Source organism: Callithrix jacchus, chromosome 10 (genome assembly GCF_049354715.1).
Source record: "Callithrix jacchus isolate 240 chromosome 10, calJac240_pri, whole genome shotgun sequence".
Taxonomy (NCBI): Eukaryota; Metazoa; Chordata; class Mammalia; order Primates; family Cebidae; genus Callithrix; species Callithrix jacchus.
In genome coordinates, this window is record NC_133511.1 from 92,364,612 (window position 1) to 92,612,247 (window position 247,636).

Below are 247,636 nucleotides of genomic sequence, written 5' to 3' on the forward strand. Positions count from 1 at the left end.
AGAGAAAATAAGAATATTAATTTTCAGTATTTATTGAACCATTAACTATATTAAATACTGGGTAGCCTTGCAAATTCCAGTTTTTAGGCCTACAAGACTGAAGGCTAGGCCCCAAGTGATCTCAGTATGGAAAACCTTAGGTGACAGCCCACACTTCTTTCTATAACCCAGACTCTAATTGTATGATTTCGTGTCCCTAACTGCCAGGTCAGGAGCTTAGCAGAGCTGGTAGATTGGACTGATCCAAGGTCTGATGCACATGAGCTTCACTGAGAGTACCTGGGTACATTTGCATGTAACTTTGATGACTTCCTGAAGTGAGAATGCAGTTAGGTAATTCTCCAGCTTGCCTGCTTCTCCCCATGCAAACCTCTACCTGAGCTGCAAGGGAAGAGGCCTTGGCTCAGTTGAACAAGGACTCAAGATAGGATATGGTGGCCCCTCTCACACATGCCTAGAAGAAGTTCGAATTTGCACCCTTTTCAATACAACAGGAGATAATTTAGCCCAGTTCACATAACACATACATATATTTAGATATAAATATAAAGAATAAATACGCATATTTCTTTTCTAAATTAAAGGCATTTGGGTCACTTGAAAAAAAAAAAACAAAAAAAGAACAATCTTGAACTGCTTGGCTCAAACAAAACTCATTCAGGCTTAGAAATTGCAAAAGGCAATAATAATGATAAATACTCATCTCATAATTATATTTTTATAGGCCATCTTATTTCCAAGAGTTTCACTGTAAAAAGAATCACAGTGAAATATCTGAACTGACAGTTCACAATAATGGTATGATATCAATAGGATGTCAGGTTTTACAGGGCTCTCTCATTTCCTCTGTAAAAATCTTACCATTACCAAGACACGCAACTATGACTTTTGCTTTTAAATCATTATTTTTTAAAAAGACTACTTTCTAAAGGTGCTATTTGTCCATTCCTCTGTTCATTCACCACCTATTTACTGAGCACATACTGAGTGTGGTTGTTGCACATAGAGGATAAAAATAGTCATAACAAAAAACAGTATTATTTACTATATCTATTATTACAATACACCATTCTGAGCATGTAATATATAACACAGGTAATCCTTGCAACAACCCTTTATGAGGGTTGCTTATAAACTGTTCTACTATCTGCAGAATGTCACCTGATGCCTGTACCAACCATCCTCTGTCACTCTACTTGATCTACAGCCCTGCCACAAGTCTTTTCTCTGGCTCCCAGTTACTCTTGATCTAGCTCACCCTTCTCTATAGTTGAACCATAATTCTAGAAGGACCAGGACATCTTCAGAGTGGAAGTCTGGGAATGTATAAGAAGGTTTTTTCCTCAGTAATCCCAGATGCTAAATAAAACAAACTTTGAATCAAACTGAGAAAGAAATGAGAGTAAATTAGTAAAAGAAGACTTTGACCTCAGGCTCAAGTTTGCCAAGATTGAGCCAGCAAACCATAGAATAAACTCAAGATTTCAACATTATGCTAACCTCTGTCAGACTAAAATAGTAAAAAAGCCACACTTGTAATTATACCCATAGATACAGTTTTAACCTTGAGAATTACAGTCTAAGAACATTACAGCAAGAAATAACCTTAACAAATGGAGAAGCTTAAACAGGTGAAGAAACTGATTCCAGGTCCCACAGACTCCTGGAATTAAGGCCAGGAAGTTACAGTCACAAAGCCAGCTCATCTTATTCACCTGCTCACCAGCTGCCTGAATCCTCCCCATAATAGAATGGTCCTGACAGTGATTATACAGGCTGTGCTTTAATTCTTCAAATCATGGGTACTCCTTTCTCTCTGGCCAGGACCAGGTTGAGGGTAGGGAAGTAGGTACATTCATTTGCTGCAGAGTTCTAACTGATAAAAAACCCTTTGACATTTTGAACTAAAATATTTCTCCATGTATCTTCTACCATTCAAAAAGCTACAGCCCCTAATTATCTATTCCTTTTCCACATCAAACTAATCAGATATCTTGTGGCACCTTTTGCCAGGCTCAGTATCCCCAATTCCTCCTATCTTTCCTTATGTAACATAAACAACAACCCAGATCTCCCAGCTCTGGTTTGTTGCTAGGAAGAAATGATTTCTAATAGTTAAAAGCATGGGCTTTGCAAAAAGACAAACCCTTAGGTTGAATTTCAGTTCTACATTCACATTAATATCCAACGGTAATTTACTTAACCACATACCTTGGTGTAAGGAACATGGTTGTGCTTTGGTCAAGGATAGGCTGAGGTAGGATGTTTCTATCCTGCGTGACCTGACGAGATCAGAGCGCAGGTGTTTAACTCCACTTGTTATCACAGCCATGTAGCCATAACACAGGAAGGCCGTCCCTTGGCCCTAAGCCACTGTTGTCTGTAAAATGTATAATTTCCCTGTTGACACTATGCAGGCTCACTGGCACCCAGAGAAAGAGAGTTACAGCTGTCCATCTTTGCACAGCTGTATGGACAGGAGGGAGCCAGGGCACTGCTCGGCTTGCTCATGCCCAAAGACAGAAAGAGGTCTGCTGCTGACCCTGAAGCCAAGGGAGAGCCAACGAGGCAGCTGCAGGCGTCGGGGCTGCAGGAGCTACAGAGCTGGAACAGACAGCTGAGATAAAAAGAGAGCTAGTGTAAGAAAGCTGTTGATGAGAGCTGTTGCTGTATTAAGTTCTTTCACCTGCCCACAGCTGCCTCGGTGTTCTTTCTGCTCATCTACCCACTCCCTTTGGACCTCAGCATGACATTTGCTGTAGTCGTGAACCTGACACTTGGGTTTCTTTAAATTTAAATCAGTAATGATGATATCGACTTTGAAGAGTTCTTGGGGTGAGTAAATGAAATAACATGTAAAATGCCTAGCACCTTACCTAGCATTTTGTAGAAATTCAACCCATATATTTGAATGAATAAATAAATGGACTCCTAGTTGGACGCTTTGTCTAAACTTGACACTCGTAGGTCAGTTTTGTAGAATGAAAAGCAAACCTGGAGAAGATGTTGTGTAAGGGAAAGGAGCAGAGGGAGAGTGAAGGGGGAATGGCCTTAATGAAAACCCAAAGTTCCCACAGGTGATGAACTTTGTATATAAGGAAACCTCAGCCCTTTCTGTAACAAGTACGCCAGCCATCTGATAGCAATGTGCATCACATTCACCTGTGCTCAGGAAGGGGAAAGGAGGGAAGACTCTTAAATTCACATCCTTTTCAACTAACTCTGAGTTTTCTCATAAAGGTCTGACCATTTGTGAATTTGAGAGCCCAAACACTAAGTTATTTTGGGAATGGGATAAATGGTACTTTATATCTTTTTTTTTCCTTCTTAAAAAAAATAGCTGAACAGACTTTCCTAACTCTTTCCCAAAAGCTTCATGTTCAAGCTGAGCTCAGCCCTGGAAGGTCTCACTCTCAAGAGGAAGGCCTGAGAAAGTCATTAAAAACAAGTGAAAGCCCTGGAATGGAAATACACAGGGAAGATGGAAATTCAATTGGCTTTTCCTCTCAGGTGATCCATCTTTCAATAACAGGAAGATGAAACCAAAGCAAAGAGTCTCAAGGATAACATCTCCTAAATCATTATAAACTTAAAACATAGCTTAAAGCAGGGGCTTTGGGGCACAGCTTGTCATACCTTGAATCATGGCTCCCTTCATTATATGAGCTGTTTGTGGCAAATAAATGAAACTCTGTGTGCCTCAGTTTCCTCCTCTGTAAAATGGAGAAAATGTTCCTTATTTCATAGGACTTTAAGGAGGAACAAATGAGATAGTCCAACTTGTATGTGGTCTGGCATATATGTTAAACTATTTCACTATATATATATAGCAAGCAATCTTTGTCCTATTAACATGAAGGGGTCCAATAATTAAAATAAGTCCACACTTGTTCCTCTCCTCTTGCCTGGTTGGCCTCTCCTTCTCTATTTCCCTCCTGGCTCTTGGTAGAAAGGAAAGAAACTAGACAAACACATTATCCACGTCTTTTCCCGACAAAAAGTTTATCCAAGAAGAACCACATGCACTAGGAAAAGAGAATGGCATGGAAGGAAAAGGGGAGAGGGCTGGCATGCTGCTAAGCATTCTGCAGTGCATAGAACAATCCTCCCTGACAAAGAGTTATCCAATCCAAAATGTCAACAATGTCCAGATGGGAAAACACTGGGCTATAATATATAAAACATAAGGGAGTCATGGGACAAACAGAGGTGGCAGTTAGCTTGAGGATCTTGGATATCAGGCTAAGACTTCTTTTCCAAAGTAATGGGTATATTATAGGATTCAAGGCATGAAGAAAATAGATTTTAGAATAATTCACTTTTCAAAGTTATGTCTGATATATAGGAACTTAGAGATACCAGCGAGTTTGAGTTAGCCTGATGCAAATTCACGTTGTATATTGAATTGTGGTTATGCTGCCCCAACATCTAGTTGAAAAGTGAAAGCATCAATCAACAGGTTAATTTTATCTCCTGGAATTCAACAAACCACAAGTCTGGATTTCTGGTTTTTCCATTGATTGTGACTTCTTCTGCACTTTGGCAAGACAATTAAAGGGGATGAGTGGAGTTGCTTTAGTCTAACTAATAGTTTGGCATGATGTAGACAAAACATCTGGTTGGCTGGTGCTTTCATTTTTTACTTGGTGGTTTTGACATGGAGGAGACATAATCATTGTTGGATGCTTACTAGTTATCATTGTAAACCCAGCTGTTCATAGGGTAGAATCAACCAGTCCTAAAATAAAGTATTGTAGGTACATACCTTTGACCTGAAAGATCACTACTTATAAGAAAAACGAATTCTAGAGGTAAAAATGAAGAACTAGAGGCTAACCTTCATTTACGCCTCCTTGCCATTGTTCATGTTCAAATACCCTCTCGAATGTGTCTTATATGCCTGGAACTTTGTGTGATTCATCAAAGCATTAAGTCAAGCCCCATTCCCTAGACCAGGGCTGTACCTTCCTGGAGAGAGGACCTCCTTCTTCACACACAAGTAGTTATATACTCACAGAATCATGTACCTCAAGAGGATTTATGCACCCAGAAAGGGAGTGATAGATTTTGTTATTTTTTAAAAATGGAGACTCCTTGTATAAATTCATCCAAAGGAAAAATAAAAGCAGTAAAAGCCTGGATTCATACTTTCTGCACTTCCAAAGCCTACATATCTTTTTTTTTTTTTTTTAATGCAGAGTCTTACTCTGTCGCCCAGGCTGGAGTGTAGTGGTGCAACAATCTTGACTCACTGCAACCTCTGACTCCCAGGTTCAAGCAATTCTCCTGCCTCAGCCTCTTGAGTAGCTGGGACTACAGGTGCACACCCCCACACCCAGCTAATTTTTGTATTATTAGTAGAGAAGGGGTTTCACCATATTGGCCAGGCTGGTCTTGAAATCCTAACCTCGTAATCTGCCCACCTCAGCCTCCCAAAGTGCTAGGATTACAGGCATGAGCCACCATACCTGGCCCATCCTACACATCTTTTTAAGCCTAGTTTTTTCCACCTTCCTAAAGGCTTCCCTGGGGCTAATTCCCATGGTGATTAATATACATGACAAGTTTCATTGGCAAAGGACTACTTGGATCACTGCATCAAGCAAGTTTTTTAGGTCATATTAGGATCCCACAAGAAAGAGTTCTATGATCCATTAGCAATGCCTTTCAAGATCATAAGAAGAGAAGGAGGTAATATGAGAACAAAGTATTTGCTTTCCTCATCCTTTCCTAGCATTTGTTGACACTATCATTCATTTGGTACCAATGCAAGGCACTGGTGTAACAATAGTGAGCAATACTAAACATTATTCCTGCTTTCTCAGAGCTTAAAGTCTAGTGGAAAGTGTCATTAAGCAAATACTCATATATCCTCTGATGAATTAGATAGTCACAAATTGTGCTTCATCCAACAGAGGGTAGCATTTTCTTCCCTCTCCTTGAATCTGGATGGCCTAGTTATTTGCTTTGACCAATAGAATATGGTAAAAATGACACTGTGCCAGTTTGGGGCCCAAATTTTTAAAGGCCCAGCAGCTTCCACTTTTTCTTCTTAGATAGTCGCCACTAAGGTGTAAAGAACACTGGACTAGACATCTAGTCCACAACAGTGCCCGTCACAAAACGGAAGCTCAGAAAATATTTGCAGATTAATTGACCAAATGGATAGTTGTAACTATGATATACGGTAACAGAGAAGTTAATGTTGCTACAACTATAAGAGGATTAGTCCTGGTGAGGCAGGTCAGGAGAAGTAAGGCTGGCTTTGACAAAATCTTCACCTGTTATGTCCAGGATGAGAATGAGAAAACATTTCTCTCTAATTTCTTATTAATTTACTATTCTCTTATAAGTGACATTATCACTTTAAACTTTCTGTGATGGCAGGGTAAAACTTTTTTTTCCAAATATTTTTCGAGCAACTTGTTGACAATTCAGTTGCTAACAACCTACTTACTAACTTAGTAGGTAAGGAGTCTCCCGAACTATAAGAACATTAATTTTAGAAAAAAAATTAATGAAGAAAAGAAGATGTGAAGTCTACTCTATTCCTCTGCTAGAAATCTAAATTAGAGAAAAAATATCTTCTTTCCTATACACCTATATATTTGCAGCTTAAGTTTCTATCTGTTTTTAAATTTGGTATTTGATTAAATCTTAGTTCTGGCTCTCTTAATAGAAAGACAGATAAATTGTTGGCATGAAAGAAATGGAAATTCATGGTTATAAAACTCTGAGATGAGTTTTAACACAAAAATACTACCAGTCAGTATACAAAGAGATAACAAAATTCAGGTCAACAAGGAAACACAGACTCTGGATTAATTCAGACCTTTGTGTGAATCTTTGATTCAACATGCCAAATATTGAAAACCTTATTTAATAATTTATCTTTAAAGGTAGGTTCTTTCTACCTAATTTAAGAAATATTTATGGAACATTCCTTGCTAGGTTCTGAAACTGTAGCAGAGGGCAAGACAGAGCACTTGTTTTCATGGAGTTTATTAGGGAAAAGATACATAGAAAGTAAATTAGAAGTCAGCTGAGTGTCCCCTCAAAAGATTTTGATTTGGCAAAGTTCCCTTATAAAGTGGTTGAGATGATTTTGTGACATAAGGCATATAAAGTCCCTGGAATTATGCTTGGCACATTATATATTCAACAATGTGGAATTCCCCAGCCTCTGGGCATTGAAGCAAACCAGAAAGCGGACATCCCAGATGTTCCAAATCTGAAAGATTGAAGAGGGAAAAACACATATCTGCCTATTCCCCATTATAATTCTAATGCTTAGATCGAGTTAGTGAATGACTGAATTGATCCCTCTTAAAGCTTAAAAACAACAAGATAAACAATCTAAGTGTGCAGCTTTGTAGTACTACCTTTTCTTTAAGGCCCAGAAGAGTGCTTCACTAACCTTTCACAGTCCCATGGTGATCAGCACAATGCCTAAGAAACTCTAGAAAGTACAGACCAATGCGAAAACCCCGGACGTATGGGAGAAAGAGTTCTCTCTCGGGCCAGGCCCGGTGGCTCAAGCCTTTAATCCCAGCACTTTGGGAGGCCGAGGCGGGTGGATCACGAGGTCAAGAGATCAAGACCATCCTGGTCAACATGGTGAAACCCCGTCTCTACTAAAAATACAAAAAATTAGCTAGGCATGGTGGCACGTGCCTGTAATCCCAGCTGCTCAGGAGGCTGAGGCGGGAGAATTGCCTGAACCCAGGAGGCGGAGATTGCAGTGAGCCGAGATCGCGCCATTGCACTCCAGCCTGGGTAACAAGAGCGAAACTCCATCTCAAAAAAAAAAAAAAAAAAAAGAAAGAAAGATTTCTCTCTATCTACCACTTCTCACTTGTGAATCACAAAATCTCTAAATGTCAGCATTTCCACTTGTCAAGTGGGTTCTGAAATCCTTGCTTCCCTCACAAAATAGTCACATGAGATCATTTAAGTGGAAGTGTTCTGAAAATTGTAAGACACGTAAATATAAAGGAGTAGTAGTATTGAGACACTTTCATGTTTTAACCCTCTGTAGTGTGCTTTCATCCGACCATCTTTTCACTCGGACCCTTTTCTCAAAAGTTACTTACTGAAGTCATTTGACACAAAGCAAGCAACACAGTAGTTTTGTTGGCAGGGAAGGTCAGCTAGCTGGCTGCCAAGAGGCCATTTACTTCTGTGAACTCAATAAATGCAGGCAGTGACCCTCAGCCTGGCAGCTGCAGAGAAACAGCCTTAGCAGTTTTGCAGAGTTGATTATGTTCGGGATGATGACTTGTACTGATTTGGATTTATAAACCAGGGTATGTGTTAGAAAAAGGAAATAGAACTGTTAAACCATCTTTTTCTGTTACACATTTCCTACAGAACAGCTACATGAAAGTCAGTTTATCAGAAGGTAGCTTGGTAGATAAAGGATTGGCTCTCTTGTAGTTAGCATGGGTGACTGGAATGTTTAACGACATCAGAGAGTCTGCTTCCATGATAAGGATGCGTCTCCCTGAGAAAAATGACTGTTTACATCATCTTATCAGGGCACTCTCTTCTCTGGCTTGTGTCTTTCTCCTTCTCCTTTGCTGGCCAGCATCTCTCATGAAGGATACATTCTTTCTTTAGATAAGGTAATGCCTTCAATCAGGTTCCAGTTGAGTCTTACTGGCCTGAAGGACGTTCAGTCTCTTTTATGTAAATTTGCTTATTTCTGGCTTATTAAATCCAAAGTGTTTAGTTTACAGTTTAACTCTCATGTGGTCATCTTCATCTTACTTCTATCACCAACAACAGTGACCTTCTAATTCACCTCCAAATGCTATAGCCCCTTCTTGGTCTTCATTCTCTTGCATGTCTGTTCAGCATGACAACATTTATCTTGCCTAAAGTAGGCAATGCCAAGAATCCTTTCTGTCTTCAAAAGTACCCTTATTTCCTTTTGGAGAATTACCTTCTCCCATTGTGTTTGACCTTGGTGGAAGGGTAGTTCCTGGCTTGTGAATGCCCATCTCTAACTTCAGAAAGCTAGGAGATCAGATTCTGGCTCTGCCAGGACAGGGGTGTGACTAGACATTAGATTCTTCTGGGATTTGAGTGGCAGTCATTCTTATAATAGAAGAAGATTAAGTAGCAATAGCTGCAATATTACCAGCATACAGAATGTGGACTCCTGCTGGAAATATTTAAATACAGATACACGGATGGTAAAAGAGAAGAAAGAAGGAGAGAAAGAGAGAAAGAAAAGAAAAGAAAAAAAGAAAGAGAGACCGATAGATAGATACATAAATCAACAGATAGACAGATTCGTTTTTCATTCCTCTCATTCCTAAACCTGGTTTCTGTACTGCCTTTTGATTCTGTGAGCCCCTGAAATCCTGCCATTAAATCCGTTTGCTTAAAGTAGTGAGAGATGTTTTTATTGCTTGCTCAAGAAGTTTTCTTGTCTCCTCAAATAGATTGAAAGCAGCAAAAATGGCTTTTCATCATTTCCCCTGCCACAGTAGCCTCATACATAACGGGTGCTCAATAAAGTATGCATAATTGAACAATTCTGTGTTGGATATTCAGTAACTATAGCAAAGTTGAGTTTGCATTAATTTAAATGAATTGAACAGAACTTACTCTAGCCCATAGCAATTATATTACTAGAATATTTCACCACCATTCAGAAAATTGGGCTCGCAAGATTAGATTTTGGAAACTTGACAGATAAGATTTCAGCAACTCCTTATTTAAACACTTCTTAGGCAAATTATGTGTCACACTCTGCTACTAGGAGTTCTGGCAAGTGAAATATTCAAAAGCAACTGCCTATGCTTGTAGGTGGTATGTCATCAAGAAGTGGCTATAACATGCTGCAGTGTTAGCTCAGGCCTCTGCTTTAACCACAGACTCTGAATCAACAGCAACACTGGTTTGCAAATTCGGATGGATGAACGCATGCAGAATAAAAACTGCAGACAATAATATGAATTAAGTTTTTTCCTTCTGAAGCTCAGAAAAAAAATCTATTTTCTCATTATGTTACTTGGTTTCTATAATACCTCCTCTCTCTAGCATTAGATCAATTCTGTTTTGCAATTGTGCAGAAGTTTTTGAATGAAAAAATGCTGTGGCCTTTTTGGGAAACTCTTCCTCTGTTCAATAAGATGCACTTTCAAAAAGATAAGAATAAACTTTGATTTTTAAAAATTGGTCAGTATTTATGACTTAAAAGGGTACCAAAACAAGACTGCATGCTAACTTTGTCAAGGAGTATTTATACTTGCTCTTGAGAATGAACCTATCCCTGGGAAGAAACGTCTCTGAAAACCACTAGTTACTGCTAGCCACAGCAAATCTGGGTTTCATCAATCAGGCCACAGAACTCACTGAACACCAAACCATGCTTCTATTTGGTACACATCTGCCACCCAGATCATACCATCTCAGCAGCCTTCTTACTCTTGACCTGTTATGTTTTTCCCCAACCTTGCAGAAAACTCAAACCTATCAATTTCTTCACAGTGATCCTTGCCTGTCTGTGATAAAATGTCTACTGAAGGAGATGAGACACTCAAGAAACACAAGTTTCACCTTCAGTCACTGATTATGATTATGAAGGGAGGCTTTAAGGGCAATGGTATATGACCCAGTCCAAGAAAATCATCCTAAGAGAATTTTGTGTGTGTGTGTGCACGTGTCTTTTTAATATATTGACTTCTTTTTCTTATGGTAGATGCCCAGTAGGAGAATTGCTGGACTGAATGATGCGTCCATCTACTTTGCAAAATCTACATACTGTTTCCCACAGAGGTTATAGTAATTTACATTTCATATCCACGCCAATGTCTATGTTTTTGTTTTTGACTATTTTCTTCTTTTTTTTTAAGAGAGTCAAAGCAAAACAAAACAAAGAGTTTTGACACTAACAAGAATATAAGAAACAAAGTACAGATACAATCCATCCTGTTCAGAGGCACAGAGGGATAAATAATTAAATATATAAAATAGCATTAGTAAGGAGATAACCTTTCTCACCTCAGAGCAATTGTCTTAGTTTGTTTTGGCTGCTCTAACAGAATACAATAGAGCAGGTCTCTCATGAGCGAAAGAAATTTATTTCTCACAATTCTAGAGTCCAGGATTTCCAAAATCAAGGCACCAGCAGATGTCTTAATGAGGCATCTGGTGAGGGCCCACTCCCTGGTTCATAGATGCTATCTTCTTGCTGTGTCCTCATATGGCAGAAGGGCCAAGGAAGCCTTTTTTATTGGGATACTAATCTCATTCATGAGGGGTCCAACCTCATGACCTAATAACCACTCAAAGACTCTACCTCCTAAAACCATCACACTGGTGATTAGATTTAAACATTAATTTTGGGGGACACACAAATATTCAGACTAAAGCAGTAATGATATGAGGAATCTGTCTAAGGAAAAAAGTGATGTGGCTCATGCTATACCATGCATGATTTTAGTCTTAGTAAAATACTAAATTCAAATCTCAGAAACCATGAATGATGAAATAAAAAGGCCATCACAAGTTAGTTATCTATATTTTTAAAAAATTGGACTTCTTCCTGCCCCACAAAAATAAATTATAGATGAATTAAAGACCTAAGTGTCAACAGAAAAAATTTTAGTGGAAAATATAGGTGAACTTTTTTCTGATCCTAAGGTAAAAAAGGATTTCTTAAGGTGCAAAATGTACCAATGAAAAGAAAAATTTGGTGACACTATACTCCACTTGCTAATCAGAAGGCATATTAAAGAAGGTGAAAATACATGTTATAAACTAGAAGAAGATATTTCAACATGCAATACTAATAAAAGATTAACAACAAGAATATGTAAAAAATATATATCTTGGAAATCATAAGGACAAAAACACAACAAAAATGGTTAAAAAACATGAACAAGCACCGAAGGTAAAGGACATACATATGGTCAATACACAAACAAGGAAATATTCAATTTCAACAGATATCTAGAAAATACTAATTATAACATGATACTCTTTTAGACTTATTTAATTGGCCACAATGATATAACAATGTTTAACAATATCAAGTGTTGGAGAGAAGGTGGATGAACAGGATTGAGAGGTAAAGACAAACTTTCCAAGACCAAGCACTGCTCACTGATCTCTGAGAAAAGGAGCTGGCCTCCTACAAAACTCCATGGAAACCAGCTTTGTTTAAAAGACTTAAGACAGTCTGATATCTGTCTATGCAAAATAACTGTGACCTACCCTGTAATAGGGTGAGTAGAGGGGACTTTCAAGCAATATTCTACTTCTTTCATTGGGTGGTGGGTCTTCAAATGTTTCTGTATTGTTGAAAATAAGTAACTGTAAACATATAGACAACAAAGCAAGACTATTTATGGGCCAGTGATGAGAGTATATAATGACTAGAGCCAATGATTAATCCAATCCTCTACTCCTGAGTCAGAAACAAAAACAAAAATGTCAAAATATTGGGATTTAAGGTAAGTTATAGGAAGCACCTGAGTTAACGTAAATCCCAATAGTAATCTGTGATGTGGTGTATTGTTTATACACATTTTTTAATTTTCTGTATATTATAATGTTTCTACATCTTTAAAAAAAATTTTTATTAGGGAGAGTTTGCCTCTCCTGAGCTAGTGAATTCTTAGAGAGCAAGGGGCTCAGCCAGGAGCATGCCTTTTATGTGCAAACTAATCAATACCTTGCCCATCCTCTATCTGGCCCATACACCCCAGGAGGCAATATTCCCCTGCCTTCATCATCCTAGAGCCGGGGACCAGGCAACTAGGGACCACCTCTATAGTTTAAAGCCTGCTGAATGTATGTAAATTGGCCCATCCTAAGCTATATACCCTCCCCTGCCTAGCCTTTCCCATAGAAACCCCAGTAAAGGTCATTGCCTTGGCTCCACCCTGCCTCTGCCCTTCCCACCTTCTGACCCAGGTGGCCTCTGTGGCATTCCATACTTCCTGTTTCAAGGACCTGTGAGTACTGTAAATTTTGTTTTCCGGAGGCTTCCCTTCGGACACACCTGACTGACCATGATATAAAAGAACACAGAACATGTAGCTATTATCATATCTATATTTCATGTAAAACAGCAGGCTCAGAGAAGCTAAGAGAATCACTCAGCACTAAGTATCTAAGAAGAATTAAACATCCTATTTGGACCTAAATCTGTCTGATTATGTACTACCATTAAGCCGAGTTACAGTAACAAATAAGCCCTAAGTATTCTGTAGCTTAACACAGTGGATATTTATTTCTTATTCATCTGAAGGTCCAAAGAGCATTATTTGAGTCAGCAGAGTGCTTCTCCTCTATGTAGTCATATAAAGACTGAAACTCTCATTTTATGGCTCTACAGCTGTCCAGATTCTCATCATTTGTAGGAAAGAGTATGAAAGAGTACACTGTGATGACTTCTACAGGCCAGGTTTGGAATGATATTCATTATTCCTACCCTCATTTTTTTTTTTGAGAGAGGTTCTCACTCTGTCACCCAGACTAGAGTGCAGCAGCATAATCATGGCTCACTGAAGCCTTGACCTCCAGGGTCCTCCTACCTCAGCCCCCAAGTTAGCTGGGACCACAGGCATGTGCCACTATGCTTAGCTAAATTTTTTATCTTTTTTTTTGTAGCAACTGGGGGTCTCACTATATTGTCCAGGCTGTTCCCAAACTCCTGGGCTCAAGCAATCTTCCCGCCTCAGCCTCCTCAAGTGCTGGAATTGCAGGCATGAGCCACGACACCTGGCTGCTCTCATGTTATTAGAATGAACTTAGTTGTGTACATGTGTGCACTTACCTGGGAGAGTGGCTCACAGAAATGCGGAAAGAGTGAATTTAAGTGGATAGCTGGTACTTCTGCCACAGGCTCCAAATATCAAGCTCTTTCCAATGTAACAGTATCCTTCTTATGAAGATAAATGGCAAAGGTCAAAAAATGACATTGAAATATCACATGATATTGCCAGGCCATGGGCAACAAGTTCTGTGATGCTGGGGTACATGTGCTCTGTGGACTAATGTACTGCTAGCATATAAAAAAACACATCTCAGGCCAGGCGTGGTGGCTCAAGCCTGTAATCCCAGCACTTTGGGAGGCCAAAGCGGGTGGATCATGAGGTCAAGAGATTGAGACAATGCTGGTCAACATGGTGAAACCCCGTCTCTACTAAAAATACAAAAAATTAGCTGGGCATGGTGGCCTGTAATCCCAGCTACTCAGGAGACTGAGGCAGGAGAATTGCCTGAACCCAGGAGGTGGAGGTTGCAGTGAGCCAAGATTGTGCCATTGCACTCCAGCCTGGGTAACAAGAGCAAAACTCCGTCTCAAAAAAAAAAAAAAAAAAAAAAAAAAACACATCTCAAGCAAAGTTGCATGAGGAAGTAAATATGCTGAAATCCATAGATGCCCACTAAACAACTGCATTATAAAAAGAACTGGCCATCCTGCAATTAGTACCTATGAAGGAGAAAAGGGGATGTATTGATGTAGTGAGTATGTGTGTGCTTTGGAATGAATACAGGGAAATAATGAAACATAAAAACAATCATATCATTGAAAATTAGTGTATTTTGAGGCCGGCGTGGTGGCTCATGCCTGTAATCCCAGCACTTTGGGAGGCCGAGGCAGGTGGATCACGAGGTCAAGAGATCGAGACCATCCTGATTAACATGGTGAAACCCCGTCTCTACTAAAATACAAAAAATTAGCTGGGCATGGTGGCCCGTGCCTGTAATCCCAGCTACTCAGGAGGCTGAGGCGGGAGAATTGCCTGAACCCAGGAGGCTGAGGTTGTGGTGAGCCGAGATCACACCATTGCACTCCACAGCCTGGGTAACAAGAGCAAAACTCCATCTCAAAAAAAAAAAAAAAAGAAAAAAAGAAAATTAGTGTATTTTGGTTGCTGTCCAATATCACCTTTCCTGGATCACATTTGATTTTGGCCAGATAGTCACTGTAGTTCAAAACAGTCAGGAATAATCAATATGATGACCACATTCTTCAAAACTAGGATTTGTGAAAACACAGGATTATTCAAAAAAAATCAAAAGCTTCTGCATACAATATGATTAGTTTTTAGGGGACTATGGCAAATATTCCTTACCCAAGCATACATCATGCTGACCTAATCAGTTATCTCTTTCAATTTTTAAAAATAGTAATAGTAACCCTTTATTAGCACTTACTGTGTGCTAAGACCTTTATATACATTATATCATTTAACACAATGATGTTTTGAGGAAGTTATGATTCTCAGTTTTAGAAAAAAGATGTTGAACTTAGAGAGCTTAAACTGCCTCAGCTAGAAATTGGTAGATTCAGGATTACAGTCCAGATCTCTCCAATTCCAGCATTCTTTCTCATCATGATTCACAGCCAGAACTCTAGCTCAGTCAACAATGTTATTTACAATATTGTATCAAAAAAGAATGATGTTTCCTTTTTTTGGTTAGAGCATTTCCACTAGAGAGGTCACAGCTGGTACTATAAATGGTGAGATTAAGTGACATTCTGGCATCTCAGAATGGTTCCAATTTCCCACTCATTTCTGACCCACCAGGGCACACAGTGCCAGACAGCTACAAGAGATTCAGATGTTTTCTTAATTTAGTCTTTTAGAAACATTGCTTATCCCTACACTCCTATCTGTTTTGAAATTTTAAGAGTGTGCATTTTTAAACCAGAATAGGACCTTTCCAGAGTACTCAAATTACGTCATGCAGAGATAAGAATTTCTCTTGTGGCATGGCTTCTCTTGACCGGAAACCCCAGACTTCTATACACTAAGTAATATGAAACTGAGCTAAGACTTTTCCCATCTCCTTAGAATTCACTACTGCAACCCAATGCTGAAGACAAAGAGGTGTTAAATACCCCCACGTTTTGAAAACAGCAGAAAGTAAAGACGGGCCAGAGTCTCCCCAAACCTTATGTAGGAGTGGAACTGGCTCTTCCAACTCTGATCATGTCTCAGCCACTTGAATCATCTTCCTCTCTCTCCCTCTACAACCTCCAGTCTAAATAAAGAGAAAGTTAGAGAGACAAAGGTGTGTGGGAGGAAGGAGTCATTGTCCTAGAGTTCAGTGTTATACCTCCTCCTCAACCCTTGCTTCCTGTGGAAGAGAGAAAGATGTCACCTGACTTCATCTCAAACCAAGTGAGAAGAGCACTCAGAGAACCACTTGAAGAGCCTGAGGTGCCTGCACCCATGTGGAATTGTTATCTTATTCACTGGTTAGACCTGTGTTTGGGTAGCCTGCATACAAATCCTTTTATGCCTAATTAAGAAGCGGGGAAAGGATTTGGAAAGAGATGGCAATGTGAAAGTGGGAGCAGTAGCAGTGAAGCTTAGCAAAGGTGTGCAAAATGTTCAAAGTTAAGGGAACATTGCAATAGATATTTAACCAGGAAACATATTGCCAATAACAGATCCAAAAGGGCTGGGCCCCCAGTGTGATATCAAGAGCATAACGAGTCCATGGGGAGACTTCCAGGAGCACAAGATGAAGGAGTTCAAGAAAGTTGAGCCAAGAAGAATCTCATAGTAGAAAACTAGGCAGTAAGAAAATTTGAAGGACCTCTTTCCTCTCACAATAGAGCCAGTATGTACATGTTTGCAATACAAAGGCATCAGCAGTCCGTCTTAGGTGCAGACTCAGAGATTCCAAAAGACATGTACATTTGCCATGACCCACTGAAGTAGAGGTTCTTGTCCTGGCCTATCTTCTTCAATTCTAGAAAGATCAAGTAAATGAAAAGAAAGAATAGATCTTTGCATGGGCCCCAGCTCTGGGCCACCTAAAGTTAGACACAGAAGGATGAGACATGAGCAGTAAGTTGAATATGACATAAAAGCTTTCAATTCAACTATACTGGATTGGACTTTGTACCTGAAATGTACTGGAAACCTGTGAGATCGAAGATGTTTTAGATGACTAGATGTTGGTATTTAGATGTCATTAAATTATTTAAAATAGTCATTCCTTTCCCCTTGACCTCCTCCAAAGAGAGGAATTGGCATCCCTGCCCATTTATGTTGGACTTAGTCATGTGTCTTGTTTGACCTATAGGATATTGGCAGGTCCCATGTAAGCAAGGACTTAAAAAGCACTGTGTGGACTGACTGACCCTGTGGTACTCCTGTCTTTCGCCATGAGAAGAACATGCTTCAGGTCATCACTGATTCAAGGAGAATGGGAGGCTTGTGGAGCAGACATAAATCCAACTCACACACTGCAGCAAGTCCATTTAAGAAATGCTGGAGCCCAGCCAACTCATGTCCTTGTGAGAAATATATAGATAGATATGTTAGTTTAGCCATTTTCCCATACTGATAAGCATTAGGTTGTTTGACTTTTCAAGTTTTTTAATTCATAAGGTGCTGCAATAAACATCATTTTGCATATATGATTATGCATATGAAAAATTATTTCTATAACCAGAAAACTAGAAGAGCAACTTCTGAGCCAAAGTCCTCACAGATGGTTAATTTTATGTGTCAACTTACCTGGGCTAAGGATGTTTAGATGGCTGGTGAAACATTATTTCTAGGTGTGTTTCTAAGGGTGTTTCTAGGAGAAATTAACATTTTTGAACCAGTAGACTGAATAAAGAAGATCCACCTTCAGCAATGAGGGTGGAAATCATCTAGTCCATTGTGGGCTCAAATAGAACAAAAAGGCAAAGGAAAGGCAGATTCTCTCTTTTTCTCCCCCCCGTCTCTCCTTACTTGAGTTGAGACATTCATCTTCTGCTGTTCTTAGACATCAGATTTCCTGGTTCTTGGGCCTTCACACTCAGACTTATTCCAACACCCACCCCTCACTCCCTGCCACTCCAGTCCTCAGCTGTTCAGCCTGAGACTGGGAGGATGTCATTGACTCCCGTGGTTCTTAGGGTTTCAAAGTTGGACTGAATTATACCACTAGCTTTCCTGATTCTCCAGTTGCATATTGCATATTACAGATGCCTCAACCTCCATGATTGTGTGAGGCAATTTCCATAATAAATCTCCATATGCATATCTGTATATTTTATTTGCTCTACTTCTCTGAAGAACCATGACTAATAAATTATCTAAATTCCTTGGAAAAAATATTATAACATTTTATGTCAGCACTATTTACATCCCCACCTACTGGATACAAGAGCACCTGTTTTGCCATGCCCTTCTGAGTCCAGCCTTAACAATGTTTTAAAATTTTACCAAACTGACAAGTAAAAAATAGAATCTAATTGTTTTAATATTAGCAGTTTAAAATGGTGAGGTATTACTATGTGCACACATGAAAAGGTTTCCACCATGTAAGCAAAATAAGCATAAAACTGTATGTAGCATGATCTCATTTTTTATTACACACACAAATGTATACATGCATCTTGCACCAATGTATATATGTGTTTGTATGTAGAAATACTTTTATGTAAGTCTATGTACACAATAAAAATCTGAAAAGATAGTTCCCCACATTGTTATCAGAATTATCCCTGATAAATTAGTTTGGGGACAGAGGATTAAGGAGAAAACTTTGTGTACTTTATATACTTCCGTATTGTTTAAAATTTTATAATTATGTAATACTTTGTAACAAAAGAAAGTGATAGAAATAGAAATATTTCTTTAAATACAAAACAAAGATCTTCATTATCTGAAATTATGTAGCCATAATCTCCATTTAATAATTTCTCTTATTTCCAACCTCACTAAGATAAATAAATTGCTATCCCTATGAGGTGTCACAATTCATGTGTACCTGGCATTTACCAGTACTGTTATTTAACTTAGCAATATCAAATATGGTAAGTTATAAATTTTAAAAAGTTGTCAACATCATTTATTGATAAGGCAGCTAATAATAATCATCTTACAATTTAAAGAGAGATGAAATAAAAAGAAAACCTCATGCTGCATGTATTTGTGATGGAGCTCAGGGATGTAACCAAGCAGCGTTAATGTACTATAAAACAAATGAGTTCCAGATTTCCATTTGTATTTCAGAAGGCGTTAAGTCTCAGAGATCTGTGTTTATTTACCATTTTTTAAAGCCATTAATGGGCCAGCCTTTTAAGTAATTTATTAGGAGAGCAAAACAACTTTTCCACTGAGATGTTTTCATATCTTCAGCTTATCTACCCAGCAGCTCAAAATTTAAAAATCACTTCCACATTTGCAAATCAAGTACACATGTCTGATGAAACATTTTTTAGTGGCTTTTGATATTCAATGAGACATAGTTTCAAGTAGGAAAAAATAAATAGTATTTTAAGGAATTGAGATTTGGCTAGCCAAATGATGAACCCACAAATTATTGTTTTTAAAATGCTTTATATAGAGTGTTCTAACTCTCTTCTCCCACTGTTCAAATCACACGGTGAAGAGAGTCAGGAGTTGCCATCTCTGTGCCAACAGTGCAATCAGAGCCTGGGCAGCTGATTGACAAATGATCATTGAAAAAAAAAAGGAATGTTATAGAAGGCTTTACAACTAAGAACAAATAAAAAGTATTGTAAATACATCTGGATATGGAAGAAATGTGAGATTTAGAATACGGTTTCAAGTAACGAAAAGACATTAATATACTCTCCCAAATATATACAAGTTTGCCCACAGAATTGCATGCATTGGACCATGTTGTTAAAGAGATTTCAGTGTAGCATATATTTTCTTCCAGTCACATTCTAAATTCATCTTCTACAGCATATTGTCAAATCTTAAATCTATTTGCCCAGTCATACGTTGAACTCTTTGATTGAGGTATTCAGCAAATACCTCATAAGTAGAAGAAAGCCTGAAGAGCACTTCATTTTCTAAACAACAAATCAGCCAACAGAATTATCTGTTACTTTATAAATGAAACTTGATTGTTTACATACAGAAAAGATTCATTCAGGAGATAGAAGAAGATAGCAAGGAAAGTTCCCTTGAGTCTCACTAGGTTTTCTAGAAATTCCTCAAAGAATGAGAGACATGTTTCACCTTCTGGATCACTTGAACCTTTGCTTTGAGACTCAGAAGACATCAATTAATTTCAAGGTGAATCTGTAAGATTCAGACCAATGTTACAGTGTTGATTTGGGCACCATTTGATAATCATAAGAAAGCATCAGTTTATGCCATGAAATTCATAGGTAACATTTATTCTGTACCATTTCCAGAATGTTGAGTTAACCTCACCATCAATTTGCTACACATCTTTTTCTTTTTTTTTCGAGAGTCTCGCTCTGTCACCCAGGCTAGAGTGGTGCAGTGGTGCAATCTCAGCTAACTGCACTGCAACCTCTGCCTCCCAGGTTCAAGCAATTCTCCTGCCTCAGCCTCCCTAATAACTGGGATTACAGGCATGCACTACTATGCCTGGCTAAATTTTTTTTTTTTTTTTTGTATTTTTAGTAGAGACGGGGTTTCACCATGTTGTCTAGGCTGGTCTCGAATTCTTGATCCACCCATTTCAGTCTCCCAAAGTGCTGGGATTACAGGCGTGAGCCACCATGCCCAGCCTATTACACATCTTTCTGAATGTAGAAATTCTAAACACTAACTTTTGAAGGTGCTGGAAATGGCTGAACTCTACATCATTATCCATTAATAAATCTATTTGTTACAATACATGCTTGACATAACTTTGTTCAACGCTATGGAAAATCTCCTGCTTTGTATTCAACAGGTGTGTGAAGGCATGCAAGGGTTTGCATATCTAAAACCAAATCTGTATTATACATCACTGGGTATTCTGGAGAGTAAAAGTTAAGAATAACTAAGGGCAGGAATAACCCTTGGAAAGAAGTATAAAGAAAAAGAGTTTCTGTCTTCTTGTTTGTTTTTGTTTTGTTTTTTTAATAGAGAGAGGGTCTCACTCTGTTGCCCAGGCTGGTCTTGAACTGCTGGCCTCCAGCTATCTTCCTGCCTCAACTTCCCAAAGTGCTGGTATTACAGGCATGTGCCACTGCAAGTTGCTGTCTTTTGAGACTCCTTAACTTTCCCTCTTACACATTTTACTTGAATCCAAGAGTGGATATTGCTCCCCTCTTATCATGTGCTACTATCCCCTGCATGATCTGATACCTCCCTGTCTCTCCAACTTCATCTCCTCCCATTCACCTCTTTATCACATGTGCATTCACGGTGGCCTGCCTGTTCCTCAGATGTACCAAGCTGAACCTCGACCCAAACATTTTTCCATTGCCCTTTCCCTGAATGGAATGTTTTTATTCTCTCTCAAACCCTGCTGTTCTCCCTACCTGGAATGTTTTTCACCTCTTCCAAAGGCTGACTTCCACATCATTCAAGTCTCAGCTTGAGCATTTTCCTCATTAAAAAAAAAAAAAAAAGCTTTCTCCGATCCACATGACTAATATCTTTTTATCAAATTTCTCTCCATCCTATTATACCACTAAAATTATCTTATCAATTAATTTACTCATTGTCTGTGTTCCTAAATAGAATAAAAGCTCCTTAAGAAACATCTTGAGAAACTTATAGTGGACTAAACATGCTCATTGAATAAGTGAGTAAATGAATATTGTAGTTAATTTAGTCTCTTCATTTTTACCTAATGATGAAGAGCTCAGGTTTTAAAGTCAAACTTCTTTGAATCACAGCCTCTTAAATTATTAGCTTAGTAAACTTAGGCAAGTTACCTAACTTCTCTAAGCTTTACTTTCATCATCTCTAAAGTAGAAATAATAGTATCCTTGGGTTTATGAATATTAAAGAAAGTACAGCATAATACATTGACTGATATGTCTGCCTGCAATAAATGTTCAATAAACATCAGTTACAAAAGAATCCTTCACCCAAAGGATATTTGCATCTGAAAAGAACTCAGGAAAAGGCTAAATTTTAACCAGATGATTCTATGCCTGGCTACCACAGGTGTACTTTGTTTAGGCAGAGAAGAAATCTCTTTAAGAATAAAGACACATGCACACGTATGTTTACTGGAGCACTGTTCACAATAGCAAAAACTTGGAACCAACACAAATGCCCATCAATCATACACTGGATAAAGAAAATGTGGTACAAATATACCATGGAATACTATGAAGCCATAAAAAGGATGAGTTCATGTCATTTGCAGGGATATGGATGCAGCTGGAAAACACTATTCTAAGAAAAATAACACAGGAACAGAGAACCAAACATTGCATGTTCTCACTCATAAGTGGAAGTTGAACAATGAGAATACATGGACACAGGGAGGGGAACATCATACACTGGGGCCTCTTCGAGGTGGGGGGTTAGGAGAAGGATAGCATTAGGAAAAATACCTAATGTAGATGATGGGTTGATGGATGCAGCAAACCACCATGGCACATGTATATCTATGTAACAAACCTGCATGTTCTGCATATGTATCCCACAACTTAAAGTATAATAATTTTTTTGAAAAGAAGAAGACAAGAACTAGCACTCCTCACATTACACTTTGTGTTTGATGAATTTACTACAATCAAATATTGGCCATGCAGCTGAAAAAATGTCAGTCTCTCAGGCCTAATAACACTTACTGAGACTGCCTAGAGGCCATTTGTTGAGTAATAGTAAAAACCCAAACTTTCCAATGTCAAATATTCATATTAGCCTGAGCAGTCCATTATTTTCTTCTAAGAAAGAAAAAAAACATGAAAATTAGATTTTGTTGCAAAAATGGTTTTTGCAAGGGAAATGATTTGTAGGTCTCAAATGTAGGATATGTACTGTAGAGACTAATACTCCCATCTGTACTGCCAAATCCTTGAGCTGGCATGGGAGGAATGCTATCAGCTTTCTTCCTCTAACTCTTGTTTGTAAATATGTCTTACATTTCAACTAATCCATCCCCTAGATATCTTAATATAATTTATCCTGCAGTGTGGCTTGAGTCTTACTAACTCAGCCAGGTGATAGCATGTTCTATACGATGGAAGAAACTTTTCAGGCACATAGTTACATGATAATTTTCTACATTTTCCACAATTGCATTTTCAAAACATCCTATTTTTAAGATCTTATTACGCCTTAGTGCATTCCATGTTTACTATCTAAGCCTATGTGTTAACACATCTGAAAATTGTCAATGACTATAAGAGTAATCAGGATTTGCAAATACTGTGACTGGGATATTTTTTATATTCTATTTTTATTGAGTTAGAATTTGCAAACACTGAAGTGCACAGATCTTAAGTGTATGACAATTTAATAAGTTTTGATAAATATATATTTCTATGTAAGTATCATTACAGTCAAGATAAAGAACATTTTCATTACCCCAAAAAATTCCCTCATTCCTACTTCTATCCTCCCCATCCCCTACCGGAAAACATTCTTTTGCTTTTTCTCACCATAAATTAGTGTTGTCTGTTTTAGGGCTTCCTATACATACAAACTTTTTTTAAAAAAATTATTTATTATGCCTTAAGTTCTGGCATACATGTGCAGATCATGCAGGTTTGTTACATAGGTATACATGTGTTATGGTAGTGGTTTGCTGCATCCATCACCCGTGATCTACATTAGGTATTTCTCCTAATGCTATCCCTCCCCAATCCCCTTACCCCTTGCTATTCCTCTCCTAGCCCCTCCTCCTCTCCCACCATGTGATAAGCCCAGTCTCCCTTCACCTTCTGCCATGAGTAAAAGCTTCCTGAGGCCTTCACCAAAAGCAGGTGCTGGTACTGTGCTTCTTATACAGTCTGCAGAACCATAAGCCAAAATAGACCTCTTTTCCTTATTAATTACCCAGCCTCAGGTATTCCACTATAGCAACACAAAATGAACTAATTCAAGAGGCTTCATCAATTTTAATCCTTAAGCTCATGGAGCAGAGCCCCCTGATGACTCATGATAAGCATGTCACATATGTGAGAAATACCTCTCTTTTGTCTTAAGCCACTACGCCTTTGTAGTTGTTTATTTACATACCATGACCTAACTTACTACAGCTAATATAAAGATGAAAACTTCTAGAGTGTCCTCTGGTGACATCTGGTTTTATTTTAGCTTAGAATTATCTCATGTTCATCAACTATAAAATAAGATTAGTGTTTAAGAAAGTGTCTAGGGTGCTTCCAAGTTGCAAATTACTGTATACTTGTAAATTTACTGATTATTTCTCTAAGCTCTGACTTTATGTTGATGTTCATATTGACAAATCTATGTTTTCACTCAGCAGCCTGTTCCGATGCATTTTTAACACATTTGGGATCAGATCATAGGACTTTCCTTTTGGGAGATCTTTTGGAGAAAGGACTCCTTTTCGATGGTATAAAGGAAAACTCTAAGACAAGAACTTGGCTAACTTTTTTAGGGATTTGAGCATAGAGAAACAGGAGTCAGCAAAAGTGGCTTTTTCTTAGGAAATGGTAGGTTAAAAAAAAGCCACTTGTAGCACTGTGAAATAAAAAAGTTTTAAAAAAGTAATTAAAAAAAGAAGAAACAAAGTCTAGTTGCTGAGAAAACATTGAGGAGGGAGAAAACTGCTCATTTAGGGCATGTAACAACACTGAAATATTTTAGGAGAAAGAAAAAGTCCTCACCAGAGTTAAAACATCTGCTATTAGAAATTACTGAGAAAAGAGCAATGCTTATACTGTGTATAAGTTACCAAGCAATGAAATATGTTCACGGATGACAACTGTTTCAAATATAAATTATCACTCGTCATTAAGCTTTATTCAACTCGCCAAGCAAATGAGAGAATGCCACTGCTGAATCTCGTACATATCTTTATTTCTCATGTGTTCATCTTGAAAACTCAAGACATTCTTCACTGAGGGCAACATATGGATTGACTAAATCTCAAGTATTAATTCAAAGCCATTTTTCTTTCCACTATCCCAGGATACAAAATGCAGCTGAGAACAAAGTCAGTGTATAAAACACAGACTTTCTTCCCCTAGGCTCAGATAACAGACATGCAGCCAAATGGAATCTTACCAAACTTTCTAAAATGAGTAACACTGTGTGAGCACTGTTCCCTTGGGAACTTTATGAAAATGAGATACTTATCACAAAGGGTTCTCCAAGAAAAAAAAAAATCCCTTTAAAAATGGGCATTTGACATGACCTAGAAAGAACTGCAGAAAATTGCAAATGCCTCGGAACGGTTTAAACTAGAAAACTTGAATTTTCCCTAAATATGATAATTTTAAAAATTAAAATTTATTGAATGTCTAGTACTTATTCTTTCAACAACATTTATTTCTTGTATGTAAGATGCCAAGAACTATGCCAGATGCTTTCATAAAAACTGTCTCATTTAGTGAAGAACTCTGTAAAGTACATATTAATTTATAGATGAATGGCTTGCCTACATTCACACAACTAACAGAGTCTTTTATGTGAGAAGTATTTAAGAGATTCTACTCCATGCTGGTGCTTTTCTGTGCACTAGAGCCCATCACTAACATTTGGGAGACCCAGGATGAGCATAAAAATTGAAGTCCCATACCAGATTTCTAAATATTTAAAATTATAAACACTGGTGTGCTGGAGCCAGCTCTTTCTTACAGGCCATAAGCCCCTCTTCCCAAATTCAAATTTATTAATGTTGTACTGGTAGCCTGAAATCAGCCATCGTGGGAACATTAGACCATGGTAAACGGTGAACACTACAAATTGTCTTTTGGTTTGTTGGTTTGTCTTCAGAGAGCCTTTTGTTAAGGATTTACAAACATAGCACTGCTTATAACAACCTAACCTTTGAATAAAATATGTTCCACTCCTTAACTTTTAAAAATATACCTTCACAGTTACATGGAAGGCCGAGTTTGAATTTAGTCCCAGATCCTTGTTGTTCCACACCAGACTTTGGCAGGGAAGAGAGAGCCATTCCCTAGAACTCTGGCCCCTCACCTGTAGACTGAGGCCCTAGCTCTCTCTACTTCTCATCACATCCCAAGTTTCATCATACACTGGAAAGAAGTCCATGTGAACCCCTGTGGACACTCCAGCACACATGTTGAAGCTTTGTCTATTTGTATGCCACACATACATAGAAAGAGCTGCCCTAGATCTCTGCCTCGGGCCTAGGGGCAAACATACCAGTGGTACTGAGCAACCTCAGCTGACTGGCTGAAGGGAGAGAATACTTACAGATGCTAGAAGCAGACACAAGTCTTTAAGGGTCTAAAGTTTCAGGGTCCAGGATCTTAGAGCATTATCTAAAGAAGAAGAATGGTATAGGCTCTGGGTGAGTCCCTTCTTACAGACAAATCACCCCTTGGAGAGTGGTGCAGATGGAGGAGGACTCAGACAGAGCCCTCTAAAACACAGGGCTCAGGATAAAGGTCTTTATTGCCTGATCTAAGAATTGTACTAAATTCAGAAGTTTCAAAGCCTTCATGGAACTTCTGTTCCATGAGGAGGGGAAAAATCTACCAAGCAAATGAAAAACAGTAAAAAGAAGGCATTGTAATCCTAATTTCAGACAAAACAGACTTTAAACCAACAAAGATCAAAAAAAGACAAAGAAGATAATTACAAAATGGTAAAAGGTTCAATTCAACAAGAATACCCATCTCAAATATATATGAACCCAACACAGGAGAACCCAGAATCATAAAGCAGGTTCTTAGAGGCCTTCAAAGAGACTTAGACTCACACAATAATAATGTGAGACTTCAGCACCCCACTGACAGTATTAGATTATCAAGGCAGAAAATTAACAAAGATATTTAGGACATGTACACAGCACTGGACCAAATGAAGCTGATAGATATCTAAAGAACTCTCCACCCAAAAACAATAAAATATACATTCTTCTAAATATATATGTAATCTAAAATATATGTAATCTAAAATTTGACCACATAATCAAACAAAAAACACTCCTCAGCAAATGCAAAAGAACTGAAATCATAACAACCGCTCTTTCAAACCACAACACAATCAATTAGAAATCACAAATAAGAGATTTGTTCAAAACCCTACAATTCCATGGAAATTGAGTAACCTGCTCCTGAATGATTTTTGGATAAATAATGAAAGTAAGGCAGAAATCAAAAAGTTCTGTGAAACGAATGAGAATAAAGATAAAACACACCAGAATCTCTGGGATACAGCTAAGGTAGTGTTAAGAGGGAAATTTGTAGCACTAAACACATCAAAAAGTTAGAAAGATCTCAAGTTAACAATCTCACATCATAACTAAAGAACTAGAGAACCAAGAGCAAACTGAACCCAAAGCTAGCAGAAGACAGGAAATAACCAATATCAGAGCTAAACTAAAGGAGACTCAGATGCAAAAAATCATTCAAAAATTCAGTGAATCCAGGAATTGATTTCTTGAAAAAAATTAATAAAATAGACCACTAACTAAATAAACAATAAAAGAGAAAAGATCCAAATAAACACAAACAGAAACAACAAAGGAGCTATTATCACTGTGGGACCCCACAGCAATACAAATAACTATCAGAGAACATTATGAATACCTCTATGCACACAAACTAGAAAAGCTAGAAAAATGGATATATTATTGGACACATACACTGTCCCAAGAAATTAGAAGGAAGGAAGAAATTGAATCCCTGAACAGACCAATAACAAGCTCTGAAATTGAATCCTTAAATAAATAGCCTACTAACCAAAAATAAAAAGCCAGATGGATCCACAGCCAAATTCCACCAAATGTACAAAGAAAGCTGGCACCATTTCTACTGAAGCTATTCAAAAAAAAAATGAGAAGAAAGGACTCTTCCCTTACTCAGTCTATGAGGCCAGCAAAAAAGCTGACAAAAATAAGCAATACTAAAAGGGCTCCCTATTCAATATACAGTCCTGAGATAACTAGCTAGCCATAAGCAGAAACATAAGAACAACAACAAAAAAACACTTCAGGCCAATATCCTTGATGAACATCTATGTAAAAATCCTCACAAAATACTGGCAAACCAAATACAGCAACACATCAAACAATTTATTCACCACAGTCAAGTAGGCTTTATCCCTGGGGTTCAAGGTTGGTTCAACTTACACAAAACAATAAGTGTGATAAACTGAACAAAAGACAAAAACATGATTATCTCAATAGATGCAGAAAAGACTTCTTTTAAAATTCAACACACCATCATGATTAAAACCTCTCAATAATCTAAGTATCAAAGGAACATATTGCAAAATAATAAGAGCCATCTGTGACAACCACAGCCAACATTATATTGAATAGGCAAAAAGCTGGAAACATTCCCCTTGAAACCTGGCATAAGACAAAGATGCCCTCTCTCACCACTCCTATTTATAGTACTGGAAGTCCTGGCCAGGGCAATCAGGCAAGAGAAAGAAATAAAGGGCATCTATATGAGAAGAGAAGTCAAACTATCCTTTTTGCAGACAAAATAATCCTATATCTAGAAAACTTCATAGTCTCAGCCCAAAAGCTCCTTAAGCTGATAAACAACTTCAGCAAAATTTCAGGATAAAAATAATCAATGTACAAAAATCACTAGCACTCCTATACACCAACAACAGTCAAGCTGGGAGCTGAATTAGAAACTCTATTCTATTCACAAAAAGAACAAAACGCCTACGAATACAGCTAAAAAATATCTGCAAGGAGAACTACAAAAACACTGCTCAAAGAAATCAGAGATTAAACAAATGAAAAAATATTCCATGCTCATGAATAAGAACAATAAATGTCACTAAGATGGTCATACTGTCCAAAGCAATTTACAGATTCAATGCTGTGCCTATCAAACTACTAATGACATTCTTCAGAAAACTATAAAAAATAATTTTTAAAATTCATATGAACCAAAAGAGAGCCCTAATAGCCAAAAATATCAAGAAGAATTAAGGAGAAGGAACTCCTTCTTCATAGCTGGAGGCATCATGCTACCCAACTTTAAACTATACTAAAGGGCTACAGTAACTAAAATAGTGTGATACTGGTACAAAAACAGAAAAATAGACCAATGGAACAGAACAGAGAGCCCAAAAATAAAATGGCACACCTACAACTAACTGATCTTTAACAAAGCTGACAAAAATAAGCAAGGAGAAAAGGAGTCTCTATTCAATAAATGGTGCTGGGATAACTAGCTAGCCATAAGCAGAAGATTGAAAATAGACACCTTCTGTACACCATACACAAAAATTGACTCAAGATGGATTAAAGACAAAAATGTAAAACTCAAGAATATAAAAACCCTGGAAGACAGTCTAGGCATAACATTATGACCACAGGAATGAGCAAACATTTCATGATGAAGATGCCAAAAGCAATTACAACAAAAGCAAAAATTACAAATGGGATCTAGTTAAACTAAAAAGCTCCTGGACAGCAATAGAAACTATTAACAGAGCAAACAGACAACCTATAGAAATGAGAGAAAGTATTTGCAAACTATGCATCTGACAAAGTCCTAATATCTAGCTACCATATACAAACTTAAGCAAATGTATAAGAAAAAAATCTACATTAAAAAGTAGGCAAAGAACATGAATATTTTTCATAAGAAGACATACATGCAGCCACCAAGCATATGAAGAAAAGCTCAACATCACTGATCATTAGAGAAATGCAAATCAAAACTGCAATGAGATAACATTTCATACCAGTCAGAATGGCTATTGTTAAAAAGCCAAAAAAAATAACAAATGCTGGTGAGGTTATGGAGAAAAAGAAATGCTTATACACTGCTGATGAGAGTGTAAATTAGTTCAATATTAGTGCAAAACAGTTTGGTGATTCCTTAAAGACCTAAAAACAGAACTGCTATTCAACCCAGCAATCTCATTACTGAGTATATACCCAAAGGAATAATTCTGTCATAAAGACACATGCAAGCATATGTTCATTGCAACACTATTTACAATAGGAAAGACATGGAATCAACTAAAATGCCCATCAATGGCAGACTGGATAAAGAAAATGTGATACATATACACTGTGGGATACTATGCAGCCATAAAAAATAATGAGATCATATTCTTTGCATGGACATAGATAGAACTGGAGGCCATTATCATTAGCAAACTAAAACAGGAACAGAAAACCAAATACTGCATGTTCTCACTTACAAGTGAGGGATTTAAAGGTGAAAACAGATGGAGGCATAGAGAACAATAGGCACTGCATCCTACTGCAAGGTAGAGAATGCGAGGAGAGAGAGGATAAGGAAAAATAACTAATGAGTACTAGGTCTATTATCCTGGTGACGAAATAACCGGGGTGACAGAATAATCTGTACAACAAGCCCCCATGACATGCGTTTACCTATATAACAAACCTGCACATATACCCCTGAACTTAAAGTTTAAAAAATTTTTTAATTAAGATATAGTTGGCAAATAAAACTCATTTACATTTATGGTGTATAATGTAATGCTTAAATGTATGCATATACTGTGAAATCATGAAGTCAAGCTAACATATTCATTACTTCATATACTTATCATTCTGTGTTGTGAGACCATTTACTATCTAGCCTCTTAGCCATTTTCAAGTATATAAAGTATTATTAACTGTAGTACAGTAGGTCTCCTGAATTTATTAATCCTGTCTAAATTTTTGTACCCTTTGGCCATTACCTCCCCACTCTCCTGCCCCAACTCTCACCTGCTAACAGCCACCATGCTACTCCATGCTTCTTGGAGTTTGACATTTTTAGATGTCACATATAAGTGAAATCATGCAGTGCTTATTTTTTGGTGCCTGGTTTATTTCACTTAGTATATGTCCTGCAAGCTCATGCATGTTGTCACAAATTATAAAATTTTCTTCTTTTTCAGGGCTGAATAGAATTCCATTACACACACACACACACACACACACACACACACACACACAAATATACACATCATATTTTCTTTTTTTTTTTTTTGGTCTGGAATTTTATTTTATTATTATTATCATTCTTTTTTTTTAATTTTTTATTGCATTTTAGGTTTTGGGGTACATGTGAAGAACATGCAAGACAGTTGCATAGGTACACACATGGCAGTGTGTTTTGCTTCCTTTCTCCCCTTCACTCACATTTGGCATTTCTCCCCAGGCAATCCCTCCCCAGCTCCCCCCTCCGCTGGCCCTCCCCTTTTCCCCCCAATAGACCCCAGGGTTTAGTACTCCACTCCCTGTGTCCATGTGTTCTCATTTTTCATCACCCACCTAGGAGTGAAAATATGCGGTATTTCATTTTCTGTTCTTGTGTCAGTTTGCTGAGAATGATGTTCTCCAGATTCATCCATGTCCCTACAAACGACACAAACTCATCATTTCTGATTGCTGCATAATATTCCATGGTGTATATGTGCCATATTTTCCCAATCCAGTCTATCATCAATGGGCATTTGGGTTGGTTCCAGGTCTTTGCTATTGTAAACAGTGCTGCAATGAACATTCGTGTGCATGTGTCCTTATAGTAGAACGATTTATAGTCCTGTGGATATATACCCAGTAATGGGATTGCTGGGTCAAATGGAATTTCTATTTCTAAGGCCTTGATGAATCGCCACACTGTCTTCCACAATGGTTGAACTAATTTACACTCCCACCAACAGTGTAAAAGTGTTCCTTTTTCTCCACATCCTCTCCAGCATCTGTTGTCTCCAGATTTTTTAATGATCGCCATTCTAACTGGCATGAGATGGTATCTCAATGTGGTTTTGATTTGCATCTCTCTAATGACCAGTGATGATGAGCATTTTTTCATATGATTGTTGACCTCATATATGTCTTCTTTCGTAAAGTGTCTGTTCATATCCTTTGCCCATTTTTAAATGGGCTTGTTTGTTTTTTCCTGTAAATCTGTTTGAGTTCTTTGTAAATTCTGGATATCAGCCCTTTGTCAGATGGGTAAACTGCAAAAATTTTTTCCCATTCTGTTGGTTGCCAATTCACTCTAGTGACTGTTTCTTTCACCGTGCAGAAGCTGTGGAGTTTCATTAGGTCCATTTGTCTATTTTGGCTTTTGTTGCCAATGCTTTTGGTGTTTTGGTCATGAAGTACTTGCCTACTCCTATGTCCTGGATAGTTTTGCCTAGATTTTCTTCTAGGGTTTTTATGGTGCCAGGTCTTATGTTTAAGTCTTAAATCCATCTGGAGTTAATTTTAGTGTAAGGTGTCAGGAAGGGGTCCAGTTTCTGCTTTCTGCACATGGCTAGCCAGTTTTCCCAACACCATTTATTAAACAGGAGATCCTTTCCCCATTGCTTGTTTTTGTCAGGTTTATCAAAGATTGTATGGTTGTAGATATGCTGTGTTGCCTCCGATGCCTCTGTTCTGTTCCATTGGTCTATATCTCTATTTTGGTACCAGTACCATGCTGTTTTGATTACTGTAGCCTTATAGTTTAGTTTGAAGTCTGGTAGTGTGATGCCATTCACTTTGTTCTTTTTGCTTAGAATCGACTTGGCTATGTGGGCTCTCTTTTGGTTCCATATGAAGTTCATGGTGGTTTTTTCCAATTCTGTGAAGAAAGTCAATGGTAGCTTGATGGGGATAGCGTTGATTCTGTAAATTACTTTGGGCAATATAACCATTTTCACGATATTAATTCTTCCTAACCATGAACATGGAATGTTTCTCCATCTGTTTGTGTCCTCTCTGATTTCGTTGAGCAGTGGTTTGTAGTTTTCCTTGAAGAGGTCCCTTATGTTCCTTGTGAGTTGTATTCCTAGGTATTTTATTCTTTTTGTAGCAACTGTGAATGGCAGTTTGTTCTTGATTTGGATTTCTTTAAGTCTGTTATTGGTGTAGAGGAATGCTTGTGATTTTTGCACATTGATTTTATATCCTGAGACTTTGCTGAAGTTGCTTATCAGTTTCAGGAGTTTTTGGGCTGAGGTGATGGGGTCTTCTAGGTATACTATCATGTCGTCTGCAAATAGAGACAATTTGCCTTCCACCTTTCCTATTTGAAGGCCCTATATTTCTTTTTCTTGCCTGATTGCTCTGGCTAGAACTTCCAGAACTATATTGAATAGGAGTGGTGAAAGAGGGCATCCTCGTCTAGTGCCGGATTTCAAAGGGAATGCTTCCAGTTTTTGCCCATTCAGTATGAAATTGGCTGTTGGTTTGTCATAAATAGCTTTTATTACTTTGAGATACGTTCCATCGATACCGAGTTTATTGAGGGTTTTTAGCATAAAGGGCTGTTGAATTTTGTCGAATGCCTTCTCTGCCTCAATTGGGATAATCATGTGGTTTTTGGTTTTGGTTCTGTTTATGTGGTGAATTATGTTTATAGACTTGCATATGTTGAACCAGCCTTGCATCCCCGGGATGAATCCTACTTGATCATGATGGATAAGTTTTTTGATTTGCTGTTGCAATCGGCTTGCCAATATTTTATTGAAGATTTTTGCATCTATGTTCATCATGGATATTGACCTGAAGTTTCTTTTCTTGTTGGGTCTCTGTCAGGTTTTGGTATCAGGATGATGTTGGTCTCATAAAATGATATGGGAAGGATTCCCTTTTTTTGGATTATTTGGAATAGTTTCAGAAGGAATGGCACCAGCTCCTCTTTGTGTGTCTGGTAGAATGCGGCTGTGAACCCATCTGGACCTGCGCTTTTTTTGTGTGGTAGGCTCTTAATTGCTGCCTCGACTTCTGATCTTTTTATTGGTCTATTCATAGTTTCAGCTTCCTCCTGGTTTAGGCTTGGGAGGACACAGGAGTCCAGGAATTTATCCATTTCTTCCAGGTTTACTAGTTTATGTGCATAGAGTTCTTTGTAATATTCTCTGATGATGGTTCGAATTTCTGTGGAATCTGTGGTGATTTCCCCTTTATCATTTTTTATTGCATCTATTTGGTTGTTCTCTCTTTTCTTTTTTATCAATCTGGCTAGTGGTTTGTCTATTTTGTTGATCTTTCAAAAAACCAGCTCTTGGATTTATTGATTTCTTGAAGGATTTTTCGTGTCTCTATCTCCTTCAGTTCAGCTCTGATCTTAGTTATTTCTTGCCTTCTGCTAGGTTTTGAGTTTTTTTGATCTTGCTCCTCTAGCTCTTTCAATTTTGACGATAGGGTGTCAATTTTTGATCTCTCCATTCTCCTCAGATGGGGACTTATTGCTATATATTTTCCTCTAGAGACTGCTTTAAATGTGTCCCAGAGATTCTGGCATGTTGTGTCTTCGTTCTCATTGGTTTTGAAGAACTTCTTTATTTCTGCATTCATTTCATTGTTTATCCAGTCAACATTCAAGAGCCAGTTGTTCAGTTTCCATGAAGTTGTGCGGTTCTGGGTTGGTTTCTGTATTCTGAGGTCTAACTTGATTGCACTATGATCTGAGAGTATGTTTGTTATGATTTCAGTTGTTTTGCATTTGCTGAGGAGTGCTTTACTTCCAATTATGTGGTCAATTTTAGAGTAGGTGTGATGTGGTGCTGAGAAGAATGTATATTCTGTGGATTTGGGGTGGAGAGTTCTGTAAATGTCTATCAGGTTTGCTTGTGCCAGGTCTGAGTTCAAGCCCTGGATATCCTTGTTGATTTTCTGTCTGGTTGTTCTGTCTATTATTGACAGTGGAGTGTTAAAGTCTCCCATTATTATTGTGTGGGAGTCTAAGTCTCTTTGTAAGTCATTAAGAACTTGCCTTATGTATCTGGGTGCTCCTGTATTGGGTCCATATATGTTTATTATTGTTAGCTCTTCTTGTTGTATCGATCCTTTTACCATTATGTAATGGCCTTCTTTGTCTCTTTTGATCTTTGTTGCTTTAAAGTCTATTTTATCAGAGATGAGAATTGCAACTCCAGCTTATTTTTTGCTCTCCATTTGCTTGGTAAATCTTCCTCCATCCCTTTATTTTGAGCCTTTGTGTATCCTTGCATGTGAGATGGGTTTCCTGGATACAGCACACTGATGGGTTTTGGATTTTTATCCAATTTGCCAGTCTGTGTCTTTTGATTGGTGCATTTAGTCCATTTACATTTAGGGTTAATATTGTTATGTGTGAATTTGATACTGCCATTTTGATGCTAGCTGGCTGTTTTGCCCGTTAGTTGATGTAGATTCTTCATTATGTTGATGCTCTTTAGCATTTAGTGTGATTTTGGAATGGCTGGTACTGGTAGTTCCCTTCTATGTGTAGTGCTTCTTTCAGGAGCTCTTGTAAAGCAGGCCTGGTGGTGACAAAATCTCTGAGTACTTGCTTCTTCCCAAAGGATTTTATTTTTCCTTCACTTCTGAAGCTCTGTTTGGCTGGATATGAAATTCTGGGTTGAAAGTTCTTTTCTTTAAGGATGTTGAATATTGGCCCCCACTCTCTTCTGGCTTGTAGAGTTTCTGCCGAGAGATCTGCTGTGAATCTGATGGGCTTCCCTTTGTGGGTGACCCGACCTTTATCTCTGGCTGCCCTTAGTATTTTCTCCTTTATTTCAACCCTGGTGAATCTGACGATTATGTACCTTGGGGTTGCTCTTCTTGCGGAATATCTTTGTGGTGTTCTCTGTATTTCCTGCATTTGAGTGTTGGCCTGCCTTGCTAGGTGGGGGAAATTTTCCTGGATAATATCCTCAAGAGTATTTTCCAGCTTGGATTCATTCTCTTTATCACATTCTGGTACACCTATCAAACGCAGGTTATGTCTCTTCACATAGTCCCACATTTCTTGGAGACTTTGTTCATTCCTTTTTGCACTTTTTCTCTAATCTTGGTTTCTCATTTTATTTCATTGAGTTGATCTTCGACTTCTGATATTCTTTCTTCTGCTTGGTCCATTCGGCTGTTGAAACTTGTGCATGCTTTGCGAAGTTCTCGTATTGTGTTTTTCAGCTCCTTCAATTCATTCATATTCCTCTCTAAGTTATCCATTCTCGTTATCATTTCCTTGAATCTTTTTTCAAGGTTCTTAGTTTCTTTGCATTGATTTAAAACATGTTCTTTTAGCTCAAAAAGTTTCTCATTATCCACCTTCTGAAGTCTATTTCCGTCATTTCATCACAGTCATTCTCCGTCCAGCTTTGTTCCCTGGCTGGTGAGGAGTTTTGGTCCTTTGTAGGAGTCGCAGTGTTCTGGTTTCGGGTGTTTTCCTCCTTTTTGAACTGGTTTCTTCCCATCTTTGTGGATTTATCCACCTGTCGTCTGAGTAGTTGCTGACTTTTCAATTGGGTCTCTGAGTGGATGCCCAGATTATTGATGATGAAGTCTTTCTGTTACTTGGTTTTCCTTCTACCAGTCTAGCCCCTCCACTGTACGACTGCTGAGGTCCACTCCAGGCTCTGCTTGTCTGGGGTGCACCTATTGCGGCTGCGGAACAGTTAGAGATGCTACCAGTTTCTTTTTCTGCTATCTTTGTCCCAGATTGATGCCTGCCAAAGGTCAGTCTTCTGGATATAGAGGGGTCAGAGAGCTGCTTGAGGAGACAGTCTGTACTTTATAGGAGCTCAAGTGCTGATCTGTGAGCTCTGTTGTTCATTCAGGGCTGTTAGGCTGCTACGTTTAATTCTGCTGCAGCAGAACTCATTTAAAAAAATTCCTTTTTTTCTCAGATGCTCTGTCTCGGGGGGTTGGGGTTTTCTTTATGTGTCCGTTGCACTGTCCTGCCCAGCTAGGAGGCAGTCTAGTCACTATTTGCCTGCCAAGGCTCAGCCCTGCTAGTGTGAGGTTGGCCCTGTTGCTGCAGGCTCTGCCCTGCTGCTGCGGTCTCTGCCCTGCTGCCACGGGCTATGCCCTGCAGCGGAGTCTCTCTGTTGTGGCGGGTTGCCTCGGCAATGGCAGGCTGCATCAGCAATGGGAGTGTACCTCAGTAGAAGTGGGTTGCCTCGGTAATGGCAAACGCCCCTCCCCCACTGAGCTGCACCATCCTGGGTTCAGCCGTGCCCGCAGTGAAACTCTCCACCCAGAGCATTTGGAATCGCCATTTTGTTTGTCCCACTGCCCTGGCCCAAACGCCGTTTCCCTGGAATCTCCTGGCCTGGCTCACTGTCCAAGTCCCGTTCAATCAGATGGATATGCCAATCTGCCCTCTCAAGTCTCAGATTGCTGGTTCAACAGGGCACCTGGACCAGTGCGCTTTTTGCGGATCGCTGTGGAATGCCGCGGCGCTGCAGCGCCGGCCGCCGGCTGCACCAGCCAAAACCACTTTGCTGGCGTCCCACGTCTCTTTTATACCTGGGAATTTCCCCGTTTTGTGGGCAATAAAGATCCATCTGGAAATGCTGCCCTGACTCACCCTCCGCGTGTTCACCGAGAGCTTCAACCCTGGGTTGTTCTCACCGCACCATCTTGAGTCGGTCACACATCATATTTTCTTTATCCATTCATGTATTGATGAGCCCAGGTTGATTTCCTTTATTGGTTACTGTGAACAATGCTGTGATGACATTGGTCTAGGCAGTGACTTTTTGTGTATGACACCAAACAGAGGCAACAAAAGCAAAAATAAATGAGGTGGCATCAAACAGAAAAGCTTTTGCACAACCAACAGTCAACAGGGTGAAAAGATAATCTATGGAATGGGAATAAAAAATTTGTAAACTATCCATATGACAAGAAGTATCCAAAATATATAAGAAACACTCAACAGCAAACAACCCAATGTAAAAAAGAAATCTGATTTAAAAAAAGACAAAGAATCTGAATAGACATTTCTCAAAATAAGACATACAAATGTCCAACAGAGCTATGAAAAAAATGCTCAAATCACTAATCATCATGGAAATGTAAATTAAAACTCAAACTTGAATGAGATGCCACCCTACACTGTGGAACGATTTTCATCAGAAAGACAACAGATGAATATTAAAGAGAATGTAGGGAAAAGGGAACCCTCATACACTGATATGGTTTGGCTCTGTGTCCCCACTCAAATCTCATCTCAAATTGTAATCCTCCCCATAATCCCCATGGCTTAAGGGCAGTATCTGGTGGGAGGTGATTGGATCGTGGGAATGGGGGTGGTTTCCCCCATAGTGTTCTCATGATAGTGAGATCTCATGAGATGTGATAGTTTTATAAGGGGCTTTTCTCCCTTCACTCATTTGCTCTTTCTTGCCTGCCACCATGTAAGATATGCCTTTGCTTCTCTCTTGCCTTCTGCCATGAGTGTAAGTTTCCTGAGGGCCCCCAGGCATGCAGAATTATGAGTCAGCAAATATCTTTCCTTGATAAATTACCCAGTCTCTGGTATGTCTTTATAGCAGTGTGAGAATGGACTAACACATACACTGTTGCTGGAAATGTAAATTGATTCAACCATTATGGAAAACAGTATGGTTGTTCCTCAGAAAATTAAAAATAGAACTACCATATGATCCTGAAATCCCACCTCTTGATATATATATCCAGAGGATATAAAACAAGCCTGTCCAAGAGATATTTGCACTCCCATGTTCATTTAAGAAGCTTCTTATATTGGACAGCAGAATTTTGTTTGTCTATTTGTGAGAATTGATTCTTTATGTGCAAGTCTTGAAACTTCACTAACAGATTTAATTTTTGGTTTGTTTGTTATCATTCCATTAGAAACTATGTTTATGTGGCACATTCTTGTCAGCAACTTTTTTTTTTTTTTTTGAGATGGAGTTTCACTGTTGTTACCCAGACTGGAGTGCAGTGGCACAATTTCGGCTCACTGCAACCTCTGCCTCCTGGGTTCAAGCAATTCTCCTGCCTCAGCCTCCTGAGTAGCTGGTACTACAGGCTCGCACCACCGTGCCCAGCTAATTTTTGTATTTTTAGTAGAGACGGGGTTTCACCTTGTTGACCAGGATGGTCTCGATCTCTTGACCTTGTGATCCACCTGCCTCGGCCTCCCAAAGTGCTGGGATTATAGGCGTGAGCCACCATGCCCGGCCAACTTTCTTAAAGCTAATACAGAATTTACCTAATTTATTCCAGTAATTGTCACCAAAGTACAAAGTGTAAAGGAACTATTAATTGTGTATATTTCTGTGATGTCATGAATTATTAAAATATAATTATATAATTTCTTCTGGCATACGTATAACTTCATTTACTGTAAGTTTAAGATGCTGGTCACATATATGACGGCACCCCACATATATACACCCTCCTCTCATACATGGAAAAAAAAACCTGCTATTGTTTTCACTGGACAGTGGGTGTCAGTAATTTGACCTGGAGACTTGGGGGAAGAAAGGAGGAAAGTGGAAAAGAGGCTCCTCTTTTCAGATGCAGGGACACAGTTTAAATTTTATTGTTAAAGGACCTGACAGAGCATCATTTAGGGAGGAGATGCTGCCATTCTGGAAGGGGAGATTTCCCATAAAGGAGTCCACCAGACAGTTGGGCTGCATTTTCTCTCTCTGTGGTTAGCTCTTGTTCTTTTTGGACTGAGTCTCATTTACAGCCCTGTAAGCCCTTTGGGCAAGAAGCAACAAGTTGCAGGCTGCTTTTACATCTTCCTAGGAAAGGGGTGTTAGGTGGAAGGAGGGCAGAGGACTCATTCATCTCTCTCCTGGACCTTAGTTTCCACCTGCAGACTTTCTTTTAATGTAATCTAGACTGTTAAGACCTAGGACCTGAGACCAGTCCAACAAGCCCTCCCTCTGAACTGGGCTCTCTCCAAGCGTATATGTGGCAGTCAGGCTCTGAATCCTGGTATGCTGCCTACTCTGGCCTTTCCCTTTTGTTGCCCTAAGGGCTGTGTGCTGTGAGTCAAATCACTGGGCAACCAGGTACCTTCAAAAAAGCCCCAAGCTCTCTGGAAACTACTGTGTATTCTAGCTGAAACTGCAGGGAAAGGAGGGCATCAGGCTTAGGGAACCAATCCCAGTCCTTCTACCAGTTCCTTATAACTATTCAAACTCCCTTTAAAGAGGCTCATATTGTAATACCCTGTTGACAAGTAGCTACCACTTCACTTCCGCTGGGGTGAGAGCTGGTAGCTCCTCCCTGTTAAATGCACATCTCAATGCCTCTGCCCTAAGTGAGTTGTGCAATAAACAAGTTGTCATACTGAACAGGTGGGAAAGAAGTGAACTGCTTGTTCACTTGCTAATATTGCCACTGCTGGTCCAGAAATAGAAGATAAGACAGGTGAGAACTGCTTTTCCTTCTAACAAGAAAGATTCTAAACTGAAGCAATGCTTTGCATTGAGTCCTGGGGTTTTGTGGTTTTGGGAACCAGCAGTAGTCTTAATATTTTTTCTCAGTAACTCCTTTCCCTCCAGGCCATAAAGGCTCTTTTCTTTAAAACAGCAGCAGCAACAACAACAACAAACAGCACAAAAAACAATGACAAAAAAACCTCCAAGCTCCCTTCAGTAGTTGCTACACCTTCAGATTGAGACATCCGTCCTTATTTGCAAACCTCAGCTGTGTCTGGGGGCAGGGCCACAGTGAAACTGCCAGGAGCAAAAAGGCTTCCAAGAAAAAGTACCACATCAGACTGGAAACTGGGGGCAGATCAATCCTGGGATGTGACAGGCTCTCTCTCCAAAGGACCCACGGACCAAAGCTGACAGTTTCTTTACTTGGTGAGTTTTGTGTGGTTTGATGTGTGAAGCATATCTGAGAACAGGTATGATTGAGCTCAACTTCCTTTTCTCCTATTGGAAGGGTTTGTGAATTGAAGTCTGTGTACTGAGGTGGTAGGGAGCATCCAATTAGAACTCCAGTCACATGTAGTTAACAGCCATGTGGACTGTGCTGGGGATGGTCCATCAGGCATTTGGAATAGGCTTGCTTTTGGAATGCAGTGAATCTGATTGCTTCTTGGCAGCTTCTCTCTCCCAATTATGTTTGGTTTAGTCTGATAGTCAAATTACTTTACAATCCCTAAACTAATCCAGAAAGTATACAGAGGAGACAGAGAGAATGTTATCTAGAAAGAGACTGGGGATGGGCGAAGGAGGGTTCTGGATGAATTTTCAAAATGTCCCCTGAATAATCCACAACTCATCCCAAGAATGGTAACTGCCTATGATACCCTGGCCCTTTGTTAAGCTCAAAAAGCTGACTATAACATGCCTCTTTAAAATACAGACCAATTAAAATCACTGGGCACATTTTCAATTGTTTTGTTCCCTTCGTGAAGCTCAAGAAGGTATATTACAGGTATGGATTTGATTAAAAACGTAAGGTTTCACATAATGAACATATGTTCTAGTTCAAATAATTTAGAAATTTTCCTGAAGTCTAAACCCAGTACTTTGTATGACATCAGAAAACAAAGCCATGATAATTTGAGCTCCAGTCAGAACATGGTGATTCCACTGAAGTGAATCTAAAGTTTCCCTTAGTATAATTTACAAATGAAGTGTTTGCATGAAATTTAATGCTTTAAGCAAGATAGCCAAACTTGTAAACCTACTTTAGAGAATGGACTGGTTTTTCTAATGGCATTGTTTTTGTCGTTATTGCTGTTGTTTTGTTGTTATTTTGTTGTTATTGTTGCTCTGTCATCTAGGCTGGAATGCAGTGTAGCTCACTGTAACCTCGAACCCCTGGGTTCAAATGATCCTCCTGTCTTAACCTCCCAAGTAACTCAGAGTACAGGTATGCACCACCATGCCTGCCTAATTTTTTTTGGTAGATAGGGGGTCTCACTATGTTTCCCAACCAGTCTCAAACTCCTGGCCTCAAACATTCCTTCTGCTCTGGCCTCCCAAAGTTCTGGGATTACAGGCCACTGTACCTGGCCTCTAATTGCTTTATAGAATTCATTATTCACATGAGAATATATTCACAAATTGTTAAGTATCTCAGTCACTTATTAAACCAAGTTTAAAAGTAATAATAATAACCATTTTACAATTTTAAAAAGACTTCAAGTTGAAGGGCTTTGGATAGCAGGTATCTTGAGTAGAATATGTATGTATTCAAGTGATGTTAAAGTGCAGGCAGTACAAATATTGTCTAGTCAACCTCCACCTTACCACGTAAAAATTAATTGATTTTATTCTTTAAAGGTTGAAATATAAAATAACAACAATATAGTTAAGCCTCCATGGTGTAATGTCTACAAAACTTCTTGTCCTCTCTCTAAAGCCGAAATGTCAGATGGTGAGGTTAGCTAACACCCAACAATCTTGAGATTTAGCTACCAATTTTAATAGTACATTTTTTTGTAAATTGAACACATTGCTTAGAAAATTATTCATCCATAAATTTTCCATGATGGGGTGGTATGTCAAAATTCCTATTTCCTTTGCATTCACATCTGTTACTTCCCCTATCCAGGCTCAAGGTCATCTGTATAATGGAAGTGATAGCACTGGTCTTAGAGGGTTTTCTAGAGGATTAAGATAATGTATAGAAAGTATCAGCTGAGTAACTAGAACTTAATTGCCATATAAATGGTTTGACATACACCTTGCACTTAGACATCCATACAATTTGCAAGTTTCTTTTATTTTGATCTTTTTTTAAATCCTACTACATAGAGGCAGGAAGTCAAACATATTAGTGCATACTGCTATATACTAGCAGGTTTGATGGCTTACCCTGAGGAAGAGAAGATAAAAATTAACAGATACAGACATTTACTAACATAGGTCTATGCTGGTCTAGTTTTCCATTTACTAAAAACACTCAAGAAATAACAGGCTTTTATTCTAAGGGATAAGTAATTTAGTAGATGAATCAGCCTTCTCAGTTACACATTAATCTACTACAATTTTAGTTTTATGTATAGTAACTATAAAGTTTCTGCATTCACTTTCTGTGAATTCCCTCTAAAACCTATGATTGAAATTAGTAGTAATTAATGTTTGAAGAATTTTTGCATTCTTTTTTATGAAAACTTGACAAGTGTCACCTCATACATATACACTTGGCTGGCAAATGCAGCTTTCGGGCAATATCTCTCACTAAACAGCAGTGTGAGCTCAGAAAAATCACACCCAGCATCTCTGAGCTTCCATTTTCCCTGCATGTCTCCTGAGGGCCCTGTGACCCAATAAGAGCACAGGCTGTTTCATTCTGTTTCTAAAAGCCCTAGTTCTAAGTTACCTTAATTTCTAAGATCAATGAATAAAATAAATTCCAGAGCTACTTCCTTGATTTTCCAAACAGTGCTGAAGAATCAGGAGACAAATGTGAATTTGTAATATTAAGAAAAAGAAAACAAAGGAGAAAACCCACACCCATCACTAAAGAAGAATAATTTCAAAACAAGCAATCTAGTTGTACCCAACAAAAGCCCCAGACAAACTTCTTTTACTCTGAAGAGAAAAAATATGGTAGGTGAATGAATTAGAAAGGAAAGACACTATACACACACACACACACACACACACACACACACTACACACATGTATTGATATGAAATAAAAGAAACCTATCCCATCAGATAAGAATATGCCAAAAATCCAAGGGCTGTTTTTCAGAACAGGCAAAACTACTCCTTCCCAGCAAAATCAATCTGATATTTCATAAACTAAATTATAAGAATAAAAATCATAATTAAGTGTAAGATAAAAAAAATTATCTTATAGGTGTTCTTTAATTTGTCAAAGAAATCCCACTGACAAAAATTTATCTTATACAGCTGGAATATCTACATTTTTCTTTTCTTCAGAGGAAACAGTAGCTTATCATCTAAGTAAATTGTCATGGTACTTCAGCTGAGCTCAATTCTAACAAGCCAAATTTATTAAATTAAAAAAACAGATTTCAACAAATCATATTATCATACAAACTATAATTTTCAGAAAGCATTTGCTTTTAAATACTGATGATCTGCAATGTTTTATATATTTTTTAAAATTTTCATCACATTTGCCCCAGTAGAGCTTGAAATAATCCAGAAAAAGTTAAAATGGGAATTTATTTTCCCATTTTGCCCTACTTTTGTTTGGATTACCTTTCACATTTATCATAAATCTAAGAAAGGAATTGTGAAGAGAAGGAATGACCCACCAAGTTTGTGAAGACAAGGAATGACCCACCGAGTTTCTACAGAGATACCTAAATAACTTAACATCGGCAACACCCAAGTCTTTCCAGTTCTTCCGCACTCTCCCATGTGCCTTGGGCAGCCTCCAGACACAGACTATCCTGACATTACCTCTCTTGGAACACCTTCCTCAGGATATCCATTTGGCAAAATGGGTTGGAGAGAATGACCTCAGGTTCCCCCAATGACTGGAAATGTGCTTCTTCCTCTCTCGTTCAAACCTAGGTAAATGAAGAAAAAGAAAAAAAAGATGGAAAGCTCAAAACAGCAGTCTGAAATATACTTAATGTTTGTTGGTACAGATGTCTGTAGGAATGATCACTTCAATAGTTGGTGTGACATGGGTACAACACTATCTTTAAGCAGAAAAGCCATGTTCCTCATAATAGAAAATGCACCCTTAGGACTGAGTATTCATTGAGTAGTAGTATTTCATATTTCAAGTTGTATAAAACTTTTTTAGCCAAAAAATGTTCAAACACATTAATTAATATATTTTTAAATGCATTGAGTTTAATATATATATATAATCAGCACACAAAGAGCTTCATAAAAATAAACAGGAATAATTTTTAAATGGTCTTATTCCTACAATAACTTAAGATAAATCATCTGTGTGCTGGTATTTCCAACCTCTTTCTACTTCTGTTTATTTGGGTAATTTTTTCTTTGGCTTGAAATGAGGATTCAATGAGTGATTACATATAAAGAACTTAGTGAATGGCATAAAGAAAGAATTCGATAAATGTAAACTATTACTACTTTTACTACTACTGCTACTTCTACTACTATTACTACTATTGTAATCTTATTGTACATACAATTAAAACTATTAATCTTTATTATTATTCCTGTTTTATTCAGGTAAATTGGCAAATAAACATTGTAAGCATAATTATCAATGCTTATGTATACATTGTGCAATAATTACCACAAACTAATTAATATATTCATAACTTTACATAGTTATCATTGTGTGTTGGAAGGGTGAGAACATCTACTCTGAGCAAATTTTGAGCAAAGAAGACAGTATTACTAACTACAGTCAGTATGTTGTACATTGGATCTCCAGGACTTATTTATCCTGAAGAAGTTCTATCCTTTGACCAACATATCCCCATTTCTCCCACCTCACAGGCCCTGGCACCCCCTGTTCTACTCATCAGTTCAGGATTTTTAGACTCCACATATAAGTGAGATCATATTGCACTTGCCTCTCTGTGCCTTACTTATTTCACTTAGCATAATGCCTTTCAGGTTCATCTCTGCTATCACAAATGACAGAATGTTCCTTCTGTTTTTGAGGCTGAATAATATTCTGGTGCATGTGTGAGTGTGTGAGTGTGTGTGTGTGTGTGTGTGTGTGTGTAGATGGACAGATGATAGATATTGGTTTAGATATGTATAACATTTTTTAATCACTCATCTATCAAGGGACACAAGTTAATTCCATGTTCTGGCTATTCTTAATAATGCTGTAATGAACATGGGAATACAAATACCTCATTGACATACCTCATTTCACTTTCTTTGCCCATATGGCCAGTAATGATACTGCTGGAATGGTAGTTCCATGTATTATTTCGGGGAGAATCTCTATAAAGTTTTCTATAATGGCTGAAATAATTAACATTCCCACTAACAGTGTACAAGGGTTTTCTTTTCTCCATATCCTCACCAATACTTTTGTCTTTTTGATAACAGTCATTCTTACAGGTGTGAGATGATATCTCATGGGGTGGTTTTGGTTTTCATTTACCTGATGATGATTGATAGCATTTTTATATACCTACTGGCCATGTATATGTCTTCTTTAGAGAAATGTCTATTCTATTTCTTTGCTCATTTTTAAAATTTCTTAATTTTTTATTGTTTTAGGGGTAAAACCTATGTTGCCCAGCTTGGCCTCAAACTCCTGAGTTCAAGCAATCCTCCTACTTCAGCCTCTCGAATAGTTGGGATTACAGGCATGCACCATTACACCCAGCTGTACATTTTAAATTGGGTAGTTTGTTTTCTTGCTATTGAGTTGTTCGAATTCCTTATATATTTTGGAGATTAATCCCTTATCAGATGTATTGGCCCTGCTGTGGCTTACAGAAGAGTCAACATGGCTCCATTTGAAAGTGACTTTGGCATATAGAATGATATAGGATGATTGCTTCACTTACTTGATTAAAATAAGTAAAAACATAGATGGCTCTCAGAGGTACAGTTTACAAATATTTTCTCTCATTTTTTAGGATGTTTCCTCACTCTCTTTATTATTTCCTTTGCTGTGCAGGGATTTAATTTGATGCCATCTCATTTGTTTATTTTTGCTTTTGTTGCCTGTTCTTTTGGGTTCACATCCAAAAAAAATCTGTGCCTAATCAAATGTTGGAGTGTTCCCATATGTTTTCTTCTAGTCATTTTAAAGTTTCAGATTTCATATTTAAGTCTGTAATCCATTTTGAGTTGATTTTTATGTACAATGTGAGATGAGGGTCCAATTTTATACTTCTTCTGGATATTTAATAACACACTGCCATTTGTTGAAGAGACCGCTTTTTCCCCATAGAGTGTTCTTGGGATCTTTGTTAAAGATTAATTGACCTTAAATCCATGAATTTATTTCTAGGCTGACTATTCTTTTCCATTAATTTATAGGTATAATTTTATTCCAACACCATGCTGTTTTGATTACTATAGTCTTGTAGGATATTTTGGGATCAGATAATGTGATCCCTCCAACTTTGTTTTTCCTTCTCAAAACTGCTTTGGTCACTCAGAGTTTTTGTGGTTCTATACATATTTTAGAGTGTGTTTTTTTATTTATTTGATAAGTGTCATTGGAGTTTTGATAGCAATTGTACCAAATCTGTAGATGACTTTGGTAGCATGGATATTTTACCAATAATAATTATTCAAATCCAAGAACACAGAGTACTGTTCCATTTATTTGTTTCTCATTGAATTTTTTTTTTTGCCATCATCTTATAGTTTTCAGTGTATAGATATTTTGCTTCCTTGGTTAAATATAATCCTACGTGTTTTTAATCAGCCTTGAAACGGAATTGTTTTATTGATACCTTTTTCAGAATGTTAGTTGTTATTACATAGAAATGCTATGGATATTTATATGTTGGTTTTGTATTCTGTAACTTTACTATATTTATTAGTTCTAAAAGTTTTTTCTGCAGTCTTTAGGATTTTCTGTGTATGAGATCACGTCTTCAGAAAACTAGGACAATTTTACTTCTTCCTTTAAGATTTGGAAGCTTTTTATTTCTTCTTGACTAATTGCTCTGGCTAGGATTCCCAGTACTATGTTATTAGAAGTGGTGAGACTGAATATCTTTGTCTTGTTCCCAATCTTAGAGGAAAAGCTTTCAACTTTTCATTATTGAATATGATATTAGCTGTGGGCTTGACATATGTAGCATTTATTATGTTGAGGTACATTCTTTCTATCCATCTTTGTTGATAATTATTACCATAAAAGGATATTGAATTTTATCAAATGCTGCTTCTGCATCTGTTGAAATGATCACCTAATTTTTATCCTGCATCCTGCTAATGTGTTGTCTTATTTACCAATTTGTGTGTGTACAATCTTTGCATCCCAGAGATAAATCCCACTTGATCATGCTGTATGATCCTTTTAATGTACTGTTGAATTCATTTTGCTAGATTTTATATAAGATTTTGCATCTGTTCACCAGGAATATTGGTCTATAATATCCTATTCTTTCAGTGTTCCAGTCTGGCTTTGGTTTGAGGGCAGTGCTGGCCTCATAAAATGAGTTTGGAAGTATTACCCCTCTCCTTCAATTTTTGGGGAAAGTTTGAGAAGAACTTGTGTTAATTCTTCTTTAATGTTTGGTAGAATTCTCCAGTGAAGCCATCAGGTCCTGGTGTTTCCATGGATGGAAGGATTTTGATTAATGACTTAATCTTCATACTTAATTGTTCTGTTCAGATTTTCTATTCATGATTCAGTCCTGGTAGGTTGTACATTTCTAGTAATGAATTCATTTCTTCTAGATTATTCAATTATTGACATATAACTGTTCATAGTAGTCTCTTATAAGCTTTTAGATTTCTGTGGTATCAGCTGTCATGTTTTCTTTTTCATTTCTGATTTTGAAATGAAAATCAAAACTTTTCTCTCTTTTTTTCTGCAGTTAGCTAATGGTTTGTCAATTCTACCTTTCAAAACAGTTTTAGTTTCATTTTTTCTTGTCTCAATTTCATTTACTTCTGCTCTGATCTTTATTATTTCCTTCCTTCTGCTAACTTAGGGCTTAGTGTATTCCTTTTTTCTAGTTCCTTGAGGTATAAAGTTAGGTTGTTTATTTAAGATTTTTTTTTTATTTCTTATATAGGCATTTATCATAATAAACTTCCCTCTTTGAACTACTTTTACTGCATCTCATACATTTATTATATGCTATTTTTGTCTCAAGATATTTTTAATTTCTCTCTTTTTTTTTCGTGTTCAGGAGTGTGTTACTTAAGTTTCACATATTTGTGAAAACTGAAAATTCACAGGAGTTTTTCAGGTTTTCCCCTGGTATCAGTTTGATGACAAAGTCATTGTCTCTCATAAAATGATATTTCATACAATAGCAAAGAAAATGATAAAACATTTTATGAGGACATAAAGTACAGACAATTTAAAATACGTCCTTGGAACATTGCTTACATGTATCCTCCCATATATGCTTTTACTCCCACAGTTCTCATTTCTTCTAGACTAAATTATTACAAAAGCTCAAAACAATTGTCTGATTCTAGCCCTTTTACCTGTTTTCAGTATACCATACACACACTGCCATCACCTTCATTTTCAAATCTGCTACCTGAAGAAAAAAAAATCCCATTCATAACAGAATGAAGCGCAAACTCCTTAATTTGCTATGCATGGTGCTTCACAATCTGGTATCAACATGCCTTTTAATGTCTCTCAAACACCATTTCCCCTTATAGCCTTTTGTTCCAGCCGAACAACATGTTTTCTACTGCTCAAACACCATACTTTCAGATCCTTGTTTTTTGCTCAGCCTGCACCCTAGATGTGGAGGGACCTTTCACAAATCTTTTTTTGGTTTGGTTTGGTTTGGTTTGAAATGAAGTCTCACTCTGTCGCCATGCTGGAGTGCAGTGCCGCAACCTAGACTCACTACCACCTCTGCCTCCCAGGTTCAAGTGATTCTCCTGCCTCAGCCTCCCGAGTAGCTGGGACTACAAGCGCACACCACCACGCTCGGCTAATTTTTGTATTTTTACAAAATTAAAATGAGACGTGGTTTCACCATGTTGGCCAGGATGGTCTCAATCTCATGATCCACCCGCCTCGGCCTCCCAAAATGCTGGGATTACATGCTTGAACCACCACGCCCAGCCCTCAAATCTTCCTTAAATCCAACCTATCTGTATCCAGATGAGCTGGCAAATAAAGGTTTAAATAAGTAAGAAATTTATTTTTATCATATAAAAAAGAAGTCCAGACATGACCATCTCTTGCTGGTAAAATGTTTCACAGAGTCATGGGGAACCCTGACTTTTTCAGATTTTATACTTCCGCTTCTTGCCTCATGGTTGCAAATTACTGCTTCACCCCCAATACTACATTCACATTACAGAGAGGAAGTGGGGAAAAAAATAGCAAAAACAGCATGTGGCAGCCAAGTCTTATCACCTTTTAAAAATTTTTCCTATGGTGGCACATGCCTGTAGTCCCAGCTACTCGGGAGGCTGAGGCAGGAGAATTGCTTGAACCTGTGAAGTGGAAGTTGCAGTGAGCCAAGATTGTACCACTGCACTCCAGCCTAGTGTCTGGTGACAGAGTGAAACTCTGTAAAAAAAAAAAAAAAAAATTCCTACACAGCAACTTCCAAATATATTTCATTGGTCATAATTATATCATACACGCATCTTAGCCATAAAGAAAGCTGACAAAATATCTGTTTACTAGTCACAATATGTTGTACTAGTGAGGAAGGAAAAGAAGGTGAAACCAATATGCATTCAGCAATGTTGGCCTTATTATTTGTTGATTTTCATAATCATCTTTTCCTTACTGTCTGGAACTTCAAAGTCATCTTCATACCTTCTAGTGCAGCATGCACAGAGAAGATACTTATTATATATTTGAATAAGTTTAACTTTACAAATGACAAGTGGAGAGAGAACCATTTTCTGCACTTCACATAATTGTATTCCATCATAATGAGCATAAACTTAGATAACTTGATCAAGAATAAGCAAACTACTGCCTGGGGGAATATGTGGCCGACATTGTTTTTGTGCACACCATGAACTAAGGATAGTTGATACATATTTATTGGGTTTAAAAAAAATAAAAACAGAAATATGCAGCAGGGACTGTACATAAACTGCAAAGCCTAAAAGATGTGTGATCTGGCATTTTACAGAACATATTTGCCATCCCCTGACATAGATTAAAATGTACTACGTTTCTTTTTTTAGTGTTATTTAAGGATCTAGTTATATTATTCCAGAGTCACTGGAAACATCTTTGTCTTTTGAAACAAGGTATGTGAGAAAACTTGCCAGCTAACACTTTCTCTTGTCAGGGAATTCAAATGCCCTACCTATTCCACAGAGAATCTGATGTTAGGACTTAAATAAAGCTCCTCACTCAGACATATGAGCTAAACTTCCAGGTTTGAAAGTACATTATAATTTTTTATGATTTTTAAGTAATAATGTTCTCCTATAACTATACAAATTTTTAAGAAAGAAAAGATGATAGTGCTGAAGCAGAAATAAGCATGAGAGCCAATTAATTGTATTTCTTCCATGCAATCAATGGATTACTCTATATTTGAAGCTAAAGGGAGAAAGCAATCCTTTTTGTCTTGACTCTGGCTCCATAACTTGATTAAATTATCCAAGCCAATGATTTGAGGAAGCATATGTGAAACCACCTAGAAGTATTTTACTTTAATATTGTGTAAAGTATCTTTTAAGTTATCTTAATGTTGCATAAACTCTTCCTGTAAGCTCAAGAAAGACAGGGAGCAATTTTATCTTACTTGTCACTAAATCCCCCAGTGCCTATTGCAGTGCCTGGAAAGAATTTTATAAGGAGCGTGTGTGTGTGTGTGTGTGTGTGTGTGTGTGTGTGTGCGCGCGCGCGCGCGTGTGCGCATGCATGCATTCCTACCTTCCCTTCATCTCAAGGCAATGAAGTGTTGTTTCCATTGCCGCCTGTCATCTTCTGTTAATGATGAGCAGATCATTATATGGAAGATGTTAAGAAGTTCTACTTCTTGCATATAAATTCTACTTTTACTATGTAAGTTCTACTTCATCCATGTAAGTTTAGAGTACTGGAAAACAATATATGAAGAAAGTAAAGTGTAGAACATTGGCATAGTTTCTGAAGGTCAAATACGCAGTCACTAATGGAATCAGGATTAATACAGGTGCTCAATCATAATACCATCATGTCTCTGTTTCACTAAATTTCCTCTCCTGTAAATAGTCCATGTCCTTAAATTTGCTGGATTTTTTAAAAATAAAAAGTAAGTCATATATTCCCAAGTAATATGAAGGTGTACACAAGTACTCCATAAAGGTTCAGAATAAAATAAAGTAACAAGGCACACTCTATTGATATGGATTAAAATAAAAAATCTCAAAGAACAAACCAAACGAATTTCTTGCAGAACCTAAGGACTTCTATATTTCATTAAGAAAATGTATTGTAAAATTAAAAAAGTAAATGACAGAATAGAAACAGCACAATATTCTGAATTATAGTGTCTTTAAGTAAATAAGTTACATTAATATTCTCTTCATAAAAACAAGTTTATTAATTTAGGATCATAAAAACATTTTATCGAAAGCCATGTGCAGGTGGGCACCAGTTAAAATAGAACAGAGATGATTGTTACACTTCCAATTTGTTTAACATTTTTCTCTCTTAAACATTCCAGAGCCTTGGCTGGGCGCAGTGGCTCATGCCTATAATCCCAACACTTTGGAAGGTCGAGGCAGGTGGATCATGAGGTCAAGAGATCGAGACCATCCTGGTCAACATGGTGAAACCCCATCTCTACTAAAAATACAAAAATTAGCCGGGCATGGTGGTGCATGCCTGTAGTCCCAGCTACTCAGGTGGCCGAGGCAGGAGAATTGCTTGAATCCAGGAGGCGAAGGTTGTGGTTAGCCAAGATCATGCCATTGCACTCCAGCCTGGTTAACAAAAGGGAAAACTCAAAAAAAAAAATTCCAGAGCCGTTACGTAAACATAATTATTAAAATGCATATGTCATTGGTTCTGAACTTATTATCTAAATTTTCTGTGAGAAAAATAAGAAATTCTTTTCATTTGGATCCTGACTCAGCACTTATATCTCATTTTGTTTTTAGTCACTGCATTTCTGTTTACAGTACGTGAAATACTCTCACTAGAACAAAGGTCCCAGCGTTAGAAAGTCAAACCGTAGACTCTGACAGCTGAGTGAATAGCAGAGGCCAGAGTCCACTTGAAGTGTTCATACTCTTAGAGGTCCAGTGTAGATCCTATCTGCTGAGATTCCTGTTAACACTGATTTGTCATAGCAGGGAGCTGACAGAATTTACTCCTAAAGACCAGAAACATGGCTTGTACCATCCAAAAGGCAGAAGTGCTCGACGGGGCTCGTTTGATGCAGATCCTCTGGAATGATGAGGCAGAGTCTCTCTACCCAGCTGTATGGCTGCGAGACAACTGCCCATGCTCTGATTGCTACCTGGATTCTGCAAAAGCACGGAAACTTCTCGTCGAAGCTCTTGATGTGAACATTGGAATTAAAGGCTTGACATTTGACAGAGAAAAGGTAATTATCTCTAAATGATGTCTCCCTGCTTTCTCAAGTTATATAATGGGGTAGTCTACAATCATTTAGATAACTCTTTTTTATTTGATCACACATATATAACCATTTATGGACCCATGTTTATATAGTACTTAGTGCAAATTAAGTATACTCAATAAATGGAAGCTTCAGTAAATGGAAGCTTCAGATATTATTATTACTACTACTATTTTTAATAAAATTCACAGTGTTAGTTGTCACTCTTTCAATGAGTGGCAGCCTTAAAAACACAAACTATGTCTACAATAAAAGCAATGCTTCTGAGTGGCAGTTTATTCATCTGTAAAATAGAAATACAAAAAGAACTTGCTCATAGAAATGTGAAGATTTACTGGGATAATATGGGTTAAAATGTTTAACAGTGCCTGGCATACAGTGAGCACTAAAAAAAAATGTCATTGGCTAATGTCTTTTAGTCAGATTAGTATATAGAGATATTAGGCTTGTTCTGGTATTCCCAAAAGCACAGCTCTCAAAACTACAAACCAGAAGCAGCCACCATTCCATGTTTCTCTCTTCCAGACTTAACTAGGATTCTTATTACTCTCTTGTCCACATCCCAACTTGAGGACTTTACTCTCAGATTTCACTGTTTGCTAGCTAGATAACCTTAGAAATGTTTACTCTTACATTTCTCACCTAAAAAAAAATGAAGTAATAGTAGTACCTTCCTCTTAGAGTTATAAAGATTACATGTGTTATGTCTATAGTATTGGTTATAAACACTCAAAATAGTATTATTTTTCTTATTGTTGTCCTCCTTATCATCATTACTCCTTCCTCCCTCCCTCCATCCCCCCCCCCATTCTTTTTTTCTTTCTGAGATGGAATCTTGCTCTGTCACCCAGGATGGAATGCAGTGGTATGGTGCCTCTGCCTCCCAGGTTCAACTATTCTCCTGCCTCAGCCTCCTGAGTAGCTGGGACTACAGGTGCCCACCACCACATACAGCTAATTTTTGTATTTTTAGTAAAGAGGGGGGTTTTGTCATGTTGGCCAGGATGCTCTCGGTCTCTTGACCTCATGATTTGCTCACCTCAGCCTCCCAAAGTGCTGGGATTACAGGCGTGTTTAGCAGGAATCTTAATTGATAACTAGCTTCAGTTGTCACAGAGAGTTTGGGGATCCCAGGTTTAGAGGATGTAGGTCAAGAACTGTAGATCTATTCATATTCTATTTTTTGAGTGCTATTTAAGGGCCTCGGTCCTCAGATGTATTACTTTGGCTTCCTTGTTTTCCAAAAGCTTAAGCTTAAGCTCTGTCTTAAAAATAAAGGGAAGAATAATTGGATTCTCTGATTATCTTAAAGAGCATTCAGAAACAGAACAATAGTAGAGAACTGAAATAAAATTAATATCGGTGAAATTTGCTTTCTGTGTTATAAGGTGTACATCACATGGCCCGATGAGCATTACAGTGAATTCCAGGCTGATTGGCTGAAGAAAAGATGCTTTTCCAAGCAGGCCAGAGCACAGCTCCAAAGAGAATTGTTTTTGCCAGGTAACTTTGCCAAGGTCTTCAATGTCTTTTTAAACTCTTACAGTAAAGGATTTTATATTAAGAAATTTGCTCACAGAAAATTCAAACCTTTGTGCTTTGATTAAAATAGTATTGTAAATTATGTGACGTGTTTAAAGTTTTACCAACAAAGATCATTTGGGTAGAGATGAAAAAGAGTATAGAGTAATTCTAGACATTCTATAGAGAAGTTAAGGAAATATACCCAGCACACTTGTATATTTGTCATCTAAAGCAAAACCTGGCACAGCACACCACAGACACTCCTCCGTAAGTGCTCACTACAAAGAAGCAGGATGAACTAAAGGCGGACTGGCCATTTATAACAATTTTGTCTAAGGCCAGAACAACACAAATCAACAAAGCAAGAATTCCTAGCCTGGTATTCACAGATGGAATGATGGGCTCAATGTACATGAATGGTATGCACAGCACTGAGTATGCATGTGAGTGTGGGAGAATTTCTCTCTGTGTGTGTATGTACATACACGTGCACACAAAACTACATTTGTCTATGAAGAATTTATGTAGGTTTCAAGGGGATCCATGAACAGAAGAATGTTCAGAAAAACTGCAAAGGATGAATTCAGTGGATAAAGAGGACTTTACTGCTGAGCAAAGAGATAAAATAAATACTTAAAACAGGTGGAAATGTTTTTAAATATAAATTTTAGGAGATACACAGTAATAGAATTCAAGCAGAGGTACTGGTAAGGGGTGAGAGGTGTTTGTAATTCATTCTCTGACTATTTTGAAGATTTATTACATGAAACTATGTGAATCCAAGGTAAACTGAAAAACAGATCTTGCGAGATCTGGTCATTTGAAAGTGCAGAGCACTCTCCCCTCTCTCTCTTGCTCCTGCTTTCCTCATGTGACCTGCTTGCTCCCCCGTCTCCTTCCATCACTATTGTAAGTTCCTGAAGCCTCTCCAGAAATTGAGCAGATGTCAGTACCATGCTTCCTGTACAGCATGCAGAACCATGAGCCAATTTAACTTTTTTTTTTTTTGAGACACAGTCTCACTGTGTCGCCAGGTGCCAGGCTGGAGTGCAGTAGCGCGATCTCTGCTCACTGAAACCTCCGCCTCCCAGGTTCAAGCAATTCTCCTGCCTCAGCCTCCTGAGTAGCTGGGACTACAGGCACACGCCACCACACCCAGCTAATTTTTGTACTTTTTAGTAGAGATGGGGTTTCACCATGGTCTCGATCTCTTGACCTCGTTATCCGCCCGCCTCGGCCTCCCAAAGTGCTGTGAGCCACCACGCCTGGCCAACTTCTTTTCTTTATAAATGACCCAGTCTCAGGTATTTCTTTATAGTGATGCAAAAACAAACTAATACAGAAAATTTGTCCTGAGTAGTGGGGCATTGCTATAAAGATACCTAAAATGTAGAAGTAGCTTTAGAACTGGGTAACGGGCAGATGTTGGAAGAGTTTGGAGAGCTCAGAAGACAGGGTAAGTTTGATGATTAGGGTAAGTTTGGAACTTTGTAGAGACTGGTTAGATTGTTGTGAACAAAATGCTATGGTGATATGGAGAGTGAATGCCAGGGTGATGAGGTATTAGATGGAAATCAGGATCTTCTTGGGAACTGAAGCATAGGTCACGTATGTTACACCTTAGCAAAAGAGCTTGGTTGGATTATGTCCATGCCCTAGGGATATGTGGGAGTCTGAACTTGAGAGTGATGACCTAAAGAAATTTCTAAGCAAAAAAGGAAGTGTTTAAGAAGTAACATGACTACTTTTAACAGCCTATGATCAGATATGGGAGCAAAGAAATAAATTGGAACTTTTATGTTTAAAAGGGAAGCAGAGTATAAAAGTTTGAAAATTTTGTAGCCTAGTCATGTCTAGGCAGAGACAGAAAAACCTTTTATGGGAGAGGAAGTCAAGCAGGCTGTGGAGCAACCACTTATTAGAGATCTTTGTATATCTCTAAGAAGAAGTCAAGTGCCAGTGGCCACAAGAATAAGAAAAAGGCTTCAAAAGCATTTCCAAGACCTACACTGCAGCCTCTCCCATCACAGACCTATAGGCCTAGGAAGGCAGAATGGTTTCCTGGGGCAAAGGCTCCCCTACTCTGTGTGTAGCCTCAGGATGCAGCTCCCACATCCCAGCTGCTTGGGCTCCCGCCTCAGCTCCAAGGGGCCCAGATACAGCTTGGGCCATAGTTCCAGTGGACATAAGCTACTGTAAGCCTTGGTGGCTGCCAAGTGGCTTTAAGTCTGTGGCTGCACAGAATGCAAGAATAAATGAGGCTTGGCCTTCTTGGCCCAGATTTCAGAGGCTGTATTATGTTGGTGCAAAAGTGATTGCAGTTTTTGCCATTAAAAGTAATGACAAATATAAGAAAGCCTGGGTGCCCAAGCAGAAGCCTCCTGCAGGCACAGAGCCCTCACAGAGAACCTCTACTAGGGCAGTGCAGAGGGAAAATGGGCTGGAGGCCCCACTTAGAGTCCCCACTGGGGTACTGCCTAATGGAGGGGTGGGAAGAGGGCCACTGTCCTGCAGACCCCATAATGGTAGATCTGCCGGCAACATGCATACTCAGCATGGAGAAGCCACAGGCACTCAGCAACCTGTGACAGCAGGCTCTGGGGCTGAACTTTGCAAAATCTTAGGGGCAGAAGTGCCCAAGGCATTGGGAACCCACCCCTTGTACCATTGTGTCCTGGATGTAAGACATGAAGTTGAAAGAGATTATTTTTGAGCCTCAAGAGTTAATGACTGCCCTGCTGGGTTTTGGACTTGCATGGGGCCTGTACTCCCCTTTCTTTTGGCTGGTATCTCCCTTTTGTAATGAGAACGATTATTCAATGTCTATGACCCCATTATATCTTGGAAGTACATAACTTGCCTTTAATTGTACAGGCTTATAGGTGGCAGAGACTTACATTTTCTCAGATGAAACTTTGGACTTTGAACTTTTGAGTTAATGCTATAATAGTTAAAACTTTGAGGGACTATTGGGAAGACACAATTATATTTTGCAATGTGAGAGGTACATGAGATTTGGAGGTCCAGGGACAAAATAATATGGTTTGCATGTTACACCCTAATCTCATGTTGAACTGTAACCTCCAGCATTGGAGGTGGGGCCTGGTGGGGGATGACTGGATCACAAGGGTTGACTTCTGATGAAGGGTCTAGAACCATCCTCTTGTTACTTGGCTCACAATAGCAAGTGAATTCTTTGAAGATCTGGTTGTTTTAAGGTTGTTTTATAGAACTACCTCCCTCTATCTGTTTCCCCTGCTTTTTCCATGTGACCTGCCTGCTCCCCCTTTCAGCTTTCATCATGATTTTAAGTCTCTTGAAGCCTCCCCAAAAGCCAAGCAGATATCAGCACCATGCTTCCTATTAAGCCTGTAGAACAGTGAACCAATTAAATCTCTTTTCTTTATGAATTATTCAGTCTCAGGTATTTCTTTATAGTAATGCAAAAACAGACTAATATACCAGCCTTGCTGAGTTTTGTAATACCCCCCCTTGGAAATCCTTGGCCACATGCCAAGACAGAGATTTTACCTTAACTCTTTTCAAACCTGAAACTCTTAAACATGTGTGGTAACTCTCCATGGCTTTAAATGAGACTTACGACACTTTTAGGTATGAAGATGTTACTAATCAACTTGAACCAAATAGCTTCAACATTTCCTCTGGTTATCAATAGTAAGGTATGATATTGTCCCCTACCTTTTTTTTTTTTTTTTTTTGAGATGGAGTTTCGCTAGTTACCCAGGCTGGAGTGCAATGGCGCGATCTCGGCTCACCGCAGCCTCCGCCCCCGGGCTCAGGCAATTCTCCTGCCTCAGCCTTCTGAGTAGCTGAGATTACAGGCACGCGCCACCGTGCCCAGCTAATTTTTTGTAATTTTTAGTAGAGACGGGGTTTTACCATGTTGACCAGGATGGTCTCGATCTATTGACCTCGTGATCCACCCGCCTCGGCCTCCCAAAGTGCTGGGATTACAGGCTTGAGCCACCGCGCCCGGCCTGTCCCCTACCTTTTTAAGCATAGACCACCATGTCAAGAATTTAGTTCCTCCATTTCCTTAGTCTCACCATTCTGACAGCCGACAAGGTTTTGTCCTAGTGCTTTCTCTCTAAACCACCAGTTCATTTTTCCCTTTATCTAGCTGGTTAAATCCAGATAGGTATTCAGGGAAAGACGTTTTTCTTACCTTCCTCCAATGAGTGCATTGCTAGATTCTTTCAGAAGTCTCTAATTACATAACTTAGTACCAATTGTCTGGGTCACATAGCAGTATCACAAATGTATTATTATTTTTTATTTATTTAAGATTTCTTCTGGTACTCAAAATATTTTTCCTTAACTCTGTCCTAATTTTGTAATCCTATTGGATTTTCTTTTCATTTCCTTCAAGTTCTTCTTCTGATTTTTTCAGGAAATAAATGCCAACTTTTTATTATTACAGCTTAAGTTTTTATGCATTGTAAAAGGATATGGACATCCCCCTCCATTAATATTTCTTGATAGTGCAGTTTTATAGCTTACATTTTTCAGTACTATCAGGCAGTAGCAAAATGGAAATGATACTACACTCAATTAAGTAGTGGAAAAAACTGGTCACAATGACAGACTGCAATCATGAATAATACAACTGGCTGCTATTTAGACACTGGAAAATATTTTAATAGTTTAAAACAAGATCAAATTTTTAAAATACATTCTCAAGCTGTGCAGTTGGTGGGTAAAAAAAGAAATTAACGAGCCATTTTTGGAATATTGGTTCTATGGCTTTTTGCCTGTAGAATTAGATACCTTATTTCATTGCCATTGCAAAATTTCAAACATTTATATTCCAGAGCATACAAACAAGCTCAGTTAAATTTGTGAAAGGTTTTTTTTTTAGTCCCAGTGGTAATGTTTTCTCGTCTGCAAGCACAACCCTTGGAGTGAGAGTCACAGGGCTTTTAAAATCTGGAGTCAAGATGCAGATCATTTTTCCTTGATCTTCCCCTGGCACTCACTGTTGAACTCAAAAATGACAAGACAAATGATCATCATCCAGAAAAACTTTCGTCATGGGACGCTCATAGATGAAAGGAAGACATGGATAATAATCATTCCCTCATAAATTTCTATTCAGTTGTGCATACCTTGGGTATCAATTTTGTGCCAGGAACTCTGTAAAGAAATATCAAGATTTTCTTAAAAAGGCATAGATTCTCTCCTTGAGAACTTATCAAGTCTAGAAGGGAACAATAGCTATGAGAAAATAAGGATAAGACATTAATTGAAGTACATTAAAACCACTCATAGAAAGTTAATAATGACACAGAGGGAGAAACTTGAAGGGATGAAGGAATGATCCTCAGAAATGAGGTAATACTTGAGCTGCATTTTGGAGAATCAATCAGTTTGTCAGGCAAAGATAGAAAGTAAGGAAATTCTCAACAAAGAAAAAGGCTGGTCGAAAATCATCAATGGGTAAAATGTTAGGACAGGTTTGGAAAACTGCTATTTAGGCTGCCACAGTGGGTTGCTCGGATCCCAACACTGGGAATCAATAAGTCGGACGTCGACTCAGAAAACTAATTAGAAAGGCGGTTCATCTACAATGAAGGGAAAAAAACAGCTTAAGAAGGCCGAGTATACTCAAAATCAGAACCCATCAGCAACAGAACAAGCCCTGATGGAAAAGGACTCATCAGCAGCAGAACAAGCCCTGATGGAAAAGGACTCATCAGTAACGGAACAAGCCCTGATGGAAAAGGACTGTGTTCCATTATCTGAAGTAGGCTTTAAAAGGTGGATGATAAGAAACTTCTGGGAGTTAAAGGAACTTGTTCTAACCCAATGTAAAGAAACTAAGAACTTGGAAAAAAGGTTAGATGAAATGTTGAAAAGAATAGACAATATAGAGAGGAATACAAATGAACTTATGGAGTTGAAAAATACAACACGAGAACTTAGTGAAACATGTACAAGCTTAAACAGCCGAATGGATCAAGCAGAAGAAAGGGTATCAGAGGTCGAAGATCAACTTAATGAAACAACACAACAAGACAAGAATAGAGAAAAAAGGATAAAAAGGAATGAGCAAAGTCTCCAAGCAATATGGGACTATGTGAAAAGACCTAATACACGCTTGATTGGTGTACCTGAATGTGACGGAGAGAATGAATTCAAGCTGGAAAATACTCTCCAGGACATTATCCAGGAAAATTTTCCTAATTTAGCAAAGCAGGACACTATTCAACCCCAGGCAATACAGAGAACACCACAAAGATATTCCTCAAGAAGACCAACCCCAAGGCACATAATCGTTAGATTCACCAAGATCGAAACGAAGGAGAAAATATTAAGGGCAGCCAGAGAGAAAGATCAAGTTACCCATAAAGGTAAGCCTCTTAGGCTTACAGCAGATCTCTCAACGGAAACCCTACAAGCTAGAAGAGAGTGGGGGCCAATATTCAATATACTTAATCAACAGAACTTTCAGCCCAGAATTTCATATCCTGCCAATTTAAGCTTTACATTTGAAGGAAAAATAAAATTTTTTAGGAACAAGCAAGTACTCAGAGATTTTATTACCACCAGGCCTGCTTTACAAGAACTTCTAAAAGAAGCATTATACACAGAAAGGAACAACCAGTATGACCCTTTCTAAAAACACACCAAAAAGTAAAGAGCATTAACATAAAGAAGAATTTTTATCAACAAAAGGACAAAATAGCCAGTTAATATCAAACGGCAGCAACCCTAAATTTAAATCGACCAAATCTCCCAATCAAAAGATACAGACAAAATCTAACGGTATATCCAAAGATATACATAGACTCAAAATAAAGGGTTGGAAAAAAAAAACGTACCAACCAAATGGAGAGCAAAAATAAATAAATAAGCAGGAGTTGCAATTTTCACATTTGAAAAAATAGATTTCAAAGCTACAAGGATACAAGGATAAAAGGATTAATGTAATAATAAGAGATCTTAACACCCAGATACATAAGACCCATAATGAGATTTAGATTCAACGAGACAGAAAATTGATAACGATATCCGGGACTGGAACTAAGATCCAGAACAAATAAACTCAATAGGGCTCTCCATTTTAAACACACAAAATATACATTATCCACAAAATCTAACGATATATCTAAAGATATACAAAGACTCAAAACAAGGGGATGGAAAAAAGCTCACCAACCAAATGGAGAGCAAAAATAAATAAATAAAAAGCAGGAGTTGCAATTCTCACACTTAATAAAATAGATTTCAAAGCTACAAGGATGCAAGGGTAAAAGGATTAATACAACAATAAGAGATCTTAACACCCAGATACATAAGACACATAATGAGATTTAGATTCAACGAGACAACAAATTGATAATATATCCAGGACTTGAACTCAGAACCAGAACAAATAAACACAACAGAGGTCTCCATTTTAAACACATAAAATATGCATTAACCACTTTAAACACTCAAAATATTGATCGGCCATTATTGAAACCCATTTTAGGAATGAAGTAATATTCCTTTTTCCCTCTTTTTCTTTTTTTCCCCTTCTTTTTCTCTTTTTCCCTCAAAAAAAAAAAAAATGGGACCAAGGTCAGGTAGTTCAGGCAGTGTACAAATACACACACAAAAAAAAAAAAAAAAGAAAGAAAAAAAATAGACAGGTTTGGAAAACTGCAATTAGTTTAATATTGGTGAAGTTAAAATTGTTAGGCAACAGAGAAGAGAACAGGGTCAAACCATGAAGTGACTTATATGCCCTACTTGGCCCTAAACATGCAGGCAATTAAGAGTTTTCTCAACAAGAACTCAGATATGCCATTCCATTAGTTTCTTCAGATGGATGCTCTTCTTTGAAATAAGTTTAAGATCTGTGTAAGCTTAAGAAGATGGTTGCTTTCATTTTTTCATCAGTATTTTATATTTTCTGAGTTGTGTCTATCTGATTTTAATCAAATGAATATAATTTCTCAAATGCCTACCAGTTTGTACACGTCTCCTAGGCTTTCTCTTTTCTTCTTGCATTCTCCCCTCCTCCACAGTACACCTGCTTGGCTCTTGGCTTATATTTACCCCACAAAAGAGAGTGAAGTAACCAGATCTGTGTTGTAGAAGGGCCTTGATCATGGCTCTGTATTTGGATGGACGAGCATAGGGAGTGACTGGAATCAGGGTGACCATAGCATGACCTAGAAGTGGTCCCGTAAGAGACAATGAAAGTTTTAAGAGGCAGAGAGGAAGGAGGAGGGTGTAGAATCCGTATTCAAAAGAAATATACCTGACCTGTAGGACAGAAAGTTGCTACTTTCAGTTTCACATATTCTCTAGTGTCTACCAACTGAAATCCTAATACTTGAAGTCTAGCAGGTACCTGTTTCCAAACATATGGGTAAACATGAAAGACTTTAAATCATATTAGAGATAAGATTTTTTATGTACTAATTATAATTTAACTTTTGAGTGAAATTTTGACATAATTGTACACTCATTTTTATTACTAACTTTGTGATGCAACATTCCCAAAATATAACTGGCAGGACCAAAATGGAAAAAAAAATACTATATAGTATGAGATACATATGAACCTAAATATTTGTTCTTTTTATTAATCCTCAATATCAGTATGATAAATGCTTGCATTATCTCTTTTAATTGGTACTGAAGTATATTTGTATTAATCTCTGACTTTAATAATATTTCTTATAGAAAATTGAGATTTAAAAGGTTATAACTGGAAGAAAAGCTTTTATTTCCGTGGAGACAGGCTGCTTAGTTTTCTCCATAATCCAGGGATGGAGTATATTGCACAATTTAAAAAAAAGAATATTTCCCCACAATTCTTTATGCTTCTCTCATGGCAGTCTTTACTATCTATTTAATCAGATTACAACCCTTCAATCTATAGCTATAACCCACTTCTTTGTTTCAAAAGGAACATTCCACAAGAGGAAGTGAAAACTCACAAGTAACTGTTAGGACCCTCTAAAATCTATTTGTCTGGTACATGGCCAGAAAAAGTAGAGAGCTCTTCCTTTCTTGCAAAGAACTATATATTTACTTGAAGATGGAGACTTTATGATAGTGCAAAAAAACACAATTGGTTTGGTGCAGAGGTCATTTTTACAAAGCCTTGTCATAAAGCAAAAATCTTGTGTGTTTTTCTTAATTTAAGTAATATAAAAAATAAATATGCCTTACACATGTGATATTTTGCCCCAGTCTCTAAGCCTTGCTGCATCCATTCTTGAATCCTCGGAAGTGGGAGCCTGCAATGAAAATCAGGGATGGCATGAGTGTAGTTGTTTCCCTATTGCTTGGTAATTACAAAAGAAACTAGCAAAATTTGGTGTGTTGAAGCTGCATTAGGATGTCCCAACAGTATCAGGGCTGCCAGGTCAGAATGGCTTCCAAACAGCCCTTAGGTCAAAACAGCTGCCTTAGAGCAATTAAGCCACCACATTATCTTCTGAAATGTATTCCATTCCCAATAGAGACTAATAAAGGCTCCTTCTCTAAGGTCACACAGACTGATAACTCAGATACACAGGTGGGAGAGTAGCTCACAGGATTTATATCTTTCAGAAACATGGATTTGTTCTGTTTTGCCTGTCATATGTGAAATGTACCTACTGACTTGCAGAGAAATATCTCTGGGCTTTTCATGAAATGAATATAGCTATCTCAAATGCATGTAACTTTATTGTAACTGCCTGAGGGGTTCTTGCCTGCTGCTCAAAGAAAGACCATGGTATTGCAGTAAAGAAGGCGTTTAATAGACAAAAGACCAGCCACACCATGAGGGAGATGGAGTTAGTAATCAAATCAATCTATCCAACGCTTATAGGTTAGGAGTTCTTCAAAGGCATTTTGAGGGAAGAAGTGGCAGTGTCTAGGCTTGCTGCTGATTGGTTGGGGCAGCAATGAAATTATAGGGAGTCAAAGTCATCCTCCTGTGAACTAAATCATTTCTGGATGAGGCCATAGGGGCAGGATTGGCAGGTCCAAGTAGAGCCATGGGGTACAGTGGAGCCACAGGTGTCGGACATGCCAAAAACAAAAACAAAACAAAACAAAAAACCTGGAAAAGACAACTCAAAGGCCAATAATATACAATAGTGGTGTTATCTGCAGGAATGGCTGGCAATCTATGTCTGTGCCTTAGCAGAATCAGGCTCCTCTCCTCCCCCTAACCTGATGGTCCTTCATCAGTTTTGCAAAGGCTATTGAGTTCTTGGGGAAGGCCTATTCCCATTTACAACTATAAATTAAATATCTCTCAAAAACAGCTTAGCCTAAGCCCAGGAATGATTAAGGGAAAGGCAAGATGAAGGAGGTGGGTTAACATCAGATCTCTTTCAATGCCATAATTTTCTCACTGGTATGATTTTTGCAAAGGGACCTACTTACTTTCAGAGACATATCTTTGGGATTTTAATTAAATGAATACAGCTATCTCAAATGCATGTCAGTTTATGAATGTGTGCCTTGCTTCATTTTTCCTTTGTGCCATATTGATGTCTTTCAATGTGTCCTATTATTTTCTGAATTATATGTAATCTATTATTCTCAATTTCTGCACTGTACTTGGTAAAATCAGGCATAATATCTAAAGAGTCTAATGTACCTACACAAGATGGGACTGCCCTTGTTCTGACTGTAAACTCGCCAGAGGAGACTCAGAACCTGGGAAGCACACTGCAGTGTCCTGTGCTTTCAACAGATGCCACTAATCTGCCCACGAAATCCCACAAAATAATCCCACAAAATCTGCTTAGTTTTTGGTTTCATTTGTAAACTCCAGATAAGCCTATCTTCCACTTTCCTTTTCTAAACTCTACCCATATTTACAGCTAGAAAACATATACCACATATTCAGATATTAATATTAAAAAATAGTCTATTTTACAACTAGAAGTATTAAATAAAAATTTTTAAAAGCCTGTATACTACTACATGTATTACTTTTTTAAATGCTTGAGTACAAAATATATTAATTATATTCTTCAAAAATTATTTTCTCATTATTTAACAACTTCATAAGACAATGTTGGTGCTAGAGAGGACCTTGAAAAGCTGGTATCTTAAAATATTTAAAAGCCTTGGCAAAGTTTGAGGATATTTTTGAGAACCCAAAGCAAATATATTTCCAGAAATAATTATTACAGTTCATTCCCATTTTATACCTTTTTAGTGTAGTTGCCACATTGAGAATTAAGGAAAACATTCTTTTCTACTCTTGAAAAAATAATTTTTTGTAGTTATACTAAAGTAAATTTATTGTTTTTTAAACATGGTAAAAAAATAGAATGGGCTTTCCTTAGTGAATGATGAGCTTCTGTTTCTTAAAAGCTAGGCTTTTTTGTATTTGTGTGTGTGTGGTTTTGGGGGTTTTGTTTTGTTTTTCGAAGCCAAGGAATCAGTTTTATAACATGGGCAGTTGGGCTACAAGTTTCAAATTTATACATTTAGAAAATTCCAAAGCGTTGCAATTTCAAAACGTACAATTGGAATACTTTCTACACTGGCTTCACATTTACCAAATGTACACATAAGCCTGCCAATTTTGCTAGTGCCTATATATCAGCAGATTTGCCAGACAACAAAAAAGAGGACAGTTGATTCAAAAACTATTACCTCTCACGTCTGGTTCCAATTTGCTTCTTTGAGATGGCAGAACATAGAGCTACACAACGTTAGGTTTGGAGTTGCAGTTATCTTCAGCACACTTAAATTTCTTCTTTTAGATTTTAGAACCAGACTTCCAAATGTGCCCATCCATGGGATAGCTGTGTGCTATCCATGTAGGTAAAAAAAAAAAAAAAAAGATTTAAAAAATTTGTTAATGTTTACACTCATATATACTTTTGATTTGCCTAATTTCTAGCTGAGCAAATTAAATTAAAATGTTTAAGTTCTACTCTATGCAATAAATCCTTTTTTTTCTTCCTTTTTTTCCTTTAAAATTCTATATTTTCCTCAATCAGTAATTTTGTTATTAATCAATAAGAAAGTAGAGCACTGAAATTAAGAGTGTTTTTGGTCCTAGTCCTTGCTGAGTCTGTGATTTTGAGAAACTTACTTAACCTTTCTATGCTTCAATATCTTTATCTGCACAACAGACATAATCGTAGCATATACTTATCTTCTTAAGCAGTGCAATGTTGGGCGAAGCGTAGTGCTGCACTACACATATCAACTCATCTTTTTTCAAAAGATTTTCTTGAAACTGGTTGTAAAAACCTATAGAAAGCAGATCTGAGAGTGTTCTTTTTTTGTTTGTTTTAAAATAGGTTTATTTCCTTATTAATTTTATTTCCACAGCTTTTGGAGTATAAGTGGTTTTTGATTAAGCAAATGAATTTTATAGTTGTGAAGTCTGAGGTTTTAGTGCACCCATCACCCAAGTAGTGTACATTGTAACAAATAGGCCCCTTTTCTTTCTTACCTCTTCTCACTCTCCCCCTTCTGAGTCTCCAAAGTCCATTATACCACTCTGTTTGCCTTTGCCACCCATAGCTGAGCTCCCAGCCAGGTGCAGTGGCTCATGCCTGCAATCCCAGCTTTTTCGGAAACTGAGCCAGGTGGATCACCTGAGTCAGAAGTTTGAGACCAGCCTGACCAACATGGTGAAACCCCATCTCTGCTAAAAATACAAAAATTATCCAGGCCTGGTGGCATGTGACTGTAGTCCCAGCTACTTGGGAGGCTGAGACCAGAGAATTGCTTGAACCTGGGAAGCAGAGGCTGCACTGAGCCAAGATCATGCCACTGCACTCCAGCCTGGGTGACAGAGCAAGACTCCACCTCGAAAATAAAATATTTTTTTAATTAAATAAAAACATAGCTCCCACCAGTAAGTAAGAACATAGAGTATTTGATTTTCCATTCCTGAGTTACTTCATTTAGAATAATGGCCTCTAGCTTCATTCAAGTTGCTGCAAAAGGCATTATTTTATTCTTCTTTATGAGTGAACAGTATTCCATGGTGTGGACATACCACACTTTCTTCATCCATTTATTAGTCAACAGGCACTTAAATTGGTCCTATAACTTTGCAACTGTGAATTGTGCTGTAATAAACATACGTGTTCAGGTATCTTTTTTACATGATGATTTCTTTTCTTTGGTTAGATACCCAGTAGTGGGATTCCTGGATGGAATGGTAGTTCTACTTTTAGTTCTTTAAGAAATCTCCATGCTGTTTTCCATAAAGGTTGTCCTAATTTACATTTCTACCCACAGTGAATGCTTCTCTTTCAACGACACTCATGTCAACACCTGTTGTTTTTTATTTTTTAATCATAGCCATTCTGATGAGGGTAAATGGTATCTCATTGTGGTCTTAATTTGCATTTCCCTGATGACTACTGATGCTAAGCATTTTTTCATCTTTGTTGGCCATCTGTACATCTTCTTTTGAGAAATGTTAATTCATGTAATTTGCCCACTTTTTGATGGGATTGTTTTTTTCTTGCTCATTTGTTTGAGTTCCTTGTAGATTCTGGATATTAGTCCTGTGTTGGATGAATAGCTTGCAAATATTTTCTCCCATTCTTTGGGTTGTCTACTCTGGTGATTATTTCTTTTGCTGTACAGAGCCTTTTAGCTTAATCAGGGCCCATTTATTTATGTATTTTTGTTTGTTACATTTGCTTTTGGGGTCTTAATCATAAATTCTTTAGGTCAACATACATAAGACTTTTTCCTAGGTTATCCTCTAAAATTTTTGTGATTTCATATCTTCAATTTAAGTCTTTGATCCATCTGTAGTTGATTTTTTCATAAGTTAAGAGATAGGGATCCAGTTTCATTCTTCTATATGTTGCTATCCAGTTTTCCCAGCACCATTTATTAAATAAGGTGTCTTTTCCCCAACTTACAGTTTTGTATGTTTTGTCAAAGATCCATTGGTTGCAGGTATTTAGCTTTATTTCTGGGTTCTCTATTCTGTTCCATTGACCTATGTATTTGTCTGCTTTTACAGAGTACCATGCTATTTTGGTAACTACAGCCTTGTAGTATAATTTGAAATCAGATAATGTGATGGATTCAGAGTTGTTCTTTCTGTTTAGGATTGCTTTGGCTTTTTGGGCTTTTTTTTTTTTTGGTTCCATATGAATTTTGAGATTGTATTTCTAATTCTGTGAAGAATAATGCTGGTATTTTTATAGTAATTGCCTTGAATCTGTAGATTGCTTTGGGCAATATGGTCATTCTTAAAATATTGAGTCTTCTATTTCATGAGCATGGATGTGTTTTCATTTGTTTGTGTCATCTATGATTTCTTTCAGCAGTGTTTTGTAGTTCTACTTATACACAGCTTTCACCTCCTTGATTAAAAATATTCCTAGATTTTGCTTTGCAGCTATTATAAAAAAGATTGAGTTCATGATTTTATTCTCAGTTTGGTTATTGTTGGTATATAGCAGTGCTACCAGTTTTTGTAGATTAATTTTGTAACCTGAGACTTTACTGAATTTGCTTATAAAATCTAGAAGTCTTTTGGAGGAGTCTTTAGGGTTTTCTAGGGATACAATTATATAATCAGTGAACAATAATAATTTGACTTCCTCTTTTCCAATTTGGTTGTTACAGAACCCGGTTTTTTCTTACTGCCAGAATTATTTTTCTGATTCCTTCTCATTTGGATAGACTATTTATTTTACTTATCCTTGACTTCTTTTCTATTTGACTGTTTATTTTTTCCCCTGAAGAATGTGACTTTAATGTTTACAGTTTATTGCAGCCTAATTCAGCTCTTGGTGCTTTCAGGGGTGAAGACTGTAAGAATTTCTTGTTGTAGTCTTTGTATAATGGTTTTCTCAGGTGCTGACTATAGTAACAATGTCCTTGACGTGTGACCAAGTTCACTGTCTCTTATGAGGTTAAAATAGCAGAGGTCTCTTGAAGCTTATCTCATTCCCCCATGGTGTTCACATTTTTATTTATTTATCTTTCCTCAGTAGGAGAGGTGTCTCTAAGTAAAACCCAGATGTGGCTGAGGCAGGTGGGTAAATGCAACATCCAATAGTGGGCAGAGGTCCCAGTCTGGACAGAGGTGGCTGGGGGAGCTCTTAGTGAAATGCACTGAGACCTTATCAGGGGAAGGATGGCCTCTCCCTTGCAAGGCCAATAGGAAAGCAAGCCACCTCCTAGTCACATTCCTGACCCAGTGCTGCAGCTATTCAAATCAGACTGGCATCTCTTTTCATCTGCAGGAATGTTGATATTCCAAGTACAGATGAACTGTGACTCTACCCCTCATGCAAACCTGAACCTGAGGTGGGGATCCAGTTACCCTGAAGCATTCCAGAAAGGCTGTCTATAGGTGCGCTCATACTGACCTCCTATGGGAGAAGCCCTAGCTGTGTCTGCAGTGATTGACCAGAGGGAATATCATTCCTCTTTTCCAAGATTCTTCGTGAGCACTAGGGCTGCCTGGCAGTTGGGACAGACCTGCAGACTTTCTCCACTGAGCCCAGCACTGTATCTGTGCCTCTGCTGAAAGAAACTTTGCACCAGCAGAAAGTTCTGGGACTCAAGTCCTGCCATCCACATTTGTTTATCTCCCAAGGTGTTCTCTTTATATGGTATATTTGCTCTCTGCCTAGGAGTAGGAGTCACTGAGAACCAGAAAATTGTGAATGCTGCTGCTCCCCTGGGTCTAGCCACCTCCTGGGGCTGCCACACTCCAGGCTGGTGCTGGGAAATGTCTGCAAGGGGTCCAGTGATGTGATCTGTCCTCAAGTCTCTCAGCAGCAGATACCAGCACCGACTCTGATGGAAATGGTAGGGTAGTGACATAGACCCTGTAAGGTTCCTTGGTTATCAATAACCTTAGTGTGTTAGGTTTCTCAGATGCTGGCTGAAGAAGTAATGAACTGGTCACATGGACAGACTCAGGACCTCCTGTTAGCGATGGTGCTGTAGGCAATGGTGATAGCTGAGGTAACATACAAATTTTCTCCTTCCTGAGCACTATGTTATTCTACCTGCAGATGCTGTAATGGACTGTGTCAGTTGACCTCCAGTCAGGAGGTGGCACTTGCAAAATAGCACCAGCTGTGTCAGTGGCAGTGGGATTTGTGATTGCTTTGTTACCCAGGGGAGGTATCCTGTATTCTTAGACAATAAGTAGGGCCATAGAACTCTCAAAAGTTTCTGTCCATTATGTTAAGTTACCAGGGTGGGTGGAGGGGCAAAGCCAGGCAGGGGCTGGGTCAGATAGGACCATATTCTGGCTCTCCACATGCAGGGCAAGCAGCAGTTCTTGTGAAATTGAAGGGCAGTTTTCTTGCCACTAGGGTAATGTTCCAGAGAGAAGAACAGCTATCTCTGCTGCACAGAAGAATTTGTGCAGGAAGTGGGGAGTAGCAGGTGTTAATAAGTGCCACCCAGCTCCCATTCTCTTGGCAAGGCAGGTCTCACACTTGCAATGCTCTCTACTAGCAGCAGCTACCTAATTCCTAAGCAGTCTATGCTCAGAACTCCCCAGAAGACAGCTACTATGGCTTTCAGACCTCATCCCTTCCTGTCCACCCACAAAGCCAGAACACCCAGCTCCTGTACCTGTGGAAGCAGCACATTTCCCACCCACTCTTAAGTTCTACAAAACAAATACCAAGGGTATTTGTCTGCACTTGAGATTATATCCTGAATTTTAGTTGGGAGACTCTCTCAACCTGTGACTGCCACCTGTGTTAGCTGACAGACTGTGAGATCTCCTGTGAAGCAGGACCAAAAATGGCTTCCCTCCATCCATGCTGGAGACTGGGAATGCACAGAAGTCTTCCTGCTGCTGCTCCTATTTTTATATGTCCTACCACTCCCTAAATCAGCTCCAGTGCTGGGTTTAGGATTAAGGCCTTCCCCCATGGGCTGCATCGCTAGGTTCCCCAGTGGGAGGGTATATCCTGGAGGCAGTTTAGTCACCCTCACACTCTGGGGACTTACAGTTTTCCACCTGGCTTATAGTGTAGACTACAGTCTGCCACTTATTTTAAAGGGCCTGTGGTTTCTTTACATTCTCCTGTTAAGTTCTTGTATTGCTTCTTGGAAAAAAGTTCACAGTGTGAATCTCTGCATACTATTTTGTCTTCCCAAGAGAAAGAGGCATACTAACAATGTCTCCAATCCACCATCTAAAAAAAAAGGAAAGAAAAACAACTGAGCTTTTTTGACCCTCTTGAACAGAACATTTGTTTTTGAAAAATATAGAATATTATTATTAAAATTTCTTTCTCATTGTCTCCCATTGGCTTTTGATTATAGTACATATTTCCTGTTTGCATAGAGATGATTGATATTTAAGTTAACCTTACGGAGGAAAAGATTATATATATTGTCTCTTTTGCCAACAGCTTAGCTAGAGCCTTTTAGCATCCTATGTCTGTATTACTGACATAACATGGCCTCCCTGTTCATACCAAGCTAGCAGAATCCTAAGAGCAATCCCCCTGAGGCTCACAATCGTCTCTCCTCCCCCTTGCTCATGTGTCTTATTGCCTATGGAATAAAAGTGTTTATTGGGGCTTTCCAATCATCCCACAATCTGGGACCCCATCCATGAGCATGTGGACTCCTTTTCTTGCCCAAGTTCTGCTTGCCTCTTGCATGACTTATTCCTCTCTTCCTGACTGGTCAAACTTTACCTACCCATTCTACAGGGTTTATTCACATCCTAATGAAGCCTTTTACCATTTATTCCACCCTACATTTATATTTATCCCTAAACCAAGCCACAAATATCAGTAGAAAAGAAAGTAAGCCCAGGAAATAGACATCATTTCATTGGTAACATTCAAACAGCAAGGCTTTCATATGGAAATGGAAACATACGCATTTTTCAAAATGAATTTTGTTAGAATCTGTTAGGAGAGAAGGTGAAAGAGCGCACTATATCTGGAAAGCTCTCCACTCACAAAATAACAGGTGTTAACAGAAGGAGCACACACATTGGAATCAGCAGAGCTGGTTTTGACCTTTGTATGTGAACTTGACTTAGTTTAACAAATGATCTGAGTCTCACTTTTTCCATATTTAAAAGAGGCAACGCCTATTAGCCTTGGGAAATAAAGAATAAGTAATAAACCGTAAGTACTTAGCACAGTGCCTGGCACACTGTGGATGCTCAAAACCTGTTAGATCCTTTCTGTTTTCCCTTTTCCTTCTGGTTAAAGCACCATAAACATAATAGCAGAGGCACATTAAAGAACATTTGGGTAAAGACAGGAGAGAGGAATAGTGCTTATAATATCCTATGTTTGAGCTCCCTTTACATGAAGAATAATCATATTCTATTCCTGATTAAATACATGAGAGTATCTCAAATGTGGACAATTGCCATGAAAAATCTTTAGTCACACATTGGTTTGATTCCTAGCAAAAATTTACCTACCTGGTAGATCATTTCATTTAAATAGAACTAAAGAAGGCAGTGAAAAGACTGGTCAATTATGAACCTAATTCCATCCAAAAATATAGAAATGTTTGGTGAAGCTGGAATGGCCAGCAAACTTGGAAGAAAGTTATCCTGTGTTATTTATTAGTAAAGGATAGCTACAGATTAAAATCCCAGCAATCATCAGCTACAGTATGTGTCACATATGTGCTATATACTTGAAAAAGAAAAATTCTGAACCTCGAATCGGTACAATCTCATCGTCATAGAAAAGCAGATATTCTTAACAGAGAAGATAAAGAACAAATATCTAAAGACAACAATGTGCCCATATAATGAGGAACCACAGTGAATAAGCTCAAATTTCAGTAAGGTGTAATAGGAATTTCTAGCCCAGCCAGAATAAATTGACCTATCAAGATATATGATGGGTAACAACAGAGGGGACTGATGAAGTTATTTACTTGGAAAAATTTTTTTTTTAAATGAGGAAAACCAAAGGAAAGATGAACCTGCTGCTGAAAGCAGATGGTCTAAGATAATTCTGCTCCAGACACAGTATTTTACATCTCAGCTGATGATGGCAACTCCATCTCTCCAGTAGTAGCTTACCCTTGACTACTGTTTATCTCTCATGATACCCATCCAACTTATTAAAAAGTTCTATTAGCTCTATCATCAAAATAATTCAGAATCCAACTATATCTTGCTGCTTCTGCTGTTAAACCTCTGTCCACACTACCAACATCATATGCCCTTCTTCTTTCTCTTTTATCTTACTTCCTATTCCCATCCTACTCTTTCTTTTTTTAAATGCCTTAAAAGTATTTTCCATTTGCCAGTCATTGAGCTCAGCACCTAATATTTACTGCCCTGTTTAATCCTAGCAATAACTCCCAGGCAACATTATCATTGTAACCATTTTATACACAAAACAATGAGGCTAATAGAAATTAATAACTAGTTTATAATCAAAGAGACATGAAGTAACAGAGCCAAGGTTTGATTCAAGAGCATCTGCACTATTTAATATCTTCTATTTTTCACTACAGTTGGTATACCAAATAGTCATTGTCTATAGTATTTGACTCTCCCTCACACTAGACAGTTGAAATCTAGAGAAATAACTAATATTAGTAATATATATCATTATGGAGCACTTTCCATGCACCATGCATTTATTCATTTATCATACTTAATCAGTATCTGCTATGTACCAGGCACTGTTCTAGGTACTGTGAAATCATTGGTGAACAAAATGAGAAAAAAATTCTTCCTCCTAACAATTTACATTTTGGTAGATAAAGAGGCAAATAAATGTACAAATATATCTACAATACATCAAGTAAAGATAAGGACACACTCAGGCACGTTGGTGGATGTGGTGGTAGCAGTGTATGGAAATTCTCTTCTGAGTTCTTCTATATTTTCACTGAAATAAGAATCAAAGTAACCAGATGAGCATAAATATGAGGAGAAAGTGTGGAAGGTTTGAGGATAGAGAACATAAGAAACGGTCAGATAGGGAAGTGTAAGATATAGTTAACTAGAGATTACAATAAAATCAGTCATCTTCATGTGTTTTCCTCCAGCCACATTCCACTGCTTTGGTTCGAGTGAAGATTTAACCAGACAGCAGGCACACGATGTTAAATTCTTTATAGATATTATCTCATTCAAATTTTACAACTCCGTAGGTTGTTTTCATCCTTTATTTTCCAGATAACAAAACTGAACTTAGAGAAGTTCTCACTTTCCAAAGTTCATACAGATGGGAAGTGTTGGAATTATGATTTGAATCCAGATGTTTCACCGTCAAACCTTGAGTTATTAAATTTGACAAATGACCATATCAGATGTGGCCTTTATTCTCTTCTCTATATGTGCTTAGTAAGTTCTCTTTCTCAATGATCTAGCTTCAGATATAAAGTACATAAGTCCAGGAGACAAATACTTGGCTAACAGGCAATTCTTACATGTTCTGGTAGGCTGAAAAGTTAATATGAGTCATCAGAGTTGAGACTGGCAAAAAAGACTAATTAGATATAGGCTGCATTAGTAAAAATGTAGGCGTGAGCCCACCCTGCAGGAATAGACCAGACCATACCTGTAGTTCTATGTCCATTTCAAGATGCTAGTGCTGTCATGGGGCATCAGCAAACTTAAATATGTCATCCAAAGAAGAGCAGAGAGGGTAGTAGAGTGCATGGTACCCAGAAATCATGAAGAAATACTGGGAATATAAGAGGTCACTTAGTGTTACAAAGAAATACTTAATGCAGTGGTGTCTTTGTGCACATCTCCAAGACTGCCTGTGTTAGGCTGTTTTTGCATTGTTCTAAAGAAATACCTGGGACTGGGTTAATTGTTTTACAAAGAAGCTTAACTGGCTCGAGATTCTGTAGGCTTTACAGGAACCATGATGCTGGCATCTGCTCAGCTTCAAGGGAGGCCTCAGGAAGCTTACAATCATGGCTTGTAAGCTTGAAGGTTAAGAGGGAACAGATATATCACATGGTACAAGCAGGAACAGGAGAAAGAGAGAGGTGCCACACACTTTTAAATGGCTAGATTTCTAGAGAACTCACTATTTGTGAGGACAGCACCAAAAGGTTGGTGCTAAACCATTCATGAGAAATTCTCCCCCATGATATCAATCACCTCCCAGCAGGCCCATGATATCAATCACCTCCAACACTAAGGATTACAATTCAACATGAGATTTTGGCAGGGGCATATATCCAAGCTATATCAGTATTCTGAAATTCTGGACCACAGAATTAGGCTTTAAAAGAAAGGCCTGTAATCCCAGCACTTTGGGAGGCCGAGGTGGGTGGATCACAAGGTCAAGAGATGGAGACCATCCTGGTCAACATGGTGAAACCCCATCTCTACTAAAAATACAAAAAATTAGCTGGGCACGGTGGTGCATGCCTGTAATCCCAGCTACTCAGGAGGCTGAGGCAGGAGAATTGCCTGAACCCAGGAGGCGAAGGTTGCAGTGAGCCAAGATTGCGCCATTGCACTCCAGCCTGGGTAACAAGAGCAAAACTCCATCTCAAAAAAAAAAAAGAAAGGCCATGAGCCAGGATCCAAGATGGCCGAATAGGAACAGCTCTGGAGTGCAGTCCCCAGCGAGAACAATGCAGAGGGTGAGTGATCACTGCATATCCAAACAAGTTATTACTGCCCACAGACCAGGAGATTCCTGGGCCGAAAAGCACCATGAGTTTCCAACCTGGCTGGTTTCCACACAAAAACTCACACAGATCAGGGTAGCCATTTCAACTGGTGCCTGGAATGTCTGGGAGACAGAGTCGCCCATTCAACTGAAAAAAAAGGGGCTGAAACAGGGAGCCAGATAATCTGGCTGGGCAGGTCCCACCCTCACAATGAACAGCAATCTGAAATGCTCTGGAATGAGAGTTTCACAGCAAGTGCCGCTGGACCCGGGACGGTCCAGCTCTGTGAGGGGAAGGGTGTCCACTATTACCAAGGCAGTCCACAACTACTGAGGCAGTCTTCCATTACCAAGGCAGTCCACCATTTACCAAGACAGTCTGCCATTACCAAGGCAGCCCACCATTATGGAGGCAGACTGCCATAAAGAGGAAATTCAACTATACCTCTATAAGCAAAACCACAAGGAAGTTCACAAACCAGCTGGGCAGAGCCCATGGCAGATCAGCAATGCCTCTGCTGTCAGACTGTGACTAGACTACCTCCTTACTGGGCAGGGCATCTCTGAAAAAAGGCAGCAGCACATCAGGAACTATTAAATAAAATCTCACCTTCCCAGGACAGAGCACCTGGGGAAAAAAAGGCAGTTGTGAGTTCTGCTGCAGCAGACTTCAATGTACCTGCCCAGCAGCTCAAAACAAAACAACAGAGCTCACAATTCAGCACTTGAGCTCCTATAAGGGTAAGACAGCTCCCTTATAAGACAGCTCCTCTCCTCAGGCAGCTCCCTGACCCCTGTATATCCAAAAAGATACCTCATAAAGGATAGCTCAGGCTGACATCTGGCGGGTATCCATATGGGACGAAGATAACAGAAGAAGAAACTGGCAGAAACCTTTACCATTCTCCAGCTGATGCAGGTGATCCCCAGGCAAGCAGGGTCTGGAATGGACCTCCAGCAATTCTATAGCAAAGGAACCTGACTGTTAGAAGGAAAACTAAAAACAGAAAGAAATAACTTCATCATCAACAAAAAGGACATCTACTCAGAGACCCCATCCAAAAGTCACCAACTACAAAGACCACAGGTAGATAAATCCACAAAGATGGGAAGAAACCAGTGCAAAAAAGATGATAACACCAAAATCCAGAATGCCTCTTTACCTCTGAGGGATCACAACTACTCACCAGCAAGGGAACAAAGCTGGATCAAGAATGAGTTTGATGAATTGACAGAAACAGGCTTCAGAAGGTAGGTAATAACAAACGTCTCTGAGCTAAAAGAACTTGTTCTAACCCAATACAAAGAAACTAAGAACCTTGAAGAAAGGTTTGATGAAATGCTAACAAGAATAAACAACTTAGAGAAGAATATAAATGACCTAATGGAGCTGAAAAACACAACACGAGAACTTCACAAAGCATACACAAGTTTCAATAGCCGAGTCAACCAAGCAGAAGAAAGGATATCAGAGATTGACAATCAACTCAATGAAATAAAATGAGAAGACAAAGAGACCTAATCTACATTTGATAGGTGTACCTGAATGTGACAGAGAGAATAAATCCAAGCTGGAAAACACTCTCAGGGTATTATCCAGGAGAACTTCCCCAACCTAGCAAGGCAGGCCAATATTCAAGTCCAGGAAATACGAAGACACCACAAAAATATTCCTCAAGAAGAGCAACCCCACGACACATAACCGTCAGATTCACCAGGGTTGAATTAAAGGAAAAAAATGCTAAGGGCAGCCAGAGGGAAAGGTCGGATTACCCACAAAGGGAAGCCCATCAGACTCACAGCAGATTTCTCAGCAGAAACCCTACAAGCCAGGAGAGAGTGGGGGCCAATATTTGACATCCTTAAAGAAAGTAACTTTCAACCTAGAATTTCATATCCAGCCAAACTAAGCTTAATAAGTGAAGGAGAAATAAAATCTTTTATGAACAAGCAATTGCTGAGAGATTTTGTCAACACCAGGCCTGCCTTACAAGAGCTCCTGAAAGAAGCACTACACAAACAAAGGATCAACCAGTACCAGCCACTCCAAAAAGGTACCAAATGGTAAAGAGCATCAACACACTGAAAAAACTGTATCAACTAATGGGCAAAACAACAAGCTAGCATCAAAATGGCAGAATCAAATTCACACATAACAATATTAACCTTAAATGTAAATGGGCTAAATGGCCCAATCAAAAGACACAGACTGGCAAACTGAATAAAAAGTCAAAACCAATCAGTGTGCTGTATCCAGGAAACCCATCTCATGTGCAAGGATACACATAGGCTCAAAATAAAGGGATGGAGGTAGATTTACCAAGCAAATGGAGAGAGGGAAAAAAAGCAGGAGTTGCAAATGCTAGTCTCTAATAAAATAGACTTTAAACCAACAAAGATCAAAAGAGACAAGGAAGGGCATTACATAATGGTGAAATGATCAATGCAACAAGAAGAGCTAACTATCCTAAATATATACGTACCTAATACAGGAGCATCCAGATACATAAAGTAAGTTCTCAATGACCTAAAAGAGACTTAGGCTCCCATACAAAATAGTGGGAGACTTTAACACTCCCCTGTCAATAGTAGACAGATCAACAAAACAGAAAATTAACAAGAATATCCAGGACTTAAACTCAGATCTCTACCAAGCAAACCTAATACACATCTACAGGACTTTCCACGCCAAATCCACAGAATATACATTATTCTCAGCACACATCACACCTACTATAAAACTGACCGCATAATTGGAAGTAAATCACTCCTCAGGAAATGCAAAAGAATGGAAATCATAACAGTCTCTCAGACCACAGTGCAATCAAATTAGAACTCAAGATTAAGAAATTCATTCAGAACCTCACAACTTCATGGAAACTGGAAAACTGGCTCTTGAATGTTGACTGGATAAACAATGAAATGAAAGCAGATGTAAAGATGCTCTTCAAAACCAATGAGACCAAAACACAACATACCAGAATCTCTGGGACACATTTAAAGCAGTGTCTAGAGGAAAATTTATAGCAATAAATGTCCACATGAGAAGCAAGGAAAGACATAATCAACACCCTATTGTCAAAATTGAAAGAGCTAGAGAAGTAAGATCAAAAACCCTTAAAAGCTAGCAGAAGACAAGAAATAACTAAGATCAGAGCAGAACTGAAGGAAATAGAGACACAAAAACCCTTTAAAAATTCAAGAAATCTAGAAGCTGGTTTTTTGAAAAGATCAACAAAATAGACCACTAGCCAGATTAATAAAAAAGAAAAGTGAGAGAATCAAGTAGATGCAGTAAAAAACGAAAAAGGGGATATTGCCACCGATTCCACAGAAATACAAACTACCATCAGATATTACTACAAACAACTCTATGTACATAAACCAGTAAACCTGGAAGAAATGGATAAATTCCTGGACACTTGGAACCTCCCAAGCCTAAACCAGGAAGAAGTCGAAACCCTGAATACACCAATAATAAGGGCTTAAGTTGAGGGAGCAATTAATAGCCTACCAACTAAAGAAAGGCTGGGTCCAGATGGGTCACAGCCAAATTCTACCAGACATACAAAGAGGAGCTGGTACCACTCCTTCTGAAACTATTCCAAATAATCCAAAAAGAGGGAGTCCTTCCCAAATCATTTTTTTTTGAAACCAACATCATCCTGATACCAAAACCTGGCAGAGACTCAATAAAAAAAATAAAACTTCAGGCCAATATCCATGATGAACATAAATGCAAAAATCTTCAATAAACTACTGGCAAATCCTTTGCAACAAAACATCAAAAAGCTGATCCATCATGATCAAGTAGGCTTCATCCCACGGATGCAAGGCTGGTTCAGCATACACAAGTCTATAAATGTAATCCACCACATAAACAGAACCAAAGACAAAAACCACATGATTATCTCAGTAGATGCAGATAAGGCCATCAACAAAATACAATGGCCCTTTATGCTAAAAACTCTCAATTAACTAGTGATCAGTGGAACGTATCTCAAAATAATAAAAGCTATTTATGACAAACCCATAGCCAATATCATAATGAATGGGCAAAAACAGGAAGCATTCGCTTTGAAATCTGACACTAGACAAGGATGACCTCTCTCACCACTCCTATTCAATATAGTATTGGAAATTCTAGCCAGAGCAATCAGGCAAGAAAAACAAATAAAGAGTATTCAATTAGGAAAGGAGGAAGTCAAATTGTCTCTATTTGCAGACGACATGATTGTATATTTAGAAGACCCCATCGTCTCAGCCCAAAATCTCCTAAAACTGATAAGCAACTTCAGCAAAGTCTCATGATACAAAACCAATGTGCAGATGTCACAAGCATTCCTATACACCAATAACAGACTAACAGAGAGCCAAATCAAGAACGAACTGCCATTCACAATTGCTACAAAGAAAATAAAACACCTAGGAATGCAAGTAACAAAGGATGTAAAGGACCTCTTCAAGGAGAACTACAAATCACTGCTTAAGGAAATAAGAGAGGACACAAACAGATAGAAAAACATTCCATGCTCATGGTTAGGAAGAATCAATATCGTGAAAATGGCCATACTGCCCAAAGTAATTGATAGATTCGCTAACCCCATCAAGCTACCTATGACCCTCTTCACAGACTGGAAAAAAAAACACTTTAAACTTCATATGGAACCAAAAGAAAGCCCACATAGCCAAGACAAGTCTCAGCAAAAAGAACAAAACTGGAGGCATCATGCTACTTGACTTCAAACTATACTACAAGGCTACAGTAATCAAAACAGCATAGTACTGGTACTAAAACAGAGATATAGACCAATGGAACAGAACAGAGGCTTCGGAGGCAATGCCACATATCTGCAACTATCTGATCTTTGACAAATCTGACAAAAGCAAGCAATGGGGAAAGGATTCCCTGTTTAGTAAATGGTGTTGGGAAAACTGGCTAGCCATGTGCAGAAAGCAGAAACTGGACCCCTTCCTGACACCTTACACTAAAATTAACTCCAGTTGGATTAAAGACTTAAACATAAGACCTAACACCATAAATACCCTAGAAGAAAACCTAGGCAAACCATTCAGGACATAGGCATAGGCAAGGACTTCATGACTAAAACACAAAAAGCATTAGCAACAAAAGCAAATAAAGACAAATGGGATCTAATTCAACTCCAGAGCTTCTGTACAGCAAAAGAAACAACCATTACCAGAGCTTCTGTACAGCAAAAGAAACAATCATTAGAGTGAACTGGCAACCAACAGAATGGGGAAAATTTTTTGCAATCTATCCATCTGACAAAGGGCTAATATCCAGAATCTACAAAGAACTAAAACAGATTAACAAGAAAAAAAAACAAACAAACCCATTCAAAAGTGGGTGAAGGATATGAACAGACACTTTCAAAAGAAGACATTTATGAGGCCAACAAACATATGAAAAATGCTCATCACCACTGATCATTAGAGAAGTGCAAATCAAAACCACATTGAGATACCATCTCACACCAGTTAGAATGGTGATCATTAAAAAATCTGGAGACAACAGATGCTGGAGAGGATGTGGAGAAAAAGGAACACTTTTACACTGTTGGTGGGAGTGTAAATAAGTTCAACCATTGTGGAAGACAGTGTGGCGATTCCTCAAGGACCTTAGAAACTCCATTTGACCCAGCAATCCTATTACTGGGTATATATCCTAAGGATTATAAATTGTTCTATTATAAAGATACATGCACACGTGTCATTGTGGCACTGTTTACAACAGCAAAGACCTGGAACCAACCCAAATGCCCATCAATGATAGACCGGACAAGGAAAATGTGGCACATATACACCATGGAATACTATGCAGCCATAGAAAACGATGAGTTTGTGTCCTTTGTTGGGACATGGATGAATCTGGAAACCATCATTCTCAGCAAACTGACACAAGAACAGAAAATCAATGTGCAGAAATCACAATGTGAGAAAACCCTGCATGTTCTCACTCATAGGTGGGTGTCGAACAATAAGAACACATGGGCAAAGGGAGAGGACCGTCACACACTGAGGTCTGTTGGGGGGGAATAGAGGAGGGACAGCAGGGGGTAGGGAGGTTGGGGAGGGATAACATGGGGATTAATGACAGATATAGAGGCAGCAAACCACATTATCATGTAGGTACCTATGCAACAATCCTGCATGTTCTGCATGTGTACCCCAGAACCTAAAGTGCAATAATATATATATATAGAAAAGAAAAGAAAGAAAGACCTTGAAGATCTATTGTGCCTCAGCAGAAGAAAGAAGCTGTGACACCTGGAGCTGTTTGAAACTCACTGTCCCACAGGGAGGTGTGTGCCATGTCATTAAAAGAGATGAAAGGCTCATTCTGTGACTTTTTTACAGATGTCATAGAAGAGAGTCACAAGGACAGAGAGTAAAACTGAGTTATCTATCTTCCCTGCCAACTCTAAGGAAGTCTGGGATAATAATCTTGCTTTCTGACATCTCATGGTGTGTGTTTTCCTTCACTGTACAACTCTTTTCCCAGTGTCTTCAGTCAAATTGTATGAGAATCCCATATCTGACACATATTGTCTGATGCTGGACAAATTATCTAAGTTCCTTGTGTCTGTCTCCTCATGAAGAAAATGAGAACAATAATAGAGGATCTCTTATGGGATTATTATGAGATTTATATAAATTAATCCATATAAAGTCCTTAGAAGGGTACTTGAAATTAAAAGTGCTTAATAAATGTTAGGGTTCATTGTTTTTAAACATTTACAACACACTGCCATTTATGGTTTCTTCATTATTTTATGTGTAATTCTTGTTTTCTTCAGCTAGCAGGTCACTCTGGTCATAGCCTGAGCATATAGAATATGTCTGTAGTAGTGTTTCTTCATTATTTTATGTGTTACTCTTACTTTCTCCAGGTAGACGGTCATTCTCGTCATAGATGACCATATAGGATATGTCAGGGACCTGATAGTCCAATATGAAAATGTGTGTCTGTCCTTTCAAGCAGGCTATACTTGTTTAGAAGCCCCATTTGTACATTCTCAGCAATACTTTTAGAGTTTTGTGAGGTTACCGCCTAAAGATTTTATGGATTTCTTCATCTTTTAAAATATCAAAGTACAATCAGACACAATCTCATATTTTGGGGGTCGCTTCTAGCCTCTAGTCATCATTAGGAAATAAGCAAAGATTTGTTTTGGATATAGACCATAATAGTTTTATGAAAATCTTCAGTATTGGACTATGCAGATTGGGGAAGAAGGAAAGAAGCAATATTGAAAAAAAATAAAGATAAGTGGCATGATCCCCATAGGTCACAAGGAACTTAGAATCTAGTAGAAGAGACTGAGTCTTGCCTGACCCAACCCTTGCCTACTTTTCCACCTCATCTGGTACACGCCCTCTTGCCCCAGTTCTAGCCTTGGTGACTGAGTTTTTCAAGCAAGACAATTCCCATCTTCCCACTGTCCCTCCTACCTGACACTCTTCCTCCTGCCCTTTGCATGACTGACTTCTTTCATCCTTCAGGATTTGGCATAAATAGCTTCTCTTTAGCTTGGTGTTTCTTAATCAGCATGTCTAAATAAATTCCCTATCCCACTCCCAACATTCAGTTATTATTGTTATATACCTCATTTGTTACTCTCATAGCGCTTACCAAAATTTTTATTTTAATGCATTAATATTCATCTGTTTTTGTTTTGCACCCTTTTTCCCCAGCAAGGGAAGTGATCATATCTATCTTTATTCACAAATGTGATCTCTTTTCCATAGCAAGGTTTTCAACAAATGTGTTGAATGAGTGAAAGATTTCAACATAACATGATGAGCACTGGGACTGAGGGCCTGAGGGGCCAGAGAAGTCAGGCATCCAGCGCACCCTTAGCAGTTGCAGGAGATTTCCAGAAGGGCATTACAGGGGCTGCTAATACCCTACCATAGCCCTTCAGCACTTGTCAAATACATGTCAGCAGATTCTTGTTGCAAGACTGCCAGTCTCCCCTCTCTGCCTGAGAGAGCACATTAGGTCAGCACAAAGCCCCGGGAGTGGATGCCCAGAGGAGCAGCTCTCAACCAAAGAGGGGTAGGCATGGGTAGCCTGAGCACCTCAGTGTCCTTTCCCCAAGTGAGAAACCTCTAAGCTATACCCTACGGGGTCCCTGTAAAGTCTAGTGGTGCTGAGCCCGTTGCTAAAAACAGTAACCTGTTCATTACAGCACTTTCTAGAGGTTCTTTCCTGTCTTAATTCCCCATCTTCTATGAGTGTTTCCAGATATACTTCCTCAATAAATGTCTTACATTTAAATCTTCATCTTGGGGTCAGCTTCAGGAAAATCTCAACATAAGAGAAGTGATCTGAATCTTGAAATACATGTATAGTTCACTGGACAAGAAGTTAAAAAAAATCTGAAGAGGGCAGGCTCCCTATAGTGCAGGAGAAGAAAATCAAAGCTCTGTTTTCCACTCAGCTGCCTTTCCTTTAGGAGGGGTCAGACTGTTTTTGTCAGGGCCCCTAGAAGGTATTTACAGGAAAAGACAGTGAGAGATTGGCTGATCCCTAGCATATTCAATAAGCTATTTCAGAGCCAACAACTCAGTTCAGTGCAGGTGGACAGAAGGTCTTAAACTCCTGAAATAACACATTGCAACCCAGCATGCTGTGCTCATGAATCTTTAAGTAAAGAGCTTCTTTGTGTCTTTTCCTTTTTTGAAACACAGCTCAGGATCCTGGAATGTGATGCTTAACCCTGAAAAGGAAACCTTGTACAAATGGTTCCTTGAAAACCAGCATGTAGCCTGTTCATAAATTTTATGATGTGCGAAGCACATGTTCAAGGAAGCATTTATTAGTAAGGCCATAAGTTAAATTAGGAAGGGTGGTTCATACCTTAAATATTTCATCATTTTCCATACTGTTTATGTACCCAGACCCAAGTGTGAAACTTAAATTTTTTTTTAATGTATTCTCCTGACAAATGATTTACTCTAGTCAAATGTATTTCTTTTGGTTCTCCAGATAGTTACGTTTTGCAGTTGGGGAAAAATAAGAAAGTGTTTTTCAATTACTCTTTCAACACACACAAAGTTAAAATTTCTGTGCAGACATCATAGAATGGTTTTCCTGCTGGATTTAATAAAATGTAGTATGATTTCAGGCATATGAGTACAGGCATACCTTGTTTTATTGGACTTCACTTTACTGAGCTTCACAGATGCTATGTTTTGGTTTTTTTTTTTTGCTTGTTTGTTTTTGTTTTGAGACAGTGTTTCACTCATGTTGCCCAGGCTGCAGTGGTGAGATCTTGGTTTATTCCAACCTCTCCTTTCCCAGGTTCAAGCAATTCTCCTGCCTCAGCCTCCTGAGTAGCTGTGATTACAGGCACCCGCCACGACACGCAGCTAATTTGTGTGTGTGTGCATTTTTAGTAGAGATGGGGTTTCATCATATTGGCCAGGCTCATCTCGATTCCTGACCTCAGGTGATCCACCCACCTCGGCCTCCCAAGCATTTTTTACAAATTGAAGGTTTGTAACAATACTCAAGTAACTCTATTAGCACCATTTTTCCAACAGCATGTTCTCACTTTTTCCCTCCATGTCACATTTTGGTAATTCTCTGAGCATCTCAACCTGTTTAATTATTATCATATCTGTTATAGCGATCTGTGATCAGTGATCTTTGAGCTTACTACTGTAATTTTTTTAGAGTACCATAACCAGCACTCACATATGACAGATAATTTAATAAATGTATGTGTTCTGACCACTTTACTGTCCAGCCATTCCCCATCTCTCCCTCTTTCTCTCTTTGGGCCTCCCTGTTCCCTGAGAAACAATATTTAAATTAGGCAAATTAATAACCCCACAATGACCTCTAAGTGTTTTAGTGAAAGGAAGAGTTACATGCCTCTCACTTTAAATCAAAAGCTAGAAATTATTACATTTAATGAGAAAGGAATGTCAAAAGCTGAGAGAGGCAAAATGCTAGGCCTCTTGTGCCAGACTATCAGCCAAGTTGTGAGGAATGCAAAGGAAAGGTTATAGAAGGAAATTGAAAGTGCTATTCCAGTAAACACACAAATAATAAGAAAGCAAAACAGTCTTAGTGCTGATGTGGAGAAAGTTTGAGGGGTCTGAATAGAAGATCAGACCAGCCACAACATTTCCTTAAGCCAAAGCCTAATTCAGAGCAAGACCCTAACTCTATTTGTGAAAGCTGAGAGATGTGAAGACGCTATAGAAGAAAAGTCTGGTGCTAGCAGAGGTTGGTTTGTGAGGTTTAAGGAAAGAAACTTTCTCTATAACATAAAATACAAGGTGAAGTAGCAAACACTGATGGAGAAACTGCAGCAAGTGATCTGGAAGATCTCGCTTAGATCATTGATGAAGGTAACTACTACACTAAGTAGAAGATTTTACATGTAGACAAAATGCCTAATATTGGAAAAGATGCCATCTAGGATTTTCATAGCTAAACAAGGGAGGTCAATGCCTAGCTTCAACACTTGAAAAAACAGACTGACTCTTGTTAGGGACCAATACTGCTACTGACTTTAAGTTGAAACCAATGGTCATTTACCATTCTGAAAATTCTAGGGCCATTAATAGTTATGCTAAATCTGTTCTGTCTGTGCTCTATCAATGGAAAAACAGAACAAGTTCACTGTTGAGACATATGCTCAGAAAGAAAAGATGCTCTTCAAAATACTACCAGCCATTGACAATGTAACTAGCCATTCAAGAGCTCTTATGAAGATGTCCAAGGGGATTAATGCTGTTTTTATGCATGTTAACACAGTATTCATTCTGTAGCCCAGGGAACAAGGAGTCATTTTGATTTTCAAGTCTTATCACTTAAGAAACACACATTTTATAAGGCTATGGCTGACACAGATGGTGATTCCTCTGATGGCTGTGGGAAAAATAAATTGGAAACCTTTTGGAAAGGATTCACCATTCTAGAGCTATTAAAAACATTTTATATTCATGGGAGGGTGTCAAAATATCAACATTAATGGGAACTGGAAGAAGTTTATTTCAGCCCTTATGGATGACTTTGAGGGGTTCAAGACTTCAGCAGAGGAAGTTAACTGCAGATGTGGTGGAAATAGCAAGACAACTAGAATTAGAAGTAGAGCCTGAACATGTGACTAAATTGCCACAATTTCATGATAAAACTTGAACTAATGAGGAGTTGTTTCTTATGAATGGGCAAAGAAAGTTCTTTCTTGAGATGGAATCTACTACTGGTGAAGATGAAGTCAACATTGTTGAAATGAAAACAAAAGACTTAGAATATTACATAAACTGTTGATAAAACAGTGGCAGAGTTTAAGAAGATTTTCCCGAATTTTGAAAGAAGGTCTACTGTGGGAAAATGCTATCAAACAGTATCATGTACTACAAAGAAATCTTTTATGAAAGAATTAATCAATGCAGCAGACTTTACTGTTGTCCTATTTTAAGAAACTGCCACAGCCACCCCAACCTTCATCAAAAACCAACATTCAGTCAGCAACCATCAACACTGAGGCAAGACCCTCTACCAGCAAAAATATTATGACTCATGGAAGACTAAGATGATCATTAGCAATTTTTAGCAATAAAATATTTTTTAATTAAGGTATACATATTTTTTCAGACATAATGCTATTTCATACTCACAGACTAAAATATAATGTAAACATAACTTTTGTATGCATTGGGAAACCGAAAAGTCTGTATGACTCATTTTATTTAGCTCTTCATTTGGTTGTGGCAGTCTGGAGCCAAACCCGCAGTAACTCCAAGGGTACATCTGTATCCCTGGAAATTAGAGTATTTTGCATGCAGGTCACTATGATGAATTTGAAAACTGGCTAGTCACAGCTGTGTCTGTGAAAAGCACATTTAGCATAACAAAATTTAGGAGAGGCTCATATTGGGACACAGGTTCTAAAGGACTATGGCCCTTAGTCTCTGATTTCAGCAAAACTTCTAACTAGAGCACTCCAAAATGAGAGCTGTGGTTGAAAAATTATAAACTTTGAAGAACTGAAAAACCATTGTAAACATACTGTGATGGTAAAATCCTGTAAAACTGGAATTATTTACACTACGGACTATGCCACCTATTGTGTTGACAGTTGTGCATTCTCCTGGAGTCTCTTTGTGTGAATATAGTTAACTTTACATATATAATGGAAAACATTTTTTTAAAAGAATATAAATCTTTCTGTATCTTTAAAACAAAGACTATTATGTGTGAGTGTGTGTATGCTGTTTTATAATGGAAAAAAAAACTTGTATAGAAACAAAAATTTATTGCAACATGCTATGGAAGTGTGTGCCCTAAACAGATGCTTCTTGAATTGACAAAGTAGAAAAATATAAACTCAACATTTAAAGAAAATTCATCTTGTGAAAATGATTTTTTCGGTCTCTATGTATTATATTTCCCTGCCACGCAGTCACTGAAACCTCTGGAAAGTCATAATGACCTTAAGTAAAACCAAAAAGGCGTGGAGCACTGAAATAGAGTGGCATAAATTAACGAAGAGAAGCTAAGCTGATTTTTCAGTCTGCAAAGCCTTGGTTCATTTCACCAAAGGTGAATAGCAATGTTGTTTCAGTGTTGTGCAATGAAACCTGCTCATGGTGTTTTTCTGCATTTAAAATTCTGACTAGGAGCCAAGGTTTATCTTTAAACACCCATGCTTGAACAAGTTCAGACAAAATGTTCCTAATTGTAACTTGCTCTGCTTTCATTTTTATCTAGTAGATTTCCTTTATGAGGGACAGACTAAGCTATGGACATTCAGGCATAGGACATAAAAATACGTGTGATGACAGTATTTCAAAGCATCAAGTGTTTATTTTATATGCAGTTGTTAAAATTACAGATTTTGGAATCAGTCACCTGGATTTGACCAAGTAGTTCTGCGAATCATTAGCTGCATGACTTGGAACTCTGTTCCCTTCTCTACAACATAGCAATACTGAAAGCATCTATTGCATATATTTGTTGCAGAGAGTAAAAGAAATAAGGCATGGAAGCATCTAACACTGTGTCTGACTTGTAGAAATGTGACCTCGATCACATCGGGGTCACCACCTGAGATGCTGATTACCACCTGCAGAGGTCTGTCCTGCAGACCCTGACTCAAGGACAGATGAATAAATGCACTCTCACACTTATTTCAAGTGAGCTAGGGATGGTTGTCGGCTGCTTTCAGAGGCTGAATGCAGCTAACTGACCAAGATCCTCTGTCTATCCTCACATTTATTCAGTATGGATTTAATAACAGAAGTTACAAGCCCACAGGCTTGTGGATAATTAACATGGTTAAAAGTGTTTTTACGAATAATAAAAGCATTAGGTTCTGGGGCCCAGAGTAAACACCCTTAAGTGTAATTCCTTAAGTGGTAATTCCCCTTTAACCTCTACCTCAGAGGGCCATCCAGCACAAAGTTTACATAAATAACAGAGTAAAGACAAAGGGATGTGGGCTAAACAGACTTAACTGGGAAAGCCTTTTATCATCTTTACATTTTTCCTACACTAATGTAATGAACCGGCTGCCTTCAGCCTGTCCCAGTAAAATCTTTCGCCCTTCCAAAAGGTTTGAGACTATAATCTATAACTTTCCCTAATATTTCCCTAATATTTTGCCAGCCACCCCAAGTGAACCCCAACATAGAAAGTATTCAGCAAATATTAACTATTATTATTGATACTATGGGTCTTCCATGTAGCAAACTTCCATGCTGTAGCAAACTCCATGATATTTCATGGTCACAAAAGATCTGCAGAGTAAGTATAATTGTCTCTATTTTATAAAAGACTGAGACACAGAGAAGCAGTCAAGAAATGATAGCATCTGGTACAAGGCTGGACAAAGATTCAAACCCAAGCTTCTTGCCTCCTTGATGCATGACCTACCTAATATAGTAGCAGGCTATTTATTTTAATTAATTAAAATTAGATAAAGCAAAAACTTCAGTGCCTCTGTTTCACCAGCCGGATGTCAAATCTCCATAGCCATGTGTTGCTAGTAGCTATGATATTGGACAGCACAGATATGAAACATTTCCATCATTGCAGAAAGCTCTATTGGACAGTACTGTAGTCTGTACCTCTACTATCTCTCTAGGCTGGTTCACTCTCAATTTAATACATTTTTCTAAAAATCCTAATAAATGCTCATCAATAAATTACTTACACAGCTGTAGTAAAGGCAACACATTTACTATAGGTAATCATGTAGACAATACCTAATTCTATCTAATAGTCTACATTGAAATGGATAACATATTTTTGGACCAATTACCACATTGTCAGAAATCTAGAATTTCCAGCTGCAATTTAGGCAAATGTTTTGTTCAGTGATAAGAACAAATGGTGATGGGAAATCCTAAAACCAATATGAAAATGCCAAGTGAGTCTTTAACATCCCATTTACCTCTAATACTCCATGAGCCCCTGATTTCTAAAAAGCTTAAAACTGTTTTCAATAAGTCTTTTAATTTTCTGGATATGGTCCATTTAGGTGTGAGCTTTGGTAAGAGGAAATGGTGATTTGTTATTTATGCCTTTTTTGTGCCTTTAATGCTGATGTTTTGATAAGTAAATTTTTCTTCTCACTAAAACCCAAATGACCTTTCTAGTGAGGCAGTCAACATGTAATATGTATACCATTTATCATCCTCTTCCTGCAAACTTTTTAAATTGGTATCAAATATTACAATCTGGGGATTGTAAACACAATGAGAAAATGGGAGTGGCAAAGCAAACAATCACATAATCCAATATTCAAAACAAAGCCTCATCTATTGCCTCTCTGAGAATAGGCTCTTACCATATGAAATTAATCCCATTTGCTTTTGGAAATAATTGAGGTATGAGGAACAGCCCTGGGGAACTTCATGAATGTGAAGAGTAGCTGGGCGTCAAGAAAGAACATTAGACAAGGGATCAAAAGACTTGATACCATCTTGATATCCTGAACATATCTCAACTATAGCCATGATTGTATTTTAATTGTCACCATCCATGTCCAATTCTTCTATAAACTTTGAGCTCTTCAAAACCTATTGCTTATTACCATGCCTTGTGACATGATAAAACATTAGCCTTATTGAAAAGATAAACCAACAAATGGCATTGATTGGGTAGCTCATATAATCAAGGAATACCAACACACTGTATCAAACCATCCTTCCTTCCTCCCCCAAAATGTATAATCATCCTGAAACCATCATGCCTCATTGTCTGTTATTACTTTAACCAACTTGCTCTGGTCTAATAAAACACAGCCCATGTGCTGACCTGTTTCTCTTTGCCAAGGTGACTTGGTTAATATTAAATTCTAAGGTTATCTTAAATATCAGAAGTACTTGAAAAGCAATGCTTAAGGAGCTGGAAAGACTGTAGTTTTTTTAGTTCTGGTTATGCCTCACAGAGAGGAAAAGAGTTAAAATTGGGAATTCAGAACCAGTGGCTGGGTATCAGTTCAACTTTCAGAGATGATATAGTAAGTCACTGGGGTCTGTGGAATGTGTTCAGTACTAATGAATATTAGCATAGTCAAAAATAATTAATGCAGCACTAGGGAGGCCTGATTTACAGTTTGCAATTTTGGTCCCAGAATTTCTGGTTCATTTTGCAAGGTGCTATGTTTACTAACTCAGAAACTTTGGCAATATATACATTTATAGCCTAATCAGGCCTTCATACATACACACACCTACTCACCTCTGCCAATGTCCTTATGCAGCTAGCTGGTGGAAGAGCAAGAAATGGGTCCCTGCACCTACATGTATCTTTTTACTACTAAAACCACTATCTGACTTCTCCAAAAATTCCCATTTCTGCAGAAACAGCTATCCTGACACCAAAGAAGCAATGACTTCCAGTCCACAACTACTACAAGAGGCACTGACCCATTCTTCATTGTTAAACAGGGGGCTTTATTTTGTTTCTATAAAATGACACATCCCCCAGCTAGAAAGTAAAGCATTGCTCACAATGAGTTGAGATCATAAGTTCTCATTCTGTCACTTTTTAGGAAGGCTTACCTTCCTAAGGCAATTTTCTAACCAAGAAAGGAAGAAATCAAATAGATTAGCTAGAGTTAGACTTTTTCTGAATGCAGTTGGTAATATCTGTGTTATTTTCCTTGGCAAATTTGCATTTCCTCTGTGTTCCACTTCCTTTGTGAGAGCCTGGTTTGCAAGCCAATTATATTTTACATTTTTCTTTCTGTTTTCTCAATTAAGCATTTTTATGAGCATTTAATCATGAGGAATGAGAGAGCTAAGGGAAGGCATTTGGCCTTGTCTGTGTGGCACTCCCACAAAGGGTCTACACATTCCAGGAACATACCTTCATCTTTTCTTGCTGACCCCAAAGGATGACTTGATCCCAGAGGTTGCTTCTTATCAGGTAAAATAAGAAGAAAGAAGAGCTGTACATGTCAAAGCTCTCCTCAACCCCCAGATCCCAAGAATAGGTATAGGCTGTTCTAACCTACCATTTTGATTTTATCATCTGTTTGGAGTTGAGCAATATAATTTGGCTGTTAATACCTACAGTATCTCAGAGTTATTTCTAAGCAGTGTCCATGCAGAGAAGCCCTAGGAACATACAGATCAAGAGCCATTCATCAGCTAGACAATATTCCCTTAACAAGTGGGGCATATTGAATACCTGCTATGGGCCAGACAGAGTTGTAAGCAGGAGGCATGCAACAGAACGGTGTGGCTCCAAGAAAGAAAGGCCTAGTAACTTGGACATTTCTAAACTAAACAACATTTAATAAACTCCATTTTAAATCAGTGATCAACTTTAATGAACTAGTCCCTTCTCTGAGGTTATCATCCTATGTAAAAAGAATGTAATCCCATCTGTTTTCTTCATCTTCTCAATTCACAGAATGTCAGTACTGGGGCTCAGAGCTCCAGCTACCTACTCTGGATTTTGAAGATGTTTTACGATATGACAAACATGCATACAAGTGGCTCTCCACCCTCAAGAAAGTAGGCATAGTACGACTCACCGGAGCATCTGACAAACAAGGAGAAGTTTTAAAACTTGGGAAAAGGATTGGTTTCCTCTATCTCACATTTTATGGGTGAGTCACCAAATGGTTTGTATTCTGCCATCACAGATAAAGTTTGATATATTTCCCACTGAGGAAGACCTCCTTGTTGAAGATACAGAAATTTTCATAATGTCTTGAGTAGAAGTCAGATGGAAAGAAGAGTCTAAAAGTAGTATTTTGCTGAGAATGATAATTTTTAAGAGCCTAAAAGCCCAAAGACACCAGGCACCATAGACATAGGCTAGTTATAGGTGGTGTGTACAGTCTGCTTGGGTTGCCATAACAAAATATCACAGATCAGAAAACTTAAACAGCAGATTTTTTTTATAGTTCTGGAAGCTAGAAGTCTAAGATCAAGGTACGAGCAGGGCTGGTTTCTGGGGAGGCCTTTTTCTGGCTTGCAGATGACTGCCTTCTCACTGTGTCCTCCCACGGCCTTTCTTCTGTGCATAGCACACCCCTTCTGTCTCTTCTTCTCGTCGGGACACCAGTCCTATTAGCTTAGGGCCCCACTCTTATAACTTCATTTAATCTTAGTTACATCCTTAAAGGCTCTATCTCCAAACATTGGGGGTTAGGGCTTCAACCTATGAATTTGGGGGAACATCACTTATTCCATAACAAGTGTGATGAAAGACCATGTTTCTCTAAGACTTTACAACATATTAAACTTTATGTTAAAGTTCATTAAACTTTTACCTTCCAAGAGTTGGCTGAAATAAAGTTGGGCCCTGAGAAATTAAAATCAGCCACAGATGTGCTAAAAAGATAAAACTAATATTTGTAAAATTAAGCCTATGTGCTTCAGTCAGTAACAGGGAGATATAATTAATTTTAACTCTTGAACAAGAGGCTGTTTGGATAAGAATTTCCTGGGAGGTAACATTAATTATAAATAGTGAAGCATTAACAACAGGAAACACTTACGTAGACGTGGGAGTATAACCGTATTTCTTTAGAGTGAGCCCCTCAAGTGAAATTAATACAATTATTCTTGGGCTCATAGACTAGAGAGCATTGAAAGTGAAAGGAACTTTCCAACTCCAAAGGTTGCAACTGGAAGCACACAAGCTGTATTCGGATGTTTGGTTTGGCCCACATGATGTTGAAAGAAAATGGAATTAGTTGTCAACACTTAAAAACTGGGAAATTTTACATTCCATGTGGACCTGACTTTTCTTGAAAAATCAGATCTAGCAACAACAGAGCCTAAATCCTTGCATGCCAACAATCTGCCAGATACAAGTAGAGGCCGCCCCTGAGGAGGGCATAGACTCACTCTCCATTTTGCCAAAATCCTCCACCCTCTCCAGACCTGTAAGGGCCCTGCTACCCTTTAGGTTTGCCACCCCTAAACTAGAGTAAGACTTGGTCTATAGGTAACAGCGGACCAAAATTACTCAATCACTTAAAGACTCTGCCATCTCTGCCATGTTTAGATTTCGACAACCCAGTACCTACTCTGACTTCAAAACTTACATTTACCATTAGTAGATTTCTGTTGTATAAAATTTGTATCTCCATTATACCTGCAAGAACGTTAACTGCCGCAGAGATTACAGCAACAACAAAGGGAAGAGGGAGAAAAGTCTTAAAATTATAAAGAGCCTCAACCATATTAGGTATTCTTCATTTAATTCTCATAACAACTTTCTGAAATAGATATTATCCTTCAGTTCACTGATTAGGAATCCGAAGCTCACAGTATTAATTATAACCAAGTGTCCACAGATAGAAATAAAGGAACCAGAGTTGGAATCTGGGTCTGTCCTATCTAGGGGCTTTCTATTCTACCTTACTGTCAATAATATGAAGAAAGAACATGGAAAAGAAGAGCTTTTGGCCCCTGGTGTTAAACCGGACACTTCAAATCTAAGTCGTTTTACTTAGCTTTTTATTTACTGACAACAAACTTTTTGTATCTATTCCAAGGCATTACATAATTTCTTAACATTGGACAAGTTTTGGGCTCTTTGTTGGAGTTCCCTAAATTACCCCACAAACCCATCACACTAGGGGTCAGAATCTTAGTTTGATTTATGATGTTTGTTTTGAAGATGTTTTGTTTTTGGAGGACCTATAAAAGGGTTTAATAATTTGGCCACTGATCTAATATTGTGAAATGATTGGAATAAATACTAAATGTCTGTTGTCAAAACAAATCAGAGCTCCTACTACTATTCCATATCCTTTATGGAACTTCTCATCTAACCAGATAAGTTGAACCTACCCCATCGCACCTTCCTTAGATGATTCTTACCTGAATCTCTCAAATTATACGCAGGTCAGAAAATGCCTCTCTTACCACCTTACCCCTTACTTCCACAACAGATGATCAAGATCTCGCCACATATCTTTTGACAATTTTTAATTCTCTACTTCAAGAACTGACAGAACAGTTTTGTTGTTTTTATTATTATTGTTTTATTTGCTTTTTTTATTTTTGTTGACATTGTCCAGAGAATAAGAAAAATAAATATTTTCTCTAACACTGTCCCCTTTTTCCGTTTCTCTGCATAGTAATGTGCAAAAGTGATATGAAGTCTGAGCAACACGATATTTAAAAGAAGAAGGGAATCTTACAACAGTGGTTCTCATCCTAAGCTGTATATTGGAATAGCCAATTTAAAAATACTGACATCTGAATCCCATCTCCAGAGTTTGCTTTCTTTTTTAATTTTTTTAACAGTACTGGTATTTGGCCTGAGTATCAGGACTTTTCAAAACTGTGCAGGTGATTCTCATGTGCAGCCAAGGTTGAGAACCTCTGGCTGAAAGGAAGGGGGACTTCAAGACAAGGCAGATCTCCCAAGGGATAGAATTTGGGTGCTTTACATCATATGAACTCTCACAATAATGTGCACTAAATGGCATTTACCACATTATGTTTTCTACTTTGGTTGTGCCTAACATGACATCTTCAGAACAGACTTAGTAGCTGCTGTAAACAATGTCCCTCTCTTTCATATGTTTGCTTTTCCACTGGAAAAGTATCTTACTCTTGGTTGAAAACTAATTCGTTGATAAGTGAGTGAATGGAATGAATAAGTGCACACAATAAATAATGGAGGAGGGCTACTGAAACAATAGGAGAAGGACAGAGAAAGGAAAGTAGGAACAGATTAAAAGTAAACTTTGCTCTCCACGCAGATATTTCAAGGAACCTTGTGACTGCTCTTGTTCAGATGCCTAAAACAATAATAGCTTGCTGCTGGTGCCATATTAGACATGCCTTCCTTGGGAAACTAAAACCCACCTCGCACTTTTCCATTCAAGTAGGGTTACTAGTTTGAAAAATGTTAAATGCAAGAATCCAAAATGAGAACAAGAGAGCTATTTTTGTTTCTTGGCAGTCATCTCAATTGTTAAGTGGTTGGTTGGATGAACAAAAAACAGTAGATTCCAGCATTTCATGTAGTCTTCACATACAGTAGGCAAGGAATAAATGTTTAATGAATAAGTCATGCCTAAATATTTAAAATGGACTATAAACCAGCAGATGAATGCAATAATTATTAGAACCTTTCACCATTATAAACTTATGTTCAACTAAATCAAAATGGCAATAACTTTCAGGACAAAAGTGGATGTCATTTTCCACACCTGTATTTTCTCAGATGCTTGTCATTATTTTGTCAGCACATCATCTAGACAATATTTTTTATGCAACCATGTGAAATGCTCGGTAACTTTACTGACTTGAAAATGATGAATATTTTCCTGGGACAAAAGAATATGAGTGAGTAAAGAAACTCTCACTGTCAATTTTGTCAAATACATGTAAACGTGGAGCAGTATGTAAAAAGACAACCTTTTTGAATTTAAACCTTTGATTTAGGACAGGTTTAACAGACCAGTGCTAAAATGCCTCATCTTATGTCCTTTCTCTTCCACCAAAAAAAAAGAAAATCAATGAAAATAATTTTCTTGAGCCCTTTTGGAAAAGGTGATATTATTACAGAAATAAATTTTATGACATGACTTAATCCATTGGGAAATAGTTACTGTAAACTATACCATACATGGTCATCTTCAATTATCATACCAAGTTAGAATGTTTTTTGACAATGTTATCTTACAATGTAAATTCCAAAGAAACTATAATTTCTGTCAATCAAACAGAGTATCTTTCTTGAATCCTAATATGTGCATGGCACTGTACTAGACATTTTGTTCTGAATTAATGGGTTTAGATTTGGGTTGCTACTTTATGAAAAATTATCTTTTGTAATTGCTGTGTGTGGATGAATGTAAATACTTGAATTGGCTTCCTTTAAATAATCCAGGCCAATAAAAATTCCATAAAACCAACAAACAGACTGAAAAGTAACCCTGGACTTTTGGCATTTCAAATGACGGAACTTCACAGTCAGTGTATACCAACAGTTCAAAGAGGGTGGATGACAGGAAGGTGATCCTCTCCCAGCATGCTGCAAAGCATGTAAAGATGGGACAATATTCAGCTACCAATATGATCTTTAAACAAAATGAATCCACTCCTCACAATTTACACAGGCTACCATTGCGTAAATAGGTGTGGCTTAATAATAAAAACTTAATTAAGATTATGCAATGCCATGTAGCCCTTCCTCCCATTCTCAAGCTAATCTAATTCAGACACATGCCAATTCTATGACATGCCATTCTTTCCCATTCCTGGCCATCCCCTGAATGAGTCCCTTTCTCATCTGTTTGTTCAGGACTGTTTCCTTCTCTTCCTGCTTAACCTTTTGTTTGCTGCATGTATCTCTCTTGCTTTTATAGCTCCTGTACTTTTATTCTGCCTACAGACAACTGGTGCCAAGTCCGCTTCTCTTTTTGGTTGCTTTTTGGCCTTTCTTGCCATTTTCACTTGACATACCAACATTTTTCCTCTTCCCTTTCAACTACCACACCTGCTACATCCTCGCTTGACCTGGCATCCTCTGCAGCACTTCAATAGAAATTCTCTCCCAGCCTCTGTTCTGTGAAGCCACTTACAGTTCCTCATCCCCAAGCCCTGGCATTAAAATAAAACAAAATAATTATATACTCCTTATGCATATGAACTAGTTTTACACTCTTGATGGCCCATCAGGAAAGGGAAGTGGAAATTCTCTCCCACAAATTCACACAAAGGCAGGCAATTTCTACTTTTTGTTGCTGATTCTATTTTTAGTAGTCATACATGCACTATATTAATAAAAAAATGAACAACACTGGTGTAAGATGTCACTACTTTTTTGCTGGACTGTAGCAACAAATGGTCTTTTGATACTATCATTCTGGTTAAGATAATATTGAGATGTTCAGACGATCTTCGCTAAAATTCCAACCCTGAAAATTCCTTTTCTAATGAGTTGGACAACTAAATAAACTGGAGAGTCCAGGGTATTATTATTTACATAAGCTCATCTGTGAGTATGTATGTGTGCATGACATTGAGAAAGAGAGAGAAAGACTTGGTGGGAAGGGGCACAGTGTCATTTTTAAAAATATTTGTTACCTATATTTTGTATTATTAATTAATTATCATGCTTGTAACTCTACCAGTCAGAATAACCTTTGAAAACAAAGAAGGCATACCATTATCATTGCCACTGTCATGCTGAGCTTCTTATAGGCATAAATGATAGCGTAATCGGGATTGTATCTTTACTATTAACTCAGCACCTGACACACAATTATCTCTCAGGAAATTTTAATGAAAGGGAATGTGTGCTAAGTCAGATATTGTAGACTCATCTGATCAAGACATCAAAAACTCTTTGAAAACATTGTCAACATTTATCAGTCCATAATTTAAAAATTAACCTCATGGGCAACTGAAAGTGACTCTTCCTCCTCAAAAAGTCAAGCAGAAGAGAATAAAACTTCTAACCTTAGCTAGCAAGACTTCCTTCTTTTCAGAACTGAGCCCAGAAGTTCAGATTTGGTTTTTTTCTAAGAATGTTTTATTTGCTGGCACCAGCAAATTGCATTAATACATATAGTAAGGGTTACACTGGTAAGAATAATGGGGTAAAGTTGGAAAAAAATCTGAAATATAAACTTTAAGGAATGAAATAAAGAAGGCAAGAGGCAATGGGAAAAGGAGGTAAAATAAATGTGGATCTTGGTGGTAGTCAAATTTTATCTTATATAGCATTGCATGGAAACTATATAACCGCTGAATAAAACTTATAAGTATACAAGTTTACAGCAGAAAATATAAACAAATGCTTTGGAACATTTACACAAAAAAGGTTTAGTAAGAATTGAGGACCCAGTGCCCCAGAACATCTGTATTGCATTACTTCCTAGAGAGCTTCTCATAGGATCAACAGGGAACCAGTCTAATCATGGCTTCACCGTGGGCTATCTGTAAGTGAGAAATTGATCTGAGTTTTTCATGTAATTTCCCAGATCTTTTTAATTCTCCTCTACTGAGGATTTGCCTCACTCTTTCTGCAGGCGTATTTTAATACCTGCCATGTCCTTTGAGGTTCTGAGATGAAAGTTTGCTGGAAAAATGTAGAATGCTACTACTACTACTCAGTGTTATATTTTCATGAGTTTCTTGCATTCAGCCTTCATTGGATTAATAAAATAAAGTAAAATAGAAAATGTGTCTAGTGAGCTGTTTATCAAATCCACCAGCCAGACCAGTTAAGGATTAACAATATTGAAATGGCTTCTGGGAAGTACAACTATAACACATAGCTTTCCAGCAACCACTAGACTTCTGCTCACATTTCTGAAAGATGTCTTGTAAGCCAGCCCAGCAGCATTTCACACATTAGATTGTATTCGAGGATGTACAAGTGAAAAATATTACTATTTCTTGGCATCTAGCCCCTAAGAAATTGCTCCTATCATAAGTACTGTCTCCAAATCTGACTTTGAAACAGCTACGTGTTTGAAATACATGTTACCAGAAAACATTTGTGAAGTGTGGGGATTAGAGAAAAAAAAAACTAAGTTTACCCATTTGTTGCTGTTTCTAATTAGAAAATTGCTTGAGAAAACCACACAGCCCTTCTTGAATAAAAAATGGCTTTTAGGTTATGAAAAACCAACCTAGAAATAATTCAAACTTGAGAAAAAAAGGAAGAAAAATTCTCTGAGTTCTAAATTTAATTGTAATCCTATTCTACTTTTTAAAATTTTACAATGGGACTCCTTAATAATTTAATGTACTAATTATAATGCTTGGGTAGAGGGACCAAAAAAAACATTTAAAATGTGTATTCTAATAAGTATTTGGGTTTCTTAAGCAGAGTAACAAGCTATGTTCTTTGAGCCATTGTGAACCTCAGCTTGTGTTATCAGCCAAGAGCCAGTCTCCAGGGTTTCCTTTGTAATACTAAGTTTCATAGTAATTAACACTGCTGCCAACAAAATCACTTGTGTATGAAGTCATCTCATGAATGAAAGGAAAAATAATTTCTTTGTCTCATGCTCCTGTAGAAATCACTTGAAGAAATGTTTGAGATAACCAATTAAGGCAGTTGCTTCTCAACAGGTACTCTGACACCGCCCCCTCAACCCCCAACATACACACATACAACCTTTCTTCCTTGCTTATACTCTGTGCAAAGACTGGTTGCTGTTATTGGGATGGTAGAAGTAATTTTTATTATTAAGCACCTTTTATGTACTAAGAATTGAGCTCAGTGCTTTACACTCATTATTTTGAATCTTCACAATCTGAGAAGAATCATTAACCCAAATCCCCAAAAAACTGAGGCAGAAGAATCAGGCTACAAACCCAGGTTTACTTGACTCAACAGCCTGCAGTCTTTGCTTTATACCATGCCACTGTGGTGGTCCATTGTTATCTACTATTTGCCTTCTAGTTTCTAATACCATAATAATTGTTGATTACTCAGTTGCAAGGGGATAATCAGACAGGATTATTTAGAAATTTCAAAAAATAAGTCATAATGACAGCAACAGAATATTCATTGCCTTCTCCTCTTTTAAGTTAAAATTATCACCTATCATTTACATAAAGGGAAAATGAGAATTGATACAGAATCAGAAAACATTTTATTCAATCTTTAATATTAAAAAATCAAAACTAATAATCCAATTCTTGTTCCAATTAAATGTATTCATCAAAATTTGACTGCCTCTGACTCAAAAAGAATGCTGCTAAATATGTTTGATGTGAAATTCCCATTAACTATTTCGCTTTTTTGCAATGCACTACATTATTCGTTTTTCATAATGAAGTCTTTGGGGCTTTCTTTGGAGCAAATTGCTATAAATTTTTCTTTATGTTTTTACAGGTGGTTGTCATCCTTCTATCACTATCTGACTTCATTTTTATCAATGGCAGTATTATTAACCATTAAAAATGAATGTACAAAAAAATTTTTTCAATTTGATTTATTTTTTAATTACATTTTGCAGTTTTATTGAGGTATGACAGAAAAATTGCATATATTTACAGTGCATAGCATGACATTTTGATGGCCACAATCAAGCTGATTAGCATATCCATTCTTTCACATCGTTACCTTTATATTTTGTGGCAAAAAGACTTGACATCTACTTTGTTAGGAAATTGCAAGTATATGATACATTATTATCAACTATTGTCACCATGGTGTTCATTAGGTCTCCTGTACTTATTCGCATAATAACCAAAGGTTTCTGCCCTTTGACAAGTCTCTCCCCTTTTCTCCTATTCCCATCCCCAGTAACCACTGTTCTATTACTCTCTGTTACTAAGGATGGACTTCAGACAACCAAAATGAATAGTTACCTTAACATAAGTTTGGTACTGAGCAGTAAATGTATGTTTACGTGAATTAAATCGTAGGGAGGGAGGAAAAAAATATCAAACAACTGAGAAACAGAAAAACCAAACTCACCACTAAGGATGCATGTGGGTGATAATACTCTAAACCAGGAAAGAAGGGAAGTGAACACCACAAAATTGAGGAAGGCCATTACATTTGAGGAGAAAGGTGAGGTTTGTGTTTGGTAAAATAGCTTTCTCATGATAAAATATAATACAGATACAGAAAATGACATGCAATAAATGTATACCTTAATTAAATATCATAAGGCAAACACGCTTAAACACCAGCTGGGTCAAAAAATGGAACTTTGCCAGCCACCCCATTGACATATCCCAACCAAGTATAAATCTCACCTTTCTCCCCAAATGTAATGACTTTCCTAAGTTTTATGGTGTTTACTTCCTTTTTTTCTTCGTTTAGAATGTTATCCCCACATGCATCCTTAGCACTATGGTTTGGTTTTTCTACTTTTTACTTTTTTCAGTACCTTTTGTCCTCCCCTACAATTTAATTCATGTAAACATAAACTTACTGCTCTGCACAAAACTTACGTCAATGTATCTATTCATTTTGGTTGTCTGAAGTCCATTCTCTCGTAAATTCCTAAGGAAGGCCTCATAGGAACAGTACTCTGAATTCTTTCATGTTGACAGCAGTTTTAAAGCCTTTATACTTGAAAACTGGCTTGGCTAAATATAAATTCTTGGCTCACAGCGTCTTTAATATGTCACTTATGGTTTTATTGGTAATACAATTTTCTTTTCTTTAGAAGTAATTTGATGGCCAGGCATAGTGGCTCTCCTCTGTAATCCCAGCACTTTGGGAGGTCAAGGCAGGCAGATTACGAAGTCAGGAGTTTGAGACCAGCCTAGCCAACACAGAGCAATGCCATCTCTACTAAAAATATAAAAAATTAGCTTGGCGTAGTGGCAGGCACCTGTAATCCCAGCTACTTGAGAGGCTGAGGTAGGAGAATCACTTGAATCTGGGAGGTAGAGGTTGCAGTGAGCCAAGATTGTGCCACTGCACTCTAGCCCAGGTGACAGTGCAAGACTCCATCTCAAAAAAACAAAACAAAACAAAACAAAAAGCATAGTAATTTGATGTTTACCTGGATTTTGAAAAAAAAAATTTTTTTGGTTTGAAGTTCAGTAATTTTATAGGCTATGTCTTGATGTTGATTGTTCTAAGATAGCTTTTTCAGGGAGGATATGATTGTTTCATGGAATAGCTTCAAAATTTCTTTTTCAGAAAATGTTTCTTGAATCGTATATTTTAGTATCTTCTGTTCCTTTGCTTTGGGCTTCTCCTTTTGAGGACTCCTATTATGCATATCTTAAATCTTCTTTGCCGGTCTTCTTGCTACTTTCTCTCAAATCATTTCTATTGCTCTCCTTTTTTTAATATTTAAATTGTTCTCCTTCTTATCTCCTAGTTACCTAAAGGCTTGTTATGTGTATTTAATCTGTTTCGTTTATTTGACTTTGCATTCCTTCTAATTTAGTCTTTGTTTAGTGACTTAAAACAAAATTTAATACATTAGTCCATTTTCAAGTTTCTAATTCTGATGTAGGTTTTCTTTTATATACTGGACCATTTTAATAAAGACTTTTGGATTCATTAGAAGTGGTTACAAAAAAAAAATAGAAGTTGGAAAAAAGTAATATTTTTTATCTTTTGGGGGTGACACGTCCTTCTGACATGTACTGCCTGTCTATAGGTATGCTATTTTGCTACTTATCCTGGGTTTTTTTCTCAAAATAATTTTGAGTTTAAACCCTGATTATTTTTTGTTGCTAATTTTATGTGACACTTGTTTTCTTTAACTATAAAAAGGAGACATGATTCAGAAACCTTTTTTAATTCCTGGTTTTAAGCTATATTTCAAAACCAACTGATAACTTTCTAAAACCATCTAGTTCCTCTCCTTCACTTTTATCTGGACCTTGTTTTTTTTTTTCTTTGTTTTTATTGTTCCTGTACTACTCAATATACACTCTAATCAGAAGGAAGGTCATGGAAGGGAGATTTGTCTGGTTAGTTTCTAGAATTCATGAATCCAGACTATTCAGATCCCTTACAATAGAACTTACATACTCATCTATAATGGAATGTAGAAATCCCCTTCCAAGTGTAACTGTCATTCTCACATTGCCCCACTGCACTGTTAAGTGAATACCTGTTGGCAATTTGGGAATGTTTTATATCCATTATGTACCCAATTGCTTCTCTCTGCTTTCTCCTTCACAGTTGCCAATATAATATAGGTCATGTAGCTTTGACAGCCTTGTCTCTTTCTCCTCCTATTTCATGGGAATATCTCGTCACTTAATTTATGTTTCAATGTTTTCATTGAATTCTTGAGTTTTCACTCTAGATGTTTTGTAGGGAGAATTCAGAGAGAGTCTTTTACATTATGTCACTACTGTCATTCCAGAAACCTCTCTCTTTACTTTATATCTTTAGGTCTTGTGGAGATTTTCATATTAGTTTAATGGATTGAGTAAGACCCATTCTAGATATCAGAAAGGTTATCTTTGTTTCCCTAGTTTGTGTTTGGGGATACAAATTCTCACCTTAAAAAAATGGCATGAATCACGCAATACCCATGTGTTATACTCATGTAACACACCTACACTTATATCCCCAGATCTAAAATAAAAGTTGAAATTATTTTTACAAACGCATAAACCCTTTCTTTTTCAGAGATGAATTCAATGTCAATTAATCTCTATAATAAAGGAATAACTCAAAGATAATGACTTTTTAAAATGAAACTCTTGAAATTTTGCCAAGCATTGTTTACAAATAACTGTAAGCACTTCCCCCTAGGAATAAGGAATAAAAATGGTTAATGAACAAAGTATTCATTATTATAATATATTTAAAATATATAGTATAAACCAAAATTAAAATTAATAATCAATCAGGAAATAACACAATTTACTATTCTAGAATCCACGTCTTTACTAAGCAAACATTTTTGGCACTGGATTAGATGCTATGAGATAAAGAATATGTTTGACCTCAGTTTCCTAAAGGAATTACATTTTTTTTTGAGACTTTACAGGAAAACAATGAAAGCAGAATTTGAACAGAAGCTAAGGATGCCATAGAGCAAACCCTCCCCACTCCAGCCCACATTGAACTGCTCTGATTTCTTCTCAAAGGTGATGTTCTCTCCCTCCACTCCTTCCTACATGCTATTTCTCCTTCCTGCAATGACCTTTACTCTTCTTTTTGCCTAGGTAAATCCAATTCAATCTTTAGGTCTCCATTTATTCTTTATTTCCTTACTCTTATAACATGGTGTACTTTAGCTTTGTAAGATAAATCATAGGAATTCATCTTCCCATAGACTGTAAATTCCATGTGGTACAAGTACCACATCTATTCCATTCATTTCTGGATTCCCAGTTTCTGGCCCACTGTAGGTGTCTAATAAATGATAATGGAAAAATAAATGTTTGAGTGCATAAGGAATTAATATGTGGAAGTTTTGCAACTATAATAAGCAATATAATATTCCCTTGAATAATTGACTACAAAATTTATTTTTTGCTTATTTTAGCTAGGAGATTATATCCCATATTGAAAATTTTAAATATAAGCAATATATGGGCATTGTATTTTATATCCATTGAGTAATCATGCTCAAAAGAAGGCATTAGTGTCCTTGCATTCGTGTCCTTGCATGATCTGATGAGAAGAGCTTGCAGCAGATGTATTGAAGGTTGTAACTGTCGGTGATAATAAATCCAGGTTTGCACCCATAAAACATCCTGTCATATAGAAATTACTTTAAAAAAGGAAAAGATTACAAATTAATCTAGCATGATTTTTCAAGTGTGAACCATGTGTTGGCCAGGTGATGTGATTCACACCTGTAATCCCAGTGCTTTGGGAGGCTGAGGCAGGAGGATCACTTGAGGCCATGAGTTCAAGACCAGGTTAGGCAACAGAGCAAACATTGTCTCTACAAAAAAAAAATTAAAAACACATAAACCCAGGCATGATGGCACATGTCTGTTAATCAGGAGACTGAGACAGAAGGATCACATGAGCCCAGGAGTTTGGGGTTACAGTGAGCTATGATCACACCATGGCACACTCCAACCTGGGTGACAGAGCAAAATGAAGTGAAGAGCTTATCACCAAAGATACAAGAAACAAATACTATGATGCTGTATTTTTTTTAAAAAGTGTTAAGACATCACCAAGGTGTAAATAACACATCTAGCAAAAACAACATTCAAGTATTCCAAAAGCAATGCAGGATCCAAATTTATCACACTATTAATATCATGATTATTTATGACTAGTCATCTAGGTTTGAGTAAAATTAGTAAATTATCATTCAGCCCAATTTTATGAAATATTCTCTAAAAGTTATTTAAAGTATAGGAGCTTTTGACAAAAATTATTGAATAGACAATAAAACGTAAGGGAGAGTTTAATGAAATGTTGAGAATGACACAAATGGCTTGATGAAAATACTTAGGTTTGCTTAAAACACCATCTTTGATAAAAGCAGGATAATTTGCAGAGTTTCAGTCTCTCACCCCAGCACAATAGTAAACGCCTATACCATTGGATTAAGATAATATGTTGAGCTTGCCTCTTCAGTTGTAAAAGAATCTGGTCCTACACTTCTACTTCAGTCATGGCCATTCTCAGTTATCTGCTTGAGTTGTTGCCTTACCTGAAATAACATTAGAATCTGTCTCTAATGAGAGTTGCATGTACATACACCTTCATCTCACTAAGGCCTCACCACTGGGTTTTTTAAAAAAGTTCCTTCATTACCAATGAATCACATTTTCCCATTTCTCCCATCCAAGTGCTAACCAGGCGCAATCCTGCTTAGCTTCAAGATCAGACAAGTCTAGAGTGATAATCATTACAAACATATTTGCATTTTATTTCTGCTGTGTTTTCTTGGAGATTTGGATTTTGGATACATAAGTAAGAACTTAGTGTCCTCAACAGTCAGTAGCAGCCTTCTTGGCATGATTCATTTCTATAACAAGGAAGAAAGGTAAACCAGATGACATGTCTAGAGTTTTTCTAGACTTGTGCTATGACAATTAGGAGAATGTTTTATGATTGGAATTGGTGACCTCCTTTCATGGGATTTATCATAGGATGTGAGCATAGACTTTTAGGCTACACATCCCATACCGTGCCTAAGACACTCCAAGGCTAATAAATGTTTTATCATTCTCTGCTAGGTAGCTCCAAAGGCAGAGAACTGCTCTGGTGAAGCCAAGTTACAGATCCCTACCCCAGTAGAGGCCAGTTTATGTCAAACAAAGAAAATATCTGTTCTCTGGCTAATGCTTACACCTTGAGTCTCAACCAGGTTTTGGCTGCAGTAAGATTCTGTCAGTTTACACTTGATCATAGGAAGAACCAGGAAAAAGAACGTGGGTGATCAATGCAAAACCATCACCACTCTTGAAAAAGATTCTAAGTAGTCATTTCCTACTGATCATATCAACAGCAGCATCTTCTTAGTCAGAAGATATTATGCATTCTGCACCTCGATGAAACTACTTTTTTGGCCTCCTTAAATCTCTTCTCACATGTTGATTATTTTTGAAATTCCAATGTTGACAATTGTCTGGATCTGTATTCTGTATGGTCTATGGAGTGACATGAACTTTACATAGAGAACATGTATTTCTTGGCAACTCCCACTGCTATATAATGGATTGCCTGACTCATATTTGAAATAAGTTGCAGCAGACTATAATACCCCTCATCTTTTTTCACTCAGCCTGTTTCCAGTTCCTGGCCACATATGGATGGCTGCTTCACCCTTAGTGAAAGATTTATCAAGTGTTCCAACCTAATTTTAAATGAGAAAAACAGAGCAAAATAGCCAATTTTATCCTCAATCCCAGAGAACAGGTAAGAAACTCTTTTTCTCATTAAGAAAAATATCCCCACATGTGGGAAGAGATTATAGATTGTATTCCCACTCTCTTCCTGCAACTGCCACCGTACAAATACCCTTTACCACATACCGTATGAAAATGAAAGTTCATAAAAGTCACCCCATCTCTGCTTACCTTCATTCATTCAAAGTTTATTGGTTCCCTGCTTTAGAATTGGCACTGGTTTAGTTTATGGTAGGAGAGCAAAAATATTTGTTGTGCACTAAAAGAGTTTACAATCCAGAAGAGGAAGCAGAATTATATATTCATATATTTAAATAAGATTAAACTTACAGTAGCTCTTTAAAAATTATAACCATCTTCATAAAACACCTAACATATCCAGTTCTAATAAATGAGACAAATAAAACATGCTTATGAGAGTTCTGCGTGTAGGAGCAAATACTGGGTAATTAGGAGAATGAGAAGAAGGAAAAGTCCTATGGCCTATCTCCTATGTGTCAGACATAGACCTTTCTTATTTATTACAACAAGTTTCTAAAATATATTCTTGCTCTATTTTCTAAATATACAAATTGAGTCTCAGAAATAATAGATGGACTGTCCAAGATTACATAATTATAAATTACGAACCAAGGTTTTGAAGCCAGTACAGTTTGAACCTAAAGATCAAGACTTTTTTCTAGAATTGAGATTGCGAAATAGTTGGAACCTGAGCTAGATTTTCATTAATGGGTATACAGAGATAGGGAAAAGAACAGAAAAAAAAATGGCAGACAAAAAGAAACCAGAAAAAAGACAGAAAAGTGATGAAATCAACATTAGAACAGATGACTCAAATATGGCAATAGTTGACAAGGTGATAAAATTGCACTGGGTTCTTGAATTCTAGATCAGCAGTGCTAAATTCAGTCCTTTCAGGGACTAAAGAATCATTAAGATCTTCTGACAGAGAAATGGCAAAGTAAACATGAAGTACAAGGGAGGTTTGCCAGGTTGTGGCACATAGTGTATTGGGGAATACAGGAGGCAGGGTAGAATACCAGCCTAGACGGACTTTCTAGGACACTAAAATATCCAGACCAAGTGTCTTCTTTTGTGTGCTCATTTGTCTGTATGTGAATGGAGATTTTTTAAAAGCACTAATTTTAAAGTTTTTTAAATTAGGTGAAGCAAACTGCCTGTAATACAAAGGTCTTAATTTCTGCCACATGTACCTCCTCTAAAAAATAATAGAAAATTCTTCCTCCACCAGATAATTAGTTTTGATATAGTGAATCTCAACAAATAGGACTTCCCCTGACCTGGTTTCTCAAGCTGAAAGCCTTGGCATCATTCTGGACTCCATTTCTCTCATATCCTACCTCCAATATGTCAGAGAATCCTGGTAACTCTACCTTTCAAGTTCAAATCCAGTCATTCTCTCCTATGCATGTATCCATGGTTAGGAGAGAATCATCATTCTTATGCTTAGGAGAGAACTAGTTACCATCTTCTCTCCCTCTTCCCACCTTTTTCCCAGTACCATCTACCCCCTTCTCGGCAGCTAGAGCAATTCTTTGCAACTACAATTCCAATTGTATAATTTACATAATGGAAAACTTCAGTGGCTTTTCATCACCTGTAAAACAAAATCTCAAGTCCTCATCCTAGTCCACAAAGCCCTTTGGAAAGTGTCTACTCTCTGTTCATCTGGTGCGTTTCCCACTCTTGATCCCCTGGTGGCTCTGTCCCAGTCATGCTGCCCTTATTCTGCCTTGTTCTTCCACAAACACCCTAGACATATTCTAAACTCAAAATTCACATTGGGGTCCTCTGCCTAAACTACATCTCCCAGAAATTCACATTTCTTCTTCCCTTATTTTGTTTGGGTTTCTGTGGAAAAAAATGCCACCTATTCATAGAGCATTTCCCACAGTATCATCTCTGTAATAATACTTCTCTGATCCTACTCCTTATCTCTTTACGTTGCCTCATTTTCTTTGTAGAACATATGTCTATTAAATTTGATAATTACTATTTGTCTTTTTGCTCCCTGCTGTATCTCTGATGCTAACTCAATGACTGAAATAGAATAGGTGTTCAATGTGTATTTATTCAAAGATGATTTGATGGATATGAACATATATTAATAGACATGATAACAGCAATCAAATGGCATGTATATATAGTGAATGTTTTTCAAACCATATTTGGGGTTATTTTTAAATATGGCCTCCTTTCAGTTACCCATTGTCTGGATCTTCTAAGGGGAATAGCATACAAAGTCTGAATAATGGTTTATTTTTACAGAGTTATAAGTAGTAACCTTAGTTCTTTGTTAATTCACTTTTTTTTTAACTTTTAAGCTAAGGTATTTTTTAACAGGTAAAATTTGCATAACAATAAAATTAATCATTTTGTGGTACATCGGCACTATGGAATACTACACAGCTATATAAAGGAATAAAAACACAGCCTTTGCAGCAACACTGATGCAGCTGGAGGCCATTATCCTAAGCAAATTCATATCTGAATAGAAAACCAAATACCACATGTTCTCACTTACAAGAAGGAGCTAAACATTGGGTACTCATGGACATAAAGATGGCAACAATAGACACTAGGAACTACTAGAGTGGGGAGGGAGGGAAAAGGAAAGGGCTGAAAAACTACCTATTGGGTACCATGCTCAGTATCCTGGTGATGGGATCCATCTTACCCCAAACCTCAGGATCATGGAATATACCCATCTAACAAATCTGCACATGTACCCCCTGAAACTAAAAGCAAAATTATTTTTTAAAATAGCCATTTTAAAGTTTAATTAGTTTTATTTACTATATTCTATTGTGTGTCATTTAGTACACTCAAAATTTTGTGCAAATATCACCTCTATCTAGTTTAACACATTTTCATAAATAATATTATTTTTTTAAATTATTCAATTTGGAATGAGAGGAAACAAATTCATTATATTAAAAATGGTAAATAAAGCAAAGGAATCAAATGTTTATTTCATCATCCCTCTGTAAACTGTTATACTGAGTAATCAAATGGTGGATGAGGAAAAGTAGCTCCTTTTAAAAGTATTCTGAGTCACAAATTTGTTTAAAAAGAGTTTCAGTGTGGTATTTCATTGTTTGAAACACTTGATTAATTAATGGATATAGCCATTGAACAGGAACATGTACAAACATCACAAAAAGAAAGACAGCCAGGCGTTATGTGTCTTGCAGTACAAAACATAATGCCAGCTGTGGCTTTGCCAAAGAGAGAGAATAGAGACTGTCTAAGCCTCTGCATTTTGCTGCCAATTTCCCAGAAACTGTACCATAAGTATGTAATCAATGAACTTCAGACAGTGGGAAACTCTATAGGTCAAATTCCCTATGTTCTTCAACAATTGTAAGGAGCACACTTTCAAGGAAATACTTGTAGATTAATAGCCTTAAAACATATAACAATTGTTATTAATGAGCAAGATTAAGCATAGTGTCCTGGGTGATAAAACCATAAACAAAAGCAAGGAAATGATAACTACAGAAGCCATAGTCATAGTTACTTTAGAGAAAGCAGAAGGGACTGTGACTATGACAAGGAACCTGTAGGTGCTTAAAGTTTTATTTCTTGACCTGAGCAGCAGTTTTAAGAGTGTAATTTAAAAATTGAGTTTCTCAGATAAATATACAAACGGAACAAAATAAAGAGTCCAGAAATAATGCCATACACCTACAATCCTCTGATCTTCAACAAAGTGGACAAAAACAAAAAATGGGGAAAGGACTCCCTATTCAATAAATGGTGCTGGGATAACTGGCTAGCCATAAGCAGAAGATTGAAATGGGACCCCTTCCTTAAGTCACATACAAAAGTCAACTCAAGATGAATTAAAGACTTAAATGTAAAACCTAAAGCTATGAAAACTCTGGATTGAAAGACATAATATTGTTAAAATGTCAATACTCCCCAAAGCAGTCTACAATCCCTACCAAAATTTCAGTATCTTTTTCTTCTCTCAGAAATAGAAAAGCCAGTAGTAAATTTACATGAAATTGTGAGGGTCTCCAAGTAGGCAAAACAATATTTTAAAAGAAGACCGAAATTAAGACTCACACTTCCTGATTGTGAAACTTAACTACAAACCTATAGTAATCTAAATATTGTGATATTGGAATAAGGATAGACAAATAGATCAGTGGAACAGAATTTGGAGAGTCTAGAAATGAACCCATACATCTATGACCACTTGATTTTCAACAAGCATGCCAATATCATTCAATGGAGAAAGAACAGTCTTTAACAAACGGTTCTGAGGCAACTGAATACCCACATGCAAAGAATTCAGCTGGAGCTACAACTCAAATCATATGCAAAAATTAATTCAAAATGAACCAAAGATCTAAATGTAAGAATTAAAGCCATAAAACTCTTAGAAGAAAACATGGAGGTAAATCTTCATGGCTTTGGATTGGGCAGTGGATTCTTAGATATAATATTAAAAGCACGAGCTTATTACATAATTCCACTTATGGTAAATATCCAAAATAGGTAAATACACAGAGACAGAAAGCAAATGAGTGATTACCAAGATACTGGGGAAGGGCAAAATGGAAAGACACTTCTTACTGAATGAGAGGTTTTGATTCGGAGTAACAGAAATGTTTTGAAACTAGATATGTAAAGGTGGTGGTTGCCAACATTGTGAATTTACTAAATGCCACTAAATTCTTCACTTTAAAGTGATTCATTTTCCATTATGTAAATTTCACCTCAATAAATCACTTTTTAAAATGTGTTAAGCCAGTAAAAAGATAACCTACAATTCCATATATACTTCTTTATAAACTGTAGTATAGACTGATGTATAAATGTACTCTCTAACTGAGAGGAGAAGAAAAATGAGGAGACGCTAATTCTGAAATAGTGACTTTAGACAGAGAAAAGTCAGATTCCTTTTCTCACTCATAGTCATTATAGTAATTATTTCAAAATATGAAAAGTTTCCATTTCTCCCCATATATCAAATTCATTCTAACACATTTCCTCTGGCTTAGTGACAACCTGTTTAAACATGTGTTTCTTGCATTTTACAGACATACTTGGCAAGTGCAAGACAAAATCGATGCAAACAATGTGGCTTACACAACTGGGAAGCTAAGCTTTCATACTGATTATCCAGCCCTCCATCATCCACCTGGGGTAAGGTGAATTTCAACATATTTTCCACAAAGCAGGCCAATGATCAATATCCCTTCATATTGAGTCTAGAAGATTATTTCACCAAGTATTTTGTCTTATATAAATTTTCTTTCTCCAAACATAATCCAAGCTCACAAAATCTCTGTACCTAAATCCTAAATATCCGCATTCCTAAAGGAGAGGAGAATTTTATACATTTAAAGCAACAACAAAAAAAATTTCTTTTTTTCTTCCTAGAAATTACTGTTAGCATTTTTTTGCTTTGCCAAGACAGATTTTAAGGTAGTAGGTCTTTCTGCACATAAATTTCTAAGAAAGTTAAGAGAGAAAATGGAATCAATAAACAAAACGTAGGGTTTCCTTCAAAGTCACATGGGCATCATTCATATCAGTTAACTACTGCTGCATTAAAACTCATTCTACCATAAAGACACATGCACACATATGTTTATTGCAGTACTGTTTACCATAGCAAAGACCTGAAACCAACGCAAATGCCCATCAGTGATAGACTAGATAAAGAAAAGGTAGCACATATACGCCATGGAATACAACGCAGCCATAAGAAAGCATGAATTCCTTTGCAGGGACATGGACGAAGCTGGAAAACATCATTCTCAGCAAACTAACACAGGAACAGAAAAGCAAACACTGCATGTTCTCACTCATAAGTGAAAGGTGAACAATGAGAACATATGGACACAGGGAGGGGAATATCATACACTGGGGCCTGTCGGGGGTGGTGGGGGTTGGGGAGGGATAGCATTAGGAGAAATACCTAATGTAGATGACGGGTTGATGGATGCAGCAAACCACATGGCATATGTATACCTGTGTAACAAATGTGCACGTTCTGCACATGTATCCCAGAATTTAAAGTATTAGGGGAGAAAAAAACTCACCCCTTAACTTGATGGCTGAAGAAAACAGCCCTTTACTTAGCCCTTGTTTTTACAATTTGGGCTGTATTCAGCTGGGCACCTCTTGTCTTCAGTCAATATACCTGCAATCAGTTGCTAAGTTAGCTGGGGACTGATTGACTTTCACTGAGATGGCTGGTTTCTGCTCTACTTGGTCTATTGACCACCAGAAGGCTAGCCCAAGTTTAATGCATATGGCAACTGGAATAATTTTCAGACAGTTGCACAGCTTCTCAAGGCCTCGGCTACTCACCTCTGCAATGTTATATTGGTCTACGGAAGTAATAAATCTAGCCCACATTCAGGAGGTGAGGAGATAGAACCCCTCTGGAGGAAGCTGCAAAAATGCATTACAAACTGTGTGACTACAAGGAACAGAATAACAGTGGCTATTTTTGGAAATCATCTACCATCCCATCTATCAGATTCTTGCCAAGGAAGGAAATGCTCAGTGTGGATCCAAAAATCCCCAGGAGAATCTCTGGCTGGACATTCTTTCTCTACATTTTTACAAAAGTTTCATTTTCCTAATGAGCTACATTTTTACAAAATTATCATTTTATTACACCAAAAATAAGTGGTCAGGAAATTACCTTTTAAAAGATATCCCATTCCTATTTTTAGAGCTAAATTAGACTACACGAAATAACCACATAGAAATCTGTGCCTTCAAAGGTAAATGAAAATTTGGGCAATTCTTAAGTTAACAAAGGAGAAATGGGCCAAAATCACAATTAGCCCATTTTTTTTCATTATCTTCACCGAACATGTTTCCTCTGTGCCCTTGGTACCCATTGTTCTCACCACTATTAGCTAAAGCAGTCTAGGAGTTGACTTTAAATGTTTTAAGTTATTTTGTTGATTGTAAAACACTACAGGATTTCTTTGAAATAAGTGACTGTAAAACCACCCCTGTAGACACCTTTTTGGGTAAGGGTTGGGGGCAGGAGACACACAATGTTATTTTACTCTAAATGTGGCTCAGATTTTTCTAAAACCCTAGGGTTCAGAGCCATATTAATCAGCTCAGCTCATCTTCCAAAGGTAGATTGAAGGAGTTGGATGGAGTAAGGCTTAAAGAATGAGACTAGAAAACTAAAAGTTTTGTTTGAATTCTTAAGTGGTCTTCTGTCTTTTAAGAATTTAAGTTTTGCTTCTGAGTTATAATTAAAAGCCTAAGGAAAAGGGATCAAATGACTTTATACATTTTCCTGAAGTATAATAGAACGCTTGACTTTTTCATAGCACATTATACTTTTTCAGGGCAGTTTTACTTTCTTTACTTTATTTGACTCTTCTTGACATTCCTTTAAGGTAGACAGGATTGATCATGTCCTTTTACATCAGATGAGAAAATGAAGCACAAGATTCAATACTTTTCTAGGGTAACATCTGATTAATGGGGAATCTGGATTTGAACCCAAGCCTCCATCTGGTTTTTCATTACACCACACTGATCCTGAGCTGGAATTTCTAATTACTATAATTTATGTAGTAAAATAGAATATTTATAAATTTTGTCATAAAATTAAAGGCAAGAATTGAGTCTTATCAGTCTTTGTATATCAATACTTTGTATCACAATACTTCTATGCACATTGCATATAATAGAGACATCACAGATATTCTATAAAGAGGCAAAGAAGTGCAACAAACTTGTACCTGTCTTCAGCAAATGAAACATTCAAACTAAGTGACTTGATAGGAGATTTTAAAATAAGAGATAATTCCTAAAATGTCCAGAATCTACCAGAAGAATAAAGTGTAGGCAACCTATTTGTATTATTGCTCAAATTTACATTTTGAATTATTGCAGGGGGCTTTGTGCCAAGGTTTGAGATTTTCTATAACAAATAGAACAAACCAATGTGTTTTTCTGTACAGAGGAAATAATCTGGAAAATGAGTTTCTTGTTGAGAGTTCAGTGGATTATGTGGATTATGTGGAGCATGGATAAGGTATCACATCTTTAATGAAACAGAGATGTTGCTTCATTCACTGTCTTGGCAGAAGTCACATGCTGCATAAAGTAACATTTAGAAGGAAAATATTTTTGTTTCTGAATGACTCGTATGAAATAAAATTGGGTTTTATACATGACAGGCATATATCTGTTTTTTAACCTAGCAATAAAAATGTTGTCAGGCTTCATCATCTTTTTTCTATTGGAAGATTGTATTAAAAGTGTAACTGTAAAAAAGAAAGTAATAATGGGCCTTGACATAAGTAAATAACATGAGCTGACCTTTTTAAAGATTAGCATTAGAAATATTCTGTCAGTTCATGAAGGCAAAATCTAAAAGGATTTAAAGAATACTGTGATCCTCCAAAAACAAGGTTATGCAATTATTTTACTACTCTGACCAGTTCCTTCCTCCAAAAAAAAATGATAATAATAATAACCCTATATAACACCACTGGCCTAATACTTTGCAGCTCAGTTCTGACTACATTACTTTCATATTCAAAAGCCTTCAATGATTTTCCTCTGCGCACAAGTACAAAAGCCCTTCATCTGATATATAAGACTCTCCATCATGAGGCCTCAAATTGCCCTTCCAACCTGATTTACTCTTTCTATTTATGGCCCTCTGCTGTAGCCGGACCTTTTATTATCCAGTGAACTGTGCATTGTACATCATTATTTCTGTCACCTGACTTGCTCTCTCATTCTATTCTGCATATCCCAAATCTTATCCATTCTCCTCTACCTCACTTACACCCTCTTCCCCTGGAAATCCTTCCCTGCCTACTCCAACATCAAGTGTTCCATCTCTGCAGCTATTACAAGTTGTACTTTTTGTTTGCTAGTGAGCATTATTATGCCTGCATCCATGCCTTCAACTGTAACATGTTTGAACTATACAGTATTAATTATAAGCAACTTTTTCTTCCCAAATCTTTTTTCTGATGGCATAAGAAAGACCAAACAAAAAAAGGTTTGTTGGCTTTGGTTCATTCATAGGTTTCTGAATCTTTAACATAGTATCAAGAAATTGTGCATGCATATTATTTTATTATTTATTTTATAGATTATTTAATTCTAATAATTAAAATTTAATTTAATATTTATTCAATAATGCATATTTTCTTTTTGTAGGTTCAGCTTCTTCACTGCATAAAGCAAACAGTCACAGGTGGTGATACAGAAATTGTAGATGGGTTTAATGTGTGCCAAAAGTTAAAGAAAAAAAATCCTCAGGCATTCCAGATTTTGTCCTCTACCTTTGTGGACTTTACAGACATTGGAGTGGATTACTGTGATTTTTCTGTTCAATCAAAACACAAAATTATAGAGTAAGTACTATTTATGAATTTCCCATAGCAATAAAACTATTGACAGCAAAATTTCCATTAACCTAAAGTTGAAACAGCACAAAACATCAATGAACTTCAAGGAGGTTTATTTTTATTAATATTTAACCTAATTTTAGAGTGATAAAAAGTATTTCCGCCATAACATTTTTTGTTAAATTACATGAAATTTATTCCTAATCAATATTAGAGGAAAAGTAACTGAGATTTTATATATACTTCATTTTTAAAATATAAGTTCTACATAGTTATAATCAATGTGATTATACTAGTCAGAACACTTGGCCAGAAGTGAAAGAATGTAACTCAAAATTGGTTGATCCAAGAGTTAAACAATGTCATCTGATATAGATCGCTTTTTTCTTCTTAGCTTTACCATCTTCTGTGTTAGCTTAATTTTCAAAGATGATCAGCAGAAGCTCCAAGTTTTCATTGTCCTTATAGCTAGTAATCACACCACAAAGAATGCTTGTATTTCCCAACAGCTACAACAAAGCTAGATGAATCACTCCCTAATTTCCCTGAATCAATCATCACGGCCAGTGGGTTACAGAATTCTAATTGTCCATACCTGGATCACATGTTCAACTCTGGAGCAAGGTCAGCCTCATCTGAACTACACCGACTGAGAATGAAATAGGGAGACTCCCCAAAGAGACGCTAAGCCAGCAAAAATCATATATTACCTACACAGAACATTTTGTGTTCTCCCTTTCTTTTTATTTAACATTATTTCATCGTGATTTTTTCAAGTACCTACAAAGGCCACAAATTCATCCTTTTATTTGAAAATTATCTTGCATTTTGTTTCTAGAACAGTTTTTAAATTATACCTCAATTAATTGTGGAAGGGGGGTATAATTTTAGAATTGAGTTTAAATTTTTCTTATAAGAGAAATAGCCAAATGGTGAGAATAAAGTCATTTAGAAAATCATTAAATACCTAGTACATTCGTTTAGTCATTCAACAAATATTTATTGAGGCCAGCCACTTTTCTTGGTATTTGGAATACATCAGTGGACAAAACAAAGATCTCTCCCATCATATAGCTTACACTCTAATGGGGCAGAGGAAAATGTAAAGATTTTTAAACAGATTAGCAAATCATACTAAATGTTAGGCCGAGCATGATGGTTCATGCCTGTAATCTCAACACTTTGGGAGGCCAAGGCGGGTGAATCGTGAGGTCAGGAGTTTGAGACCAGCCTCGACCAACATGGTGAAACTCCATCTCTACTAAAAATACAAAAATTAGCCAAGTTGGTGGTATACACCTGGAATCCCAGCTGCTCAGGAGACAGAGGCAGGGGAATTGCCTGAACCTGGGAGGCAGAGGTTGCAGTGAGCCTAGATTGCGCCAATGCACTCCAGCTTAGGGGACAGAGCAAGACTCCATCTCAAAAAAAAAAAAGTTAAAAATTGTTAAGTGCTCAGGAAAAAGAAGAAAACCAGAGCAGGATAAGGGAAATCTGTAGGGCTTAGCAAGGATGGAACTTACATCATTAAACAGTGTGGTGAGGGAAAGCTTGACTGAGATTTGAGCAAACACTTAAAGGAGTGAGGGAGTTTTCAGAAGAGAAGTCGTTTCCCAAAACTGCTAGACCAAAAGTTCTAAAAGGGTCCTAAGAACATCCCTAGGGTGTTCAAGGAACAGCAAGGAGACCAGTGTGACTGGGAGAATGAAGGAGGCAAGTATTAAGTATTAGGGTGGGAGGTTAGGTGAGGACAAGTTCATGTAGAGTCTTGTTAGCAAATTGTAACAGTAGCAGTTACTCTGAGTGAAATAAGAAGCTGTTGCAAGATACTGTTCAAAGGAAAGACTTTTATATTTATGTAAATTTAGTTAATTTTAATTTTAAATGGGTCTTCTTGACTGCTAGAAAGAGCAAGGATAAGAGCAGGAAGACCAGTTAGCAAGCTACTGCATGTCGCCAGGCTAGCAATGGTGGTGCCTTGAACATGAGTGGCCAGAGTGACAGCAGTGGTAAGAAGGGTCAGTTTTTGGTTACATTTTGCATGTATAAACAGATCATTTTCCTGAAAGATTGGAGGATGTGTCTGAGAAAAAGATAGATGTCAAGAATGAAATTCTAGTTCAGAATAAACCTGAGACATTTTCTGAGAGTTCAGTCATCAAGGTGAAAAGGAAATAACGCAAGATTCTTAGTTATAACATGACAGTTTTAACTAGTCAAATATTACTTTAAAAAATCATGACAAATTGGAGTTTTGTTGAGACACAATACCATTACAGATTCTGCAAGGCTATGAAACGGAGGCAAGAAACACAGCTATAGATTAGATTAACTGAATGTCCACCATGTGGCTCATGACTTGGCTTAGATATCTTCTGTAGTAAAATTTCAAAATTTGGCCATCTGTGAGGTCTCAGGAATAACCCCTAGAGTATAAATATCAAGTGGTTAACATTCATTCACTTAAAAGTTTATTTTCAAAAACAGGAAATGAAACAGCATTCTCAGTTAACAGAGGGCCTCTGTCTCCTAAGTGTTTGGGTTAATTTAATTCTCCTTGTGATTACATTTTTACATTTTTATGTCCTAGTACCAGAATGTCTTTTATGCTGCTGACTGAATTAGTTACAATTCAGTACAATATAAAATAAGCCAACACAGAAACATGGAAAAATAATGATGTTGAGACTCAGCTATCCTCTCAGCTACAAATTCAATCACAGAAATCCAAGTCTTTTACTTGCCAGCTGTGTAATCTCTCATGTGATTATTTACCCTTGCTGATCCACAATATCTTTTCCAGTCAAAAAGAATGAAAACAGAAAAAGACTACCACACACAACTGAAGTGGGAATTACAGAGTTAATATATGGAAGCCCCTACTATTGTGCCTAGTTTTGAAAATGCAAAATAAATTTTAGCTAGCTATAATTTGCATAAAGTCCAACAGACTTACTGGGGAGAGATTTCTATTTTGGGTCTGAGTTTCTAGAAACCAAAGTAAGAGAAGAATATAATCAGTTACCAGACAAGATGCTTTTGAAGTCTGAAATACATTTTTCCTGCAGATCCTCATAAATTATGGCATGGTAGACAACACTGTAGTGGCATTCCCACAAAGAATATAAGAAGTTCCATAAAGCATTGTATCTACCAATGGGACATAATGCTGTTACTAATGAGGAGCATTTACTGTCTAAACTCGGAATGTAGACATCATTGATAATGTTTTGCTTTTGCTGGTTCACAGCCACCATGTTGTTGGTTTAAGTTTAACTAATTTGTCCTTTATGTAGAGCTCAAATATAGCTAGTTATTCCCACCTTTTGTGGCTTTTTACCTTTCCTCCGCATGCAAACTTACATTAGACCCTTTCATTCTGTTGGTAGGCATCAAATTTCTTGCTAACATTCAATTTTACATTTTAGGTTGATCTTCAAGTTACCAGCTACCCATCTCCTCTAACATTCTTCAATCCACAGAATAATAAAGTGCCCTCTAGATCTTATAACAAAATTTGCTTTCCATTCCCCTGTTATTGCTGAGAATGCTAAATAATGAATTGTGTCTTGTTTTCTCAGATAAACAGTAGGTAAAAGAAAGCAGGACTGTGTTACACTATAACACAAAAAAAAGTTGACTGCTTTTCTATATAGATGAACTCTTAAAAATGAAAGCCTAATCTAGTATGTCACAAGGCATCCAATTCCAATTTTCATTACATTTATTAATCACAAAGTTCCTTTCACTGATACATTTGGATATGCCCAAGGATTCTAGAATAGATAGCTCATAATTAGCATAACCATTCAAATCAAGGAGCTATGGTAGTAGCAGGGAAAAAAATAAAGCAGATCTTGAGAGTGACTGAAACAGAGGACCCCCCAGAAGTTCCAAAGTCATGACATCCTTTGGCAGATGACACAGAGGAAAATGTTATATGTACAGAGCACATAACAAGAATAAAAAGGAGGAAAAGTAGGTCAGAAGCAGTAGGGCTAGAATCTTGAAGGTAATATTAAAAGGCAAATGGCCTTTACTGTGACCGAGGTCTGAAACCAGCAGCATGAACTCTAAGGGGTAATTAAAAGGTCATGTACTCTCTATACCACTAAATCCTAGAGGTGCATAGTCTTTCTACTGACTTACCTTCTACCTGAGTCTTTGTACATAAAGCCATAACTGAAAGCCTCAGAATATTCTTGATTTATGTGAAAGCATGTGGAAGGGTGTGGGGTACTGCATTACCTAGTGAGTCATATTTGTATTATTATTAATATATGCAAATACATATTTTAAGAGCCTAAGAGCCTTTTTAAAAGCCTGTTCCTTCCTTTTATGTTCTTTCCCAGTGTGGGTTCAATAGGTAGTTTTCAGGCCTTATCCAATAAGCAAAGAATTGGTGTTAATCACCAATTTTTGAGTTTACCATTACAACTGTCATTTGGCCCAGAGCCACCATGCCCAAGGGGCCCTGCTAGTCATAATTTGTACTTCATTGTCAATGGCATCTTTCCCCATTTGTTGATAATATTCACTAAGTATAACCCAGACCCCAAACCAGGGTCACCAAACCCAGGTATATGTAATGATGTGTTTGGTCTGACCTACCAGGCCTGGGCCTTGGTCAGTTGTTGGCTCTCATTACCACTTCCTAGGCTTGTCCTACCTGGATGCTGCTCCAGCATTAATCTTAGGCACTTTGCCACTATCCTTGACCACCTTCAGTTTGCATGCATTCATCCTGCTTCTACCTAAAGAAAAGAAAAAGTTGAATGACATTTTAAGACTTTCTGAAGGTCTGCCTTCCCAATAAGCTACAAAAAAGTTTCCTCTTTTTGTCACTGTATCCGGGTGATGTCATGTCTTGCTAATTATAACCACCAAAGTTCAAATCTAAGAAATGATGTTCTTTCCTTCCTTCCTTCTTTCTTTCTTTATTTTTGAGACAGAGTCATACTCTGTTACCCAGGCTGGAGTGTGGTGGTGTGATCTCAGCTCACTGCAACCTCCGCCACCAAGGTTCCAGCAGGTGCCTGCCACCACACCCAAATAGCTGGGATTACAGGTGTGTGCAACCACACCCAGCTATTGTTTTTTTGTTTTTTGTATTTTTACTAGAGACAGGGTTTTGCCATGTTGGCCAGGCTGGTCTCGCATTCCTAGCCTCAACTGCCTCACCCACCTTGGCCTCCCAATGTGCAGGGATTACAGGTATGAACCACCGTGCCCAGCCTTCTTTCCTTATATTAAAAGCTGTATTGCCTTACATTGGCATGATCATAATCCATATCTTAAGAAAGAGAATAGAGATCACAACATTAAGAGCTCTCAATTTACTAAAAAAAACCTTAGTACCCTCCCAAGCTACTAAAAACTATAGAGAGTGACATGAACAACAAATATTTATTAACTGCCTGTTATGTCCAGGGTCTATGTTAAGTGCTAGGAATACAACATTAAATGAGATACAGCACCAGTCTTCTGGAAGCCTAAATACTAAGATAGTAATGAGTAAACAGATAGAGTAAGAATGAGATAGAAACAGATAGAAAAAATGGACCTCAGCCTAGTGTTTTCTTTTCTCATGCCTCAGTTTTCCCATCTATAAACTAAGGATTGAATTATTCATGCATTTCAAACTTTTAAAAACCAGAACTTTCTTCCCATCTTACACCTGAAATAAAACCACCGCACTTAGAACGTTTAATAAATGAGACACATAAAACAATTGACCTATAAATTTATAACATGAAAGAATTTTAATATAATAAATATTTGAAAAAGTGTTTGTTTCAAATAACAAAGAATGAATGAATTTAACTAAGCATAACAAAATTTTTAACTTGAATCGCTCAGTAATACTTAATTTAAGTTGAATTCTACTAGCACCAAGGTAGTATGATTTAGAAAAAAATCTAAATGAATGAATGAAAAAACAAGGAATACACTGCACTGCAGGAAACCTTAAGATTTTCTGTACCTGCATTTGGATTTTTTCATATGGTGTTTCAAAAATATCTTTGAAGAGGCATTGATCCTTATCAATGTAAATAGATATTTCATGAATGATATATTAACTTTGTCTCTTAAAAAAACAGGTTAGATGATAGAGGCCAAGTGGTTCGCATCAACTTCAATAACGCAACTAGGGACACAATATTTGATGTGCCAGTTGAAAGAGTTCAGCCTTTTTATGCTGCTCTGAAGGAGTTCGTTGACCTCATGAACAGCAGAGAATCCAAGTTTACCTTCAAGATGAATCCAGGTCAGTGAATACATTTTCTCAAACAATCAAAAGCATGGATTTTCTTCAACCTGAACCATCTAGAATGATAGCCAGAGCAGTTTTTCTCAGGTATGGCATGCAGAACACGTATAACGGAATCTTGGTGAGCAGCTGACTTGGTTAAGTAGCGGACTACTGGCCCTCACTGAAACTTACTACACATAGTTATCCTATCCTGATAAACAAATAAAAAGATCCTCATGATTCTTACTCTAACACACACAAGTAATGTTTATTCATTAGGCTTACTAGCAGAAACAGTACTACCTGAAATAAAGTCGTACCTGAAGTATTCTAGTTACTTGAAATAAAAAAAGCAGAAAGCATCATATTTTTAATGGACCATCTCTACTCAGTAAAGTACCATCAAACCTGAGGCTTTTGGCATCTACAATAAAAGGCATCATTTCTGTTTGCTGTTGATTTGGCCAAATGGAAGATTCTTTTCCTCTGTATATATTTTTAATTGATCTTTGGTATAATAAGTTAATCGGAATATCCATAAATCGACTGCCATGCAGTCACAGCAGGTTAATTTTTAAAATGGAAACATATAAAATGAAAACATTATAGGGGAAAAATACAAGTTAGAATCCAAGCTTCAACCGTTTAATGGCAATGTGGCTTTGGGTAAATTCCTCAATTTTTCAAAGCTTTGGTTTCTTCATGTGTGAAAAGATGAGAGAATATTCTTTTTTCAGGATTCTTAGGAGGCTTAGAACTAATGCTAGGCACACAGAAGACAAACCAAGAATGTCAGTATCCTTTTTATTTTTTGAAGCTGTTAAACTGAGAGGAACCATTTCTGATTAGGTCTCGATCAGTCAAATTGATACAGATGTTTTACACAGAGGTAATATTTTAAGTAAGAATGATTAAAGTACCTTAAGGAGCCTACCAGACTAGGTAGTTTAATTGTCATAAGGCCGAAATCAGTTTGCGTTCAGTGGCCTGATTTGTATGGAAAAGCAAAGGTGCAGTTTTATTATTATTGTTGTTTTTTAAAGACAGGGTTTCATCATGTTGGTCAGGCTGGTCTTGAACTGCTGACCTCGGTGATCCGCCCGCCTTGGCCTCCAAAGTGCTTGGATTACAGGCGTGAGCCACCATGCCTGGCCAAATGTGCAGTTTTATGTAAAGAAATAAGCCATGATTCTTGATATGAACCAAGCTGCAGCTCTGCGTTACATGTTACATTTTCTAGCTCTGTAAGTCATTTAAACACACAATTATTCATACTGAAAAATACGTTTTCTTTAGGTGATGTGATTACTTTTGATAACTGGCGCTTACTTCATGGCCGACGTAGCTATGAAGCAGGAACTGAGATATCCCGCCATCTAGAAGGAGCTTATGCTGACTGGGATGTGGTCATGTCAAGGCTTCGTCTCTTAAGGCAGAGGGTCAAGAATGGAAACTGAAATCTCCTGTCTATAATTTTAGTAAGATTCCAATGAGGATATTTTGTAAGATATGGCACATTATTCACAGACCATGATCTGTGTCATTTACATAAAATTTCCTTAACAATGAACATGTAACTTCTCTCACAAGAGTACTCTACTTTGTAATAGTACACAATGTCAACTTTTTAGATGTCTCAGCACTCTTTTGCAAATAAAGTATCTTTTCTGCTCTGTTACATGCATGCTCTAATTTCTTTTGCCCATATATGAGTAACTCCAGAACGTCTACAAATAGTTTTTGTAGCAAATGAAACATTTCTTCAAATAAGCCTTTTGTTTAAAATAAAACTTGTCTTAAAACATGCTTCTACCCTGTTGCCTATAGGATCTCATTTTCCAAGACTGCACATTACCATCTTTAGCACGCTTGGAAAAGGCTTTATATTTCCAAAGATCTGTTTTATGCACTTTTATTATAGAATTCTATTATCCAAATTTCTAGACCTCACAAATTTAGTGATTCCAACACTTTCTTTTAAAACCTAAATTATGACATCAAGACAAAGCATGATTAATAAAGAGAAAATCTAAGTTCAAGCAATTCTCCTGCCTCAGCCTCCCAAGTAGCTGGGATTACAGACGCCTGCCACCATACCCAGCTAATTTTTTGTGTTTTTAGTAGAGATGGATATTAGCATGTTGGTCAGGCTGGTCTCAAACTCCTGACCTCAGGTGATCCACCGGCCTTGGCCTCCCAAAGTGCAGGGCTTACAGGCGTGAGCCACTGCACCTGGCCTAAACTCACTAATTTTCTCTTGTCCCAAATAAATACTCCCAACCCTAATCAGCATTGCTTCCAGTGTCCATGAATCAGATTTCCTCATTTCTTGTCTTTGACTAGCAACTGGAAAAGGAAAAACCAAGAGACTTGTACTACTTATAAATAAAATGATGATGTCTGCAAATCTATGGACAGCTCTACCTGTTGGTCCCAGCTTTCTCCATAGTCACTGCCTTGCCGTAGTGATGGAACACAGATGTCACTGCCAGCAATGGAAGTCCTATTCCCATTGAATCCAGTCTCTCTCTACGCCTGCCAGAAATCCTTAGCATTATCATTTGCTGAAATCCTGGTAGTTCATAAATTTTTGGACCTAACCGAGCTTCCTGTTCAAAGAGTAATTATTGCCACCACTGCTTGAGCTTTACCTGTTGCCTCAAGACCAAGTGAAAACATTACTTCCATCATTGTTTTAACTTTTGCTGCACTTCAATTTCCATAAAGTGTGCCCATGGCACTGGGAATCTAGATGAAGAGCACCTTAAGCCCATGTGGACACACCACTCTGACACTTTGAATTCTGGTATGAAGTCTACATCTCCAGCCAAGCCTCCTCCTTCCCTTATAACACTGCCCCTTTATGGGGCCCTCATTGTCCTTTTGTATCATCTGGTCTTGATTTGGGCTACTGTAGCATATCACATGTTTGATTCCTTTGAACTACAAAGGGAATGAGTTGGGTTCTCAATCCCATCCTTCCTAAAATAAAAGCAGGCAAATTCCATAGGCATGACCTGGTTCTAAAAGGCAAGATTCAATTCCTAAAAGCAAATAATTCGCTGGAGTGACCCTAGATTCATCCATTCATAGCATCTAAACCCAAGGTACTTGCCCAGCTAAAGTCACTTCTTATACTTTTTTACTTATTTGACAGATATTTATCACATATCTGATATATGTCAGGTACTCTGCTAGACTAAAAATACTGAAGCACTTGAAATGTACCTTCTTAGAGCCTGGTAGGAGAGCAGATAAGGATATAGTTTATAATGTGCCATGTTAACAGAATGATCTGCAGGAAGGCAACTAAGCCAGACTGGGAATGCTAAGAAAAGCTTCAGTGTGAGTTAAATTATAAAGGTTCATAGTACTTTTCCAGGCAAAGATGGTGAAATGACTCCAAGTTAAAGGGCAGAAGAGGCAGAGAGAATTATGAGTGGAAACATGGCATGCATTGACTTACAAGTGAAAGAAATAGATTACAATGTAATGTGAATCTGGGCTTATATGTCTAGGTTCAAACCATAATAATGAATCAGTTTACCATGTATCTTTGGACAAATAACTGTTCCCCTTAAACCTCATTATTTCTGTGTATAAATGAAACTAATAACATACCTTATCCCAATTAATTTTTATGAGGATTGAATGAAAGTTCATCTAAAGCACTGTTTTCTCAAATTTCTCAGATAAGTCACACCCATGGTGCTTTTTAAAAAAAAAAATACAGCTTCCCAGATCATTCCCTGAGGATTATGATTCAATGGGTCTGGGATGAGGACCAGGAATTATATTTTTAGCAAGGATCCCAGGTGATATGCATCATCAGTGAAGTTTGGAAAATACTGATATAAAACATTTAGCATAGTTCCAGTATCAGGGTTAGTACTCAATAGCCATTAACTACAAATTAGTTATAAAAGCAGAGTTTGTAGAGGAAGAGGGTGAGTTATGTTCAGAAGGGATATATGAAGCTGGAAACAGAAACAATTATCAAGTCATGAAATGTCTAAACGCATGTTGCATTAAGGAGTTAGTATTTCATCTTGAAAGCAATTAGAGGCCACTTGAAGGTTTTTAAGCAGCAAAGTGCCTTGATTAGATATTCATTTCTTAAAGATTCATCTAGCTTCATTGTGGAGGGAATTGTAAACAAGCAAGAGAAAAGGTCATAAATCCACTTATGAGGTTACTACAGGAAGCCAGGTGCAAAATTAAGGAGCATTGAATTAGAACACTGGAAGAGGAATTGGAGAGATACTTAGAAGGCAAATCTAGAGGACTTGACCCAGTGCATGTAAAGAATGAGGGAGATGTCTAAGTTGTTGTCTTATCAGTTTATAGTTAGGAGAATTGGGTTATGCACAAGGAAAGAAGCCACAATAGTAGAATCAAGCTTGTTCAGCAATAAAATCAATTCAATTTCGAACAAACTGAGCTTGAGTTGCCCTGAGCTATTCCATCTGGCAGTTGGATATATGTGCACATAGACCACAGGACAGAAATCTGAATTAGAGGTCTACACTTGGAAAGTATATAAATGGTAGTTGAAATCATCATTTGCTGTCCTGGAGACATTTAGTGATGTGACCAAAGTCACGACCCTAATGGTTTAATGATAAGCTAATGATATTGGCCTTAGCTTAACAGAGCTTACGGAGTCAGTTACATTCAGAATCAGAGAAGGTTTATATTCAAAATCAGATAAATCTCTTACATATTATATTTTGTCTCTAAAAGACAGCATTCCAAGCCACTATCCCATGGCCTGGCTGGTTCCTTCTCTGCTACAAATATTATTTCTGCCCTGGAAAGGAGAGACAGAAGGTTTGGATGCAGTTAAACAATTTCTAAAGTGTTATATAGGACATGACATATTATGGGCTACAGCAGCTGGTGCTAACTGAAGATGATTAGGTTTCCTGGATATAATTGTCTAAAGATTTGACTTCTTCCCAAACTCATAATAGACCTGATGTAACTTGGATTGGAATTTACCCCTATTTGGCAGTATGGACTCTTACTCTCTGTTCCATTTCTCTGATTTGACTTGGAGAATGTTAGCTCCTTGGCTAGTTCATCAAAATAACTCCACAGGTCACCAGAATTACATGTCACAAAGTATTTTCATTGGTCTCTACTTCTCTCCCCAGTCAACCATTAAAGGGCGGGCAAAGGAATATTGGTAGAAAGAATTTTTTTAAATAAAAGAAATTCTGTAGAAAAACAGTGATGTGGAGGGTAATTTATCTTCAGGGATTTAAACTGTGAAACAAGAGGTATTGTATAAAAAGAAATTCCTTTATGTTAAATAACATTTTGAGGAGATATGTGAAGCAAAATTTCTTGCAATGAAAATGTAATGTGGTTGGACTTTATGGTTTGGAGAATACCTCTGAGTCTCTGCACATTTTTTCCAGCTGTCTGGAATACCCTACGCTACCACCCTTTATGCCTGGAAAGCTCCCCCTCTCCCTTCAAAATTCAGCCTAAGATTGGTCACTAAGATGATAAAGCAGGAGGTTCCCCACTCATATCCCAACACAGCAACTACAATTTGGCAGCCATCAACAGACAAAAGTGCCTTTGAAGAAGCTTTGGGAACCAGGTAGGAGGTTTGAAATCCAGTGAAGCTCAAGATCAAAGAGGGCTGTTTTGAGAAGGCAAGTCTACATCCGGGTGTAAGGCTCACTGACCATGGTACCAGCTACAGACCCAAAAACAGCCCCAAACTTCCTATGGACTTAGATACACAGCTATTTAGCATTGGTCTTGCCAGCAGTACCATCCACCAAGGGACGCAGAAGCCACACACCCACTCTGTGCTTTAGATAACAGGCCTGCTGATCACAGTCAGCTGAGGACACTAAAGCAGCCTGTGACCCAGCTCCAGTCCTGTGACCCACCAGGATCCATGCCCCTGGAGGCAGACTTGCCCACTCAATTTCATAGCAGATCTTGAAATAATCCTGCAACTTGGCTCCAGCCCCTCTCAGTTGCAGACCAAGAATTGTCCTCCTCTGAAGGGATCTGCCAAAAGACATAACCATCCATGTCCCAAGAAGCAGGCCTGACAACTTCAGTCAGACTGCAGATCTTGAAGCAGCCCTAGAAAATGGTTCCTGTGAGCCCAGCAGGTGGCATACATATCCATACACCTGGAGGCAGACATACAGGCTACAGTCTCAGATATAGATACTGAAGCAGTACTACAACTTGATTCCAGGCCACCCTGCCCAGGAACCCACCCAGAAACTTACCTAGTAACCTGGTAAGAACCATCCAAGGGGACTGGCAGGAGCCACAACTGTCTGTAAACCAGATAGCATGCCAGCTGCCCATGAACCTAACTGCTGTAGACCCTGAAGTAGGCGCTGTTCCAGCTGCAATCTTGCTGGCCCAGGTCCTGGAGGCAGTCCATCTACCCAGAGACCAGACAGGATCTAACCAACTAACCTCTGGTAACAGACCTACCAATCACTGGACCCATGATGGACCCATCATGCAGCTGACCACATGATGGACCCATCAACAGTCACGCAAACTGACCCCAACTGTGATCCTAGAGGCAATGCCATCAGGGCAGGGATTCAATAGGAAAAGATCTTTACCTGCCAAACCCAATCTGTAAAAATTGGAAAAGGCATTTGCTCCTTCAAATGCACAGACACCAATACAAGGCTACATGAACCACAGTGAATGGAGGCAAACATGACATCACTAAAGGAAATTAAAGTTTCGGTACTCAACCCCAGAGAAATGAAGATCTATGAATTTTCTAATAAATAACACAAAGTAATCATTTAAAAGAAGCTCAACAAGATGCAAGAAGACAGGATAGACAACTAAACAAAATGAGGAATAAAATACATGAACAAAATTAATAAAGAAACAAAAGCCATAAAAAAGGACCAGAAAGAAATCCTGGAACTAAAGAACACAATGACAGAGTTGTACAAGCAATAGTTAGCTTCAAACTCAATAGTGCCAAAGGATGAATCAGGAAATTTGCAGACAAGTCTTCTGAAATTAGCCAATGAGAGGAACAACAACAACAACAGAAAAAAAATAAGAAGAATGAAAAAGAAGGAAGGGAGCATATGGAACCTATAGGACAGCATCAAGCAAACAAGCATACACATTGTGGGAGTCCATGAAGGAGACGAATACGAGCAGTAGAAAGCTTATTTAAAGAAATAATGTCTGAAAACTTCCCAAATCTTGGTAGGGATATGGCCATCCATATTCATGAGGCTCAAGCAACATTAGCTCAAAGAGGATTACACCAATATACATTATAATCAAATTGTCAAAAAGAACTACAAACAGGAAACAATTTTTCAAATGGCAGTAGTTTTTTACCTATCAATAATTACTTTAAGTGTAAATTGATTAAATATTCCAATCAAAATACATAAAGTTACTGAATCGATTAAATAACAGGACCCAGCTATATGTTACTTAGAAGAGACTCAATTTACCTTCAAGGACATATATAGGCTTTAAGTGAAGAGATGAAAATAATATTACATGCAAACGGTAAGCAAAAGAGAACAAGGTTGGCTAAACTTAGACAAGATGAAAATAGTTAACACGTTTCCTTGTGTAAATGACATAATTTTCTTTGTATGCAAAGAAAACCCTAAAGACTTTACATAAAAATTGTTACAACTAATAATATAGTAAATTTACAGAATACAAAATCAACATACAAAAAAAATTAGTGGCATTTCAGTACACTGATAATTAACTATCTGAAAAATAAAAAGATAATCCTATTTATAACAGCACTAAAAATAATAAAATACTTAAGAATGAATTTAACCAAAGAGATAAGAGATCTATATACTAAAAACTATAAGACATTGATGAAAGAAATAAATATTAAAGAAGTCACAAATACCAAAAACAATCCTAAAATTCATAGGTAGCCACAAAAGGCCCTAAATGTCAAAACAATTGTGAATAAGAAAAAGCTGGAGATATCACACTTCCTGATTTCACACTTTATTACAAAACTATGTAATTTTTAAAGTATGGAACTGGCATTAAAACAGACACATTGAGTAAAAGAACATAACACAAAGTCCAGAAATAAACCCAGACATACATGGTCAACAAATCTTTCACAAGGATCCCCAGAACATACATGGGGAAAGGACCATCTCTTCAACAAATGGTGACTTAGATATGGCAGAAATGTTGGAACAATTAGACCAGGAATTTTTATAATTATGCCCTTGAAATAGAAAAATGTCAGCAGCATGTAAGCACAGATGGATAATGTAAAGAGAGAGATAGAAATTTATAGAATCAAAAAGAAATACTTGAGATAAAAACAACTATAAAAGAAATAAATAACACCTTTGATGGGTTCATTAGTAAACTGGACACAACTGAGGAAAAAGAATCTCTAAATTAGAGGACATAACAATAGAAACTTCCCAAACTAAAAAATAAAGAGAAAAAACATATTAAAAAATAAACAGAACAGAATATCCAGGAACTGTGGGACAACTACAAAAGGTATAATGTGTAACAGGAATACGAGAAGGAGAAAGATGGAAAGGAACAGAAGCAGTATTTGAAGCAATAATGACTAATTTCCTTAAATTAATATCAGATGCCAAACCACAAATCCAAGAAGTTCAGAAAACAACAAGCCAGTTAAATGCCAATGGCAACAAAAACTACACCTAGGCATATTATATTCAAAGTTTGGAAAATCAAAAATAAAGAAAGAAACCTTGTTAGAAGTCAGAGGGGGAAAAAAAAACTTTACCTACAGAAAAGTAAGGATAAGAATTTCATCATACTTACCTTCATAAACCATGCACACAAGCAAGAAGACAGGGAAGTGAAATATTTAAGTGTTGAGAGAAAGAAAAACATCAACCTAGAATTCTGTACCCAGAGAAACAATCCTTTAACAGTGAAAAATAAATAGAGACTTTCTAAAACAAAAATTGAGAGAATTAGTTGCCAGCAGACCTGCCTTATAAGAAATGCTAAAAGAAATTCTTCTGTGAAAAAGAAGAAGATGTAGGCCAGAAACTCTGATCTACATAAAAAAGGAAGAGCACCAGAGAATAAATAAGTGAAAGTGAAATAAAACATCACTATATCTTGAGCGGTAAGTAGATTCTCAAGTTTTTGGTTACAAGAATCCATCAGTCAATATCTCTAATGACAATCAGCTTTTGCCAGCTTTAGTTAGAACATGGACTAACTTGATCAAGTCACAGGACTTCTTTCTTTCATTTAATGTTAGTAGATAGTACTGAGTATTTTTCAGGTTTATAATGTTAATATCAGGCTAGAATCCCATGAGAGAGCATGATCCTCTGGTTTTATTACAATGATTGCATTCTGATACCAACAAGGTTACTGAGATCCTCTGAAAAAAGATAGAGAGAGAGAGAGAGAGAGAGAGAGAGGGAAGGAAGGAAGGAAGGAAGGAAGGAAGGAAGGAAGGAAGGAAGGAAGGAAGGAAGGAAGGAAGGAAGGAAGAAGAAAAGAAAGAAAGAAAAGACAAGAGTGTTCTTATAAACTTCTTATTGAACTCTTGGATGAAAAAACACAAGATATAATCGCTTATGTTTTAGTCTTTTACAGCTTTTCAGAAACACTTCCAATCCATTCATTTGCTTATACTTACAACAGGTCTCTGAAAAAGGCAAGGTGGTTCTGCCCTTTTCCCAATAGAGGAGACAGTCTTTTCATTCTGTTTGGTAGAACACTACATCAAAATGAGATGCATTTGTGTTCATCTTTACTTCAATACTGCTAGTGGATGAGATTAGTCAGTCTCACGGGAAAAGAAAAAGATAATCAAAACTAGCTATTACTCTTTACAATATTACTCTTTATGATAGCTAGTTTTGATTATCCTTTTTTTTCCTACTGAAGCAACCAATTATTTTGTACACAACCATAATATATGTCTTTAGTGATGATCACTGGAGCAAGCCTTAATGGAAGTTGTCCCCTTCCCATCATTAAAATAAACCATATGAAAAGGTCAGTGTAAAACCCTACAGTACAATCTGAAATTATTAGGAAATATCCCTTTAGAAGGAAATACCCTCAGATTCACCACCACAAACACCTACCTCCCAAATTTCCCCATCCTCACTACATATGCAGTAACCTAAAGAAAGCACAACAAGTGTACTGTGAATAGACTTGGAATTTTATCTCTGCTAAAACTGTAAATTTTTTTCTAATTCCAATTTAATTTTAAAGATTTGAAAATAGAAACAGATGGGGTTAGCAAATGTTATTAAGAAAAATATTTCCTGCTTAAATGCTACATACTCAGTGTAAGCATTTAATTAAATATTTGAGAAGCATTTAAAAGCCATTTTTAGAGGAAGCCATTATTATTCTACAACTTTTATTAAAACTTTTGTCAGATAATCACTCAAAGTTGATTTTTCAGAAATTGCTTCATAAATTTGGATTCCCCTTCCCTTTAGATATAATGAAATAACCTTTTGCATTATACTCCAATAAATACTTAGATCTATAAAACAGAAAATAGTCTTAAATATCATTAAATTCACTATTTCCAAAATTATAACAATATAATTAGTAGATAAAATTATTTTTAAATTTCTGAAATAAACTTTTAAAACATTTTTAATTGTTATATATTTTATAGTTAAAACTTTCTAATTGTGGTAAATAATGTTGATTTTCCATTGATCATAATGACAAAGTTCCTTTTAAAATTAAACTTAAGTATTTTTTTTAAAATACTACTAACAGTGCAGGTGGTACTATCTTGAAGCTAGTACTGAATTGACCAAAGTTTGGGAAACGCTGATCATTTTATGAACAATCAAACAGAATCACAGAAGAGAAATTACTTTCCATGGCCATACATAGTGAGTGACAGAGCCAGAATTCAAACACAAATTTTGGATTCCAGTTCATTTCTCATTCCACTGTTTCACACTGTGAGGATTTCAATTTCATGTGGAATTAGCTTGGCTCCATGCTGCCTCCAAATGTCTGACCAATGGCTTTACTTTACATTTCCTTTGAAGCAATCCCAGAACTGATTCAGGAACATACATGAAAGGGCAAGGAAGTCATTTTAGGGTCTAATAATCATGAGAATCTAAATCAGTGCAAAAGCTCTAAAATTGCAGAGCACATTCAAATCACCTGGGAAGCTTATTTAACATGCTGAACCCTAGGCAACCCCTATTTAGATTCAGCTGACCTAGGTCTAAGAATCTGGATATTTAACCAGCAACCAGAGGGTTTGGCTGTAGGTGACCCATGAACCATACTTTAAGAAATAGCATTCATATCACCTGGTCCAAAAGAAGCATTTCATTTTGACTGAAAAGTCCTGAGAGACTTTTTTTTTATTGCATTTTAGGTTTGGGGGTACATGTGAAGAACATGCAAGATAGTTGCATAGGTACACACGTGGCAGTGTGGTTTGCTGCCTTCCTCCCCTTCACCTATATCTGGCATTTCTCCCCATGCGCTCTCCTGAGAGACTTTTAATGGTCATGCATTGTCTGTACTTGTTTCACTTTCCTCGGGCAAAGACTTCCCTTATTTTCCTTTGGTATGTCAGTAGCAAAGAGAGGCATCCAGACAGGGTATGCTTACTCTCTTTTACAGCATTGGGGATTGATAACTAGATTCTTTTTTCAGCCACAGTAAGACATATTTCTTCCTCAGCCTCTTCACCTACCACATGCTCTCCTTATAACCTAAACTTTTCCTTAGAAGCATTTACCACAGCTGTAATCAAAAGGTTTTCTGCATAATTAATGATCCAGATTCTTTTTTCCTCCCTAGGCAAACATGATGGCATTGGCACGGTTATACTAGCAACACATGGCATACCTGGAACTCAGCAAACACTCAACAAACAGTTGCTCAATAAATAAAGTATAACTTTTGAGTGTAGAGTTTTTCTTTTGAAAATAATCCAAACCTCATATTTGATAGGTAGAAAAGAAGACATTTTCCCTTCCTTTTATTTTTGGAGAAAGTAGCATTTATAATTATGATCCCATTACATGGCTGGGAATATGTTGATTATAAATGCTCTCAAATTACTGAAATCAATATAATAATAAAACATTTACACTGAGTAAAAAAGGAATGCTTTTGTTTATTTTTATATGATGTATGCAGAACCCCTGACCTAAGCTTGACAATCTCTGCAAGCCATATGGAAAATATCAGTGTCACTGATGCTTGATGAGCCCAAATATTGCTATGGTTTCTCTCCAAGAATATCAGTGTGCTGACCCAGAGGCTTACTTTTCATTATACATTTAAAGATATAAATCACAAAGTTTCCCTTTTAATACATTCATATAAAATTGCAGAAGTTGTCACCTGAGTGTTCTGGGTCAAGTCATACACAGAGAGAACTAATTATTCAGCTGGTGGTAGGGCAGCAGGGTGCAGAAGATGCAGTGAATATGCACATGTTGTTCACTTTAAGACATAAATCATAACATTTCCTTTTTTAATACACCTATGCAAAGCTCAGTTCTCACCACTCCAGTTGTTTTAAGTCCTCATTCTCAGACCAGTGGTGGGACAAAGGCAGATGGAGGAAAGGATGTAATGAATATAAATATGCAAGGGAAAAGAAAATTTATTTATGAGAATTTATTTTTTCTCTATACAATTTGTTTTCAAATTTATCCAGGATCCTTGATAATTGGATCTAACCAGAATTCAAATGAAACTCTCATGAATGCTAGCATTTAATGATCTCTGAAATGTCCTATACATTTTCTTGAATATAGCTGAAAGTTCTAGTAATGATGAGTAACTTGCTTTCTCAGCAATCAAAGAGAGACCTAGTCTCAAGCTTGAGAAAGCTCATATCTGAAGCCATCACTAAGTTGTATACCACTGGGATTATTGGGTGAAACATTGAAACAAGGTCCCCCTGTAAAATCTTTTACGTTAAGACAATCTAGGATGCCACTTACTTTCCTTTAGCAGCAACACAGACCCTAGAGCCACTGTCTCTTCATGCATACCTATTCTCCCAAACCCAACTTCATGGCTGCTCAGCATGTATTACCATCTCAATCCCTGAAGCCACAACCACTGTGGGCTGGCTATCCAGTGCCCTGGACCCTATGGCCACTGTCATTCCACAAGTGTCTGTGATCCTAACCTCAGCTCCGTGGCTGTTCCATGTGCATTTCACGCCCTGAAGCTACCACCACTGTGGGCTAGCGACTGACACAATGGGCTAGCTAACACAAAGGCACCTATGAATTGAACCTGGAACCAAGAGGAATCCCATCAGCCATGAAATCCCCCATGAGAAACAGACAACACCAAAAGCATTGGCAACAAAAGCCAAAATAGACAAATGGGACCTAATCAAACTCCACAGCTTCTGCACGGCAAAAGAAACAGTCACTAGAGTGGATCGGCAACCAACAGAATGGGAAAAAATATTTGCAGTTTACCCATCTGACAAAGGGCTGATATCCAGAATTTACAAAGAACTCAAACAGATTTACAGGAAAAAAACAAACAAGCCCATTCAAAAGTGGGCAAAGGATATGAACAGATACTTTACGAAAGAAGACATATATGAGGCCAACAATCATATGAAAAAATGCTCATCGTCACTGATCATCAGAGAGATGCAAATCAAAACCACATTGAGATACCATCTCATGCCAGTTAGAATGGCGATCATTAAAAAATCTGGAGACAACAGATGCTGGAGAGGATGTGGAGAAAAAGGAACACTTTTACACTGTTGGTGGGAGTGTAAATTAGTTCAACCATTGTGGAAGATGGTGTGGCGATTCCTCAAGGCCTTAGAAATAGAAATTCCATTTGACCCAGCAATCCCATTACTGGGTATATATCCAAAAGACTATAAATCCTTCTACTATAAGGACACATGTACACGAATGTTCATTGCAGCACTGTTTACAATAGCAAAGACCTGGAATCAACCCAAATGCCCATTGATAATAGACTGGATTGGAAAAATGTGGCACATATACACCATGGAATATTATGCAGCAATCAGAAATGATGAGTTTGTGTCGTTTGTAGGGACATGGATGAATCTGGAAAACATCATTCTCAGCAAACTGACACAAGAACAGAAAATGAAACACCGCATATTCTCACTCATAGGTGGGTGATGAAAAATGAGAACACATGGACACAGAAAGGGGAGTACTAAACACTGGGGTCTATTGGGGGGGAAAGGGGAGGGCCAGTGGGAGGGGGAGGTGGGGAGGGATAGCCTGGGGAGAAAGGCCAAATGTGGGTGAAGGGGAGAAGAAAAGAAAGCACACTGCCATGTGTGTACCTACGCAACTGTCTTGCATGCTCTGATCATGTACCCCAAAACCTATAATCCAATAAAAAATTAAAAAAAAAAAAAAAAAGAGATCAAGAAGTCCTCAGCAGCCTTCTACCAATTACATCAACAGTCCTTGCTGCTACTAAAGATACCCCAACTTTGGCCATTGAGAACTCCTAAAATCTTCAATGATGCTGTTCAGAGGTGACAGAAATGCACAGATACTATACCTCTGGGTCTTTCCCAGAACTGTAACAGCCACACTCAACCCAGCTGGCACCCTCACGTCTACCCACAAATAAAGGTCTTTCCCCACCAAAACCAATCCATAAAACCAGGAAGAGTTAACTGTATCCATCATATGTACAGATGTCAACACAAGACTATTATAAAAAATTTTTTAATCAAGAAAAATGACAACACCAAAGAGACACAATTTTTTAGTAACAAACCCCAAAGATGAAGATCTAAAATTTCCAGGATAAAGAATTCAAATTAATTGTTTTAAGGAAGCTCTGTTAGTTCTAAGAAAAGATATATTGAAATCAGGAAGATAATAATGAAAGAATATACAAACAAAATGAGAAGTTGAATAAAGAGACAGAAATCAATAGAAAGAACCAAACAGAAATTCTGAAGCTGAAAACTATAATGAATGAAATGAGAATTGCAATAGAGAGCATCCACAACAGACTTGATCAAGCAGAAGAATCTGTGAACTTGAAGACAAATCATAAGATATTATCCATTCAGAAGAGAAAAAGAAAAAAAATGAAAAGCAATGGATAAACATTTGTGAATTATGGGACTCCACCAAGGTAAACAATATTCAAATTATGGGAGTTCCAGAAGGTACAGAGCAGGAAAATAACCAGAACATTTATTTTAAAATATATATATATGTGCATGTGTATGTGTGTATATATATATATATATATATATATATATATATATATATATATCTGGCTGGGTGCAATGGCTCATGCCTGTAATCCCAGCTTTTGGGGAGACCAAGGTGGGTGGATCACAAGGTCAGGAGTTCAAGACCAGCCTGGCCAATATAGCGAAACTCTGTTTCTACTAAAAACACAAAAATTAGCCAGGCATGGTGGCATATTTCTGTAGTCCCAGCTACTTGGGAGGCTGAGGCAGAAGAATCATTTGAAACTTGGAGGTAGAGGTTGCAGTGAGCCAAGATTATGCCACTGCCCTCCAACTTGGGCAATAGAGTGAGATTTCATCTCAAAAAAGAAAATGAAAAATTAAAAATGTTTCCAAATCTTAGGAGGATTACTGACATCCAGTTTCCTAAAATTCATAAGTCAACTCAAAAACAACTTCATAAGTCATATTATAATAATAAAACTTTCAAAAATCAAAGGCAAAAAGAGAATTTTGAAAGCAGTAAGAAAAAAAATCATCTCATACAAGGAAACTTCCATAAGGCTATCAGCAAGTATCTCAGAAGAAATTTGCAGGCTAAGAAAGAGTGGGATGATAGCTTTAATTACTAAAATAAAATAATGGTCAACCAAAAATAATTTATCCCAAAAGCTACCCTTCAGGAATAAAGGAGAGAGAAAGACTTTCCCAGACAAACAAAAGCTGAGGAAGTTCATTAACACTAAACCTGACTTACAAGAAATACTAAAGAGAGTTCTTCAAGTTAACATGAAAAGATGTTAACTAACCACATGAAAACAAATGAAAGTATAAAATTTCCTATACAGGTAACAGTATAGTCAAATTCAGAATACTCTAATATGGTGATGGTGGGGCATAAATCACTATTAGCTTTAATATAAAAGTTAAAAGACAACAGTATTAAAAATTACAATAGTTATAATAATTTTTTAATGGAAATACAATATTAAAAGGTATAAATTATGACATCAATAACATAAATGTAGAGGGTGATGTAAACATGTAGTTTTTGTTAAGCATACAGTATCTAGATAAAGTTACATATAATCAGCATAAAATACTGGTATAATTATAAGATGTTCTATGTAAACCTCCTGGAAACCACTATGAAAAAACCTGGTAGTACATTCAAATAAAAAGAGAATTAAATCGAAGCGTAACACTATTTAAAAGATCATCAAATCACAAAGGATGACAGCAAGGGAGAAATTAAGAAACAAAGAAACTACAAAACATTCAGGGCCAGGTGTGGTGGATCACTCCTGTAACCCCAGCATTTTGGGAGGCTGAGGTGGGCAGATCACCTGAAGTCAGGAGTTCGAAACCAGCCTGACCAACATAGTGAAACCCCATCTCTACTAAAAATACAAAAATTAGCTGGGCACGGTGGCAGCACCTGTAATCACAGCTACTTGGGAGGCTGAGGCTGAAGAATCACTTGAACCTGGGAGCAGAGGTTGCAATGAACCGAGATCATGCCATTGCACTCCAGCCTGGCCAACAAGAGCAAACTCTGTCTCAAAAAAAAAAAATCAGAAAACAATTAACAAAATGTCAATGGTAAGTCCTTTACCTATCAATAATTACTTTTAAAGCAAATCAATTAAACTCTCCAACCAAAAGACTCAGGATGCCTGATATATAAAAAGAAAAAAATCCAACTATACATTGATTATAAGAGAAACTCACTTTAGCTTTCAAAGAGAGGTTGGCTGACAGTGAAAGGACTGGAAAAGATAGTTCATGCAAATGGAAACCAAAAGAGAAAGGAGTAGCTGTACTTACATAAAACAAAACAGACTTGAAGTCAAAAACTGTCACAAGATATAAAGGTCATTATATAATGATAATGGTTCAATTCATGACAAAAATAACAATTATAAATAGATATAACTCAACATAAGAGCACCTAAGTATATAAAGCAAATATTAAGAGACAGAAGGGAGAAAACGACAGCAATACAATAATAGTAGGGGACTTCAAATGTGAATATTCCCACATTCAACAATGCATAGATTATACAGACAAAAAAATTAATAAAGAAACAGTGGGTATGAACAATGCTATAGACCAAATGAACTTAACAAATATATACAGAACATTCTATCCAACAGTAGCTGAATACACACTCTTCTCAAACACACAGGGAACATTCTCCAGATCAATCTTATGTTAGTCACAAAACAAATTTTAACAATTTGAGAAAGACAAAGTATATCAAGTATCTTTTCTGATCACAATGATGTAAAGCTAGAAATGAATACCACAAAGAATTTTGAAAATTTTACAAATATGTAGAAATTAAATAACATTTCTGAACAACCAGTAGATCAAAGAAATTAAAAGAACATTTTTTTAAAATGATTAAATCAAATGTAAATGGAAACACAAAATACCAAAAATTTTAAGATACAGGAAAAGTAGTTCTAAAAGGAAAGTTTACAGGGATAAACACCTATGTACTAAAAAAGAAAGATCTCAAATAAACAACCTAACTTTACTCCTAAAGGAACTAGAAAAAGAAAGAACCAAGCTCAAAATTTGCAGCAGGAAACAACACAATGTAGATCAGATCAGAAATAAATGAAGAGACTAGAAAAAGAATTTAAAAGATCAGTAACAATAATAGTTGTTTTTTTAAAAGATAAGAGAACTGGAAAAAACCACCATGAACTTCATATGGAACCAAAAGAGAGCCCGCATAGCCAAGTCAATTCTAAGCAAAAAGAACACAGCGGGGGGCATCACACTACCGGATTTCAAACTATACTACAAGGCTACAGTAATCAAAACAGCATGGTACTGGTACCAAAACAGAGATATAGACCAATGGAACAAAACAGAGGCACCGGAGGCAACACAACATACATACAACTATACAATCTTTGATAAACCTGACAAAAACAAGCAATGGGGCAAGGATTCCATGTTTAACAAATGGTGTTGGGAAAACTGGCTAGCCATGTGCAGAAAGCAGAAACTGGACCCCTTCCTGACACCGTACACTAAAATTAACTCCAGATGGATTAAAGACTTAAACATAAGACCTGGCACCATAAAAACCCTAGAAGGAAATCTAGGCAAAACTATCCAGGACATAGGAGTAGGCAAGGACTTCATGAACAAAACACCAAAAGCATTGGCAACAAAAGCCAAAATAGACAAATGGGACCTAATGAAACTCCACAGCTTCTGCACGGCAAAAGAAACAGTCACTAGAGTGGATCGGCAACCAACAGAATGGGAAAAAATTTTCGCAGTCTACCCATCTGACAAAGGGCTGATATCCAGAATTTACAAACAACTCAAGCAGATTTACAGGAAAAAAACAAACAAGCCCATTCAAAAGTGGGCAAAGGACATGAACAGATACTTTACGAAAGAAGACATATATGAGGCCAACAATCATATGAAAAAATGCTCATCGTCACTGGTCATCAGAGAGATGCAAATCAAAACCACATTGAGATACCATCTCACGCCAGTTAGAATGGCGATCATTAAAAAATCTGGAGACAACAGATGCTGGAGAGGATGTGGAGAAAAAGGAACACTTTTACACTGTTGGTGGGAGTGTAAATTAGTTCAACCATTGTGGAAGACAGTGTGGCGATTCCTCAAGGCCTTAGAAATAGAAATTCCATTTGACCCAGCAATCCCATTACTGGGTATATATCCAAAAGACTATAAATCGTTCTACTATAAGGACACATGTACACGAATGTTCATTGCAGCACTGTTTACAATAGCAAAGACCTGGAATCAACCCAAATGCCCATTGATAATAGACTGGATTGGAAAAATGTGGCACATATACACCATGGAATATTATGCAGCAATCAGAAATGATGAGTTCGTGTCGTTTGTAGGGACATGGATGAATCTGGAAAACATCATCCTCAGCAAACTGACACAAGAACAGAAAATGAAACACCGCATATTCTCACTCATAGGTGGGTGATGAAAAATGAGAACACATGGACACAGGGAGGGGAGTACTAAACACTGGGGTCTATTGGGGGGAAAAGGGGAGGGCCAGTGGGAGGGGGAGGTGGGGAGGGATAGCCTGGGGAGAAATGCCAAATGTGGGTGAAGGGGAGAAGAAAAGCAAAGCACACTGCCATGTGTGTACCTACGCAACTGTCTTGCATGCTCTGCTCATGTACCCCAAAACCTATAATCCAATAAAAGATTAAAAAAAAAAAAAAAACAAATAGCTAGATAACTAAGAAAAAAGAAAAAAACTCAAAAAAATCAAAAATGAAAGAGGAAGTATTACAACTAATACCACAGAAATACAAAAGATCTTCAGAAACTACTATGAAACAGCTATAAAACAACAAATTGGATAACCTAAAAAAAAATTGATAAATTTATGGAAATACGCAACCTACAAAGACACTATCATAAAGAAATAGAAAATTTATTTAGGAAGATTAAATCAGTAATTCAAAACATGCCAACAAAGAAAATTTCAGGACCTGATGGTTTCAGTAGTAAATTCTACCAAACTTCCAAAGAATGGACACAAATCCTCCTCAAAGTGTTTAAAAAAAATTGAAGAAGAGAAAATACTTCAAAACTCACTTAATGAAGCCAGAATATACCTTCAAACCAAAGTTGGCCCAGCCAACAATGAGATATTTTTATATATCAGACTAGCAGAAATACAAAAAGACTGATATCAAAGGATGAGACAGAAATGGGGGAAAGGATAGTGTAACCCGGGGGAGTAAGAAAGCCAAATCTGGTGAGATGAGAAAGAACACGTGGCAGCTATAAATAAGGAAAGAGACATGAAACCAACTATCCCTTTTCTGAAGCAAGGCCAACATGACAAGACGAAGCCTCACCTTTAAATCAAATCCAGACATTTTTATTGTTTTGTCAGACTGAACATGATTATTCATGGGCTGAGATGGTCTTTTGTGACTTGATGTGACTAGAGAAAGCATAAGACCTAAATGCATTTTCACCTAGGGCAAAAGAAAAACTAGCACTCTAGATAAGACTCAAAAGGACAATAAGAAAACAAAAGTAAAACTGCTTTATGATTACATTGATGAGTTACACTATTAAACACTGTATATTATATGCGTTTTATATATGCATACATACATATGTATACAAACATATTCAGTCATATATATGTATATGACTAGCATATAGACGTATATGTATCTGCATATGAAACAATGCAGCAGGTGAAGGAGATGAAGTAGAACAGAGGCTAAAAAAAATATTTTGTGTGTTTTTTTGAATAAGATCTTGTTTGGGAAGCCTTAGAATCATTCTTTTCAAGCAGGCATTGTTTCTTTTATGCAGTTCTTTTTGGGTGCCACAGATTTAAGCAGCTGCTATTCAGGAATAATTGCTGAAGAACCACTGTTGAAACGAAGGCATTCAAATGCCAAACAGGTATCTAAAAAGGTGATCAGCATCATTAATCATCAGGTAAATACAAATCAAAACTGCAAAGAGCTATCATCTCACCTCAGTTAAAATGACTTTTATCTGAAAGAAAGCCAATAACATATAATGTTGAGCTTGAAAAGGATGATTCTGAGCCTTCCAATACCAGATCTTATTCAAAAAATACAAAGGAAATATTTTTTTCTGCCTCTGTTCTACTTCATTCTTTCACCATTTTTCACTTGAACTTCTAGGGTCAGGAAGAACTTGATTCAGTTCTTTACCATGATTTCTTATTGGCTGTGTGATCTTGGGCATGTTAACTAGCTTTGCTGAGCCTAAACTTCCTAATTGGTAAAATGAGATTGATAGCCATATTGATCTCTATGGATTATTGTGAAAAATTAAATATTGTGTAAAAAACAAATGACATGTTTGATAAGTTAGCCCAGTGTCTTAGTAGTTATGACTAACACTACTAATTAACGTAATATTAATGAAATATTTATAATGGTAGCTATTGATATGTAAGAAATTCCTAACTAATTTCCCTATCTTCAATCTTATCATCGCCTGGTCTTACTGTAACAAAATTATCTTTCCAAAATAATAGTTATGGCAATTCCCTATTTTAAAATTTCTTAATGTTTCTTTATGACATCCAAGATGAAGTCCAAGATCCTGAATGAGTCAGCCAAGCCTATTTTTTACTTCCTCCCCTTTTGACGTCTTCACTCTACCTAAAACATCTTATTCCAGTGTCCCAAATATGTCATTTGCTTTGGAATCTCTATGCTTTTGAGTCTGTCTTCTTCCTCTTCCTATAAGGCTTAATATAGATCATCTCCTCCTTATTTCTTTCCATAATAAAATAGAAGTTCTTCATTGTTTCTCTCTATAATTCTCTGCTAAAACGTTTTTCCCTTTGTATTAGATTTATCTATTATATGTAACCTCCCTTACTTGCTGGAGCTACCCAAAGTAAGAGAAACTAAGTATCCCCCTGCCATGTGAAAGGCACTGCTTAGAATTCCACATTACCTTTTTCAATATTTTCTTTACAGGTAAAGAAATAAATACTTCTATAGTTTGAATAGTTGACCTCTCCAAATCTTATATTGAAATTTGATCTCCAGTGTTGGAAATGAGGCCTAAAACGAAATCTTTGATACATGGGGATAGATCTCTTATGAACGGCTTGGTGCTGTCCTCCTGATAATGAGTAAGTTCTCTCTATTTGTTCCCATAAGCACTGTTTAATTAAAAAAGAGCCTGGAACCTCTTCCCCCTCTCTCTTTCTCTCTTTCACCCTGTGATCACTGAACATGCTGGTTCCCCTTCCCATTCCACCATGAGTGAAAGCAGCCTGAAGCACTCACCGGAAGCAGATGCTGGCACCATCCATCAGGTACAGCCTGCAGAAGCATGAGCCAAATAAACCTCTTTTCTCTATAAAGCATCCAGCCTCAGGCATTCCTTTATAGTAACACAAAAAGACAAAGATAGATGGTAAATATCTTGCACATGGTCTTTGGGTGATTAAGGTGGGGAATCACTATGCAAATCCAGTCTTTCTATTCTGTGGTCCATATTTCAATTATTATGCCTTGTGCTTCTTGAAATTCCTGGAAGCTGCTACAGTATTTAGTAAATAGTTGAAGAAAGAAATCAAAAATCAGAGTAAAGAGATGACATTACTGTATGATAGAGAAAGTCCCTAATAGAATAATTCTCTAATAGATGACTATAAAAAATAGAGGAAATGCAGTAAGGAAAGAAACCTTAACTGTGGTCTCTGCAGAGTGAGGAAGACAGATAAATTTTGATGAGACTTCAAAACTTGGGTGAAGAAATTGAAATATAATGGGTTTTGAATTTTTGCTTCTTTGGCCTGAGGACAAATTGCAATGACGACATTATGTGGGCAGGCTAATGCTCTGAAAGAAAGCCTTCCGCCATGCAGGGACTGAACTATGGAGCCTAGAGAATCCATAGTCACCAGAAAATGAAGAGGCAGTCTTAATGGGTAGAAATCTAAAGAAGGGGGTGCCAAATGATGAGTAAGAATTCTGAATAGGCCAGGTGTAATGGCTCACACCTGTAATCCCAGAACTTTGGGATGCCAAGGTGGGCAGATCACCTGAGATCAGGAGTTTAAGACCAGCCTGTCCAGCATGATGAAACCCCAATGCTACAAAAATACAAAAGTTAGCCAAGCATGATGGTGGGTGCTTGTAATTCCAGCTACTCAGGAGGCTGAGGCAGGAGAATCACTTGAACCCAGGAGGCAGAGATTGCAGTGAACCAAGATTGTGCCATTGCACTCCAGCCTGGGTGACGAGTGAGATGCATCTCAACAGACGGACAAACAAACGAAAGAATTCTGAAACATATGTACTGGATATACTCAAACAGCTCCTCTAAAACTAAACCAATCTGAGATCTAAACCTCCACTGCAAGTGAGACAGACTTTCCAGTCTGCGTTTAATCAAGTTAAGTGCATCGTAATACAAAAACATCAACACTCTTGAGTTGATTAAAACGTACAAAACACCCTGACATATATATTCACAACATTCAAGAGACAATCCCAAATTATACAAAATATAACAAGCCAGGAAAATATGAGCCATTCTCATGAAGAAAGACAAATATTATATGTCAACCTAAAATGACCCAGATTTGGAAATTATCAGACAATGACTTTAAACTATTAAAACTATGTTCATAAGTTGAAGAAAAATATGTTTAAATGAAACAAAAGAGTGGAAATCTTGGCAGAGAAATAGAAAATGGAAAGTAAATTAGAATTTTAGAACGAAAATGTACAAAATCCGAAATAAAATTAGCTGAATGCCCTTAAAATCACAAATGAACGTAATGGAGGAAATATTCAATAAACTCAAAAATAAATCAATAAAAATTTCAGTCTGAAAAAGAGAGAGAAAATTGAAAAATAATACACAGAACCTTGGGAGCATGTGGAGAGATTTCAAAACATATAGAAAATGTGTAATTTTTGTCCAAAAGAAGAAAAGAGGGAACAGAAAAGGAAAATCTTTTTGAAGAAAGAATAGCTGAAAAATTCCAAATATGGTGAAGGACACATATACTGATTCACACATTCAAGAACCTCAGCAAACACTAAGCAAGATAAACATTACTAAAACCACATCTAGGCATATCATAGTCAAACTGCTAAACCCAAACACAAAAAGAAAACAAGTGAAAACAATCAGAAATAAGCATATTGCAGAAAAGAAACAAGGATTCAAATAACCATGAACTTTTCAGAAATTATGAGATCCAGAAAACAGTATAATTTGCTTTAAATTGCTGAAAGAAAACTGTCAGCCTAGAATTCTATATCTTTCACAAATAAAGGTTAAAAAACCACTTTCATATAAAATAAACTAAGACTTTATTTGCAGAAAATCTGCACTAAAACGCGTGCTAAAAGAAAATTCTTCAGACTAAATGAATTTGACAGAGGTAAACACAGATCTTTTAAGAATAAACAAAAAGCATCCAAATAATAAAAACTTGGTTATTATAAGAACCAATTTTTCTTTTGTTTTATTTTTTGAGACAGGGTCTCACTCTGTCATCCAGGCTAGAGTGTGTGGGTGCAATTGAAAACCCACATTGAAACCCACTTCTAGCTCATTAAAACCTAGAAGTCCTAGGATCAAGTTATCATCCCACCTCAGCCTCCTGAGTAGCTAGGACTACAGGCTCATGCCACCATGCCAACCTTTTCTATTCTTTGTAAAGATGGGATCTCACTATGTTACTCAGGCTGGTCTTGAACTTCTGGCCTCTAGCAATTTTCCCAATTCAGCCTCCCAAATTGCTAGGATTACAGGAATGAGCCACCATGTCCCAGCAAATTTTTCTTTCTTAATATCTTTAAAATATATACAAATACTTAAAGCACACATTGTTTTTACTATGTGATCCAGCCATTCAACTCCTAGATATATGTACTCAAGAGAAATGAAAACATGCCCATGCATTTTTACAGCAGCATTATTCACAACAGCCAATGTCCAAAAACTGGTTAAGTAAAATGTGATATATTTATACGATGAACTATTAATCTGCAATTAAAAAGCAACAAATTTCTGATACATTCATCATGCATGAGTATAAAAAAAATCAAAGAATATATAATGTGTGTGATTCCATTTATAAAAAAATTCTAGAAAACTCAAAATAATCTATAATGACAAAAAGAGATGAGTGGGTTTCCTAGGCTGGAGCAGAGGGAAGTTTGGACTGCAAAAGAGCACAAGGAAATATTTGAGGTGATGGGAGTGTTCTGTAACTTGATTGTGACTGTGGTTTTCCTGATGTCAAGATTCATCTATGTACTATATTCCTCCAACGGCTGCAGTTTATCGTATGTAAAATATTATTCAATTAAATTGATCGAAAAACTTCAAAGCAAAAGCAAAATAGGAAGAAATGAGTTGTCTAAGAAACTAAGCACAAGATATGTTGGTAAAAATGAAGAGTATCTGTAAGAAATAAAATTCAGTGGCTTACATATGCCTACAAATGAGACTAAAGTGCATTTGAGGAAGGTGTCTTGTTTCTCAAAAGATAACTAAATTGACTGCTACACACTTACAGGTCAAGACATTTCATTTCCCCTATCTCTGATCCATAGTCACCAAATAACTGTTGACTTGGGACAAAATTTCCTGTTCAAGAACATCCTAGTCATTGTAGAAAACCAACATTTTGGAATATGAAAGATTCTGAAACATTTAATCGTAATTGCATATTTGTAAATTTATTTTAAAAAAACATGGAACCAACCCAAATGTCTATCAATGACAGACTGGATAAAGGAAATGTGGTATATATATACCCTGGAATACCATGCAGACATTAAAAGGAATGAGATCATGACCTTTGTAGGGACATGGGTGAAGCTGGAAAGCTATCATCCTCAGCGAACTAATACAGGAACAGAAAAACCAAACACCACATGTTCTCACTCATAAGTGGGAGTTGAACAATGAGAACCCTTGGACACAGGGAGGAGAACATCACACACCAGGGCCTGTCAAGGGGTGGGGGGCAAGGGGAGGAAAAACATTAAGACAGATATCTAATGCATGTGGGGCTTAAAACCTAGATGATGGGTTGATAGGTGCAGCAAACCACCATGGCACATATATACCTATGGAACAAACCTGCATGTCTGCACGTGTATCCCAGAACTTAAAGTAAAATTAGAAAAAAAATTATAATAATATTTAAATATATTTTTTTGGTTTGGGGTCTTTTTTTTTCTTTCATAATTTTTTATTGCATTTTAGGTTTTGGGGTACATGTGAAGAACATGCAAGATAGTTGCATAGGTACACACTTGGCAGTGTGATTTGCTGCCTTCCTCCCCTTCACCTATATCTGGCATTTCTCCCCATGCTCTCTCTCCCCAACTCCCCACCCCACACTGTCCCTCCCCTATTCCCCCCAACAGACCCCAGTGTATAGTGCTCCCCTCCCTGTGCCCATGTGTTCTCATTGTTCAACACCTGCCTATGAATGAGAATATGCGGTATTTCATTTTCTGTTCTTGTGTCAGTTTGCTGAGAATGATGGTCTCCAGGTTCATTCATGTCCCTACAAAGGACAAAAACTCATCGTTTTTGATGGCTGCATAATATTCCATGGTGTATATGTGCCACATTTTCCCTGTCCAGTCTATCATCGATGGGCATTGGGTTGGTTCAAGGTCTTTGCTGTTGTAAACAGTGCTGCACTGAACATTCGTGTGCATGTGTCCTTATAGTAGAACGATTTATAATCCTTTGGAAATATACCCAGTAATGGGATTGCTGGGTCAAATGGAATTTCTATTTCTAGGTCCTTGAGGAATCGCCACACTGTCTTCCACAATGGTTGAACTAATTTACACTCCCACCAGCAGTGTGTAAAAGTGTTCCTATTTCTCCACATCCTCTCCAGCATCTGTTGTCTCCAGATTTTTTAATAATCGCCATTCTAACTGGCGTGAGATGGTATCTCAATGTGGTTTTGATTTGCATTTCTCTAATGACCAGTGAGGATGAGCATTTTTTCATATGTTTGTTGGCCTCATGTATGTCTTCTTTTGTAAAGTGTCTGTTCATATCCATCCTTTGCCCACTTTTGAATGGGCTTGTTTTTTTTCTTGTAAATCTGTTTGAGTTCTTTGTAAATTCTGGATATCAGCCCTTTGTCAGATGGGTAAACTGCAAAAATTTTTTCCCATTCTGTTGGTTGCCAATTCACTCTAGTGACTGTTTCTTTCGACAAAGGGCTGTCATATGGGTAAACTGCAAAAATTTTTTCCCATTCTGTTGGTTGCCGATTCACTCTAACGACTGTTTCTTTTGCCGTGCAGAAGCTGTGGAGTTTCATTAGGTCCCATTTGTCTATTTTGGCTTTTGTTGCCAATGCTTTTGGTGTTTTGTGCATGAAGTCCTTGCCTACTCCTATGTCCTGAATGGTTTTTCCTAGATTTTCTTCTAGGGTTTTTATGGTGTTAGGTCTTATGTTTAAGTCTTCAATCCATCTGGAGTTAATTTTAGTGTAAGGTGTCAGGAAGGGGTCCAGTTTCTGCTTTAATTATAATTGTATTTAAATATAACTTGAATATTAAGTACAAATATATTTAACATCTGCTCCATAAAACTATTTTGGATGAGTTAACTTGCCTAGTCGTTACCACAGTTTATTGAAGAGCACTAAGTATTTCTTAGATTTTTAAAAAGTAAATGACTATATGATCCAGGAATTGCACTTTTTGTTATTTACTCTGATGAATTGAAAACTTACGTCCACACAGAAACCTGCACATGGATATTTATAATAGCCTTATCCATAACTGCCAAAACCTGGAAACAACCAAGATGCCCTTGTAAGTAAATGGATAAATAAACGATGGAACATTAGACAATGGAATATTACTCAGCACTAAAAAGAAATGAGCTATCAAACCAGGAAAAGACATGGAAGAAACTTATATATGTATTACTAATTGAAAGAAGCCAACCTTCAAAAGTTGTATATTCCAACTATATGACTATATATGTCATATAATCCAACTATATGACATTCTGGAAAAGGGTTAACTATAGAAAAAGATCAGTAGTTGCCAGGGTTTAGTAGGGATGAAGGGAAAAATCAGTGGAACACAGATGATTTTTAGGAAAGGTTCATTGATTATAACAAATGTACCACTGTGGTGCGGGATGTGGATAGTGGGGTAGATTGTATGTGCGTGCAGACATGGACTTTACGGGAACACTCTGTACCTTCTGCTCAATTTTGCTAAAACTAAAATTTCTATAAAAATAAAACTTCTTAATTAAAAAATAATAATAAAACTGTCTCTAAAAGCACATTTACTAAAAGGACATTGGCTTTAGATCTAATGGAAAGACAAAAACAGCTAGCTCTAGTATTGTTAAATTGCCAGAAGAATTTTGCTTTTTAATATTTCATTTTACTCCCTGAAGAGCTCCTAAGTTTGAGCCAACCACTTAAATAAAAAAGAATTTGGACTGAATCAGAATCAAAATTTTATTGGAAAAGTTTTGAACAGTTTTCATAATTTGATTTTTTTTAATAAATGCATTACTTAACCTCTCTTCTATTTGCTATTTTGGAAATACTAGGCAGAGAAGTGTGTTTAGGCTACTGTTATGATAATCAGTACTTACTAATATGGGAAGAAGGAAGAGAAGGATGAGGAAGAAAAGGACAGACTGTGGAAGGAAGGGAGGAGAAGAAGGAGGAAGAAAAGTTTTAAATATTCTCTTTTTATAATTTTGTCCTATGCTTCTTATCTGTATTTTCCTGTCAGAAAAATCTCTCTCTGTAGAATCATAGTAAATGGAACCAGCATGTGTTGTGTTTTATGTGGTTTATATAATTTATTTTGAAGGGACAAAAATTTTTTTAAAGTAACTCAATAGAATCAGAATGGAAAGGTTTTATTGTGATTTTATGTGATCTTAAATGCTACATAGAACTATCTGGACCTAAAATAAAGGAGAAAGAGATTATACCAGAAGCCTCCAAATTTAATAAAATAAAATCCACATACAGAAATTCTGGCAGGCTAGCAGAAAGTGACTTAGAAAACAGTTATGTCCCCATCACAATATGCAACCCTCCAAGACCTCTGAGCTTGGCTTGCATAAAACAGGACTTGATACAGGGATTGTTGGCCATTTCTGTGTAAAGGGACTTCTCTTCCCTGGTATACCTGAGGCATTTACTAAGTGTATTAGTCAGTTCTTGCACTACTATAAAGAAATACATGAGGGAACGATACAAGATGGCCGATCGCTAACATCCCGGGATTGCAGCTCTCAGGGAAGGCGCAGAGAACTAGAGGACGCCACACTTTCAGACAAATTCTGGTCGCTCACGGAGCAAGAGATCCCCCAGTGGGGGAAACACACGGGTGGCCAGCGCGACTCTCATGGCCGGTGCTGCGGTTCCGCCAGCACCTTGGCGCGGCAGCTCTCGGAGCAAAGTAAACAGGTTCGAAGGACCTGCACGGGTCCCCAGCAGGACACCAGAGCCCGGCATAGCCGCTGTGATGGCACCTCGGCGCAGGAGCGCTCGGCGCAGAGTAAACAGGACCGGTTTCCCTTCTGACCGAGGTTTGGAGCCCCGGGAAGGCAGAGTCGCCTACTACGGAAACAAGAAGGAAGCCAGACAGGAGAATCCTGGGCAGAAAAGCACCATCAGTTTTAACGCCACTGCTCTGGCCCTGGGAACTAACAACCTGGACGTCCACTCAAGAGACCTAATCTGAAAGTTGGTAATTTCAAAGACGACAGGAGGATAAATTTACAATGACGGGAAGAAACCAGAGTAAAAAAGCTGAGAATACTCAAAGTCAGAACGCCTCTCCCTCTAAAGATGATCACAGTTCCACATCAACAATGGAACAAGGCTTGATGGAGAACGAGCGCATCCCAATGACAGAATCACTTTTCAAGGAATGGATAATAAGAAACTTCGGTGAGTTAAAAGAACATGTTGTAGCCCAACGTAAAGAAACTAGGAACTTTGAAAAAGGTTTGATGAAATCCTATTGAGAATAGACAACTTAGAGAGGAGTATGAGTGAATTAATGGAACTAAAGAATACAATACAGGAACTCCGAGAAGTAAGCACAGGTTTAAACACTCGAATTGTTCAAGCAGAAGAAGGGATATCAGAGGTCAAAGTCCAACTTAATGAAATAAAACGTGAAGAAAAGATTAGAGAAAAAAGGATAAAAAGGAATGAGCAAAGTCTCCAAGAAATGTGGGACTATGTGAAAAGACCAAATTTACGTTTGGTAGGTGTACCTGAATGCGATGGAGAGAATGAATCCAAGCTGGAAAATACCCTTCAGGATATTATTCAGGAAAATTTTCCTAAACTAGCAAAGCAGGTCAACATTCAACCCCAGATAATACAGAGAACACCACAAAGATATTCCTCAAGAAGAGCAACCCCAAGGCACATAATCGTTAGATTCACCAGGGTTGAAACGAAGGAGAAAATACTAAGGGCAGCCAGAGAGAAAGGTCATGTTACCCACAAAGGCAAGCTTATCAGACTTACAGCAGATCTCTCAGCAGAAACTCTACAAGCCAGAAGAGAGTGGGGGCCAATATTCAACATCCTCAAAGAACAGAACCTTCAGCCCAGAATTTCATATCCAGCCAAACTAAGCTTCACAACTGAAGGAAAAATAAAATCTTTTATGAACAAGCAAGAACTCAGAGATTTTATTACCACCAGGCCTGCTTTACAAGAGCTTCTGAAAGAAGCATTACACACAGAAAGAAACAACCAGTATTAGCCTTTCTAAAAATACACCAAAAAGCAAAGAGCACCAACATAAAGAAGAATTTACACCAACAAATGGATAAAACAGCCAGTCAACATCAAATGGCAGTAACCCTAAATTTAAATTGACTAAATCCCCCAATCAAAAGATACAGCCAAAACCCAATGGCCTGTTACATCCAGACCTATTTCACATGCAAGGATACACAAAGACTCAAAACAAAGGGATGGAGAAAGATTTACCAACCAAATGGAGAGCAAAAATAAATAATAAATAAATAAAAAGCAGGAGTTGCAATTCTCGTATAGGAGAAAATAGATTTTAAAGCAACAAAGATATAGTGGTAAAAGGATCAATGCAACAACAAGAGCTAACAATCCTAACACCCAGATACGAGACTTAGATTCAATGAGACAGAAAATTAATAAGGATATCAAGGACTCGAACTCAGATCCGGAACAAGTAAACTTAATAAATATTCATAGAGCTCTCCACTTCAAATACACAAAATATACATTCTTGTTAATACCACATCACACCTACCCATAAGTTTAAATGAAACATTGATTGGCCATTATTAATACTCAATTTTTTTCAAAATAAAGCAATATTTCCATTTACTCTCCCTCTTTCTCTTCCTCTTTCTTCCTCTCCTTTACTTATTTTTTTTCTTTCCTTCTCTCAAAAAAAAAGAAATCAACTTGTAAACCTCTAGATCCAGGTCGGCAACGTCTCTCTCATTGCTTGATTTCCTTCCTTCCCTTCCCTCTCTCCCTCCCTCCCCGCTTCCTCCCTCCCTTCCTTCCTTCATTCATCCCTTCGGGGAAAAAAAAAAAAAAAGAAATACATGAGAGTGGATAATTTATACAGAAAAGAGGTTTAATTGGCTCATGGTTCTACAGGCTGTACAGAAAGCATGATTCTGGCACCTGCTTGGCTTCCAGGGAAGCCTCGGGAAACTCAAAATCATGGCAGAAGTCAAAAGTGGAGCAAGCACTTCACATGGTGAGAGCAGGAGAAAGAAAGTGAAAGGGAATGTGCTACACACTTTAACCAGATCTCATAAGAACTCACTCACTATTGTGACAACAGTCCTCTTGGAGAAATCTGTCTCCATGATCCAATCACCTCCCACCAGACCCCACCTCCAACATTGGAGAATACAACTGAACAGGAGATTTGGGCAGTGATATATATCCAAACCATATCATTCTCCCCCAACCCCTCCCTAAACGCATGTCCTTCTCACATTTCAAAAATCCTTTCTCAACAGTCCCCCAAAGTCTTAACTTACTTCAGCATTAAATCAAAAGTCCAAAGTTCAAAGTCTCATCTGAGACAAGGCAAGTCACTTCCACTTATGAGCCTCTAAAATCAAAAACAAGTTAATTACTCCCAAGGTACAGCGTTAGGTAAATATTCCCATCCCAAATGGGAGAAATCAGTCAAAAAATTGAAAAAACAAAAAAAAAGAAGAAGGCTCCCAGGCCCATGCTAGTCTGAAACCAAGCAGGGTAGTCATTAAATCTTAAAGCTCCAAAATAATTTCCTCTGACTCTATGTCTCATCCCACAGTGTTGCAAAGGGTGGGCCTCCACGGCCTTGGGCAGCCTTGCCCTGTGGCTTTACAGAATTCAGCTCCTGCAGTAGCTCCCAAAGGCTAGTGTTGAGTGGTTACAGCTTTTTCAGACTGAGGGTATAAGTTGCTGGTGGCTCTACCATGTTCTATCATTCTGAGGTCTGGAGGACTATGACCCTCTTCTTACAGACCCATTAGGCAGCGCCTCAGTGGGGAGTCTGTGAGGATCTTCAACCCCACATTTCCCCTCTGCACTACCCTAGCAGAGGTTCTCCCCAAGGGTTCTACCTCTCATTCAGGATTCTGCCTGAACATCCAGGCATTTCTATACATTTTCTGAAATCTAGGTAGAGGCTCCCAAGCCTCAACTCTTGCATTCTGTGCACCCACAGACTTAACACCATGTGGAAACAACCAAGGCTTATAGCTGGTACCCTCCAGAGCAGCAGCCCAAGCTGTACCTGGGTTCCTTTTATCCATGGCTAGAGCTAGAGCTTCTGGGACACAGGGAGCAGGGTTCTAAGGCTGTGCTTTTCAATAAGCCTTGGGCCTGGTCAAGGAAAAAACATTCTTCCCCTCATAGGCCCCTGGGCCTGTGATGGGAGGGACTGCCAAGAAGGTCTGAAATGCCTTCAAGATTTTTCCCATCTGCAGCCTGCTTGAATTCCTCCCCTAAAAATGGGCTCTTCTTTTCTACCACATGGCCAAGCTGCAAATTTTTCAAACTTTTATGCTGTTTCCCTTTTAAATATAAGTTCCAGTTTCAGGTCATGTCTTTGCTTATGCATATGAGGATAGGTTGCTAAAAGCAGCCAACCCACACCTTGAACACCTTTGCTTCTTAAAAATTTTTTCCACCAGATATCCTAAATCATCTCTCTCAAGTTCAAACTTCCACAGATCCTTAGAGCAAGGCACAATACAGCCAGACTCTTTGCTAAAGCATAGCAAAAGTGACCTTTACTCTAGTTTTCAATAAGTTCCTCATTTCTATCTGAGATATCCTCAGCCTAGATGGACTTTATTGTCCACATCACTATCAGCATTTTGATCACAACCATTCAACAAGTCTCTAGGTGGTTCCAAACTTTCCCTCATCTTTCTGTCTTCTTCTGAGCTCTCCAAACTATTCCAACTTCTGCCTATTACCCAGTTCCAAAGCTGCTTCCACATTTTCAGGTATCTTTAGAGCAATGCCCCACACCTTAGTACCAATTTTCTGTATTAGCCAATTCTCACACTACTATAAAGAAATACCTAATACTGGGTAATTTATAAAGAAAAGAGGTTCTAGAGGAAAGTATATAGCAATAAGTGCCCATATGAGGAGAATGGAGAGATCCAAAATTGACACCCTATCGTCAAAATTGAAAGAGCTAGAGGAGCAAGATCAAAAAAACTCAAAACCCAGCAGAAGACAAGAAATTACTAAGATCAGAGCTGAGCTGAAGGAGATTGAGACACGAAAAACCCTTCAAAAAATCAATAAATCCAAGAGCTGGTTTTTTGAAAAGATCAACAAAATAGACAGACCACTAGCCAGATTGATTAAAAATAAAAGAGAGAACAACCAAATAGATGCAATAAAAAATGATAAAGGGGAAATCACCACAGATTCCACAGAAATTCAAACCATCATCAGAGAATATTACAAACAACTCTATGCACATAAACTAGTAAACCTGGAAGAAATGGATAAATTCCTGGACTCCTGTGTCCTCCCAAGCCTAAACCAGGAGGAAGCTGAAACTATGAATAGACCAATAACAAGGTCTGAAGTTGAGGCAGCAATTAAGAGCCAACCTCACAAAAAAAGCCCAGGTCCAGATGGGTTCACAGCAGAATTCTACCAGACACACAAGGAGGAGCTGGTACCATTCCTTCTAAAACTATTTCAAACAATCCAAAAAGAGGGACTCCTTCCCAAATCATTTTATGAGACCAACATCATCCTGATACCAAAACCCGGCAGAGACCCAACGAGAAAAGAAAACTTCAGGCCAATATCCATGATGAACATAGATGCAAAAATCTTCAATAAAATATTGGCAAGCCGATTGCAACAGCAAATCAAAAACCTTATTCATCATGATCAAGTAGGATTCATCCCAGGGATGCAAGGCTGGTTCAACATACGCAAGTCTATCAACGTAATTCACCACATAAACAGAACCAAAAACAAAAACCACATGATTATCTCAATTGACGCAGAGAAGGCATTTGACAAAATTCAACAGCCCTTTATGCTAAAAACCCTCAATAAACTCGGTATCGATGGAACGTATCTCAAAGTAATAAAAGCTATTTATGACAAACCAACAGCCAATATCATACTGAATGGGCAAAAACTGGAAGCATTCCCTTTGAAATCTGGTACTAGACAAGGATGCCCTCTCTCACCACTCCTATTCAATATAGTACTGGAAGTTCTAGCCAGAGCAATCAGGCAAGAAAAAGAAATAAAGGGTATTCAAATAGGAAAGGTGGAAGCCAAATTGTCTCTATTTGCAGACGACATGATAGTATACCTAGAAGACCCCATCGCCTCAGCCCAAAAACTCCTGAAACTGATAAACAACTTCAGCAAAGTCTCAGGATATAAAATCAATGTGCAAAAATCACAAGCATTCGTCTACACCAATAACAGACTTAAAGAAAGCCAAATCAAGAGCGAACTGCCATTCGCAATTGCTACAAAAAGAATAAAATACCTTGGAATACAACTCACAAGGAACGTAAGGGACCTCTTCAAGGAGAACTACAAACCACTGCTCAACGAAATCAGAGAGGACACAAACAGATGGAGAAACATTCCATGTTCATGGTTAGGAAGAATTAATATCGTGAAAATGGCTATACTGCCCAAAGTAATTTACAGAATCAACGCTATCCCCATCAAGCTACCATTGACTTTCTTCACAGAACTGGAAAAAACCACCATGAACTTCATATGGAACCAAAAGAGAGCCCGCATAGCCAAGTCAATTCTAAGCAAAAAGAACACAGCGGGGGGCATCACACTACCGGATTTCAAACTATACTACAAGGCTACAGTAATCAAAACAGCATGGTACTGGTACCAAAACAGAGATATAGACCAATGGAACAAAACAGAGGCACCGGAGGCAACACAACATACATACAACTATACAATCTTTGATAAACCTGACAAAAACAAGCAATGGGGCAAGGATTCCATGTTTAACAAATGCTGTTGGGAAAACTGGCTAGCCATGTGCAGAAAGCAGAAACTGGAACCCTTCCTGACACCTTACACTAAAATTAACTCCAGATGGATTAAAGACTTAAACATAAGACCTGGCACCATAAAAACCCTAGAAGGAAATCTAGGCAAAACTATCCAGGACATAGGAGTAGGCAAGGACTTCATGAACAAAACACCAAGAGCATTGGCAACAAAAGCCAAAATAGACAAATGGGACCTAATGAAACTCCACAGCTTCTGCACGGCAAAAGAAACAGTCACTAGAGTGGATCGGCAACCAACAGAATGGGAAAAAATTTTCGCAGTCTACCCATCTGACAAAGGGCTGATATCCAGAATTTACAAACAACTCAAGCAGATTTACAGGAAAAAAACAAACAAGCCCATTCAAAAGTGGGCAAAGGATATGAACAGATACCTTACGAAAGAAGACATATATGAGGCCAACAATCATATGAAAAAATGCTCATCGTCACTGGTCATCAGAGAGATGCAAATCAAAACCACATTGAGATACCATCTCACGCCAGTTAGAATGGCGATCATTAAAAAATCTGGAGACAACAGATGCTGGAGAGGATGTGGAGAAAAAGGAACACTTTTACACTGTTGGTGGGAGTGTAAATTAGTTCAACCATTGTGGAAGACAGTGTGGCGATTCCTCAAGGCCTTAGAAATAGAAATTCCATTTGACCCAGCAATCCCATTACTGGGTATATATCCAAAAGACTATAAATCGTTCTACTATAAGGACACATGTACACGAATGTTCATTGCAGCACTGTTTACAATAGCAAAGACCTGGAATCAACCCAAATGCCCATTGATAATAGACTGGATTGGAAAAATGTGGCACATATACACCATGGAATATTATGCAGCAATCAGAAATGATGAGTTCGTGTCGTTTGTAGGGACATGGATGAATCTGGAAAACATCATCCTCAGCAAACTGACACAAGAACAGAAAATGAAACACCGCATATTCTCACTCATAGGTGGGTGATGAAAAATGAGAACACATGGACACAGGGAGGGGAGTACTAAACACTGGGGTCTATTGGGGGGAAAAGGGGAGGGCCAGTGGGAGGGGGAGGTGGGGAGGGATAGCCTGGGGAGAAATGCCAAATGTGGGTGAAGGGGAGAAGACAAGCAAAGCACACTGCCATGTGTGTACCTACGCAACTGTCTTGCATGCTCTGCTCATGTACCCCAAAACCTATAATCCAATAAAAAATTAAAAAATAAAAATAAATAAAAAAAAAAAAAAAAAAAAAAAAAAAAAAAGAAAAGAGGTTTAGTTGGCTCACGGTTCTTCAGGCTGTAAAGGAAGGATCTGCTCAGCTTCTAGGGAGGCCTCAGAAAACTTACAATCATGGCAGAAGGCAAAGGGGGAGTAAGCACTTCACATGGCTGGAGCAGAAGGAAGAGAAAGAAGGAGATGCTACACACTTTTAAATAATCGTATCTCACAAGAACTCACTCACTATTGCAACAACAGTACCAAGGAAGAAATCTGTCCCCAAAGTCAAATCACCTCCCACCAGACCCCACCTCCATCATTGGGGATTACAACTGAACATGAGATTTGAGTGGGGACACATATCCAAACCATATCACTAGGCAATTAAAGGTAATATTCCAGAGGTAGAGAAGAAGGTCCAATCCCCCAACCAAAGTTAATTTTACATCTTCCTAACATACTCCATGCTTGCTTCTTCACCCTAAGAGTTCCACCAACCATTTCATTGCTGAAGTCAGTAATCTATGAAAAATCCACATCTCTTCCACTTCCTCACTCCAGATATCCAATTGTTCACCAAATCCCTTTGATTCCATATGTACAATGGTGCTAGATGCTGTATACCCTACTCCATTCCCACTGTCAATTTCCAAGTAGAGGCCCTGCTACCCCTTCCCTAGACTAACATAATAACCTCCTTCCTAGCCTCCCTCTAATTTTCTGGGAATGCCTCCCATCCATTCTACCCTTGACAGATGAACCTCCAAAATACAAATTGTGCTGATCCTTAACCAGTAAGTATCCATACTGCCATATAATTGTTTAAATCTATGTGGTTAATATATGTACCACTTGCTAAATATTAAATATTATCCTGGGAGTTCTGAGCATGATACTCTCTTCCTTAAAACCATTCTCTTATTTAAAATGTATTACCTTCAGTATATAATCCAATGCAAACCAGGCAAGATAATTTCCTAAAATGCCACTTTTATTTTTTATCTCCATTATCACCTAATGCCACTTTTAAACTGGTAACAAAGCTTTGTAATTCTTTGCCCTAGAGATTCTGATGGGAGACAATTAGAAACCGAAGTCTTTTATACATGTCCACATGTTTTGAAGGCTTAGACAGAACTTAGATTATGTTAGATCACCTGAAAGGTAAGGAGACAGAACTGAAGAGGTAATAGGAAACAACTGTAGAACATGGGGGGTGAAATAGAAAAATGTACGCATAGTAGAAATCTAAACACTACACCTCAACAGTACAGCAAAAACATAGAGACCTCAGAATAAAAGGCAGAATGGTTCACTCAAGAGAATCTAGATCCCAGACACTAGAGTTCCCACTTTAAAAAAGATTCTCATAGGTGACTACAAAGCCACAAACCTATAGAAACCAAAAGGACATTAAGGCTGGAACAATGGGTTCTCCATGACAACCACCGTGGTCAGATGATTGATTTGCTAAAGGGTCTCTGTAAATGTGTGACCTTTGAAGCATGGGAAGTTCTGAGAATAATGAATGTGTTGCCTGTCTCATTAGCTCCTAAGGCATCCTATCATGGATCTTATTATACTCAATATAGTTACCATTTTGGTTACCATTTTTGGCTACCATTTGTCAGCCCAGGTGATGGTAAACTTTTTCTGTAAAGAGCCAGACAGTACATATTGAACTGAAAATTGTGGCAATACAGTCTATTACAGCCATTCAACTCTACTGTTATAGAAGAATACAGCCAAAGGCAATATGTAAATGAATGAGCACATCAGTGTTCGAATAAAACTTTATTAGAAAAGCAAGTAGTGGGGCAAATTTGGCCCAAGGGTCATAATTAGCCAACTTCTAGTCCAATGCATTAAACTATAAGCTCACTGAGGACAAAGATCTTATCTTTTACTAAACCAGCAAGAATTTATTGAGAATTTACCATTGAAATCCCTGAAAAGATGCCCATCAGGACTTAGCAATGATTAAGACAAAATATGTTCTCTAATGCAGCTTAGATTCTAGCACAAAAGGGGAGAGAGCACATAAATAAAATTAATATCTGAGAGCAATCAATCTTATTCACCAATGAGGCTCTACTGCCCAGCATAGTAGTCAGTATCCATTAAGTACTGAGAATAAATTTGCTCAATTAATATGTCTGGTACTATAAAAGTTTTAGCCAATCCTCAGCTCCCTCCTGCCTAAGCAGTTAGAAGCTTAAGCTGCTGAAACTTCCAAGAGGAAGTGGAGTCACAAGCTAGTCCTAAAGCAGCTGGCTCAATCACTCATTATTTTTAATGAAACCACAATTCAGTGCCTGCCTCCAGCTCCCACCAGGAGCTGAAGAACATCTTCAGTGTGGGCTCTCCTATAAGGACACACCTGCTGAAATGACAGGGAATGAACAGCTCTTGTGGTAAACTGAGTAATACCCCTCAAGGATATCCATATCCTAATCTCCTGAATCTGTGAATGTGTTGTCTTAACCTGGCAAAAGAGACTTTGTGGATACAATAAAGTTAAGAATTTTGACGTGGGAAGAGGTTCCTGTATGATCCTAACGAGCTCAATATAATTACAAAGGTCCTTATAAGAGTGATACAGGGGAGAAAAGCAAAGATAAGAGGGAAAGGGGTCGGGGTGAGATTTAAAGATGCTATATTGCTGGCCTTGAAAATGCAGAAGAAAGTCATGAGCCAATGAATGTAAGTGGTTTCTAGAAGCCAAAAAAGACAAGAAATATATTCCTCCCTAGAATCTCCAGAAGAAATGCACCCTGGTGATATCTTGATTTTAGCCCTTGTAAGACTCATTTCAGATATTTGACCTCCAGAACTGTGGGACAATACATTTGTGATAAGTGGTTACTGCAGCTTACAGGAAACTAACACGGTCCCTTGCTCCAGAACTGGCACAACTGAAGAACCCTGCAAGCCCTTTGAGTCTTACAGTAGTTGCCTTGATCTACCTGCACCAGCTCTGTGTTTGCAGCTCTCTTCCCAGAGGCAGCCTTGCAGAGATCCCCAGGCACCACCTGGGAGGCTGCGTGAAGCTGGGGCAGCCCAGGATTGTTGCCCACTCTGTTCCTTTTTCCCCCTTCAGGGCCCTCTCCAGCTGCCCCATCAAATCCAGGCAAGGCTCTACAAGACTACCCTTCCCCACTTTCCACCTATGCCTCAGCATTTACTCACCCCAAGCCAGCAGGGCTGATTGTGTCTTCGTGAGAAATCACTGCTCTCAGACACTTCTCTGTTGTTCAAGTAGATGTACAGCCTAAGGAATAAGTTCCCAGGGAGGTAAATGGTCACCTAGGACACATCAGACACAACCTTTGTCAATTCCAAACTTTGAGTACCAAAAAAAGGATTACTGAAGAAGGTGCTAATAAAACTTTAGTTGTGGAGGCCTCCCAATCAGAATGTGCTGCCAAGAACAGTTTCCTGTGGCTCCACCTCTCTCATTCCCATCACTGAAATTGTACCTTTTTCATCTATGTCGGCCTTAGTTCACAGATCTATAGAAAGGAAATTGGACTAGATAATTATTCTGAGGAGTCATCTACTGTACCATGACCTGTGACCTAAATAGGCCTAAAAAAGGGTTTTTCATTAATGGGTTTAAGCTGCTTTCCAGCTTTTACCTCAGAGCACTGAGGGTACTCTGCCCTACAGTTCTTTCCACAGAGTCCTGCAAGGCCTCCAGAATTTACAGGCCTGGTTTAGCCAGTTAGCCAAAATTGTTTTCATATCATGGGCTAAAACATAGAATTCCTAATATTGCTGAATGCACATTCTCTTTAATTGATTTGATTTTTATAAACCTAAATCTGTACTCACTTTTAAAAAATCATTTTAGCTGGATTTATTCTTTGACTCTTTTATTCTTTTTGTGTTAACTTTTCTACTGTATTTTATTTTTTTGTTTTTTTGTTTTGTTTTGTTTTTTGGGTTTTTTTTTTAGACAAGGTCTCACTCTGGATCCCAGGGTGGAGTGCAGTGGCATGAATACAGCATATTGTAGCCTCAGCTTCCTGGGCTCAAGTGATTCTCCCACCTCAGTCTTCCAAGCAGCAAGGACCACAAGTGCACACCTCCACACCAAGCTAATTTTTTTTTATATTTTGCAGAGATGGGGTTTCACCTTATTGCCCAGGCTCGTCTTGAACTCCTGGGCTCAAGCAGTTCTCCCACCTCAGCCTCCAAAATGCTGGGATTACCAGTGTGAGCCACCATGCCTGGTCTTTTACTCTATTTTCATTGTTCCTAGTTTATTTTGCCTCTTCACAATTATTTATACTGCTTTCTTACCTCCATTCTTCTTAGGGCTTTATCAAGATTGCATTTTACTTGTTTCATCCTATTTTTATTCTAATTTTAGTTGCTTTAGCATTTTTTAAATTTTTCTAACTAATTAATTTTTATTATATCTTTCCTGGTTATTTAAGTTACACAACCGGAAAGCATAAAGAAATAACCTCCAGGAATAGCGTATAATCCAAGCAAGAGAAGTAGAATGCTTTCTTCTTCAGGCACCTACCAATTTGTTCTCTTGGTAATGTCTAGACATTAGTAAGAATTATTAGTACTCTGTGAATCAGGGAACTATAAGAAGTACAATTCGGAGTCTGAGCACCAGGGGCTTAAATCTCCCTATGGTAAGCTAAGATGTTAGTAGTGGTTAAAATAAAGGGGAGTAAGAGATAAAAACTTAAGTACTTCCCCCCGGGTGGTCCAGGGAGCTCAAAGTCAGTAAAGAGCTCTTCTAAGCCTAATACAAAAGGCTTCTTGGGAGAAGTGGGTCATATTAAGACCTACTTCTTAATTTTTTTTTTTGAGACAGAGTTTCATTTCACTCTTGTTGCCCAGGCTGGAGTGCAATGGCGTGATCTCGGCTCACCTCAATTCTGCCTCCCAGTCCAAGCAATTCTCCTGCCTCAGCTTCCCAAGTAGCTCAGATTATAGGCATGCGCTGCCACGCCTGGCTAATTTTGTATTTTAGTAGAGATAGGGTTTCTCCATGTCTCTCTGTGGTTTCGACCACAGGCTGGTCTCGAACTCCCAACCTCAGGTGATACGCCCGCCTCAGCCTCCCAAAGTGTTGGGATTACAGGCGTGAGCCACTGCGCCCACCTTGAATATTTCTTAATATCTTTAAATGTATTTGCTGACATACAAATTGTGCTTTTATTACAAGATAATACAAACTTCACTATATTGACCTAGAAAACATATCAATTTAAAAACTAAAATAGTTTTAACTATTTGCATTTTATTTATTTACTTATTAATATTTAGAGATTGAGTCACTCCATCACCCAGGCTGGAGTGCAGTGGTGCAATCGTAGCTCACTGTAACTTCATTCAAACACCTAGACTCAAGTGATCCTCCCAGCTCAGCCTCCAGAGTAGCTGGGACTACAGGCATGCACCCCCAGAGCCAGCTGATTTTTCCATTTTTTTGTAGTGACGCAGTCTCACTATGTTGCCCAGGCTGGTCTCGAACTCCTGGGCTCATGCAATACTCTTGCCTCACCCTCCCAAAATGCTAGAATTACAGGCATGAGCCACTGTGCTCAACTAAAACTGTTTTTAAATATTCATATTTTAAAATTAAAACAATATAGGTCCATATATATTAAATAATTTTTAAAGCTGATTTAAACTAATACTATGAACATTTAAAAGTAACTGAGCAGAGTATCTTAAAACACGTATCTGGGTTGAAAACTATATCACTGTTATGCTCCTGAAGACTCTCTTTATACAATCTTGTTTTTAATTTTTTTCATAAAATTGCAAACTTCAAAGTGGTATTTTATGCTTAATAAATATAAAATTAATGACACCTTTAATTGACTTTTCTCAGTAGACCATTATGATATTTAATTAGAAAATACTTCTCTTGCAGATGCTGAGGTAACTGGAAAAGTCAGGGCAATTTCTGCTAAATGAAAGACATTAGCATTTTTTTAATTTGGGGGGATTAAATGTATAAACATTCAACCCAAGTATACCCAAAAGCACTCTATTTTTGCCTCTTTATTATTATATTACAAAGCAACAGTTATCAAAAAAGTTATCTTAGTGATTCTTTGGAATGTGTCACCAGATTTAGATGCTACTAAATAACAGGCATTTATGCAATCCTAATTAAAATCAGGCAATCCATTAAAAGAATCTTTCCTCAATCAGAATGTCCTTCTGTGCTTTCATCTCTTGTTTGGAGATCCACTCCTATTCAGTATTTAATATATGGGCACCATTGGAGGATTGGAGAAGCAGAAAGGGTATTCTCATTCTTGCTCAGAGTTTGTGGCATCTCAGGTAAAGAATGTGTCTTTCCCAAGGCTCCAATTCCTGCTAACAGGCCTCCTGTAGTTCTGGTTTCTAACTGTGATCCTAGCCCCTGGGATCAGGAAACACCATATACTCCTTTTGTCCCTTCCAGCCTAGGGGCAGTATTGAATTCTCACTATTGCTAATCTCCGAGTTGCCTGACTGCCCTCTTAGGCTTCTCGGCTCTTACATCACTAGTGTTTTAATTCTTTACATTAAGTAGCCTATGTTTTAAATACTTAAAGTAGTATTATCCTGGTCAATTCTGACAGAATCGCCTCTGGTCCAGTTAGCTGGGATGGTAGGATAACAAGGCCCCTGTCCCAGACTTTGGACCAGGGCTGTAGGCAAGCAGGCAAACTGATAAACACGTCCCCTTCTCCTGACTGCAAGGGGTTCAGATGTGAAGGGAAGCTGAACAGTGGCAGGGGCCCTAACAGAATGTGGAGAACACTAGAGAGCCTCCGATTTTCTTTCCACCATCTTGACCTTGGCCAGCCTAGGAAGGAGGGACTCAGAGGCTACTCAGTATCAAACTTTCCCAAAGCCAACATTAGTGTAGCCCAATTCTTCAGCTGGCTAAGCTAGAAAACAGGTCATTCTTTGTCAACTGCAAAGTTCTTGCTTTCTTATACAGTAAAGAAAAGCAGGTAAACTGTGAATTGTTGGTTGTATATCTCAACTGTGAAGATTTATTTGACAAAAATGTCAAATATTTGTGAGTTAATAGCTCATAAGATCCAGCTATAATATGTTTAAATTAATGGAATTTTATTGGCAGAGTAAATGTATGCTTGCTTCTAGTAATCCTCACAATAAAATTAAGGCCTGTCCCAAGTGCCTTTGGCTATGGAGTAACCTGTATCAGTCAGAAAAACTTAATTCCACCCCCAGAAAGAGAGGTTAGCTACCTTCAGATGTGTCTCAGTTTATTTACTATTTAGACTCAAAATCACATACTGGGGAGATGCCCTGTGATGGCAAGGATTCCTTTCAAGAAACAAAAAACTCTTCACGGGACAGGTAGCACTTAAAGCTTATGAAATGGAGAATAAATACAAAGTTGGCCATTCTGGCATTCAGAGAGAAAAGGTCTTTAAAGAGTAAAAAACATTCCTATAGTTAGTGTATAAGTGTACTGAACCATGGGGCTTTGCATGAACCAGATTCGGGCAATTCATGAATAAGAAAATGGAGAAGTGATAAAGCAGTTAGAAAGGAAACATGTTCCACAACAAGACAAGATTACAGACCCCTTTGGATAAATTAGGATTTCACCTGGTGCCCCAATTCACGTTTTTATCTGGAAGAGGAAACTTGCAGGTTGGAGTGACTCAGCCTTCAAATGCATTCTTTAGGCAGGGCCTCCATCTAGTGGTTTGCTCTGGAAATGAACCCACAGCCTTTATTAAATACACACTATTTCTTTTCACAAACTTCACGAAAATAGAAAAATAGAGCTCCCTCATGTAGTCTGGCAGAGGAAAATTTCCCTCCAGAACCCAATGAGTCCTGTCCTTTCAGTGCTTGCTGAGAACTGCAGCATTCTTAACCTCTAGATTTTGACATGCCCTCTTCATTCATGGAGATTTCATACCCAGTCTATGAAAGTGGAGATTTTAAACCCAGGGAAAGCAGATGAGTGAGAGTGGGTAAGAAAGAAATTCTAAGAAGTCATGACAGTGTGAAAATAAAGGAAGAAATGTATAGAAAGACACCAGATAAAGACTTTCAATTTAGGGCAGCAGCTTTCAGCTTTTGTGAATGTATGTCATATTTTCAAATGCTAGAAATCTTGGTAAGACACATAAATGTGTGGAGGACTTTTTCTCCCAAAGATGCTCAAAACAATTACTCTCATCCCAGAGACTCTTTGCACATAGAAGAAAGCTGTGATTTCTAAAAACCAAAGAAACAAAACTCTGTGTGTGTGTGTGTGTGTGTGTGTGTGTGTGGAGTGTGCTAAGAAAGAGCTCAGCTGTAGAATAGACGATAGCAATATAGCAATTGGTAAAGGTGTGGAATAGCATATGTGTTAGTAAGAAAACAAGAGAATGGATGAATGTTAATTGGACAATGAGATAAAAGCAGATGCACGAATTTGCAAGGGAGAACAGCATGTGCCTCACAGGACCAGGAAGTAGAATGGGACCAAAACGAGCTGAAAATCAGCTGGGACATACAGAGTTCATGGCCCCGAACCAGTGATGGCAGATTTCCAGAGCTCTCCTGCTCCAACCTGCAACTTTGAACAAGTACTTCTCCATGTGAGCTTCTGACATTTTGTCACTTGATCTTAAAGCTGCTTTGGCTGTCACATATCCCTTGGCAGATCTGATAAGCACTATGGACCCTCTTCTCTCACTTACATATTTGTACACAATTTTTATGATTTAAGGACATCCCTGATTCCTAGTTTTACTATTTTGTAGAAAATAGGCCTGTGACAATTCTTAGCAATCACACAGTTTTTTCCTTTCTTTAATATTTCCTTATTTTCACTCTTAAACATTTTTCAGTCCCTGCTTTATGTGCTCTCACATATTATTCAGTGCCACTGACTCTGTTTTCCCCATCATTGTTCATTTTTCCTTCTGTTTTCCATTATTCATTTATGTCATCTTTCTCCATTTATGTGCTTTCTTTCTTAGACATGTCTCCTTTCAGCCACACTAAGAGCAAACAGCCCATTTAAAGAAAATCTTTATGTCCCTCAAGAGAGAATCAGAAAACATGACATAGGAAAGCAGATGAGTGATAGTGGATAAGAAAGAAATTCTAAGAAGTTGTGACAGCGTGAAAATAAAGGAAGAAATGTACAGAAAGACAAGAGATGAAGACACACTTCCAATTTAGAGCAGCAACTTTCAGCTTCTGTGAATGTATGCCATATTTTCAAATGCTAGAAATCTTTGTAGCATGTGTGAAAGTGTGGAGGATGTTTTCCCTTAAAGATGCTCAAAACAGAGACTCTCATCCTAGAGACTTGTTAACATGAGACTTTGGCATTCCACCCATTGAGCAATGGGTCTGTGTACCCTCCCCTTGAATCTGAGCGGTCTGTGACTCACTTATAACAAATAAATTGCAGTGAAAGGAAATTCTAAAGTGAGTTAAGAAAAGATGAGGGTCCCATGGAACACTGAGGTCTTTAGTTCCCATACGAGCAGTCCAGCTGTTCTGAGGCTGCTATGCTATGTACTAGTTTGCAAGAGGAGACCACATGGAGAAGCCCTGAGACTACCTGAAGAAGAGATATAAGTGAGAAAGATCCAGCTGTCCCCAGCTGCTCCATATCTACAGTCCCAGCTGTAGCCACCAGCTCACTGAAACTACATGAAAGACTCCAGAACCATGCAGAAGAGCCTTTCCCCAAATCACTAACACACAGAAACCAAGACAGATGATAAAACAATTGTTGTATTAAGCCACTAAGTACTGGGATAATTTGTTACCCAGCAGTAGATAAGTGGAATGAACAGAAAGCACTGAGACAATTCTAAAGAAGTCAGGAATCATTAGAACATAATTACCACTGCAGAATCATTGTGACTCACACTGTCTATAAAAACATCCTCGATTTTTTCCACAGACTCTCCTCAGCAGCGTTCCCTTCTGAGTATACTCAAGCTCCAGTAAACACTCTCATTCTGTAACCCTGGCTTGATATAACTCTCCCATACCCTGCCCTGCAGTGCCCCCTTGACCAACTCATCTCAATGTGTCATTTAACAGACACCAACATAATAGCAAAAGTATCTGGATCAAAATCTAGTAGCTCACCCAGTACCCAGATCTTGATGTCTAATACTATTTTTCAATAAAAGGAACCAGGGATCCTTGAAGAAATGGCTGATTCCAGAGCTGGAGCAGGGAAAATACAAAGTGAGCCTGAATCATCTTTCAATGCCAGAAAGTAAGGAAGGATTCAAAACTCAAAAGGATGATAAAAGTATATAACAGTAAACCAGAAAGAGCTCCCAAAGGCCAAAGCTAAAATAATTTGAAGAACAAAATAATGTAGTATTAGTTTGTTATCCAAAGTATAAATATGTATTAATCTCCCTTCTATAGATAATATTTTGAAAACAATTATAGCTGATAACAATAATTACTTATATTACTATGTGGCAGGTCTTATTCTAAACACTTTGTATATATTCATTATTTTAAGGTAAAAAACTATTTTTATACTAATTTTACAGATAAGGAACACAAGGCTTGTCATGTCAAGGCACAAATCAAAAAGGATAACATTTGTGCAGCACATCGTAGGTCCTGGCAGGCATAAGAAACCATCTGTGGGGGCACTGGCCACCTCAGGCCCTACCTAGCCACCCAAGAGTTGAGGACACTAGTGAATTGTTTCAAGGCACACAAGAAGCTCTGATATAATTTTCTCAATGTACCACAGCCTATAACTTAAACCTAAGTCTACTTTACAGGAAAATGTGACCTCCTGAGCTCTCTGCTCTATAACCAAAATAGTAAATTCCAACACTGCACTAATAATTATATTAAGATTATACGATCATCCTAAGATTCAAAGTAGAGTCTCAGAAGCTGTACAAACTCTTTCAAGGCCCTGAAGAAAGTGTAGCCATTAACCTATTGAATAAAAAATAAAGTATCTCCCCCAGCAAGAGACCCAGGACCAACCTGCCCAATGGAGAGACACAGAAAAACCTCTCAAGCAAAACATAGCTATCCTGAACTCCCTGTTCCAGAACTTCAGCTGAGTCTCACTTCTAGGGGGAAAAAACACACACACACAGGGAACATGCTGGTTTTTGTGTTTTTTTTCTTCTTAACCTAAAACAAAAATCACATCTAAGGGTTTTTTGAGGTCAGAACAAACTCAAGGTTCAGCCTCCACTCTCTTCCACCATGGGGACATTAATCAGAAAAGAAAACAGAGTAGAGAGCAGACAGGGGTGGGGACAAGGGAGGGAGTGGAATATTCATTGCAAAGCACCTGCTCTGTGCTAAGAACCATGCCAGAAGTCATCTAGCATCACTTCTTTGCTTTTCATAGCAACTATCTGAGAAAAGTGTCATGAACTCCATTTTACATGTGCACCCAAGGTTGAGAGGAAAAATAATTTGCCTAAGGTCAGCTAATCGATGATGAAGACAGTATTTGAGTCCAACTGTGACTGGCTCCAAAGCCCATGTCTTGGATAGGTAAAGTTATAGGCAGATCCCCAAGCTCAAAGGAAGGCTAGGTCCTACAGATGGAGAGCCAGAAAGGTCCTCATGGTGCTAACAGAATGCAAGTCCCAAACTCCACATTTGTTAAATAGGGATCAATCTAAAAATAGAAACAAATGGCACATCCCTCTTAATACAGGTAGGTATGACAGTGTAAAATGACTAAATAAGGATATATCATAGTGTCATAGAAGGCTGGATTATAGAGGCAGACTACCTTTCTCACAGAGGCAGAGAATGCCAACCATAAGCTAATATTTATTGAGTGATGCTATAATCTAACTGAGACCCCCAAAATTTGGGGGTCTCAGTTATAAATCTTCAATGCAATAGTGTTGAGAGGTAAGGATTTTTGGAAGATGTTTAGGTCATGAGAGCTCTTCTCTCATTAATGGATTAACACCACTATAAAAAGGGCTGCAGAAGTGGGTTCCCTCTCTTCTGTTCTGCCATGTGAGAACACAAGGCTCCTCTTCTCCAGAGGATGCAGCAACAGGGCACCATCTTAGAACCTGAGACTGAACCTTCCGGTGCCTTGATCTTGGACTTCCCAACCTCCAGAACTATGAGAGATAAATTTCTTTTCTTTAAGAATTATCCAGTCTCAGGTATTTCATGATAGTAGCCCAAAATGGACTAAGACGGATACTTACAATATGCAAGATACTTTTCATAATAAGCATTTTCTTATTTAATTCTTACAACAGCCCTATGAGGAAGATACAACTATTATCTCCAGTCTACAATGTGAAACTGAGAACTAAATTGCTTGCCTAAGTAACCTAAGGTCCATTAGAAAGTCAGGATAGAATCAGGAACTCTGATTCCAGAACCTAAGTTCTTAACCACTAAGAGGAAAGAAACTAAATTCAAATACTAAGGTTCATACTATGTTATTGAGTGTAATTAGAGTATTAAGTTGTATTGCCATTACAACAATGAATTTTACTTTACTCTAGCAATGAATTTTATTAACATTAATTTTTATTACCATAGTTTTGCATTTTAGTATTATTATAATACTTAGCTTATTAATACTATACGGCATGCATTATTTTAGTACTGGGCTTTATGGTGATGGTTATTATCATTGTTACAGTTCAGGATTTTACTATTGCTATAATGTTTAGAGTTTTAATAATTACTTTTAGGACCTACACAGAAGAGGGGGTGGGGAATGAGAATCATGGTATGAAACCAATCTCATGTATGCATGTGTCAAATGAAGAATAGGTAATCCTGTGGCCAATGCTGCAAATTAGATTACCCAACAAATATTTAAAAATCCTTCTAATGTGTGTTTCTATACTGTTACTGCCAGAAAAAGGGCGAAATTATATTTCCCAGAGTCCTTTGTTGCTAGGATATTTATAGTCTGTGAGATCTTCTGGGCTTCTGGGTAGCTATGATTAAGGTTCTGGCATCACAGGTGATGACAGCTGGACATCACTGGCAGTGGGATTTCATAACGCAGTTGAAGGTTTCTCCTTCCTGTGTTGTTCTAGTATTGTAGCATTAAAACAGGTTCCGTGACCCTCCTTTAAATTGACTAAACTGACAGCCTGGTGGCTCACTCCTGTAATCCCAACACTTTGGGAGGCCAAGGCAGGTGGATTACTTGAGGCCAGGAATTCGAGACCAGCCTGGCCAACATGGTGAAACCCTGTCTCTATTAAAAATACAAAAATTAGCTGGCTGATGTGGCACACACCAGTAATCCCAGGTACTCAAGAGGCTAAAGCACAAGAATTTTAACCTGGGAGGCGGAGGTTGCAGTGAGCCAAGATTGTGCCACTGAACTCCAGCGTGGGTGATGGGGTAAGACTTCATCTCAAATAAATCATAATAATAAAATTCATTAATTAATTAAATGAACTAAGTAATGTCCTGTCGTAAATCCCTTCTCTGGAGTGGATTCTGTTGTTCACAACTAAGAATCTCGACTAATACACACCCTTCTATTGACTGACAGACTTTGTAAGTGGTAAAGAATATGTAGAGGCTAGCAAGTCCAAACTATCTTCTAATGTGGGGGACCTTTTTATTAATCTTGATATTCAGTCTCATTTTTATCTCTTCTAAGGAAAGAGAATTCACTTTTGTTATTTGAAGTCCCTTGTAATTCAAAATGCTTTCATCTGGCATTTTCTAAAGTATCTTCCATGGAAAAATGTTTATATACACACACAAGATTCTGTGGTGGCTGGGCATAGTGGCTCACTCCTGTGATCCCAGCACTTTGGGAGGCCAAGGTGGGAGGATCACTTGAGCCCAGGGGTTCAAGATCAGCCTGGGTAACATAGGGAGACCTCAGCTCTACAAAAAGTAAAAATCAGACAGGTGTGGCAGTGCACACCTGTGATCCCAACTACTTGGGAGGCTGAGGTGGGAGGATCACCTGAGGCTGGGAGGTCAAGGCTGCAGAAAGCTGAGCTCACACCACTGCACTGCATCCTGGGAGACAGAGTGAGACACGTCTCAAAAATTAAAAAAAAAAAAAAAAAAGATTCCATGGTAATAAATTTAGGGAATAAATGCTAGGTAAAAGAAAGTTATTTAGATTTTTTTCAGTGCAGGATTTCTCAAGTCTTTCATCAGCTAATGTTTATGGATAATCTTCAAGAAGTAAATTGCCCAATTGTTTCTCAAACATTAAGGAAAGATTTTTCTTTTATGATGGATCTCTCAATATTATTGTTACACGAGATACCCTCTACGGTGCTTGCCTTAGATTAATGGATTATCTAAAAAATGGAATTTCAGGATTCAGATAGAGAAGTGAAAAGGTTGTTTGGTAAGCAAAGACCTGATGACCCCTTCAATAATATCACAGATAAAGCTACCGACTTCTCAATCTTGGGATCAGTCCTGTTTTCCAACAGTCCCAACCCAAGAGAAACTCCACGGGATTATCTGAGCTGCTGCCTCGTCTACAGATGTTTCAGGAATCTACTGCTACATTACAACCACCCTGAAACTTGGTGTCTTAAGACAACCATAGCACAGTTCCTCATGATTCTGGGTCAGGAATTCAGGGAAGGTTCAGCTGAGAAGCTCTCCTGCCCCACATGACATAGATTGGAGTCACTCACTGACTATATCCAGACAGCCAAATCAAGCTAGCTGATCCAGAAAGGTTACACTCACATGTCTGGCACCTCAGTGCTCCTCTATGTAGCCTCTCTCTCTTTAAAGCTAATTTTGGCTTTCATTCAGCACAGAGATATCAGGATGCTCTGACACTTTCATTTTTTTTAACTTTTGATTGTGAACTAATTTTAGACCTACGTACGAATTATAAAAAGAGTAGAACTGTATACTCATCACCCAGGTTTCCCTAATGTTAACACCTTAGACATGTCATCGCAGCTAAGAAATTAACATGGCACAATACTACTAACTAAACTATAGATTGTACTAAATTGCACCATTTGATCTATTAATGATCTTTTTCTATCCCAAGAGCCTATTCAGGATCCCACATTATACTTAGTTATTTCTCCTCATTCTCCAATTTATAGCAGTTCATCAACTTTGTCTTTCATGGTCTCCACACACTGACAAGTACATTTACAGAATATCTCTCAGTCTGGTTCTGTCTGATGTCTTCTCATAATTGGATGAAGTTCTGGTCAGACTATTCATATGATGGCTGGCTTCTAAAAGGGAAGAGAGGAAGCTGCCTTTCCCCTTAAAGCCTGTAGCTATCAACACTTCAACTACCTTCTGTTGGTCAACACAAGGTATAGGGCCAGCTCAGATTCAAGGGGAGAAGCCATAGAATCTACTTTTGGACACAGAATGGAAGTAATAAATAGTGACCATCTTTGAAGACTATCAATCCATCACAACTAGATTTACAAAAATACTCGTAAAACCCTACCTAGTAAGACAACTGTGAACCCTAGGATTCTGCTGTTATCACAGTGATCATTTTTAATTATCTGAAACTTCTTTAGAGTTAATAGTTCTTGCTCTGCCTACTTCTCAGGGTATGGTAGCCATGAAGGACTGCTGCTAAGATCTCCCTTAAAGAAGAAAAACTGGCCTGGGACAGTGGCTCGTGCCTGTAATCCCAGCACTCTGGGAGGCTGACGTGGGTGGATCACTTGAGCTCAGGAGTTAGAGACCAGTCTGGGCAACATGGTGAAACCTCATCTCTATCAAAAATTAGCTGAGTGTGGTGGTACACACCTATAGTCCCAGCTACTCAGGAACCTAAGGTGGGAGGATCACTTGAGCCTGGGAGGTTGAGGCTGCAGTGAGCTGTGATCATGCTACTACATTCCATCCCTGGGTGACAGACTGAGATCCTTTCTCAAAAAAAAAGAAAAAGAGAAAACTTGCCAGAGGAAGATAGCCAAGAGCTTCCTCTAGCTGCCTTATTTTGGGGATCGGCTACAGCATTCATGCTAGGAACACACCATCCCCAGGTTGCTTTTCCCCAGTGACTAAGTATGGCAGTGGAACTAGAACCAAACCATTTTTGCTTGTCACAGAATTCCTCTAGCAAGCCCTCTTCATTCAGAAGCTTCCCATCAACCTAGTAGAGACTTAGGGCTACACTGCAGTCTAAGGCTTTTTCTACTCAATTCTCCCTCTTCTTGTCTTTTCATGCATGTCAAACCTGCATTGAACTTGAATGCTCTCCCTTTCAAGTTCCTAGTCTTTCTTCCCTTTATCTTTTTAAATTCATTTTTTATTCTGTTTTTAAGTGACATATAATAATTACATATTTGTAGGGTACAATGTGATGTTTTGATACATGTATAAATTGTGGAATGATCCAATCAGACTAACCAGCAAATCCATCACCTCAAATATTTATCATTTTTATATCTTCTCTAATAGCTATTTTGAAATGTACAATAAATTGCTATTAACTATAGTCACTACGCTGTGCAATAGAACACCAGAACTTATTCCTCCTAACTTAAACTTTGTACCTATAATCAATTTTACACTAGTAATGAGGTTTATCAGAATTTTTATTACCAAAGTTTTTAATTTTAGCATTACTATAATACTTTTCCCATCCAACCCCACCACTACCTCCACTCCCACCCTAGCTTCTGGTAACCAACATGCTACTCTCTAGTGCTATGAGTTTAAATAAATGAGACCATATGGTATCTGCCTCTCTGTTCCTGGTTTATTTCACTTAACATATCATCCCTCTAGATTCAACCATATTGTTACAAATGATAGAATTTTCTGGTTTTTGCAAAGCTGAATTGTATTTCATTGTGTAAATATGCCATATTTTAAAAAATCTATTAATCCCAACACCATTTATTAAATAGGGAATCCTTTCCCCATTGCTTGTTTTTGTCATGTTTGTCAAAGATCAGATGGTTGTAGATGTGTGGCATTATTTATGAGGCCTCTATTTTGTTCCATTGGTCTATATATTTGTTTTGGTACCAGTACCATGCTGTTTTCGTTACCGTAACCTTGTAATATAGTTTGAAGTCAGGGTGCGTGATGCCTCCAGCTTTGTTCTTTTTGCTTAGGATTATCTTGGCTATATGGGCTCTTTTTTGGTTCCATGTGAAATTTAAAATAGTTTTTACTAATTATGTGAAGAAAGTCAATGGTAGCTTGATGGAGATAACATTGAATCTATAAGTTATTTTGGGCAGTATGGTCATTTTCATGATATTGATTCTTCCTATCCATAAGCATGAAATGTTTTTTCATTTGTCTGTGTCCTCTCTTATTTCCCTGAGCAGTGGTTTGTAGTTCTCCTCGAAGAGGTCCTTCACATCCCTTGTAAGTTGTATTCCTAGGCAGTTTATTTTCTTTGTAGCAATTGAGAATGAACGTTCACTCATGATTAGGTACTTTGGTTGATTCCATATCTTGCCTATTGTGCATAATGCTACAATAAACATGGGAGTATAGACATCTTTTTGACATACAGATTTCAATTCCTTTGGATATACCCAGAAGTGGGATTGTTGGGTCATATAGTAGTTCTATTTTTAGTTTTCTGAAAAACTTCCACACTGCTTTACAAAATGGCTATACCAATTTACAATACCAATCATATACAAGGGTTCCCTTTCCTTCATACTCTTGCCAACACTCAATTTTTATTTTAGATTCAAGGGATACATGTGCAGGTTTATTACATGGGTATACTGCACAATGCTGAAGTTCGTGGTACAAATGGTTCTGTTACCCAGGTAGTGAGTATGGTATCCTATAGGTAGTTTTTCAGCCCTTCCTCCCCTTCTTTACCTCCCCTCTCTAGTAGTTCCTTGCATTCTTTCTACCTGTGTGTCCATGTGTATTCAATATTTAGCTCCTGCTTATAAGTGAAAATATGCAGTGTTTGGTTTTCTGTTCCTGTATTAATTCACTTAGTAAATGGCCTCCAGCTGCATCTGTGTTGCTACAAAGGATATGATTTTGTTCTTCTTTATGGCTGCATCATATTTTGAGGCATATATGAATATGTATCACATTTTCTTTATCTAATCCTCCATCCATGGTCACCTAGGTTAATTCTATGTCTTTGCTGTAGTGAATAATGCTGTGAGGAACATAAGAGTCTATGTGGGGTTTCACAATAGGATAATTTTTTTTTTTTTTTTGAGATGGAGTTTTGCTGTTATTGCCCAGGCTGGAGTGCAATGGTGTGATCTCGGCTCACTGCAACCTCCACCTCCTGGGTTCAAACAATTCTCCTGCCTCAGCCTCCTGAGTAGCTGGGATTATAGGCATGCACCACCACACCCAGCTAATTTTGTATTTTTAGTAGAGATGGGGTTTCTCCATCTTGGACAGGCTGGTCTGGAACTCCTTACCTCAGGTGATCCACCTACCTCAGCCTCCCTAAGTGTTGGGATTACTGCACCTGGCCAGTAGGACAATTTATTATCATTTGGGTACATACCCAGTAATGGAATTGCTGGGTTGAATGTAGTTCTATTGTAAGTTCTTTGAGATATCTCAAACTGCTTTTCACAGTTGCTGAACTAACTTACATTCCCACCAGCAGTGTATAAGCATTCCCTTTTCTCCACCCCCTCACCAGTATCTGTTATTTTCTGGCTTTTTAATAATGGCAATTCCTACTGGAGTGAGATGATACCTCACTGTGGTTCTGATTTGCATTTCTCCAATAACTGGTCATGTTGAACTTTTTCATATGTTTCTTTACCACTTATATGTCTTCTTTTGAGAAGTGTCTGTTCATGCCCTTTGCTCCCTTTTTAATAGGGTTGTTTTTTACTTGTTGAATTTTTTAAGTTCCTTATAGATTCTGGATATTAGACCCTTATCAGATGCATAGTTTGTAAATATTTTCTCCCATTCTGTAGGATATCTATTTACTCTGTTGCTAGTTTCTTTTGCTGTGCAGAAGCTCTTTCATTTAAATAGGTCCCATTTGTTAATTTTTGGTTTTGTTGCATTGCTTTTGATGACTTAACCATAAATTCTTTGCTAAGGCTAATGTCCAGAATGGTATTTGCCAGGTTTTCTTCTAGGATTTTCATAGTATGAAGTCTTCTGTTTAAATCTTTAATCCATCTTGGGTTAATTTTTATATATGGTGAAATAAGCAAGGGGAAAAGGACTCCCTATTCAATAAATGGTGGTGGAATAACTGGCTAGCCATATGCAGAAGAATAAAACTGGACCCCTACCTTTCATCATTTTTTTGATAATAACTGATCTAAAAAGTTTGAGGTTTCTCACTCTGGTTTTCATTTGCATTTCTCTGATGATTAGAGATGCCAAGTGTTTCATATATATTTATATATAATAACACTTATTTATATATCTTCTTTATCTCTCACAGGCATTTCCTGCAATAACCCTCTTACACTTTTCCTTTCATCTTAGTATCTGTTTCCAGGAGGACATGACCTGACACAGGAGGATGCCTTGAGGATCAAATGAAATCATGAATACAAACATTATTTGAAAACCATGGACCAAGAAACAAATATTAGGTTTTAATTATTCTTAAAATACAGGGGCAAATTGTTGTGACAACCCAGTAACAGCCTTCTGAAATGCACTGCACTGCCTCCAAGTACTTTAGTTAATATTAATATTCTTAAATGTAGCCCTCAGTTTAAAAACAGATAGGGGGCAGATCACAAGGTCAGGAGATCAAGAACATCCTGGCCAACATGGTGAAACCCCATCTCTACTAAAATAGAAAAAAATTAGCCAGGTGTGGCGGTGCTCACCTGCAGTCCCAGTACTCAGGAGGCTAAGGCAGGGGAATTGTATGAACCCGGGAGGCAGAGGTAGTACTGAGCCAAGATGGCGCCACTGCACTTCAGCCTGGCAACAGAGCAAGACTCCGTCTCAAAAAAAAAAGAAAGAAAGAAATTTTCATTAGAAAGAGAATTTAGTTTTTAACGAGATAAGTTTCAGTTATCTGGATATTTATTCAAGGTGAAAAGCTAGCAGTTTTTCTGTGTTTAATCCTCTGCCTGAGATACCACATGTTCCTAGGAATTGGGTAGGGAGCAAGCTACCATAGAGTAGCAATCTTTATGCCTAAAGCCCCCACTAAGAGCTCCTGAAATGATCGACATTCTGTCTCTTTTTTATAATAATAACCCACAAAGCAGGAATCCTCTAAAATCTGCCTCTTCTCTGGATCCTCTAAATTTTATCTTGCTCCTATTCTATCTATTCTACACTCAGTAGCAAGGGTTATCATTCTTCTGATTAACACCCTTGTTAGCTTAACCCTTTGTGGATAAGTCCAAATGCCTTAAGATGTTTGAGCTGATGATAAGCTACAGATTGTCCACCTCACCCCACTCACTGCAACAACACACACGTGAGCGTGCGCACACACACACCCTCTCTGCTTCAGCCATATTCCATTATCCTTGAAGATGCACAATGTTGACACAGCCTAACACTGCTGAGATTGAGATCACCTGAAAATCACTGTAGAACAAACAAGAGTTTTAACTAATTGTTGTAGCTTTACATGCACAAACATGAAAAGCACCAGCTTCAAAACGGTCAGAATGAACATCTGCTTGGAAGAAAATCTCAAAAACAACACTGGACAATCCTTTTAACCCCTAGGAACCAAATTGGGAGGTAGTGATCGGCAGCAAAGCAGAGGTGTTAATCAACACTGCCCAGTGAGAATCAAAAGTAGGTTAACACCACATATTCACAAACCCAGCTTAAAAGCCCCATCCCGATGATTTTCAGATCTTCCATACATTTTTTCAAGAAATACTGCATCTGCAATGCTCTTGCCCATATTGTGTGGAAAAGCATGAAGTCAGTGCCTCTGAATCAAAAAAGTCTCTCGAGAATCTGATTGTAAAAGTGAAGTTTCAGGAATACTGAAAGTAAACTATTTCATATATACTTTTATTTTGCCATATTTTATATTTATTTTGTTATATTTGATAGAGTGTTTATTAAAATACATATCCAATTGAGGATTTAAAAAATGTTCTTTCAGAAAGTATTAAAACCCTAAGTGATAAGAAAATCTTGCGCCATAGTTTAACTGGCAATATTTTTTCTTTCTTAGAAGTATATGAAATGATGGTGTATCTTAAAATCAATGATATTTCAAAGTAGATTAAATACGGTGGAGCCACCTTATTCTCTTGCTTTCTCTGACCTCTGGATTTTCATGTATCCTGTTCTCCATTCCTAAAACACTTTTCTCCCTTTGCTTGGTTAACTCCTACCATCCTCTAGATTTTCACTTAATCAACATTTCTAAGAAGTCGTCCTTAACCTCTTCACCGCCACTTCCAAATTATGTGAGTTATCCCTGCTTTCCACAGCCCCCTATGCTGAAACTATCATAACAATTATCATCCTTTACCATTACTACTTGTCTTCTCCCACAGGCTATAACGTCCCTGAAGACAGAGAACTTGTCAGTCTGACTCACATGATGCCTGGCAGAGTTGGCATGCAGTAAATATTCACCCATCACTGAATAAATTAAATGGATTATTGTCTCCGTTGCACAGCATGTAAATAAACTCATTTCAGTTTTGAATAGCAAAAGAATTTCATCTCACAGATGAGGAAACTGAGACACAAAGAGACTAGTTTATGACAGAGCCAAAACTAAAATTTCTCAAGGTTTGATGTAAGATTAGCAATAAATAACTTGACATTTATTTGGGCATTTACTAGGTGCTTGGCACTGTTCTAACTTTGGTTACATGGATAATCTCGATTCTCACAACTCTTTTAGGTTGCTGTTAGGATCCCCATTTTATGAAAAGGGAAACTGAGGTACCGAGCAGTAAACAAAACTTCCTAAGAGAATAGAGCTGGTAAGGAATGCAGCTGAGATGCAAATACAGCAGACTCTACAATTTTCACCCTTAACCACGTCCTTACAGGTGCTGGTAAATTAAATCAGAATATTTAACAATAGTAAATACTGTTATTTACCAGCAGATCACTTCTTAAGAATACGTCTTTCAGAAAACCAAATACTGCATGTTCTCATTTATAAGTGGGAGCTAAGCACTGAGCATATATAAACCCAAATATCAGAACAATAGACACTGTGGACTACTGGAGGGAGGTGGGAAGATGGGGTGGATTAAAAAACTATCTATCAGGTACTATGCTCACTGCCAAGGTGACAAGATCCATACTCCAAACCTTAGCATCACACAACATTCCCATTTAACAAATCTGCACACCCTGATCTAAAAGTTGAAATTAAAAATAAAATTTTTTAAGAAAACTTAAAAAAAAAATTGTGTTTTCAAGTTGATCCAAGACAAATAGCTTTATTTTATTAGATACTGATACCAAGGAAAACTAAACCTCATACCATTGAAAGGGCACTGTAACATGAGTTAGGAGCCCTGGGTTCTTTACAGCTCATTCTTCAAGCACTATGTAACCCTAGTTGAATCACTTCAGTCTCTGGGGCTCAGGTTCTTCACTAATTAGAAAGGAGGTGGAGTAATGCATATAAACTCCTAAAATCCTCTGATAGTGCCTGTTGCATTATCTCAAAGCAATTAACAGGTACACCAAGTGGGAGAAATCACCTAGGCCAAATATTGAATTTGAAGATGTAACTTAAACTCCAGTGTTTGTTCTACAAAATTCAAATAATGTTTGGCAAGGTAAAGGGCTCTTGATCCTCCATCTGAAAACATACATTTGCAAATTTCAGCCATCAACTTGTTCTCCTTTCCTTCTATTGACAGTGTTTGCTTTAGTGGCAGAAGGAAGCCCAGACTTGTGTTGACAGAGTTTGACTGTTGGGGAAAAGTACATACCTGGAGGGAGAATGGTGTTTAACAAGAAACAAGGCATCAGTCTCCGCCTGACTCATTCCAAGCTGGGCCTCCCTTTGCCATTGCTTTGTTCCAACACTAGATCAGAGGCTCATGTAGAGACTTGCTGAAGTCAAACACTATCAAAAAACTCCAGTCCAGCCATGCTGGGGAGAAAAACAAAATTCTTGTCAGATGGGTGTTGGAGCCAAGGCTACTGGGAAGAGCTGGAGACTCACACCAAGGTTCCAGGGAGTAACTGGCCCCCAGCCCCAGCTGCCAAACCATTCCTCATTCTTCAGAGTCACAGGCTGCTGAAACTTTTCTTATTTATCGAAACCTTTTGGGAACTGCTTTCTAATAGGCAGTGGTACACATTTTCTTTTCACGGCTTGGTAGGAAGTGAAAGTTATTCCCAAACTGTGCCTCCAAGGCTATGTTCACATTTCATGTTGTCAAATATTTTTAGGTTTCATGATTGCACTCAGAGCGACCTAAATTTGAGTAGATTGCTCAACCTCTTAAAGGTTAAGTTCACTCACCTGAAAAATGAAAAGAATGCCCACACTTGAGGCTTAAATGGGACATCATCACGTACACCTGACAAATACCATGTGCTTAATAAAAGGGAGCTCGGCTGGGTGTGATGGCTCCGGCCTGTAACCCCAGCACTTTGGGAGGCCAAGGTGAAAGGACTGCTCGAGCACAGGAGTTTGAGACCAACCTGGACAACATAGTAAGACACTGTCTCTACAAAAAAAAATTAAAAATTAGCCAGATGTGGTGGTGTGTGCCTGTAGTCCCAGCTACTCAGGAGGCTGAGGTGGGAGAATCACTTGATCCTGGGAGGTCAAAGTTGCAGCATAAGCTGTGATTGTGCCGCTGGGCTGTAGCCTGGGTGACAGAGTGAGACCCTGCCTTAAAAAATAAATAGGGAACTCTTCTATGATTCCTTTCACAAAGGTCACACAAGGACGATATTTTCAGACCCATTTAAAAGAATCAAATTTTGGAAGGAAGGTCTCCTACTGAAAGATTTTCTTTAAGATCATTTTTCTGTGGCTTAGAACAATTTCTTCACACAACTGGGACCTTAAAAAATATCAACAGAGAGAGAATGCATCCCCAATTAAGTATGCATAAATCAGCAAAAATTTTAAAGTACCAAGCTTTGAACAGGGTAATAATTGCTTCTTTTTTAAAGCAGGTTTAGTTTATAATTTTGTTTTCACAAACATTCATTCGTTTCGTCCCCCATCATGCTCTGTGAGGAGAATAGAAATGGATCCTTATTAATCTCTTATAGGTGGGAGTGATAGTCATAATAAGCAGTAGAATGAGTACAATAAAAACTTAGTCCTTGATGTTAGACCTGGGTTTGAGGGCTGGGTCTAATATCAGCTGCATCTCCTTGAGCAAGTTACTTTTTGCATCTCATTTGTGAAATGGGAATAATATACCTATCTTCTGAGTTATTGTGAGTATTAAGTAGTACATATAAGGTACTTATTACATATACCATCTCACACTCAGTTTAACACACAGTATCAATTAGTGACCATCAGGATCATTACAGTTTTTAATTAGTGTTTAAGGTCATGTAGCTGAAATAGCAGAATCGGCACTCACACTCCTATTTGCTGATTTCCAATACAATCCTTTCTGCCATACTGAAGGTTTTCAAACATTTCAAAAGATCAAAATCCCTCTTTAAGGAAAGAATATCAAAATCCCTCTTTAAGGAGAGAAAAAAAAAAGAATATCTTTACATGGCAAGATGTAACACAGTGCAACTGCTCTTGTTAGAGTTGGTAGAGGGGCCTAAATGCCTTCTGCCAACACTACTTTCCACTGCCACAGATAAATCTTTTCCCACACCCTCCACTCCATTACTACCAAGGCAGCTGCTGAGGGTCAGCACTGCCTGACATTCACCAGGGACTTGATCTCAACAAGAGCAAAGCTGGACAACGAAACTTCCAGTTGCCTTGTTAGTAGCCTGTGTTCCTTCTCTTGCTTGTCTTGTCTCACTCCTTTCCTGTCAACCTCCCTGTCCTTTGACCAGCCACCTTTTTGCGGCTAAGGGACTCCACCAACTTTATCAGCTCCTGACTGCTTCTAGGACCCGAGCCCACCCCTGCCCTCCATTGTTTCTTGCCATCCAGAACCTGTGTCTTTCTGGTTCATGGAAGTTCCCCCAACTTTTCACCCACTGCTGCCTGTCGTGGCAGGAATGCTCCCACCTTCTCCCCACGTCATGAAGACCCCTGCCACCCCTTCTTAGCTCCCACCCTGGTCTTTCAAGAGAGAGAAAGTGACTAATGTGATTGATCAAAATTCTAGAACATTTTTCATGTCACATTTTCTTTGGGGGCAAGATCACTATGTGTTAAAGGCACAAAGCTAACTTGTCCCATTATCTTCATATGGCTGGGAGTATACATCCAGATAGGCCAAATGTATTATATCTCCATATGCATGCCTGAGCATGCTGCTGTTTGCCACTATATAGTACTGACCTGGTTAGAAGGATTCAGATTCAAGTCTTTTGTGAGATTTAAAGCCCAACTTAGTCTTCAAGCTTAAGACAGCACTTTCCCCGACATTCTGCATTGAGGGCTATTGGGTACACATGGGGCTAATTAGATCTCCATTTTGAACATAAAGCAATTTTTATGCACCAGGGCTGAGCATTGCCTTCTTCCATTATTAAGACCGCCAGCTTCAAAGAGGCTCTCAGCTTTCATTTCCATGATTTTGAAGATAATAGTTTTCAAATTACCAATGTGCAGCACATTTCAGATAAAATCCCAAACAAAATGTCTGTGAAGAGATGAACTAAAATCATAACCACTTCCACTGAAATATTACTTATTCCCTGGATTGCAAAATGTCCCCATAAACCTGATCCCAAGGATATAAAGAAATGGCTACCCGATCCTATGGCAATTGCAAGGGAGAAGAGAATCCTGTCTTATTTTCTATTAAGTCCTGCTTTGTAGTAGACTTTATTTTTGGAAGGCTCTAAAATGGGAAGCAGGGGAATAGGGGACTAGAAAATGGATTCAGTATTTTACAGTTTTACCCTCTGGAAACAAAAATGTCTATTTGTGTGGTTGTAACAGCAAATGAGTGGTATCTTCAAACCTGCCTGTTCTGTGGGACCAGAATCAAACAAAAAAAAAAAAAACAGAAAACGATTCCTATCAAAATATTCATGAGGTTGTAAAAAAAAAAAAAAAAAAGCACCATGATTAGAAAGTCTTTGTTCTTCTTAAAAGACTATTCCTGCATTAAAAAAAAAAAAAAAAACACAAAGATCTAATGAAGTCTTTGTGCTTATCTAATAGAAAAAAATTGTTTGCAATACCAGAGGCTTAGTGAGCAGAATTGAACCCAAAGTTTTGCATTCTGATTCTGGCTCTGTCACCAACCATCTGTGTAAACTTTGACTACTCCTCTCCCCTGCTGGTTTTTACATTGCTTATCTGCACAATAATAGTAAAGATACCTGGTCTCCTTCCCTTTTCAGGACTCTTGATTTCAAACAGAGGCCGGAGGGGAAACTGATTTATAAACATAAAAAATGGCTATGATAATGAAGACTATATTCTAGGGCAGAATTTTAAACATTCTGCTTGTTTTCCTTCTTAGAAGGATTTCTATAAAGCTATTTGTTTCAAAAATTTTTTTTAAATGTTAAATTATTGTGTAATGTCTGGTGGATTGGGGTAGGTATGTGCTCAAGTTTTCCATTCAAAACATGACATGATTTCCAAAGACAGGCAAGGAATACATCCTTTAAAATGTTATTTTATTTATTATTATTATTATTATTATTGTTATTATTTTGAAATGGAGTTTCGCTCTTGTTGCCCGAGCTGGAGTGCAATGGTGCAATCTCAGCTCACCACAACCTTCATCTCCTGAGTTCAAACCATTCTCCTGCCTCAGCCTCCAAGTAACTTGGATTACATGCCACCATGCCCAGCTAATTTTTTGTATTTTAGTAGAGATGGGGTTTTTCCATGTGGGTCAGGCTAGTCTCAAACTCCCGACCTCAGGTGATCCACCCATCTCGGCCTCCCAAAGTGCTGGGATTACAGGAGTGAGCCACCGTACCTGTCCTATTTTTTATTCTTTATTTTTATTTTTTGAGACAAGTCTCACTCTGTCACCCAGGCTGGAGAGCAGAGGCATGATCTCGGCTCACTGCAACCTCCGCCTCCAGGGTTCAAGCCATTCTTCTGCCTCAGCCGCCCCGACTACTTTTTGTATTTTTAGTAGAGACAGGGTTTCACCACATTGGCCAGGCTGGTCTCAAACTCCCAACCTCATGATCCGCCAGCCTCGGCCTCCCAAAGTGCTGGGATTACAGGCGTGAGCCACTGTGCCCAGCCCCCTTTAATTTTTTTGAGATGGAGTCTCACTCTGTGGCACGGGCTGGAATTCAGTGGCACAATCTCAGCTCACTGCAACCTCCACCTCCTGGGTTCAAGCAATTCTCCTGCCTCAGCTTTCTGAGTAGCTGGGATTACAGGCACCTGCCACCACACCCCACTAAGTGTTGTATTTTTAGTAGAGACTGGGTTTTACCACATTGGCCAAGCTGGTCTCAAACTCCTGACCTCAGGTGATCCCCCTGCCTTGGCCTCTCAAAGTGCTGGGATTACAGGCATGAGCCACTGCACCCAACTTAAAATGTTATTTTAAAAAAGAGTAATAAAGCAAACAGCCTAATAAGAATATGAATGAGCATTTTATGAAGTAGAGCAAATACCAAGTGACAGATTCAGTGTGCCTAGGAAGTAAAGTCCTTATACAGTCACACCTAAATATGCCAGACCTTCTGGAGGGAATATATTGATATATTCCTGGAATCATCCAGCCTCAACATTTATGTAAGTGAAGTCAGCATTTTTCTATGGAGTCACACAATGTTACTCTACAGTATTTTCTTTACAGCTGGGAAAAAAGAAAGAAATATGCTATTAAAACCCAGTTATGGAAAGCATTATGCTGAATGGAAAAAGCCAGTCTCAAAAAGTTACACACTGTATGGTTCCATTTATAATGACATTGTAAAAAAGACAAAATTATAGTAACAGAGAATAGATCAGTAGTCAGCAGGGATTAAGGATGGGGGAGGTGTGCCTACTGAGGGATGCTTACTGAACTGTACTGCATCCTCCTTGTGATGGTGGTCACACAAATCTATACATGTCTTAAAATTCATAGAACCATACAGCAAAAACGTCCATTTCACTGTATGATAATTTAAAAATAACAAATGTGGCAAAAAGCAAAAATAATCACATTGTTGAATTATATATAGCAGAAGTCAGGTCTTGTCCTTGTCCTCTGAAATGTCACAACTAGATTTGTTAAAAAAAAAAAAAAAAAAGGCTTTACAGCAGTTCTTTTCAAATAGGCACATAAATTCCTTGGGGCTTTGGTTAGAATGAAGATTCTCATTCAGTGGGTCTGGGATGCGGCCTGAGTATAACAACTAGGTGATGCCCTTCTGTGTCTGTAGACAACACTGGAAGATGTGTAGGCTTTGTATTTTTTAATTCGTTTAGAGCAATTATGGCAAATATGTGTTATATGCCAACCACCCTCTATCGCTCACCCATTGCTCAAACATAATTCCTCCTGAGCTTAAATATGTCCACTAGATAGAGCACTGTAGCGAGCAGGCACTGCTTATAGGAGTGGTCATGTGAGATGAAACCTGGAGAACTGATGTGAGTCCCATACAGCAGCATTACAGAGAAATCCACCAACAAAACTCACATCTCTTCTGGGGCCTTACTGTCCTATCTCCAAAACTCTGTGTGTCCTAGACAAATTAGCCACAGTTAGTAACAGATATATCTCTCTTTCCAGCTAAGATAAGCAACCTTGTCTTTCTGACCAGAGTGTAAATGGCTTGAGGGCAGGTACATATCATCTACTTCTTTTAGTAACTCCCTCTGACCACTTTGAGCCTCAGTTTCTGCATTTACAAAATAAGAACAATAATCCTATCTCATAGACTTGTGGTGAGGATTAATAAGATAATCAACATGAAGACCTTAGAATAGTACCCAGCACAGAGTAAGACTCAGTAATTGGCTACTGTTATCGTTATTCCCCCAGTAAGAGCCAACATGGTGCCATGCTCATTGGGAATGCTCAAAAACAGGCTGGGCACTGTGGCTCACACCTGTAATCCCAGCACTTTGGGAGGCCGAAGCGGGTGGATCACTTGAGGTCAGAAATTCTAGATCAGCCTGGCCAGCATGGCAAAACCCCGGATCTACTAAAAAAAAAAAAAAAAAAAAATACAAGAATTAGCCGGCTGTGATGGCACCTGTCTGTAGTCCCAGCTACTTGGGAGGCTGAGGTAGGAGAATCACGTAAACTTGGGAAGCAGAGGTTGCAGTGAGTGGAGATCATGGCATTGCACTCCAGCCTGGGCAACAGAGCGAGACTCTGTCTCAAAAAAAATAAAATAAAATAAATAAAGAGAACGAAGCAAACGCTGAATTTCAGCCAAAAGACAGAGGCCATAGTATCAGCCCTCTTCCTATACCTCTCTGAACTTTAGTTTCTTCTTAGGTATAAGAAAAATTGGATAAATTATTTTTGATTAATTTCAGCTCTGACATTTTGTGAATTGATAAAATTCTATAACACTCCTGTGAAGCAATTAAGCATTTTTAAAAGTCTGTATAGAATCCTCAATATCCAGTTGACAGCAAAAGAAAAAAATTATAATACTTCCAAAAATTAGTTGAGGCAAAAATTTGAGTTAATTACCACTTGACTTATTGGTTTTCTGCCACTGGAGGGCGTGCAGTACTTGTTTGTTAAATGTCCTTCCAGGTTTTAGCTGTCTTGCATATAAGTTCAATTTCAGTCCATTGAATTGGAGTCAAAGAATCAAAGAAATCACCTCCTTCCTTTGACAGTTAATAGGTGAGGAGGAGCAGCCTGGAGAGACGATAGAGAGAGAAGTGCGTTTAATCTGCCTGATGCCATTTCTACTGCCTTTATTTCTCCATATTATCCTTAAAGAGCCCTTCATGCCACATCCTCTTGCAACTTTTTAAGAGAGGCACTCTTAACAGATTTTGAGCCCATCTCTTCTCCTCACTCCTGTACATGGCTTCTCCAAGCTCTCTTGTCCTTTTCACAAACCTCCAGCAGAAACCAAGACTGGGCCTTTTTAATATGGCCCTAGCATACTGAATGGGGTTAGCACAAATGGCAGGAACCATTTAATGGGCTCCGGCAGATTTGCTTCATTCTTGATCTGGGATGTGAATGGTACAAAAGGTGGAAGAGAAAGTACTTTCCAGATAGCCAGTTTTTACTGAAACTTTATTGTCCATTGGCCTTGAGAAATGGAAATGGCTGGTACAATGGAAATGAGACATAGTCCCTTCATTTAAAGAATTCCCAAAATAATTAGGGTGTCTATGTAGAAAATTGACAGATGAGAAGGGAAAAATCTTTAAGGGTCTTCAGAGATCAAGTTTTAGGAATAGAGACTTATTTTCTTTTGCTACATGTGATCAATTACCTGAAGTTCTATGTTGAAATCAATTGGGAGGCCTCTTCCCAGAAAGAATGTATGTTGCAATGAATTATTCATATCTGCCAGGAGCGTAAAATTCAATAGGATATACATGTATTTACTAACCCTGACTTCTAACCCAAGACCCACTATTTTTATTTCAGATTGCGGAAACTAAGACCCTAAGGGCAAGGGGCGAATTTTCAAACATTGTAACCCTGAGGCCACTCAGTTCAGGGTACAGGGTTGACAGACAAGGAACACTCCTGTGTTTTCTGTTCTCAAAACCACGGGTGGTTCTCCCACCTCAGCTAAGTAGTTCTGGCACTCTTTGGACCAATTTGTTTCTCTTGCTACACATATTTTGTAATTCCTTCTCCCTTTTCAACTTTTTTCTTATAAAATTGTTATTACATATAAAAGAATGTATGTAGCACACAAAGAAATAACGCATAAAAATAAACACTAAATAATCCACCCCTTAATTTAAAAAAAATAGAAAATACACAAGTGCGCTTCCCTGACCCTACCCCACACCTCCCTGCCAAGAGGTATCCACTATCTTAAATTTTGCTCTCTGCATTCCCTTAGTTTCTCTTTCAAGCTTTATTACACGTGTATGTATCTTTAGACATTCCATTTTTTTGTTGTTGCACTTATTTTTAGATGTTATACAAATGGAATCATGCAGATTGCATTCTTTTGTAGTTTGATTTTTCACTTAAAATTATATTTCAAAGATTTCCAAAGTTGTAGCTCATTAGCTTATTCATCTGTACTACTGTATAGTATTTCATTGTGTAAATATTCCACAATTTATGTATTCATTCTACTGTTGATCAATATGTGAGTGGTTTCCAGAGGTTTTTAGTTGTTAAGAATTTTGCTATGGAAAAAAAAAAGAATTTTGCTATGAAGTTATTTAAATATTTCCTGGCACCCATGTGAAACAGTTTCTCTAGAGCAGTGGTTCTTCATCAGAGCAATTTCCCTCTCCAGAGACACTTGAAAATATCTAGACAAATTTTTGGTCGTCACAACCAGAGGAATCCCTGCAGAGAAATGGGGACAGAGGCCTTCTACTGGCTAGAAGCTAGTGGCCAAGGATGCTGTTAACCAGCACAGAACAGCCCTGCGCAACAAAGAATGATCCAGATCAAAATGTCAGCAGAGCTGAGTTTGAGAAACCCTGCTCTGGAGGATACACATGGGTTGAAATTTCTGGGTTATAAGTGTATCTAACTTCAAATTTACAAAATAGTATCACATTGCTTGCCAAAGTGACTATACCAATTTCTGCACCAGCAGTTCTACAACCAGAAGTATGTAAGTCTCATCACTCTATATTTTATCCAACACTTGGTACCGTTAGAATTAAAAAAAAAATGGCCAATCTAGTTGGAATAAAATGGGTGGAATATAGTATCTTCTACTAATGAGATGAGTATCTTTCATATGACTGTTGGCTATTTATGTTTCCTCTTCAGTGAATTCCTTGTTCATGTAATTTTCCCATTTCTCTTTTAACCATGTTTGTTTGCATTGTTCATGTAGATTTCAGGGTTTTTTATTTTATTTTATTTTTTATTGCATTTTAGGTTTGGGGGTACATGTGGAGGACATGCAAGATTGTTGCATAGGTACACACATGGCAATGTGATTTGCTGCCTTCCTCCCCATCACCTATATCTGGCATTTCCCCCCATGCTATCTCTCCCCAACTCCCCACCCCCTGCTGTCCCTCCCCTAATTCCCCCCTGACAGACCCCAGTATGTAGTGCTTCCCTCCCTGTGTCCATGTGTTCTCATCGTTCAACACCACCTATGAGTGAGAACATGCGGTGTTTGATTTTCAGATTTCAGGGTTTTTAAAAAATATGTTGTATATTAATCACAATTAATTAATTATATCACAAATATCTTCTCCCAATTTGAGGAATTTGAGGCTAGTCTTTTTTTCATGCTGCCTTTTGATGAACATAATTTTAATTTTAATGTGGTTGAATTTATCTATTTTGTGTTAAGTACTTTATGAGCCTCATTTAATAAATCATTTCCTACCTCTGGATCATACGAATAGTCTATATTTTCTTCTAAAATGTTGCTGGGTGCGGTGGCTCAAGCCTGTAATCCCAGCACTTTGGGAGGCCGAGTCAGGTAGATCACAAGGTCAAGAGATCGAGACCATCCTGGTCAACATGGTGAAACCTTGTCTCTACTAAAAATACAAAAAAAATAGCTGGGCATGGTGGCGCATGCCTGTAATCGCAGCTACTCAGGAGGCTGAGGCAGGAGAATTGCCTGAACCCAGGAGGCGGAGGTTGCGGTGAGCCGAGATCACGCCATTGCACTCCACAGCCTGGGTAATAAGAGCGAAACTCCGTCTCAAAAAAAAAATAGATAAAATGTTTAAGGTTTTGCCTATAAAATTTAATGCCATTTGGAGTTGATTTGGGTTATGATGTAAGGAAGGTAGAAGAGAGTCTTTTAGAACTATCCTGGACCTCCCTTTGTCTAAGTCAATTTTCTAGGCTCATTCACTAGGAAAGACAGTCTTTTAACCATAGGCTTTACCCAAGGACTTCAGGAGAAGAAGAATCTAATAGGCCCCCTCCCCTATTTTTTGGGGGGGGCCTCACTAAATGAGCAGATTGTGAGGAATGATCACACTGATCCCAGACTATCTGAGTGCCTTAGCTCCTACCTATACCTGTCCAGCTCAAGGTCTCTCTCTCCAGTCTGCCAAACGGGCCCACATAAAAATGCTGGGAACTTGCTGCACCCAAACCATGAACTCTAAATTTCTTAAAGAACTTCAGAAAAAAAGGAAAGAAGTATTTACTAATGGTAGAACTGTGGGCACAGATAGAGGCAGCAGGGGCTGTTTTAGAAAGGTCCTATCCATACCCACTCCAGAAAGAACAGCAGGGAGCTATCTAGTTATAAGGAGGAAGGTCCAGCTCTCCACATGCCCTGTAACTGTAGAGGAGAGTGTGACAACCGAGCCTGGTTCCACTCCACTCTTTACTAAGGCTTCAGCAGCCCAGTTTGCAAAGTGTAGTGTACTAGCCAAAGCCAGCAATAGATGTGAGGAAGGTGCTCAGTGGTGGGCTGGGGTCAGTAGAACAGGCTCTAAAGGGCCAATTTTATGTACCCCTTCCCCACTTTGCATCACCTTGGCAGCTTGAAATCAACAACTGTGGGATCATTTGCAGTGTTTAATTGGCAAATACCACAAATCCAGCCTTCTCCCTCCCACTAGTGCCTGCTGTTAAACATTTACCAGCACACCTCTGAAAGCACTGCAATCCCCCTCACTTGTAGCCCCCAGTTATCAGATCCCCTGATTAGCTCTGACCCTGAGGCAACCCCAAGTGCAAGTCAGTGGCTCCACCTACTCAGATCTCTGCTGCCTTGGCCAGTCCTGATGCACTTTCTCCAAAACCTAGGGCTTTATGCAACCTATGTTGAAAACTAAGTTTTCCTCCAGCTCAGATTCTAAATTGCAGTGCCTTTAGCCTGAGCCCCATTTTGTCTTTGTCGAGACCACTACTGTAATAGCTTCCTAACCCATCTCTGTATCCACTCTTCATGCCCTTCAATCCATTCTTCTCATTCTCTTCAGTGTGTTCTTTTAGTCTAGACCACAACACTCTTTTACTCGAACCCTCCAAGGGCTTTCTATTTCACTTAGGACAAACTTCAAACCCTTATCATTGGCCCTCAAGCCCCTGCTTGGTCTATTCCCTGAGTATTTCTCCAAACATATTTTCTACTCTTCTCCTCCTTCGCACTAAGCTCCAGCCACATGGACTCTTTTCATTTTTCAAACTTCCAACAGTCTTGGCAGTTGCAGCTTTGTAAGCCTGATAACTTCCCTCCCCAGATCTGTATATGGCTGGCTCCTTCTTATCTGAGTACAAAGGTTATCTTCTCAGAAAAGCCTTTTTTCATCACCAGTAAAACTCTACCAATCTGCACTCCACCCCAAGGCATTCTCTACCCAGAACTCTTGTGTTTGTTTTCTTCCCATTCCTTATCACTAACTGAAATTATATTATTAATTGCTTTTTTATTTACCTGTTTATTGTCTGTGTTTACCTTCAGGATCTAAGTACCAAGAGGTCAAGGACCCTGTCTGCTTCATTTCAATCTATGTCTCTAGCATTCAGCACAATGCCTAGCACATGATAGATACTCAGTAAATATTTGTTGAACTAATGAATGAACTTAATGTTGTTATCTTGACATTAATGGAAGCACCAGAGCCCAACCAGACCTAGCAGGGACGTTCACAAAGGCTGCATTTTCTTAATGTTTTTATCCTTCAATGAGAGGGTTCTCCTTGGTATTTATACTGCTATTCCCTAAAAGAGACATTAACTTCACCCTGAACTGACTTGGGGAATTCAAAGAAACTCAAATGCTCCTATACTGCAAATAAAACCATCCACAACCTTAACTCTTTTCTTTTCCATGTGCATTATTTTCTTGATTTGTAGGATACTGGGAAGGGTCTGGGACCTAATTAGAAAAACTTTGGTCCTCCATAAATAAAGCTACTCTCCTGGGAGAATTCCAGTGTGTGATCTCTTCTCCACAACATCCTATTCTTCATCTCCAGTGGTGTGAGCTTCTCTTTGTGATCTGTGTGCCCTGTTCTCGCTCTGTCTAACTGGGCATGTGTGTCCTGGTTCTCTGCAGTGATTGCCAGAAATCTCTTAATCTCCTTCCGATATAAACTCCTGTTCTATTTTGGTCTTCGTGGTTGTTGTGTTTTGGGTTTTTTGTTGTTGTTGTTTCTATTTCTATCTCAAAAGAAGCCTAAATTGGGCAAAACAGGTTTGATCAGTTTATTTTCAAATTCACCTGAAGGGAAATCTTGATGCTAATCACATTAGAAGATGACAGTCCCTCGCTCCCAAAAAGAACCCCAGTCCCTAGTCAGGACCCCAAAAGCAAGATCTAGTCTTTAAAGCCTAATATGATCTTTAATGCCCTCAAGATTCTCCTGGTGGATCTTCTCTCAAAAGACACTGTTAAATGAAGATGAAAAAGGTGCCTGATAACTCTGCTGTGACCATCAGGTGACGGGTGCACCGAAATCTCAGAAACCACCGTTAAAGAACTTACCCATGTAACCAAACACCACGTGTTCCCTGAAAACCTATCGAAATGGAAAAAAAAAAAAAAGAGGAGCTGAACATCAGAAAAGGAAGAGAAAAGAGAAAAAGAAAAGGGTGCCTGAGAACTCTGCTGTGACCATAAAGGCAATACTCTCTGCCCTGTCTGCACGGCTCTAGATTTTGCAATGAATGTTCCCTGAATTCTCTCCCTCTTTACTTATGAAGCAATTTGCTAAGAATTTTGTGAATTGTCCATTATGAAATCTCAACTGGAAAAGGAGTCCCAACTTTGTCCCAGGTCCCACCCCCACCACACCAATAACCCGCCCAGGTTGAGAAATGTCTTAAAGGGCTTTTATGTTCTATAAACTAACAGTAAATTTTTACTATTTGCCCAATATATGTCCTGAAATCTTTTCAAATCCTTAATTTTGAGACTACCCAAGGCACGTAACATTCTCTAGTAAGTGCATATTTAACCTTACACTGTAATCCTGGTCTTCCTTGATCTCAACTGATTTAACTGACTACTCCCTCCTTTTCAAAGTATGCTTCCTCTGGTTTCCTCCTTAGCTTTCTTTCAGTTTCATTTATTTACTTCATCTCCTCCAGTAAATTGCTAAATATTGGAATACTCAAAGCATAGCTGTGCATCCATTTTTCTTCTCACTTGACATTTTAACCATAAGGCTCTTCCTCATTCCCAAGGCTTCAAAGACTACCCATATGCCAATGACTCTCTATTCCAGATACTTCCTTTGACATCCTAATCAATACCTCCAGCTACTTATTGCATGCCTGAGCTTGGATATCTGCTTAACATATCCATAATTGAACTTTTGGTTATCTCCTTCAAGCCTTCTCCTCTGGCAATCTTCTCCATCTCAACAAATGTCCCATTATCTATTCAGTTGCTCAAGCCAAAACCTTGAGTCATCCTTGACTCTTCTTTCTCGCCTTTCCACATTCAATCCATCATCACATCCTGTAATTCTTATTTCCAATATAGCTCAAATCTGTCCATCCACTTTTCTCCACCTTTATTGCCACCACCCAAGTCCAAACTATCAACTATCCTGACCTTTCTTGTCCCCTTCCAATGTATTCACTATACAACCATTAAGTACACAAAGCAGCCAGGATGATCTTTTTAAATTTTACATCAGATCATGTCACTCTCTGGCTTCAGATTCCTTAGTAGCTTCCCTTTGCAATGTAATAAAATCCCAGATTCTTGGCAGGGCCCACAAATCTTACTGTGAGCTGGTTCTTCCACCTCTGCACCCTCATTTGCCACCTACTTCCTTTCACTCCACTCCAGTCACCTGTCCATTCTGTTCCTTGAAATATACCAAATAAATACAGAGGAACCTTAATAAACTACAATGCTGTCATTAACTGAGGAATAAACAAGATAAGGTTCATGATTCTGCTATTTTCAGCTGAAGCTCTTTCCAGAAAGGATGAAGCCACTGTAGTGCTCTGGAAGTCAAAGTCAGCAAACGTGACCATAGTGTTCATGGTAACCTGAAAATCTCACAGGGCCTTGGCACCATTTTCACCAGTAACAACATTCAGTTGTTACTGTTCAGGGCAATAGGTAAAGATGAAAAAGGTATGGGATTGAGTCTTGACCGTTTTCACAAAATTCACTGAGATTGACTTGTTCATTATTATTTTTGAGAAAAAACTATGCTATTTGCTTGTCTGTCCACTAATTGCCCTGTAGGTAACAGTGGAGTATGCAGATTCTCATTGGCTTATTCATATAATTCGTCCATATCCCATTTAATCAAAATAGCCTCTGTGTATGCATGTGCATTTGTATATGCAGTTTTGTGCCACAGGCAAGTTATTTAAATTATCTGACCCTCAGTTTTCTCATCTTTAAGGAGATGGTACAATCAAGGTTGTTGCAAGTCTGCAAAGCATTGAGAATTGCAGGCCTTCATATTGATAGTTGTCATTAAGAAGTGAAGAGGGGGCGGGGCCTGGTGGCTCATGCCTATAATCCCAGCACTTTGGGAGGCCAAGGTGGGTGGATCACCTGAGGTCAGTAGTTCAAGACCAGCCTGACCAACATAGTGAAACCCCATCTCAAAAAAAAAAAGAAGTGAGGAGGGAATATTTATGAATAAATCTCCTTCCTCATATTTAATATCACTTTCTCTACAACCAAGACTATCTTACTTTGCTATTGCCAGTTGCCAAAAATTTTAGACTCATAAGTACTATATAAATTTTCTTTTCCCAAACACCTTGTAGTACTCACCAAAATAGACCTTCAGGGTTGGGCAATGGTAAGAAAGACCCAATTAATGCCACAAAGGCCATGCTGTGGTACCTTGCTAAATTCTTCTTTCTGGATGTAAGTGTTTTAAAAACAGTGTGCTGTTATCTCGAGGCCTGGTCCCTGGGTTTTAGATAAGCTGGGACTTTCCATCGGCCCTCTTTCTGCTCATGGTAAATATCACCTCTCTCAGAGCATGCCCTGTCTCTATTGTAATGCTCCACACAAGTCAGATATTCAGACAGAAGGCTCTTGACGCTGCCATGAAGAAGGATGGCTCTGGGAGGGGTTTTCCATGTTATACTAGATTCGAAGACCGAAAGGTCAGCTCTGGGCAACTCGGGTCCACCATCAATAATCCCATCCAGGACAGGTACATCAATTCCCTTCATCTCAGCCAAGATCTAGCATCCCTCTATCAGAGCCTAAGCCAATGACCTCTTATAATCTAATAGTCTTTCCCCTTACTTGGTTAGCCTCAAATAGGACATGAGGAGCCTATGCAAAGCCAGCAGGATTTAAAGAAAGTTGGGGAGTTTCCAGCGGTACATAGAAAATAACTTCTTTACACGATCAGAGATTTAAATGTAGGGGAAGGGGTAGATCTCTTCAGGAAAATTTATTGAAATTTTGGGTGTTTTGCTTTGTTTTGAGACAGGGTCTCACTCTGCTGCTCAGGCTGGAGTGCAGTGGTACCATCTCAGCTCCCTGCAACCTCTGCCTCCCGGGCTCAAGTAATTCTCCTACCTCTGCCTCCCCAGTAGCTAGGATTGCAGGCATGCACCACAGCACCTGGCTAATTTTTTTGTAAAGATGAGTTTTCACCATGTTGGTTAGGCTGGCCTCAAACTCCTGACCTCAGGTGATTGGCCTGCCTCAGCCTGCCACAGCCTGCCACAGTGCTGGGATTACAGGCATGAGCCACCATGCCTGGCCTGAACTTTTTAAAGGAGTGATGATTGAGAGGTTCAAATGCCTAAAGCTGGAACCCAGAAAAGAAAATCACCTGGATATTTGTTTAATTTTTGTAATAAACTTATGCCACATATCTGTATAAAGTGTCATAAAACAACAGTGCAAAAAAATGACCCTTCTATTTCTACAAAATGAGAGATTTTTATGCTAGCAGATTATAGCCCACTGATCAGACACAATGTTGGTCCTATCAGGAATTCTTGAATAGAAAGATAATGTAATTACTGTTTATATTATTATTCATTTTTAAACAAGAGTCAATACAACTTCTACTCAACATGTAAGATATTGTAAGAACAATTAGTAAACATTATTCTTACCAAAAGAATCATGAGTAAGCCTGGTTTTAGCTATTTGGGGGGAAATGTAGACATGTAAAACAAAAAACGTATGGTCCATATCTCTGGAAGAACTGGAAACAAATTTTTAAGAAAAACCACTTGTCATCTGCAAGGTTTATTGCACAGCAAGGTTAGTGCAATAAATATCACTTGGGATTCATTCTGTATTGGTGACAATGTAAGAGAGATGGGGTATGTTACCAGGAGATTTCTGTGCTGGAAATAGATCACTGAGTCCTGTGTGTGTCTCAACGCATTACGTTAAACTAACGTAAAAACAAAACAAAACAAAAAACCTTTTTCTTAAGTTGTTATTTGTAAGAAATTTTCTTTTTATCCTCCAGAGCACTTCCATATGTCTTTCCAGGGTCCAGGAGTAAAGATCAAAAGTGAATAAGGTTCCAAGTTTTGGATACACTCTGGCCACGTGTCATGTCAGAGGACAGAATTTTATTGATCTTGAGTTGCCTTCTGTGTGATCTCTTAGAAGGCAATACAAAGTCACAGACACCAGAACTTAATGTGATTATGAGTTTGCTATAAATTTCAGTCTATTTCTAACAGATTATTCCAAGAGGTAGAAAAAAAATTCTAGAGAGCCTGTGCTTCAAAAAAGGACTTGAGAAAACATGTTCAAGCTTTCCATTTCCCTTCTTTCTCCTTCAGCTCTCCTTCCTTCTTTCCTTTGAGTTGCTCTTTCTACTTTAATGTCTAAATCTAACTCGTTAGACTTTCAAATACAACATTCTTTGCAGAACTGGATGCCTGTAGTATTGATTTATCTTTATGCATAATGCGATGCATACTTAATTTCCTGAAACATTGGTCAAACCATCATTTATTTAACTTTTTAAATGAACTTTAACTATAAATAGAAAATGTGATTTTTTTTTTTTTTTGAGATGGAGTTTCGCTCTTGTTACCCAGGCTGGAGTGCAATGGCGCCATCTCGGCTCACCGCAACCTCCGCCTCCTGGGTTCAGGCAATTCTCCTGCCTCAGCCTCCTGAGTAGCTGGGATTACAGGGACGCGCCACCATGCCCAGCTAACTTTTTGTATTTTTAGTAGAGACGGGGTTTCACCACGTTGACCAGGATGGTCTCGATCTCTTGACCTCGTGATCCACCTGCCTTGGCCTCCCGAAGTGCTAAATGAGTAATTTTTCCAAAATTAATCTGCTTTTTTCTTAGTTCTGGACCAAAAAAAAAAAAAGGTGGAATATGCTATTAATTTTGCATTATGAGGTGATAAGTACTTCTGACCAGCCCTCTATTTTATTCTTAAGCTCCCCTAGTTTTCCACATGGACACCAACACAAAAAAAGAATTTCTCTCTACACTCAACTTTTAGTTAAGAAGTAAATAATGCATGCAGACAAAAACAACCATGGATTTTCTCAACCCTCTCCTCTTGCTTCCCAAAGGAAGCAAAAGCAAACAGATGATAAAGAGGTGAAGGGTTAAGAAGAGAGAACTAGAAAGATTTTTCAAAAAATCAAATCTGCTCACAACATTCCCCTTCTCACAAGCCTTTATGTCCATTTACAGCCAACAGAATGGTCCAGCTGCTTAGAGAAGTCAAGGGCCCCGCACTCACCCTTCTTTCCCCATCCTAACACCATCTTCTTCTGCTTTGCTCCTGCCATGCCAGTCTGCCAGCATTTCTCCAGACACACTCTGCCCTTCCACATCTAATTCCCTCGCTATGCAATGGGTTTCTTGCGAACAGTGGCTGGTCTTAGCGGTATCTGTGCTCTCACCAGCTTGCAGTATGCCTCACTACTTATTGTCCAGGAGTGTTTCTTAAGTTGAGATTCCTGAACAGTATTTAAAGTATCCGACTTTGTCAGTTTTCTTAACATACCACTTACTAGTAGATTAAGAAGTCTCTGGGTAAGCATAGGCACAAACACACAAAACAAGTCTCTACGGTCAGAAGAACAGGGAAATGCACAGTGAGGGATGAAGCATAAACTAGTATAACTTTTCTAAAGAGGAATTTAAACATATCTTTTCAGAAGTAGGTATGCTACTCTTGACCTGGCAGTTCCATTTCTGAAAATTTAATCTAAGAAAATAATCCTGTATACATATAAGCAAGTTTATCACAGCAATGTTTATAGTATCAAAACATTGCAAACAATCAAAATTCTTAACAATGAGAGATGTATTAACTAAATAATTGCTCGTTCATCTAATAGAATATGAGGGTGTGCTCAATAAATGTGAGACGATGAAAGAATCATGTAATAGAAGTATTTGCAGCCTTGGAATGAGGACAACGTTATACTAACAAATAAAAAATACACTCTGTTCTCATGATCAGGTTTTTTAAATAAATATTTTCCATATAGGAAATGCCTAAAAGAACATGTAATTATTTTTAATTATTTGAGTGACTTTGAAAGTTTAAAATGAGAAAAATAAGATACCGTGAATGAAGTCAGGTAAACACTCTATCTTAATAGGAACATGTCAAACTGCCCTGGGCATGCTTAGTTCTTCTGAATGAAGCAATACAGAAAAAGTCCATTAGTTTAATGTGTTAGTTTGCAAGCCACTGAAAAGTCTTAGCCATGTCGGTGGATCAACCCACACACATGCTAGAAGACTCCCCCCATCGTGGAAAGCTGAGATACCCACATTACATCAGCAACACTGTCCTCACATCAGCTAACGCATTTTTAAAAGAACTGAAATTTTTATTGCTTTTTTTCGAGAATTCCTCCTCTTACGCACCCATCTCACCACCCACATGCTCAGCTCAATCATCTCATCAAAGAGAGAATGAAACTGTTTTTCCATATCCTCCCCTCATTCCCATCTGAACAGAGTTCGCTTGAAACCCATTCATCAACCAGAAAAATCTCAACTAGAACATCTTAAAAACACACAGAGAAAGATAAGCAGAAAACTGAATTACACTTTCTTGGACATTTCAACCCCCAGTGGGCTTTCAAACTCCATTTTGGGTCATTATTGGGTGGCTTCATTGATTCACTACCAACCAGTCACCTCACGGTTTCAAATAGAGTTCTCAGTCTGCAAGAATGAAGATGTTATCACTGAGAAAGTGAAGGGCCTGGGAGACAGCTGGTTGCTTTTACAGGGACTGATGTATCTGGAACAAGAATCCGCCTGGCTTCTGAATATAAATAGGAATTAGTAAGGTAGACACAGAACAAATAAGCACAGTGAATGACAGACCTTTCCCACAAAGCAGGTCTCCATAAAGGAGGGGAAAAGACCAGACACCTGAACCCTCCCTCGGGTCTCTCCCAGACTCAGTTAGAAGGAAAACAGGCTTTAGAGTTGACAACCCCAATTAAGAATGCTGGTTCGGCCACCTCATAATGGTATGTGCCAGGCAAGTTACAAAATTCTGCATCTCCGTTTTCTTGCTGGGAAAGTGGGTGCAATAACACCTATCTCACAGAATTGTTGGGTGTAATTTGAACTAACACAGGAATTCATGCCTTGACAATTTTCAGTACTAAATAAATGGTGATATTCTTAGGGGAGGGGAAGAGAAGCCAGGCAGGATACAGTGAACATTTTTAGAATTGAGATTTTAAAATATTATCTTTAAATCCCAGAAGATCAGACAACCTCCACCAACCAGAGCAGGAGGGACCGGTTGAATTCACTGTCTAGCTGTCTCCATCAAGCTAGAGGTGAGGATTACTCTAGTATTTCCAAGGAAGAAAGCAAGGATCCCAGTTTTAGGATCAGCCTGTCTCCCTCGCTAGCCTCATGCTCTTTGGTGTCTTTTCCTACAATTTTCAGAATAGGTAATGTAGATGATTACCCATGAGGGTAAGCATCTACATGTCATCAGAAAATCTGATTAAACACCTATCCATGTCTGTGGTTTGAGAGATTTTGAGGTACTGACTGAAAAATAAAGAGGGGAAGGGATTAAAGAAAACAAGAATTACCAGTTGGAACTGGCATCCTTCATGGATGGTGCATTTGAGTTATTGGAGTTTAATCATAAACCCATCATTTGGAAAGACAAAACTCATTGATGTTCAGGGCTTGACATTTTTCAGCCGATGTACTCCCTGCCAAATGAGAGCTCACTTGCCTGAATGAGGTAAGCAGGGAAACCAAGGTCGTTTCCAGGGTCCTCCCTGGGTCATTTCCCATCACCTTGCATGCCAGCACACTTTCTCTCTTTTTCTGTCTCTCTTTCTTTCTGGTGATACACACACACACACACACACACACACACACCCCCATACACATGCAAACACACAGCCACAGATCCCCCATGAGAATGATAAAAGCAATGGCTAAAGCAAAATGACAAACAGCCTTCCTGAAGTAAAAGGCTCATTGGCCTGGAAGGAATCTCAGACATCATGTCCCCTAACTGTCTAATAAGATTTCATCTAAAATCTTTCCCGGCTGAGTGGAGATCAGGCCAGTCCAAAAGATCACCATAAAATCGATTCCCACATATTCATTCATTCATCCATCACAAAAACAGATATGTACTAAATGGTAAAGATAATAATAATAGAAGTCTACATTTATTAAACCCCTGCTGTGCACCAAACATAAAGGTGATCAAAGCAGGTACTGTGCACAGAGCTAAAGACCTTCCATATGAGGAATATATTAAATAACTACAAATTAAAATGGATAATTACAACCTCTAGCAAGTGCTGTGAAGGAGAGGAGGTTTAGAGAGCTCTAACAGTGGTCAATATGGAGACCTGCCTGCATCTAGGGAAAATCTCGGTTTGTTCAAGGAACTAAATGAAGGCCAGGGTACTTAGAGCAAGTGGAATAAGAATCTAGAGAGATGGGCAGGGGCTAGACAATATTGGTCTCCCTGAGCACAGGAAGGATTTTATTCTTTATCCTGAGAGCAGTAAGAAGGTTATCCAAGGAATTAAATCTTAAACAAGGCAAGCAGCACAGGGCTAGTTTACATTCACTTCATCAGAGCATGGATCTCTGCAGTCCAAGGCTGCAGACTCAGACCCCCTTAAAGCTAAACAGTATCACAGAAAGATAACATTCTCTATCTATCCCCCACACCGTCCAGATACCCTTTCTCAGAGGCCACTTATGGGTTACAACCATTTGAATCTGACACATTTATTGAGCTCCCCCCACCTCTATCCCATGTCTGACCTTAGTGTTGGCAGCTGGGAAAAGGCAAGTAGACACAGATAAATAACCCAAAATCAAAGGCAAAATATTACAGGTGCTAGACAGGTGGTATTGAAAATGCAGCCAAGAGGGCAGCAAGGTTCAACCAAAAGATACAGGGCCTAGACTCTGAGCTCAAGTTATGACTGTGCCACTTATGAGCCATGTGACCTTGGGAGGACACCTCTTTGAATATAGGTTATTTTGATGCCCTGAGAGTTTCAACGCACAAGTTTTGTGCATCGAAAAGACCAATGAGGAATTTATCTTGAATTTTAATAGTCAATTTATTAAAGTTATAAATTTTAAAACATTTTCTCTTTGGGTTTCACAATCAACTTATGAATCTTTATTTTCCCATCTACAAGTGGAGCAAATTTTAATGTCACCCTCTTTAGTCACTTTTAAAGAGTCTTTAACCAATACTTGATTATATTTGCAAACTTAGGTAACTTCATTCCTTCAAATAGTCTAAACTACATTTAGAAATTCAATTTCACTTTCAGGGTCCCAAATATCTGATCAATGAATGTTCCCAAATATTTAATCTAATAAATTATGCTTATAAATATGATTGACATGAATTTCCATTTAAAGTTATATATCAATAATTTGTTAATATACATTTTAAATTAGAATAACATAAATATTGATTTATCTTAAATATTACAAGTATGTAGAAATACCAAATATAATCTGACTCTTATTACAAAAATATTTATATGATTGAATTATTTTAAACATTTGTATATATAATCTAGGATTTCCAAGAAATTAAAGACACCCAGTGAGAAACACAAACATCACCTTGTTAACTGAAATTACCTTTCAAAGAGCTGTTTGGCTGGACATAAGATTTAGAGATTCAGACTTCCTGGTGTCGGCTTTTACAAAAACCAGAAAACTATCGAATCATCCAAAAAGTGTGGGGAATTGCAATTATCAGAGATTTTGGTGGCCTTAATGTGACAATTGAACTCTATTTTTAGTGGTTATATCAATGGTTTTATAACTTCAAAGGAGTCATGGTCTCATCACAGGACTCAAGTTATACACAACCCCTGATTCAGCCATCTATTCACAGATATCTGGAACTCCGGGCCAGCTCAATATCTTGATTATATTATATATTTTCTTTGGCTTCTAAGATTTCTGTATGTCTCTTCTATCTTATGTTATAGTCTTTTGAATGCAATAGAGTCTAAAGATATGTGAATGTCTTTTCAGTCTAACTCTAAAGATCTTTGTGCTTAATGGAATCCTGCATTCTTCGGCTACTGATTTTTGGATATTTCACATAACTTTGTCTGACTTGTAGCCACAATTTATGAAGTCAACCTGCTTAGGGCGTCTTGTCTCTGGGATCTGTGTCTCTTACGTTCTGAGAGTTACAGAATTGCTGAGAATTAAGTGAGAAAACGCACATGAAAGTCACTTGTGAGCCACAAAGCACTGTACAGTTATTAGTGCCTACCAGAAAGTGAAGCACTGAATAGGCATTTAAATATATGGATAGATAGAAGATAGATGATAGATAGATGAGAGAGAGAGAGAATATGATGAATGCACTGTGAGAACGTGTGGAAATGAGTGATTACTTCCAGCCAGTCGTCCAAGAAAAGCTTCACAGAAAATAGGGCATTTACATGCACCTTGACAAATGGTAGAATTTTAACTGACTGGCAATAATGATGGGAAGCCTGCAAAAGTCCATTTGGAAATACGTACAGAAGGCATTCAGCATAAAGCTGGAACTGAATTTAAGAGTCAGAGCTTCTCAGGACATACATTATTCTTCCATCTTTCTGACCCTCCTACACTTCTCACTTCCTATATTTTAATGTGGTTTTAATTCTACATCTTTATTACCTAGGACTTCTCTTACCATATGGAAAAGACTCCAAGAGGGTGCTGAGGGATGCCCAATGCTCTCTCCTAAGTATGCTGACAACATTGTCTAAGTTGTTAGTTCTGTCCATTTTAAAGGGTTTCCATAACCTCAGATATAAGAACTTCTGAAAGATAAATTAGACAAATTTGCATGCAACTGGTACTGATCATAGGTAAGAGAAAATCATCTAAGAAACTGTTGCAAATGTATAATGACACTTTGGGATGCATTTGAACTTCAATCCAGATGATTCAGGTATGCAGGCAGACTACTTCTATTCCTTGAGGTTCGTAGCAAATTACAAAATATATACAGCCAAAATAGTTATTGAAATTATGATATGTGTTAAGTGTTTATATTTCATAAAGGTATGCTTCTAATGTTCAAAAATACAATGCAATGTACTTATGCTATTCAAAGGTTAATTTAGGATTTCTACAATATGTTAATTCACAGTATACTGTGGGTATTATTTTCAGTAATGGCATATGGGTTTAACTGTGTATACTGAACATCTTCCTCTTTCAATGCTATATGTGCATTTCTAGATAATGTTAAAAGGCTAACTTCGAAAGCTTTAGGGCTCTATGCAGCTCAAAGCCAAATGACCTCTCTAACTTCCAAGATCCCTCTAACTCTGATAGGCCCTAAGCAAGACTTTCACAGGTCAGCAGTCTACTAAGTGTAAATATTATTCATTCAATTTTATCGAAAGTATTGTTCATCTGTCTAGTGAAGCTTAATTGTCATTATTTACAAAGAATAAATAACTGCTTGGGAGCTCTGTGTACCCCAGAGAGCCTTGGACTAACTAGCAGGCTTCCCTGTAGGATGATCAGGCAGGGGGATCCCCTAAGTTCCTCAACAGAGAAGTCATTTGTCTAGGGCCATCCGATTTCTTTAGAGAATAGCCTTTCAGGGCCAGGCGCGGTGGCTCATGCCTGTAATCCAAGCACTTTGGAGGCCAAGGCGGGTGGATCACCTGAGGTTGGGAGTTCAAGAGAATAGCCTTTCAATTTGCCTGCATTGGGGATAGAGTCTAGCTGCCAGGAGTTCAATGCAAAGGCAGAAGCCCACCTGTTCAGAAAACAGATTTTCCATTAAACCTCTTGTTTCCAACACCACTCCTTACTCCCACTCCTACTCCTTATAGCTTTTTTTTCCATTTCTTAATCTTTGCCCAGGTTCTGAAGGAAAGATGAACCCCCTCTTCAGCTGAAGTGTCTAAGCTATAGTTTCTGGTCTCTTGTAGCTTCGGCCTTCCTTACACCTTCTAGAAATGTGTTCTCTCTCTGTCAGAAACATACCTTCCCAGAGATCTCATGACTAGTGCCCTCTCATCATTCAAGTCTTAGCTGAAATATCACCTCCTCGGGAAGATCTCCTATCTAAAGTAGCTCTTCGTCCCCAGCCCTCTCCACCTCCACACCCTGACTCCTGTTCTTCATAGGGCATTTGTCACTGTCAATTACATCTTGCTCATTTGTTTGTTGATCCTGTTCATCCCCCAACCATTGAACCAGAATTCATTTTCCAGGAGAATACAAATCTTGATTGTAAAGTTCTGCATTATCATCAGACTTTAGGTACCTGGCAAATAGTAGGTATTCAGTAAATGTTGGTTAAAGGAATAGAATCACTCATTTGTTCATTCAGCAAACGTTCATCAAAAGTGTATTTGGTATCAGGAATTGTGCCTGTAAAGGAGAATTTCATTCATTTATGAAGTGCCTTCCTGCTTCTGTACCACTTACTGCCTCCTCTGCCCATACTGCTTCTCAGTACACACACACACACATGCTGGCTCTGTCTTTGCTGCCATGTGGCTGGCCCAAAATAAAGAAACCCCAAAATGGGGTGACCTTGTACCCACAGCCAACTGCAATTCAGAGCAGACCATGGCTGTCAGCCAGACAATGGAAGCTGACTGTTTCCTGGGCTCAGCCTAGTAAATATTCAACTACAATAAAAGCCACGGTCCAGTGAACAATTAGAGAAAGAGGCCCAGGTGACACTGGAGAGGGTGGTTCTTATTTACAAGAACACATGGAGCCTGGTGAGCAGGCAGCCTTCCTCCTTGGCCTTGACTTTATCACAGCAAACAGGCCTGACCAAGAGCTTTTCTCCAGATACTTGCAGCTGGCTGGAAAATGAGTTTGATAGTAAACACGTGTTGCTTCGCTTGTGACCTGACAAATCAGATTACCTGCCTCAGACATACACAGGGCCTTTATGGTGAGGCGATCTAAAAAGCAAGCTCTCTGAATGTACAACTGGTTTGTTGTTGTTTGTTGGGGTCTAAAATTACTCAGAACGCCTTGCAGTCACGTGGAACAGAATATATTTTATTTTATTGTCTCCCATTCCAATAGATCTAACACCAGCCTTGTTTGTGTCAAGGAGCTTAAACATTATCATTCAAAGGCCGTATTTACAAACGAAGTGGGATGGCCATAAAACTGATGACCTTGCTGCTTCTGGAATCTCATAAAAAGTTTCCAAGCTGCTCCTCCCCAGAGCAAATAAGGGTGTTGCAGTTGCTAGTCCCCTGGCAGGGTTCCAGCTGGGCCTATTACATTCCTCCTTCATAAATACAGACTTGTCTGCCTGTCAGGGTGCTTAACTCTGGAGGTGCTGCTGTGTTTGGAGCATTTAAACCCAGAGGCAGGGGCAACACAGAAAAAAAAAGGTGTCAGAGTTGTGGTGTGGGGTAGGGAACAATTAAAAGAGGCAACATTGATTGAGAAGATGTGTTGTGCCAGGCACTGTGTAAATGATTTTTTATGCATTTTCTAATTCAAGTTTTGTAATTTATTCACAGGCCAGACCTCAGTGGAAGTGTTAACCCATGTGCTCATGTATTGAAGGTCAAAAGACACATGCCAGCTAACTTTGCCATTTTTGTTGGGGTCACAGTGGATGTTGTCTATTAACTGTGTTTCCCAGTGGCCTTTGTGGTAGAAATGTCCCAGTGATACAAATGCAAGAGCCATTGGGCCATGTATCTGGGTAGGGCTTCCAGGAATCTATTGTTTAAGCTCTTTGAATGAGGATACCTGGGTAGGGCTTCTAGGAATCTATTGTTTGAAACTCTTTGAAAGAGGATAATGTGAAGCTTACAGGAACCATCTTATGATCAAAAGACTGGGCGGGGAATGGTGGCTCATGTCTGTAATCCCAGCACTTTGGGAGGCTAAAACAGGTGAGGTCAGGAGTTTGAGACCAGCCTGGCCAACACGGAGAAACCCTGTCTCTACTAAAAATACAAAAATTAGCTAGGTGTGGTGGTACGTGCCTGTAATCCCAGCTACTTGGGAGGCTGAGGCAGGAGAATCACTTGAACTGGGGAAGCGGAGGTTGCAGTGATTCGAGACCATGCCACTGCACTCCAGCCTGGGCAACAAGAGTGAAGGAAGGAAGAGAAGAAGGGAGGGAGGGAGGGAGGGAGGGAGGGAGGGGAGAAAGAAAGACAAAGAGTAAAAAATGACAAAACACACAGAAGAGCCTGAAATATGGATAGTACCTTGGATACGTTCCCTCACCCCCATCTGCCCGTACTTGGCTCCTTGTCACTATGAAAAAACAAACCCTTCCTTGTTGTGCTGGACACTCTGAAGCAGCCCCCATGATCCCCACCTGCTGGTGGTCATGTCTGTATGTGCTCCACTCTCCTTGAATATGGGTAGGGCCTGTGACTTGCTTCTAACCAGTGTGGCAAAGGGGATGGAATGTGACTTATGTTGTGCAAAGCTTTCTTTTAGCTGACTTACTCTAGAGATTATCCGTGCCGACTTGATGAAGTAAGCAGCCTTGTTGGGAAAGCAAGTGGCCTCTAGGAAGTGTGAGTGGCCTTTAGAAGCTGAAGGTGGCCTCCAATCAGCAAGAAGCCAGGGCACTTAGTCCCACAGTGGCAAAGAAATATGCCAACCATGTGAACAAACTTGGAAGTGGATTCTTCCCAAGACAAGCCTCCGTGCAGCCCACCTGACACATTTGTAACAGCCAGTGAGATCCTGAGCAGATGACCCAATCAAACCATGCCTGGACTCTTCATCCACAGATGGCTTTAAGCCATGACGTTTGTGACAACTTGTTATGCAGCAATAAATGACTAACCACTCCTTTACACAGCCCTAGTCAGCTTTTCTTTATGTGCAGCCAAACAGATACGAAGTTGGTAGATATACAGATGATCATCTAGGGAGACCTCCCAAAGTGGGAGGAATGGGAGCAGATGCTTAGAGAAGGTAGAAGAGCAAGGATTGTCAGCAACTGAAGATACAGGTGCAGTCTTAGAGCTTTTTCTCCCAAGAGAAAAATTGAGTATTCTCATTCAGAAGGCCTTTAGCTGCTAAAGCCTCTCCTTTATAGATGCTCTCCAAAATACCATAGGTGATTAAGAACTAGGAAAAGGAAAATTTGTTTGATAAACCTTTGGGGTAAGTCTTTCACTGACTAAGGTAGGAGAGTAGCAGTTTCTTTTGCTATTCAAGGCTCTCTGTAAGCATTGGCTGCCTTCCTTCCATTCCATTATCAAGATGTGTCATAATTTACCAGTCCTTCCTCTAATACCAGACTATTTGAGATGCCTTCAATCTCTAAGGCTTTAGTTTTTTTCCTTAAGACAGAATTTCACTCGTCACCTAGGCTGGAACACAAAGGAGCAACTCAGCTCACTGCAACCCTGGTTCGAGTGATTCTCCTGCCTCAGCCTCCCGAGTAGCTGGGATTACAGGTGCCCGCCACCATGCCTGGCTAATTCGTTTAATGTCTTTAATAGAGACGGGGTTTCACTATGTTGGCCAGGATGATTTTGAACTCCTGACTTCAAGTGATCTGCCCGCTTCAGCCTCCCAAAATGCTGGGATTACAGGCATGAGCCATAGCACCCTGCCCCATCTCTAAGATTTTCAGATTTGTAGGAAACAGGTTTTTTTTTTTTTTTGTCTTTTTTTGTTTTGTTTTTTAAAAGATGGGGTTTCACCATGATGGCCAGGCTGGTCTTGAACTCCTGACCTCAGGTGATCCATTCACCTCGGCCTCCCAAAATGCTAGAATTACAGGCATGAGCCACCGTGCCCAGCCAGGGAAACATTTTTGAAATCCAAACATAGCAATACAATACCATCTGGCATCTCATGAGCACTTATTCTGCAAAGTGCTGTGTCAAGCCCTTCACTTGGATTATCTCTTCCATGCTCACATCCATCTTGCAAGGTAGGAATGATTATTACCTCCACATGACAGAAGAGAACAGAGATTCAGACAGGTTTCAGCAGCCAGCCAGTAGGGGGCAGGGTTCAAACACAGGCAGCCAGGCTCCATACCGAATGTGTTTAAACACTAGGTTATTCATTCAGTTGTAAAAGACAGAAAACAGAGGAAAACAGTAATAAGAAGGGGGAGGGGAACCTTTCCTTTACTCCAAACACCCGAGAACAACCACAGATAACATTCTGATATATTTCCTAACAACACAGAAACTAGACTAAATATACAAATGTGTATCCTGTATTTTTTCAGTTATTGTGCTATTGGCAGTTTCTTTTGTTATTCAAGGCTCCTTGTAAGCATTGGCCGCTTTCTATTTCATTATCAAGACATGCCATAATTTGCCAAGACCTTCCAATACCAGACAATTTGAGGTGCCTTCCATCTAGGGCTATTACTAATAAAGCTGCACTAAGCATTTTTGTGCATAAAATTTCTTCCACATTTGGAGTGTCCCTATGAGGGGAGAATCCCCCAAGTGGTATGATCAAATCAGAAAGGATGAGTATACACTTCAGGGTATTGACACTCCTGGCTCTGGATGGTTCCAGCTCAACAACGCCCCCAAGAGGCTTTGGAGAAGGAGAAAGAAGAACCGCATCTCTCAAACAGGAATGGGCCCCTGCCATGAACATTCCTGTTTTCAAAAGTGACATGAGGGACTATTTACCTTTAGAAGGCCAGATTTTTGTTGTCATCTGGAATATAGTCCTTCTTCCAGACGCTATAAAATTCAAGCCTAGTATTTGGTAAACTTCCCTAGTATTTGTGTTTCATAAACTGTCTCCCAGCTATAGCCTCAGCTCTCTATATGTTCCTAAATAAACACCAGGTCCTGCTCACTGCCTTCTGGTGAGATCAGAACTCTGCTATCACCCAGCCTCTTGGTTCTCATTGGTACTCACCATATTTTCCACTTTTTCCAGATGCTTAAAAGAACAAAAAAATAATTTTGCCCCACAGGCACAAAAATGTGCTTTTTAGGGTGAAATAAATGAAACTTTCAAAAAAGTTTATTGTAATGGCTAAATGACCCAAGAAAAGCAATTCTCATTCCATCTGTTGCAGCTTTGTTTTAAATTAGGATGATAGAGCCAAGTATTTGAATGGAAAAGGACCTTAGGCACCTAATAATGAAAACACCTAGCATTTCCTGAATGTTTACTATGTGCCATGCACTGGGCTAAGCATTTCACATACATTGTTTCCTATAACCTCAGCACAACCCTATCAGCTAGATAGACTATCCCTGTTTTACAGGTACTCAAACAAAAAGACAGAGGGATAAATAACATTCCAAGGTCCTACAGCTATTTGGCCCTTTCATTAGAGCCACAATGCATCTTAGAGACCAGTGAGGTCTTAACTCTGCTCTAGGGCACCTAGGACCACTGAGAGCACAAGGGCTGTCCAAGAAGGGAAAGTCAGAGAGAAAGGCTCCTACCCATCTTACTTTTCTTTCTACCTGTGGTAGACGGAATAACGGCCTCCTAAAGTTGTCCGTGTTCTAACCTCTAGAACCTGTGATATATTACCTTACATGCCAAAAGAACTTTGCAGATATGGCTAAGTTCAGGACCTTGAGACAGGGAGATTATCTACGATTATCCAAGAGGGCCCAATCTAATTACACAGGACACTGCAAATAAAGAACCTTTCCCAGCTGTGGTCAGAAGGAGCTGTGATTATGGAAGAATGATCAGAGAAATGCAATGTTGCTGATTTTGATGATGGAGGACGGGGCCAGGAGCCCCAAAATTGTAGTTTCTAGAAACTGGAATAGGCAAAAAAAAAAAAGGATGCTACCACAAAACATCCAGAAAGGAATTCAGCCCTGCCAGCATCTTGATTTTAGCCCAGTGAGACCCATCTGACTTCTAACCTATTGAACTATAAGATGATAATTGTGTTTTGTTTTGTTTTAAGACAAGTCTCACTCTGTTGTCCAGGCTGGAGTGCACTAGCACAGTCCTGGCTCACTGCAACTTCTGCCTCCTGGGTTCAAGCAATTCTCATACCTCAACCTCCCAAGCAGCTAGGACCATAGGCACGTGCCACCATGTCCACCTAAGGCTGGTCATGTTGGCCAGGATGGTCTCAAACTTCTGGCCTCAAGTGATCTGCATGCCTTAGCCTCCCAAAGTGCTAGGTTTATAGGCATGAACCACTACACCCAGCCCAACTGTGTGGTGTTTTAAACTGCTTAATTTGTGGTAATTTTTTATGACAGAAATAGTAACTTAGTATACCCCTATGTCAGGCAAATCATCTCCGCTATGTTTCTGAGATTGGTTTTCAGTGTGATTGTTTAGTTGGGAAAGAAAACAAAGGGGACTCTTTCTGCTTAAAAAAAAAAAAATTGAAAACTAATTCTCTCTTTCTTTCCCCCCAGAAGAATGATCCTTATGCCCAGAGATAGAATGTGCTTTTTCTGTAGTCACACCATGACAGAGCAACAAGCCCAGTATTTACTCAACTGCAGCCCTACTGAGTGCTCAAACCTCCTCCTCTGAGCCAGGGCTACAACTTTGGACTCTGACACATAATCTGGCACTAAATATTTGATGAAAAGCTTAGTCACTCAGTCATTCAACAAATATTCCCCAGGATGGATCAGGCACTGTACCATGCATTGGCAATGAAGGGATGAATGCACCTTGGTCCCACCACTGGGAAACTCAGGCACTTACATTACAGTGACAAGAATTATGATATGCAGGGCAGGTACTACGGTTTGTTTGGCCCCTCCAACCCTCATGCCGAAATGTGATCCCCAATGTTGGAGGTGGGGTCTAATGGGAAGTGTTTGTGTCATGGGAGCAGATCCCTCTCAATGGCTTGATTGCCTCCTCATGGTAATAAGTGAGATCTTGCTTTATTCATTCCCATAAGAGCTAGTTTCTAAAAAGAGGCTGGTTCCTCTCACCTCTCTCTCTTACTTGTTTCTCTGCACAGCCATCTTCCCTTCCCTTTTCTCCACAATTGGAAGCTCCCTCAAGCCTTCACCAGAAGCAGATGCCTGTGTCATGCTTCTTTTACAGCCTGCAGAGCCGTAAGCCAAATAAACTTCTTTTCTTTATAAATTGCCCAGCCTTAGCCAGGCATGGTGGCTCACGCCTGTAATCCCAGCACTTTGGAAGGCCAAGGCAGGTGGTTCACTTGAGGTCAGGAGTTGGAGCCCAGCCTGGCCAACATGGTAAAACCCCATCTCTACAAAAATACAAAAAACTTAGCTGAGCATGATGGTGGGTGCCTGTAATCCCAGCTACTTGGGAGGCTGAGGCAGGAGAATTACTTGAACTCGGTAGGCAGAGGTTGCAGTGAGACCAGATCACGTCACTGCACTCCAGGCTGGGCAACTGAGCAAGACTCTGTCTCAAAAAATAAATAAAATAAAATAAATTACCCAGCCTTGGGTATTCTCTGATGCCAATGCAAGCAGACTAAGCTGGCAGGACAGATCATAGACAAAGGCCACCTAGCTCACTCCCGGGGATCAGGAAAGGCTTTCCAGGAATGACATCTAAGATGAGGCTTGAAAGATGAATGAAAATTGACCAGGGATAGAGGGAAAGAATAGCGTTTTGTGTAGAAGGAATAGCAGTGAATGAGAGAAGAAATGGATAGCTTCCATGAGTCAGGAGAACAGATGAAACACAGGGTTTAAAAAGATGGTGGTCAGAATAGTTGAGATAAGAGAAGTAAGCCAGGGTGAGTACAAAGTGCCTTGTGAGTTAAGTTTAAGATTCACTTGTGTTTACCATCCCTCAATGCCCATTACCTGATGAAGAGGGGAAGTCATGGAAGGTCTACTCTAAACTGACATAGAGAGATGCCAAGCATAGGGCTAGGACAGAATAGGGATGCAATAAATACCTGTTGATTCTGAATTCAGGCTGGTGATTTGTTTAATCAAAGTGCATGAAAAGTGCAATGGGAGCAAGAAGGAGGGATGAGATAGCTCTACCTGGAAGGGATAGGAAGATTCACAGGCAGGCAAAGTTGGCTGGCGCCTTAAAGGGTGAGTACGACAAGGCTTAATGGATGTGTAAAGTGACTTGTTATTTGTCCAAAGACATTCTCAAAGACCTTCGCGCCTTGAAAATCCTATAAATTCACACCTCTGTTTCTAGTTTTTTTCTTTTGTACTAATGATGTGTCATCACAGTATAATGTTGGACTAGCTTTCCAAAAGGCATGTGGTAGAAACTGTCCCTGTCCCCAACAGCCTTCTTCCTTACCAACAAAACATTAGTTTTATTCAAGACAGAAAAGTTCCAACCCTTGTTTCTCTGCACAGCCATCTTCCCTTCCCTTTTCTCCACAATTGGAAGCTCCCTCAAGCCTTCACCAGAAGCAGATGTCTGTGTCATGCTTCTTTTAATAACATTCGGCTGTCTAATCTTTGGGCTGCCCAAGTGGTCATGTTGGTGGGGGTTAAATCATGATTGACCTAAGTCAAATATTTCATTAATATTTGCCAGACACTCACTTTTCCAGGCTCCCTTGCATCTAAAGGCAGTCATAGGACCCAATTCCGGTCATTAATATTCTGGTCATTTAGATATAAGAGGGAATCAGCTGGGAGGGCTTCTGGGATACTTTTGTTTCCTCACTGATAAAATGACATAGCCATTCCAACAAAACGATCCTTTGCCACTCCACACTCCACTCCTGGCTACCTTTCTACTTTTAAATACTGTTGTGATATATGGAGACCTGACAGCCACCTTGAAAGCCAGGCAACAGGAAGAAGAATCAATAACCTACATAAATATGGAGATGAAAAGAGTATCTGTCGGCTGAGCACGGTGGCTCACACCTGTAATCCTAGCACTTTGAGAGAACAAGAAGGTGGATAACTTGAGGTCAGGAGTTCAAGACCAGCCTGACCAACATGGTGAAACCCTGTCTCTACTAAAATTACAAAATTAGCCAGGTATGGTGGTGCATGCATGTAATCCTAGCTACTTGAGAGGCTGAGGCAGGAGAATTGCTTGAACTCGAGAGGCAGAAGTTGCAGTGAGCCGAGACTGCTCCATTACCTTCCAGCCTAGGCAACAAGAGAAAAACTCAGTCTCAAAAAAATGAAAAAATGAAAAAATGCCTGTCTAATACTATGGAACTTTAGACTACTTACCTCCAGACTTCCTGTTAATGTGAGATAATCAAACTGATATGGCGTGAGCCACTATCAGTCAGAGTTTTATTACTTATAGCAAAATACATCTTAAATTATATAGGTGTTTCCAGAAAGAGGACTACCTTTCTTCTCACCAGCATTCTAAAGCTCTGAGACTATTAATAAAGTGGCCAACTAGCCACACTAAGATGCAAGATATTGTTTTCCCAATCCAGAAAATAGAAAATGTTCTTGCTTTAATCTTCCCTTCCCAATGATGACTCTTCCTAGGCTGGGAGGAGATTATTACACTTCAGATTTCATACCTTCAAATATCATCTATTGCTTCATTGCCCTTTGTATTTGGCCAGGACTTTATTCATGGTGGTTGCTCTGGAGACCCCAGCTGGTTAGAAAAATTGAACTTGTCAATAATCAGAGTGAGAGTCTCCTTGGCAACCGCAAAGGTAAGCTGTCACCAGCCCTGTCAACAGTCACAGCAGAAAGAGAGTTATTTATTCATCTAAGACCTTCATGAGTCACAGTCTAAACATTCTGCAAACCCTCCCCTGGCAAGTCATACCCTGCCTCAATCTCTGGGGAGAATGCTTCCCACCCAGAGCCACTTCAACACTTTCGGCTGTCTAATCTTTGGGCTGCCCAAGTGGTCATGTTATTAATAACTCTGAGTCATCATTTAGGGCAATCCATCTGGAGTGTGTGTAAAGAGAAGGAGGATGGAGGCCTACTGTAGCCCAGACAAGAAGCAAGGCTGCCCCTGGGTATGTCTCTGCCTCACTGTGTACTCTTCAAAATACAACCTTTTTCTTGCATTACAGGGGTTCAAATCTCTCCACTTCTTGGTGGCCTCTTTTTTTTTAGACAGAGTTTTGCTCTTGTTGCCCAGGCTGGAGTGCAGTGGCACCATCTCGGCTCACTGCAACCTCCAAGTCCCATGTTCAAGTGATTCTCCTGCTTGGCCTCCCAAGTAGCTGGGATTAAAAGTGCCCACCACCACGCCTGGCTAATTTTTGTATTTTTAATAGAGACAGGGTTTCACCATGTTGGCCAGGCTAGTCTTGAATTCCTGACCTCAGGTGATCCATCTCCTCAGCCTCCCAAAATAATGCTGGGATTACAGGTGTGAGACAGTACACCCAGCCATGACCTCCTCTTTTAATGTCCTCTTGTTTGCCAGTGTCAGCTATCATTCAAAGAACTGAACAAACACCCAGGTGGGTTTGCACAGTGCTGAGGGTGAGAGACATGGAAGAGAAGAGCTCTGCCATATACATATACATACATATATATATATATGTCTATGTGTGTGTATATATATATACATATATACACAGAGAGAGAGAGAGCGCGTGCTCTGCTATCTTTCAATACCTAATATACTACCTAATTTGAAATTCCCTGGCACTTGCACACAATATATTCTCTTTTCCATAAATCCAGATTGTACTTATTTACTTGGACTTATCCAGAACTTGTACTGTGACCTTTTCCAGATGCAATCCAGCTTTCAAGATTTTATGTGTAATCCCCATCTCTCCTGAACTTATGGGACTTTGCATCTGGACTCTCTGGAGTCTGAGTCCAAGCAACCCTCATAGACTCTGGCATGGGTTTGTCTGCCAACTCTCCTGGCTCCCTGCTTCCTTGATAGGAAGTTCTTGTTATGTCTTCAAATCCCCCTCAGCTGAGACCACAGCCAACCAGCCAGCTGGTTTCCTGGTAGAACAACCAAACCCCCTGGGTTCAGCACAGAAATGGAACCCAGGAAAAGTGTATGGAATCCAGCATCCTTATGTTTCCTGTCCATTTTCATGTCATCACTGAAAGGGGGCTGAGACCCTATCCTCAACTAGGCTAAAACCTCATCAGAAATGCCTATGTGCCTCACACCAAAGGACAAGAAAATCGCCCGTTGGTAGACAAATGTCAGTGTGGGGGTGAACCCCAAAAACCTATCAATTACCCTGATCTGAAAAAACGCTATCAATGTAAAATGCAGTCCAGAGAATAAACATATCCCAAACCAGTTTCAAAGTGTGATTGACACCAAATAAATTCATTTTGCGGGGACCCTGTTAAAAAGGAGAAGGAAGAAACTTGTTGAGCATCATATGCCTGACATGTTCTCACATAATCCACACAACATCCTGTAACCTTGATCGCTCTGTCTTTAAGATAAGCTATGAAACTCAGATCCAATTAGTAATTTATCCTTAAAGTTACATAGTAAGTGACCAAACATGGATTCAAGCCCATCTCTGTCTCCAAGCCCAAGGTCTAATCACTCTCATTCCCCCCATACTAGCCATAAAAAGGTAGAGCTCACCTTCCAGAGGGGCCAATTACCATAGAGACATAATTCCTCCCCTTGGTTGACACTCTACCTTCTTCAGACTCTCTGTTGAGATCCTGCCCAGCCAACCAGCCAGCAAGCTTTATCCTTCTTAAAGCCTTCCTTTCCCTACACATGCCCTCTCTACTTAGAAAATCAGTAGTATAGAACACAGTCATTAAATCTGGTTCCAGAGCCAGGTAGCTAGGTTCAAATCCGGGTGCCACTACCTACCAGCTGTGTGACCTAGGACAAGGTGTTAGAGTGTCTGTGCCCCAATTTTCTCTTCTGCAAAGTAGGGGCAATAGTTGTAATCTATCTCATGGGTGGTTATGAAGATCGACAGAGATCATATGGAGCTGACACATATTAAGTGCTCAACAAGTTCTAGCTACCAGCATTACAAGTTAATTTTATAAAAATTTGACAAGGTGTTTTCAATCTCATTGGCAGACGAGAGAACTGAGGCAGAGAATGGTTAATATCTTGTCCATGGTCACACTGCTTTCACAGGGAAGGCCAGGATAGATTAAAAAGAAAAGGTGGGGCGGGTCTCCCAATTCCTTATTCAGGGCTCTCTGTCCTCCTGCTCACTTAACCAAAAGGCAGAAAAAGCAATTTAGCTGTTGATGCAAGACATAATCTCCCCTCCCTGAAGTTCTCTCCTGTCACATGAACCACAAAGAAGTCACCACAAACATCCATTTATGTATAAATCTACAACATTAGCCTCTTCAGTTAAAAGCCTCTTGGTAACTTGCTGGTTAAAAGCATTTCAGATTCTGTCAGAGAAACAAGCTCACACTGACATCTTGTCTCCATATGCCTTTGAAAACCTGCTGAGAGTCCCTTAATCCCTCGCTGAGGAACGTTCCTCTGCACTCTGTTCTTCTAAGGTTTCCACCGTTGGGTGTGGGTATTTTCTGAAAGCTCTCTCTTTTGAAAAATTCCCATGCTTTGAGTCATGCCAAAATCAGAGGGAAATGAATGCTGCCAAAAGTCTCAACATTTACATAAGCTCTTAATCAGCCCTCTAGTTAATTACAGTGTGACATATCAGTTACACTGCTGTTCAGGCAAAGAAACGGGGTCTCAGAGTCTGAGGAGGGCCCTGGAAAGTTGTGTTCTCTGAGTGTTACCTGAGCCTTAGAAGCAGGTTCCAGCTTCTCCCTTTATAAAATTTCAATCTTGGCTGCATTTGTGTTTACATATTTAGTAAATATTTATTGGTTTCTTAATATGGGGACCATAATAATTGATGGAGATACGATAAGAAGTAAAAAAGATATGACCCTTGACTTCATGGGGCTTATAGTCTAGATGGACAACAGACAATAATCAAAATAAAGGGTACTGTGAGAGTGTGTAGCCAGGGTCGTAAACTCGACCTCATCGGGGGTCAAGAAAAGCTTCTGCTAGTGAGTGATGTTTCACCTGAGCTCTGTAGGTTTGGGGAGTGGAAATGCCTAGGCAGTTGAAGGTAGAGGAAGTAGAAAGAGCAGAGAAAATGAAGATAGATGAAGCCAGTGAGCTAAGCACATCTTTATTTTAAAGCTATGGGAAACCACTGAGAGTCTGTAGCCACCAATTCTAAAAACCATCCTGGTTTGGTTTTCTTTTTTTTTTGAGACAGAGTTTTGCTCCATCGCCAGGTGCCAGGCTGGAGTGCAGTGGTGTGATCTGGGCTCACTGCAACCTCTACCTCCTGGGTTCAAGCAATTCTCCTGCCCCAGCCTCCTGAGTAGCTGGGACTACAGATGCGTGCCACCACGCCCAGCTAATTTTTGTATTTTTAGTAGAAACGGGGTTTCACCATGTTGGCCAGGATGGTCTCGATCTCTTGACCTGGTGATCTGCCCGCCTTGGCCTCCCAAAGTGCTGAGATTACAGGCGTGAGCCACCGCGCCCAGCCTATCCTGGTTATTATAAAATATTCTCCCTGTTATGGTTATTTCTCTGTCATCTCTTACCTTGACTGTCATGATAGCTACTATTTTGCTAGCACTATGTTTATATATATATATATATATATATATATACTTCACTCACATTATATGTGTTTTATATACATAGAGACTATACACACACACACACACACGCACGCACACGGTCTCACAGAATCCTTGCCCCAATTTTATAAAGAATATATTATCATTATGCCCATTTTACAGATGAAAAGAAGGCTCAAAGAGGGCAAATAATCTGCCTATGACTACACAGATAAGACAGGTTAGAAGGCAGGTCTCTCTGATTCCAAGGTCCAAATTTTTTTTATTTTATTTTATTCCCGCCCCTTACCCCCCCACCACCCCTCATCCAAGTTTTTAACAAGTCAATACTGCAAGTTCCCTGCAGTCAGAAGCTGGGTCTTTCTGATTCTGCTTGGTTCACTAATGCCTGGCCCACAGACATTACAGGAGTATGGAATTAACTTCCTTGCTTGTCCAAGCCTCCTGTCCCCTACTCCTCAGCTAATCATAGGTGACACTTCTAAAGCCCTTACTGCATGCCAGCTATGGATCTAGCACTTCATGCATATTTGCTCATTTTCGTCTTCGCCACAACCTATGAGACAGGTATTATTATTTTCATCTTCTCCATTTTTCAGACAAGAGAACTAACCTACAGAAGCATCGATGGCTTCACCAAGGACCTACAGTAATAAGTGGCCAACGAAGATTCTAACCCAGGCAGACTAGATCCAGAGCTTGGACTCCTAACAACTAGAGAGTATTGTTCCTCTCGCAATCCAGTCACATGAACCTCCTTTATGTTTATTGCAAAATATGCATTGATTTTCTCCTCTAGCCTTCACAAACACCAGTGTCTCTTCCTATGGATTCCCCTAATCCACCTAACCTCATCTTCCCTTGGGTTGCCTCCTGCCCATCCTCCAGGACTCTTGGTCATGGTTGGCTGCCCCTCCTATGTGTGCCCCTCCATCACCCTGTGCTTCCCCTTCCCAGCACTCAGCATATAAACTGGGTATTTCAACTATAAGTTCTCTTATCCACCTCCCACCCTTGACTTGAAGTTGCACAGGACAGAGTCCAAGCTGCCCAGGCATTTCTGTAGCAACAACGCCTGTAGCTTGGCAGGGGCTCTATCATTACTGTGAAATGACCATACATATTTTTAAACAAGTGGATAAATATTGAATAGTTTTTTTGTACCCCAAAGTGCTTAGCACAGAGCAGGCCTCATTCAATGTTGCTGAATAAAGAATCAAGTGTATAGTGTTATTCCAGAATTATATTTTTACTTGTGGTTTTTTTCTCCTTCTTTGTTTGCAAAGCCCAAAGAATGATGACAGAAGAACAAAGATGAAGAATGAGACCACTGGGTTACAGGAAGGGTAAAGGAAAATGATGATACAGATTTTCCTTCCAACTTGACTTTGAGAAAACACACAACATACACACACACACACACACACACATACGCACACACGCACACACGCCCACGCAGAGAACCCTGAGGCCCTCCTAAACCTCAGGCATTTGAGCAGTCTGAGCGCTGGGATCCTGGACTCCTTGTCTACCTGTCTCTCCTAAAGCTTGGACCCTGCACCAGCAGGCTCAGGGGCTCCACTGAGAGGGCTGGAGGCTCTGAAACGGAGCACGGAAGCTGGCATGAGCTGTGATTGTTCCTGAGTCACAAGGACAGTGGCTGTTCTGGGCACTTCAGGAAGTACTTGCTCCAAGAGGCCCTTCCAGCTATTGTTGTTAGGCCTGAGCATGCTGGGCTGGCACCGGGACAGGCTGCCCTCTCCAGGCCAAAGGTGGATCGGGGCACTAGGGGCAGGAAGATGAAGTCGGGGAGGTAGTGGGGGAAGGAGGGACAGATACTTAAACTAGGAGTCTTGGGCTTGGGCTTCTCTTTTCTTCAGGTTGTTAATGCCAGGAGCCGCCTGGCTCTGGGTTTATTTTTTTCTCCTCTGGCCATGCACTGCACAGATTCATGATAAATCAGATGCTACCAGTGATATCTTGACTGGGCCCACAAGAACTATCGAGTGCATGAAAGGGACATGAGTTTTACAGTCCAAGACTCTGCGTTTGCATGCTGGCTCTGCCCCCATGTGTGCCCTGGGGCACTTCTGAATCTCCTCTTCCTCTTCCTTTTCCTTTTCCATAAAAAAGAAATGATAACCAGCTTGAGAGGTCATAAGGATAAGATAAGCTAAGATTAATGAACCTGTCAGGTATACAATGGTAGTGGGAAAGGCTAGCTTCCTCCCTTCTCCTGAGCAGCAGGACAAGGAAGGGGTGGGTGTCGGGGGAGCTTGGGCAGCAGATGTCACATTTCGATGTGTTCCTCCCTAGCTCAGGCTGCAAGGCCTGGGCACTGAGCCCACTCCAGCCTGAATTCTCCCGACAGCTGCTCAGCTTCTCTGCTTGTCCTTGCACATGACTCCTGATTGAACCAAGAAAAGCCTCTGCTTTGCTCCAGTGACAAAAAAATAAATAACAAGAATGATGGAACATGTGTCTTTCAAGGCCACCAGCCACAGAGAAAGTCCAGACTTCCAGATCTGTACTCTAAATCCAGACCAGGATTCCAAACCAATCCCCTGCTCTCCCTTGGATTCTGATAACTCCCATGTTAACCCTCTATCTGCCGGCAGCTCTGCCTCCCCCTTGTCTTGTGACCAAGGCCACCAACCCTGTCCCTGAGGCACCAAATTGCCTGGGGGCAGGGAATGAGTTCCTAAGCCCTAAATCTTTGTAACCTGGTCTTTAGTAATATTTCATTACTGGTGGCGGGGGAGGGGAAGTAAAAAATAAATTAAAAAAAAGAAAAAAATAGTTTATTACTGTATTATACTAATCTAATTAGTAATAGCTCATTGCTGATGCTAATCAAATTACCAGTTTATTTAGCAATAAATAAATGCTAATTGAGCACAATATGCCAGATGCTCTTCTAAACTCCTTATGTTAACTTATTTAATCTTCACACAAACACATTTTGACGTAGGTACTGCTCATAACCCCATTTTACAAAAGGAAAAATTGAGTTTTAGGGAGTTTAATTGCTGAGTCAAGGCCACAGAATTGATAAGTTGCAGGTAAAATTTGAACCCATTTCTGCAGATGTCAAGTTGTGCTTTTTTTGTTTTTCCATCATGCTACCGACTCCCAAACCAAAAGAAACTGGCAGCCCGGATTCCTTCAGCAAGAATGACTCCTGACTGATGTAACACATGTCTGTTATGTTGCAAAATAGTTCCCCCAGAAACCCCACCTGTAAGACCCACCAACCTTGAAGAACAAAGCAGGAGTCTGACTGCTCTTCAAAGGGAGAGATGGCAGGAAGCACGACATAGTGAGCCCTCTCTCTGCTAAGAGCTAGGAGTGTAATCCTGGACCTGTTGTGGCCCTCTCTGATACTCAGTATCCTCATCTGTAAAAGGAGAAGATAAAAGTAATTTGGCTCCAAACAAGATTCCTTCCAACCCTGGCATTCCATAATCCTAAGAAACAGCTACCATTTATTCTTTCCTCTGTGCCAGATACTGTGCTGAGTATTTCACATAATCACAAAATCATCACAGCCAACAAATAGCTGTGATGGAGCTGCAATTCATGAAGCACCAGTTATGTGCCAGGCTCTGCTGTAAGTACCTCACACTGTAGTATCTCATTTAATCCTCAGAACAACACTAAGAGGAAGGTATTATTATCCCGACCACCCTCAAGGTTCTAAGGCTCAAGGAATGATACAAGTCTACTCAAAGTCTCCCAATCATTAAGTGCTGCTCTTGAGGTTTGAACCCACATTTTTCTGACTCCATAACCCATGCTTTTAATCACTGTACTACTTCAAGCGCCTCCTCAGCATCAGGTAAGGACAGACACCAGAAACAGGCTGTGTTGGTTTTCGCTTGCCCCACTGACTATCCATCTGCAGTTGTTTTTCTTCTATTCTGGTCATCAATCATAGTGTGACTTAAATGGGTCAGGGGAAAGAGTCCCCAGCTGCCATGCACTGCCACAGCAGCCACAGCCCACAGTCCTTTCTGTGGGCTTCCTGGGCAGCATGAGTGGAAACTCCTATCTGTGAAAATAAACTGACAAGGTTGGGGGAGGGGTCCCCTTGTTTATTTAGTCATCACTCCCCAAGGCTAAACTGGTGGCCTGGCAATAGTGAGTATTTTCTCTGAGCTCAAAGCCAACTCCAAGTGCTCAGGGTGAACAGGTTGGGAAACTTGAAAACCACACAGACATCGGGGAAAATTCCGTGAGTGGTTGTCTGTGGTGAAAGGATGATATGGCCCTGAGTTTGCTCTCCCCAGGAGAACTTGGAAGTTACCCACTTTTCCACCTCCCGCCTCACTTAGAAGGAAGTAAACCAAGAAATTCTAGGAAGCAGCCCAACCTGAAAGAGCTGGCTTCTCCAGGAAAGGAAAGGGGAGGGTAAAGAGGCCCAGGGTCTGTCTGTCTCAAGGGGATGGTGGGTCACAGAAGTCACTGACCAGATCTCACTGGTCTGGCCACAGACTTTTCTAATCCTGTGGGCTTATCTGCACCCAAATGACTGCAGATGGGATCAGAGATGGAGGTCTCACCAGCGAGAGGAAGAGTATCCAAGTATCAGGAGAGATCTTGAGGCATAGTTCCAGGAGGAGCTGTCTGAAAGCAGGCAGCATTTGAATTGAAAGAAACTTCCAATTTAAAAAAAAATGCCTTTCTGTGAGGTCACTCACTATGAGGCAGGAGAATAGGGTCTGGAGACAGGGAACATAAGGCCGATTCCTGCTGACTTCGAAGAATTAAATCAAATGGAAACACTTCAGCTATGGCAGGAAATATCCTTTCCATTTACACAGGCCATACACTGACTTTGTAACTTCTTTGTAACTTTATCCTCTTCCTTTGTATAGGGTGTACACCAAGTGACCCATGGAAAGCTCTAGAGCATATTTAAACCCCAGAAAATCCTGTCATGGGGCTCTTGAGCCCCTATGCTTGGCTTCTCTGTGGAGCATACTTTCATTTTCAATAAATCTCTGCTTTTGTTGCTTTGTTCTTTCCTTGCTTTGTTTGTGTGTTTTGCGCAATTCTTTGTTCAAGATGCCAAGAACCTGGACACCCTCCACTGGGAACAACCACAACCAAGTCACTACATTGCACTACCTGTGCTTCACTCCCCAAAAACAGTTGCAGCATTTATTCAGAACCTTCTCTGCTCTATCAATTAAAAAAAAAAAAAAAAAAACCCTAGTATTTTCTGGAACAAAAACACAAATATACTCAACTTTAACAAACAGTATAGACATATCAAGAATTACATTTCTTATCCACAAGAGGACCAGTCTTGACCCTTTACTGTGTGGTTTTGATTGCACTGGTCACTAAGTTTTTTTCTCATCTAAACAGCAACATATCAATATATCGTTGGTATAGGTTTGTTAGTGGTCAATCATACTGGTATCGTTTTATTCCTGGGCCCCAAGGGAATCTGGGGTCACAAGGATCTGATTTCAAACTTAAGCCCAGCCATTTTATTTCTTCAAGGTCCTAAACAAATAACCTATGCTTTCTGGGCCTCAATTTTCCCATCTACAAAATGAGCTAGTCCTTGTACTACCTACCTCAAGAAATTATAATAAAGCTCAAAAAAGATAATGTGTATAGAAAGCATCTAGAACATAGTAGGGGCTTTATAAATTTAATTCTTTCCCCCATATTATAGTGACTAAAAAAACAAAAAAAAACTTGCATCCCAAACCCTACTCCACCTCTGTTTCCTAATCCCACCACCTATACCCCAATCCCTACATTTTGGTCCCCCGTGTTAAGAAAATATCTGAAAGTCTTCTCTTCCCAATATCCATCAGGGTAGCTCTGAGGGTATATTCAAGCACAAGGCTAGGGGACCCACAATGTCAAGACCCTGAGAATGCACAGCCCACAGGTCAGTGCTTTGCTCCAGCCGATGTCTCAGTGACTCCAGCCCCTGCAATGACACCCTCTCCCCCCAGACGCCACAGCAGTCTTTACCAATGCCCCTCTTTGGATGACCATTTGGTAATCTCTCAAAGAGGATCTTATCTATTTCTGTCCAACTTCACCCCTCACCCAGGGAAAGGCATTAACGCCACAAAGAATGGTATCTTTAGCAAAAGTGATTAAGAGTTCAGGCTCAGAAATGAAGCAACCTCGGTTTGAATCTTGGCTTTGTCACTCACCTGCTTGACCTTGGCAGGGTTACCTAACCACACAAAGCAGAATCATGACTTCCATGGGATGAGGGTACTATAGGTTATACTCACAAGGCTATCATGATGATTTGTAAAAATCATTCACTTAAAATATTTAGCACAGTACCTGAAACACAGTAAATGCATAGTATATGTATTAGTCAGTGTTCACGCTGCTGACATACCAGAGACTGGGAAGAAAAATAGGTTTAATGCACTCACAGTTCCTCATGTCTGGGAAGGCCTCACAATCATGGTAGAAGGCAAAAGACACTTCTTACATGGCAGTGGCAAGAGAGAAATAAGAAAGAAGCGAAAGCGAAAACCCCTTATAAAACCATCAGATCTCGTGAGACTTATTCACTATCAAAAGAACAGTATGGGGGAAACCACCCCCATGATTCAATTCTCTCCCACTGGGTCCCTCTCACAATACGTGGGAATTATGGAAGTATAATTCAAGATGAGATTTGGGTGAGGACACAGAGTCAAACCATATCACTAAACAATTGTGTCATCGTGACCTGGCCATTGAAGAAAGATATATAGACTATTAGCATTTGGAAACCATCTCTCCAAAAAAAAAAAAAAAAAAAGGAGGGACAAGGATGATAAAATTAAGAAAGAAAGAAAAATATTTTTAACAATATTTTTTAAAGAAAAGTCAAGTGCATGAATTGGTTAGGATCTGCTGTAGATACTGCACACAAATTCTCATTCAACTTTTATTATACCCTTCGGAGCAAATACTTCCCTTAATAGAGGCGCAAATAGAGGCATGGTTGGAAACATACTACCTGAGTTTGAATGTCACTTAGCTGTGTTACCTGGAGTAAATGGCTTAATCTCTCTGGGCCAATTTCTTTGTCCAGTAAAAAGAGAATAATGGTACCTATAAGGTAGCAGTGAGGATTAAATGAGTTAATATATGTAAAGCAGTAAGAAGAGTATTATGCACATAGTAAACACTCAATACATAATGTCTACTGTTAGCTTTTATAGAAGCTGAAACTGAGGTTCAATGAGGTTAATTGATTCATCCAAGCTCACAGACTTGTAAGCAGCAGGAGTAGAATTTAAATCCAAGTCAGTCTGACTCCGAAGTCAATGGAATGTTTCTTCCACTACTCTTCATCACATACCTGGTACGAAAATACCCAGGCCTTTTTCAAGGCCCGGAGAATGTGGGTCCTGGGCGTTAGAGAGAATGATGGGGTTTCTGACAAAAGAAAGACCAGGAAAAGAGAACTGTTTTGGGGAGAAAGGTGATAGATGACATTATGGCATCAGAAACTAACTCTGCAAATCAAACAAAGTTTTAGGTCATATTGCTGCCTGTGAGTACAGCTGGCATCCACACCAATTTGAAAACCTTTTTTGGGAGAGTTCCAGACACGCTGTTTAAACTTTGATGAGGGGAGGGGCAGGGGGAGTCATGGTGGCTGCATGTTTCTGTGGAGCTGGTTTTCCTGTGCACAGACCCTCCCTGGGGTCCAGCCATCAGGGAGGCATCTTTCCAAAATACTAAAGCAAATAGGCTGGTGCCTCTCTGCCGGGCCCAATGGCTTCAGTTCACGAAACGTGAAATTCTGGAGCATGAGAACGTCGAAAACGTGAGGAAAGGCAGCAAGCTGGGAGGCCATGGTGGGTGGGGTATTTATTCAAAGACTTCATGTGACTATCAATGGCTGTAGGATTAGCCATGATGAATTTTCCTCTTCAGTGTTTGCTTAAGCATTGAACCTATATTGCTTTGGTGATTAGAAAAGAAGTGGTTGAAACAAAGCAGTTAAAACAACTACATGTGGTCATCTCTGGGTTGCGAACTTACAGGGTGATTTGTGTTGCTGCTTTGTGTGGGTTTTTTTTGCCTGTTTTTCTTTTTTTTTTGCTTTACTCTATTTTCTTATAGTGAAGCTAGAAGCTGATGCTTTGAACGTGTAAGGCATTAGGGGTTAAAAGAAAAAAGAACAAACATTATTGAAACCCAAACAAGTGCTTTCACATGAATATGGGTTGTAACTACCCAGGCCTCCTTCACTCCTGTCACAACATGTTGAAGACAAAATTAGGTAATGTCCTCCCTCCCTCAGTGAAAAGGAAAACCTGCCAAGATGTGGTGGCTGCTCTCCCTGGAGTGCTGGGCACAGGTAATTCACTCCACCAGCACCACAAAATCAAGGGACCACTGCCTTTTATTGTTGTTGCTGTTCAACAGACTAGCCTGATTATTTTTTACCAAATGAAAAGAAAATGTGTTTCCACCTGACACAAAGTTATGTTGTGTCAATTAGCTCCATTCAGGAAGGAAATGTTCACATTCCCTAAAGAAATCTTTGAGGGATGTTGATTCAAATACAAACGTCTATGAGCTCTTGGGGGTATAATTTCTTCCAGCAAAGAATAGACTGGCCCAAAGTCAATGCTGTCATTTATTTTTGTGTTTATTTTCTGGAAAGAAAGAGAGCGAGGGAAACAGGCAAGGAATAAGTTATGAAAATCAAGAAAAATAGTGTCAACAATTAAAACGCAATGATAATACCTAGGACAAAGGGGCCTGAAAACGGATTTTTCTTAACCCCTCTCCCCACATTTTCCAAATGAGAAAGCTAGGCACAGAGAAATTAAGTAATCTGCCCATTTCAAACAGCTATATGATGATAGAAGCAAGAATAGAAGCCAAATTTCCCAATTCCGGGCCTGGCCCACTTTCAACTCTATATACTCTGCCTTCAGGTGCAGGGAGGTGTGTGTGACCTACCCCGTGCATTACAAAGGCCTTGACATTTAAAGGATTAAACACTTGGATGATGCCTTGGGAGTATTTCTTCAAAGACAGTTCTCTCAAAAGAGTTGGATTAAAGAAGGCTGATAACGAGAGGGGTCTGTATCAGTTAGGGTGTTTTCACAGACCAGCAACAGAGAATCTGACTCAAACTGGCTTAAGTCATAATGGAAATTTTGTTGAAAATGCAGCGGTATGACCACCTTCAGGGGGTGCTTGTTCCCTCCCTAAATCAACAATGATCCAGTTTCCCTCCCTAAATCAACAATGATCCATCTCCTTGTCCTGCCTTGGGCAGTGGGATCTTCCTAGAGATACTTTGTGGCCTTAACTCAGTAACTCTCGGGACAAATCACTTTCCTTCCCTGGACCTCAGTTCCCTAATCTGTAAAATGCAGGGGTTGGTCACTAAATGAGCCTAAGAGCCCTTCCACCTGTAACAGCATTTCTCAAAAGGTAGACTACAGACCCAGCTACTTAGAATGTTTGTTAAAATGTGCATTCCTACACCCTAGCCTAAACCCACGAAATCACAATCTCCTGTCCAGAGAGCACAGGAATCTGGGGTTTACAAACTCACCTAGAAGATCCTTGTGTTTCTTGGAAACATTTGCTTCCAAGGCAAAAGAGCCTAAAATGGGAGCAAATCATAGCTGGTAAGCCAAATCCTGCAAGAGCGTTAAGAATGGCGTTTACATTTTTACAGTGTTGTCTAAAAAATAAAAACCACACATCATACTCACAATGTGGAACAGAGACCTTACATGGCCCATAATGCCTAAAATACTATCTGGCTCTTTACAGAAAAAGGTTTGCCAACCCCTCTTCTAAAATAATGAGATCATTGAATGGTGGAAAGGCCGGGGGTAGATCTGAAGAAGAAGTTATAGGGCTGATGAGGCCAAGAATTCCTGGGAGCAGGAGTTTTCAATGTTCCATCAGCTCCATGGAGAATCAAGCAAATTAAAAAACATGCTCAAGTTCTGGCATTTAGCTTAGAAAAATCTTTTCCAGAGGATCTCCTGGGGTCTCTGGCTGGTCCATCCAATGTCTAATATTGACATAAAGGGCAGCAGGAACACAGTAAAGGCTAAAGAAGGACCAGGTCAACCTGCACTCTCTTTGCTCTTAAAGCCTCCAGTCAGCTGTCATTCATATCACAGGGAACATTTTGAGGGCAGCCTGTGGTGCCTTTTTTCTCTTTGGAGAAAAAAGCCTTCCCTCCAACCATACTGATCAGCTAAGGAAAAGGGTTCTCAGAGAGCCATTCTGGGTCTGTGAGGTAATTTCCTAGGGACTTGACCAGAAAGAGATCCCAGTTCTTTTTAGACAATTGACAAGAAAGGCTCTACATTAGGAGCAATAGTAGAAAAGACCATAGCTTGTGAGTCAGACAGTCCTAAGGTCAAGTCCTGCCTTTGAACCTACTTATTCTATGACTTTAGACTTGCCCTGCATAGGACAGTAGCCACCAGCCCCATGTGGCTATTTATATTTAAATTTATTAAAATTAAGTAAAATTTAATATTCATCTCCTCCATCACACTAGTCACACTAGTCAACTCACTATCTGCATATAGCTCATAGCCATCATATGCAGACCATATACATACAGGATTTTTTCACCAGTATAAAGTTCTACCAGGCAGGGTGCAGTGGCTCATGCCTATAATCCCAGCACTCGGGGAGGCTGAGGCGGCCAGACCACTCAGATCACTCAGGAGTTTGAGACCAGCCTGGACAATATGGCGAAATCCCATCTCTACCAGAAAATGAAAAATTAGCCAGGCATGGTGGTGCATGCCTATGGTCCCAGCTACTTGGCGGGCTGTGGTGGGAGGATCGCTTGAGCCCATGAGGCGAAGGAGGCAGTGAGTCATGCCACTGCCCTCCAACCTGGATGACAGAGCAAAACTGTGCCTCAAAGAAATAAATAAAGTTCTACCAGACAAAGCTGCTGTGGACAATCTTCCAACAGTCTGTTCCAGTCTGTCCTCTGCCTTTCTTTCCACCACCTATTGTCTCATTACTCTAGGCCCCATTGCCTTGGGACAAATGGTCATTAAACTTCAACATAAGCCTCCATTTTCTCATTTGTAAAATGGGCATAATAATGTATCTCTCAGGGCTGTTGTGAGGATTACAGAAGCTAGGGCAGGTAAAATAATAAGCACAATAGCCAGTGCATAGAAAGTGCTCAGTAGACGGCTCTTACTATTATTTTTCACAAAATCTCAGGCTCACTTGTTGATATTCTCCCAACTTCCTCTAGGCCACTGGTTCTCAAACTCTAACATGCATAAGAATCACCTGGGGGCTTACCAAATTCCAGATTGCTGGAATCTGCCTCCAGAGTCTCTGATTAAATAAATCTGGAGATAAAGCCCGATAATTTGCATTTCTAACAGGTTCCCAGTTCTTGATGAGGCAGCTCTCTGATCCACACTTGGAGAACGGCTTCTCTAGGCAGCTCTTCATAAGCCATTACTGTCTCTTTGTTGGGGGAGTTATTTCTTTATGAAGTTGTTCTTTCCTGACCTTACGATGTTAACTCATCCCCCTGGACCGTCTTCAAACAAGCTATTTCCTCTAATCCCCAAGAACCCCCTTTGTCTGCCAATTTTCCAGCCCTAACTCGGACTCTGATAAACCTGGCCAACAGCTTCCTTCTCATTTCTCCACCCGACTGTATTGCTGGTTTTTTCTCTGTGCCACCGCTTATACCGCTAATTTGTTTGCTGTAGTGTAACCATTGTTTCCCTGCATTTCCCAAAGTGCAGGATGTGCTCCACTGTTGGACCTGAGGGAAATTTTTGTGGAATATCAACAATTTTGGATGATAACAGAGAAACAAATGACACCGAACCACATGGTAAGGAAGTTATTATTGTTAGTTCTCTCCAAACTCTACTGATTACACTAGGAGAAAGCCTCAGTCAGGAGCTGATGTGTCTTTCTCCTCTTGCTAATAACCCTCCAGCTCTGAGCCAGAGTCATGTAATTCCATCATCACCATCATCATCATGATCATAAAAAAGTAATGTTATTTGGCTGCGTGCAGTGGCTCACACCTGTAATCCCAGCACTTGGGAGGCCGAGGTGGGCAGATCACCTGAGTTCAGGAGTCCAAGACCAGCCTGGCCAACATGGTGAAACCCATCTCCACTAAAAATACAAAAATTAGCCAAGTGTGGTGACTCACACCTGTAATCTCAGCTACTTGGGAAGCTGAGGCAGGAGAATCATTAAACCTGGGAGGCAGAAGTTTCAGTGAGCCAAGATCACACCACTGCACTCCTGTCTGGGTGACAGAGCGAGCCTCTGTCTCGAAACAAAAAAAAAAAAGATACTTAAATTCACACAGTGCTTTCTGTGTGCCTGGAAGTGTTAGCAGCATTATAAGTGCTTTATATATATTTACACATATTCGGTCACTTAGCCTCACCACTCAACCAAGTAGACAGACTCTTTCCTAGTGTAAAAATTAAGACCCTGAGGCACAGAGGAGTTATGTGACTTGCTCATGGTCACTCAGCTGGAAAGTGAGAGAACCAGGATTCAAACCTTGACAACATATCGGGAGCAGGTGCTCTATAACCACAATGTTGCTGCGCTGGGGCTTAGCAATACTGTTTTATTTTTATGTGATTTGTTGTTACCTTCTTCTTATATGTTTGGCAAATATCTTTGTCTGTTTGGGCTGCTATCACAAAATATCATAAACTAGGCAGCTTATAGACAACAGAAAGTTATTTCCCACCATTCTGGTGGCTGAGGCATCCAAGATCAAGACACTAGCAGATTCACTGGAGAGGGCCCATATCCTGGTTCATGAATGGCACCTTCTCACTGCATCCTCCTAGGGTGAAAGAGACAACCTAACTCTTGAGGTGTCTTTTATGAAGACACTCATCCCACTTGTGAGGGCTCCACTCTCATGACCTAATTAACCTCCCTTACCGCTTGGGATTTCAACATACAAATTTGGGGAGGACACAAATGTTCAGAACATAGCAGCCAGTATATTTATTTTCTACATCTCTGGTGATAAAAAAGTCTGTCTCTCTCTCTCTCTCTCTCCCTCCCTCTCTGAGATGGATTTCAACTGGAGGCCAGAAAGCAGAAGAGCCTGGAAATGCCATCCATGAAGGTCATCTGAACAGCCCAGAGGAAAGCAGAAATGAGACTGGGCAACCAACAGAGACTAACCAGCACAGTACCCGATGCAGTGTGGTACACAGAGGACACACTTCAAGTAAGACCTCAAGGCCCATGTGCTGCTTTGAATTCGACTGAACCGAATGGAGAAACTGGTTCCAAGTAAAGGTTGCTATGTGGTAAAGGCAACTGGACCCTGGACCGCTAGAGTTTCACTTCCAGCTTATCTAGACAAGTGAATCATCAGATTTCACTGCCCTCTTGGGGCTTGAATCACACATGTGTGGGAGGAGCTGCATTGCTGGTGCATGTGAAATGTTTCAAGCTGTAATCATATCCTTCACCTCCTCAGAGTGTCTAGACTAGATTGTGAAGGCTGGAAAAAAAATGACTACAGCTTTCTGTGGTCCTCAAACAAGTGGGAATTCCTGGCTGGGGCCCTTTTCCCAGAGTACACAGGAGCAAATCCTGAGAAGCAGCAGCAGCAGCCTTGACTTGAAGGACGAAGATAAAAAGGGAAAAGAGGTACCGCCTTTAAGAGTGTCCATAGGAAAGATACTGCAGTCAAGCACTAGCAGTAGAAATATGAAGCAATCCTACTGGTGCTCTGCAGGAAACGTTTTTAAATAACTCTTTATTAGTAATATTAATGATAACGAATCTTCATAGCACATTTATTATATACTGAGCACTACAGTAAGCATTTTACTTACTTTGCTGCATTTAATCTCCACAATTGCCCTGTGAAGTAAGATTAACCCTAGTTTTAAAAATAGAAAAATGATTCTTTGAAAGGCAAACAGAATATAGTCTTAGCTGCAGTTGCTTGAACATTTATTAAGTGCTTGCCGTAGGGCTGGGTGTCCCAGCAGTTCTCAAATTGCAGTTCGTGGGCCTCTCTGGGTTCCCAGCAGGTACTCCTTACAGGAGATCTACAAGGTCAAAACAATATTCATAAAAACACGAAGGCAGTGTTTGCCTTTTCCATTGTATTACTGCCAGCACCATAGAACAAATCAAGGCAGTGCACCAAACTGCACTCATAGTCATTGAATTCTTCAAAGCCACCCACTTGCAGCAGAAGAATGTGGCCAGTCCAATAAGCATGTCTTTGATGAAGCAGGATCATTTTAAATTTTATTAAATTTTAACCCTTGAGCACGCAAACATCTTTTTAAGATTTTGCACAAGGAAACAGGAAGAACTCATTAGGCATGTCCAGGTACTACGGTTGTCTCAAAGAAAAAGTACCTACAGAGTTGTTGAGTTTCAATCTGAACTAAGCTCAGTTTTCACAGATCACCATTTGTACTTGAAGGAACAAAAGAGAAACTATTGGTTTTCAGACTTATGCAGTTGGCAGACATATTATCAAAACTTAACTACGTGAGCCTCTTACTTCAATAAGAAAACAGCTTAGCCGGGCACAGTGGCTCACACCTGTAATCCCAGCACTTTGGAAGGCCAAGACAGATGGATTACGAGATCAGGAGGAGTTCAAGACCAGCCTGGTCAATATGGTGAAACCCTGTCTCTACTCAAAATACAAAAATTAGCCAGGTATGGCGGCACATGCCTGTAGTCCCAGCTACTCAGGAGGCTGAGGCAGGAAAATCACTTGAACCTGGGAGGTGGAGGTTGCAGTGAGCCAAGATCACTCCATTGCACTCCAGCCTGGGTGACAGAGTGAGACACTGTCTAAAAAGAAAAAAGAAGAAGAAGAAGATAAAGAAAACAGCTAACCATGTTTGTTGCCAATAGTAACATTTGAAATTTCATGTGAAAATTAGAATTTTGGAAAATATATATGTCACTGGCTTCCCAATATACTAAGACTTTTCTAATCATATCTGTGCTGGCATTAAAGAATGTGATCCCTCTATAGTGTATAAGGAAATGTATCAATGTTTAGAAGATCTGTATAATTCAGTGAACCAATATTTTTTAAATGTCCACTGTATCAAATTGCAAAATCATGCAAGGTAAACATTGATTGAACACATAAAATGGCCAGTGGATTTTAAGGTAACATAGTATGAAAATTTCATTTGCATAGTTTCAGATTCTATATTACAACTACCTTTTAAGAAACTTGCAGTCAAGTTTTGATGTAGTATCCAAAAAAGGCTATTAAAACATACCTCCTTTTTCTAAATACATACCTGCACAAAGCTAATTTTTTTCCTATACTGCAACCAAAACAATCTATGGCAACACATTGAATGCCAAGGAGATTATGAGAATCTGTCTTAAGTCACACATTAAAAAGATTTATTAAAATGTTGCTGTTCTCACTATATTTTGGGGGGAAAATATAGTTATTTATCATTAAAAAGTTAATTATGTAACATGCAGTCAGCTCACTATTAAATAAGTGATTTTAAAATTTCACAGTTATAATTTCTACTATAACAAATGTTGATAAATATAACCCACACTTAAAAATTTTTTGAATTCAATCTTTGAAGTCCACAATAATTTTTAAATCTTTGGAGTCCTCAATAATTTAAAAAGGGTCCTGAAGCCAAAGTCTTTGAGAAGCACTGTTTCATCAAAATTTCATCAGTTCAATGTGATCCCAGAGCTAAGAGCTTTTTAGGGACTTAGAAAATATATAAGCCTTAGGTAGAAAAACAGTGGTTGGCTCCAAAACTACAAAAGAAAACAATAAAAATTAAAAAGAATAAATGTTTGATTAAATGTCTACAAAAATGCACCAACATGCCAACTTAATTAACTGTTAAAATTTAATATTCATAAAGATTTCGTTACATCTAATGCAATTTATATATTCAATTTTCTCACTTCACACATTCCCCTAAGTATTCACAGTGATTGTTGGGAACTCATAGCCAATCATAAATTAAATGTAAGTTACATAGAGCCAAATAATTTCTAAAGCACAAATATAAAGGCCCTTACAAAAAAAATTTTAAGCCAAAAAGCATATTTAATGTGGGATATGGGTGCAGTTAGTATATTTGATATGTTGTATGGTAAGGCCTCCAAAAGTCAGAATATGGGGGTCTCATGAAGGCCCTGCTTTAAATACAGCATCTCATTTCCTTTAAATTATACACCTCCTGCGAAAGATTCTGGTGAAAGCAGATATCCTCACTAGGCTAAGGAGATACCTTACCAGGCAAAACACTTCCCCCTGACCTTTGGCAGGCCTGGGGAAGAGAAACACATAATGTAAATACCATAAACCCATCAGAAGAGCAAGAAAATCATGAAAGAAAGAAAGGCCAGACGCTGTTCTTTGGAACCCAGTAGTGGCACAGCCAGCCAGGTTTCTGTCCCCTAGGCAGAACAGCATCTCACACCCATACTGTCTTCGTTGAGCAAAGCAGGACTGATAGCTTAGCAGAGCCACAGGCATCTCACTGGGGAAAGAGAATGTTTGACAGAAATGTCTGAGGGTAGCCAGCTTAAAGAAAAAGTCCCCCAATGATCCTCCCCACCTCTTCTGGGTCCCTTGCCCTCGCTGGTAACTCAGGACTAGGCTCCCTTGTTGACCAGCAGTGCTCAGGATCACAAAGACCTCTCTCGACTTCATTCCCTTGAAAAGTGGCTTCTCAGCATCCTGTCATTCTCTCACCCCACTGACCGGGGTGAAGCAGTGTTGTCTGCCATCCAGCTTTGAGATGTTAATATTCAGACAATGTGGTTGCCTTTTAGAAGAGCTCCAGGAATGGGGTATCCCACAGTATTGCAGGTTGCTTATTTTCTTTCTTACCTGATTTTTCTGTAGTTTCCACTATAAATGCATTTGCTTTAATTTAGGCATTTGTTTAAAAGATATGAGTAAAATAACTGGCTCATAATAGGTCTTTGATAAATAGTGATCACTATTATTTGGCAATTAATCACACAGTGCCCTAACTTCTCCTGCATGGAAATCAGGAGATCTTCACTGTCAAGAGTGAATAGATTAATTTTCATTTCCTGCAGCTGCCTACTTTAGTTAAATAAAAAATAGAAAAATGGAAAAACAGAGTTATAAAATGTGTAATGTATTTGAAATGTTTCATTTAACAAGCCAATGCTTTAATTACACAAACATATGCGAAACCAAAATACAATAGAATTGTGCAATTGACAAGATTTATGGAAAGCAAATAATGGATTGTGAACGCATTGTGTTGGCAAGGTGGCCTAGTAAGGACAAAACTGTGGAGCTCTCTGATGTACACCTCTTTCAATCCTTTCCCTGAAGCTCTGTGACTCAATGGCATTATTTGGAGATTAAAAACAAGTCTAAAATTGAGTTTTGTTGCCAAATTGTTTCCCCTAAACACCTCCTCCTTTTGTCACCACCATTAGGTTCTGATTGCACTATTAGCCTTTATTCCTTGTATTATTATTGACATTTTTCCATGCAAACTTTTAGGTTCCTGACCAGAGTAAAAGGGTCATACACTGCTATGACTTTTCATGCTTGCAACAGACATGTAACATATTAATTGAACTACTGATCTTTTTTTTTTTTTAAGAAAAAAACTAGCTAACAAAAATTTGATCTCTCTTAACCATAAATAGGTACCTTTTCTTTACCATCCCAACTCATATACATCCTCCTCGTCAAGCCTGCTCTATGATATGGAAAAAGAACTCTCAAATCAATGCTTTCTTTTTGCTTTCTGTCCAAACCCTTTTGAGTAAGGGCACTGCCCCTTCCCATTACCCTCTCCCCAGAAGGCAAACATGAATCTCCTGGCAGCTGCTCCATTTATCCCTCCTGAGGCACACGCTGCCTTTCGTTGTTATTTCAGTTGATCCAGTTGTGAATAAGGCATCAGATGCACTTTCTCTGAACATTCAACCTCTAATCGCTGAATAGCAAGACGTTTGGATGATGTCTCTGGCAAGAATCCTCTCCCATCTGCTTCTAGTTCAGGGCCGACCTTTGACAGCCCTCCATCCATGAGTCTAAGTGGTGTGGAAACTGCTCTGGTCTCTGGCAAGCTGATTTGGTCCAAGGGAGCTGTTTATTTTTCCTAGCAAGTCAGAGGAGGGATTTTGTGTCTCAGCATCAGGTAGACTTAAGCTTATCACTAATTTCTCCAGAACAGGTGTGTCTCATTTTGACATAGGGAAGTTCTGTTATCAGATGCAAAAGGCCTTTTAAATTATGATTTTGCTCTAAGGAAACAAGAGTAGTTTTAAAGATAGAAGTGACCAGCATCTCCAGATCTCCCTGGAAGACATCATAAGAGATGTGTCCCATCCTTACAGTTTTCTCATCCCATTTTCTTTAGTTGAAGCCAATACTTATTGTCTAGAAAAGAAAAGTTGCTTCCTAATTGTTCTACCTGCCTCCTTTGTTGCCCTTGCCATCCATCTTTTACTTGCTGCCAGACTGATGCTTTTGAAGTCCGAGCATGACTACTACCCTCACTTATACCTGTAATAGCTCTTCATTGTTTATAGGAGAAAGTACATGTTCTTAGCAAACATACAAGGCTCTCCGTAATTCCTCACTACCTATTCAGCCTCAAACCCTTCTCCCTTACCTTCTCTTCTCTCTCCACCACTCTAACCAAGTGATACCCTCTGGCCTCTTAGCTACAGTGGCAAACTCAGGTGCCTACAAGAACCAAGCCTATGATAACAAGTGTATGAGAACTGGAAGAGATAGAACAGTAGGAACTAGTAGAGTCTGTGAATTGAGTTATCTCACTGTTTTAGAGAAGTTAGGCCAAACCAGGCATAAACATAGTTTATATTTGGCCCATGGTGACAGATGAAGACTCTCACTTCAGGTTTTCACTCATGCTAATCCGAGTGCCTGAAAAAGCCTCCTGTGTTCCTTACCACTGCTACTTCTTCACCAAGCTCATTATTTATCTCACAGAGCTCAGTTCCAATGCCATCTCCCGCAGAAATCTTCCTGGTATTCAGTCTGGGTTAGTTGTCCTCCTCCAGCTCTCAAAGCCATCTCTGGCCCCTTTGTGACAGCAGTAACCACACTGTGACTTGGCTGACACCATTGCTTACCTGAGTCCTTAGTAGACCAGGACTTCCTTACTGAAAGTGAGTATCTTACTCTCCCTGAGTAAGTACACAGAGTAAATGCTTATAGCAGACATGTGTTTTGCCTTCTTCCCTATTCATGGAAATAGCAGCTGCTAGTCTCCTTTAAAAAAAAACTGTTCTTTCTCTGTTCCTTGTGGTTTAGGCAAAGCTGTTAAACCAGAGGACTCCATCCCTATCCTAGGAGAGGGGATATGACCCAAGATGGACAAATCTATTTTTTTAAACTCAGGAATGAACAGGGTCCAAAAAGAATGAAAGGCAACTGGAGCCAGGTCACCTGGTGGCAGCACTCTAGAAGAGCCACAAGTGCCCTTGTTCCCAGATTCTATTCTTCCCAAGGTTTTGTACCACGGAGTATTTGCTGTGTAACAAATAATCCCAAAACTTAGTAATATAAAATAATATCTATTTGTTTATCTCAAAATTCTAGAGGTCAGCAATTTGAACTCAGTTAGGCTGGGCATTTCTCTTGTCTTAGAGGGATTCACACATGCATCTACATTTGGCTGTTGGTGAATAGGAAACTTACTGGTCTAGGGTGGCTTCAGCTGGGACTTGCTGTTTTCCAGCACTCTAGCCTGAGCTTATTTACATACAGCTTTTCAGATTTCCAAGAAAGGGAATAGAAACACACAAGACCTGTTGAGGCCTAGCCTCAGACTGGGCATATCACCATTTACACTGCATTCTATTGGCCAAAGTAAGTCATAGGATCAGCCTAGATTCAAAAGGGTGAAAGCTAGGTTTTCCTTCTTGATAGAAGGCGTTGCAAAGTCATGTTCCAAAGGGTGTGGATGGAGAGAGTGTGGAAAAATATGGTCATATCTGCAAAATATCACAGCTTTGTTATTCAGTTCCCTGTTAATATTCTAATACATGCCTTTTTAATTTTAAGTTAATCAAAGTCAGCTTCTGTTGTTTGCAATTTAAAAATCACAATTTATAACTGCTTGAGAATGAATGAATAAATGAATAGATGGATGAATGTATTAATGGATGGATCAAACAATCTAAGAGAGAGTGTTGAACAGGGTCATGTAAAAGGGTGACAGACCTTATCATGGGATGAGGGAGATGTGGAATATGCTACATGTTAATTGCCTGTAAGCATCTCAGAAGTTAGGACACCATTTTTCCCCTCCTACTTTTTGACTCACTCTGCAGTCACAGCTACCAATAGCTTGAAATCCCTTTAGGAGCCAGACACAAAACAATAAACCATTCACTTGGAACTGCTCTCTTACCACTACTTAAATTTAATTTAAGAGCCTGACTGGGTGTTTGTTTTAAGTCACTATCCTTCTGTACATGTTAATGTAACCACATCTTATACTCTAGATTGGCTTACATACAGGCTATACATTTTTAGGAAAAGGGTATTTTGAACAAGAAAAAAGTCTAAAGTCTGAAAGTATCCTATGACATGGTCCAGTATTTCCCAATTCAAGTCCTTCCCACTCCCCACCCACACCCCACTCCTTTCTGATAAAAGTCTCCAATCCCCACTTCTCAGAAGGATTATAGAAAAAAAAAAAAGCAAGTTATATAATTAAACAACACCAAAGCACAAATGATTTATGTCTCATGTGCCTCAATTTAGAGGATAATTTATAATTTTGGAGAGATTTCTTAGTTCAAAATATTCTGTATCTAGAAGCTTGAGAAATATAAAGGAGACATTTTTATGCAGCTATAGGCCGTTTCGTTGGTGTTATTTGTGCTGGCAGTGGTGGTGGTATAAATAATAAAATAATAGTAACTGGGTATAGATATGACATTGAAATTTGTAATATGTAGAATATTCATGCTTTGGGGTCCATAGAATTTTCCAGATGCTAATCATTATGGTAATTTATAACAAAGCAACACTGATGAAAATGGAAAATTCCTCAAAGTTTTTGCAGCCTTAAACCTGACATTTGTGTTTTATGAAGCACCCTTGAATGGAACAGTGCTCCTTTGCTTCCATAAGCACTTCTCACCATCTGTAAACCACAAAACCATCACTCAAAGTGCTGAGATTCACAACTTTGTGGGTGAGACAAAGAGGAACCATATCTGCTCTCACCATGTTTCAGGCTCGGGACATGTGCCAGGGCAGCCAGTTAGGATCTCCAGAGCTGAGCAAGATGGTGTGATGTTCCCCTATGTGGGAGGCCTCCCAGGGTGGCAAGCAGTGACCTCACTGGGAAAATGAAAATGGTTCAGTAGAGAACACTTGTCTTGGAAATGATCTGCCTGAATTTGAGACCAGTGAAGGGATTCTGTTTCCAACACCCTTTCAAACAAACAAACAAGCCAAAAAAAGCCGTTTTCTATTAATATGATTAATATATGGAGGAAAGATCCTACCGCTTGCTTCTTGACTGAGAGATCATGATTCAGGCAAAAAGGATCTCAATTCCAGCTCTACCTACATGAAGACACAATCAGGGCATCACCCCTTAAAAGAACCAATTATAAAGTTTTCCTTCTAAAACCAGAGCAGAGCTATGCCCCTAGAAAGTGCAGCTCTTGGGAGGACCCAGCCACACAAGTAACCTCAACTTTTGACCTCTGATATTTTCCTCCCCTCCTAGGATTTCTTTCATGATACATCCAATGCCACCTGTGGAGACTTAATGTGTCCTTATCTCTGCTGCTGCAATGCAGATAAAGGAAGAAAGATTATACATTTCAAAAGGACCTTTACCTAAAATGCAAAAACGTGATAGAGAGATTAACCAAAAAAGGTCAAAACAAGCTAGAAGCAGTAGTAAGCTTCTGACTTTTCCATGGTTGACCTAATTCTGTTCCGCTCTGAGCCCTGTTCTAGCCTAAAGAGCTCTCTTTGTGATTCTTACCCAGCCCTGGAATGTGGGTGTTTTAAAAGATTGGGAATACCAGCTCTAGTGACAGGCAGTTTGGTGGGGATTTGTTATTCTATCACCATTAACAAACCTTATCATCTTCTCAAGTGATATATATATAGAAAATTAACTTAGCCAGACACATTACAGTGGGGAACATCAGAGGGCTATCTTTTCTCTGGCTTATTGCAAGTAGACTCATGACCTTGGTTTAATTAGTAAAGGGCTCTGGCTAGCCCTTTCCTCTCTTAATGTTATGCCTTTGCCCATTTTTGTCCTATTCCCAAATACATACTTTTGTTAGACACCTCCAACTTATTTTTTTATCACCTCAGTATCAGAAGGTATCTGAAACTTGACAGGCAATTATAGAATATTATCCTAGTATAGCACTGGTCTTTATTGTATGAGCTATTTTAAAGCTCTCCTGGAACATTTTTGTTCTGTAGAGATGGAAATAATTTCCTTCCCATGGAACTGATAATGTATATTTTTTTTCTTTTTGAGAAGGAGTCTCACTCTGTTGCCCAAGCTGGAGTGCAATGGCATGATCTCGGCTCACTGCAACCTCCGCCTTCCAGGTTCAAGTGATCCTCCTGCCTCAGCCTCCCAAGTAGCTGGGATTACAGGCATCTGCCACCATGCCTGGCTAATTTTTGTATTTTTAGTAGAGATGGGTTTCACCATGTTGGACAGGCTGGTCTCTAACTCCTGTCTTGAAGTGATTTGCCCACCTTGGCCTCCCAAATTTCTGGGATTATAGGTATGAGCCACCACGCCCCGCCTAGAACAGATAATCTTGTAATTTACGGTTTATGGTCCTGTTGGACGATAACCAGTTTTGTATCTGATCTAGGACTCCTATCCTAATATTAGATACCTAGCTTCTCAAATACTCTTTGGGTAGGTTTTAATATCTTTTAGTATCCTTCAATATTTAATGAGATAAATAGAATTTTTGACACATCTTATGTTTGTATACGAGAGATTTTTAAAAAATACTCCTCAAAAGTATAGCTAAACAACAGGTTTAAAAAACTAAGTGGACAACAACATCTATTTGTCAAAAATTTATAGAACTTTTCAGCACAAATGCAAATTTAAAATAAATGGTCTAGAAAATCATGGGAATCCAAGATGAAATGCAAATTGTGACAAAAGAATATAACTGTACTGCAAAAGCATAATGCAAACTTCACTGAAGGACATGGGGGAAAGTGCCAACCGAGTAACTAGATATGAGTGTAGTCTGAAAACTAAAGGGAAAAGGAACTGTACATAGCACTGTACTGTAATTGATAAAGTTGCTTCCCATAGGGTTATGAGTTAATTCTGCAACCTCTATACATATGTATTAGAATTCACAATTAAGTAAATGAATAGAAGATAGTAGGATCCAGGTTTCTTACTTTGGGAGGGAGAATTTACCAATAAGCAAGGATGGGAAACTGGATTAGAACCAGAGAAATTGGGACAAATTCAAGTTTGGTATAATATAGATACAGATGTTAACAATAGGAATATTAATTGATACATAGGTTAGTATACACACATATATTTCCTTGCTCACTCAGCTGAGAGGGCCTAGAAGAATAACACCTCAATAGCAATGGGTACTCCTAGCACCCAGATCTTGGTTTCTAATACCAGTCTCTAATAAAAAGAGCCAGAGCTTCATAGAAAAATGGCTGATTTCAGAATTGTAGCAGAAATTACACAAGATGAATCTGAATCATCTTGTAGTACCAGAAAATAAGGAGTGAAAAAAATAAATACAAAATGATGGGGCTACAGGAGCCAAGTGACAGAGCTCCCAGTGATCAAAGTTAGAACAATTTGAGCAACAGAACAATTAAAGTAGTATTGGGTTATAACCCAAAGTATAAAATAAATATCAATGAATCTATTCAGATATAAATAAATGGTCAATCAATAAATAAGCAGGAGAGATCAGACAAATATTACATGTGAAAGAATTCCAAATAATGTACGTAGATACTCTGCCCTCAAGGAGGTGGAACAAGACTCCTCACTCCTTAAATGACATTTTTGTAAAGACTACAGGATAAGAAAGATGAGGGAGGGAGGAGTGACTTCACAGTGGAGAAATCTGATGAATAATTACTTCAGCCAGGGTACATGGTCAACATCAACAGTGATAAATAATGATAATATGTACCCTCCATATGATGTAGTAAGAATGGCACTCTGCCTCTGTAGTCTTCCTACCAAACAACCATAACCCCAGTCTAATCATGAGAAAAACCTAAGATGAATCTCAATTAAGGGACATTCTAGTAAATACCTATCTAGTATTCCTCAAAACTGTCAAGGTCATCAAAAATAAGGAAAGTCTAAGAAACTGTCATAGACCAGAGGAGGCTAAGGAGATACAACAACTAAATGTACATTACATTTTGTAGCCTAGGTGGGATTCTAGAACAGAAAAAGTACATTAGGTAAAAAAATAAAAACAAAAATAAGAAAATTTTCATAAACTATGGAATTTGGCTAATAATAATGTATCAATATTGGCTCACTAATTGTGAGAAATATGCTATAATAACGGTAACATGATAATTATTAAGAATAATCACTGGTCATCAGAGAGATGCAAATCAAAACCACATTGAGATACCATCTCACGCCAGTTAGAATGGCGATCATTAAAAAATCTGGAGACAACAGATGCTGGAGAGGATGTGGAGAAAAAGGAACACTTTTACACTGTTGGTGGGAGTGTAAATTAGTTCAACCATTGTGGAAGACAGTGTGGCGATTCCTCAAGGCCTTAGAAATAGAAATTCCATTTGACCCAGCAATCCCATTACTGGGTATATATCCAAAAGACTATAAATCGTTCTACTATAAGGACACATGTACACGAATGTTCATTGCAGCACTGTTTACAATAGCAAAGACCTGGAATCAACCAAAATGCCCATTGATAATAGACTGGATTGGAAAAATGTGGCACATATACACCATGGAATATTATGCAGCAATCAGAAATGATGAGTTTGTGTCGTTTGTAGGGACATGGATGAATCTGGAGAACGTCATCCTCAGCAAACTGACACAAGAACAGAAAATGAAACACCGCATATTCTCACTCATAGGCGGGTGATGAAAAATGAGAACACATGGACACAGAAAGGGAAGTACTAAACACTGGGGTCTATTGGGGGGAAAAGGGGAGGGCCAGTGGGAGGGGGAGGTGGGGAGGGATAGCCTGGGGAGAAATGCCAAATGTGGGTGAAGGGGAGAAGGAAAGAAAAGCACACTGCCATGTGTGTTCCTACGCAACTGTCTTGCATGCTCTGCTCATGTACCCCAAAACCTAAAATCCAATAAAAAATTAAAAAAGAATAAGGAAAAATGGATGTGGGGTGTATGGAACTCTGTTCTATTTTTGCAATTTTTGTAAATCTAAAACTACTAAAAACATTTCTTTAAATAAATAAGTACATTTGCTAAAAACCCAAATAAAGGTACTTTCTGCAAGGTGTCTTGTCAGTGCCATGAAAAATTAAGAAAAACTCAAAGTGTTATGTTCTGGATTGGACTACAGAACAAAAAAGACACTAGTGGAAAAACATGAAATTCAAATAAAGCCTGTAGTTTAGTTAGTGGTATTGTACCAAAACCAATTTCTTAGTTTTGACAAATGTACCATGATTGTCTAAGACGTTAGGGAACTCCCCATGAAAAAATATGAAAACTGAGAGTGCTCTATTTCCAACTTTTCTGTAAATGTACAATTATTTGGAAATTAAAAGTTTCAAAAAATAATTTTGGCTGCATACTGTAGGATTCCAATTATATAACATTCTAGAAAAGGCAAAACTATTGGGACAGTAAAAAGACAGAGGCTGAGAGAGAAGAGGAATGAAGAGGCCAAGCACAGAGGGTACATGTCATTACATACACACACAGAGCTAACAGGATAGATGTGAAAATAAAGGGGAATTTATTAAGGAGTATTAACTAACACAGTCACAACGTCCCACAATAGGCCATTTGCAAGCTGAGGAGCAAGGAAGCCAATCTGAGTCCCAAGGCTGAAGAACATGGAGTCTGATGTATGACGGCAGGAAGCATTCAGCATGGGAGAAAGATGTAGGCTGGGAGTCTAGGCCAGTCTGGCCTTTTCATGTTTTTCTGCCTGCTTTATAGTCTACCTGCATTAGCAGCTGATTAGATGGTGCCCACCCAGATAAGGGTGGGTCTGCCTTTCCTAGCCCACTTACTCAAATGTTAATCTCCTTTAGCAACACTCTCATAGACACACCCAGAACCAACACTTTACATCTTTCAATCCAATCAAGTTGACACTCAGTATTAACCATCACAATACATTTGTCCAAAACCATGAAATGTATAACACCAAGAATGGATCCTAAGTAAACTGTGGACTGTGGTTGATTATGATTTGTCATTATAAGTTCATTAATTATAATAGCTGCACCACTCTGGAGGGGGAGGTTGATAATGAAGGAGGCAATGCATACGTGGGGGCAGGGAGTATATGGGAAATCTCTGTACCTTCCTCTTAAGTTTGCTGTGGACCTAAAACTACTCTAAAAAAATGGAATCTAGAAAAAAAAGTTTTGTTTTTTTTTAAATAGGTGAACCATGAGGAATAACAGGTACATGCAGACTGAAAGCAAGGAATTTGCCCACTGTCATTTGCCCATCGGAAATGTAAATTTGGCACCGCTGAAATTAACATTTTTTTAAGGAAGAAATGTTCACTCAGAGTCTAAGGAAGACTGCCTGAATCATAGTGATCCCCTAATGGGGACAGGGAATTATAATAATCCAGATAATAAATCCTATGTTAGCATTTGTCTGGGCATAGTTAAAGCAAAAGCTCAAGGAATTCTGCTATTCTTAGAACTTTTGGTGACGAAATACACCTCTTTTAACAATCTCAACATGAGTTGTCTATCCTAGGCATTGGG

The 247,636-nt window shown here is 38.6% G+C and overlaps 1 protein-coding gene and 1 long non-coding RNA gene across 4 annotated transcripts; one reads left to right on the plus strand and one right to left on the minus strand.

Moving 5' to 3' along the window:
• Positions 1-40,211: 40,211 nt before the first annotated feature.
• On the plus strand, positions 40,212-124,833 carry BBOX1 (gamma-butyrobetaine hydroxylase 1). Of its 3 annotated transcripts, none has more exons than XM_002755125.6 (8): positions 40,212-40,370; positions 52,370-52,626; positions 54,051-54,165; positions 92,671-92,869; positions 112,586-112,691; positions 116,712-116,908; positions 123,004-123,170; positions 124,452-124,833. In XM_002755125.6, exons 2-8 carry the CDS (start codon positions 52,408-52,410, stop codon positions 124,610-124,612), a joined length of 1,164 nt encoding a protein of 387 aa, XP_002755171.2. In that variant the 5' UTR covers positions 40,212-40,370; positions 52,370-52,407; the 3' UTR covers positions 124,613-124,833. The 3 variants fall into 3 exon arrangements, with proteins under 3 accessions (XP_002755171.2, XP_009006099.2, XP_078196900.1); XM_009007851.5 differs by having other exon boundaries at positions 52,373-52,626; XM_078340774.1 differs by lacking the exon at positions 40,212-40,370 and having other exon boundaries at positions 52,324-52,626.
• LOC103796259 (uncharacterized) lies at positions 43,888-225,351 on the minus strand. Its single transcript, XR_623966.5, has 4 exons — positions 225,207-225,351; positions 223,883-224,041; positions 159,800-159,902; positions 43,888-44,013 (listed from the first exon to the last, which is right to left on the minus strand). It is a non-coding gene; the product is annotated as an uncharacterized LOC103796259 (long non-coding RNA).
• Positions 225,352-247,636: the final 22,285 nt, after the last annotated feature.

Bases quoted from the DNA above. Each gene is read 5' to 3' on its own strand.
- BBOX1 (XM_002755125.6), top strand. From the start codon at position 52,408: ATGGCTTGTACCATCCAAAAGGCAGAAGTGCTCGACGGGGCTCGTTTG. The intron at 54,166-92,670 runs GTAACTTTGCCA...CTCAATTCACAG, and splicing joins AAGAGAATTGTTTTTGCCAG to AATGTCAGTACTGGGGCTCA. The intron at 112,692-116,711 runs GTAAGGTGAATT...TTCTTTTTGTAG, and splicing joins CCCTCCATCATCCACCTGGG to GTTCAGCTTCTTCACTGCAT.